The sequence below is a fragment of the Geotrypetes seraphini genome, chromosome 4 (assembly GCF_902459505.1).
Source record: "Geotrypetes seraphini chromosome 4, aGeoSer1.1, whole genome shotgun sequence".
Classification (NCBI taxonomy): domain Eukaryota; kingdom Metazoa; phylum Chordata; class Amphibia; order Gymnophiona; family Dermophiidae; genus Geotrypetes; species Geotrypetes seraphini.
In genome coordinates, this window is record NC_047087.1 from 232,558,194 (window position 1) to 232,846,551 (window position 288,358).

General features: G+C 42.1%; 1 protein-coding gene and 1 long non-coding RNA gene across 2 annotated transcripts; one reads left to right on the plus strand and one right to left on the minus strand.

The window, feature by feature from the left end:
* Positions 1 to 86,885: 86,885 nt before the first annotated feature.
* CALY (calcyon neuron specific vesicular protein) lies at positions 86,886 to 241,055 on the minus strand. Its single transcript, XM_033943470.1, has 5 exons — positions 240,950 to 241,055; positions 145,384 to 145,527; positions 130,097 to 130,216; positions 102,666 to 102,779; positions 86,886 to 88,084 (listed from the first exon to the last, which is right to left on the minus strand). Exons 2-5 carry the CDS (start codon positions 145,510 to 145,512, stop codon positions 87,881 to 87,883), a joined length of 567 nt encoding a protein of 188 aa, XP_033799361.1. The 5' UTR covers positions 145,513 to 145,527; positions 240,950 to 241,055; the 3' UTR covers positions 86,886 to 87,880.
* Positions 123,882 to 138,684, plus strand: LOC117359966. Its single transcript, XR_004539330.1, has 3 exons — positions 123,882 to 124,031; positions 132,404 to 132,843; positions 138,104 to 138,684. It is a non-coding gene; the product is annotated as an uncharacterized LOC117359966 (long non-coding RNA).
* Positions 241,056 to 288,358: the final 47,303 nt, after the last annotated feature.

A 288,358-nucleotide genomic window follows, 5' to 3' on the forward strand; every position in this document is an offset into this window, starting at 1 on the left:
GGCTGGGAGGGTGTAGATGGGCTGGAGTAAGTCTTAGAGATTTCGGCAGTTGGAACCCAAGCACAGTACCGGGTAAATCTTTGGATTCTTGCCCAGAAATAGCTAAGAAGAAGAAAAAAAAAAAATTTAAATTGAATCAGGTTGGGCAGACTGGATGGACCATTCGGGTCTTTATCTGCCGTCATTTACTATGTTACTATGTTACTATGCTTTCCTAATACTGATAAAGAGCTTGTCATTGAGTCCTGTACTGGAATTTCCAGGACTCAGTGAGAGAGGCGAGCCTCCCAGGTTAAAAACCTCCTGTAAAAAAAACCCTTTATGAACTTCAATCCAGATTAGGGCTTTAATTTAAAGCTTTAGCACTGCTGCAGTTGTGATTGTCAATTAGAGAAGGAAAGGCCTGATTCCCTTCCCCACCCCCGGGCAACTGAAACTGCTTTGAGATGTGTCAGCTTTATTCCTCAGTATTTCTCACAGTAAGACAACATTCATACCAACACAGCCATACCTTATGTTTCAGTCCCAGGTTCCCACTGTATTTCCTCATCTTCCAGAAAGCTTATTAAATTACATTCCTCCTCACTCATACACACATCACACTCTGGCTGAATAGTACTTTCCCCAGATAGAGAAACTAGGTCTATAGACTGCCCATCTGCTTTTTGAATTAAGTCCTGATAAGATCTTCCTACAGAGCAGGGTTTGGAAAGTTTCCTTGCCAGAAGCCCTGGGGCAGCTTTAGGTCTCCCAGTAGCTAGACCTCCTGAGGGCAATAGGCTTCTGCCCAGTGGCTTCTGTGCTGTGACAGGAATGAAGCTCTGGTTGGGAATGGAGCCATTCCTCCTTAACTTCAGCTCTCTCATCTGTTTTTTCACACCTGCAGGGATAGCTAGACCTCTCATTAGCTGTTCCTTAACCAGCTTGCCTGCTTTGACTAGAGTTTTCCCCAGTGTGTTCTTAGGTGTAACTGTTTCCACCCCACCCCCTCTCTGGATTTTCCCATTTCAAGGAGAAGTAGGCTTTGGAATTAACTGCTGACTCACAGACTTCTCACCTAAAGGCACATAAGCTTTTGACAGAGGGACATTTCTGACTTTTGAAGCCTCATGCTTAACTTGAGTGGCATTCTTATTGGGCTTCTCTTTAGTGACAGAGTTTAGCTCAGCCTGCACCTTAGGTATTTTGCTGACTGCGTGCTTTTCACTGTCACAGTATGCATTTATGAATGCCCCAAAATATATGCCTAGTGGCAAGAAGTGTACAGTCTGGGCCATATTTTATATATGGCGCCCAAAAAATCAGTGTCAACTAGATTGGTGCTTAGCGGAACTCTATAAAAGATATGCACACTTTACAGAATCGCGCTAAGCGCCAATACTTCACATAACTTTTAGGTGCACCCCTTTAGTCCCGGGAAAATCAGGCCCAAATACCTGCACTAACTTGTGTGGATGTATTCTATAACAGTGTGCAAGAATTTTAGGAATGGCCGTGATCCATCCATGCTTCTCCCCTGGTCATGCCCTTTTTTTAGGTTTACGCACAACACTGGTGAACAGCACTTTATAGAAATTGCTGGCCAAGTTGTATGTGCAACTTTTAATCAGCACAAATTAGTGCCAATTAGGTGTTCATTGCCAATTATCAGCACCAATTAGGCCAATTAATCAATTAGTTGTGTGTGCAAATTGACTGTGTGCACTAATTTGCGTGCACAACTTAAGGCGCCATATACAGAATTTGTGGGTAAGAAGCTAAGAGCGATAATGGAAAATTATTTTGAGTTTGATGGCACTCTTTATAAACAAATAATAATAACTTCTTTTTTTTTTTGTAATTCTTTATTATGGAGACTGCTATGTCCTTTGACATAACTAATTTATATGTAGCAGAATTTGTAAACAGTTTTCTCTAAATGCATCCATTCAAATATCATGCTGTTATTTGGCAATGTTAAATAGACTTTATCACAAACAAAATATTGACCATTGATGCTCCACAGAAATAAAAATCCAACAAGAACAAGCAACACTGTGGAGAGGATGTTGTTCAAGATGCAGGCTTTATTAAAAATATAATCCAATAATCCACATGAATAAACATCTGGTACCCAAAACGTTGGGGGCTTGGACCCAACACGGTCCATGTTTCGACAGAAACTGTCTGCCTCGGAGGTCTATGAATAATGATATGATAAATGGAATGTCTACTAGTGTAATGAAGTGATTAATGTACAATAAATTGTGCAATGAATTATGTGGATATACATTGACTGGTGAGTAGTGAGTGGTGTCAAAAAGGTGTGGTGTAATACAATCTATAATGTGCATGTGACAAAAAATTGTGTGAATGTGTAAAATCAACCAATCAAGTGCCACAATGGAATGGAATGGAAGAAAGGAAGAGAAAGAGATGCCAGGCCCTGGAAAGAAGGAAGACAGAGTAAGGAAGAGAATCAGAAAGACCCCTGGAACAAAGGTGGGAGAAGCCATCTTGAAACAAAGGGGAGGCAGAAGAGTGGGGGGGGGGTAGATGTTGAATTTGGGGGTGTCTAGAGAAGAGAGAGAAAGAGAATGCAGAGAGGTAGAAAGATTCTGGACCAAGAAGGAAAGAAGGAGAGAGAGGCAGAGAAAAACCTGGAAGAAAAAAGAACAAATGCTGGACATAATAGGGGGGAGGTTGGACTATGGGAGGAGCAGGCAGAGGGGGAGAGACCTTGAGGAAGATCCTAACAGAGGAGGGAGGAGACCTGGAGCAAAGTCTGATGGTAGTTACTAGTAGTACCTAGGTACAAAGGGGAAATGACACTGGATCTGGATCTATAAGTTGTAAAGAATGTTGTTTCCTTTGGGGGATGGTGGTCGTGGGGATGGGGCGGTGACGGGGACAAATTTTTTCCTTGTGTCATTCTCTAAACATCATAGCAGCATTGAGGCATTTAGACCCAAATTCTGTAACCAGCGCCTAATGTTAGGCACCTATTTTGGAGGCACCCAACTAGTTAAGTGCCTATCTAAATTTGATAACAAGCTCAATTAAGCTTTTTAATCAGCAATAATTGAGACAGGCGCCTATCAAGAAAGAGCGATTCTGTAACAAGGCGCCTCTAAAAATTTAGGCGGCCTTTAAAAAAATGGGTGCTATGCATGTTAGACATGGGCGTGGCTTCATGTTAGGTGCCTTGTTAAGAATCGCTTCTCTTAGGCTCTCACATGGCCACCTAACTTTTAGTTGTGCCTAGAAGTGGCCTATTTATTGAGCATCTCCAAAATAGGTGCCGCTCAGCGTGATTCAATAAACAGTATCCAATTTTACTTGAATTGCGCTGAACGGTGCCTACTTCGGCGCCTAACTTTTGGGCACTTTTTATAGAATTTTCCCCTTAGTGCTCCGGGTCCCTGAAGAAGACTTTTTGTCGAAACACGGACCGTGTTGGGTCCTGCATCCCTAGCAGACAAGGTCCTTTAAGGTTTTTATATAGATCATTTTACTTTTATGTGGATGATTTTACTTTATGTGGATGATATTAGTGTACCTTTGGAACTTTGACATTTTCAAATATAGTCCATTTAGGAACATCATCATTCCACAGAGTTTCTTTTGGTTTCTTCTGGATTTTCTTCTCTGTGGATATTTTGGGGTCATTTTTTTTGGTTTTTGCCAGTCGGAGGAGTGGCACGATCTTCGGGCACCGACACCTTCTGTGGGTTGATGCTGCGTGCCAGTGAGTGCCACATTGAGGGGTAAGCTTTCAGTTTGGGTGGACAGGGGATGCCAGTTCATGCGGGGCGGGCGTTCGTGAGGGAGGCGATGCTGGTTCGCAGGGGGGGCAGCATTTGCGGATGTGGGGGGCCATGCCGGTTCACGTGGGGGGGAGATGTGGAAGCACACCAGTGGCCTCGGGGGTGGGGGTTTTTTTGGGGGATGGGGTGGAGTGGAGCAGAGCCGGTGGCCGGGGGGGTATGGGAGGTAGAACAAATCAAGCGAGTTTTCCTTACTTTCTATGTGGAAACTCACTTTGATATACGAGTAAATTGGTTTACGAGCATGCTTCTGGAACGAATTATGTTCGTAAACCAAGGTTCCACTGTATTAATATTTTTAGTTTATGGGCCTGTTTTTGCATAGGGATTATCTTTGTTCTGCATATGTGACCAAGGCCAGGAATTCTGGTAGGAATGAATGTTGAGAAGCATACAGTGTGCTTAGTGTAGTTTAATTATGTGGTTAACCACTATGGGCTCCTTAACACGCGGAATAGCGCACGCTAAAATGCCATGCATGCTTACCGCTACTGCCTCCTCTTGAGCAGGCAGTAGTTTTTCGGGTAGTGTGTGCTATAGCGCGCGCTAATCTGGTGCGTTAGCTAAAAACGCCAGCGCACCTTTGTAAAAGGAGCCCTATGTGTTGTTAATAAGATTATATTGTGTGCATATATGAAAAATGAATGGACAAATGGTATTACAATTAATACTATTATGGGGTGTGTTCTGCGGTGGAGCTTAGGCAGGTTCTGAGATAGAGCTTGAGCAGCATCTGGTGGAGCCTTTGGCCCTCCCACCTAAACAAAAAAGTGTTCCGCTGCCTATGGGGTGGCAGATGTATGGAATAGCCTCCTGATAGAGGTGGTGGAGACAAAGACTGCGTCTGAATTTATGAAAATGTGGAACTGAAATGTGGGATATCTTAGGGTGAGAAGATGTTGGATGCTGTGGATAGGCAGATAGGATGGGCCATTTGACATTTATCTGCCATCGTGTTTGTCATCATGTGAATGGGCCATCATGTTTGTGATCATGTTTGTGATCATGTGAATGCCATGTTTGTGATCATGTGAGTGGTCATCTCTTGTCTCACATCTGCCCCCAGGCACCTTTGTTCTTATTCAGCCTCTGCTGGAACAAATACAACACGGTTATTCAAACACACTCTGTTAACACATTACATGTGACCAGGCCTCTCTAGCTTCTATGGGTTCTTTGCCACTTGTCAACCCTGGGGTACCCTCCTAGTCACCCCCAAGATCTACTGGGCAGGCTGGTCTAACAGGCTTACTGAGGGTTAGACCAGCATTCTGACGGTCACCTGGCACCCAAAGGAGCTTCTCATTTTCCCACCTTTCTGCTCTGGACCTGTCCTTTTCAGCACCACTATGCCTCAGGATGAGTGGGCAGCTCCCAGCAGCCTATGCAGGATGTCATACAAATTAGCTCCTTCTTTCTACTGATTAGGTTCCCTCCACTGGTCAGTGACAGAAACCACCCTGTTACAAAGTTTCTGTGTTTATGCATTTTTTGGATGTCTTCCTTTTTTTGAAAGTGAGCACCTTAATCTCCTGCAGTATATTGTATGTGTAACACAATATGAAAGTGCAAAATTTTCAATTATGCCTTTGAAAATTATGTACTACTATTGTATTCTGAAATGAAAAGTTGGGAGCGGGGATTAAGGAAATGGCTCAACTTCCTCGTACTCCCTCCCACATACTGTAAATAGAACACACTGCCAAATAAGAAAGGGAGGGCATCAGGGTGTACTGAGATGAGATAACTCCTTTACTTTTATTCAAGTTTTAAAAACGTTATCAGCAGTCGCATAATGTGCCCACTTCTTGCATTGGCTTTTCTTTATGTTTTGTCTAGAGCTATGAGGATGGGTGAATGTACTTTAACTGCCTGATTTCATTCCTCATTTCTGGTGAAGTCTGCCTATTGTGTGTGAGGACCTGACGGAACTAACAAAAAGAGGTAAGAATTTGCAATGTCTTATAGCGAATGAGTCTTTAAGACAGGTGGCATTAGAAACCAGTTTAATAGAACATTCGATATACTTTAAAACTTTAGAAAGAAGCTTGCATTGGTTAAATATTCCTTAGCCTTATAAAGGCTTAATATATATATGAAAGGTCTATGAGAAAGACTCGTATTTAGGGAGGAATTCATCAAGCAGTGATAGGGTTTGACACACCTTTAATGAGCGTTAAGGAAATTAGCATGCACTAAATTCTAAAGTCCATTTTATATCTATGGGCTTTTAATGTTTAACACAAGCTAATTCTTTTAACGTGTGTTAAGATGTAATAAATCCTAACTCTGCCTGATGAATCCCACCCCCCACCCCCGTCCTGCATAAGTTTCAAATACAGAAAATGTATACAATTTTATGGAATATCTGCCTGATGTATGTCTACCTGATATATGTCTCCTTTTAAAAATGTTCATTTTATTATGTGTGGAAATTTGTGAGCCACCTTGGATAAAGGTGGATTAAAAATGTTTTAAATAAATAAATATATCATTTCTAGTTTCTAGCATCTTGTGTAAATGTCAGACACTGGAACTTTGTCACAGTTAATATCCCAATAGAAAGAACTTTTCCAAAGTTCACTTTTCTTACCTGTATATTTCAATGGAAATAAACTCCAATTGCTGTCACGTTAGGCACTAGAGAATGACACGGTGACAAAATTCATCACCGTTCCCGTCCCCGCAGATAACTGTGGGAAATAATCCCATGTCATTTTTTAGTGTCTATTTCAACCTCAGTCCTTCTACATCAGCATTCTTCAAAGCAAAGCTTGCGGGTCAGTGGCTGTGGCCATTCTTACTCTGTTTCTTCCCTCTCTCCTTAAAGAATGACATGAAGATGGTTTCCCGCAGTTATCCGCGGGGACGGGAACGGTGATGAATTTTGTCACCGTGTCATTCTCTATTAGGCACCTTCTATACTGAAACATTCCAATGCACCACGAGTCATTTTTACAGCAACAGTGCTTTTAATTTGTGTTTTTCTTGCTCTAGTCTAATTCTAAATGCAAAACAGGAACATGATTCATACTTGCATGATACAAGTGAGATCTCTTATGCATCAATATATATTTAAGTGGGATATACATACTTGTTTAATCCATATTCTAGGAAGCTTGTACAAAGAAAGATTGTTCTTCTGTTTCTGACACAGATACTTAGGACTGTGATTAATAAATGGAAGAGTCAGTTCTCCTGATGGATGTTGGGCATTGAAATGACTATTAAGAAGAAGAAAATGTAGTATGGAAATTCAGACACAAAGGAGTCCTTTTACTAAGCCCCATTAAGCTCAACATATGGCTTGCCATGAATTATCTGCTAACACAAAGCAGCATTAAGGGGCTTTGCAGTATTTTTTTCAGTTTACACATGATAAAATCTCGTTAAGTGCTTTACGGCCCTGATTCTATAAATGACACCTCATAGGATTTTCAATCATCCACTAGAATCGCACCTAGTGGCGCCTGTGTTCTTAGGTGCAGGAAGGCATTCAATCCATTTAAGACAGGTAGCCGCCTAAGTCAATCCACACCCAAAACCCATTCCAAACCCACCCTGAATCCGCCCCTAACCATGCCTACTTGTTGGTAAGCGCCTTGGTGTAGATGTCTACTGAGTTAATTGCCTATCAGCTAATTAATTAATTTAATTTTTTAAATTTCAATATTCATATGCCACTTATAACCTAAATGGTTTACATTGAGGACTAATAGGGAAAATGCTTCAAGTACCAGTATGCAAACCACTTTAGGGTTTGCAAGTCCCAATCCCAGTCCCTAATCCCAATATAAGTCCCTAATCATTAATGGTGTGTTAAACCCTATCACTTTGGTTGTAAAACTACAAAAAGGCAGTAATAATAATAATAATAACTTTATTTTTGTATACCGCAATACCACAAACAGTTCAGAGCGGTGTACAATGTAAGAGAGACTGTACATACACAGCGAAGATACAATGCAAGGGAATGTAATATGCAGTTGAGCGCAGTTTACAATGCAGGGGACTGTACATATTCAGCATGGGTGTTTATACAGCGAAGAACAATGCAGATTTACAGTGCAAAAGCCTGTACATTTAACAGCGGAGATATTTATTCAGTGAAAATACAGTGCGAGCGACTTAAGAACAAGATATGATGCAAGAGACTGTATAATGCGGTTGAAGTGGATTACTATGCAAGGAGAGGTCGTAGAGTTTGGTTATTTGGAGGGGAGGGGTTCGAGAAATTTATCAAAGAGGTAAGATTTGAGAGATTTCCTGAAGGAAGAGTACGATGGGGCAGATGAGATGAGGGTGATCAGGCAATCTGTCCATCTGCCAGCTTGGAATGAGAGAGTTCTATTAAGGAATCTTTTGTAGGTGCATCCCTTTGGGGATGGGTAAGTAAACAGATAGGCATTGCGCGTTCGATTGGTGCCTGGGAACGCAAAGTAGTGATACAGATATATCGGGGATGAGCCAGATAAGGTTTTGAAGCAGAGGCAGGCAAATTTGAAGATGACTCTCGCTTCTATTGGCAACCAGTGAAGTTTTCTGTAGTAAGGGCTGATATGGTCTGACTTTTTAAGGCCATAGATTAGTCGGATGGCGGTGTTTTGAATGAGTCTCAGACGTTTGATGGTTTTCTTGTAGGAGCCCAAATATATGATATTACAGTAATCCAGGGTGCTTAGGATTAGGGATTGGATCAGCAGTCTGAAGGAGGGGAAGTCAAAGTAATGTTTGATGGTACGGAGTTTCCAGAGGGTGTAAAAGCATTTTTTGACCTGAGCATTGGTGTGGTCTTCAAAGGTCAGGCAGCGGTCCAGGATGACTCCAAGGATACAAGTACCAATCCCTTCCCCTAATCAGTCTGCACGTGCACTGATTAGCACAGACATGCCCACTCCCAATTCACCAAATATGCCTCCTTGGCCCAAAAAATCAAATTAATTTTTAGTGCAAGGGTAGCATATGTGTATCACGTATAACTTGCAAAAAACCCTTTTAAGCTGCAATAAATACACATTATTGCTTACTACAGTTCGGTAAAAGGACCCCTATATGTCAGTATCTCAACCAAATTAATAGGAAAAATTCAACTCGTACAAAACACTAATAAGCATCTATGGTTCTAGGCCATTTGACAGCGCTACTCCATTTCTGATAACCTACACTGGCTTTCTGTCGGAGTGAGAGTAATGTTTTAAGGTGGCGTGTTTTCTCATATAACAATTTTTCGTCAGGTACCTTTATGTTTAACAGAATTAACTGTATTGCCAGATCCTAGAAAAAGATCTTGAATGATCAATTTTAGGTTTCCCAGGCTTCAAAGGTGTAAGCTTTTAAGAAAGTTTTTGATAGCTCTTGCTTTGAAAGGAAACAAACTTATGTCTGATAAACAGCAACATTCTTATTTTTCTTTTTGTACGTTTCAAAACATAGTTATATCAGAAATGTTATAATTGTAAGTAGAGCTTAATATAGCTTTGGTTAGTTTATAGTGTACTATTCAATACTATGTAAAATCCTCTATAATAAAACCCTTCCCTGCACATGCGCTATTGAAACGGTGTGATCCCTGCCGCCGTGATTTCTGCTTCTGCGCCGAATTCGATTTGAGGCGTATGGGGTGGCTTGCGGCATGTGGGGCAGAAGGAGGCAGAGGCAGGAGAGTGTGACTGTTTCATTCAGCGGTTTCCGCATGCACAGTAGAGCGTGCGGCAGTTTCCCCAATAGTAGGAGCCTGCGGCGGTTTAAACATTGCCTTTCTTCCATGACACTATGACCCTGAAACCACTGCAGACCACCAAGAAAACCGGGTAAAAGGTAAACTGAAGGGAGAAGGGCTACTGCTGGACAGGTGGAGCAGGGAAGAGGTGCTGATGGACAGGGGGAAGGTAAAAGGAAGGGAGAAGGGCTACTGCTGGACAAGGGGAGCAGGGAAGAGGTGCTACTTGGCAGGGAGGAGTTAAAAGGAAGGGAGAAGGGCTGCTGCTGGACAGGGGGAGCAGGGAAGGGGTGCAGCTGGACAGTAGAGAGGTAAAAGGAAGGGAGAAGGGCTGCTGCTGGACAGGGGGAGCAGGGAAGAGGTGCTGCTGGACAGGGGGAGGTAAAAGGAAGGGAGAAGGGCTACTTCTGGACAGGGGGGGGGAGCAGGGAAGGGGTGGTGGTGGACAGCCGAGGAACGAGAGAAACAGAAAGAAAGAAAGACACACACACATCTATTCTAGCACCTGTTAATGTAACAGGCTTAAAGACTAGTCTTTATATAATTTTTCAATAAAGATATGGATTATGACTGTATACTGTTTGTAAGGGGCAGACTGGTATTGATGGGCCTCAGACCGATAAGGGTCATTGACCCCTAACCACCTACCAAAACTGATTAAACTAAATGAAGGCTAAGGGAGAGTGAGCCTCTACTGCTTTTGGCCCCAGGCACTGCCCAATTGTCCCAGTGGTGAGTCCGCCCCTGCCACTTTGAACCTATTGGGATTTAGCAGTTTATAAATCCTAGAGAATAGAATAGAACAAAATAATTGCATACAGCTTCACATCCTTTGATTCAATACCTGACAAAAGTCCCTTTTGCAGCCATGAGTCATTTAGGACAGTGTTTCTCAACTCGGTCCTGGAGTACCCCCTTGCCAGTCAGGTTTTCAGGACATCCACAATGAACAGGCATGGAAGAAATTTGCATATAATGGAGACAATGTATGCAAATCAGGTTTAAGCATATTCATTATGGATATCCTGAAAACCTGACTGGCAAGGGGATACTCCAGCACCGAGTTGAAAAACACTGATTTAGGATATGTGTCCACCATCTTTTTGAAACAGAATAGAACAGCTTTTGCCTATTTTTCCCGGCAGAATAGATCAGGCTATTTCACATCATATGTAGACCTCAAATCTCATACAGTAATCTGTTTAATTTATGGAATGATATTTAAAATGCTATGGGGGTAATTCTGTAAACTGGGGGCACCACTGCCGCAGGCTCCTCCCACCCTTGGCTATGCCACTGGTTTCATGTACACACGTACGTTTACGTGAGTCTATTTCTGTCATGTCAACAGCAGGTGTAAATTCCTAAATGCAGTATTTTAGCTTGTAATTCACAGTATTCTGTGTTATCTGCATAAATATTAGTCCCACCCATGCCTTGCCAATGCTTTATCCTTATGAATGTCCCTTTGCATTTACTGTACACTAAGCAAATAGTGCATGTCATTTTAAGATTGTAATCACATTTTTAACTTTTTTAATGATTTTATGAATGTATTTCGCTGACCAGTTTCTTATGGTATAAACTGCCTAGAAGTTCTGATAATGGCGGTACAAAATAATAGATTTATTATTATTATTTTTAAAATAGCACTGAACACACAAATAACAGTTATGACACTTATTTTCAAAAGAGAAAAACATCTCAAAAGCGACACAAAGTGATGGATATTTTCCCCACCAAAATGTTTAAATCAGGATTTTTGAAAAGGCAGAATTTGTGATGTTTTTCACTGAGTGTGTCCAAATTGCAAAGGGATGTGTTGGAGGTATGTTTTGGGCAGGCTTACAATCTGGACATTTTTCTGCAATAATGGAACAGAAGAAAGGTTCCGGGCAGAAAATAAGGTTTTCTCTGCTCCTGGGAGGCCTCATTGTAAAATATGAAGAGATTTAGATGGGATTCATACCTGGGTTCCTTTATGAAATGTCCACTACATTGATCACTAGACTGCCCCTCTGCACTGCTGGGATGACTGTGTGGCCAGTTTACTAGGAATGCTGCCAGAAAGACATCCCTATGGCTTACATTTTTTTCCCTGGGGCTGTTTTTGATATGTTCAGCTTGAAAATGTCTATCTCAAAGCCATAATCAAACCAGAAATTTAGATTATAGCTGTGAACTAGACTTTTTTTTTAGATGTTTTCGGCAAAACTTCCCAAAGTGGGCTTAGGTATCATATTGAAAATGCCCTTCCAAATGTGTAAGTGTAAACTTGTCCATATAAATACTACCATTCTATAACTGAAATGTACAAATAATCTTAAATTTAAGTGCCAAATTATAGAATGAAGGGGTACATGAATTCAAGAAAGCTTGGGACAGACACGTGGGATCTCTTGGGGAGAGGAAAAGTTAGTGGATGCTGCGGATAGGCAGACTGGATAGGCCATTTGGCCTGTGTCTGCCATTATGTTTCTCTGTTTCTGTGATTATTTTTAGAGTAATATGCTAGAACTAAGATACCACCATAAGGTCTGACGGAGTTTTCTTGCTTGAGCTTTTCTGCACATTTTAATTTCTTTTCTTGTATAAAAGTCCTGCGTATGCTGGTTCCAATCTCAAAATGGCTGCCGGGACCTCCAAAGGCAGTCTCACAAGACCGCCATGGTGAGTTCCAGCAGCCGTTTAATTGAGGAACTGGCAGCTGTGAGAACGACTTGGGATCACTCTTGCCCAGAAAAGGCCACTAGACCACCACAGTATTTAAAAGGAGGCCTAGGGAAGGGCTAGGTGAGGGCTTCTGGCTAGTTGGGTAGCCTGTGAGGAGAGGGGGCAAAGTGTTCATGGCAGTGGGGGAAAGTTTTGGTTTCAACCAAAGATGCACTGACATTTTCGGTTGAAACCTGAACCTGGATTTAAAACCACTTTTGGTGCCAAATTTGAAACCAAAACTGAAATTTGATCAGCCTGTAAAATGTTCACAAGGTACATAGTGGGTATACTTTCAGACACATTTAAGACAAAATGTTCCTTTGGGTATATTTAGGTTAGAGAATGACACGGTGACAAAATTCATCACCGTTCCCGTCCCCGCGGATAACCGCGGGAAACTATCTTCATGTCATTCTTTAAGGAGAGAGGAAAGAATCAGAGTATAATTGGGCACAACCACTGACCCGCAAGCTTTGCTCTGAAGAATGCTGGTGTAGAAGGATTGAAGTTGAGATAGACACTACAGAATGACAGTCTCTGGTATCCAGAGCAGATATTGTGATGTCATAATGCCTCATTCCACCAGTGCCTAAGAGCCAATCACATCAGTGATGTCACAATGGCTTCATTATCCTTGGCTCACATAAGAATCAGAGTATGAATGGCCACAACCACTGACCCGCAAGCTTTGCTTTGAAGAATGCTGGTGTAGAAGGACTGAGGTTGAAATAGACACTAGAAAATGACATGGGATTATTTCCCGCAGTTATCCATGGGGACAGGAACGGTGACGAATTTTGTTACCGTATCTTTCTTTAATTTAGGTCTAACATGTAAACAGAACATGCACTTAGCATTTTCAAACTTGTATACGCTATGAGCGGGTGCTGAAAAATTCCTAAATTCTGAGCATTATTTTGCCATTGATGCTGAATAGTGCGTTATCTTATTCTCTTAAGTGCCAATTTTCAGAAACAAACGTCTATGTTTTGATATTGTTTCAAATCATTGATTGAACCATATCCACATCATTCTCTTCTTGGCTGGGCTGAGAACTTTCCATCACCCTTTTGTATTTTACATCCCTCCCCTTGTGATACCCAAATATCCAATGCAAAGCATGAGGGTGATTCTACATTTTGTACTTTATGCTGCTAAAAAGTGAAAATAAAACTATGTTGAATAGTTTCAAATTACCGTAGCTACAAACCACACATGAGTGAAAGTACCCATGTGCTTTGTCGGTATTCAAAATTGTCCTCTCATTTATCATAAAACTAAGTTAAACTGCCATCTTTATTTTCTTACAGGTTGAAAGATTTATCTTTATAATATTTCACTGAAAAAGTGGTTAGAAAAAATAAGTTTATTGTTTCAGGTTGCAACTCATCAAAATTGAAATAGATATAAATAATTTTAGAAGTTCTGTTCTGAAAGCACAATTTGATGAGTCTAGCATTTCTGTGTACAGAATTTCTCTCCTAAAACCCAATAAGCAAAGATTAGATGCATGTGCTATTGATGTTATGGAAACTGTGCAAGAAAACCCATGTCCCGCATTACCTTCATTGTAAGACAATGAAAAATGCCATGTCTTCATCAGCTACAGTAGTATGGATTCAACCTGGACCCCACTCTGAAGGTCTGCTATCATAAAAGAGACTTAATTCCATGGAAAAATCTTTTTAAAAATATGACCGATGCCATTCAAAGTAATCATAAGATACTATTAGTGCTCAGTCCAGATTTTAAACAAAGTAAATGGTGTCTGCTAGACGCAAATTTGCCTTTCTTTAAAGACTTTATGAAAAGAAAACCAATCATTCCAGTAATGTTGAAACCTTGTCCACTCCCCTTTCATCTCGGTCACATGACATATGTAGAAGCTGATGACTGCCACTTTCTTGAAAAAGTGATTAAGGTGTTATGCACTTGTGATCAGCTGATGAAGAATTCCACCATGACCCCCTGCTAGCTCTCTTCACTAGTGCTGCCCGATTTCCGATTCAAATCGATTCACCAATTCACTTCGGGTGAATTGATTCAAATCAATTTGTTTTTGTTTTTGTTTTTTTGTTTTTTAATCAGCCTAGCTGATTTGGTGACCCAGGGTTTCTCACCGTTCATTGGGGGTATGCAGGCTGACCGCCGCCCACCCCCCACTGCTGCTCATCACCCCCACAGGTGCTGCTCATCGCCTGCTGCCGCTGCTGCTCGCCACCCACCACCGTTGCTGCTGCTCCCTGCCCTTTCACTACCACTGCTCCCCGCCCACTCCCCGCCACTACTGCTGCTCCCCACCCACTTGCCACTGCAACTCCAGGAAGGGAAAGGCCAGTGTGCAGCGATTGCATGCCACCAGCCTACCAGCCCTCCCCCGACGCATTGGCGAGGAGCCTGTGGCTCTGATTGGCCCAGACGCATAAGGACCCCCCATAGGAGGGGCCTTAAACAATGTGAGCCAATCAGATGCACCGGGGAAAGGAAGGCCCGCCACTTTGAAAAGGAGGGCCAGCTAGCTGGAGGGAGTAGGCATCCCTTCGGCCAGCCATCTAAACTGAGGTAAGGGTTTGTCGGAGGAACGAGGGGGGGTGTTACATGGTGGCGGAAAATCATGGGTATCTCTCCCACTGTCGGGGTGGAGGTGTTGGTTGGCGGTGGGAAAGATTGGGCATCTCTCCTGCTGCCGGGGGGAGGGTGTTGTATACAGCGGGAAAGATTGGGCATCTCTCCCACTGCTGGGATGGAGGGGGTGTTGGTTGGTGGCGGGAGAGATTATACATCTCTACCGCTGTTGGGTTTTTGGGGGTTTTTTTACATTTATTCTGTGAATGTACACATCGCTATCATTTTCAAAAAAAGAAAAACATCCCAAAATGACATAAACCTGCACTTTTTCGGAAAGTTTGAATAGAGAAGGAGGGCAAGATCTGCTTTCGAAAATTGTTGAAAACAGTTCAATTAAAAATTGGGACAAGGAAAAAGAAAAATTGTATGATTACTCCAAAGATCCCTGAGGCAGGTTAAGAGCTGAAACATTGACAGTGCTGGGTCTTTTTCATCTGGAATAAAGAAATATATGTTTGTTGTGTACTTAGAATTCCCTTTCTTTGTGTGTCATAAACCAGCACTTGGGCATTTTAATTGTCAAAACATTCAAGTGCCGATTTTCAAAACTGACTTCCTAGATGTCTTGCTAGGCTTTTTGTCTGCAGCTGGTCTAAAGTTCAAGGGAGCATGTTGGAGGCATGCTATGGGTGGGATTTGGGCATACTTAGCGCTTAGATGTCTTGCGGCTAATCAAACATTTCTCATGATGTCCAGGACACCTTATTTGTGCTCCCCCCCCACACACACACACACACACACTGTGTCATCATGTAGGCAATGTTGTTAAGAGTGCATGCTGACCAGTAAAGTGTGCATGCATGTGTGATGATTTGTACAAGCATGCACCACCTGGAAACTGTACGTATTTTCCAGTGAATACAACACACTATTTGTGGAATATGTCATTGATATTTCCTATGCAATTTCAAACAATAGCGCCTCTCTAGTGGCTAGGGCTGTAACTGCTGCTCGGTTAAGGTTGCTCCTTTTCGCCTTATATGGAATTAAAGAAATCATTTAACTTTTATTTTGGATGGAACTGGCTTAGCTAAGGATGATGATGCCCAAATATACATGTATGGATTGATATCCAAAGCAATTTAACAGGCTAGAAATGGCTTCTAGCCAGTTAAATTGCCTGTTTGGAGCCAACCGCTAATTTTCAGCAGCACTTAACTGGTTAGTACCATTGAGAATGACTTGTCGGTGGCAAACTTATAAATGATTATTTTGGGGGTGTTCTGGGAGTGGAGTCAGTACTTGGTCAATTAAGTGCCGATATTCAACACTTACTCCCCTTTAACTAAGCCACGATAGAGGTTTCTACCACGGCCTGGAGCGCTAAATGCTCTAATGCTGCTCTGATGTTTATAGAATTCTTATGAGTGTCGGAGCATTTAGCACCCTGGGCCGAAGTAGAAACTTCTATGCAGCTTGGGAGGGGGGGGGGGTAATTGGCCAGGTTAATCGCATAAATAAGACCACATAAAAGCCAGTCCTATCTGTATGCTGAAACCCATAGCCAATTAAGTGTTGAATATCGGACTTAACTGGCTATGCATTAGCCAGTTCCAGAAACTCTGAAATTCATCTGGTACCCAGCACTGATTTTCTGGATTTGACGCAGTAGTCAGCAAAATACTGATCACTGTTGGCTGACTGTCTGAACGTCCTAATTACAGGCTGAATTGCAATGGTGATGAAGCGGTATTTGTTTTCAAAGCTGTAAAGCAGGGGTGTCAAAGTCCCTCCTCGAGGGCCGCAATCCAGTCGGGTTTTCAGAATTTCCCCAATGAATATGCATGAGATCTATTAGCATACAATGAAAGCAGAGCATTCAAATAGATCTCATGCATATTCATTGAGGAAATCCTGAAAACCCGACTGGATTGCGGCTCTCGAGGAGGGACTTTGACACCCCTGCTGTAAAGCATTGTAAAATAAAGTTGGGTTTGATGTGTGTGTGTGCAGAGAGGTTGAAAAAAATTGAGGGATGTGAATAGAATGTACAGCTGTGGAAAAAGCACTGAGCTCATTTATCATGTTGGTACAGCATGGACCAGTACAATTTCTAATTTTCCCTTTGCTGAGTTGGCTTCAGGATTATACAATAGGATGGATTTGTCATCCGCTATTAAAATAATGAGGCGCGGGGCAATTCTGCTGAAGATGCAGAATCTAAATGGAGGAGTACAGGCTATAAAGCAATAAGAAATGACCTCCACAAACTGACCCTTTGGCTTGGCCCTACATAATGGAACTGTGATTTTCTTTCAAAAGATGTTTCAGGCCAGGGAGAGGAACCAGGAAACAGCTGCTAGGACATATTGTTGGAGCCACTCTGGGGCTGCCCACAAGGCTTGTTTCCCTTTGAAAATTCAGGCTGGTGGGGAATAGCAGCTACTTTTTACCCACATATTTGTATGTGTTGAGCAGTGTATGTTATCCTTGGGGGAATTCTGCCCATAAAATGTAAATTCTGAACAAAAGTGTTGACAATAGCTTTTTCTGCCCCTTGTCTAAGATGGACACATCCTAGATTTCTTTCTTCTTATCTTCACCTCCCAAGCTCTTATTCCTATTCCTCTCTCTGTTCCCCTCCTCTTTCGCTTCTTTTTTTTGCTGTTCTTATCTCCTCACCTCTGAACTTTTTCTCTTTAATTGGGGGAGAATGAGGAAGACAGGGTAAGCAGGGGAGGGATGTAGAGGTGGCATAGCCATGGGTGGACACAGGCCCACACAGTAGTGGCGCATCTCTGGTGTGGCTGGCGGGACTCCGCAAGTTCTGCAAACCGATGATTTCCAACATATCTTCCTCCAGTGTCTCAACTCCCCCTCCCCCGGTACCTTTTAAAAATCTTCATTTCATTTCCAGCAGCAAGCAGCGAGTGATCCCTGTGCTTTTTCCGGGCCACAGCATTCCATCTGATGCAACTTCCTGTTTCTGCATAGGCGGGACCAGATCAGGGGGAAAGCTCAGGGCCAGCGCAAAAGTGGGTATGAGTCATTGCTCACTGCCAACAAAGAAATGAAAGCATTAAAAGGAATAGAAAGGAGGAAGTTGAGAGTCTGAGTTAAGGTTAGAATTACCAGATGTCTGAATTTCTCCAGACATGTCCGGGCATCCAGTCAGCTTTTCAAAACCCACCACATTGTCCAGGTTTTGAAAACTTCCAGCTAGGAGCCTTTAACTGAAATGAGCTAACTAGAGAACCGGTACCACTTAAGTAGAAGCCCTATCTTTGACCAATTTAACTTATCTGGTTAAGGGCTAAATATGGACATTTAATCAGATAAGCACTAACTAGCTGTCCGCACGTACCCAAATATTCAATGCCATGACCCAGCACTGAATGTGCAGGCATATTTCTTCTGGTGGTAATAAAATCACTGACCACCATCCTCTGAATATTGCTCCCCACATATATTTTAGGGGTGTGCATTTATTGTCACATGTTTTGTTTCGTTTGAGCACCTAAACATTGCTTGTTCACTTGCAAATTGTTTGCACACGTGTATTTCTACAGACTGACGCACATAGAAACATGATGGCAGATAAAGGTCAAATGGTCCATGTAGTCTGCCCATCCGCAGTAACCACTATCTCTAATCGATTTACATGCACGCAAAACTTCTAACGGGCAAGCAGTATGCGCATTCAACACAAATGGGTAAAAAAAATACCTATAAAAATCGCAGGCTTCATTATAGGTGAAGGTTTAACTGAACTTTTTTTGGCCGTACACACAGCTAATTTATGTGACCATCTGAGGGAAAAGATGGCTAAAAGTCACTAGAAACACAAAAAAGGAGGTTTTAATGAATTCAGTTAGTGTAAACAATTTGTAATACAACAATCCAAATTCTATTCTTTTAAGTGAAAAAATAAAAAATGTTACAGAAGTTCAAACATAACTTTTTCAGACTGCTTATGGACCTATCACATGAAAAATTGATCAGTCTCAACATTTTGGATCTGCTACCTTTATCACTTTGGGCTAGATTCACTAAACTCTGCAAGTAAAGACCCTTTCCCAACCCTACACCCAGAAACACCTCTACTTAGTCTGGGTAGAAACATGCACTTACAGGTTGTATCCTCCGGATTCTACATATGACACCCAAAGTTACGTGCCTGACTTTGGGCATGATTGCAAGTTACCTGTGTAAGTAAATTAGATATTGATCTCTGAACCATCAATAATTGGTGGCTATTAACTATTTATTGATGATCAATGACACTCATTAAAATTTGCATGCGCATCTGAATGTGTGCTATGCTATAAGGCACAGCATCAAACTCCCATGTGCATACCTCAGAAAGAGAGGGGGGTGTTGGCATAGTCATGAGCATATCAACATACTTATAAATTCAAAAAATGGAGAACACCCCGAAGCAACTATAGTACTCCAACAAACCCTATACAACGGGGAACTATTTGTTCACTTGATTCAAAAGAGGAAAAGACCTCAGAGATCTGCGGGTCCACACTGTGCCTATGAAGAACCCCCTACCATCCATCTTTTGGACCAATGTCAATTATAGGTGAAAAAACCTCCTAAACATACTCTTATTGCATTTACAATTACTATGACCCATAATACAACCCTTTAAATGTCTAATTATTTTAATATCATAATTTTAATTTTCCTAATTATAATTCTGCATTCTTAATAGTAAAATAAGAGTCCCACAATTATCTTAGAGACCCATTTCCACCTGTGGTTTCATATATTACATTGATATCCACAACCTTCTGCTAAATCACTCACATGGCACTATGCCTGATAATAAATACGCTGTACATGATAATGTCAGGGGCATTGCCATGAGCGAGGTATTCCAAAAGGTTGCTTGTGGAATTACAGAATACTGCCTAACCATACCTAAGTTGGGTGCTGGCATTTATATAGTCATAAATCCATTGCCCAGAAGTTAGGTATAGGATCCACACTAAACACGATTCTATATTAGAGGCTGACTGAATTTCATTTTTGGTTTTAGCTATAGTGCTGCAACAGTTCCAAAATCCTTTTCCAGCTCAGTTTTGGTCTCAACCAAAAGGGAAAGTCATTGTTTTGATTTTGGCCAAAACTGTGATGTATGGGGATTTTTTTCAGTAGAAGCCAAATTTTGTCTCCCTCTTTTCCTCCCCCTCTTGGGGCTATCTTACAATCCTAGTGGTCTAGTGGTATATTCAAAGGCAAGAGTGATGCCCAGTCACTCCTGCTCATGCTGGTTCTGCTCTCAAAATGGCTGCCAGGACCTCTAGTAGCAATCTTGCAAGACTGCACAATTAGTTTTGTGTACTATATGAACTCACAGCACACAGTGTAGTAACAATTATATGATAACCTTCTCACATATGCTCAGAAAACATGGAGCTCCTCCAGGGAATTAGCCCTATAGAGGAACACACAGCCCAATCACTGCATATGCATGTGAAAAAATTTTTGTTAATAAACTTAATAGCCGTTGATGTTCTTAACCTTCTTTGTACTTCATACTCATTATCAAAACATTGGTATCTGGAAACTTATCTTGAAAGATTGAAGGATCCCAACATGGACCATGTTTTGCTCTCTTCTTCAGAATCAATTAAATGGATATTAGCACATGAAACAACCTGTCAGTAAGCTGATTTTCAAGAAGCCTTCTGGCAAGACTGCCACAAGAGATCACGAGAGCCATTTTGAGAGTAGAGCCAACATGAGCAAGAGCAACTGAAGGATCACTCCTGCCCCGTTTAAGCATAAATCAGGTGGACAAATTTATAAAAATCCACCTACCTGGGTAAAAGCCATTGTTTTACTTATGGAAAGATTATCCTGCGGCAATTTTCAGTGGCCAGAAAGCCATTTTTAAGGGAAGTGCCTATAGAGTTTCACTCTGAATATCTTGGCCAGTTTTTCCTTTAACCCAAGTACTTTTCAGGTGCATATCATCTGATAAAAATAGTAGAGCAGGATGGGGATTTGAAAATGAAATGTCCCTTCTCAGGCCAGCCTCTTTTCTGTTGATGGCAACTGTTAAAGAGCCTTTTTTCCACTGGTAAGCTCCAGTTAATTCATAAAAATCTCCTTGAAAATTGCTCAATAAATGAACTGTGAAGAAAATGGACTGTATCTGAAAAGCATTCAAATGTGTAATTGCTCATCACTTCTTTTAGCTGCTAGGGATTTTCTTAGAGAAGCCAATTTTCAGAATCCCTACAGAGCTTGCAATCCATGTGTACTTCATCAGGCTTGCAAGCTGATCTTTAAAGGGATGCTCCCTGCAAAGTTTTCCTTTAATAATCACTTCCCTAATGGGGGCAGCAGCTCTGAAAGTACCTGCAGAGTTCACAGGTGTAAAAGGCCTTGCTAGGAAGTATGTGTGAGTAGTTAAAAACAAATTCCCTGCATATATCTTGCATGATCAGCCTTGGCCATACCTTACACTTTTGGTACTGTAACCCCTAAGTGTAGTACCATAAGACTACCACTAATAGTCATTGGTACCATTTTGAAAGACACAACAGCCAGGGCAGGCTGTTGTGGGGATTGCTTCTAGTTCCTATGCCCCTCCCCCCCCAGGGTCCTGGGAGGTCAGATGAAGGAAGGGAATGCATATAGCGACATGCCCTAACTCAACATTTGGAGGGTGAATTATAAGGAAGCACCTACTTTAAGCTTGAAAGTACTGTATATATTCAAATATAAACCTAGATTTTTGGGCAAAACAAAATGACCCAAAAATGGGGGTCTCGGTTTATATTCGTGTCCTCCCCTATCAGACAAATCACTGGTCTCTCCCTAGGCAAGAGCGATCCTCCTAAGTTCCTGTCCCATGCATTCTCGATATTCAAAATAGATGACGCGAGTTCCCACAGTAACCTCACAAGACTGCCATGAGTTTGGTTTATCTTCGAGTCAATTTTTCCCCCCATTTTGGGGGGGAGGAGTTACCTCAGTTTATATTTGGATAGGTTTATATTTGAGTATATACAGTAAGCACCTACTTAGATACTGTAGACACCGGTTTTTCTGCATAAAATACTAGCATATTTAGTATAACCCCCGTCTACATTACTGGTATGGAACTCTGTACATTTTCACTAGCCCTAGAGCTGGTTTAAAACTCCATGCTTGCATTTCCAAAGAATGTACAGTATGTAAATTATACAATTTTGCAATCCATGTTGGTAATTGTGGGCTCTATGCATGCTTTACCTAAACTCTGCTTGCCCTGGGATCGTTAACATGGAATGTTGCTACTATTTGGATTTCTACCAGGTACCTGTGACCTGGATTGGCCACTGTAGAAACAGGATTCTGGTCTATATGGAACCATTAGTCTGACCCATTATGGCTATTCTTATGTTTTTAGGTTCTTAAGGAGGGATTTTGTGACCACTGGGCCACCACTGGAGGTTCAGCTAAGCTTGCGTTGTCCTTTATGTGTTTGTGTACAGTGTTTATCATAGAAACGAAAAGTAGACTTTGGAGCTCAGTGAACGGTACATTAAGATTATGTGCTGATTTTAAAGCATTCAAAAAATCATTAAAGACATGCCTATTTGTGAGAACCTTCTTTACCTGAATTGTTTAAAATGACAGAGTACTCCCATATGTATCACAACCAGGACGAAGGAAGTCATCATGCCGCTGTATCGTGCAATGGTGCGCCCACATCTGGAGTACTGTGTCCAGTACTGGTCGCCGCACCTCAAGAAGGACATGGCAGTACTTGAGGTGGTCCAGAGAAGAGCGACTAAACTGATAAAAGGTATGGAAAATTATTCATACGCTGACAGGTTGAAAATGCTGGGATTGTTCTCCCTGGAAAAGCGGAGACTTAGAGGAGACATGATAGAAATCTTCAAAATCCTAAAGGGCATAGACAGGGATAGATTCTTCAGACTGTGGGGAACCACAAGTACTAGGGGTCACTCGGAGAAATTGAAAGGGGACAGGTTTAGAACAAATGCTAGGAAGTTCTTTTTTACCCAGAGGGTGGTGGACACATGGAACGCGCTTCCGGAAGGTGTGATAGGCCAGAGCACACTACAGGGGTTCAAGGAAGGTTTGGATAGGTTCCTGGAGGATAAGGGGATTAAGGGGTACAGATAGAACTATAGGTAGGTTATAGAAGTGGTCAGAAACCACTTCACAGGTCACAGACCTGATGGGCCGCCGCGGGAGCAGACCGCTGGGCGAGATGGACCTCTGGTCTGACCAAGTGGAGGCAACTTCTTATGTTCTTATGTTCATAGCAGATGATAAATTTTTATGATACGATCTTATTGTTGATGTTTTGATAATTTGTAAAGTTTGTTATTTTTTTATGTATTTATCTTTTGTTACCCGCTTAGGATATAAGCGGGATAGAAATTTTTAAAATAAATACTAATAGTAGATTCCCCTTGGTCAGGGGTGAGAGGAAATTTCCAATTTTGGATGATGGGCCTGTTAATTTTCATCAGTTGCCACAAAAAGAGGCATTATTAGTGGGGGGGTTTCTCGTATGCATTGCCAAAGCCCAGAACGCAGAGTTCCTGGCTATGACAATGTGTGAAACATTTGTTGCATAGACTTTTGCTAAGGATGTATGTTAGAGAGTTGTGCAGGACCGAAATCCCGCCTATCCCCCCAAAATTCCGCCCATCCTCACCTGTCCCTGCCAGAATCTCCTCTGTCCCTTCCCATCCCCTCTAAAAATTAGAGGGGTGCATATAATGCTTTCTTCTTAGACATATATCAAAAGGTTGTTCTTGGAAAGTCTTTTATGATTATAATATGCTTAAAGAAATAGAATTTAAGACTTGAATTTTCTCACTGCTTCAGGGGACAACCTCTGATGCAACTCACTATTATCATCACTACTAGGCCTTCTTTCTTATTTCTGTCCTTTTCTTACCAGTCATTTTTTATTCTCCTGCACCTGGGGATCTGAGGGGGGTTGGGGAGGGTGGGGGGGGGTGGCTGATTGTTGTGTGCATGAGGATGAGGGAGTGAATGTTGGGAAGATGAGTGATTGTGAGTGAATGGTATATTGGACATTTGAGGGTGTATCTAGGGGGTAAAATTAAAAGGTGGAAGCGTGCTAAGGTTTTCAGTATGTTCGTTCTTACTGTTTCTTCGGTTGTTGACTGGACTATGCGTTGTTTATTCTCATTTCTCTCTTGCCTTTGGGAATGGTTCAGTTATATCTGATCTGATATATCTTTGTACACAAATATTTCTGCATTGTCAATGGATTTGAAGTACATTATTAAAAGGAAAAAAAAAGAAAAGAAATAGAATATAAGCGGGAGTTGGGACCCGGCATAGAGGAAGGCCTGAGTGTGACTATGTGAAGTGAACACTGCTGCTGCTGATGCTGGCCATCAAGGAGTTTGTGCCGCGGAGCATGACCGTACCATGCTGACCGCCCCCCACCCTGTTGATAGTACGCCACTGGTACTTCAGTTGTTTTCTTTTAAGTTGGTACCTCCTTCGGAGCATACTGTATGCTGCCCAGATTCTCCTGCGCTCCTCTACTACATAGCTGCAGTGAGTTGTGGCGGGCTGCTTTGAGTCACGATTCTTGAGGGAGATCTCACGCATCGCCAAGGCTCACTACTGGGAGAGCTCTCCATCAATCTGATTACCGTACATCCAACAATCTGAGAGAAAGAGCTGGAGCTTGATGGCCAATTAGGAGCACTTCTCCAAGGAACATTAGGTAGGCCTCGTGGGAACCCTGGACCTGCGTCCATCCCCGTGGGAATCCCATGGACCTGGGGGGATCCCCATGGGAGTCCCATAGACATGGGGGGATCCCCATGGGATCCTGCGGGATCCGCAAGATTCCCACGATACACATTCGTGTTCAGACCTCTAATTTACATTAGACAAGAGATTATTTGTATCTCTTACTTAAATTTGCTGAAATTAGTACAAACCTGTTAAAAGTAATGCAGATCAGTATTTACTCATAGGTAAGTGTAGTGCCCCTTAAAGAATAATGCACACAGTGCCAATTTTTTTCCAGCACCAAGTTGTGAACTCTAATCCCTAAGTGTTTCCACTTTAATGAAGAGCAGGGAACCACACATTAATGTGAATATTAACACATGACCTGCAATGGAAAATTCTAGGAGTACGCCTAAACAGGTACTATGTTAAATTTATAACTACCATGTGGTATAGTCCCGTGTTAAGCCTTAAATGCATTTTTTTTCTGCATAGGAGTAAAAGAGCCTCTCAGTAAAGCTAAGGCTTGTAATCTTGAATAGGATTCTCCTTTTTGCATTATTTGTAGTCACTATAGAGTCCTGTTACTAAGATGTGCTAACTGATTTAGCACGTGCTAAAGATTAGTGTGCACTAAGTCCCCCCGATTCTATAAACTACGTCTAGTTTTAGGCGTGCTTTAGACTCGCGTCTATCTCGTGTCTTAGGTCTGAGAACGCCTAAGTGATGCCTAACTCCGTCTAAGTCCCAATTAACGCTTGTTAAGACCCTTAAATCGCTCATTAACCGCTTAAATGGGACATCTAAAGCACGCCTAAAGTTAGGCACACTTTACAGAATCGGGGCCTAAAAGCTAAGAAGGCCACTTTATACTTATGGGCTTAGCATTTACAGTGCGCTTAGTAAAAGTATCCCTTAGATCAAAATTATTAGACAACATTCTTGAAAATGTTTTTTCATCTATATTTAAAAATCTATGTAATGATTTCTCCAAATGTATTTCTAAAAAAGAATGCATTTAATAAAGTATCCCTTTTCAATTCTGTATTTTTATTACATTTTAAGTACAGCTCAATATGATTGAATTTTTTTTTTTAATCATCAACTGTGTTTACTACCAGCAGCTGAGAATGAAATAAAGGTTTTGCAAGCTGCAGCATTTCTGTAGCTTAAGCTGCACATGGAGAAGCCTTTGTTCTTCAAAGCTCATTGCAAGCCTTGCTGGGGCCTGGTTTGTGGTGGCCAGTTTTAAATTGAAAAGCATGTAGTATCTGGAAGGCATTCAGGACAAGTAGCAGCATTCATATCATACAAAAGTTAGATTACCTGGAGGCAAAGAACCGATACATTTTGTGAGTTGCTCCCTTTCATTTTTGATGAATCTCTGGGAACAGTTAAATGGAGGGCAGAGCTCACAGGTCATTGGCTCCCCTTTCAAAAAAATGTATTGCCGAGAATGGGCAGCAAACAAGAACAGACAGTGAAGGAGTGGCCTGGTGGTGAAGGCCCTCAGGTTGCAGGTTCAAACCCAGCACTGCTCCTTGTGACCCTTGGCAAGTCACTTAACACTTCATTGCCCTAGGTACATTAGTCAGAATGTGAGCCCACAAGGACAGATAGGAAGAAATACTTGAGTATTTCGCTTTCTATCCCATTCTCCCCAAAGAGCTCAGAAGGGGTTAGAGGTTAACATACATACAGTTAACAAGTTACAATTTGCTATAGTAACAATACAATGTAAATATAAAACACTTAGATGTACTATCGAGAACGCCCCTCTAAGTCTGAGGTTAGATGTTTTGGGCAAGACATCAACAAAACCAGAAAAAACCAGAAAAAAAATGTCTATCTTTTATTTTCGAAAATGACCTATGCTTAAGTTTTGGTCCTTAGGACGTCTATCAGTTTTGGCCATTTTCAAAAATAAAAACGTCCACATGAAAAAAAACGCACAAAAGCAAGTTTTGTAGATGTACCCAACTACCTTGTCTGATCGCAGCAGGGAAATTTCCATCAGCTGAGCCAGTTTTGGGGATTCCTGCTGGCTCAGCTGATGGGGATTCCCCCTGCCAGGATCAGCTGAACTAGCAGGGAGATTCCTCTTTCTCTCCCTCACAAGCGCCAATCCCCCAGCCCCCTCCACAGAGAGTCCCCACACTACACCCCAACATCCTCGACACCCCTGACAGCACTGGCAATACCCATACACACACATCACCTGACACTCCCATACCTTATGCTGCAAAATCAGCTGGAGGGAAGCCCACTCCCTCCTGCCTACGGGGCCATGTACTGTGAATGATGGGCCTTCCCCTTCCCAATGCATCTTGGAATGCAGTGGAAGGGACCTAAGGCCCTGATTGGCTCAACATCACAATGTAATCCAAAGTAAACTGCTGTCAAGCACCTCACTAGCTGCCATTTGTTTCACCAAGCTTTTTTCATTCTCCCAGTCATTCGATCGAGTGTCCCCTGAGGAAGGCGTTTAGAGACGCCATAACTTGGATCCTTGTTGGGACTGTGCTTTTAAAGCATAATGGTTTTGCTTGGTTGGAAGGATATCTTCCTTGTCTTTTTCTTCTGTACTGTTGTCCTTCACACAAACAGCAGGTAGGAGTTGCTACTTGCTGCCGGTGAAGATTTGAAAAGGTGCATGGGGGGGGTACAAGAAGTGGAGAAGAGTACAGGATGCATTACTGCCGCTGTTGCTTCCTTCTCTTGCTACGATGCTGTGTGCACTCTTCTCCAATGCATGCACAAAGTTGGGCACAATATACTGGCTCTGAGGGTATGTGTACGAATCTTTAGAATACCAGCACTTATGTGCATTTTTGTGTACACACCCACCCACCCATAAATGTGCTAGCAGGGTTACTAGGCACTATTTTTCAAGGCACTTATCTTACATAGTACATATTTCCAAGGGACAGCACATAAGGGTGGAGTAGGGTTACCAGACATCTGGATTTACCCGGGCATGTCCTCTTTTTCAGAGGTGATCCGTTAAAAGCGTGCGGGACATTGGCACACTGACAATCCCGCCCCAACACTTGCACACAGGACAAATGCGGGCCACCGCTTCTGCCGCTTTCAGGCCTTCCCCTTTGCACTCTGAGGGTGTGGGGGGGGAACCCCCCACTACACTAACAACTCCTCGCACTCCCACTAGGGGGGGACCCTCCCCCCACTACACTGAAAACTCCTGAAGAGCGAAAACGGAAAGAACGGGAGTTTTCAGTGTACTGGGAGGGGTTGCCCTCCAAACCCCCAACAGGAGCACGAGAACTTGTAACTGTAGTGGGGGATCCCCCCCCCCCCCACTCAGAACACAAACGGGAAGGTCTCAAACCGGCAGAAACGGCAGCGCGCATTTGTCCTGCGCGCAAATGTCGGGGCAGGATTTTCAGTGCACCAATGTCCTGCGCGCTTTCGACAGTGTACCTTTTTAGAGCACTGTCCAGGTGTCCAGATGGCTTTTCAAAACCCGGTACATTATCTGGGTTTTGAAAAGCATCGAGATCTGGGCTACGCATGCATGTGACATCACTGAATTGCATGCACAGATGTCCTCCAGACATGGCCCCGAAGAGATGAGATTTGTTTGGGACCGGGGTTGGGGGGATGAATGGGGTGGGCCCGGGAGCAGGGCGGGGGCCACGCGTCCTCTTTTTTCTGGCAAAAATTAGGTAGACAAATCATGGGCTGTATCCGTAGAAGTTTCATCAGCCGTAAGCCCGAGGTCATAATGCCGTTGTACAGATCCATGGTGAGACCCCATCTGGAATACTGTGTACAATTCTGGAGGCCGCGTTATCAAAAAGATGTGCAGAGAGTTGAGTCGGTTCAGCGAATGGCCACCAGGATGGTCTCAGGACTCAAGGATCTCCCATATGAGGAACGGCTGGATAAGTTGCAGCTATACTCACTCGAGGAACGCAGAGAGAGGGGAGACATGATCGAGACGTTCAAATATGTCACCGGCCGTATCGAGGTGGAAGAGGATCTCTTTTTCCTTAAAGGACCCACGGCAACAAGAGGGCATCCATTGAAAATCAGGGGTGGGAAATTTCATGGCGACACCAGAAAATATTTCTTCACTGAAAGGGTGGTTGACTGCTGGAATAATCTTCCACAACAGGTAATTGAGGCCAGCAGCGTGCCAGATTTTAAGAAAAGATGGGATTGGCATGTGGGATCTCTTCATGGAGGTAGTTAGGCGGTGAATGGCCTTGTCCCTGAACTCACGGTGACCTTTTTTTTAGTCACCGTTTTGGCGGGTTACCCGCGGCTAGCCGCGGGTAACAACCACCGTGTCATTCTCTACCAGGCATCTAGTTTCCTTCATAGAATTTATACAATTGAATCCTAAGGGGGTAATCCTAAAAGGAGGGCATGAAGAACACACTGGCATGTATGTATATAAGGGTTCATAAGAGTCAATATTCCGGCAACTGCTGTTCTCTAAAATGGTGCCTATATGCAAAGATATTGTACATACTTTGTAAGCAAATGTACAGATGAATGTGTTCTGGTTGAAGCAGGTGCAGGGCATACTGTTATTTAGGTAAATTATAGAAATCTTTTTTTATGTAGGTATTTATAGTAATCTAGGATGGGCAATTATACCTGATCTATGGATGATGTAAGTGGTCATTCCTAGAATATACATGCTTATTTGCCCTACTGTGCTAGTATTCTAGAAAGTGCCTTTTTGAAGCCTAAAATTAAGCACCCCTTTATGGAATTACCTTCTAAATTAAGGGATAATTTTATAAAATACTCACCAATATCTAGGTGTCCAGGGCCAGAATCTACAGCCATATATGCGTGTATGGGCATAAATGCCAAAATTCTCAGCCATATAACACATTTACATATCATATCACATTGATAAATGCTTCATGAATTATATGGATAAAGTTTTTTGAACACGTTGATAATTACGTCATTACACTGTTTCAGTTTCAGCAGTTAGCCCAGGGACGACGTCTCCAGCATCATGCACCATCTTTCCTGCCCAGGCTTACTGGGTGCAATGCTGAAGGTCCCGATGAAGGAGGAGTTAACTCTGAAACAGAGCTCTGTAGAACTTATCATAGCACGCCTTGGAAAAATTGTAAGATAAGTACAGAGTTTTATGTTTACCTGCCAGTCAAAATAATAGAGACTGAGATTTAGCTTTTTTGGCAAATTTTTGGACACAGGAGGATGGTTTATGAGTGTGAATAATTAAGACTGTAGTTCACATTTGAAATTTGCACAGAAGGAAGAATATTATTTTCATTTAAACACACTATACACGTTGAGAGGTCCTGTGATGCTGGGTTAAATGTGATTCAGCAACTTTGAAGAATGGGATTTTTCTTTCATGAAAGGAGGAAAATTAGGACTATCAATCACTATTATTCATTTCCATTAATTTTTAGGTGAAAAATGAGGTATTGAGATTTTGTTTCCTCACTGTTAAAGTATTAACTGATTGGAAGGAATTTTTTGTATTGTTATATCAAACATCCTTTCTCAAGTGGGTTTATTTTTGTTTAAAATTCCAGCTTAGCACTACTCTGTACAAAGTTCTAGTTTAAAGGTAAGCATACACATGGGAGGAAATTAATTTAATTTCAGTACTTGTGATGGAGGGATAGTTTTAATAGAATGTCCAAAACTGATTTTGACTGTTTTGCAAAAAACGTCCAAATAATATAGATATTTTCAAACAGAATCAAGATTTTATGTATGTAATATGGAAACCGCATAGTTGTATGCGGTATATAAATTTTTTAATAAATAAAAAAATCTTTCTCTGACTGTGAGAGGTTACGGCAGACATTTTGAACATGATCCAGAAGAGGCAGGGGTGAGGGAGTTCTTCTGCTCCCAGTAACACCCATCAGGGAGAAAAGTAGACCATACATTAGGGGTGAACAAATTTAGATAAATTTAAAGGAAACCTTAAATGTTTCCTTTTTAAAGATTCATTTGAATGCTAAATGATCTCTGGGTCTGTTCTAACTGATAACCAAATTGATTCCTTTCATCTTATTAACATGATCTTCTCTACCACCCCTCTGTCTTTACCTTGTTTGTTCTCTTTTAAATTGTATTTCTCTCACTTTCCTCTTGTTTTCACGAATGTCATGTTTTCCAGTCATTAATAAGTATATTAAATGTCCCCCCTTTTTACTGTAAAACGCATAGAATTTATGATTAGCGTTTCATCTGATTTTAATGAACTTGAAACTTAAACTTGGAGGAAGAGGCAGGATGATGTTCGTGGGGGGGGGTCCAAATTTTTAAGCTGTACTAAATTCACCCATTTAGCTTATGTGGACCTTGGCTAAATATCACTGGTACCTGCATAATCCCTAACCCCTTCCCAGCACCAGTCCCCGACACACCTCTAACCGGCCCACTTTTTGGTGGGCCAGTCAGAGATGATATTTATCACCATGGCAATATTTCCTGGATTCTATAAAGGTCAGCCAAATTTGGGGACCTAGCCCAGATCCCCATGCAAATTAATTCATTAAAAAACAGTTAACAATCCATTATTGATGTTAATTAGTACAAATTAGGGTTATTTATTCAATTTTCTATACTGTTCTCCCAGGGGAGCTCAGAATAGTTTACTTGAATTTATTCAGGTGCTCAAGCATTTTTCCTTATCTTTCCTGGTGGGCTCACAATCTATCTAATGTACCTGGGGCAAAGGGTGGATTAAGTTACTTGCCCAAGGTCACAAGGAGCAGCATGGGTTTGAACCCACAACCTCAGGGAGCTGAGGCAGTAGCTTTAACCACTGCACCACTCTAGAAATCAAAATATAGTAAAAGTGAGCCAAGTATAGCACAATCAAGCCATTGTGACATCACTGACAAGGTTGGCTCTTAGGCACTGGTGGAATGAGGCATTGTGATGTCACAATATCAGCTCTGGTTATCAGATGCAGAAACTTTTCATACTATTTATTTATTCATTCATTCAATTTTCTATACTGTTCTCCCAGGGGAGCTCAGAGCACTTTAATAATAATAATAATAACTTTATTCTTCTATACCGCCATAGTCGTGAGACTTCTAGGCGGTTCACACCAAAGAGAGCTGGACAGTCAGCGAGTTACAATATGTAGAAATCCGGGAAACAGTATTTAGAAAACTTACAAAAAAGCACATAGAATCTTACAAGAGGTCCGAGATACAGTATTTAGAATCTTACAAAGAGCATATAGAGTCTTACAGAAAGGTAGAGAGATACATCATATAGAATCTTACAAAATGCAGTGAAATATAGCAAGCAGAATCTTAAACAGAATCTTAAAAAGGCAGCAAAGTTAATGCTGGGCATTTCAGACTTAAAAACTGGAGAGGATATATGTAGTGTTAGGTGTAGCTACTTTATTAGGTGGAGATTTTGTTGAATAAGGCAGTTTTTATGGCTTTTCTAAAGTCTTGCTCCATTTATGTAGCTGTCCAACCAGTGTTGTTGTTTGTTAGCTTGGTTCATAAAGGTTCTATCCAGGAAGGTTTTGTATCTGCAGCCGGTAATGCTTGGGTATGCAAATAGGTTGCTGTTTCTGGTTTGTTTTGTAGGGCTGTATAGAGTGAAGTGAGGTAGCAGGTAGGTAGGAGCTAGTCCCCAAACCAGTTTGAAACATATTCAGGTACTCAAGCATTTTTCTAGTGACGATATCTGTGGATTATTTAAATACCATAGCAATGTGTTTTCTTTCATCTCTCCTAACTGCTGCATTTCCTGGGGATTCTATCAGCTGGTTCAACACAACAGCATAGAAGGGCCATTCTAAGGCTGTCCACTGGTGCCAAGTCACTTGAGAAAAAGCACTCCAGGTTCTGAGGGAACTGTGTTTTCTTTCATCTCTCCTAACTGCTGCTCTTCCTGGGAATTCTATCAGCTGGTTCAACACAGCTTTCCCTTTCCGGGCTCTTGTCCAGCAGCAGAAGGGGGAAGCCATCAGCGCGATGCAGCACGGCCCTGACGTGGTCACCAGCAGTGGATTGACGCCAGCATCGGAGGATCTCCTATGGCCTGACCTCTCTCCCCCTCTCCTCGGTGGGCTTGCACTCCTGCAACTGCGTTGTTGGACACATCGAAGGGAAACTGAACTGAACTTCGGGGGTCTGCTGTCGGCGGCACCTGGCCTTGTTGGTCTGGTGGTCTTCATTGGCGTGGTTCCTGGTCCTGCTTCTTTGGTGGCGGCTGGTTGCCCAGGCTCTGCAGACTGAACTTACTACCAAGCCGCCTCAGAGACTTTTCTATCACTTAAATTTGTTTTATTTTATTTTTAATTTTTTATCTTCTTTCATTCTTTCTATTTTCTTTTTTTTATATAAATTCTTTATTAATTTTTATACTTACTTCAGGTGCATCAAAAAGTTACACCATTTTAACTTAAGTACATCACTTGAAATTCTACATTCTTCATATTAAATAGAATTATCCCTTCCCTCCATCTCTTCAGTATCTCATAATACATATACTATATAATAAATTCCCCCCTTCCCCCACCCCATTCTTTCATTTGTACAAAACAGAGAATTCTTTCTATTTCTTTGATTTTTGATCTTGGAAATGTATTACATATTTTTATTTTAATCAGGTACTTTAGCTAGATTGTGAGCCTTCAGGACAGATAGGGTAGTTTTTCTCAAGTACCTAATTTCATTTTCGTTTAATACATTGCAAACCGCTTATGTCAGTAAAATTCAGGAGCAGTATATACAGTAATTTTAAATAAACATAAACAATGTGGCAACTACATTATTTATGTGTATGTTTATTAAAATTTGATATCCCGTTGAAGCTTACAACAGTTCTCAGTAGCTAACATTTAAATTCATATACATGGAAAAAAAAAAACAACTCCATAAAATACAGGAAAGATCTATTCAATCACACTCAGAAAAAAAGTGCCCCTGTGCCTCTATTTAGACCAGGGCTGCCCAAGTCCGGTCCTCGAGATCTACTGGCAGACCGGGTTTTCAGGATATCCACAATGAATATGCATGAGAGAGATTTGCATACCAAAAAGGCAGTGCAGGCAAATCTTTCTCATACATATTCATTGTGGTTATCCTGAAAACCTGGCCTGCCAGTAGATCTCGAGGACCGGACTTGGGCAGTCCTGATTTAGACCATCATTATACAAAAGAAATATTTTGTTAAAATATATGGTCATTTTGAGGAATGTCAGAACTGAAGGCTCACGTGAACAAGGAATGCTTTCAAAAGGGTCTTAAAAACTTTAAAATTCAATTCAAGGCGTATATAATTTGGAAGTTTATTCCAAAGACTCCTTTTACTAAGCTACATTGCCACTCGCGCTATATGCTAATGCCTCCATAGAGCTGGCATTAGCATGTTCCACCTAGCGTGGAGGTTAGCACACACTAATCTTCAGCGCACGCTAAAAATACTAGTGCATCTTAGTAAAAGGAGCCCTAAGTGGTAGATAAATAAAATTTAAGTACTGAGCTAGCTGTCTTTAGAACATACACAGATTGCGCTATAGACTTCTCCCCAGGCAAGAACAAACTGAGATTTGCCTGGGTCCCCCATAGGCTATACCTTTATCAGTAAATGATCTACTCCAAGCACTGCCCTGCATATTAAAGAGCTCTCATAGAATCTTAAAATGAACTGGCAACATATATCATTTTCCAATATATCTTGCTTACTTCTGACATTCTTGTGTTGAAGTTGTTTACCAAGAAGCAGGCATTTTTCTAATTTAAACTAAATTGTGGGCTTTCTACAGCAATTGACCTGGCGTCCTGGATCATATTTTTTTCAAAACACAGAAGTCAAAGTGCAAAAATTTGTTTTCTTTCTCATGTGGTGGACACCGAGTTTGGTCTGTTATTTTCTCCTTTGCTTGACTTCTGTAGTAAGGCAAGCCAGCGGATAAGAGAGTCACAGCGTCCTATATGTAATTCACTTAACGTTCAGACAATAGAACTCTTACAGTCTGTGCCAGTTTTTTGCGGTTTCTAAATGCCACAATCAATTTTGGACTAAAAAAAAAACAAAACAAACTTTTTTCCCACACACTGCACTTCTTTTATATAGCATTTTCAGTCTGTCCTTTTTACCTTGTCTGGTTATTTTCCTGATTTGTAAACAAACTCTGGGTCTCAAGCTGGTCACTGTTGATTCTCACAATATATGGAAAGAAAATAAATATCAGTTCAGATCATCTGCTGATTTCATTGAAATCTGTTGAAATTTGCATTAACTTTTTAGATTACCTGGTATAGATTAACTTTTCAAGTTTCTAAAATTTGTTATATTGCTCATCAGTAAGCCATCTAGGTGGCTTGAATAATCATAGTTATAGTAGTACTGAAAATAAAAATACTGTAAAAGAGAGAAAAAAACTTGCATAAGCAGAGAGAAGAGAACAATATATTGTATATACATATATACACATACACACACACACATACACACAGACATATATACAGTATCTAGTACAATAAAATCCTTACCCGTGTAGTTGAAATGGCGTGATCCCTGATGCCGTGATTTCTGCTTCCGTGGCCGTGTTCTATGTGCGGCGTGTGCGCAGTGGTGGAGTCTGTGACGGTTTGATTTGCAGCGCGTAAGAAGAGCCTGCAGCGCCGATTTTACCCATTGCTGATGTTGCTTCCTGTCAACGGCTGTGTGAGACCTGGAAGGAGGGGGGATGAGAAATGCTACTGATGGTTGGCCTACTACAGGACAGGGGGAGCAGGGAAGGGATGCTGCTGGATGGGGGAGGTAAAAGGAAGGGAAAAGGACTACTGCAGGACAAGGAGAATGGAATGGGTGCTGCTGGACAGGGGGGAGGTAAAAGAAAGGGAGAGGGCTACTGCAGGACAGGGGGAGCAGGCAAGGGGTGGGTGCACAGGGAAGGGGAGAATGCTGCTACTGCACAGGGAAGGGGGAGGAGGGAGAAGGAAAGGGAGCCAGGGAGCAATCTTGGTTTGCTTTGGGGGGGGGAAGACAGAAGGGGGCCATGGAGAGAGACAGAAAGACAGGCAGGCAGAGCATGAAGAACAAAAGACAGAGACACAGAAAGACAGCAAGCAGGGAGAGAGACAGAAAGAAAGAAAGACAGACAGCGGGAGGGAGAGAGATAGAAAGAAAGATAGACAGCGGGAGGGAGAGAGATAGAAAGAAAGAAAGGAAGAAAGAGACAGGTGCAGGGAGAGACACAGAAAGAAAGACAGACAGACATATATTCTAGCACCCATTAATGTAACGGGCTTAAACACTAGTACATATATATATATACAGTGGTGCCTCACACAACGAACTTAATTGGTTCCAGGAGCAAGTTTGTTATGTGAAACGTTCGTTATGTGAAACGCGTTTTCCCATAGGAATACATGTAAAAAAAAATAATTCGTTCTGCAGCATAAAATATGCTAAGATGACATAAAAAAGATAAATTTTTTGTTATTATTTTTATTTAGATACATCTAAAAACATACATCTCCCTGTCCTTTTACTTCCACTATCTTCCTATCCCATCTCTATTCCCTTTTGTCCCTCTCCCCATGATCAATCATCTCACCACCTCTCTCTACCCTCACCCTCAGGGTTCAAGATTGCTTCCACTCTTTTTCCTGTTGTTCTCTCTGCCTGTCACCCTATGATTTAGCATCCCTTCTGCCCTTGTCCAATATTTCCCCTTCTCTCCCTCCCTCTCATCCCCTGCTCCAACATGTGCTTTCAGGGGCCTTCTCCCCCCTTAAGCGTCTTTTCTTCTCCACTCCACCTTTCCTCCCTCCCTGCCTCCACCTTTGTGGCGCTTTTGCACCCGACCGACAACAGAACAGGCCCGGTCGGACAAATCTCCCTGTCCTGTAGCCGCGAATCTAAATTACCTTCTTACAGCAGCTGGATTATTGAAGCTGCTGTAAGAGGTAATTTAGATTCGCGGCTACAGGGCAGGGAGGTTTGTCGGCCGGGCCTGTTGTCGGTCGATCGGGGGACCTGACCAGCTGTGCACATTCTTCGAGGCGGACCGCCCCCTCCCCCCTCTTTCGTTCGCCATTGCCTTCTTCCTACTCGTAGACACTTCTCAATTCTTATAAAGCAAAAAAGTATTTGGCTATTAGTACTTAGCTTTTATCCGGGGCCCAGGGCAACTGATGACTGTATATGATGATAAATACAATCAACACTCGGCTATGATTAAACGCTCAACGGAGCGTCTCCGTTTCGCTCTAACTGTAGGTTCCTCGAGAGATGAAGTCTTCCTGATGTCAGCGCTGACGTCGGAGGAAGGGAGGGCTTTGCTTAAGCCCTCCCTCCGACGTCAGCGCTGACATCGGGAAGATTTCCGTTCGGCTGTGTGCTGCGACAGGGCAGGTAAGGAGAAGGAACCCCGGAAGGATGCAGCTCGGGCGACTTCGTTGTGTGAAACGAAGTCCGTTGTACGAATCACGACATAAAGTTCGTTGTGCGCAGCGTTCGCTGTGCGAGGCGTCCGTTATGCGAGGCACCACTGTATATATATACACACACACATACACTCACACACACATATATATATAATATACTACCGCTTCCCTCTCCTCACTTGGTCCGGAAGAAAGCTCTTTTCGAGACCACCTTCGAATTCCAGTGCCCCAAAATCTGGAATAGCCTCCCGAGCAACATGCGCCAACTTCCTACTTATTTCCAATTTAGGAAGCTGATGAAAATACAACTATTCTCTTCACTGCACTGACCTATTCTAGTGCAATTATTTGTAAGACATCTACGCCTCTTTATCATTTCTAATATTGTGTAAGCTACAATGATTCCTAGCTGACACTTGTGGGATAAAAGAATCAGTATGTTATGGTATGGTATGGTGTATATATATATATATATATATATATATATACCACTCTCTGGGTGTATGTATATATATATATATATATACACATATATATATATATACACACACATATATATATATATATATATATATATATATATATATATATATATATATATATATATATATATATACAAACTGCCGTCCAACTGTATTCCAGGCTCAGACCAGATCCTGTGCTGCATCTACCAAGAGTTTTTAGAGTCAACAAAATTTCATTTCACAGTGATGGTACTTAACTCTAAAAATAGAACTCCTGATGGTGTCTAATCTATCTAAATGGTGGGGTGATGAGCAAATTAAGATCAAATGAACAGACAGTCCCAGAAGTAGAATACACGATTAACAGATGAGATAGAAAGAGGGAAAGACCCATATAGTATATTATGGTATAGGAGTTATAATTTATTCTTTACAAAAAAACAAGGGGGGAATAACAATTATTGTTAAAAGGCATTGGTTAAGGGGTTGGAGGAGTTGCCGTACAGTGAGAGAATAGAGAAGCTGGGCCTCTTCTCCCTTGAAAAGAGAAGACTGAGAGGAGACATGATCGAAACATTCAAGATAATGAAGGGAATAGACTTAGTAGATAAAGACAAGGTTGTTCACCCTCTCCAAAGTAGAGAGAACGAGAGGGCACTCTCTAAAGTTAAAAGGGGATAGATTCCGTACAAATGTAAGGAAGTTCTTCATCACCCAGAGAGTGGTAGAGAACTGGAATGCTCTTCCAGAATCTGTTATAGGGGAAAACACCCTCCAGGGATTCAAGACAAGGTTGGAAATGTTTCTGCTGAACCGGAACGAACGCCGGTAGGGCTGGTCTCTGTTAGGGCACTGGGGGCTGCCGCGTGATCGGACTGCTGGGCGTGATGGACCACTGGTCTGACCCAGCAGCGGCATTTCTTATGTTCTTATGTTCTTTGAAGAAGTCAATGATAAGTATCAAATGAAAACTTATGGTATCAATCCCCAATTCTTTTTCTAATTGCTTTGGTAGTACAAATAAGCAGGAAAAAACTGCCAAGTCAATAAAAGGCATTTACATATTCTGCATCTGCTATTTACTACCAATTTCAAATTACCCATGAAGCTTGCAGGCCCTTGGATAAATTGTACCTGAAGGTCTATAAACTAAGGGCTCCTTTTACTAAGCTGCGATAGTGGTTTTAGCACGCACAGAATTGCCGCGTGCACTAAACCTGCGCTACGCGGCTAGAACTAATGCCAGCTCAATGCTGGCGTTAGCGTCTGGCGCACACGGTAATTTAGCATGCACTAAAACTGCTATCGCAGCTTATTTGTAAAAGGAGCCCTAATTTTCAAATAAAAATTTCAAAGTAGGGCTGGTTGGGGAAAATGGGAACTTTGTTCTGATGTATGTGCCTCTATGTTAGGTGCCTAAAGTTCAGAAAATGTCCTGAAATTAGATTCCTAAATTGTAGATGGAAAATTAGCGTAATCTAGAAGACTAAAACTGAGGCTATAATTTTAGAACTGATTTGCAGTCTAAAATGTAGATACTTTTCTTAATAAGATGCTCATGGAATTCTTTGAATTTCAGAGCATTTAGCACTCCGGGCCGAAATAAAAACCTCTACTGCGTTTTAGTAAAAAAAAAAAAAAAAAAAAGGGGGGGGGAGGGTTAGTTGCCTAGTATGGATACTTCTGTTGCCATTGCAATTAGGCACTTTCCTCCAGAATGTTTCTTTCTTAACATTGCTACACATTTAAACAGGCAGAGTCTCTGTTCTGGCTCTTCATAATTCAAAACTCAGCTGCTGCATTTTTAACTTGCTCCTTGCCTGCTTTCTAGCAGCTGACTTCCCCAACCAGTCCAGCTCACTCTCTGGCTCTGAGCCTTATCTAGTTTTTGTGAAGGCTTAGATCTCCTTCTCAGTGGCGTACCTAGCATTTGTGACAACCGGGGCCCATCAGTTTTTGACACCACCACCCCCATCTGTACAAAAAACATGATTTTTAGTAACAAGCCACACGTCATACATGAGTACCTAGGAAAAGGCAGCATCTTACATATGCAGTGAGCAGTACAACATCAATACACCCATTGTAAAACTAAACAAGCCAGACTAGTACAGATCAATCCTGCAGTCAAGCCTAACAAAAAAACATGTCTTTCGAACACACAGAACACAGAAAACACCTTCGCCTAGTATGGAATATGTAATCACAAACTAACCCCTCCCTCTTTTACAAAACTGTAGTGTGGATTTTAGCCACAGTGGTAACAGCTCTGACACTCATAGAATTCTGAGCATCAGAGCTGCTACCACCACGGCTGGTGCTAAAAAACGCTCCACGGTTTTGTAAAAGTGGGGATAAAATAGAAATACATAGACAAAGGTTAAATTGAACCAGCAAGAAGCTGGACTCTGCATACAATGCAACACCACAGAAACAGTGACACATGTCTTCTAAAGCAATAAATAAATAGAAAATTTTTTTTCTACCTTTTGTCTTCTGTGGTTTCTGCTTTCCTCATTTTCTTGTAACTCTCTTCCTTCCATCCACTGTTTGCTGTCTCTCTTCCCCTATATAGCATCTTCTCTCCTTCTTTGCCCCTTCCAGAAACTGTATGCCTCCCCCTTCCATCTCTCCTTTCACCCCATTGGTCTGGCATCTCTCTCCTCTCCTTCCTTCTCCCACACCTCTCCTTTGCAATCCCTTTTTTCCCTCATTTTCCTTTTCAATTTATTTTCTGCATCTGTCTAGATTACATTCTTACTACCCTCTCATCAATGTCCTTTTTTACTGTCTACCTAAAGCGTGCCACCTCTTTCCCTTACCCCTCCAGTGTTTCCCTAACTCAATCCTTTTCTCCCCATCATGTGCCCTCCTTTTATTTATCCCCTCCTTCCATCATGCACTTCCATCAAGTGTCTTCTCCCCTCTTTCTCTCCTCCCATTTCCTTCCTGCATTTGCTCCCCTATCTCTCCTATCTGTACTTCCATCCAGCATAGGCTCCCCACCAGTGTTCCCTCTAAGCGGGCGGGTGTTGTGAGCAAACTTTTTTCACCGTGAGCCAAAAATATCGGGCGCCAGCAAGTTATGAGCCAACTCGCCCGATTCTCCTCTCGCCGCCCTGCCATCTGCCGTACGCCTCTTCCGATCGTGCGCTGTGACGAGAAACGTGTGCGCTGCGATGTAATATTTTGTGCGCCAGCGCACGCCAGCGCAGCTTAGCGGGAACACTGGTTCAAATGGTTTTATTTATTTCCCCAAATTTATTTTTGTTATACGCATTGAAAATATTTGATATTGCGTTTAAATCAAAATCTCAATAAACTTGAAACGAGTGCCCGTGAGATTGTGGGAGGGTTAAATACTCAAAACTTAGAAGTTTTTGCTACGCCAGCTTTCTGGTATCTTTACATACAGTGGCGTACCTAGCATATGTAACATCCGGGGCCCATCATTTTTTGGCACCCCCCCCCCCATCTGTAAGAAAAACATGATTTTTAGTAACAAACCACACGTCACACATGAGTACCTAGGAAAAGGCAGCATCTTACATATTGCAGTGAGCAGTACATCAATACACCCATTGTAAAACTAAACAAGCCAGACCAGCACAGATCAATCCTACACCGTCAATCCTAACAGAAAACCATGTCTTTCGAACACACAGAACACAGAAAACACCTTCGCCTAGTAAGGAATATGTAATCACAAACTAACCCCTCCCTCTTTTACAAAACTGTAGTGTGGATTTTAGCTACGGAGGTAACAGCTCTGATGCTCATAAAATTCTGAGCATCAGAGCTGCTACCACCAAGGCTGGTGCTAAAAACGCTTCACAGTTTTGTAAAAGGGGGGATAAAATAAAAATACATAGACAAAGGTTAAATTGAACCAGCAAGAAGCTGGACTCTGCATACAATGCTTCACAGAAACAGTGACACATGTCTCCTAAAGCAATAAATAAATAGAAATTTTTTTTCTACCTTTGTCTTCTGTGGTTTCTCCTTTCCTCATCTTCTTGTAACTCTCTTCCTTCCATCCACTGTCTGCCGTCTCTCTTCCCCTATATGGCATCTTCTCTCCTTCTATGCCCCTTCCAGAAACTGTATGCCTCCCCCTTCCATCTCTCCTTTCACCCCATTGGTCTGGCATCTCTCTCCTCGCCTTCCCTCTCCCACACCTCTCCTCATAGTCTGGTATCTCCCCTTCCCTGATTCTCTGGCATCTCTCTCCTTTCCTTTTCTTCCATCTTTCGCTCCCCCTCCATGCTCTCACATCTCCCCCTTCCTTTTCCCTTAGACTGGCATACCTTCCTCCTACGCTCCAAGCCCTGGCATCTCCTTTAATTCCCTCCCTCATCTTCCTTCTCCCTCCAGCTGGGTACCGCAACACTCTTCCCTGCAGCTCTGCACTTCCCCACAATTGCCATGCTTCGGTTCCTCTTCTTCCTTCCTTCCTCCCCCCCCCCCCCCGCGGGACCCTGCGGCACCATCAACTCTTACTCCCTCTAATGTCGGCCCTGCAGCTCCAGACTTCCTCGCACCTTCTCCCCTCCCCCTTTGGATCGCTATTATTTTAAATGTTATAGCCGCGGAGCTGTATCCATCAGTGGAGATGTCTAACCTCGGCCTGCCCCGGAACTCTTACTGCAACAGTGACTTCCTGTTCCTGCCTAGACGGGCGTCTGCTGCAATAAGAGTTCCGGGGCAGGCCGAGGTTAGACATCTCCACTGATGGATACAGCTCCGCGGCTATAACATTTAAAATAATAGCGATCCAAAGGGGGAGGGGAGAAGGTGCGAGGAAGTCTGGAGCTGCAGGGCCGACATTAGAGGGAGTAAGAGTTGATGGTGCCGCAGGGTCCCGCGGGGGGGGGGGGGAGGAAGGAAGGAAGAAGAGGAACCGAAGCATGGCAATTGTGGGGAAGTGCAATCCCCCCAATGCGTCCCCTTACCTTACCGACGCGTGTGTGCGCTGTGAAGAGAAACTTTGCGCTGCGATGTAATATTTTGTGCGCGAGCGCAGGCCAACGCAGCTTAGCGGGAACACTGGTCCCCACTACAATCCAATGTCTGCCCTTTCTCTCTCCATCCACCCCTCTTCAATTAGCATCTGCCCCCTTTCTTTCCCTCCAATATCCTTCCCCCTTATGTCTCTTCCCTTTCTCTGTACATCAATTCCATCAGCACCACCCATCCATACCACCCTGCCCCCTTTCTTTCCCTCCACCACTCTTCCATTCCAGCAGTCCTGTTCCTTTCTCTCCATTCATGCAGCAAGGTCCCACGATGACTGTAGCTGCCAGCTGCCAGTCCACCTCACTCTGACATACTTGCTCTGGAGCGGACTCAGCAGCCGCATGCTTGAAGGTCCTATGATGACTCGTCTGCTGGCTCTGCTCCGGAAGAAGTAAGTTACGTTGGAGGGGGTGGACCCGGCAGACACAGGGAGTTGTGGCAGAGTCCTGCAATGACTGCATCTGCCGGGTCCACCCCCTCCGACGTAACTTACTTCTTCCAGAGCAAAGCCAGCAGACGAGTCATCACGGGACCTTCCTGCACCTCAGCGCGGCTGCTGACTCTGCTGCAGAGAAAGTAAGTCAGAGGTAATGTGACCATTTATTTTTTTCATCAAAAGGGGACATCTATTAATTGACTGTGTATCCTTTCTTTCATTTCTTTCTTTCTGCACTCAGGCCCAACAATTGTCCCTTTCTATTCCCTCCCTCCTTCCTTCTCGTGTCCTTAGTGCCCCCAGTGCCCCCGTCCTGTGTCCTTAGTGCCTCCAGTGCCTCCTTCTCATGTCCTTAGTGCCCCCAGTGCCTCTGTCCTGTGTCCATGGTGCCCCCCAGTGCCTCCTTCCTGTGTCCATGGTGCCCCCAGTGTCTCCTTCCCGTGTACTTAGTGCCCCCAGTGTCTCCTTCTTATGTCCCCCCACTGCCTTCCAGATTTTGTCCACCCTCATAGCCAGCCTGCCTGCCTGCCTACCTATCTCCCTCCCTCCCTGCCGCGCTATAGCCAGCCAGCTTGCATGCCTATATCCTTCTCTCGCTGCCGCGGAAAAAAAAAAGTGCCTCTCTCCTTCCTTTCCCCCAGTCCGCGCCGCTGCAATCTTACCTCCCCGTTGCTGCTGCTAATCGCCGCCCACAATACGTCTTCTTTCCTACGTTAATTCTGACATCGGAGAGGAGTTTCGGGCCAGCCAATCACTGCCTGGCTGCCATGCTATGTTTTTGTAAAAGGGGGGAGGGGGTTAATGCAGTATATAATTAGCTTTCGAAGGTAACCCCTGCTTCCCTCTTTCTGATCTGAGGAAGAAGGAGTTACCTTCAAAAGTTAATCATAAACTACATTAAGTTAGTCCAACAAAAAAGATATCAGGCTCTTCTCCGGTGCATCTGGGGAGATGCTTAAGGTTCTGATTGAACCAGACGCATAAGGCCCCATCCATAGGAGGGGCCTTAAACAACCTGGGACAATCAGAGCCTCAGGCCCCTTCCCAGTGCATCCCAGGGCAGACCAACTGCAAGACGCTGATCGTTGAAACTATTTGCATAGGGGTTATCTGTGTTCTGCATGTGTGACCAAGGCCAAGTGTTCTGGTAGGAATGCGCTGAGAAACATACAGTGTGCTTTGTGTAGTTTAATTTTGTGGTTAACCACTATGTATTGTTAATAAGATTATATTGTGTGTACCGTATTTCTCCATAAATAGGCCGTGGCCTATATATGGGTTTTGCAAGCCGGCACAATGGGTGCAGCTTGCAAAACTGGGGCGGCCTATTCAATTTTAAAAAATCATCCCCCCTTACCTCCCTCGCTGGACTCACTGCTCCTCAAATTGCGGTGGTGCAGGGCAGGAGAGATCTTTTCGATCTGAACAGGGCCGCCATCAGGGCAGTACTACCAGTCCTGCATTCAGGGGCCCGGAGCTGACAGGGGGCCCGGGCTCCCCCAGGGTCCTAGGCAGTGTTCTAAGGCAGGGGCGCCAGTAGCTCGCCAAGGCAAAGTGAGTCGATTACCCAGGACTCACTTTGTCTTGGCGATCTAATCTATCGGGCCGATCAGTCTTCCTCTCCCCTATGTCAATTCTGCAGTCGGAGAGGAAGTTCGGGCCAGCCAATCGCTGCCTGGCTGGGCGGAACTACCTCTCCGACGGCAGAATTGACGTCGGGGAGAGGAATCTGGTCGGCCCGAAGCATGGAGAGCATGCGTCGGCGTAGGCTTTGGGGCCTGTTATCCTGTTCCCCGATGGCAGCGGCAGTGGCAGTGGCTTGGGAAATGGCAGGGAGACAGAAGGAAAGAAGAGAAACAGAAAAAAAGAAAGGGGGCATGAAGAGAGGAAGAAAAAGTTGGGGGAGGGAATGAGGTGTGGAGGAGAGGAAGCATACAGGCTGAAAGAAGGGAAGAAAGATTGGATGCACAGTCAGAAGAAGAAAGTGCAACCAGAGACTCATGAAATCATAAAAGGTAGGAAAAATGATTTTATTTTAAATTTAGCAAAGTGGAGGCAGTATTACCACAGTTTTCAAAGGAATTTGCCCAAATAACTTAATAGTTAACAGGGTAAATTCCCAGAGATGAAAACTTCCCTTCACTTACTATGCACAGTTCTGAATTTATATCTGCTGTCTATATTTTACAATATGGTCCCCTTTTACTAAACCGCAATAGTGGTTTTTAGCGCAGGGATCCTATGAGCGTCAAGAGCAGCGCTGGGCATTCAGCGCAGCTCCCTGCGCTAAAAACTGCTATTGTGGTTTAATAAAAAGGATGGGGGGTATATTTGTCTATTTTTGTATGGTTGTTACTGAGGTGACAATGCATAGAGTCATCTGCCTTGACCTCTTTGAAAAAAAAAACAGAATAGGAATGATAATTAACATTTTCTCAGCGTATAGTGTGCTTTGTGTTTTTTAATTTTATTGTTGGTAGATCATTTTGACTTGGTCATTTTAAAGTAGCTCACAAGCTCAAAAAGTTTGGGCATCTCTGAGCTAGAGCGTTGAAACTGTGTATTTCTATTTTATCCCCCCTTTTACAAAACTGTGGAGCGTTTTTTAGCACCAGCCGTGGTGGTAGCAGCTCTGATGCTCAGAGTTCTATGAGCGTCAGGGCTGTTACCACTGTGGCTAAAATCCACACTACAGTTTTGTAAAAGAGTGAGGGGTTAGTTTGTGATGACATATTCCATACTAGGCGAAGGTGTTTTCTGTGTTCTGTGTGTTCGAAAGACATGGTTTTCTGTTAGGATTGACGGTGTAGGATTGATCTGTGCTGTTCTGGCTTGTTTAGTTTTACAATGGGTGTAATGATGTACTGCTCACTGCAATATGTAAGATGCTGCCTTTTCCTAGGTACTCATGTGTGACGTGTGGTTTGTTACTAAAAATCATGTTTTTCTTACAGATGGGGGGGGGGCAAAAAATGATGGGCCCCGGGTGTTACATATGCTACGTACGCCACTGTATGTAAAGGTACCAGAAAGCTGGCATAGCAAAAACTTTAAGTAAATTGTTATTCTTCTAAGTTTTGAGTATTTAACCCTCCCACAATCTCACGGGCACTCGTTTCAAGTTTCAAGTTTATTGAGATTTTGATTTAAACGCAATATCAAATATTTTCAATGCTTATAACAAAAATAAATTTGGGGAAATAAATAAAACCATTTGAACAATAAGCATACAAACATATCAATAGATGATTAAAATTACATAAGGAGTACAAGGATAAACTACATTTGTTTAAAAATGCGTTCTCCGCGCCTGCTCATAAATTTGTTGACTGGAAGGATCCAGCAATGTGGCCAGATGCCATTCAGGACAAAGACAGAGAAAGAATTGTGCAATTTGGATTAATGATGGAAGATGATTTAAAGCAAATGGCACAGTCTATGAGTAAAGATCTTGATAGACGTTCTTTTTATGAATATCTCCTCTATGCCAAATCGCCCAATGGACGTGAGAAGATTTTAAGGGACTGGCTTAGGTGGAGCATTAGCAGAAAAGTATGTGTGTATTCGGCCCATGGAAGAAGGGGGGGGGTCAGGGGGAGGGGAAGGGGTACGTGGGGGGCCCAATAGGATTGCTCAGTAAGGGGCCCAGAAATTTCTGATGGCGGCCCTGGATCTGAAGCCGGCCTCGTGCTGCTTCCTGCATGCCTTTGCTGTCAGTCCCGTGAGAACTGACGGCAAAGGCATGCAGGAAGCAGCGCAGGGCCGGGCTTCAGATCAAAAAGACCTCTCCTGCCCTGCACTGCCGCAATTTGAGGAGTAGTGAATCCAGTGAGTGAGGTAAGGGGGGATGATTTTTTAAAATTATATAGACCGCCCTAGTTTTAGGCCGCCCCAGTTACTGGTAGGTAAGCTGCAGCTAATACAATAGGGAGGCTTATCTACCAATTTTAAAACATGTATAGGCATGTTTGCGTCTTATACACTGGGGCTGCCTATATGCGGGGAAATAAGATATATATGAAAAATGAATGGAAAAATGGTATTACAATTAGTACTATTATAGGGGCAGGGTCTGGGGCAAAGATTGGGTGGAGATTGGAGTGCCGCAGGGGTCTGTACTTGGACCGGTGCTTTTTAACTTATTTATAAATGAACTGGAAATTGGAACGACGAGTGAGGTGATTAAATTTGCAGATGACACTAAACTGTTCAAAGTTGTTAAAATGCAAGCGGATTGTGAAACATTGCAGGCGGACCTTAGGAAATTAGAAGACTCGGCGACCAAATGGCAGATGAAATTTAATGTGGACAAATGCAAAGTGATGCACATTGGGAAGAATAACCCAAATCACAGTTACCGGATGCTAGGGCCCACATTGGGGATTAGCGCCCAAGAAAAGAATCTGGGTATCATCGAAGAAAATACAATGAAACCTTCTGTCCAATGTGTGGCAGCAGCCAAAAAACAAACAAACAGGATGCTAGGAATTATAAAAAAAGGGATGATTAACAAGACTAAGAATATTATAATGCCCTTGTATCGCTCCATGGTGCGACCTCATCTGGAGTATTGTGTTCAATTCTGGTCTCCTTATCTCAAGAAAGATATAGTGGTGCTAAAAAAGGTTCAAAGAAGAGCGACCAAGATGGTAAAGGGGATGGAACGCCTCTCGTATGAGGAAAGACTAAAATGGTTAGGGCTCTTCAGCTTGGAAAAGAGACGGCTGAGGGGAGATATGACTGAAGTCTACAAAATCCTGAGTGGAGTAGAATGGGTACTCCGTCAAAAATTACAAAGACTAGCCCCCTCTTATATGAAACTGCACTAGCAATTTCTAGTGCAGAGAGCTGCGCTGAATGGCCCGTGCTGCTCCTGATGCTCATAGAGTTCCTATGAGTGTCAGGAGCAGCACAGGCCATTCAGCGCTGCTCTCTGTGCTAGAAACTGCTAGCGCAGTGTCGTAGAAGAAGGGGTAGGGGACACTCAATGGAGTTACAGGGAAATACTTTTAAAACTAATAGGAGGAAATTTTTTTTCACTCAGAGAATAGCATTGCCAGTGGATGTGGTAAGAGTGGATGGCATAGATGGTTTTAAGAAAAGTTTGGACAAGTTCCTGGAGGAAAAGTCCATAGTCTGTTATTGAGAAAGACATTTATTTATTTATTCAATTTTCTATACTGTTCTCCCAGGGGAGATCAGAACAGTTTACATTAATTTATTCAGATACTCAAGCTTTTTTCCCTGTCTGTCCCAGCGGGCTCACAATCTACCTAATGTACCTGGGGCAATAGGGGGATTAAGTGACTTGCCCAGGGTTACAAGGAGCAGCATGGGCTTGAACCCACAACCCCAGAGTGCTGAGGTTGCAGCTTTAACCACTGCACCACACATTTCCCATAGGGGAAGCCACTGCTTGTCCTGTATTGGTAGCATGGAATATTGCTACTCCATGGGTTTTGGCTGGGTACTAGTGACCTGGATTGGCCACCGTGAGAATGGGCTACTGGGCATGATGGACCATTGGTCTGACCCAGTAAGGCTATTCTTATGTTCTTATGTCTGGGGCAGAACTTACAGAGGCCCCCCAAAAACAAGTGTTCCACTGCCTATGGATGGTTATGCTGGATATTTGCAGTGCATGGAAGTCCATCTCAGAAACCATGGCTATCGAAACAGTAACCGTGCTCATCTGACATCTGCAAAAGCACACCTGGATGATCCCCAAGCCTTGTAGGTAATGTTCTATGGACAAACAAGCCAAAAAGATGAACTTTTTGAACACCACAAGTTCCTTTATGTCTGGTGTAAAGCAAATACAGCATTCCACAGTAAGAATATCATACCAATACTGTGATAGTATTGTGATGCTTTCCTGTCTCAGAGCCTCAAAAACTTGCCATTATTGAAGAAACCATAAATTCTACACTGTTCCAGAAAATTCCCAAGGAGAACGTCCAGTATTCTGTCCATAAGCTGAAGCGTAATTGAATTATGCAGCAAGACAATGACCAAAACCACAAAGGCAAGACTATACTTGAAAGATGGTGGAGAAGCAAAATTAAAGTTTATGACTGGCCTAATCAAAGTCCTGACCCAATAGAGAGCCTGATCGTCCAAGTACCCATAACCAAAGCTGGTTTTAGACGTATCTAAAACCGGCGTAGGCCTTTCCCCTGCCTCTAAACGCATAGAGTGAAAAGAGGCGTTTTTAGAGGAGGGGAAAGGGTGGGAGGTGGGCGAGAGGTGGGCCAACCTAGACATAGGCGTACAGCAGGTATAACCAAAAGTTTAGGCAGGTTGCCTAGTCGGCACTTATACGTTTTGACTTAGACCAAGTCAAAACAGGTATAAGTGCCGAAAAGGGGCCGCTGAGTTGATCTCCCTCCTGCCCCGATCGAGTCAGGGGGGAGGGGGTGATGGATCGCGGCAGGAGAGATTGGCTATCTCTCCTGCCGCGATCGTTGCTGGGGAGGGGGTGGATTCTGTAACTGGTGTTCTTTTTGACAGACACCGGTTACAGAATCCAGCTTTTAGGCAAAGGACTGGCTCCTCCTTCTCCTAAAAGCTCTTGTGTTGGGCGTTCGGGACTTAGGCTTTTTTTTGGTTTATTATATGTCTTAAGTGTAGACGTAGTGGTGGTCTGAACGTTTAAACAGCTGAACGTAGAGGCAGGCCAGTATAAAAAAATACCTCCTTTTGGATGGTTTTTTTTTGAGAATGGACATTTTCCCTGCTTCTACTTTCAAAGTTTAGGGCCTTAGGCCAAAAGGGGACTTAGACTTTTTTTTTTTTATTATGTCCCTCCACTTGATTTATTTTTGAATTCAATCTCTTATCAAATGTTTAGAAGATCTGTGAAGACTTGTTTATATGATAAATTTGTATAACAATAGTTATTTGATGGATATATTTCTGTTTGTATTTCATCTGCATCTGGCAGATCTTCTTGTTGTAAACCGCTTTGAACTCTCAAGGTATAGCGGGTTATAAATAAATTTTATTATACACAACCAGAGAAGGTTGGGAGCGGGGGGGATATTTGTGTCCTAATTTGACCTTAGAGTATTTACACGGGTTGGGTGGGAGGATGGGAGGATATTATTAATTTGATTAGGGCAAGGTTATTGGGAAAATCTATGTATCTGTGTTTTATTGAAAAATCATTGAGTGGGTGGGTGGGAGAAAATGATTGGTTATGTATAATTGTATTATATGTTATATATTCATGTATTGCACTATTGAAGTATGGAAAATCAATAAAGAATTTGTTAAAATAATTAAATAAATACATTTTTGTATTATTATTAAGCCGCAGCAAAATCTGGGCTTGTTGCATGGTAAGTGCAGGACTTTCTAACATGCTAGGCCTTTGCTCTACTCTATTCAAGGCTTCATAAACTACCAATGGAGCCCTGAGTAAACTTTGTGGATGCCCCACCCCACCCCCTCAAGCCCAAAAGTACCTCTCTAGCTCCCCTTCTATCTCCAATGCCAGCAGCATAGCTTGGCCTTGCTGCCCAGGAATATAAAAAAAGCATAAAGGCACAAAGCCACTCTCAGTCCATGACATTGATGCAATATCAGAAAGGGTGGGACCAGAGTGATAACGGATCCATGGTTTTTTGCTGCTTTTTATTCCTGGGAAGCAGCTGTACCAGGGAAAAGAAGGGAGGCAAGTGAATGCTCAGGGCCACCTTTTCAAATGGGCCCCCCTGTTAAGCTGGACCCAGGGCAGCTGGCCCTTTTCCCACTGGCAAAAGTCTATTAGAGACTTGCAGTTCTGAGTTTTACATCCAGAATTAATCAACCTGTTCCTGACAGCCTGCATCCAGTTTATCGGGCAAGTCAAATGGATCCAATAATTCAGATGTACTGTAACTATGCATACAAAAGAATACTCATATGTCCAAAACTATCATAATGTTCAAAACCCCAAAACTCTAAAATAGAATGCTACTACTTAACAAATAATCAACAGGCAACTGAAATTTTGATTCGGAATGATCCTCTGAATTGGAAAAGGAAACTGTTGTACCACAAAAGGAAGACATAGAAGATGCTGTGAACTTGATAAGCCAAAGGTTTTGCTTTTTTTTTTTTTTACATTTCTAGCCCCCTACTTGCCTAACAATCCATATGAATCCTGTCTCTTTAAGAAGAATCTATGCCTAGCTGTATCTTGGCAGGATATAAAAAGCAGTTTCTCAGAGCTGGCGCCAGTGCAGAGAAAGCCCACTGAGCCCGATCCTGGGAGTTTATGTTAGAAGACAGCAGCACGGGTTAAGGTCAGGGACTGCTAACCCTACGTATACATCTGCAATATTCTCTTCTGTTTTGCTGCTTCCAGTCGGCAGACATCCTGTCCCTCGTCTAATGAAGAACAGGTGCTCAGGTACTAGGATCCCAGACATACTGATTCACAATCTCCAGATAAAAGAAGGAATTTCATTTTTGTTTCATTATATGTAATCTTGCAAAGTGTAGGTTTCATCAAGATAAACTTACACCACAAACATTTTGATAAACCCTTGGGTTCTCTTTCCTTATATTAGAACCGACGAAAAGTTTTGAAAACTAGCCTAATAAAAGGAGCATACGCCAAGTATAGCAACCAAAACCATAGATGTGTTTTTCAAATCTCTGCTTATCTTAGTTTTAAGAAATTCTTTACAGTATTCAGCGGTCCTGTGCTTATTGAGCTCAAGTCATCCTAATCTGAGCTGTAGAAAGTTATTTGTCAATTTCAGTGAATAGAAACAAAAACATCCTTTGTTTTAAAATGTGGTCTGAACAATATAGGGCAAACAATCAAGGAAAAAAAACAAAACAGGTAGTGAGGTTTTCGCAGGGTACTGAAATTTGGCCCACCAGACAATTTCCAATTTTCCCTAAAGCTGGCCTACCAGTACAAATGCTACATCATTTGTAGATTCACGCCGCATCATCTGTAGGTTCACACGGCCTGCAGAGGATCACTGGTTGGCAGTAGCGATCCTAGCAGGCTGCTGTAGCCTCAGCTGCACGTTCCCTCTGGCGCGGTCCCGCCCTTCCTCTGATGTATGAGACTGCGCCAGAAGGAACGTGCAGCTGAGGCTATGGTGGCTACTGCCGACCAGCAATCCTCTGCAGGCTGTGTGAACCCACAGATGATGCGGCGTGAACCTGCAGAGTCAGGTCCCAAGCAGACCAGCAGCTGAGGAAAGATATTTGGGGGCTGATTTTCTAAGGAAGTTATAATTTAGTGAGGCAAAACTCAAAATAAAATTAGATATAAATATCCTATATAATAAAACCCTAAGCGCACATGCGCACTTAGGATTTCGTGTTCCCTGCCACTGTGGTGTGTGATCCGTGGCAGCCAACCCAGCGGAAGGGAACATTCTGGCCACTCCCCTCCTCCTGCCCTCACTCACCCTGGAAGCCAGGCAAGCTCTCTCCCTGCCCGCGTCCTCGGCAGGGAACACACCTCGGCCCTCACTCGCCGCCGCCGCCGCTGCTGATCCTCCTGTAAAGAGCAGCCTGCGATGGTGGCCGGCTTTAGCGAACCTCGCAGGCCGCTCTCCAACTCGGTAGCACGTTCCCTCTGACGCGATCCCGTGCGTCAGAGGGAACGTGCTACCGAGGCTGGAGAGCGGCCTGCGAGGTTCGCTAAAGCCGGCCATCGCAGGCTGCTCTTTACAGGAGGATCAGCAGCGTGAGAGGAGCCGCCGCCGGCACTTTAAAAAACTTGAAACAAAAACCTTCGGCTGCAGCAGGCCAGCCCGCGGGAAGGGAAGGGGGAGGGGCCGAACGGAGTAGGCCAGATCGCAGGGAGGGGCCGAATGGAGCAGGACAGCTCAGGTAACAGAAGGGAATTGCTTCACAGGGACCTGGAAGGGAAGGGAAATACCGCTGCTGCTACTGCAAAGGAAAGTGGGGGGGGGGGAGAAGGGAGTGGGGGAGGAAGGAAAATGCTGCTACTACTTCACAGGGACCTGGAGGGGAAGGGAAATACCGCTGCTGCTTCTGCAAAGGAAAGGGGGGGAGGGGGGGAGGAGAGACAGAAAGAAATACAGACAGACAAAGGAGGCCAGGGAGAGAGACAGACAGAAATAAAGACAGACAGGGGACCAGAGAGGCAGACAGACAGACAAAAGGTGCCAGGGAGAGAGAGAAAAAAATAGCAGGAGGGAGAGAGACAGAAAGAAAGAAAGAGACAGGAGCAGGGAGAGAGACATAAATAAATAAAGAAAGACAGACAGGCATATATTCTAGCACCCGTTAATGTAACGGGCTTAAACACTAGTTCAATATAAAAGTGTTAGAGGTAGCATATTAAATAATCTTGACATATTTCATGTGCTCCCACCATTAGTTATATATACAGCAGTCCTTTGTACTGTTATGCTATCACTCGTGTTCTCCACAAACAGTACTTCATAACATATTCATTTATAATTTTTACTTATTCATTGGTCTTCAGAAGTGCCAGAATTAGCCAATTGGTTTGAGTGGCCAAATACTACGTGGCACTAGCCTCCTCATCAGACCGTTATGTTTTATATAAAGTCTGTTTTATATAACGATCTGATGAGGAGGCTAGTGCCACGTAGTATTTGACCACTCCCACCATTAGTTAAGCACAAGTTTTTTCATCATTTACCCCAAAGTAAATGAATAATTATGCAATATTAAATAATGCTCTTATCTGAGCTCAGTTAATAATCCTGATACTGGCGTTTCAGAAACAGCACAAATTTGTCTTTTTTATTTATTTTGTTTGCATCACAGAGCCGGAGTGGGGTTGGAGAGGTTGCAACCCTATACTTCTACTAAGACTAAGGGGTCCTAAATCGGTTAGCACCCCTTAATAAAAGAACCCCTACGTATCTTTAAAAAAAATTGACCCGCGACTTAGCCTTTTTTTTCAGATTTCAGCCCCTTATGTGATTGAGTTTGACACCCCTGACATATAGGGAGTGAGTTTTCTCACAGAACCCAATGAGACCTCTTGTCTGTGTTAAACAGTAGATTCTGGCAGCAAAGGACTATAGGGGTGGAGCTACTGTCCATTGCTCTGAAAATCTGTTGTCCTCGAGGGCCCTATGCAAGCATCCATCTCCCTGCAGTAGCCTTCCCCCCTCCATGATGGACAAAGGTGAGTTCCAACTCAGCCAACACTATTTTGGTTTAAGATGACAACAGAGCTGGAATGACTAGGGATCACACCCACCCTGGAAGACCTTATAGATATAATGGTAGGGACAGAGGGAAAGTCTTGGGTATTAGCAGACGTGGTCATCATGGGAGAGGGACTTGGCACATAGTAAGGGGTAGGGTTACCATATGGCTCCAGAAAAAGGAGGACGGAGTGAGACATCCGGGTTTTACTTCCATTGCTTTCAATAGAAGTAAAGCCCAGATGTCTCTATCTGTCCTCCTTACTTCCATTGTTTTCAGCAGAAGTAAAAGCCGTATGTCTCAATCTGTCCTCCTTTTTCTGGAGCCATATGGTAACCCTAAGGGTAGAGTTTTGAGGCAGGAGCAGATCTCCATTGTGTGGGCAATGTTTATAAGCAGAAAGAGGGGTATTTCTTTTTATAATAGAAATTGAGTCTATTGTTTTGTCAGACTGAAAGTAGAAGAGAAGGCTTGGCAGCTTTGTCCTTAGAGCAGGGGTGGACAACTCCATTCCTCAAGAACCGGAATCCAGTCGGGTTTTCAGGATTTCCCCAATGAATATGCATTGAAAGCAGTGCATGCAAATAGATCTCATGCATATTCATTGAGGAAATCCTGACAACCTGACTGGATTTCAGCCCTCGAGGACCGTAGTTGCCCACCCTTGGCTTAGAGCAATGATTCTGAGGCCAGACTTCTAAAATGTAACACAGTGGTTCTCAAACCTGTCCTGGGGGACCCCCAGCCAGTCAGGTTTTCAAGATATCCCTAATGAATATGCATGAGAGAGATTTGCATACCTGTCACTTCCATTATATGCAAATCTCTCTCATGCAAATTCATTAGGGATATCTTGAAAACCTGACTGGCTGGGGGTCTCCCAGGACAGGTTTGGGAACCACTGATGTAACAGCTTCCCACTACCTATGCTTTCTCTTCCTCTAGGAGTCTAGGTTTACCAGTTAACTTCATTGTTCCAAAATGAGGTGACCCCAGTTCAGATTCTTCTTTTATGTCAGCATGAGAGTACAATGTCAAAAAATGTATTATATGGGGTGAAAATTCACATTAAACAGGAAAAAATGATAATGTGATGCAATATATTAATTGTGATCCTGTAAGCAATACTTACTAATACTACCAGAACTTGTACCCCAAAATGAATGGAGTTCACAAGGGGGCGGGAGACATAGGGGGAGATAAGTGAGGAGAGATACTGAGGGGCTGCAGAGTGAATGCACTTGTAGGTCTGTAAGAGGAATTTGAACCGTATTCGGAAATGGATGGAGAGCCAATGAAGTGACTTGAGGAGAGGGGTAATATGAGTATGGCACCTCTCGCAGAATAAGTTGTGCAGCAGAATTTTGAATGGATTAAAGGGGAGAGAGAAATGGTTGAGCGGAAGACCTGAGAGAAGCAAGTTGCACTAATCTAAGTGAGAGTTGATGATGGTGTGAATAAGATTTTTGGCACTGTGCTCAGATAGAAGAAGTCAGATTTTGGTAATATTATAAAGGAAGAAGCGACAGGTGTTAATGGTTTGTTGGATCTGAGTGGAGAAGGAGCGAGAGGAGTCAAAGATAAGCCGGAGGTTGCAAGCTGCAAAGACAGGGAGGAGGAGAGTGTTGTCCACAGAAATAAAGAATGGGGGGGTGAGGGAAGTTGGAGGTTGGTTTAGGTGCTCTTAGGACTCAGGTCAAACCAAAAAATAATTTGTGCTAACTAGAACTAATTTTAAATGTCACAGCATAACTGGGGTTGCAAGTGGCATGACCACATTATACCCTTTCTGCAAAAACTGCACTGAATACCAGTACCCTACAAGGCCAAATTATTAAAGTTCTATCTATAATTTTCAAGGTCCTTAAATAGAATGGACCAGAATGCCTAATGAATAAGTTGACTCTCTAAACACCATTGATAGCACTAAGGAGTATTACTAACTGATTCCTCAACAAAGAAATCACAAGCCTTTTCAAGATACACACTCCCAGAGAGACTACACCTAAGTCAAGACTTCATCTATTTCAGGAAGCAGATAAAAGCATGGTCTTTCCCCCCAAGCCTTTAGGGGGAAAGTCTATAACAGAGGAACTATACATCTATACTAAGCACTTAAAGGTTTAGGGTTGCAAGAAGGCAACAGGAATAGTCACACTGGTTTGAGCTCCTGAATTTTGGTTCCTATTACTGCTTGCTAGGCATTTGTTTGACTACCTCTCACTATGGTGAAAATGTGAAGAAAGACCAACACTTACCTCTCAGTTGCTGACCAAATCCCAACACTTTGGCAGCCAAAATTGGGGGGATTTGGGGCTCCCTGTGGATCACCCGGAGTCTCTGCTTTGACTTCTGCATGGCTGGAATCACCAGAGTTCAGCATGGATGGAGTTTCTCTGAGCCCCAAACAGAAAGCAGCACCTCTGTGGCCCGGAAGTGACCACATCAGGCAGGAGCATGGCATGACACTTGGGATGGTGATTCTATCTGGTCTCAAGGGGGCTCCAATTGCTATATCTTCCCCAATCCCTGAAAGTGTACAAGGTCCATTGGAATATCTATCTGGGGGGAGCTGAAGGGAGTTTAGTTCCAGTGGCATTAAGAAGGCCTTTAAAACCTTCTGTAGCGACTTTGGACACAATTTGGGAAGCCATTCAGGAGGACAATAATGTCTCTAACAATCGTGGTTAATAAAATTTAAATACGGAACAATCTAATTCCATATGATAACGGAATGGAAACTTCAAGAATAGAAATTAGTTTGCTCCATATGGACTTCCAGAACCCAAATATTAAAGGACAGTGAAATAAAAGATGGTCTAACAATCTGATTTCTAATTGGCAATGCCAACACTTATTTGAACATGTAGAATCTGTTTTTTGTAATCTCATTGGAGTCTAAAATATTCTATACATTAAATAGTATAAAGTCTGTCTCATAGAGGCTGAGGCTGTACATCGCACTCTACGATTCCAAAGTCACCCACAATATTAAGGTAATTGAGATCCAAAATTAGGAGAGAAAAAACTTTATCCCACTAAAGCAATATAAAACTTGTGAAAAAAACACCCCTGAAGCCCTTCTCAAGCCTTTCTAACAGCAAACATATGGGATTACATTATGACATTAATTTCTAACTTACCTTCTCCTTTACAAAGCTGCACTAGCGTTTATAGCGCCATCCATGTGGGTAACAGCTCAGACACTCATAGGAATTCTATGAGCATCGGAGCTGTTACCGTGGTGGACAGCGCTAAAAACGCTAGTGCTGATTTATAAAGGAGGGGTTTAACTCTCAAGAATTCTTCAAACTAATTAGGATCAAAAAATTAAAATTGTTTACCTTCATACATAATAAGAAGGAAATCCTAACACAAAATTAGCAGATAAAACCTGTACTCTAGCCTTCAAAGCCAGAAAGGCTTTCCATTGCAAATCCCTTGGAAATTTTCTAAATAATATTGCGATCTAGTTCAAAAGCACAGGAGAGCAGTAATATAGTTCTAAGTGTAACAATTTCCAAAGAGGACTCCAGAAAAGTAGTTAGGCCCATAGATGGGCATTTTCGATAGGACCTCTAAGTCTGAGATTGGCGATTTTGATACTCTATCACAGGGGCAGGAAATTCCGGTCCTCGAGAGCAGGAGTCAGGACAGGTTTTCAGGATATCCACAATGAATATGTATGAGATGGATTTGCATGCACTGCCTCCTTGAGATGCAAATCTGTCTCATGTATATTTATTGTGGATATCCTGAAAACCTGACCTGGCTCCGGCTCTCGAGGACCGGAATTGCCTACCCCTGCTCTATCATATCATTGCTCTTACTAGTTTTTAATTTAGCTGTCTCGCAGTTTACCTTATTTATTGTATTTTATACTCACATTTGACTACTTTACTACTGTTGAAGTGATAACATAAAGTAAATTCTTTTTTTCAAGCTATACCTATTGTTTACTGCCTTGGGTGAATCTCTTCATAAAAACAGTTAATAAATCCCTATCAATCAATAAATAAATCTAAACAAGCTATAGGATTAAACTCTTAATAAATGAAACAAAGATCAATTTATGCCGCCTATTTCAGAGCCATCTTAGAAAAATAAATCAGCCCACATAAAACCATTCAGAATTTTTAATACTCCATCAGAACATAAAATAAAGGATTTTTTTTTTTACTATTGAAGAAACTATAATAACCTTGATTCTTTAATGTGCTTAAATAAACCCTATTTTAACACTTTAACGATATTGCTTTAGCAATTTCTGACAAAAAGAAATCATAGAAAAAAATGGCATTGATGGCTTTTTTAAATGCATAGAGAAGATACCTCCCCCCCCACACATACACACACACTTTTATGAAGCCATGTTAGGGTTTTTTATCGCTAGCCGAGGTGGTAAATGCTCCAACGCTCATAGAATTCCTAGGAGCATCAGAACCTATACCCCCGCGGCTGGCGATAAAAAGTGCTAACACAGCTTCATAAAAGGTGGGATAGTGTTGAAAGGGATTTAGCTGTATAAATAAGTATTTATTTGGTAGATCCCTCTGTTAAAAATTCACAGCAGTTAACCTTGCATGCCAGTTTTCATAGTGTACATAATTCAGCCAGATGGAAGAGAGGCATTCCCAGAGGTGTGTTTAGTTTGAGGGAGTAAACAGCATGTGTTCATCTGAATTGATTTTTAAATGTACTGTTTTCCTGTCATTGTACTTCCAATCTGTTGCCCGTGTAAATAGAAAACAAAAATGTATGTAGAAATTTTGGAGGTGATTTTAGAACAGGTTGTCTAACCAGATGCAGCCGGTATTATACATTAAAACCCTCCCAGCAATTTTAGAAAAGGAAGGTACATATACCAGTGTCTTGCAAACTTTTTTTAGCCACGGCACACTAAACTAGGGGCCGTGTCTAGAGGGCCTTCGAGCATGCGTGTATGATAACCCATAATGCCACACGCATGGGGCTGGTGGGCAGTGGTAAAAGATGCTGCATATGATCCGAAGGTTGAGAGAGAGAGAAATGTTGGATGTTGCAGTAGAGGGGGGTGGGAGCTAATTCCCCTGGTAGCATAGGATGGTTTCGATCTATTGATCGCTAGGTTACGGGCCCAGCACGCTTCCGCTGCCATCTTAGGCCTTTAAAAAATTGTTGGCCTATGTATATTATTCTGGGGATTTCAGGGGGATCTGTCTTCACCTCTAGTATCATAGAGGGCTTAAATCCTCACCTGTACAGGTCTCTTTTTCTCCTCTTCCTTCCTCAGGAGGGAATGAGAGAAAGACAGATGAACAGTGAGAGATAGAGGAAGACATGTTGCCAATGGGGGTGGAGGAGAGAGGAAGAAAAGTTGAACTCATGGAGGGACAGAGAGAGATGTCTTCGATTCTGACCTCTCATTTTCTATGTATATCCAACAAGCTGCTAAGACCTGTCGCTTCTATCTCTTCAGTATCACCAAAATTTGCCCCTTACTCTCTGAGCACACTACCTGAACCCTTGTCCAAGCTCTCGTAACCTCACGCTTAGATTACTGCATTCTACTCCTAACTGGTATCCCTTAGTGGCGTCTCTCCTCCTTGGAATCTGTGCAAAACTCTGCTGTGCGACTCATCTTCTACCAACCTTGCTCTGGAGTACCGTATTTTCGCGGATATAACGCGCGCGTTATACGCGTTTTTACCTACCGCGCATACCCCCCGCGCGTTATATGCCTGAGCGCGGTATACAAAAGTTTTTAAACATAGTTCCCACCCCGCCCGACGCCCGATTCACCCCCCCAGCAGGACCGCTCGCACCCCCACCCCGAACGACCGCTCGCACACGCTCCCACCCGCACCCGCATCCACGATCGGAGCAAGAGGGAGCCCAAGCCCTCTTGCCCGGCCGACTCCCCGACGTCCGATACATCCCCCCCCGGCAGGACCACTCGCACCCCCACCCCGAAGGACCGCCGACTTCCCGACAATATCGGGCCAGAAGGGAGCCCAAACCCTCCTGGCCACGGCGACCCCCTAACCCCACCCCGCACTACATTACGGGCAGGAGGGATCCCAGGCCCTCCTGCCCTCGACGCAAACCCCCCTCCCCCCCAACGACCGCCCCCCCCAAGAACCTCCGACCGCCCCCCCAGCCGACCCGCAACCCCCCTGGCCGACCCCCACGACCCCCCCACCCCCCTTCCCCGTACCTTTGGTAGTTGGCCGGACAGACGGGAGCCAAACCCGCCTGTCCGGCAGGCAGCCAACGAAGGAATGAGGCCGGATTGGCCCATCCGTCCTAAAGCTCCGCCTACTGGTGGGGCCTAAGGCACGTGGGCCAATCAGAATAGGCCCTGGAGCCTTAGGTCCCACCTGGGGGCGCGGCCTGAGGCACATGGGCCCAACCCGACCATGTGCCTCAGGCCGCGCCCCCAGGTGGGACCTAAGGCTCCAGGGCCTATTCTGATTGGCCCACGCGCCTTAGGCCCCACCAGTAGGCGGAGCTTTAGGACGGATGGGCCAATCCGGCCTCATTCCTTCGTTGGCTGCCTGCCGGACAGGCGGGTTTGGCTCCCGTCTGTCCGGCCAACTACCAAAGGTACGGGGAAGGGGGGTGGGGGGGTCGTGGGGGTCGGCCAGGGGGGTCGCGGGTCGGATGGGGGGGCGGTCGGAGGTTCTTGGGGGGGGCGGTCGTTGGGGGGGGAGGGGGTTTGCGTCGAGGGCAGGAGGGCCTGGGACCCCTCCTGCCCGTAATGTAGTGCGGGGTGGGGTTAGGGGGTCGCCGTGGCCAGGAGGGTTTGGGCTCCCTTCTGGCCCAACTACACAAAGGTACGGGGAAGGCGGGTGGGGGTGTCGTGGGGGTCGGCCAGGGGGGTCGCGGGTCGGCTGGGGGACGGGCGGAGGTTCTTGGGGGGGGCGGTCGTTGGGGGGAGGGGGTTTGCGTCGAGGGCAGGAGGGCCTGGGATCCCTCCTGCCCGTAATGTAGTGCGGGGTGGGGTTAGGGGGTCGCCGTGGCCAGGAGGGTTTGGGCTCCCTCCTGGCCCGATATTGTTGGGGAGTCGGCGGTCCTTCGGGGTGGGGGTGCGAGTGGTCCTGCCGGGGTGGGGGGGGAATGTATCGGACGTCGGGGGGGGCATCAGGCTTTCAGGATGGGGACAGACCTTCAAGGGGGGACAGGACTTCAAGGGGGGACAGTGCACGGAAAATCAGGGGGGTGAACGGAGAGTCGGGACAGCGCACGGAAAGTCAGGGCAGTGCACGGAAGTCAGGGGGGGTGAACGGAGAGTCGGGACAGCGCACGGAAAGTCAGGGCGGGCGAAAGGAGCGTCGGGCATCATGCGCGGTATACCCGTGAGCGCGGTATACAAAAGTTTTTGTACATATCATCGTGATTTCTGCGCGCTATACCCGTGTGCGCGTTTTACACGGGTGCGCGTTATATCCGCGAAAATACGGTAATCTAATGAAATACTTTTTTACAGAAAGGGCGGTAGATGCGTGGAACAGTCTCCCAGAAGAGGTGGTGGAGACAGAGACTGTGTCTGAATTCAAAAGGGCCTGGGATAGGCACGTGGGATCTCTCAGATAGAGAAATAGATAATGGTTACTGCGGATGGGTAGACTAGATGTGACATTTGGCCTATGTCTGCCATAATGTCACCCCTCTCCTTAAGTTACTTCACTGGCTCCCTATCTTTCATTCATTTTTTTTTTTCTATACCATTCTCCCAGGGGCGTTCAGAACAGTTTACATTAATTTATTCAGGTACTCAAGCATTTTTCCCTGTCTGTCCCAGCGGGCTCATAATCTACCTAATGTACCTGGGGCAATGGGGGGATTAAGTGACTTGCCCAGGGTCACAAGGAGCAGCGTGGGTTTGAACCCACAACCCCAGGGTGCTGAGGCTGCAGCTTTAATCACTGTGCCACACACTCCCCTATCGCCTACAGTTCAAGATCCTATTGCTGACCTACAAATGTATTTATTCTGCTGCCCCTCAATATCTCTCCTCGCTTCTCTCGCCTTATATACCTCCTAGAGAACTCCATTCCTCAGATAAATCACTTTTAGCGTTACCCTTCTCCTCCACTGCCAATTCCAAACTTTATTCCTTTCATCTAGCTGCCCTGAGTTTGTCCATCAAGCCCCTTCCCTTGTTTATAAACCATACTGAAAACCCATCTTTTTGATATAGCTTTCAATCCTTAACCCTAAAATCCTAAGGTATAGACTTCCCATACCCCATGCAGGCTTTGTATAGGGAGGACAAGATGAACAGAGCAAGGGAATTTCAAGTCAAGCCTGTGTGCAGTGATAATTTGGAACAGTTAGACTCACTATCACCAGCATTATTAAAAGGCACCAACTAATGTTATAACTTTTGGTGCCTTACCCTAAAATGTGTTTATAATCTAGTACTATGGAAAAAAATTCCCCTGTGGCCTATATTGGAATGGCTTGGCTGCCATTTTATACCAGTGGTAGGTAGCAAAGAATATTCATGATATAGCTAAATATATATGATGAAATAGCTATGCATAATTCTAATATTTTTCTTATCCTGAAAACCAGCCCTGTTTGCAGCTTTGAAGTAGTGGAGTTGGCCACCTTTCTATATAAAGTATAAAAGCAATGGCCATTTGATTAGTTGAATACCCACTGATATTTATAATAAAGTTAATCACAGGTGCTTGTAGATGTCTGCAGGTTTTCCATAGCTTGCCTATGAGAATGAAGCCTCTTTTGTGGCCTGCCCCATAGAGCATAGCTGTATCCTTACTGTTCACAGTAGACAGTACTTAAATCTGTATTCAGTACCTTTAATTACCGTGAAGAGAAAAGCCTCAGGGAAAAAGCAACTTTCGAAAAGCTTAATTACTGGGAAATTCTATAAAGCTTTCAATTATACAATGCCATTTATATAGGTAATTTTATGTGAACAATAGACCATTTTCATGCAATTATATTCAACTAGAATGTTGCCTAAGAAAATCATTGAGCTGTCTTTTGAAGATAAAAATATCTGACACACACTTTTAGGATTAAAAAAAATACAGCCTAAACCTTCCTTAAAGTATCCCTCAGCTGATAAGGTTCTTATTGTGAAAACTAGACCTTTCACACTAAGGATGTGTGCATTCAGTTTATTAGCGCACTTTAAAAATGTAAAAGGCAATTCGATAAAGGGTACCAGGTGCTAGCATGCACTTGTCAGTGCTCTTTAAAGACCTGGCACCCAAGTTTCAGGCACATTTATGCACCAAACAACGAGATGCATGCCGGGATTCATGCTGTGCAATATATGCCACAAAGCATGTGCGAGCATTTATACATTATCTAATATACAGGTCCATTCTCAAAATGGTGGCCGTGATACTCATACCACAGTTTGGCGATGCGATGCAGACACCATCCTGTTGGCCAGGCTGTTGACACAACCTGGACACAGGATGAACTATGCCTGGCAAAGAATGCAGACCTGGCTCAATAAGAGTGCAAAGAGAACGGGGCAACAGAAGAAGGGTCTACTGCAGATCAACAAAAAGAAGTCAAAACAGTGGAGATGATGAAACAATCAAAGCAGTCTATGGCAGGTTTATTTCAAAAGGGAATGGGGACTTGTATACTGCCTTTTTTGTTGGCTGTGGTATTCAAAGTGGCGGGCCTGGAAGATTAAGTAACTTGCCCAGGATCACAAGTAGCTACACTGGGATTTGACCTCACAACTCTGGGGACAGAGTCAGCAGCTCTATCAGTTGAGCTACAGCCCTTCCTCCACAATTTGTGTTTCGGCTGCTAGGCCTGCATCGGGTCAGAATTTTGACATAGTCACTTCAATTAAGATCTTGGGGGGGGGGGGGGGTGACATTAGATCGTTACTTAACTTTAGAAGACCACACTGATATAATGAGAAAAAAAAGTTTCGTGATTCTCTGCAAACTTCGAACCATAAAAAAATATTTGGACTTAGTATCTTTCAGATTAGTAGTTCAGTCTCTAATTCTATCTGCCCTTGACTATTGCAACATCATTTACTTGGCATCTTACAAGAAAATTTTAAACCGTTTTCGAGTGATACAAAATACGGTAGTGCGCTTAATCTTCGGATAAAAAAAATGTGACCATGTGAGTCCTTTCTATCAGTAGCTCCATTGGTTGCCATTTGAAGCGAGAATTTTGTTCAAATTTGGCTGCATCTGTTCTAAAGATCTCTTTGGTCGGGCTCCAGGATACCTATCTTCCCAATTTAAGTTGTATAAGTCAAATAACAATACTCAAAATGACTGTTTGTTCATGCATCCATCTGTAAAAGCTTGTTGTTACAACAGATTTCTAGGTAAGACTTTTGCTTTTCAGTTAGGAAAAATGAATTCCTGGTTAAGCTCTTTGATTCCACAAACTTACTTGTTTGATAAGTTTGTAACATGATTATTCCTCTAACCCTGTTTACATGTATATTTCACTAATTGTACAGTCCTTCTTGATTGTGAACTGCCTGGAACTCATGGTTGGGCAGTATACAAGAATAAAGATTATTATTATGAGTTCATAAAGCAGCCTAGAAAGTACAGAATGTACAGTGCCTCTGTGTGTTTATCTGGGGGAGGGAGAGGAGCTTATGTTTGGGGTCTTTGCTGGTTGGGTAGGGTTGGGGAGATGGGAGGTGGGGATGGCTGCTTTTGTTTTGTTGTAGTGTTGGATGCTGGTTCTTTTGATTCTGTTCTATTCCTTGGTGTCTGTTGTTTGGCATTCACAATGAAAAAGATTTGAACATAAGAACGCCAAGCTGATTATACTAACGTAAAAGCTGGCTGTGAGCAGTATTGTTTTATAAAAAGTGAAAAGAGTGCAGCCATTTCCAGAGATATAAGTGCTATCGTAGGACAAAGCAGGAGAAATGGCTGAGGAAGGGTTGTTGCAAGGAATCGGCGATATCAGCAACATCTCTCCATTCTGGTCTAACAACATAAGAGTTGCCACACTGGGAAAGACAAAAGGTCCATCAAGCCCAGTATCCCGTTTCCAACAGTGGCCAATCCACTGTAGACCTCCTAAGGCTGCAAAATGTTTGGCAGAAAGTGATAGCAGTAACCTAGTGCCAGACCTGTGCCCTTTCAACCAGAGCAAGAGACCTCTACATAAGAAGTCAGTGGTGTATTCATAGCATGGGTGTCGTGATCTGGAATGGCGCATGTTACACTAAACTCTGATGGAATAGCAGAACATAGGTATGCAATGTTCAGGTTTGGCTATAGCTGGATGTCAGGACATTGCTAGGCCCCAACAGGCCCCAAGTGTGCACAGCTACAATTATAGGACAGGCTGCTTCCAGCTATCTGTAGTAATGCACCATAGGGATCGACCTTTTGTGCGTGTGCTATGTATTGAGGGCAAATAAGGCACCTGCAAGAGTGGGAGCTGATGTAAGGGGGACCCAGGGGAAGCTGCTAGAGTGCAGCATTTCACTTGGCCTGATGTATGTAGCCTAGACAGGACATATGCAGCCTTCAAGAGTCCTTTTTAAATTCGCATGCTTCTGCTACAAATCGGTAAATGGTTTTACACCAAGCTACATCAACCCCCACTTTAACCTCTATCACATAAACAAGAAATCCCGTAGAACTCAACTGTTCGCCTTCCCCTCGCTAAAACTCTGTCACTTTAAAAAATTCATAGACAAAACTTTCGCCTACCAAGCAGCCAAGCTCAACCCATGGCTGGCCCAAATGATACTCGAGGCCCCCTCCTACTTCGACTTCAGAAAATCACTCAAAACTTACCTATTCAGCAAACAAGACCCCTAACGGCCCCACCCGTTCACATTATCACCTCGCCCCCCCTTCCTCCCCCCCCTGCTCTCCCCCCCCCTCTTAATAGTTTCTCTCTTCCCTATCTTCAACAAGCTCCCTCCATCCTCAGTCAATTTCGGTTTTTACTTGTTACATAATTGATTGTTTGTAAATCTGCTTGTAAACGTAGATCCTAATCTAATTGATGTAAACCGCCTAGAACTCGCCGGGTATGACGGTATATAAAAAATAAAATTATTATTTTATTATTATTATTATTATTATTATTCCATGTGCTAAATGTGCCAACATATCACTAGTAGACAGCACAGAAAGTTCTGGTGACAGATTTGGTAGGGCGTGAAGTGTATCATATCCAGCCACAGACAACCTAATTATACGGTATCCAAGATGCCCCAGTGGATTATTTGTCACTCCACCTTTTAACCCCCTTCCCCCATGCTTTTTTACAAAGAGAGAAGAGCTCATGAAAAAGGTTACCAGATGCTCGGATTTACCTGGACATTTCTTTTTAGAAGGGATGTCCGGGTGTCAGACGGCTTTTCAAAACCCGACACTTGGTCCAGGTTTTGAAAAGCAGATCACGTCGGGAGGGGCATCCTCGCATGTGCGAATGCCATCCCGACTGATGAGAACAGGCTGAGGGGGGCAGGGCTAGGGGTGAGTCTGGGGCATGGCATGGGCGTAATAGGGAGGGGATGGGTAGAACTGGGCGGGCCTGGGGGGGGCGGGTCTATGAGTCTGAATTTTACATAAGTAAAATCTGGTAACCCTATGAAAAGGCCAGGTACCTGCAGCAGCTCTGGCTGCAATAGCTGCAGAATGTCCACTTTAGAGCCCACCCCTGACCAGAAACCCACCAACATTAAATATAAAACATTTTGGTTTTAATTAAAGCCATGCTGGGCACTACTACAGTGCTCAGGATGGTTTTAATGAAAAAGAAAAAGGTTTATATTTAATGTTGGTGAGTTTCTGGGTGAGGATGAGCTCTAGTGTGCCCAGGATGGTTTTCATTTTTTTTTTTTTTTAATTTTAATATTTTGTTAGGGGGGGACTGATGCTAGAGAGAAGGAGAGGGCATGGCTGGCATTAGACTAGGAGGGGTGAGGAGGGGATAAAGGGTAGGGCTAAGCTGATGCTGTGCTACAGGGCGGGGGAGGGGAGTAAGGGAGGGAAAGGCTGATTCCTGGCTACATGGATGGATGGGGGGGGAGGTAAGGCTGATTCTATGCAGATAGAGGGGTAGCAAGGGAAATACTGGGCTACAGAGTGGTTTGGGGGAGTAGAGAAGGGTACAACTGATTCCAGGCTACAGGACAATTTCTAAGTTTTGGTCCTTTATTCTGTAATTGAGGGTTGATTTGTGTTCTGCTTGTGACTGGCATATAGTTTGTGTGGAGATCTATATGAATCTGAGTTGTCTGGCCTTTTAAGTGGGACATATATTGCTTTTGTGTATATTCACTGCTGCCTTTTTAAAGGTACTGTTATTGGTATTTGTATGTTCAGAATTAGTGTTATGGTTGAAATATACATTGAGAAGCTTCTTTGCAGGTTTTAACTTTATTTCACAAGTATCTGGCAGTGCCCGCCCATATAAGCTCTGGGCCTGTCCAAAATGTCAGGTCACTATCCTCAACATCCAAAATATAAAGACAAAGGATGTAAATTTTCAAAATTGACATATTTCAATCACTAAATTGAAAATGGGAAACATTTTTCCTACCTTTTGTTATCTGGTGACTTTACTTTTCTGATCATCTTGTTTCCTCTATGTTCAACTCTGTTTCCAGGGCTTCCTTATCCATTTGCTGTTTCTTTCCTATCCTTCATGGTTTGCACTACATCTGTCTTTAGCACTGAATTTTGATATTCAGCTTTCTTCCATTTGTCAGCCTCCATCTCAAGTATATCCACCTTTCCATTTCTTCCCCTCTCCTCCATCCATCCAGCATCACTGTTCTTCATTCTTGTCTGTTCCCCATGTCCAATAATGCCTTTCTATGTTCTTGGCGCTATGCTCTTTTCCAATCCATCTCTTTATTGTGTCTCTTTCTATATCCAGGTTCTCCTCCCTTTTTTCTGCTCCCTGTGACCCTGAGCAAGTCACTTAATTCTCCACTGCCCCAGGTACATTAGATAGATTATGAGCCCACCAGGACAGATAGGGAAAATGCTTGAAATACCTGTATGTAAACCGCTTTGAGTATGGTAAAATTACAAAAAAAAAAGGTGGTATAAAAGTCCTTCCTTTTTCACCCACATCCTATAAGAAACATGTCACCTCCCCATGTCCAGGTTCTCTTCTTTCTCTCCTTTTCTCCTGCATTCTGCAGTAAGCAGCCCCCCTGGCTCCCACCTCAGCCTTACATCACTCATTCTGGCTCTCCCTATCCTGTGTCTCCCTGCTCCCCTCCCCCTTCCCCTGACACTTCTGCTCAGTCCATACTGATATTTCTTTTTCTTTCCCCACCCTCCATCCCCTCCCTACTTCATGAGTTCTGCCTGCCTATTTTAATCCCACCCACCTAACGGTCTTAAAAACAATCATCTTCTTCCTGGCAGCAATTTATCCAGGCTCTCTCTGGCCAATCCTGAGTGCCTTTCTTCTGCAGCAATATCCTTTAGTGTTCTTCAATACTAAGTCCATGGCCTATATTCAGCAGCAAATTAAAAAATAATTACGACTGCGCAGGCTGCCTAAAAGGTCCCTGAGGACCATCATAGGCTTGCAAGTCTTGCATTGAAGAACGCTGCACTAGGTGGTCTATTGGAGTTATAGGGGCTGGTGTAATGTTCACAGTGTCACCTTTTTAATGGATAAGTTTGTCCCTCTTTCAGTCCTGGGAATTATTGAGGTTATGATATCAGAGCATGCTTTTGTACAAGTTTGTTCTTGGAGGGGCATAATCAAAAATGTGCCTAAGTCTGAGGTTGGATGTTTTGTGCAAGATGTCCATAAACCCAGCAGGAAAAAATGTCCATTTTCAAAGCTGCCAAACGTCTCTCTTTTATTTTTGAAAATGAGCTAGGTATAAATTTTGATCCTTAGGATGTCTACCTTTTTTTTACCTATTTTCAAAAATAAAAATGTCCATGTGAAAAATATACAAAAGCAAGTTTTATAGATGTACCCACCAACTGCCTTGTCTGATTGTGGCAAAAGGAATCCCCATCAGCTGAGCCACCAGGAATCCCTGAAACTGACTCAGTTGATGGGAATTCCACTGCCGCGATCAGCTGATGGGAAGTCCATGGGATTTTTTTTTTACTCTTTGGGGGAGAAGGGGGGGTGGGTAAAGAGAGGGTCATGATTTAAATCTTCCAGTGGTCTTCTTGTCAGTTTGGGCACTTTTGTGAAACTTAGACGCAACTCAAACAGGCCTAACTGCCGGTGTATGTTCCTTCTAGGAAAGCTTTGATTATGGCTGGGGTATGTCCAGGTTGAAGCACGCCCGATTCCCGCCCAAAGCTCACTTCTCAATACATCCCTTTGCTCTCTCGATGCACAGCAGCTTAGAAGTGCTACTGCATGTCCAGAAAGTTTGTTTTGATTATCGGCACTTGGATATCCCTGCTATTAGAACGTCCAAGTGCCGACTTAGGCTGTTTCTTGGATGTTTTAAAGTTTTGATTATGAGCCCCACAGTGTTTAGCAGTAAAGGGATTATGTGTTGACCTTACCAAGATTAAATCAAAATATTGATATAATTTTAGTTTGTTATAATATCAGACAGGTTTTAGAACATGTTGCAGGATCTGAAGTGTGATGAGGCGGTTGTCTTGTAGCAGACATTTTTTTGTCTGATTAGGTTTAAATTATATGATACTGGATCTTGGGTTTTTAAATACAGTTGAATTGTTTTAGGTGTGTATGTGGTTTAGTGTTCTTTCATTTCAACATCTGGAAGTGGTTATTGCATCCTGCTGCTCTGGTGAATCGCTCTGTGTCCCCTGAAGAAGGAGTCATCCATACGCCGAAACTGGGATCGTTGTTGGAACCATTGTTTGTAATAAAGATTGATCATTGATTGAAAAAAAACATCTCCTTTGCCTTTTCTTTGTTTGACTGTCTGTATACCAAGGCGAGATGTCCTTCTGTTTGCCTGTCTGATATTATTGTTTAAAATATGAAACATACCGTGATACAAAAATCCATTTTTAATTTCATGTGAAGTATTACTTGTCAAAAGTAACCAGCAGCCCTTCACCATTGTACCAGATTTATAACCCAAATGTACCAGGAGGGAAATCTCATTGGCCTTAATTCTCACTCTTTAGGATAGACCATGCTTGGCATCTCTGCAGTCTGGTCCAGCATCTTTCCTTCCCTCCATTCTCTTAGTCCAGCAGTTTCCTCCCCCTTCTCTACTTCAGAAAAAAAAATAAAAAAGCATTATTGATGTGATGCTGCTGTTTAAATTGGCTCTACCAGTTCTGCTTCATCTGATATGAATTTCCTGTTTTTAAGGTGCAGGACCAGCAGAGTCATCATTAGTATGACCTAGAATGGTTATGTGCCTTTATGCTACATTTGTTTCAGCAGAAAACAGCTTGGCTGACAGGGGGCTAAGAAAGAATCACTGAAGGAATTTAGGGGGTAGGGGGGGAGAAGCATCCATAAAAAGTTTGCCCGGGGCTTCAAATGCCTCCTCTCTCCCCAAAAAAATAAAATGGCAGGAGGGATGCCCACTCCCCTCTCCCATCACCACCACCCCTGCCATTGGTTTGGCCAATCAGGGACTTTCTTAGGCTTCTCCCTAAGGAAGTCCCTGATTGGCTCAAATGCCTCAGGCCCCTCCCAAGGAAGGAGCCCGAGGCACCTAAAATCAATTTCTAGACCACATAACCATTAAGTTTTATGCAGTTAACAAAAAATTAAATAATGGACTACAACTGATTATAAGAGAAACCTGTGAATTAGATGTTAATTGCTCAAAAATCTAGAAAACAAGTAAGTTTTTAGTTGTTTCCTAATATTTATATAGGAAGCAGAGGGCAATAACAGTTGTTTGAAGTCCTTATCCCATGTAGCTGCTTGATATGAAAGAATACACTCATGATATTTCTTAAATTTACAGCCCCTAATAAGCAGAAATGTAAAAAGAGCATGAGTTCTATGAGAAAGCCTTTGTGTCGAGATACAGAAGGAATTAGCTAAATAATACGGAACTTGACCTACGGATACTTTTTAATAGAAACAGACCAATTTAAAAAATGATACATGCCTCTATAGGTAATCAGTGCAATTCCCGATAAAAAGGGGTAATGTGGTAAAATTTCCTTAGACCGAATATAAGTCTTACTGCAGCGTTCTGGATGATTCTTAATCTAGAGCAGCGGTCTCAAACTCACGACCCACACAATCTGGGCAACTCGCAATCTGGGCAACTGCAACTGGGCAACCCAATCCCACAATCTGGGCAACTGTCTGCTGCTGTCACATATGCTGGGACTCCTGCCTTCATGTATCTGCTGGATACGCGAAGGCAGGAGTCCCAGCATACACGACGGTAGCAGGCAGTTGCAAGTCAGCTGACGCTGGCGCAATCTCGTACACTGAGCAGGAAGAGAAGCTTCGGCGTTGGCATCAGCTAACTAGCAACTTCCTGCAGCTGCATCATATGCCTGGACTCCTGCCTTCACATATCTGCCGAATACGCGAAGGCAGAAGTCCCAGCATACGATGCGGCTGCAGGAAATTGCTAGTTAGCTGACGCCGACGCTGGAGCTTCTCTTCTTGCCCAGTGTGCACCAATTACTGCTTGACAAGGGGAGTAGGGGAAGAAGGAAGGGAGAAGGGGTACTGCTGGACAATGGGACAATGGACAATGGAAACAGGGAAGGGAGAAGAGGTACTGCTAGACAAGGGGAGGAGAGGAAGAAGGAAGGGAGAAGGGATACTGCTGGACAATGGGAACAGGGGGGAAGGGAGAAGGGTTACTGCTGGATAGGGGAGGAAGGGGTACTGCTGGACAAGGGGGAGGTAAAAGGAAGGGAGAAGAGGTACTGCTGGACGGCAGAAAGAGAGGGAAAGGAAAGGTGCTAAACACTGGAGGAGAGGGTGAGATGGTGCATGGGGAGAGAGCATGTTGGGTAGGGGAGTGTAAAGGAGGGATGCCACTGAGGGAAGAGAGAGAAAGCATGCAGGAGGCAGAAAGTGTTGGACTCATGGAGAGGGCAAGATATATGGGGAGGACAGAAAGGAGGGAAGGAGAAATGTTACACTGTGGAAGGGGGAGGGGGGAAGAGAGTGAAAAGTTGGACTCGTGGAGGGAGAGAAAGCGATGTTTGTTTGAGGGAAGGAGGATCAGAGAAGAAGCATGCAGGAGGAAGAGAGAGAAAAATGTACTGGTGGAAAGGAGGGGGAAATGTTGGACTGGGGGGGGCAGAAAGGAGGAAGGGAAGGAAGATGGACTGCAGGGGGCAGAAAGGAGGAAGGAAAAGAGAAATGTTACATTGGAGGTGAAGGAGTGAAGGAGAGAGATGGGAATGGAAATAGGGAGGGAAGGAGAGAGAGATGGGAAGGGAAGACATGGAAATGTAGATTTTGAGAAGAAAAGGGAAAAATTGAATGTTAAGTTAATGCCAAAGATGGATACAAGGCAGAACGTGAAGATGGGAGAGAAAAACAGTCAAAGGAAAAGAAGGCCCTGGAAACATAGTTAAAAGCACAGAAAAATGAAGTCAGCAGACAACAAAGGTAGGGAAAATATTTTATTTTCAGTTTAGTGATTGAAATGTGTCAGTTCTGAGAAAGGAAAGATGTTAAACTTTAACTGTGAGGGCCGTAGAAAAAAATAGGGTATTTGGAGGTTCCGCAGAAAAAATAGTTAATGTCTTATTAAAGAAATGACAATTTTGCATGAGGTAAAACTCTTTATATTTATAAATCTTTCCTTTAACAGTTAAAGGAAAGATTTATAAACTATAAAGAGTTTTACCTCATGCAAAATTGTCATTTTTTTTTTAATAAGACACATCCACTGACCCTCAACCTTGCATTTAAGAATACTGGTGTAGAAGGACTGAGGTTGAGATAGACACTGAAGAATGACAGTCTCTGGTATCCAGAGCTGAGACTGTGATGTCATAATGCCTCATTCCACCAATGCCTAAGAGCCAACCTCATCAGTGATGTCGCAATGGCTTGACTATCCTATACTTGGCTCACATAAGAATCGGAGTATGCATGGGCACAGCCACTGACCTTTAAGCCTTGCATTGAAGAATGCTGGTGTAGAAGGACTGAGGTTGAGATAGACACAAAAGAATGACACGGGATTGTTATCCGTGAAATGAATTTTGTCACTGTGTCATTCTCTACTTCTCTCTATTAATTAAAATAACAGATATTTGTGTGTAGAACATTTTTACTGGACTATGAATCTGATCCCTTTAGACCTAGAATCAAATTAGTCTACCTCATATCTAAGATGGAATGGGACGATTCATCACAGTCATTTCATTGCAAGACGTTTCATTGCAGTTGCACTAAAATGGCCACGCTGAATCGTCCCATTCCGATCCCGAACCCGGAGATTGCTATTCACATTTTGAAGGTATAAACTTTGTAGTGGTTGCTCAGACCGTTGCTTTTAGTTGACATATAAGGGAAATGTAAAGAAGACCTGTGGTTTTGTGTTCTCTAATTTGTAATTGCTCACTCTGTTCTCTCTCTCTCTCTGTTCCTCGTCCCTCCCCAAACACATTGCTTTTAAGTCCAGGGAGAGGTGCCAGATCATGGAGAGGGGGGAGGGTATAATTCTTTTGGAGGGGAAGCATCGCCCCCCAAATGCCTGTCACCTCCATTATATGCAAATCTCTCTCATGCATATTCATTAGGGTTATCCCAAAAACCTGACTGGCTGGTGGTCCTCCAGGACAGGGTTGGGAATCACTGTTCTAGACCCATCTGATGAACCCTCCAAAGTTCACCAGGTTTGATAGATGTCTGCATTGTCAAAGGGTATGTCCCTTTCAGAGGTTCAACTTTAAGAAGTTAGAAACATATATATGAAAACATCCTTGCAGTTGACATGTAATGCTTATTATACTATAAATACCTCCAACAAAAGAAAAAGAAAGTTGAGGGGACATTTTCAAAAGGATGTCCAGGTCAGTATTTAGAAATATCCAGCTCATAACATCCAAAATGGACATACATCTTACACATAATTTTCAACAGGAAATACCTGAGATGCATGTCCATGTGCTAATGATGTCACGCATGAACAGCCATTTTATAAAATGGAACCTCCAACATATGAACGGCAAAAAAGTATGAACAAGGATGTCTGGCAGCATTCTTAGGTCGAAAGCCACACAGACATCCTTGCAGAGCAGCTTAGTGGTTAGTGCGGTGGACTTTAAACCAAGGGACCCAGTTCAAATCCTACTTTAATTCTTATTTTTAAATGTGAGCCCTCCAGAAAAAATATATACGGTACCTGAATACATACCACTTCAATAGTATTAAGGCTTCCAGATGGCTTAGTTTTAGGGCTCCTTTTACTAAGGTGCGCTAGCATTTTTAGCGCGCACTGCATTGCCGCGCACGCTAACCCCACGCTACGCGCCAAGAACTAACGCCAGCATCTAGCGCCCGCGCTAAAACCACTAGCACATCTTAGTAAAGGGAGCCCTTAGTTACTGAAAGTTATATCAAAAAAGGTGGGTTTTCAGTCTGCTTTTAAACAAGGGAAGGAAAGGAGCATTATCCTTGCACTAACCAGTTAGTGTATGGTAATGTAGATACATTAATTAGTTATTGCAGAAATGCCCACTCTCAGCCCCTGATACAACCCTTCAAAAAAAAAACCAAAAAATTTAGTGTGTGGTAGGCATGTACATATTCAAAAACTTCAAAACATATAGCCTCAATTAGAATTAGTATATATTCTTTTATGACCTCAGCAGTACAAACTGTGAGAAAGTTTTCATTCACAGTATAATTTGCACTAAAGTCTTCATCGGTCAAAATTTTCTATCAAATCTTATTTATTTAATTTATTCATTTTTATTTATTTTTTCAAAATAAGTTAAGAAAAAATACTCATCTCTTTATCAGAGCATAGCAAGGGTTCTTCACCGACATAGGCTATGTTTCGCCACATAAGGCTTTATCAAGGTAATCCCCTTTGTTATGCCGATTCCACATGTACTGCCATCGTTATAGTTTGATTCCCTATGTTTGATAGCCTATGTCGGTGAAGAACCCCTGCTATGCTCTGATAAAGAGATGAGTATTTTTTCTTAACTTATTTTGAAAAAATAAATAAAAATGAATAAATTAAATAAATAAGATTTGATAGAAAATTTTGACCGATGAAGACTTTAGTGCAAATTATACTGTGAATGAAAACTTTCTCACAGTTTGTACTGCTGAGGTCATAAAAGAATATATACTAATTCTAATTGAGGCTATATGTTTTGAAGCTTCTTGGATTTTTGGCCTTATAAAGATATATACTATTGCCTTATATACTTGCATATTCAAAAACTACCATGTGATGCTCTAGCACTTCCCATAGTAGTCCTTTTTCTGATGGATTGTTTTCAAGGTGGATCATTGGGTTTCCCCATTTTTCTTTGTTGTGCAGTTCTTTTTCTGATGCATTAGGTGTGTGTTAGCACTTAATGCAGCTTGGTAAATGAGCTCCAAAGTCTCCTTGTGCAGATTGTGCTAAAGCAGCATGAGTTTAGAGGCAGAATAATAATATCTTAAAGGTAGCCCATGTTGATAACTATGCCCCTTAGGGACTGATGCTAAAGTACATCAGCATAAGGTGGGGGGGGGGAGGGATTGTAACATCCAGGTCAGTATGTTCACAATTCCTCTGGTATTTTACAAAAGGCACATAGAACTTTGATCAAATATGTAAAACAACAGAACATACACGTGTGTTTGCTGCTATATCCAACAGGCACGCACAGTGGCGTAGCAAGGGTGAGAAGCACCCCTCCCCCGCCCTCATCTCCACCCCCGGCTCCTTCTCCGATCCCGCCTGCTTCGCGTGCCCCCTTCTCCGTACTTCTAGTTGTAGTTGCTGCTCACGGCGGTCAACAACGTGCTCCTCGCGACCCCGTCAGCTCTCGCTCTGATGTCACTTCCTATGCACGGAACCCAGACGTGACATCAGCGGGAGAGCCGACAGGGTCGCGAAGAGCATACTGTTGACCGCCGCGAACAACAACTTCAATTAGAGGTATGGGGGAAGGGAAGGGGGGACACGCACGTGAAAGGGAGGAATGGGAAGAGGAGGGGTGGAGAAGAGGATGGGTTGTGGCGCCCCCACCAATATAGTGCCCAGGGCGGACTGTCCTCCCCCTTACTATGCCACTGGGTACACATAGAAAAAAAAAGAGAGGACAGACAACCAAGAGAGGCTGAAGTAAAGAAGAGCCAAGGTGCAGGAAACCATAGAACATCGATACCATAAACCACAAGAACAGAGGAAAATGTTAAAATGCACATTGGCTACCTGTCGAACATAGAATTAGTTATAAAATTCTATTACTTACATTCAAGACACGCCAAAGTAACCAACCTGAATTTATCAATAGCTTGCTAATCCCCTACTGTCCATCTAAATCACTCCCCTCTATGACACAAAACCTTTTTGCTGTCCCATCTCTAATGCATATTAACACGATAAGATCAAATAACTTTGCAGTGACCGCACCATCTCTTTGGAACTCTACTCCCAATTACCTTCGTGAAGAATCACCTTTGCTTCATTTTAAAACAAAGCTGAAAGTATTCTTGTTCCAAGATGCTTTCGAAACCTAATTGCCCTTGTAAGGGCAAAACACTTGCTGACTGCTGTTGGCAACACCCTTCTCTCCCCGTCGTTCATCCCTTATTTGTTTTCCTTCTCAAAATATTGTAGTTCTTCCCCTTCTCCATCTGTTCCCATTTGTCTTAATCTGAGTTTTATCTTGTCCTAAATTCTCATGTTGTTTTTAATTGTCAAGCCATAACTTTGTTTTATCTGTTGAAAGCTATATTTTTATTGTACACCGCTCAGAAGTTTGATTGATTATAAGTGCTTGGTTGATTATCATCATTTGTTTATAAAATGTATTGCACTTTTTGTTGGCATTAAAAACTAAATAAAGTTAATAAATAAATAAATTTTAAATAAACTTGAAACTTGAGGACAAAGGGATTGAGGGGTACAGATAGGAGTAGAGGTAGGTTATAGGGATAGGAGTGAGAGGCAAGTTATAGGAATAGTCAGGGACCACTGATCAGGCAATAGGCCTGATGGGCCACCGCGGGAGCGGACCGCTGGGCGAGATGGACCTCTGGTCTGCCTCAGCGGAGGCAACTTCTTATGTTCTTACCTAACAGGGCTTATATAACTCTGGCACATATCCCCCCTCCCCAAAGTCAGCAAAGATTTGGGGGGCCTCTGTAAAAGCAGCAGGGTATGTCATTGGTTGAGAAAAAGAAAAAAAAATCAATATTGTTAAAAAAAAAACAACAACCCAATACATCCATGTTTTGCCTAGATGCCCATATCAGGAGTAACAAAACAAGCAAGCAAAAACAGTGTTAAGATCAGTTAATAAAATATAACAAACCTACAGAGCAGTATTTGCCCGGAAGCACTTTGCAGTGAACAGAAATCTAGTTTACCAGCAGAAGTCCCGACATGCAAATGTAACTTGCGTAATAAAACTATTTTAAAGCTTTTTCTCTATTCTTGTGACTTGTGCTATCAATTTGTTGTGGTTTCTTGTGGGGGGAAAACAGGGCAACATAATCTAGCAGTTCCCATGTAAAAGTGTAAATGATTATGACAGTAGCAATTTTGCAATTTTCATGTATTTACTCGTATATGTATAATTAGCAAGTGTTGAAAACCATTTTGTAGAACTAGCAGTAATTAACGAGCAAGGTCAACAAAAGTTGTTTTTTTTCCCTAAGAGACAGAAACCTAAAATTGGGGATTAAGGATAGCTAACAATTTTATCAAGGGCTAGAGTAGGATCAGAATCAGTAAAACACAAAATACTCTACTCTCATCCAAAGAGGTCAAAATCACTGCCTGAAAAATCTTTTCAAAAAGTGGAGCAAAAAGATCTCAGTGATCACAGCACTCCGCTCAATTCAAGCTATTGCCAAGTAGTTGAGCGAGTACACACTAATCATCGGTTGAAAAAAAACCTCCACTCATGAATAATACACACAGTGATTTTAACGAACAATGGGAAAACCTTACAATCACTATTTGTATTACCATATTTTCACGCATATAACGCGTGCGTTATACATGATTTTTACAAACCGTGCATAACCTTGCGCGTTATACGCGTGAGCGCGTTAGCCCCTTTTTTTTTACATAGTTCCCCCCCCCCGACGTCCGATTCACCCCGCAGGACCGCTCGCACCCCCACCCCGAAGGACCGCTCGCGCTCGCACATACACCCGCACCCCCACCCCAAAGGACCTCTCGCACCCCCACAGCCTCCCCCCCCATCATGTAGAAGCTGCCTACCGTCATCCTGCTGCTTCCTCTGCCGGCGGTCCTGCACCTTCTCTTAGCCCTGTGTCTACGCTGCTTCCTCTTCCGGCGGTCCCGCCCTTTCTCTGATGTCATTCGGGGTGGGGGTGCGGGTGCGGGTGCGAGCGCGAGCGGTCCTTCAGGGTGGGGGTGCGAGCAGTCCTGCAGGGGGGTGAATTGGACGTCGGGGGGGCATCAGGCTTTCAGGGTGGGGACATGACTTCAAGGGGGGACAGGACTTCAAGGGGGAGAGGAGAGTCGGGGTGGGCGAAAGGAGAGTCAAGGGGCAGCCAGAGGAGAGTCGGGGCGGGCTAAAGGAGAGTCGGGCTGGTCAGAGGAGAGTCGGGGCGGGCGAAAGGAGAGTCGGGCAGCGACTGGAGAGTCGGGGCGGCATGCGTGGTATACGGGTGTGCGCGGTATATAAAAATTTCTTTACATACATTACAGTTTCCCGCGCGCTATACCCGTGTGTGCGTTTTACACGGGTGCACGGTATATGAGTGAAAATACGGTACTTCTAAGTGAAGTTTTATTATGCATGTGTTGGGAGGGAGAAGGCCCATCATTCGCAGAACGCAGCCCTTTAGGCAGGAGGGAGTGGACATCAGAAGGTATGGGGGTGTTGGGTGATGTGTGTGGGGGTACTGCCTGATGTTTGGAGTGTCATGTGTTGGGGGGTCCAGGAATGTTGGGGGGTGTAGGGCTCCAGCTGATCCTAATAGGGGAAATCCCCTTCAGCTGAACAAAACTGGCTCAGCTGATGGGGATTTCTCTAGCAAGATCAAATCAATATGCTATTTTCCCCCCATCTCTGGGTGGTGGGAGGGGCTCATGACTACTGGGGGGGGTTAAAGTGGAGTCATGTTTTAAACCCTCTAGTGGTCATCATGTCAGTTTAGTCACCTTTGGGGCACTTAGACCTGTTTAACTTTGGTCTAAGTCCCGGCGTGTAAGTTCCGCCTAGGATATCCTGGAAAAGCTTTGATTATTGCTTCAGGTCGCCCATAGCACACCTCCCAATATGCCGCTTTGAGCTCTGGACACACAACAGCTTAGAAGTGTTGCTGAATATCCAGAAAGTTTGTTTTGACTATTGGCACTTGCAAGTCCGAGTGCCAACTTAGGCAGGTTTTTGGACGTTTTAAAGTTTTGATTATGCCCCTCCTAGTTTTTACAGAATAATATCAACATTTAGCAAAATTTATATTTCTCTCAGCTATTTTGTTTTCTGTTTTCTGAACACTGAAAACAGAAACTAGAGGGCAGTCTAGTTTAAGTGCATCAAAAAATCCAAGAAATGTACTGTATAAAATAGATTTTTATGTGGACATAGAGAGCAATGGGGTAGCTACAGGGGCAGCCGATGTTCCCTCTAACGTGAGCCTGTGAGTGATCACTCATAGTTTTTGTGAGTATCGCTCACAGATTTCAAACTTTCGCTCATTCGGGGGGCCGTTCTGCTCTGGTGCACTTTCGGCTGTGTCGGTCCTCTGGCCCAGCAGCCTGTTTGGATTCTGCCTTTGAGGCATCTTCTACTGCAAGATCCCCCCCCCCCCACACCAATGTTTTCCAGATAAAATTTTGAGAAATTGCAGAAGAATGTATTCGGTCATTTAATTTTTGTAAATGATGCATATGATCGTGTTCTGTTTTGGGGCTAGATGCACTAAAAATACCGGTTGGATCGCTCTTAGCCAATTCTCTGGTCGATTCTCTAGCAGTGATCGATGCGCTATCAAGTTTGCATACAAATGATTTGCATGGAGGTGCAAATCATTTACATGCAAACATGGCCGATCAATCGCTCAGTAAGCGATTGACACGTGCAAATCCCTAACAGCTGTGAGAGGGGAAGCAACTTCCTGTCACTGTTGTTAGGGCTTCTGTTTTTTTATGGCACAGATATTGTATGTGTATGTTACACGGGCACAATCTATCCTATTAAAAAGAAAAAACAACCCCCCTAGCGCTATGGCCACCCCTGCACCAGACAACCTGAGCCTCCGTTCTGCATGGCTGGAAGAAGTGAGCATTCCTCTTGCCGTTTTGGGGGGATTTGGGGAGGACAGTGGCTCGGGGGGGGTATGGTGCAGGGGGGGGCCAATGCAGCGGGGTGTTCTGTGTGGCAGGAGGGAGTGGGCATCCCTTCTGCCATTTTTGGAAGGTTCGGATTGGGGGTACCTGGCGCGGGGGGGGGGGGTAATTTTCTCTCATGCTGCGTTTGTCAGTGCTCATTTTTTTAATGGGACAGATATTTTGAATGTGTAACATATGCAAAATATCTGTGCCATTGAAGAAAAAAATGAAAAAGAAAAACAGGCAAACCTGTCAGTTTTTCCAATCGCTAAAACACCATTTTATAGGGGGGAATAGCCAAGCGATGTTAGTGCATCAATTGCTTGGCTACTTTGCATGAGGTTTTAGCTAATTTGCATGGCTGGATCGGAAAATGGGTGATCGAGGGGAAAAACACGCGGTGGGCCGTTTTGTACGTCGCGTCGGTAAAAGTGACCGTTGCTAAAGCTGTGAAACCAGGTTTAACGACGATCGCTGACTTTAGTGTATCTAGCACTTTGAGACAAGAAAACTGTTTCTATGCTTACAAATTAGAAATGCAATATCTTAAATGGTACATGTGGTGCTTCTTAAAATGTTAAAGGATGGACTCAGCCTGCATGCAAATCTGTTCATGTCTTAAACTCTTGGCACCTTAAAGGAACGTTAACAAACAGTGGTTGAGTCAAAATGGAATTTGTTTAAGCAGCTGTTCATCTCCTTGAGAAAGGAGTTCAGAACTTGTTCACTGCATTCACTGCTCATTAGCAGAGTGTTTTACATTCCAAGTGTTTTTGCTAATTGTTCTTTCTAAACACCAGTGTGCATATAAGAAACTTGAGAAATCTGAGCGCTCAAACGGAGTAGAATTCTTAAATTATGCTGCTATTGGATTTTATTCTATACAAGTAATTTTAATCAGAGCAAATGCATTCTAGTATGGATTTGTGGAACAGAAAGAATATACTAGCACCAAGAGTGCAACAGATATCTTAAATAATAAAATGATAGCCGCGCATGCGCACTTACCTCGCATGTTCCCTGATCCCTTTTCTGTCGGGATGTGGCAAGACAAGTGCGCATGCGCGCTTATTACGTCACTGACGGAGAGCAGCGAATGCAGGAAGCGGAGTGGCCAGGTAAACAAAAAAAAAACAAAACAACCGAGCGAGCCGGGCCGCTGAGAAAGCGCGGGAGACCTGGCCCGGGCTGCGGACGGGTAAGGAGCTGGGGCAGTGAGCCTTCTCTGCGGCTGAAATGGAGCCTGGCCACCCTCTGCGACAGACCACAGGAGTCCAAGTCCTTTTCCGCTCACCCCCCTTCCCGCGGACCCGACTACCTTGGCGATTCAAGCAGCGTGTGCACCAGTCTTCACACGCTGCTTCGGGCCCTTCTACTTCCCTGATTTGCTCTGTCGCGTCTCTGATGATGTCATCAGGGACGTGCCAGAGTAAATCAGGGCAGTAGAAGGACCCGAAGCAGCGTGTGAAGACTGCTGCACACGCTGCTTGAATCGCCGGGTAGGTAGTCAGGTCCGTGGGAAGGGAAGGGGGGGCGCAAGGACTCTGGGGAGAATGGCAGACACCGGCCCTGTACTAACTCCCGTGGACAGGGGGAGCAGGAAGGGGTACTGATGGACAGGGGGGGGAATGAAGGGAGACCTATTGCTGGACAGAGGGAGCAGGAAGAGGTGATGATGGACAGGGGGGGGAAATGAAGGGAGGCCTACTGCTGGACAGGGGGAGCAGGAAGAGGTGCTGATGGACAGGGGGGAAATGAAGGGAGGCCTACTGCTGGACAGGGGGATCAGGAAGAGGTGCTGATGGACAGTGGGGGGAAATGAAGGGAGGCCTACTGCTGGACAGAGGGAGCAGGAAGAGGTGATGATGGACGGGGGGGAAAGGAATGAAGGCCTATTGTTGGACAGGGGGAGCAGGAAGAGGTGCTGATGGACACGGGGGGGGAATGAAGGGAGGCCTACTGCTGGACATGGGGAGCAGGAAGAGGTGCTGATGGACAGGGGGGGGGAAATGAAGGGAGGCCTACTGCTGGACAGAGGGAGCAGGAAGAGGTGATGATGGACACGGGGGAAAAATGAAGGGAGGCTTACTGCTGGACAGGGGGAGCAGGAAGAGGTGCTGATGGACAGGGGGGAGGTAAAACAAAGGGAGAAGGGCTGCTGCTGGATAAGGGGAGCAGTGAAGGGGTGGTGGTGGACACAGGGGAGGTAAAAATAAAGGAGAATGGACAGGAAAAAGCGGCTAAGGAGACAGAGAGAGAAAGAAATAAAGACAGACACACATATATTCTAGCACCCGTTAATGTAACGGGCTATAAAGCTAGTATCAGATAAAATGCTCTTTATAGTGATCGGTGCTATGGCTCTAATTTTTTTTCTTCAGCAAGGAAGACTGAGTCGAGCATAGAAGTAGATGATGCCGCTGCACATTGCAAACTCACAATTGACAAATCGACGGGAAATGAACTAGTAATTCTAGAATCACATAAGAGCAAATTAACTCAATCACATTAAATTTATATATTGTGAAAGCGTATCCTCAGTGTGTAGTCATAAGCAATGAGAGCACCCACCCTGTGAAGGTAGTGCTCAGTTGCTTTCGTTGCTTAGACTTCCCAAGGGCTTGATAAACCATTTGACACACACCATCATAGGAAATACGTAAACGGCATCCCGATTATAAGCGGGCAGTAGGCTTCCTAACCAGCCAATCGGGAAGCATGTTTTCTAATAAAAACAACTCGAGGCAGGCCGCCAACACTGTAGGCATCTGTCACATGAAGGAGATGCATAGGGATGCTTAAGCTCTCCCAAGGCTGGGTGTGGGCGTGGTTTTGCCTGGAATTTGTTTTAGGCGAGCATAAGCGGCTCTAGGCTGAGATAGGTGCCTGAAATATAGGCCATTGAAATACTGACCTACATTTCAATTAGACGCAGCCACTAAACTGATCACGGCAAAGAAATCTATGGGAGGAGCCTTAGGTGACTGGGCCAATCAGGGCCTTAGGCCCCTCCCCGATGTATCCCAGGATGCACCAGGAAGGGGATGACCCACCATTCTAAAGAGGCAGGCCTGCCAGCTGGAGGGAGTAGGCATCCCTCTGGCCAGCTTTCCTATTAGAATAGCAGTCTGTACCAATTTTTCCCACTGTAAATTTTTTCCCCTATTTATTAAAAGCCCCCTTTGTGTGTAAATGTAGGCATACATAGTGGGTATATGTTTATCTGCTTTTTAAGGAAGTATTCCTAGAGGTTATGGCTGCATTTGTATTTGAAAATTCAATTTTCTACACATAATTTTATCCAAAAAAAAACTCTGTGCCTGAAAAGAGCAGGTCTAAATGCTCTAGCTTTCGCTCTGAAAATCTAGCACAGCTCACACAAAGTGAGTGTGAACTCTTTACTAGTAATCACAGTTTTAAAATCCGCCCTGACTCCCCAACGGATTGGGAGTTATAGAGAAGCTCATATAGGCAACCGATTGTTCTTATTTTAATATAATGATTTTATCATAAGTAGACTACTTTATGCATTAGGTAAGCTATGTCTTCCCTGTATTCTGACTTTCCTTGTTCTAGCAAATCATTTTTCCTACATGGTTGTGCCTGTCTACTTAATGCTAGCTGGATTTAACTGCTGCATTTGTATAAACCTGGCTCCTCTTCAATGCTCTAACCCAGTGTGTGGTGCAGTGGTTAGAGCTACAGCCTTGGCATCCTAAGGTTTTGGGTTCAAATCCCACCTGTCCTTGTGACCCTGGGCAAGTACCTTAATCCCCATTGGCCCAGGTAGATAGAGTGTAAGCCCACTGAGATAGATAGTAAAAAAAAATGCTTGAGTACCTGAATAATTTGTAATCCACATAGAATTGTAGGATATGCAGAATATAAAATAAAATAAAATGTTTAATTCAGGGCCACTTTGGATCCAGTGAGCTAAAGGAAAGCCAACACATATCTTCTCATGTGAGGTCATGAAACTGCTGGCCATGTGTGTCAGTGACATTCACCCCACCAGCTAAACTTCAAACTGTTTATTGGACTTATCCTGAAGACATTTCCAAATGCATTCTCTTCACCAACTGAGAAATGCCATGTCCTTCAAACATGTAGCTCTTCCCCCCATCCATCTCCTCCTTTCTGTCATAACTTGGTTGGAGAGGTAGAAAGTAGCAGAAAGAAAGTCAGAATGATGATGAAGGCCGCCTCAGTAGTCTCCACCGGCTGCCACTGCCCCCCTCCACCCCCCCCCCCACCCCCCACGGGCCTTGCATTGAAGAACACTGCTCTAACCTGTAGCCATCAACTTTTCTTATCCTTGCCTCGAATGTCCTGAGTAGAAGAGGAGGAAATAATATCCCGATGACAAACTAATGAGGGAGGATCATGAAAAGAGGGGTATGTGGTGAGGAGACAGCAGTAGGATCGCAACTAGTCTTTAGAATGCCTGAATATATTAGCCACAGGATGCCATGATTGATCAAACAAAATGAAATTCCATAGCTAATTTGTGTTACAGATTTCAGTGCCCTTTCATCAAGTAAAAAATTACAGCTCCATAAGAGTTGCTTAAGAAAACTCCAACCATCTTTAAAAAATTGAAACCAAATGGTTTCTGGTTATCCAGGCAAGCAAACTGGAAAAAATAGTTCTAGCAATTATGAAGTAATTTAAAGAACATGAATGCTGGTAATAGAAATGCCCCTATCTCCTCCCCTTATTGTAAATATTTCTGCTGTCAGGCCACTGCTAGAAGAAGGTTAGCATACAACTTTAGTCTTAGAATAATGCACCTTGATTGAAAAGTGAGGAAAGAAGCAAAGATTAGGCAGATAGAAAAGGAAAAAATTGCACCGTGGTCTCAATATTTTAAAAATAAAAGTGCAAAGCAGCATAACTGTCTTTAGAGCTCATGAGTGTAGTGTTGTATATGAAGCCCTGGTGAAAGGAATCAGGCAAAACACTATCATTTTAATGATCGTACTAAGAAAACTAAGGAAGATGGGCATATATATTAAAGGGGGGGGGGGGGACGCTCAGCTGGAAACTCATAAGAGGAGAAAGATACTATTGGATAAAACAAATTATTAATATTGCAGATTTTTTTTAATGTAGAGGTGGGCAGCTTCATTTCTTAAGTGTAGAAAACAGAGCAGGCACTGATGTTTCCATAGTGTAATGTGAACATTAGTGGGTTAACAGTCAAAGGATATGTGGAAAATAATTCTATATATTGCTACCTCTGTCTAGGTACCCTAATACTCTGCCTTTAGCACCAATTTTATAATAGCATCTCGGTGCTAAGTTTCCATTATAGTATACTAGTGTAAGATTGGCATTGGACCCTCTTACACCATGTCAATGGCAGGCATCAGTTAGTATGCCAAGTGATTAGCAAAAGTGGCTCTTAAACCTGTCCTGGGGGACCCTGAAGTCAGTTGAGTTTTCAAGATATATATCCCTAATGAATATGCATGAGATGGATTTGCCTGCCTGTCGCCTCTATTATATGCAAATCTGTCTCATGCATATTCATTAGAATATCTTGAAAACCCGACTGGCTGGGGCTCCCCCAGGACAGGTTAAAAACCACTGGTTTATAGCATTCTAGGATTCTAGGAAGCATGCCCATATTCTGCCTACATATATGCCGTTTTACAGTTATGCACTATAGCCCAAGTGTGTGCCCTCTTTCAGTTATGCATTATGTGTATTCTGGTATAGAGAATGACAGGGGGACCAATTTTTACCCATCCCTGCAGGGACTCATTTTCCCGTCCCGTCCCCGCGAGTTCTTTTCCTGTCCCTGCCCCATTTCTGCAAGCTCCATCCTCATCTGCACACACTTAAAACACTTTAAAATAATAAGTGTTCGAGGCTTGTGCAGTTAAGGCAGAGCTTACAGGAATGGGGCAGGGACAGGTTCAGTGACAAAACTCATGGGGACGGGACGGAGAAAAATTGGTCCCCGTGTCATTCTCTAGTACTTGCTAACTGCAGAGATGTATTTAACATTCATACCTTATTCACATATCAAGAGGAACTATCTGTGCTCTCTCTCTCTATAAACATTTGCAAGATTTTTTTTTTTTTTTGTAGCAGTAATTCATGGGGTTCAAGGGATTTAGCCCCTTCAATCTCTTGTACAAAATGGGGGCTTGTGCAGATGAGGACGGAGCTTGCAGGAAGGGGGCAGGGACAGGAAAAGAACTCACGGGGAGGGGAAAATAAGTTCCTGCAGGGACGGGGACAAATTTTGTCCCCATGTCATTCTCTAGCAAGTGCTTCCTCTAAGATATCCCTGGCCATCCATGGAGTAGACTACTTCTTATATTTCTTCGGTTAATTTTTACCTGGGATCTATGAATAGAACAGGAAGAAACAGCAAGGACACCAGAGAGGGAGTACATTTATTTTTACTTACAGAAACGCCAATGATCACCTCTTTCATTTTGGCACTTGAGACACTGAAAGTGCTTTGCTGCACTGTGACAAATCACAATTTCTATAAAAATGTACAAAGTGTTGTAAAATTGCCAATGTATTCCACTGAGAAAAGGCCTAGAAGCAAAAGGAGTACAAACACAAGGTGCGAATATGCATGGCACAAAATGAAGTTACACTTTTGAAAATACATGCCGGAAGAAGTGCTAATGAGAAAGAAACAGTAGCGGAGCACCTGCAGCAGTGTGTAATCAAACGGTGTCAAATTTAACACTGTAATTAGCAACCAAATTTGCAATCAAAATTGAGCAAAAGCACAAATTACATTTGAAAGCTTACTGAAATTAAAGTGCAAGGCATGTTGACATTTTGTCTCCAAACAGCACTGACAGCAATGGCTAAGCGCTTAGCTTTGAAGAGGATCGCTATTTCTCTGGTCAACTCTTGACCATTGCCAGCTCTGCTTCAAGAGATGAGTAACAAGCAACTACTGTGTTAAAAGCAACCATTACCCTAGAAAAGTAATTTCAACATCAGTTTCAAATACATATGTGCAGGAAAAACTCAGACCCTGTATCCTGAAAAAACGTGTTCCCTTTTAGTCCATTTGTATTCATTTAAGGACAATTTGAAAAATGTATCATATTATGTTTTGTTGGTGTGGTATGAAATACTTAATGAAGCTTGCCACTGTCCTCTAGGATATCTTAACTATATATATAGTTCATATATGTACAGTATAATTTATCACATTTTAAATACTCTTTTTCTGAAGAAACCGTAAATTTACTTTTTGCAACAGTTGTAGTAGTATAATTGATGAGGACTATATTGGATAAAGTCCAATTTTTCTTGGTCGGCAAAAACTGAACATTGGCACCCGTTCAAAATTATTTGTTAGAAAATAAAAAAAAAAAGTATATAATGCTTACATATTTTTGTATATTATTTCATTAAATTTACAATCCAGTTGTGTTTGACCATTACATCCGGCCTCTTACTGCTGCGAGCCAACTGATTCTTCTTTTGCCTTTTCTGCCTCCTTCAGGGCATTAATAACTGGTAACCAGGGTGAAGGTAATTCCGGAACAGTCTTCTTAGCCTGATTAAGGTGGTTATTGGCCGTGTAGATGCTTGCTTGAGGTCCTGCTTCTTGCTCTGAGTAATACATCTCCAAAGCAGCAGGGGTGCAGTGCTTATGCTGAAGGAAAGACCAAAGGAATGACAATAATGGTTTACGAGGCTTCTCAATCGTATAGCTTTGGTCAACTTAAACAAAGCAAGAATGACTTCAACAGACGTTTCTGCCCCTACACTAGGAACACACTCTGGAAATACATATGAAGTATTTTAAACATGCAGCCTCATTTTAGGTATAACATAGAAGTTGGAATTAGGGTGTCCAAATGGGGACTGTCGGATTCCAATAGTATTTTAGAAAAGGATCTGTTGACATAAAGGTTTTCCAAAATACATGTAAAAATGCGTGTGTATGCACCAGTTACATGTGGCAGGAGTGTTCATTTTACAACTGTCAACATTTGAAACATCAATGGAGATGATAAGGCAACTTGCACATTACCTGTCCCTTTTTATTTGTTTTTGAATTGTTTTTAAGCCACTTTTTTTTTCTCCTCCCTTTTTCAAATGTATTATTTTATTACAATTAGTACTAATTACCTTGTTTTTTTATTTTTATCTTAAACTTAATTTTTAACCAAATGTAAATCGCATTGGATTTGGATTTTGCGATCAAATCAAACATATTAAATAAACTTGAAACTTGATAAACTTGAAACTTAAGAGTTGGTACTTGTATGCATACATTGATATTTCAGAGCCTAGCAGTTAAGGGCCAACACATAGAAACATGACAGCAGATAAAGGCCAAATGGCCCATCTAATCTGCCCATCCACATTAACCATTATCTCTTTCTCTCTCTGAGAGATCCCACGTGCCTATCCCAGGCCCTCTTGAATTCATACACAGTCTATGTTTCTACCACCTCTTCTAGGAGACTGTTCCACACAGACTAGAGCCCTATACATCTAATTGCTTCCATTTAATAATAAAAGTACAAGAGGGCATTCAGAAAAATTGAAAGGTGACAGATTCAAAACAAATGCTAGGAAGTTCTTCTTTACCCAACGTGTGGTGGACATCTGGAATGCGCTTCCAGAAGATGTAATAGGACAGAGTACGGTACCGGGGTTTAAGAAAGGATTAGACAATTTCCTGCTGAAAAAGGGGATAGAAGGGTATAGATAGAGGATTACTACACAGGTCCTGGACCTGTTGGGCAGCCGCGTGAGCGGGCTGCTGGGCACGATGGACCCCAGGTCTGACCCAGCGGAGGCATTGCTTATGTTCTTATGTTCTTATTTAAATACAGAGCCTACAATCAATTGGCACTATCAGTTTTGTAGTGGGGGGGGGGGATACTAGGGGTTAGGGGGCTGATCTCCCCTAATCCCTCCTGTAAAATGCTACCAAAAATGGAGGAACTATAAATTCCAACATTGACCATGATGATCATAGACATGTATTCTACTTCTGCAATGGAGAATGCATGTACATTTTTTGGTCTCGCCCCATTACACCCAAACTCCACCCCTTGCCATATACACATATTGCAGATTTACATGTACAAATCCTAGCTTTCTAAAATTGGGTTTTCAATGTTTTTTCATATACTTATAACAGGCTAATTTATTCAGATAAATATGAACAGGTCAATGAAGTACATCTAGATTTTCAGAAAACTTTTGAGAAAATTTCTCATGAGAGGCTCCTGAGGAAATTAAAGTCATGGGATAGGAGGCAATGTTCAGTTGTGGATTAAGAATTAGTTAATGGACAGAAAACAAAGGGTAGGCTTAAATGGCCATTTTTCTCAATGGAGGAGGGTAAATAGTGGTGTGTCATAGGGATCTGTCCTGGGACTGGTGCTATTTAATAATAATAATTTATTTCTTATATACCGCCAAAGCCATAATAGTTCTAGGCGGTTTACAATAAAGAAGGGCTGGACAATCAGCGAATAGGTACAATCAGCAAAAGGGTACAATCAACAGATACAGTCAGCGAATGGGTACAATCAGCAGATACAGATACAATTAATATATGTAAGCAAGGAACTAGTACAATAAGGGTCAAAGTAAGGAGATCGGGAAGGAAGGTACGGAGGGAGATCTTGGGGAGCAAGGGTAGGGTAAGGTGTCTTAGGTTACAAATCGGTTAAATAACTTATTTATAAATGATCTGGAAATTGGAAATATGAGTGACATGGTTAAATTTACAGATGACACAAAACTGTTCAAAGTTGTTAAAATGTATGCAGATTGTGAAACATTGCAGGCAGACCTTAGGAAATTGGAAAACTGGGCATCCAAATGGCAAATGAAATCTATTGTGGACCAATGCAAAGTGATGAACATTGGAAAGAATGACCTAAATCATAGTTTCCAGATGCTAGGGTTCACTTTGGGGGTCAGTGCCCAAGAAAAATATCTGGGTGCCATTGTAGACAATATGCTGAAAACTTCCACCCAATGTGTGGCTATGGCCATAAAAGCAAACAAAATGCTAGGAATTATTAGAAAAGCGATGGTAAACAAGACTAAGAATGGAATAATACAATCAGTATCGCTCCAAGTGTGACCTCACCTTGAGTAGTATGTTCATTTTTGATCATCTTATCTCAAAAAAGATATAGCGGAACTAGAAAAGCTTCAAAGAAGAGCGACAAAGATGATAAAAGAGATGGAGCTCCTCTTGTATGAGGAAAGAATAATGAGGTTAGAGCTCTTCAGCTTGGAAAAGAGATGGCTGAGAGGAGATATGATTGAAGTATGCAAAATCCTGAATGGTGTAGAATGGGTAGAAGTGAATTGATTGTTTACTCCATCAAAAATTACAAAGATTAGGGGGACACTCAATGAAGTTTATTGTTTATTGAAAGCTTCCATATCACTGCTAATGACTGAGGGAGTCAATTTAGAGCGGTTTATATGAGCTTTGTAATGGTGTTACAATACATGAGCTTCTGTAAAGGTGTTACAATACAGAGTCAGCATTTTCTGAGTTGGTTCTCAATACAGCCCTCTTAAACCATAATCAAGCCTCTTTCTTATTTCTGCTGATAATATATATAATATAATATATAATCACTCTACCTGCTTATGCATACCTACTTGTACATATCTATATAAAATATATCATACATTTATTCATATTATACCTTCTTATATATTATACCATATTTAGTATCATGTACTATGTTCATACTACTTTTATTTTAATTCGTGCTTAGTGTCTATATCATGATCTATGTTCATCTCAAAGAATAGTTAAGCTTCTGGAATGCATTGACAGAGGATGTGGTAAGAGCGGTTAATGTAGCTGGTTTTAAAAAAGGTTTAGACAAGTTCCTGGTTTGTTTTTTTTGCATACAAGTTAGCAGATATAGTGAGAGTGTTTACATATTTCCAACTGTAGTTTTACATCCAAAACATTGGATTGTAAAATGTAAGTAACTTAACTGTATAATAGTTATGATCGTATAGGAGATGTGTGTAAATTCCCACTCATATCATTTCATTTTTGCAGATTGAACATCATTGAGGTTATGGCTACTTCACGATGGAGCTGTTTGAATCATCCCAACATATTTTGCTATATTTGTGGGGAGTACAAAGCAAATAGGAAACCTAGTTCTAAGTTTGTAAAAAAGAGCGTAGGTAAGTTATTTTGGTGTCAAGCTTGAAGATCAAGATAAGCCATGGGCTCCTCATATTGTATGCAAAATTTGTACAGAGTATTTCTGCCAGTGGACAACTGGAAAGAGAAGCTGTCTGAAATTTGGAGTACCAATGGTACTCCAACTGAAACTGAAAAACCACTTTGATGACTGTTATTTTTGCAATGTTTATGATTTTGTAATGCATTAAACTACTTTTTCCAAAACTGTGCAAAAAGCTTTCTTTAATGCCACTCATATGAGGCACTGCTACATTTAAAAATTGCATAAGTACAGCAAAATGTACTGAAAAGTTATAAACTTATGCCTGTTCCTCGCTTACAATGTCTGTTTTCTTTGCAGTTCTAACATTTCCTAGGGAAATGTAATACGAGCAAAGAGTTGCCCAAAGAGAGAAGAGAGGTAGGAAAAGGATTGCTCATTCAAAATGCATTCTGGAGTGGCTAATGATATTATACATGTTTATTGTTACTAAATGAAATGATTATGGAAAGTATTACAATTTGAGAATTAAAACTAGTCCAATGTATTACTCAACTCATTTTCAATTCTACAGCTCTTTGCAATTTAGATATGCAAGCTTGAAATGTGTCACTGAAAGGCCAGTAACTTGCCAACATGCCAATCTTTAAAATTGTTACATATACAATTAAAATGATGTCACTAGATCTTCAGTAACAGAATTCATTGCTATGTTTAATTTGTGAGAACTGTAACGTCTACAAACACTTAATAAGTGCAAAGTCAGCAGTAAGTGTAAACCTAGAAATAGCAAGCCTTAATACCAGGCTCTAGGCTCACACTATAAACACAGCTCAGACTTAAATATATCTTGCTCATTCAAAACATATGTTCAAATACCCTGTGTGATAATCAAGGTAAGTTTTCAGAGTGAGCTTTTAGAATCAATTTGATTCAGCAAAGCAGCAGAAAGCATGTAAAGAATTCATAACATTCCTTAATGACCAAAGTGCTTCCATAGCTTCTATAAGCTTGTAAAACCGGGGAAGTAAAATTATTATTATAATATGCATTCAGCTTATAGGGATGCGATGACAGCTTTGCATGGTTTTCTTGTGAATGTTTGTTGTCAGATAATACCTTCAAGAAGATGGGTGAACATTGAAAAAGCATTGGAAATGATTATGCCATGATTACTAACTTGACAGTGAAGGCTTGTCTAGATCAAAGTAGAAAGTCTTACAAAAGAAAGAGATCTTAGAAAAAGAAAGGTTGACATTATGGCCCTTCAGGAAATCCATAATCCTGTACTAAATGTATATTAGATGACGATCCTGGGATTTCATGTACAGTACAAGGGGCCGCTGAAAAGTTCTCAGCCCAACCAAGAAGAGAATGAAGTGGAGCCATGACATTGCAAGTTATTCCACACTTTTCTTGACACTTTTTGCTTCATTTCATATCATTGAACCAAAAAAAGTCAAAAAAAGTATGGGATAGTTTAAGTTTCATGGCTCCACCTCATTCACTTCTTGTTTGGGCTGAGAATTTTCCAGTTGCCCCTTGTATTATAACCATCCATTGGTGGAAGCTAAAAAAAAAAAAAATCATATAAGTAGAGAGTTCCCCATTTACTTGGTTTGTGGCTTGCACTGCTGTGAGGGCTTGTAGGCATCAGTTATTCCGAGAGCTATGCCATTGGTAGGCTAGCTACTGGCAGGGTCTTCTAAGGTGAACAGATTTCAGCTGAGATGCCAGACCAAGAAAAACCACCCATCTGAAACAGTGTTGGCAGTGGAGCATCACATTTCTCTGACAACAATACTGACATAACCTGCATAGAAGAAAGGCCTAACAATCTACTTCTGTATCTTGCCATGAAAACTCAGTTGACTGTTACGATGAAGCAAACTGTGATATAGTGCTGGAAGATGAGTGGGTTAAGTTCCGCTGAATTTTTAAAGATCTGAGTGTTTATGCAGGGCACAAGGGATAAGTGAATTTTCAATTTAAAAAAAAATCATGCTAAAAGATGAATGACATGATGTGTATTAGTATTGTAAGTTCTGTGTAAGGAGGTAATATGACTGGAGTACCAAGGATAAACAGGGGATGGGCAGATGATAGTAGAAAGCACCTGGGAAATCAATGACTTTGATTTAGATGACTTGATTTTAAGCTTGTAAGATAGTCAGCAGTATATCAAGATAATGGTTTAATGGCACAAGAAAGAGTGAGTCAGAGGCAGCACAAAAATAAAATAATTTGATATCATCTGCATACATAAAATCAGAAATGCCCTAATAATGGATCTATATAAGAGGGGCTAGAAACAGATTAAATAAACTTAGGGCAAGAATTGAACTCTGTGGTATGCCTGAGGAGAGAGGGTAGCTAGCTGACATGGTATTATACCAGTGAACACAAAAGGTCTGGCTGACTCTTCAAGGGTCATCTTGGAAGGAAACCTGAACCTGATAAATTATAGAGTACTTTATCTGAAGAAAATCCTCCCATGGCTCTGAGTTCTAGATAATTTATGGACCACTTTTGCTAAGCCAAAGTCCAATGCCACTGGACTGGGTGTCTGTTGCAGTGATGCCCTCCCCCAACCATAGAGGCTGGCATCAGTTGTTAGTATCTCCTAGGAGGAGATGCAAAGAAGCATGGCCTTGGAAAGGGCAGGTGACCTCAGCCACCACCACAGGCTGTCTTTGCTGTAGGTAGCCAGGGGAGCAGCTGTTATTATGAATCTGATTGAGGGGACCAGCGAGAGAGGAGAGAGTCTTGGAGAGGCCTTATGTTTGCTCTGGCACATGGAACACCACTATGGTAACTGCCATTGATCCCAACACTTGCAGATAATGCCACGCCGTGGGAGCCAGTCTCTGGAACAGCTCCGAAATCTGCTTCTGGAACTTAAGTCTTTGTGGCTCTGGAAGAAATACATGGCCCAAGGCTGTGTCAAACAAGAGTCATAGGTACTCCAGATGCTGAATGGTTTCCAGCTGACTCTTCTTGAGGTTGACTATCCAGCCCAAGTCCTGGAGGAATTGTACCACTCTTGAAACTGCCAATTCACCTTCCTCCTTGAACAGAGCTCTCATGAGCCAATTATCCAAATATGGGTGTACCTGAATCTCAACTTTGCAGAGTTGTACTGCTACAACTACCATCACCTTGGTAAAGGTGTGAGGTATCGTAGCCAGGCCAAAGGGAAGCGCAGAGAACTGGAAATGCTGCTCCAAGTACCTTCTATGGAACGGAAAAAAGGGAATGTGAAGATAGGCCTCCATCAAATCGAGGGAGCTGAGAAATTCCCCCACGCCAGTACTGCTATGACCAACCAAACAGTGTCCATGCCTTTCTTTGGAACAATGAAGTATCTGCCCGAGCCCAAGTTTGCGTCTGGCACTGGCTCCATGGCCTGAAGGGCCAGAACTCTTTTTACTATAACCCAAACTTTATGGGCTCTCTCTGACCAGCTGGCCAAATTTACAAAGCGGTCTGGCAGGGGGCACAGAACTTGATTTTGTACCCCTCCCTGATTATGTCTAGCACCAAGTGCTCTGTGCCAATCTGAAATCAGACTAACCAAAAGGATGTCAGTCTGCCTCCTATCTGAGGGAGCTCATCCCCTGGCCTGGCGTCATTGTATTTTCCTAGTGGCTGGTGAGGGGCGAAAGCCCAAGGCTTGATGTCTCCTGACCCCATTAAATCTCTGACGTGATCCCTAAAAGGATCTCTGTACCATTTGGCCTCCTGAATACATAAAAAAATCTTCAGGAGCCTCAAAAATTGCCCTGACCCTAACTCTGGGCTGGCCAGAGTCTGCTGTCTGGTAAGGACTTGGGGCAACAGTCTATCACATTGGCCATCAGGTCATCTAGGCCCTTGCCAAAGAGCATCTGCCCCTGAAAGGGAAGTCTGCTTAGCGTACCTTTAGAGGTAGCATATCCTGCCCACTATCTGATCCAGCCGGACTCACTCAGTGCGTCAACTCAGATTTTTTTCATATCAGTTTTGGAAAATTTTAATGACCATATTACTACGTTGTTTTCTGCATCACTCTCTACATGTGATCAGGGCAGGATTAACCAATAGGCCAAGTAGGCACATGCCTAGGGCCCAAAATGGTCAGGGGAGCCCGATGAAGGAGGGCATCAACATTGTTTTACCAAACGGCGATGGGCCCCTCCAGTATCTATCGGCAATGCGGGACCCCCCCCCAATCAGCAATGCGGACCCCACCCCAATCGGCAACGCGGCCCCCCTCATTGACGGAAAGTAAGACAAGCAAGCAACACGGGTAAGAAATGCAACGGGAACTGTAATTGTGCAAACGGTGCTGCTTACCCAAAGCTTCCTTCTGATGCAGCTTCCTGTCTCTGCCTGCGTGCATGGTGGGGTGGGGCAGGGCAGGGGGCCCAGTGTACTTGTGTGCCTAGGGGCCCTCGATAAATTAATCCTGCCCTATATGTGATATATTGGATATCTTGGACCCCTGAGGAAGCAGTTTTTCTCTGAAACACGGACCATGTATATGAGAGCCATTTTTTAAAGGATTACAAATTTATATGGTTTTTTAATAAAGATTCCCGTCCTTGTTCATTTCCATCTGCAGTTTCTTTCTTGTTTTTGGTGTTTGCTTTTTACTGCAGATTCGTTGGATTTTTCTTTGTTTTGCCAGAGCATCCATTGGGCAGAGATAGCATACCTTGCTCATAACTCTGATAAGATCATACAGAGCATCCACAATATAATTCACCCAAATGAGGAACATTTGGGGATCTTCCCCATCTATCGAGTCTAAGGTCCGAGACAGGCGAGTGTGACAAGAATGTGCCACAAAGGAAGATACAATTGCTACCTTAATCCCTAGTGCCAAAGCTTCAAATTGACATTTTTTTGAGGAGCAAGTCCACTTTGCGGTCTTGAGGATCCTTTAACAACACCCCTCGTTTACTAGGCAGGGAGGTTTGTTTAGTGATCTTTGCCAGCAGAATATCTACTTTTGGCTGAACAAACAACTGCTGGAAATCTGGTGCCATTGGATACAGCTGGGTCATAGTTTTAGTCATTCGAAGGGGACCCTCTGGCAACTCCCAGTTGTCGGAGACCAGTTTAGCCTCTTTTTTTTTGGCTCTAGATAGTTCTCTCTCAATCTGATATAGGGATCTTGAATCTTCATGCTCTTCTACTCTCGATTACCTCTAAACCTTTATTCTCAAACCAGTCTGTCTTGTCAGTCCTACAATTTCTTTTGACATTTCAGTCAAGCATTTGGTAAGTGTGTTCTTATTGTATTTATATATAGCTATTTTGATTTTTGTTTGGTCTCATTTCATACCTTAGGACCCTTGAGGAAGGCTTTGTTAGCCGAAACACAGCCCGTATCTGTTAGTTTTTAATACAGTTGATGTGGACATTTTCTTAACATTCGTTGATTGAAGAAATAAAGGAAAGTCAGAACATTGTGGGCTCCTTTTACAAAGGTACGCTAGCGTTTTTAGCTCACGCACCGGATTAGCGCACGCTAGCCGAAAAACTACTGCCTGCTCAAGAGGAGGTGATAGCAGGTAGCAAGCGCTATTCTACGCGTTAAGGCCCTAATGCACCTTTCTGAAAGGAGCCCTGTGTTTTTTCCACAGTTTGTTTTGTTTTTATGATTTCTGGATGCCAGGCACTCAGCCAGCTTTGCTTGTTCCTGTACCTTTTATTGAGTTTGATTCCTAGTAAATCTGAAAGCTGTTGCTTTGTCAACCTAATGAGCTATACCAGGATTACAAGGTACTGACAATTTATATTATTCATTATTCTTTTAATTATTTTTCACAAGCTTTTAGATAGATTACTAGAAATACTCATAAATGGATGAGATTACCAAGAAGGAAAAAAATATATTTCATATTAACAATGTGAACATACTGTTCTGAAATTTCAAAAATTAGCAAATGTGTTTTTGTATATTCAAATGTCTCTAGATCCAAATTTATCTAGCATTTTCTGTTAAAAATGAAATCAGTTTTTATAGTTTGAATTTATAGATGGGAAAAACTAAGTTATACACTACGAAGGTGGTTTCAAAAGTTTGGTAAAAGTGCAAGTTCAAGTTTCTTTATTTTTGATATACCGTTTATTAAACAAGTGCCTAAACGGTTTACAATGAAATGAAATTTTAAAAAAAGAATTAAAATTAAAGATTTAACATAATTGGAGTTAAAACAAACAAAAAAATAAAATAAAAAGGGACCATGAACAGACTGACGTATACGAAACGAGGGAAAGGAAATAAGAGGTAAATTAATAAATACATCGAGATTGAAAATAAAAATAAAAGGGAGGAGAGTGGAAGGAGGAGGGATACATTATGGTTAAACAATGTAGTCTCCATTGAGGCCCATATTCTATAAATGGCACCTTAACTTAGGCACAGGTAGGCGTCCTACCAGTGCCTAAGTTAAGTCCAAAACTGTGTTTAAAACCAGACTTAACAGAAAATTCAAGGTAACTACCGGTGCCTAAAAAAAACTGTCAGAATCATGCCTCCAGAGAAACTTTTTGGTGCCTAATGCCACTGTAGGCATGATTAACACTGGAAGTGGCATTAGGCACCGTAAAACACTTATATAGCACAATTCACGACAAAGGTAGGTGCTGGAAATGTAGGCTTTAAAAACTCTAGCCTTTCCTTCAGGTGTCTACCTACCAAAGGGGGTGAAGAACTTATGTGCATGACAGAAAAGTAGGACTTGGATGTGATTGTATGTGATGATCTTAAGGTGGCCAAACTGGTTTCAAAGCTAGAAGGATGTTAGGGTGCATAAGGAGATGTATGGCCAGTAGGAAAAAGGAGGTATTATTGCCCTTGTATAAGACTCTGGTGAGACCTCATTTAGAATATTAATCTGTTTACCTTTGCTGGAGGTCATGGTTCTCTAAACAGCACTCTCGCTTGACTGGCACGCAATCGGCAACTGTTTTTAAGGCGGCTGCTGACAACGGTGCCCTGTAGAGAATCCAAGCCTTAGTCCATGGAATTATAAGCTTTTTTGTATTGTAGGAAATATAACTTACGAAAAAACTTGTAACTCACTGGACTAAGTGGCCTGGGAGGGGTGTCCTATACAGAGTCAGGCCTAGTCCCACTTAAAATAAACTCGATTCTGTAACTGACGTCCATATTAAAGACACCGGTTACAGAACTGGGTTAGTGTAGACATGGCCGATACACTTATCGCGGCAAGCGATCTCCCTGCCACGATAGGTAAAGTAGCCACCTGTCCCCCCCTCCTAACGATCACTGACAGGAAGGTGCCCAAACCCTCCTGCTGGAAGGCCGCCCACCCCCATGACTGCTGGCAGGAGGGTGCCCAACCCCTCCTGCTGGAGGACTTCCGCCTCCGTACCCCCCCTCTGCTAATACCCTACCTCCAGACCACCCACTAACCTTTCAACGTTGGCCAGCCGGGTCTTCCTACTGTCCAGCCAGCAGGCCTGCCTTAGGCTTATCAAGGATGGGCCGGAAAGGGGCAGGCCCACCACCTTTCAATGAAGTGGGCCTGCTGGCTGGACAGTAGAAAGACCCGGCCAGCCAACATTGAAAGGTTAGTGGGGGAGGGGTTCAGGGGGTGTTATTGGGGGTTCCAGAGGGGGGTGTTAGCAGGGGGTCTGAAGCGGGACATTCTCCGGCAGGAGGATCATGGGGCGGTGGGTGGATCTTCTTTCAGCAGGAGGGGTTGGGCACCCTCCTGCCACCAATCAGGGAGTTAGGTGGACTTCCGGCAGGAGGGGTTGGGCACCCTCTTGCCGGTGATCATCGGGGGGGGAGGGGGGTAACAGGCGGACGCTATAACTATCGCAGCATGGAGATCCTTTGCAATGATAAGTATAGCGGCCATGTCTACTTACAATGTAGGCCAGCATTTTGCTGGCCTACATTGTAAGTGTCTCCCGCTCTACTAGGGAAACGTGTAGGGCTGCCTAGGTTTTCCTAAGGCTACCGCCTAGCCTTAGGCAAGCTTAGGTGGGCTTGGTGGGCTCCCTGAGGCGCATTCAATATAGACGGCCTGCCTGGAGAGCATTTTTTATTTTTTTTTTAAACGTGCATCCCGATTGGCTGATTAGACAACTGTAGGACGCCTAAAGCTGCCTACAATTGGGACACACTTTGCAGAATCCGGGCCAGTGTGTTTAACTTCCTTTTTTGTACCAAACCACCCTCCTACTTATATTCTAAGTGATTTACAATGAATAGTAATCAAGTACTCTTAAGTATTTTCCCTATCTGTCCTGGTGGACTCACAATCTAACTATGGTACCTGGGGCAGTAGAAGGTTAGGTGACTTGCCCAGGGTTAGAAGGAATGGCACTGGGCTTGAACCTGTAACCTCAGGGTATTGAAGCAGCAGCTCAGACTGCTGGGCAACTTCTCTACGCCAGTTATTAATATGATTGTAAAGTACATCTTCTGCTTTACGGTTACAGGTAATATGGAGTCTGATTTAATAAGCTCTTTTTTTATATAGGCACAGAAAAAAAAAACCTTAGAAAATCAGGCCTATATACTGTATGTTTCTGACATCTGTAACACATTTCCCAAACTGGCCATTGAGAAACTTGTCTTCTGGATAGATTTAATATACCTTGAGTATAGCAGAATTAGAAAACATACCTTCGAAGGCCATGGTTGCCCACCTGTGCACTAGTATGTCTTAGCAGATTATTTTTCTATTATATACAGTATACCTTTCTATGAAATGATACATGTTTTACAGAGCTAATATATTTTATTTCAGAAAATCAACTGTCGGTAACCAGAAAAGCATTATTAAATAACCCAGCTATATCTGTTCTGAAGAAGTGGCATTCTTCTACATGCTGAGCATCTGATATACATGGAACTGATTCTTCAGAGAATAGATTAGCAAATTACTCGGATATATATTTTTTTATCTCCTTGATCTGTTTTCCCTTCATGACACCATAGAACAGGGCCTCTAAAACCTGTTCTGGGGAGCTTACAATCAATCAAGTTTTCAGGGTATTCACAAGACATATTTAAGAGATAAATTAGCATATTGGGAAAATTTTATAGCACGGTAAATGCCTTATTTCTTTTATAGAATACTAGTTTAACTGGCTACTCTCATCATGCTTTACATTTAGGTATGAACATTTAATCCAACTAGAGCTAGTTGACATTTTAGTGCCTACATGCAATAGATATGCACATAACTTAGTTTTCTATAACTTACATGTGTAATTTGGGTCCTGCTCATGTTCTGCCCCAACCCTCACCCTTGCAAATATGCACTATTTAAGTTAAACTGTATTTGCAAGGGAAGTGTATATAGCATGTTGGCATATATGTGAATTTGTGTGCACATACACACACATATATGCTAACATTGTAAATATGTATGTGTGTAGCATGCATGTAAAAATTAACATATATTTATATAGAACTGCCCTTGATGGAGGGTAATTCTAAAATTATTTTAGGCATCAAGAATATGCATAAATAACCAGAATACTATATATATGGACATATGTGTACACATATGCACATTAATGTCAATAATCTGGCAATGCACTGTTTTACAAAATGGCACTTAAATACAATGATTTACATATCAAGGAAGCAGTGCATACAAATCTATCTCATGCATATTCATTGTAGATATCTTGAAAATCTGATGGGATTAGGTATGCCTCTAGAACTGGGCTGAGAAGCACTGCACTACTGTGTGGAAAAAAATGAAATTTATTTTTTTTCATAATTTTGTATTTAAATGATATTTCCCCTGTCGATAACAAATGCACATCCTTATCAATAACTCCAATGATTACAGACTAACTAAGCACTGTTAAATGAAATGTCGCAGTCCGGGATATACTCTTTCTGTGGTTAGTCACTGATTCACACTGTATAATCACCAAAGAATTTAAGAACGCCATTCAGTGGTGTAGCAAGGATGGGAGGCACCTGGGGTAGCAGTCCCCCCCACCACCCCTCTTCTCCACCCCTCATTGTATGCGCCACTTCCTTTCCCCCATACCTTTTTAACTTCACCAGCGCAAGCAGCATCTCCAACTAGCTGCCCGTGCTGGCCTTGGCTCTCCCTCTGATGTCACTTCCTGGTCCCATGACCAGGAAGTGACAGAAGGAGAGCCAAGGGCTGGCACAAGCAGCACAGGATAGAGCTGCTGCTTGCGCTGGCAAAGAGCTAGAAGTACGGGGGAAGGGAAAGGATACGTGCGGTGGGGGTGGGTGGGAAGGAGTAGGGGGCAGAGAAGAGACAGCGCTCGGGGTGATCTGCCCCCCACCCCCCTACCCCCATCCCATACTATGTCACTGATGCTATTTTACATAGAATGGCTAGCAGAGTTCTACTGTTAGAGTAGTTGTTCTCAACTCATTTCTCAAGACACATGCAGGCAGTGCCTCCATTGTATGCAAATCTATCTCATGCGTATTAATTGTGGACACCTAAAAATACGACTGGCTTTGTATATCCTGAGGGGTGACCCGTCAAATGCGCGCAGGACATTGGTGCGCCAACAATTCCACCCCGAAATTTGCACATAGGACAAATGCACGCCGCCCTAAAACCTTCATTTTCCACTCTCAGGGGGGGGTTACACTTATTACTTCCGCTATCCTTGCACTGTGACCACTTAGAACTCGCTCTGCTGCCTTTTGCCTTCCCGTTTCTGGTCTGAGGGGGGAGCATGGGGGGGAAACTCCTCCCCCCCCCCCCCCCGACTACACTCACTCTCATCAGGGGGCTCTGAATTTGAACATTGCCGTTAACGCTCCCCCCCACCACTAGACTTATAGACTTACAATTGCACCCCGAAAATCCCGCTCCATGCACGCACTTGTCAGAGTGGATTTGTCGGGGCGCTATTGTCCTGCATGCTACTGACGGTTTACCATCCTGAGGACTAGACTGAGAACCTTATGATGAAGATAAACAAATGCACAGGGAGTACTTTAAACTTCGCAGCTTAATTTACCCATTCAAAATAGTAGGAATACATTAGTTGTTACCTCACCTTAAACACAAAGCCTTCTGGGCAGCTTAACTGGTCATACCAGAGTGCCTTGTACATGACCAACATGAGAAGACAGGCTAGAAATGCCATGGTAATTAGAATGAGGCCAGTCAGCTAAAAGAATGAGAAAGAATAACAATAAAATATTCATGAAGCCTTCTGAATAAAACATAGCACAAGCTTTCATAATCTACAGTCTGTGCATCAAGTATAAAGGGATTTTAAACAAACACTTCAAATACTTCAACATGCTCTTTGGGGCCCTTTTACTAAAGTGCCTTAGACAGAATAGGCAACTACCAACTGCAAGAGCAGCGGGTAGTCAACCAGTAGGCACCCAAGAGATCTGGTAAAACACAGGGTCCAGCACTTCCAATATATTTTCAGTTGCCTGACATGTTATGGCACTCATGTGCCTATATCAGTGGCAGCTGTACACTTCAGGAAATAGATGCTGAAAATTTAAAACATGTATCAGTCAATTTTCAAAGCAATTTAACCGGAGAGGAGAGCCTCCTGCCTGGTTAGTTCACTTGTGCCTGTCTCAACTCCTGGTTGTCTTCGGATGGTCCGAGGGCGAAGAAATCTTAGGCCTATGTTTTCTGCTATTATGAATTCTACAGTCACAGCCAGTCAGGGTTACAGAAAAGGAATATGGGAGAGTGCAGTATTCAGTTTTTCTCACTGAGGGCCTTTGCTGGCATACAGAAAAGGGTTCTGCACAAAAAATGGTCACGTAGAAGTTATTTAAATAACTGGAAGGTGTTCTATGTAAAACACCTGGCACATAGTATGTCCCTATCATTACATTACAGATTTCTATTCCGCCATTACCTTTCGGTTCAAAGCGGATTACAAAAAGAGTTATGAAAGAAAGCTTACAAAGTTGGATCGGAGATCGTTCCAAGGGAGGGGTAAGAAGGATCAGGGGTTGGGGAGGGGATGGTAAGAAGGGATATTCATGGTATTAAGCTTTTTTTAAGGGATTTCTATCATATAGGTACAAATCAGTTTGGGGTAGAATTTGCCTTCCTCAAAAGTATGTGAAGATGTGAGAGGTCAAACAGTGACCTCCTCAAGCTAACCTCTTGACCAACTTTGTTAACTAGGCTTGTCTGATATGTATCATTGTATGTATTCTCTTCCAGAGTAGGTAGTGCCAGAGGGAATCACTCATTAGTAAGGGGCAGTTAACAAGCTTAGCAAGTGCTGTGTTACTAATCAGTATTGGGTGTATGCACTAAATGAGCTCTGTCTGTATTTTCCTTGGTGTCTTATAGAAATCACAGTTTTGTAATACTTTATAAGATACTCTGTGTAGTTCAGAAGAGAGTCTGATTGCTGAATCGCTGTTTCTTATAACGCCAAATACTTCTTGTCATTTCACAGTTAGGAATTTCTCTGTTCTAATCTCAGTGTTGCACGCTCAGGGTTGGTTTTGGGGATACCCTTCTTTCTCCTCGAGCCCCCTCTGTGTGATACCCCTCTTTCCTGGTTGAGGGGCTTCCAAGCCTATTCCATCACTGGCTTGTAGCGATACTCAGACCACTAACCAGTTAAGTCAGCAGCTAAAGTTAGCTTTGTAAAAAGACTGTCTTAACTTTAACTACTGAGCTAACTGGATACCAGTCTGAATATTGCCTGGTGCCCAGTTAACTTCCAAATAGCAGCATCCTCCCTCAGTCTCTTCCCCAATGGCTATGACTGTTACTTTGATAATGTGGGCAGTACATTTTCAAGTGTTGCTCTATTCCAAGTGAAGCAGCATAAAATAACATAACTACTCTTGTATACCCTTACAACCTCGCAGCTCAGTACGGTTTACGAGTAAAAAAGACTGCACATTTGCAGTGATATGACAATGCTATAGTAAAAAGTTTTTGGAAAAGAAAAAAAAGAAGGCATTTTGACAATTAAGTTGCTAAAAGTTCTTCTTAAAAAGATGGGAGGATTGCCTTGTGAGGTGCCATTTCTCTGTACAATGATATAGTCTTTCAAGTAGGAACTTAACCTGTGGTTCCATTCATCCTTAAAGAGCTTTGGGTGGAAGAATTTCTTGTAAGTCGCTGGAAAGACAAAAACGAAGAACCCTTGAAGCAGCTGATGTCATGGGCTGTGGAAGCCAAACTCAAGAACTGCAAGAAAATCATTGAAGGATTTGACAACATGCAGCAGGTTTCCTGAGAATGTTCAAGGGGGAAAATACTGGAAAAGCAATCATAAAAGTATGATTTAACATTTTCAACCAAAGTGTTTCTCCTTGCAATTTCCTCATCTCTGTTTTAAAGAAGACTAAAAAAGCTGCTTTCTCTTCTTTTTAAAATTTATATATTCACATTATTTCCTAAAATCATACAGAATAATTTTGGAAATAACAATAGCAAAAGAACCATCATAATCATATCAAACAAAAGTAACAGAACCTTGGCTATTCTAAATAAGACCCCTCCATTCTATTCTGAAGACAGCAACCCATTTGATGAAACCCTCATCCTTTCTCGCTCCCACAGACCATGTAGTACTATATGATCCCATAATATCACTACACCTACAATTATCTTATACAGGTACAATGGAGTGCTAAAAAGTTCTCAGTCCAACCAAGAAGGGAATGGTGTGGAGCCATGAAACTTACAAGTTATTCCAAATATTCACTCCTAAGTTCAACACACTTGGCACATTGAATCTGAAGGTTCTATAACTTACATGTGTAACTTACATGTGTATCTGAAGTTTCTGTAAGTTACATGTGTAAGATGAACTAAACACTTCCGCAATGATGAAATGCGCTGTAACAGATGGCACTAAAGCACAAGCACAAATACCCTTTTTAAAGGAGGAAAAAGCCTCAGACAGATGTGAGAGACGCGTCCAGTGTCCTAATCAGAGCATGATCGGATACGTTACACCCTGAGGCAGCTAAATTGTGAAACGCTGGCCATCGTCGGTGTGCCGATCCAAGAAAGATAAGATAAGTTGATTTTTCATCTATTTTACAAAACATACATTTAAAAGCAACATTTAATAAAGCACATTGCTTGGATCATTAGAAGGAGGTTTTCAGCCAGTGAAGTGAACGCTCTACCACCGCTATTCCACCATTTGGAGGTGGGGGGCCCCTGTCTGAGGCTTTTTCCTCCTTTAAAAAGGGTCTTTTTGCTTGTGCTTTAGTGCTATTGATCTGTTACAGCACATTTCATCATTGTGGAAGTGTTTTGTTCAACTATTGTGGTTTTCACAATATCTGAGTTTTTTCTACTATAGTTACACGTGTAAGGTCCATGTGTAAGTTACATGTGTATCTGAAGTAACTTACATGTGTATCTGAAGTGTCTATAACATGTGTAAGTTTCTGTAACTTACATGTGTAAGCCATGAAACTTACTAGTTATTCCACATATTCACCCCTAAGTTCAACACACTTGGTACATTGTATCTGAAGTTTCTATAACTTACATGTGTAATTTGGGTCCCGCTCATGCTCTGCCCCTATATATAACCCTCACCCTTGCAAATATGCACTATTTAAGTTAAACAGTATTTGCAAGGGAAGTGTATATAGCATATTGGTATATATGTGTGCACATACACTCACATATGCTAGCATTGTAAACATTTATGTATGTAACATGCATGTAAAAATTAACACCTATTTATATAGAATTGCCCTTGATGGAGGGTAATTCTAAAAGGCTTTTAGGCATTGAGAATATGCATAAATAACCAGAATACTACATATATGGACATATGTGTACACATATGCAATTAATGCCAATATTCTGGCTATGCACTGTTTTACAAAATGGCACTTAAATACAATGATTTATATATCAAGTAAGCAGTGCATACAAATCTATCTCATGCGCATTCATTGTGGATATCTTGAAAATCTGATGGGATTAGGTATTCCTCAAGAACTGGATTGAGAAGCACTGCACTACTGAATAGCTGTGTAGAAAAAAATACTCTGATGTCTGGTCACTGACATACTGTTCCGCTGCTACAATCACCTCCGAATCACTCAAAAACTGTCACCCTTTCAAACTCTTGTTAAGGTCTGGAAACAGAAAATAATCGGATGGAGCAAGATCTGGTGAGTAGAGTGGATGGTCCTTGCAATGAGACCCCAACTGTGTTAAAGCATCCATTGTTTTGCCAGCCTTATGATCAGGTGCATTGTCTTGCAAAAAGAGAACTCCTTTCCGCAGCTTCCCTCTACTTTTGCATTTCATTGTCTCCTTTAATTGGAACAGCAAGTTACAGTGGTATTCTACATTAAGTGTTTGGCCCCTTGGAAGATAGTCAGCCATTAAAACACCTTCCTGATCTCAAAACACTATGGCCATAACCTTTCCTGCTGACTTTTGGGTCTTGAATTTCCTTGGCTTTGGAGAACCTGAGTGTTGCCATTGCATGGACTATTGTTTTGTCTCAGGATCATAGTGGTGTAACCATGTTTCATCAACAATAACTAATCATTCCAAAACATTGGCACCAGCTCGCTGAAAATGCTGCAAAATCAACTTGGAAGTGTCTACTCAATGTCGTTTCTTGTCAGCATTCAAACATTTGGGCATCCACTTGGCTGACAGCTTCAGCATACCCAGCTGCTCGTGGATTATACATCCAACATGATCCCTGGATATCTGTAGAGTCTCAGCAACTGTTTTAGCTGATATATGCCAATCTTCCCAAATCAGGTCATGGACATGGTCAACAATTTCAGGAGTTGGCATGGTCTGAGGCCTCCCAGACCTTACTGCATCTTTGGTCTTGAAATCTCCATGCTGAAAGTTTGCACACCTCTTCTTCACTGTGGAGTATGATGGGCATTTGTCATTTAGGGGCAAATTCTATAAGAAGCGGCCAAAAGTTAGGCGCTGATATAGGCACCGTTCAGTGCGATTCAAGCACAATTAGGTGCTGTTTAGTGAATCACACTGAGCGGCACCTATTTTGGAGGTGTCCATTAAATAGGCCAGCTCTAGGCACAACTAAAAGTTAGGCGCACATGCGAACGTTTAAGAGCAGTGATTCTGTAAGAAGGCGCCTAACACGTAGCCACGCCCACACATAACATGCATAGCGCCTATTTTTTTGAAGGCCTCCTAAATTTTTAGAGGTGCCTTGTTACAGAATCGCGCTTTCTTGATAGGCACCTATGTTTCAATCAGTGCTGATTAAAAAGCTTAATTAAGCTTGTTCTTCAATTTAGATAGGCGCCTATCTAGTTGGGCGCCTCCAAAATAGGTGCCTAACTTTAGGCTGGTTACAGAATTTGGGCCTCAATGTTTGCATTGTACAGTCATGGATTTCCTTTGGAGTTATCCTCTGCAGGAATAGGAACGTCATGATGGCTTGGAGTTCCACACTTGAAAATAACACACTTTTTGTTGACATGGTTCAATCAATAATCTGAAACAATGTCAAAAACATAGTATTATGATTCTGCAAATTGGCACTTTGCAAAATAAAATAACATTCTTTTCAGCTACAGTGGCAAACTAACGCTCAGAATTTAGGAAGTCAGTGGGGCTGAGAACATTTTCGCACTCCCTCGTACGTTCATGACATGGATTAGTGATACCTTGCTTAAACAGATATATTAATGCTTTTTACTTTGTTTTATGTAAGAAGGGTTTTCAGTCTCTGTTTCCCTTGCAGCAGTGAGCTCAAGGAACTCATTTTAGGCAACCATTGACACTTTTGGGTGTATTCTATAAGGTAAAAGATTTTTATTTGAAGTTATCAGAGCACAGGGTGTGAAGTTCCCTTTTTTATTTATTATTGCAAATAAAGATTTTTCCATGCTCATTTAATCACTATTTTTCATTTTATTTTTCTAAGCCATATTGCTTGCTGTATTCCTGTTTGCTTTTTCTAAATGTGTGCGATTTAATTTAATTGGTGATCACATTATATGTATATGTTATGCCTCTTTCTTTTAGGTGGATTTTGGGGTTAACATCCAGAATACTGAATTTGACATTTGACTCTGACTCAGATACAGATATATCGAAACATATTGAGCTACTGAAAATATATTGGAAGTGATTAGACCCCTATATATTCTACCACTAGCTCTATATTTACTCTTGGAGTACATCTTTTTTGAGGACGTTCTAGAAACAACACCTAAATGGAGGCACCGGTAGACACCCTACTGGTGCCTGTTAATCAACAAACGCCGTTTAAAAGGGCAAAAAATGGCACCATTAAAGCGCCTACCGGTGCCTAAATAATACACACTAGAATCATTCCTACATAGGCGCTAAACACCAATATGGGCATGGCTAATGCCAGAAGTGGCATTGGGCAGCCTAATGCGCCTACGTAGGTGTGAGTCACATCAAAGATAGGTGCTAGAAATGTAGGCCCAGAAAACCCTGGTCTTTCGCAGCAGCACAATTCTCTATAGGGTACTGTTGCATGATTGACACGTGACTGGTGGCTGCATTTAGGCAGCCGCCAATATAGGTACCCTATAGAGAATCCACTGTCTACTGGTTGATAATTATCCACTACTTTTGTACTGTTACTAAAGTGCGTTAAGCACTTGACATGTGAATTAGAGGTTACTGTTTAGTGCATGAGCACAGTAAATGTTACAGCACTGGCATGACAGTTAGCATGTGCTGTACATTTTACCTAATAGTGACTGCAAGTAGCACCTTAGGATCTGTGGTTGGCCCTCAGCTGCCACACTGCAGTGAAACAAAATGCAGGATGAAATAAAAAAACATTTTCTGCATCTTGAAAAAGACACCTCTGGTCATGTAGTGAAATTTAATAGGATTAATAGAATTGATATGGAGCACTGCATTAAAAGTTTGACACATTAATCATGTTATTAGCACATTAATTGCCCATCCTTAAAAATAAAGTCCCACTCTAGTGCAAAAGTAGCTAGAAGTATAGATCTAGATTTTATTAGCTCCAAAGGTGTTTCAAGGAAACCTGTTAAATTCAAGAGTTCCCCTTCTTGATGTCAATTCTGCACAGAAAGATCTAGACATCGAATCAACCCGCATGCTAAACACAGCAGAAGCCTTTATTATATTAATCATTGGGAGGAGGGTGGGAGAAAATGATTGTTTTATATATTACTTGTGTAGTTAATAGTGCGTTTTATGCAGTATTTTATGTTCAATTAATTGTATTGCACTGTCAAAGCTGGAAAATCAATAAAGGTTTAGAAAAAAAGAGTTTCCCTTCTTCAAAACTCTTCATACCCGCTGCATAAAAACAGATAAATATACTGATCGCACAACAAGGGGTACATTGTCTTCTGGAGATGAATGCATGGCTGCGTGGATGGTATCGTTGAGAACATTTTGACTTCCTGGCCCATAGGATAATTTTCCAAGGGCTACTGAGCAATGATGGTGTACATCTATCAAAGAAGGAAAGAAGTGTCTTCAGCAACAGACTGGCTATTGAACTAGAATAATTGGGGCAGGGTGATCAAAGCTACCAGGTGAGTATAAGCCATCAGGTAAGTAAATCACTAAATACCTCTAAACAAATAGGAAAAGGGGGCAATGTATGGAAAGCAGTGTATACTAATGCTTGATGTATATAGAGGCTGTGATGGAAGAGGTCAAGTTGGATTTAGTGGCAATTACAGAGATGTGGTTCATGAAGAGCCATGACTGGGATATAGTTATACCAGGCTATAATCTGTTCAGGAAAGATAGGGTAGGAAGAAAAGGAAAGATCATATGTTAAAGATTATATTAAAGCTACACAATTGCAAGATCTACAGGGAAAGGAAGAGACACTGTGGGTCAATCTGGAAATAGGGAATGGAAAATGTATTTACATTGATGTGATATACAGGCCTCCTTTACAGACAGAAGTGGACAGAGATTTAATAGTATACATTCGGAATATAGCTGTAAAAGGGGAAGTATTACTAACATGCCAGATATTGATTGAGATATCCCTATTGCAGGGTCTTCTAGAAGTAGGGAGATCTTGGATTCTCTACAAGGAGAACTGTTCCAGTAGTTGGTAATGGAATCCACACGGGATGGGACCATACTGGTCTTAGTGCTTACAAATGGGGAAAGTGTTTCTGATGTTACAGTGGGTGATCATCTGGCATCCAGTGATCAATACATGGTGTGGTTTAATATTAAGACAAGTGTAGAGAGGGCTTATTCAAAAGTAAAGGTTCTAGACTTAAAAATAAAAAACTTTGTTCAGATGGGGGATTATGTCAAGGAATTGTTCTCTGGATGGGAGCATCGGGGAAAGGTAGGAAAGCAGAGGGCATAATTGAGGATCTTTTATAAGGGCAACAAACCATTTTGTAAGGAAAGTAAGTAAAAGTAAGAGGAAAAGAAGGCCACTTTGGTTCTCAAAAGTAGCTGCTGAGAAGGTAAGGAAAAAGAGGTTAGCTTTCATAAACTACAAAGGATCACAGAAAGAGGAAGACAGGCAAAAATATCTGGATAAATTAAGAGAGGCTAGTTGAGTAGACAGCAAAGCAAAGATGCAAATGGAAGAAAAAATAGCTGACATGATAAAACGGTGGGGGTGGGTGAAACAAGACATTTTTTAGATGTGTTATGATAAGAAGTTTGAAAGTGGCATTGTGAGATGTAAAGGTGAAGGGGAGGAATATATAGAAGCTGATAAAGATAAGATGGAATTGCTTAATAAATATTTCTGTTGTAATGTAATGTAATGTATTTCTTATATACCGCTACATCCGTTAGGTTCTAAGCGGTTTACAGAAAATATACATTAAGATTAGAAATAAGAAAGGTACTTGAAAAATTCCCTTACTGTCCCGAAGGCTCACAATCTAACTAAAGTACCTGGAGGGTAATAGAGAAGTGAAAAGTAGAGTTAGAGGAAAAATAAAAATAAAATAAACATTTTAACAAGACAGCATTGATCTAAATACTTTGGAAGGTAGAAGAGAGGAGAGAAAGGAATAGAAGCAGAAGGGGGAGCCGTTGAACAGTAGAATTCTGGAGAAATTTAAATGATAGAAATAGAACAAAACAAAGACAAAAGGCAAAACAATAGATAAGATTAAAGATAAATCATAAGCTGGAAAGAAAAATAAAATAAAACTTTGTCTTCAATTCACGGTTTCAGCGTCAGTGATGAAGTGGAGCAAGTAAGTTTAGGAGGAGCGATTGACGTTTCCAGAAAGGGCTTCTTCAGGGAAGAGACTTGTTCTGTGTTCACAGCTGAAGCGCCAAGAGCTTGACCATAAAAGACAAATGCAAATAGGGCTGGTGGTATGGTAGACCCTGATCGATTTTCAAATGATTGTGTTCATGAGGAGCTAGCTAAACTAAAAATGGACAAAGCGAAGAGGCAGGACAGTGTACATCTGAGGGTACTGAAGGAACTTAGGGAAATTCTGGTGGCTTCAATGGCTGACATTTCAATGTTTCTTTAGAGTCGGGAGTAGTACCAGAGGACCAGAGAAGGGCGGATATGGTCTCTTTCCACAAAAGTGGAAGTAAGGAAGGAGTAGGAAACTACAAGCTATAAAGAATGACTCCTGTGGTAAGTAAATTAATGGAAATGCTTTTAAAACAGAGAATGGCAATGTTTCTGGAATCCAGTGGTTTCACTAGTGGCAGGTCTTGTCAAACAAATCTGATCAATTTCTTTGATTGGGTGACCAGAGAATTGGATAGAGGGAGTGTGGTGTATTTAGATTTTAGTAAAGCCTTTGGCAGTGTTCTATACAGGCATCTAAAAAAATAAGCTCAGTGCCCTTGGTATGGACCCCAAAGTGATGCCCTGGGTCTGAAACTGGTTGAGTGGAAGGTGACAGAGGGTAGTAGTCAATGAAGATCGCTCTGAGAGGGATGTTACCAGTAGTGTGCCTCAAGGCTTGGTTCTTAGGCCTGTTCTTTTTAACATTTTTATTATTCAGCCTCCTGGATTCTTTCAGTCATGGCCTTAGTCCCAACAACAAATCCAGTTCCCAGCACTGAGGGCATGCACTAAGCAGCCACTTAGATGATCACCAGAACCTGGGTTATAACTGCATGCTGTGTGGGAGAGGACTGGGTGGATTATGGGGCAGAGAATGAGTACGGACCACACATTGCAGTTAGCATATGGAATTTACCTCAGGATGGCTGTCATAGTTAGATCATGAGCCCACCGGGACAGATAGGGAAAAATACCAAGAGTATTAGATTGTGAACCGCTCAGATGGCTGTGCCAGTGGGCAGCATACCAAATCCCAAATAAACTTGGAAATTATACAGTTATCACAGGTGCACTTACTACCTCCTCAAGAGGAGTTAACATTAAGGAGACAATTCTATAAGAAGTCACCTACAGTTAGCCAGCAAATAGTTTCAGGTTTATTTAAGATTTCTTATACTGCCCAATCAGCCTTCTAGGCGGTGTACAATATCATAAAAACATATAATGACTAAGAAAAACACATATTTAAAATGACAAAACATCATTAAAAACAATAATAATTATTGAAAATACTTTAAAAACACAGACAAACAGAAACAAAAGGGGAAAAGGGCAAGAACTACAATAATCAAGTAAAGAGAAAAAAAAAATTTAGGGAAGAAAACAGGAAGGGTGGCTAAAAATGAAATAAACTAAACTAATCTAAACCTTAGGTTTGTATACCGCGCCATCTCCACAAGCTTAGAGCTCGGCACGGTTTACAGGGTTAGGTTGAAAATAAAACTATGTAGCCCTGAAAAGAACATTTAGGTCTCAAATGTGTCAAGAAAAAGAAATGTTTTTAATTTTGTCTTAAAATTATTAAGAATTGATTCTTCCCGTAAATAGGATGGGATATTATTCCAAAGAGATGGAGTGCTAACAGAGAAAATGGTAGACCTCATTGTATTGATATACTTCAGAGACAGAATAGAAAGAAGATTTTTGGCAGACGATAGAACTTCACGGTATTGCAGTATATAAGCTGTTATTATTATTATTATCTTAGGGTCTTAGAAGGACTATAGGGGATAGATAAGAAGATTATTAATGAATTCAGGTTGGTTATTTTGTCTAATTTTAAAAGTTAGTAAAATAATTTTATAATAATAATAATAATAATTTTATTTCTTATATACCGCTATACCCTAAGTTCAAAGCGATTTACAATGAGAGCACTGCTGAGAGAGCAAGCAGTGTTTACAAAAGGAGGCATATGTTTACAATAAGATACATATGTTTGCAGATCGAAGTAGGATATAGGATATAGGATATAGGATGGAGTCAGAAGACTTGGATACATAATCTTTGGAATAAGATATCTCAGATACACAGGCTTGGAACTGTGGACATATGGGTCAAGTTACAGAACGAGGGCATATTCATAAGATACAAGAGATCAGAGCTGTTTACAGGGAGGTATTTACAATGTGAATTAGCTACAGGGTGATACAATGTGAGTAAGATATAGGAAGATTTACAAGAGATTTCTAAAGTGAGTAGGAATTATTAAAAGATGTTTATAATGAGAATATGATACTTACAATGAGAATAAGGTTTATACAGGATCTTTGCAATGACAATAAGATATCGGGCATTCCCAAGTGCAAGATATGGGAAGATTTTACAAGATGCAGGATTACGATTAGAAAGTACAAGAGATCGACACTGATTACAGGGAGTGATTTACCTTGTGAATGGGAAAGGATAGGGGCGTGATACAACAAAGGGGAAGGGCAGGGGTAGCGGAAGGGCTAATGTGGGGAGCAAATGGGAGGAGGGGAAACTTAGGTAGTATTGAAGAGACGTGTCTTCAGGGATTTTCTGAAGTCAGCGTATGAGGTGGCCTCGAGTATAGGTTTTGCTAGCCATGTGTTCAGTCTAACTGCTTGGAATGATAGCATTCTGTCAAAGTACTTCTTGTAGCGGCATGATTTCAGTGGAGGGTAAATGAAGAGATTTGCTCTGCGAGAGGTCTTATTCTGGTAGTTGGTGGGGAGTTGGGAAGCTAGGTACGTTGGTAGCATCCCGAAGATCGCTTTGAAGCTGATGCAGGCAAACTTGAAAAGTATTCTGGATTCTACTGGTAGCCAGTGGAGCATTTGGAGATATGGGGAGATATGTTCCCATTTTTTCAATCCAAAGATGAGTTGAACTGCGGTGTTTTGAATTAATCTTAGCTTGTTGAGTGACTTTTTGTAGGCTCCCAAAAATATGATGTTGCAGTAGTCCAGCGTACTCAAGATGGATGCTTGTACTAGGAGCCGAAAGGATGATTCATCGAAGAATTTTTTGATGGTGCGGAGTTTCCATAGAGTAGAGAAGAATTTTTTGAATATTAGGTCTGTATGTTTTTCTAGTGTAAGGTGTCTGTCAAGGGTAACCCCCTAGTATTTTTATAGATTGGGCAATTTCGTAGTCTCTGCCATTCACGTGAATCTTGTTATTTGTTATCTGCTCATTGGGGGAGGCCAGGAAGAATTTTGTTTTTTCTGTGTTCAGTTTGAGTTTGAAGGACTTCATCCAAAGTTCTATTTGGTTCAGGATATTGGATAGGAACTTAATGAAATTAGGCGACATGTCAGATAGAGGTAGCACGATTGTGATATCATCCGCGTAAATGTGGAAGGTGAGATTTAAGCTCTGTAGTAGGTGTCCCAGTGAGATGAGATAGATGTTGAAAAGGGTCGGTGACAGCGGGGAGCCCTGGGGGAGTCCGCAGTTGTTACTCCAGCTGAAAGAGAGATTGTCTTCTGTGATTCTGTGTTCTACTGGTAACCAATGAGCTTTATGGGGGGGGGGGTGACCTAGTCAAACTTCCTTGCATTAAATATAATCTTTACTGCAGTGTTCTTATTTCTTTCTTTCTTCTTTCTTTCTTAGTTATGCCTTTGTAGAGAGCATTACAATAATCAATGCAGGAAATTATGAGAGAGTGGATCAAAATATTCAGAGAAACGGGCTATAACAATTTAGATATGGACCTACTCATGCGTAGCCAGTAAAAGCAACGCTGAACCACTGTGCTGATATGGAGATGATAATTGAGTTTACTATCAAAAGTGATTCTGAGTAATTTTAAAGAAGGCACAACTTTAAAAGATTGAGTTTTAAATGTAAGAGGATTTTGCAGAGAAAGACCATCCTTGTTGGGAAAGATCATTAATTTGGACTTTTTGATTTTCAAAGCAAGTATATGTGAGTCTAGCCAAAAATTGATTTTCTCCAATTTTTGATTTATGAGATTTAGGATGAACTAATTGCATGTCATCAGCATAAGCGAACATTTTAAAACCAATAGATTGACCTAACATTAGAAGAGGTAGAAGGAAAATATTAAAAAGTAGAGGAGATAAAATTGAACCCTGTGGGATACCATAATCGGTTGTAAAAGGATCTGATGATGTTGTATTAAAAACTACCTTGGAGGACTGATTGGTAAAAAAAGATGAGAACCAATCCAAGACCTGATCTGTGATTCCAATTTCATTCAGACATGCCAGAAGAAGCTTGTGATCAATCGTATCAAATGTAGATGATAGGTCTAAGGAAATAAGCAAAACAGACTGATGGTGATCAAGATGATAAATGCTGGTAGTCTCGTTAGTTACTTGGTATGTGAACACATACATGAGTAAGTACAGTGGCGTAGTAAGCGTAGTAAGGGGGTGTGCGGGGGGGGGGTGCGAGGGGTGCAGTCTGCACCCCTCCTCCTCTCCGCACCTCCTACGTCAGTGGTTCCCAAACCTGTCCTGGAGGACCCCCAGGCCAGTCGGGTTTTCAAGATAGCCCTAATGAATATGCATGGAGCAGATCTGCATTCTTGGCATCTCCATTATATGCAGATTTCTGTCATGCATATTCATTAGGGCTATCTTGAAAACCCGACTGGCCTGCGGGACCTCCAGGACAGGTTTGGGAACCCCTGTCCTACATCTCTCCTTGTCTTCCCCTGTACCTTTTTTGTACTTCCCCCATGCAAGGTTGCTGCCCCCATCAGCATCGGCGCTCTCTCTGACATCACTTATTTTCTAAGTACTTACTTAACTTATTTGGTAAGAAGAGGAAATGTTAAAAATATCTATAGAGAAAATAAGTTAAAGGGGAGTTTTTAAAACAAATAAGGGGGAGGCTTTTCGGACCAATGATGGCGCCAAGTAAGTGATCAGTACATGACAGCCATCTTATCTGGCTTCGTAGTTCTGTTTCACTGCGCTCTTGAAGTCTTTTCCTCTACCCATGATATTTGTTACTTTCCTTTATATTCTATCTTGATTGTGGTATTGGAGCTCACAGTTTTAGTATTATATATATATATAATATATTATATATATATATATATAAAGTATAGAACTTAATAAGTAGAAGATTCCCTTACCATTTTAAATTATTCCAATCAATGGTCTAAAGCAGGGGTGTCAAAGTCCCTCCTCGAGGGCTGCAATCTAGTCGGGTTTTCAGGATTTCAGGTTTCAAGTTTCAAGTCTATTTTTGATTTGATAAATCGCTTATTTAAATTTATTAAGCGAGATACAACTTTAGTAAAAAATATAAACATACAGTTAAACATAATATTTACATATTAAAATAATGGGTTAGACCAACAGATTTACAGACTAATGAATACACAAGATCTTTTTGCATGCAATGCTTTCAATATATATTCATTGGGGAAATCCTGAAAACTCAACTGGATTCCAGCCCTCAAGGACCAACTTTGACACCTGTGGTCTAAAGTTTTAGTGGAATTGACATTCATATTAGAGAATGACACGGTGGCGGTTTACCCGCGGCCACCGCATTTTAGCCGCGGGTCACCCGCCGAAAACGGGGAAGAAAACTAGCAGTCGCTGCGGCGACGGGGACAAGGCCATTCACCGCCCGCGGGGCGGTGAATGGGTCTTGTCCCCGCAGTGAGGCATGAAGGATCGCGCGGTCCCTGCAGCTCACACCCGCCTGCCCTATCGATTCTAGTGTTTAGCCAGCTCTCTCCCTTCTCCTCACCTTAGTTTGTAGATTTTCTTTTTCGGCGACCCGCACGCTATCAGAGAGCCGCGCACTCGATGCTGCTCAGTTTCGATCTTCTGCTCTGACGCAACTGGAAACAGGAAGTTGCAGCAGAGCAGAAGATTAAACACTGAGCAGCCCCGCGTGCGCGGCTCTTTGGGAAAGCGTGCAGGTCGCCGAAAAAGAAAACCTATAAACTAAGGTGAGGAGAAGGGAGAGAGCTGGCTAAACACTAGGATCGATTGGGCAGGCAGGTAGTGGCTGCGGGGACCGTGCGATCGCTAGTGTTCCGGGCTCAAATTGTAAGGAGGGAGTGAAAGGGAAAATGATTCTGGGCCAAGGGGATGAAGTCGGAAAGAAAAACCCACATCAGGAAAGAAAGGGAAGGACTGGCAGGTGAGCCAGATGCTAGAAGCAGGGGGGGGGAAGAAAGAGGGAAAAAAGCTAGATGGGGTTGAAAAGAAGAGACACACTGGTATGGAAGAGGAAGATAGGGGAAATCTGGACACAGGAAGGTAACAGAAAGAGGGGAAATTATGTGCATGGGGCATAGGGACAGAGACATAAAGGGGACATGCCATGGGGATGGTATATGGACACAGGGGGGGGCAATGACAGATACATAGGGGAGATATTAGAAATGGAGAAAATAGGAGCACAGAAGCGAGATGATTTGTGGGGATGGGACAGGGACCGAGCTTGCAGGCTCCAGTGGCTTGCACAAATTACATTGTAACGTGCCATGAAAATAAGAGGAAGGAAGGTAGATAGGCCACGCGAGAGGAGCTGAAGGGTAGTAGAAAGGAACAGATGGTAAAGGAGGGAGGGAAGGGTGGTGGTGGAAAGGAATAGAACAGACATTGAAGGAGGGTGGAGAGGAACAGACCCCCAAGGGAAATGTGGAAGACAGAGTGGGAAGAAGACAGATGCCAGACTATGCGGGAGCGGAGGGAAGAAGATGGGTGCTAGACCAATTGGGGGGGGGGGGTTAAGGGAGAGGCACAGTAACAGCAAATGGAAGACGCAGAGAGAAGACACACAGTGGATGGAAGGAATTCAATGAGAAGATGTGGAAAGCAGAAACCAGACAACAAAGGTAGAAAAAAAAATTATATTTATTTATTTATTTTTTGCTTTAGGATAAAATAGTATATTAGTTGTGTTGATAAAAATTTATAAACAAAGCCCTGCCAGCTGAACATCTCTTTCTCTAGTTCAGCAGCAGGAACTTTGATTTATAAGAAAGGAATAAGCTAAATATTACAGTACTAAGGCTTATATGGATGCAGCGGGGACGGTGACGGGGCGGTGAATGGGATGGCAGTGGCGGTGACGGGGCGGTGAAAGGGATGGCGGTGACGGTGACGGGGCGGTGAAGGGAACGGCGGTGACGGGGCGGTGCAGAGGATGGTGGGCCGGTGACGGGGCGGTGACGGGGACAGATTTTTTCCCCGTGTCATTCTCTAATTCATATCTTTATTACAAGGGGAAAGACACCAAAGGGAAATACAATATACAAAAAATACTATGAAGATAAACAACCAACCTAAAAGGATCTAAAAAAATATTAAAGCTCCTAGAACTTTAAAGCTCCTAGAAAAGTTGACCTTGTTAATCCAATACAAGTAATCATTCCTCTATTTCTATAGCATGTAGTACTCAAAGGGCTGCGCTAGCGGTTTTAGCGCATTCTTAATTCACGCGCCATTGCCGCGTGCACTAGACACTAATGCCACCATTGAGCTACCATTAGTTCTTGGCGCGTAGCGCGGGGTTAGCGTGTGCGGCAATGTAGCGCGTGCTAAAAACACTAGCGCACCTTAGTAAAAGGAGCCCAAAATAAAGCCCCTGTTGTTTTTATTGCTTCTATTCTTATCTGAAGAGCATCTGTGTTTCTGATACCACTCCAGAGTTGCCAGATTTTGTTGTTTATGAAACAGATGTCTATTAATTTTCTGAAAATCAATTATGTTGACATTTTTTTTCCTCGAAAAAGATCATTTCAGTATATTTTAATAAGCAGCTAAGGTGATTCTCCTTCCCAAAAACTTTATTTTGAGGGTTTTTAAATGCTGATATTGACTCCAATATGTATTCTCTCCTTTTTTTTTTTTTTCAAAAATAGATCAATCAGCCTGTGAACTGAATTTTCAATGATTGCATCTAGATGGCCTCGAATTTGGACTTGGAGGATGAGATGTACAGCGTCAGCATCTATGAGACAAACATGTTTTTTTCTGTTACATAGATCTTTTTGGACCCCTGTTAGGTTACACAGGTTAGACAGTTCTAAATCTAATAGATGCTGGCACTGTCATCTAGACATTGGGGCACTGGATCATCTTTTTTTCTATTGTCCTTTGATACTCAACTTTTGGAAGTCAATCTGGGGACAGATTAATCTCATATTGGAATCAACAATTCCATTGACATATGAGGTAGTCATATGTGGAACATTGCTGCATGTTAAGCCCCCTATTGACCGCTATAAATGCAGGCTTTTCCTATTTATGACAGGTATAGCCATGCAAATGGTAACTTGCAATTGGAAAAATTGTGATTGCCTTTATTTTCCTTTTTGGTGGGCGAGTTTATGTTTATGCTACAGATATGAGAAGATGAATGCTGATATGTTGGGGCATAGCAATTTATTCAAACTGGTTTGAGGCCCATTGACATCCTTTGTAACTTCATTATAGGTATCTTTTTATTTTTGTTTATTTCCATACAGGGAGGGGGGATATCGTGTTGGTTTATTCTTTGATTAAATGTATTGGATAGGATGGGAGGGATATTTTTCTTCTGCATTGTTATTGATTGAATATAAGTGCTTGTTTTGATTATTAATGTCTGTATAATTCCTGGCACTTTGTATTAGTTTAGAAAAATTAATAAAGATGTTGTTTTTTTAAAGAATTTTCAGTGATTGTACAATTTTTAATTAAAGTAAATTTTGAATTGCTAGAACAAGGGCCATAATATGTGATTCAAAGGGGATAGATTTAGGACCAGCATCTGAAAATAATGCAGAGTGGCGGGTGCACAGAATGTCTTCTCATGCCAGGCTATAGGAGCTAAGACAGCAATGAATTTCAAAGTACCTGATTACTTATGTCTATTTAATTGTTTTGTAAACAGCTTTGAATCCTTTTGGAGATTTAGTGGTATATAAGACACCACATTAAATCAAATGAAAGTAGACAATTTCAAATGGTAATCGGAGTTCGTTTGTAGCCCAGATAAGCGTTGCAAAAAGCCGCAGCGGGGATGTAATTTGATCCCACGAAACGTAGGCCACTTTGGACTGAGAGTAGCAAGCAACGGTCCTGGTTCTTAAAGAGCATAAGAACAAAGCTAAGTACTTTAAGCTCTATGAGGTTTAAAAGTTTACAGCACATATGCACTTATTGAAATGGCACCTTTAAGCACTAGTACACTTTTGCACTAGTGCACTTTCTGGCGGTCCAGAGTCTCTGAAATGAACTGTGAGGTTTAAATAGTCTGTATTATGAATGAACTACACAGTCCCTTTAGTATCAAACAGTATTAAAAAGTATTAAATAGTAGTTTTAATGAAAATTATTGAAGAAATAAAATTTATACTTAGGGCTCCTTTTACTAAGGTGCGCTAGCGTTTTTAGCGCATGCAGGAAATTACCGCATGCTACACCGCATGCTACGTTTCTAGAACTAACGCCAGCTCAATGCTGGCATTAAGGTCTAGCACGTGTGGCACTGTACCGCGCGCTATTCCGCACGTTAAAGCCCTAACGCAGCATAGTAAAAGGAGCCCTTAATGTTAGAAAAAAAAAAGGTAAGGAGGATGGGTTCAAGCCAGTGATGTGAATGTGAGTAAGAGAAAAGAAATGTCTTTATCTTAGAAAGAACCTTGAAAATCTAATGCTCAATATTCTGAGGCTTGTCCCCGTCTAGAAATAGAGAAAAAAAGAGAAAAGAAATTATATCCAGTGTCATTTTGGTTTATTTTGGTGGTTCTATATATTGCATTTAATTAATAGGAGAGAATAAGTCATTAAGGGGTCCTTTTACTGGGGTTGTGGGTTCAAACCCCGCACTGCTCCTTGTGACCCTGAGCAAGTCACTTAATCCTCCATAGCTCCATAGCATACGTTAGATAGATTGTGAGCCCGCCGGGACAGATAGGGAAAATGCTTGAGTACCTGACTGTAAAACCGCTTAGATAACCTTGATAGGCGGTATATAAAATCCTAATAAACTTGAAACTTGCATGCTAGCTGTTTTAGTGCACACTAAACGCTAACGCATTTTCCCTCTTCTCACCTGCGCTCTCTCTCTCTCTCACTAGAGGCTCTTCTTTCCTTGCCCCTCTGTCCTACCCACTGAACTTCTCCTCCATCTCTGTCTAGAGATGATTCTTTTTCTCTGTTCATTTTTTCCCTTCTTCCCTTTGTCTTGATGCTTACCTTCTTTTTTCTGAAACCATATACTTTATTTCTATATATATTCTTCAAATTTTTTCTGCTGTTCTACTCATTTTTCCTTTAGAAAAAAAAAAAAAATTCTGGTCACCCTGTTTAACTAAAAAGCACATATGCAGTGGTTTATTAAAGAACAACCACATTTGATGCTCAAAGAGGGCCTTTAAAAGTTTTCCCAGGAGCTGATAGAAAGCCTCCTTTGAAGGGTCATTTAAATGAATCAGAATAAGTGTCTGTCATGCTATTGTAAATGCTGTTAAACATTCAAGAATGGATCAAAGCTCTGAATGCATTGAAATATATTGACTCTAGTCGATTGATAAAGGCTATTAAACCAGTAGTTTAATATTCTAGAAGTCTGCCTGTTCAAGATTAAATCCCACACTTTGCTTGTTTATTTTTTAATGGCTATATTCGATGATTTCCTTTTGGTTATTGGGACTGTATAAGCCTCAAAAGTACACATCTTTTTAGTTTGTCTGGTTCTGTCTCTAGGCTACCTTTTAATTCCATAATGCAAATGCACACCCACATGCAGCTGGATAAACAAGGAATGGGTCATCTCCTAGTACAACCCCATTACCAAAAGTACCTATGCATTCCAAGATACCATTAGGCAAATGGGTGATTCACAGCCTTTTGAGAAAAGGGAACATAGTATAAATTTGATATTGCACAGTTTACAGTATATTTCCATTTGCTGTATATTCATGCTTGCATAGAGATAACCTACCCCTCTTAGGATGTAAGCTTTAATGTACAGTATCTGGATGTAGTGATCAACTTCTGCTTACAAACAGATGTATCCTGTATAAGACATGTGCATGGTATCTGTGTATGCTTTTAGCTAAGTGAAGTATGTTTAGGGAATAGAAATTGAATCTGCCTTAACATATAAATGCATACCCCCACTGTGAGGGAAGGGACTATGCCTGAAATTGCTGCTGAAAACTCATTTCTATAACACTGCTAGTTGTATGCAACACTGTACACAGCATATGCAGGTACTTTTATCTGTCCCTAATAGACTTACAATCTAAGGGGGGGGGGGGGGTTTGTATCTAAGGGAATGGACAGTTAAATGATTTGTCCAGGGTTTCCAAGTTGTTGTGGTGCGACTCAAATTCAGTTCTCCAGGATCACAGCTCACTACACTAACCATTAGATCTAAAATTAGCCTGGCTATAAAGGGATTGTGCTTTAGACTGAAGAAGAATTTTTTGACCAGGGAGTTGATCTGATTTTCAAAGGTTAGTTGCGAGTCGAGAGTAATGCCTTATATTTTCAAAGTTTTTTCAATGTTGAGGATTTCACCGGTGGATAGAAGTCTTCTGTTAATTAAGTTTAAGAAAGTTCTTTTGTGTTCAAGTGCTCAGGTCCTCTATGGTCCTCGTTAGGTGTTGTAAGGTGGCCTCAAAAGAGTCTCTGGCTACACAAAGTAGGAAGATATTGTCTGCGTAAGAAAATGTATGGATTTGAGGGGAGGAGAATCTTTTTGGCAGAGCTCTTAAGTAGATGTTGAACAAGGAAGGAGACAGCGGGGATCCTTGTGGAACTCAGCAAAAAAGCAGTCCATTTTTGGGACCTCTTATTTCCCTTTCTTACTTTGCAGGTCCTATTTCCTAAAAATTTTGCAAACCATTTTAGGACTTATACATGCATGCCTAATTCATTCAACTTTAGAAGTAATAGAGAGTGGTCTACCACGACAAATGCAGCAGAAATGTCAAAATGTAGCAACACAGATTGTCTGCTCACCTTTCCTGATAATTCCTAACATTGCATTTGCTTTCTTAGTCGCCGCTACACATTGAGCTGAGGACACAACGTTATCATCAACTAAAAATCTTTTTGAACAAGCGATGATTGGGTGGTGAGGCAGTAGTGTTGCGGTGTTTGCCCATGTTTATTGCCTTCATGTCTCTGAGCATAAGTTCTATCAGCAGTTGATGTAAGTGTGAAACAGCATATTTTGAACTATTTAAGATTGATTATTCTATTGGACTTGATATACTTTCTTTAATCACTCAACTCTTTGACATATTGAATTAATCGTCCCCACTTGTATTTACTTGACTGAGTCTTATAAGAGGTTGACAGAACTTTGGTCTGTTACACTATTGAGGTTGGTAAGATAACTAGTCTTTCCTCCTATGGTCAACAGAAGAAAAACTTTTGAAATAATGTTGAGGAACATGCTTATTTTTATCTTGCTAACACTATTAGATACCCTATTCCCAGTGTACTTATTCAGACCAGTTTGGGAATTTAGGAAGCTCCAGCTGACCGAGATGCTACCACAGAGAGGTGCTTTGCCAGGATTCTACCACACGGTATATCAGAGGTTGCCAAACCTGACCTTGCGGAACCCCCAACCAGTCAGTTTTCAGGATATCCATTATAAATATATATGAGATTAACTCCTTGGTATGCAAATCTATGTATACAAATTGATCTCATGATTATTCATTGTGGATATTCTGAAAATCTGGCTGACTGCACAATGTTTGGGAATCACAGGATATATTTGGGAATCACTACAGTATACTGTATAAAGCACTGTACCTGGTAAGGACAGTATTTTTCAAATGATGATATCTTTTAATGGATCAGGAGAAGAAGTATCAAATGCCAATATAGATTAGCCTCACCTTCTTTAGATATAGCCCTGAAGTATCTTGCATAACAATATCTTTGAATAAGTTGAACATTGTTTCACTATCCCCCTAATGCTATAACCGTGGAGGGGCATAATAAAAAAAAAATGTCTAAGTCCCCTTTTGGCCTACGAAAGTAGAAGCAGGGAAACTGTCCATTCTAAAAAAAACATCCAAAAGGAGGTTTTCTTTTATAATGGCCTGCCTCTACATTCAGCTGTTTAAACGCCCAGACCACCACTACCTCTACACTAACAACATATAATCAACAAAAAACCCTAAGTCCCAAACACCAAACACAAGAGCTTTTAGGTGAAGGAGGGGCCAGTTCTTCACCTAAAAGCTGGATTCTGTGACCGGTGTCTGTCAAAAAGAACACCGGTTACAGAATCCCAACCCTTTCCCAGCAACAATAGTGGTAGCAGAGATAGCCAATCTCCCCTGCCACGATCCCCCCTGATCGGATCGAGCAGGAGGGAGCCCAAGCCCTCCTGCCCCGGCGACCTGCGATACCCCCCTGACACGATTGGTGATTGCCCCTCCTATGGGCAGGGTTTGAGGCACCTGGGCCAATCTGGCCCTAAGGCCTGCCATTCTGAGGATGGCGGGCCTGATAGCTGGACGGGCTTGGGACCTGTCCGTCCGTCCAACTTTTTTAAGGTAAAGGGGGGTCTTGGGGGTGGGGGGTGTCACGGGGTCGGCATGTGGGGGGGTTTCGGGGCCCAATTGTGGTTTGGGGCATTTGTGTGGGGGGTGCATCATGGGCAGGAGGGCCAGGGACCCCTCCTCCCCATATATTAGTGGGAGTGGGGGGTAGGGGGGTCACCTGGGCAAGAGGGGTTGGGCTCCCTCCTGCCCAGATTGGATTGGTGGGTGGGGGTTCCATTGGGTCAGGAGGGGTTGGGCTGCCTCCTGCCCAGATTGGATCAGCGGGGTGGGGTGGTTACCGGGGCAGGAGGGCCTGGGATCCCTCCTGCCCCGATCGTGTCGCATGTGCGGGTGGGGTTTTTGGCGAGGCAGGAGGGGTAAGGCTCCTTCCTGCCCCGATCTTGTCGGGGGGATGGATCATGGCAGGAGAGATACTCATCTCCCCTGCCGCGATGGCGATCGGTCACCCCTCCCCCCCCCCGATCCGCGGCACTTCGGGGTGAGGATCACAGTTGTCATTTCTCCTGCCGCATCCACCCCCCCTCTCCCAACAAGATCACAATCTTCATCCCGAAGTGCCGTGGATCGGGGGGAGGAGTGGCCGATCACCATCACGGCAGGGTAGATGAGCCATCTCTCCTGCCGCGATGGTTGTGGTTTGGGGTGGGCAGGTTACCGGGGCCACAGAGCTGATCACGGCAGCCGTGATCAGCTCAGTGGCCCCTTTTTCGGCACTTATACCAGTTTTGACTTGGTCTAAGTCAAAACGTATAAGTGCCAACTAGGCAACCTGCCTAAACTTTTGGTTATACCTGCTGTAAGCCTATGTATAGGTCGGCCAACCTCTCACCCTTTCCCCTCCTCTAAAAATGCCTCTCTTCACTCTATGCATTTAGAGGCAGGGGAAAGGCCTAAGCTGGTTTTAGATACGTCTAAACCAGCTTTGGTTATGGGTACTTGGACAATCAAGTTTTTTGATCGTCCAAGTACCCATTTAGATCACTTTTTAGACATTTTTTTCTTTGATTATGACCCCTTAGCATCTAAATATAAGTTTCATTTGTGCACAAAGATAGATCATTCCATATCAAGTGGTATACTCGACCTCCTCCAAATTGAACAAAATGTTATGCTGATATTCCCTAGGATTGCAAACAAAACTATGCAAATTTTTTTTTGGCTGGGTCTCTATTGATTCAAAACTTACACAACAAGCTTGCCTGCACTGTAATATGTCACATCTCTAGCTCATTTGCATGTTATACAAATGGGCGCCAAAGATGACACTGTAGAACCTAGTGTATCTGAGCATGCAAATGATGCATGTCTTTGGTACCCTAATTCTGACCTTAGCAAGGCCGGGTCCAAGATGAAACAGGGTGATGTCTTCTGCAAAAAAGATACTCTTTCAAGTGATTTAGAAAAAAAAAACAAACACCTACACAACAGAGATATTTGCACCTAGAAAATGGTGAAAATATGCTTAAAAAGTGATATCATAAAAAGGCAGAGATGAGAAGTGGCCTAGTGGTAGAGCTGCTGCCTCAGCATCTTGAGATTGTGGGATCAAATCCCAGTGCTGCTCCTTGGCAAGTCACTTATCCTCCATTGCCCTGGATACAAAATAAGTACCTGTACATATTAAACCACTTTGAAAATGTAAACACAAAAATGCAGTATACAGGTCTTATTACATTTCCCTTATTTCATTATATCTTTGCTTCCAGTTGACTGCAAAGCCTCGTCGTATGTCATAGGCCATGACTCCTAGTCCAGTTATGGACTGAATCAAAGTGTAGGTCTTGATGCCTTCGGGACCTAACTGTCCTTTTAAGGGCAACTGAATTCAACATTGTTGAGTTCAACATTATTTATAGCAGCCCCTCCTATTGTTTTTTCCTTAATTGTTTTCTTTTACTTTGACTATTGTAGTTCTTGCCTTTTTACCTTTTAAAAGTCTTTGAAAGTTATTGTTACTGTTTGGTGATGTAATGTCAGCTTAAACTTGTATTTTAGCTAAAGAATGTTTTATGTTTTTATGAATTTGTACACCGCCTAGAAGGTTGATTGGGCGGTATAAGAAATTTTAAATAAACTTGAAACTTGAGTCAAAGTAGGCCTTAAATTTCTTATTGTAAAATTTTTTGCAGTTTTCTGGCCCATAAAAAGGAAGGCAAGCTCATGTTAGGTTCCAAACTTTGTACAAGAAAGTATCAGGATTTGTACTAATCCAAAAAAATTTCAGTCCCCTGACAGGTTTTGTTGGGCTTTAGTGCCCAGACAAAGTGGCTGTTTTGTGTTATGTGAAGCGTGACACTCTGAAGGTGACCTCCATTCAGCTGCCTATATGTCTTTAACCAATAGAGATCCAGCTGAAAATATTTTGATTGATTTAGTTTGAGACCCTAGTGCAGGGGTCCCCAAAGTCCCTCCTTGAGGGTCGAATCCAGTCGGGTTTTCAGGATTTCCCCAATGAATATGCATGAGATCTATGTGTATGCACTGCTTTCAGTGCATATTCATTGGGGAAATCCTGAAAACCCGACTGGATTCGGCCCTCAAGGAGGGACTTTGGGGACCCCTGCCCCAGTGAATGTCCACACAAAAATTTATTCAATTTGGAGGAGGTCGAGAGTGGTCCACTTGACATGGAATGATCCAGATTATAGAATATTATGATGGGTATTCAATAATTTATCTACCTCTGTAGGAAAGAAAAGAGTTTTCAAAAAAATGTTGTATTTTTCAATATAGTCCCCTGATAGCTCCATACACTTCATCTACTTTTCCTGCAATAAATTTTACCCCTTTGAAAAGAATTTTTCTTTTTGACCTTCAAACCAGGACATCACAGCTTCCTTGACGTTTTCATCACTTGAAAACCACTGTCCATGGAGAGATTTCTTCAAAACTCAGAACAGGAAATAATCTAAGGTAACAAAGTCAGGAGTGTAGGATGGATAGTTTAGCTACTGAAACTTACATTCTTAGATAGCAGCCTGTGATTGTTGTGACATGTACATTGTTGTAAAGAAGCAGCAAGTCTACTGTGAGTTTTCCTCATATTTTCTCCTTGATTGACTCCCACAGTGATCATCGTGTTGTTGTAACTCTCCCCAGTTATGGTTGTCCTGTGTGGCATGAACTCCAGAAGCAAAAGTTCTTCATCATCCCAGAAGACAGTTGCCATGACTTTGCCTGCAGATTTTTCTGTCTTCAACTTTTTGGGGATGGGGGATGATTTGTGCTTCCACTGACTCCATTATAGACTCAGGATCTCTTTGATAGACCCAAGTCTCATCTCCAGTCATCAAATGATAAAAAAAATTAACTTGGTCTTCAAAGACCATCTCAAAGTTCTCCTGACAGCACTGGAGCCTCGTGGCTTTCTGACATAGTGTCAGTATTCTTGGAACCCATCTTGCACTAATCTTGGACATGCCCAATTTTTCATGAATTATTTTCCAAACCATACCTGAACGTGAACTCGCAGGCCTTGAGCATGCGCAGATGCTCAAAGCCTAGCAGACGAGGAGGCCAATCTTCAGGCACCGGCACCAAGCACAGGACATGCCAGCGCCAGTGCCCAGAAGAGGGTAAGAAGCGGCGGGGGGGGGGGGTACCCAATCACGTGGGGGGGGATGCCGGATCGTGGCGGGGGGGCCCAATCGCAGGGGGGGGGTCTTCGGGAGGACCAATGCCGGTTCTCGTGGGGGGGGGGGAACGCATCAAAGCGAGTTTCCATTATTTCCTATGGGGAAACTCGCTTTGATAAACGAGCATTTTGGATTACGAGCATGCTCCTGGAACGGATTGTGTTCGTAATCCAAGGTACCACTGTATTTAACAAAATCAAATCCTCAACCTTCTTGCACATTTCTGTGGAAGTTGTTTCCATAGGCCGTCCAATGTGAGGGTCATCTTCAATGGACTCTCTACCCCACGAAAACTACGTGCTCCAAAATTTTACTTGGTAGGATGATGGGGCAGGCTCACCATAAACTTCAGTCATGCGTTCTTGGATCTCCTTTGCCTTTTTTCCTTCTTTTGTGAGAAATTTTTATCACTGAATGGTGCTCCAAATCTAGCAGTTTCTTACTTGATTCACATGAAGACTCTCCTTACATCTTGTCTCTTGAAATGTTTGACTTGCACTGAGCTGCAACTGTGCATGAGTACTTGTTTCAACATGCTTGCTACTTTCTTTCATACTCAGGTAGATAAATTATTGAACACCCCTCATAGTACTGAACTTGTATGGATATAATAATTGCATTAAGTGCAAGGTACACACTCTCTGGTATTCTTTAATATCAGCATGCAAGTCGCATGGGAATAAATTCAAGAAAGGTGCCAAATATTTGGGCTTGACATGTCAATTCTATAATGGCAGTTCTGTATTTTATAGACATTATTGAAACTACCTGAAATGTATATTTATTATTTTCTTTCTATAAATGTATAAATAAATGTATATTTATTATTTTCCATCATATATGAATATATGGGAGTCAATATTCATTGGGATGACTCTCATGTAAAGGTATCTTTATCAGTTATCTGGATATCTTCAAGCAGATTTTCAGCCACCCTTAAAGTTGGACTATTGATTATGCTTTCCAAAACATATCCAGATAACTTCTATGTTGTTAATACAAGGCCAAACAAATCATATCAGCTCTGGCTGTTGACAAGAGTAGGTAGAATATACCTTGACTTTCTCTGACATTTCATCATATAGATTTATGTTCAGTTTTTTAATCCCAGGGACATGTAATTTTCTCTTCTTCTTCTGCTGTATCTGATATTCCGTTCTGGTCTTGACAATCACCTATAAAAATGAAATCAACAAGTTCAAGTTCTGTCCTATAAAACAAAGTTGAAGAAAATTGCTGAAGTAATAGGGATGCAAAGATGAATTAAATCTGAGGTCTCCTTTTACAAAGCCAATCAATGCCTATGGGCTTCAGTGCATTTTCTGCAGGAGAATCGCTACCACGGCTTTGTAAAGGGGTCCTAAATGAATAATTTGGGTCTAGTAGATTTTCAACATTCCCCTGTAAACTTGATTTACCTTCAAATCTGTTTGACCTTTGTACAATAAATATTAAGAAAAATCAAGATAGGCAGTTCTCGTAAAAGCTGATACTCAGAGCAGACCGGATCAGCTCAAGGGGCTGTGGCAGGCACCCTGAGCCAACATTTGCTTTTACACACTTTTCTTGGGATCAGTCTTGTGGTATGAACCATGTGGATAGCATTTTATTTCTGTTTTGTCTGATCATTTTATTTTTCTAGTTGGTTTGGGCCTGGTTTCTCTTTCTTTCACTTCTTCTTGCTGGGGTTTTTCCAGTACATCTTAACCATTTTCTGTTTCTTCCTGTTCCATGTGGCTTCCCTGACTCCTCCACTCCACAAGAGACAAGAAAACTCATCCCCACGCAAAGCAGAACAGAACAAAAAACAAGTAGGGAAGGGACTATATACATCAACCTTAAGGGCAATAACAATTTATTAAAAATAATCTTTAAAACATTATATAGAGAGTCCTTTCACTTATATCTTTGGACCCAAAACGGTCCATGTTTCGGCTTCCACTGGAAAGCCTTCCTCAGGGATAGACTTGTAATCTAGTACTGTAGTTGGCGCTGATATAATATATATAAAAGAATGGCTCAGGCTTGTAAAACTACACTAAATGACTCAATCCAAACGCTACATAAGAAGACTGGCAGCATCGTAACTGAAAACCATCTACTTGATCACCCCTGAGGAAGGCTTTCTAGTGGAAACCGAAACACGGATCTCCACACATAAATAGGGATGTTCAGAAATCATTTACACAGGTATGTAACTTACACACATAAATGCCACTATTTCAGCCAGTGCAAGTCTGGCAACCAAAATTAGGCAAGGGAATCATCACTAAATGCTAGTCTATAAAGGGTGAATGCTCTTTACATAAGAACATAAGAGTTGCCATACTGGGACAGACTGAAGGTAAGGTCCCTCAAGCCCAATATCCTGTTTCCAACAGTGGACAATCCATGGTTCAAGTACTTGGCAAGATCCCAGAAAAGTAATAACAAATTTTATCCTGCTTATCCTAGAAATAAGCAATGGATTTTCCCAAGTCTATCGTAATAATGGCTTGTGGACTTTTAGGAAATTATCCAATCCTTTTTTTTTTAGACCCTGCCAAGCTAATTGCTTTCACCACATTCTTCAACAACGAATTCCAGAGTTTAATTACACATTGAGTGAAGAACTATTTTCTCATGTTTTGTTTTAAATCTACTACTTAGTAGTTTCGTTGCATGCCCCCTAATCCTAGTATTTCTGGAAGAATAAACAAGCAATTCACATCTACCCATTCCACTCCACTTTATAGAATAGCAGTTTGTGCTGATTTTTTTGCACCCATATTTAATGCCATTTATAGAATTGCCTCCTATGCAAAACCATTTGGTTTGAATACTGGTTGTATTATATAAGATCAATTAAGTGCATAATTGCCACATATTGTATACACATAAATTACGGAATGCGGAACGCCGCAGGGGTTGGACCAAGGTTTGGATTTTTCTTTGTCTGATTTTACTTTGTATGTTCTGGATTTTAAGAAACCTTCAAACCATGAGTATACTTTATCTGAGATGCCTAATGAATGCAATACTCTTATATTTTATGTTCTGTATTTCTGAAACAAGTGTATCACTTGCGATATATTATAAATCAATAAAAAGATTAATGACAAAAAAAAAAAAATGAATACAATACTGGCATTTGCATGTGCTGTTTGCACCTGAAGTTAGGAGTCACAGCCTTTAAAAAAAAAAAGTTTTGCAAGTTCTCTATTTATCGGCCAGATTGTGAAAAACATTTTAGAAATGTGTACAATATGTTAGAATAAATGTGACCATTCGTACGTTCATGTAGTGATAAAAGCATGTATCGCTTTCTGATTCTTTTTATCAGCTGCACTAACAAAAAGCTTATCATTTATTTTTCATTACAGCTTACAACCACATCAGGATGCAGTAGACGTATTTCACAGATCCCTGTATGACAGCTTGACCTTAAATCTTAGAGAACGTGATAATAAATGAGTAAAAACAGACACTGGATAGATAAAGCATTACCTTTTATCTCTGTGCAATGCCTCTTCTGTCACTTCATTGTCCATACCACTTTATCTCTTCAGCAATGTCCATTTATAAAGAAATCAAGGAATTTTCCACACATAATGATTATTGTAAAGCAGTTTATTTGCCCCAAACTTAAACCTTTTCCAGGTTGTATTTTTTCCAATATTTATACTTTATTTTCTACTGAATTTTGAATCTGTGGTACTAATTATTCTTCAAAACTAGCTACGGTATGATTATTGACGAGCTTGGGCTTTGAACCTCTGGCAAACACTTGTTAACGGAAGCTGGGATTTTTCAATAGCACAAGGTGAGTTACATTTAGGAGCAGTAGGTATTTTTCTATCCCTGGATAGCAGTGGCGTAGTGAGGAAGGTTGACATCTGGGGCGGTGGCACCCAGCATTGCCGTGCCTTGCACCCCCTCCCTCCCCCACTATGGTTCACTGGTAGAGCTGCTGCCTCCGCACCCAAAGGTTGTGAGATCAAATCGCGGTACTGCTCCTTGTGACCCTGGGCAAGTCACTTAATTCCCCAGTGCCCACCGCTTTGAATGTCACCTTTGAAATGCCAAAGAAACAAAAAGGCGGTATACAAGTCCCCATTTCCTCTCTCTTTTCCCTGCCATTTGAGTGCCCCTCCCCCCACTCTTCCCTGCCGCTTGCATGTCCCCTCACCCCAGCGTACCTCATGATATGTTCGCCAGCATTTGCTCCCTTATGATGTCACGTCCTAGTCCTGACCACCATGAAGTGACATCAGAAGGGAGCCGGCATCTGCACAACCAGCAAGTGGAAGATGCTGTTCGTGCCAGTGAACGTTTAAAGAGGAAGAGAGGCCCCAGCGACTCATGTGAAAATGGCATCCGGGGCGATCCGCATCCCCATTCCCCCTTACTGTGCCACTGCTGGAAGGCTTACAATCTAAGGTGTCCTTTTATTAATCTGTGGTAAGCATTAATATGTGCACACCTACCTCAGCTAAAAAAAAAGCCTTACTGTGGAGCGTAATTTTGGACTCAACACATGCTTCCCACACACTACAACATAAAAAATATTTTTTTCAGCCCTGGAGACAAGTCTGGGGACAGAGAGTGGAAGTGTTCTGCGCTAATCGATTAGTGTAGCTAAATTGCCATGTGCTAACCAATTAGTGCATGAGTCCTTAATGCCTACAAAATAGGTGGTGGTAGGGGGCTCACACACTAATGATCACATGCTAATAGGAAAATTAGTGCATGCCCATTAATACAGAAAATACAAAAATGATCCATTTTACCCAAGTGGTAAAAATGGCATTAGCACCTCCATATACTACAGTGGTCTCAAACACAAACCCTTCGCAGGGCCCCATTTTGGATTTGTAGGTACTTGGAGGATTTCAGAAAAAAATAGTTAATGTCTTATTAAAGAAATGACAATTTTGCATGAGGTAAAAACTCTCTATAGTTTATAAATCTTTCCTTTTGGCTAAGTCTTAATAACAATATTATAATTTATAGCTAAAGAGACATATGATCAAGAAACTGTTTTATTTTACTTTTGTAATTATGATAAACATACCGAGGGCCTCAAAATAGTACATTGCGGGCCGCATGTGGCCCCTGGTCCACAAATTTGAGACCACTGATATAGTATATGTAAACTGCTTTGATTGTACCCACAGACAGGCAGTGTATCAAATATGTGACCCTTTGCATGAATGACCTGCTTAAGGAAAAGAACATAAGAATTGCCATACTGGGACAGACCAAAAGTCCATCAAGCCCAGTATCCTGTTTCCAACAGTGGCTAACCCGGGTCACAAGTACCTAGCTAGATCCCAAGTAGTAAAACAGATTTACTACTAGGAATAAGCAGGGGATTTCCTCAAGCCATCTTAATAATGGCTTATGGACTTCTCTTTTAGGAAATTATCCAAGCCTTTTTTAAACCCCGCTAAACTAACTGATTTCACCACATTTTCTGGCAACAAATTCCAGAGTTTAATTACATGTTGTATAAAGAAATATTTTCTCTGGTTTGTTTTAAATCTGCTACATAGTAACTTCATAGCATGCCCCCTAGCCCTAGTATTTTTGGAAAGAGTAAACAAGCAATTCACATCTACCGTTTCCACCCCACTCAGTATTTTATAGACCTCTATCATATCACCCCTGAGCCGTCTTTTCTCCATGTGAAGAGCCCTAGCCGCTTTAGCCTTTCCTCATAGGAAAGTCATCCCATTCCTTTTTATCATTTTTGTCGCCCTTCTCTGTGCCTTTTCTGATTCCGCTATATCTTTTTTGAGATATTCCGACACAGTATTCGAGGTGCGCCCATACCATAGAGTGTTACAAGGGCACTACAACATTTTACTGCACTTTGGTAAAATGGCCCCTAAGTTTGTACCTGAAATAATGGAAAGTTAGGTAAAACTTGCCCAAGATTATAAGGAGCAACAGTGGGATATTATGGATAGTTTCAAGTTTATTTAAAATTTTATACAAACACTTATAAAAAAAATTTCTAAGTGGTGTACATAATCAAATAGGGGGAAACAAGAAAGTTTTAAAATACGAACGAGGACAAACTTGGACAACAGACGAACAGAAACAAGGGGAGAGATGGTAGACTACAATGATTTTAAGAAAAGAAAACAATGAGGTGTAAAATAATAGGTTGGGGAAAGGACAAGTGCAACAAGTCATATGTAAAATAGATAAGACCCGATTAGGCATTCTGATTGGAACTGCCGAGCTTTAAGGTTTTAAGTTTCGAATGCATCCTTGTACAGAAAGATTTTCAAGGAATTCTTGAATCTATCTAATACAGATTCTTCTCTAAGATAAGCAGGGAGCGAGTTCTATAACTGGGGTGCTGTGATCGAAAAGATCTCATTACGTCTGGTGCCTATGATAAGAACATAAGAATAGCCTTAGTAGGTCAGACCAATGGTCCATCAAGCCCAGTAGCCCGTTCTCATGGTGGCCAATCCAGGTCCCTAGTACCTGGCCAAAACCCAAGCAGTAGCAATATTCCATGCTACCGATCCAGGGCAAGCAGTGGCTTCCCCCATGTCTTTCTCAAAAGCAGACTATGGACTTTTCATCCAGGAACTTGTCCAAACCTTTCTTAAAACCAGCTACTCTATCTGCTCTTACCACATGCTCTAGCAACGTGTTCCAGAGCTTAACTCTTCTCGTAGTGAAAAAAGATTGGTTTCAAAAGTGTTTCCCTGTAACTCCATCGAATGTCCCCTAGTCTTTGTAATTTTTGACGGAGTGAAAAATCGATCCGCTTGTGCCCGTTCTAATCCACTCAGGATTTTGTAGACTTCAATCATATCTCCCCTCAGCCGTCTCTTTTCCAAGCTGAAGAGGGTACTGAGAGGAGATTTTGGTCAGTCAAACATAAAGCTCGAAGAGGGGTGTAAGGTGTAACAGCAGGATATGTATTGGCCCGCTCTCCCTCCCCCACCCCACCCTCACATAAACTCCCCTCCAGTAACCAAACCACGCTCGCTTATGGATAAATAGCCACAGCTCTGTTTATTAACAAACAATTAATTTAACACTCACATAACAAAAGTTTCCCGAGCTACACCTTAAACCATTACCAATAATATTTGGCCCCCGACCCTGCCATGCCAGCAAGGGTCTGGAGGGTGGCATGTCCCAACATGCCCCTTTAACCAGAGGCACCAGAACACGGGCACGGCTCCCTGCCGTCCCCCCGCTCATCACCTGATGAGCTCCACCATACCATAGCTCGGGATAACCGCCAACCCAAACTCGGCAACCTACTGAACCAGACAAAAAAGGGGGTGGGAGGGTGGGCAGGAAAAAGCCACCTCGGACGACCCAGGAAGACGCCGAGTCCTCCGAGGTCCCGGCTTTATAAGCTCCGCCCGGACGTTAGCCCCACGCCTCGCCTATCAGGAGGCTGCCCCATGGCGGGAAAAACTCGCCTACCGCTAAGCTGCCTCCTGCCCTCCTAAACCCGCCCACTCGTGCGGTGCGCTAGTCTCCATGGGAGGCAACGCGGGCCCCCCTCCATCCCCGCGTTACAGCCGCCCATCGATATTTCAAAAGCTTTAAATAAACTATTTACCTGGGTTCATAGTCTAAAGCGCGCGAGGACAAAGGCACGACGACAACCGAGCGCAGACAACTGAGCATAGGACTTAATCGCGCCGAAGAAAAAATGTATTTTAAAGGGCTCCAAGGGGGGTGTTGGTGGGGAAACCCCCCCCCCCCACTTTACTTAATAGAGATCACGCTGGCATTGCGGGGGGTTTGGGGGGTTGTAACCCCCCTCATTATACTGGAAACTTAACTTTTTCCCTGTTTGTTAGGGAAAAAGTTAAGTTTTCAGTATAATGTGGGGGTTACACCCCTCACACCCCCCCCCAACATGGCAGCGTGAGGCAGCGCAATCCCTATTAAGTAGAGTGGGGGGGTTCCCACACACACACACACACACCCCATCATAGCCCTTTAAAATACGGGTTTTCTTCGGCGTGATCAAGCCCTATGTTCAGTTGTCTGCGTTCGGTTGTCGGCGCGCCTTTGTCCTCGCGCGCTTTTGACCCGTCACCATTTACCTGGGGTGACAGGGAATATTTGTCCCAAGGAAAACAGTTATACCATCTACTGTATTTGAAGTTTTCATTTTCTTTTTTGGAGACACAGTTTTGATCTTGCAGTACCACTAGCTATAATTGGGTGTTTCAATAATACTATTTGTAAGAGTTAGCAAAGAATCAAGACATTGTAATGTAATGTAATTTATTTCTTGTATACCGCTACATCCGTTAGGTTCTAAGCGGTTTTAAGAAAATATACATTTAAATTGAAAGTAAGAAGTAAGAAAGGTGCTTAATAAAATTCCCTTACTGTCCCGAAGGCTCACAATCTAACTAAAGCACCTGAAAGTTGATAAAGAAGTGAAAAAATAAAGAAGAAGATTAATGTTAAACATTTTAACTAGATAGCATATATCTGATTAGTACTTTGGTAGTGGAAGAGAGGAGAAAAAAGGAATAGATATAAAAGGGAGAACCGTTGGAAAATAGAACCTTGAAGAGAATTTAAATGAGGAGATATAACATAATAAAGGCAGAATTAAAAACAATAGATAATGTTAAAGAAATTCATAATATTACAAGGAAAATAAAGTAAAAATGAAAAATAGTGTCTTTAAACAAGATTGGAACATGCTCTGCATAAACCTTGAGATTTTACAATAGTTGAGACCTTCATAAAGTGTCAGCATAAGACACTTTATTATACTTTCATATAACAAAGCAGCAATTCATTACCAATTAACTGTTAGTCATACAATTACTTTGCAACATATTGTCAGACATACAATTACTACGCAATGCATTTTCAGCTGATAACTTCTACAAACATACTACTATCAATTCAAATAAACATAACAGAAAAGGACTGGAAATTTGTGATCTGTGATTAGTCATACAATCCGCCATAATCCAGGAGATAATATCCAGACAGGGTTTACATTGATTTTTCAACACTGATATAACTCCCTAGTTTTTTACTAGTACTATAATTTATTATTTCTATAGTGCTACCAGACGCCTACAGCAAGATGCTCAGTGTTAGTTGGCAGCATTCGTATCATACAAGATATGACACTCCTTCTGGTTTGCAAATCTATTTGAATGCAAGCATAAATCGAAACTGCACATCCAGACTAAGAAGAACCCAGATCCCATTTTCCTACCCACCACTCAAAGGAACTCAGCGCAAGAAGATGTACGACAGCCTCCTAGCGACGCAGGCAGCGAAGCTGGACTCCTCCATCTCCAACCTGTTGACAACTATAAGTGACTAAATCATTTCGAAAAGAAATCAAAACTCTGCTATTCAAAAAATCTTTCCAGTCTTCTTATCCCCCCCCCCCCGCCATATCCTCCCCCCTCCATACAAATTTCCAGCTGACCTCCTACCCCTCTTCTATTATTTCCTCAATGACTCTATCATGTAACCAGCCACTAAACTGCAACTTCCCTACATATAATCCTCAAATCTCCACCCTTCCTTCAACTTCTCCTCAAAGCCTCTACTATGCATCCAACCCCAAATTGTAACTTCCTGGAAATGTTCAGCTATCTTCTAATGTAATCCGCTTAGAACTGCAAGGTACAGGCGGAATAGAAATCAGTAATGTAATGTAATATTTCGAATATCATCATTCGTGATTTTTAAGACTCCTGAGGCAGGCCAGTTGGCCGAAACATGTACATGTTGAGTCATTGAGTCGTTGAATGTATCATTGTGATATTGGAGGAATAAAGATCTTCATATTACCAGATGAACTGGAGGACACTTTTTTAGTGCACATCATTCTGATCTGGACAATTCCATTCTGGTTTCTACAATCTAATTATGACAGACATGCAAGACAAAAAGGGTGAATCTAAATACTCTGCTCAGGTAGGGAATTACTTATTGAGGTATACAGTGATTTAGCTTATACTTTCAGATTATAGAGACGTATTTTGTGTATCTGATGTGTAGAGTAGTGTTGGCATAGTAGTTTTAATTGAAGCGATTTAGACCTGTAAGATCCAGTCCAAAAACAAAACCAGCAGACCAGCATAGAAATATATAAATAAATTGTTTTATTACAAAAAACACTGACAATTCTCAATTGCCTGACGTGGCCATTTTTCGCCGCCTCAAGGGTTGCGTCAGGAGCCGAAACAAAAACAGGTCAGTCGCAGTCTAATTGTAAGAACAGTGTATATAAACCCTGTGTATAAATCAAAAGGCCACCTGACAACAAAGGTCTGAATCTAGTAATCTCAATCTGTAATGATAGTCTTTCATTAGAATTAATTGAAGGAGAATTGTAGAGGTTTAAGTAGAATATATAGGTAGTATAAGCCTAAGGATGGGTGGAATGAGGGGCAGGATGGGAGGACCTAAATAATCAAAGATCTGCAGACTGTATTAGCTGTGAAACCAAACTCTAAAGTTATTATGTATCAAAACACCTTACTATACTTCTGAGTGCAACAGAGCCTGCCTACCAGCCCAGGTAACTGCTTTAGCTTTGGGAAGAGAAAAGGTGGGGGAGGGAGCAGGCAGGGCCGGATTAATGAATAGGCCCAGTAGGCACGTGCCTAGGGCCCAAAACTGTGAAGGGGGCCTGATGAAAGAGGAAGACTCACCTTGCCATTTTTTTTTAAACAGCAACGGCCCCCTCATGGCATCAATGGTAATGGGCCCCCCCCCTTCGATGGCAATGCAGCCAGCTCTGTTACAGGAAGGTCTCGCGATGACTGCGTCTGCCGGTTCATCCCCCTCCAACATCACTTACTTGCTCCGAAAGAAGTGACGTCGGAGGGGGATGGATCAGCAGATGCAGTCATCGCGGGACCTTCCTGTAACAGATCCAGCCATGTTGCCGTTGATGTGGGGGGAGGGGGGCCCATTGATGCAGGGGGACCCATTGCTGTTGATGCGGGGGGGGGGGCGTTGCCATTGATGCGAGGGGGGGCCATTGCCGTCAGCTGTTCTGTCTGCTTTCGGGCTGCCTTTTGCAAAGTTGCTCAGAGGGCAGAGCAGGCAGCTGCAATGTTTGGAAAGGGAGAGAGAAAGGAGCATGGAAGGGTGGTGGAAGGAGAGAAAGGGGGCATGGTGGTATGGAAGGGTTGTAAGAAGGATGGTATTGAAGGGTGGTGGAGGGAGAGAAAGGGGGCAAGGTGGTATGGAACGGTTGTGAGAAGGATGATATGAAAGGGTGGTAGAGGGAGAGAAAGAGGGCAGGGTGGTATGGAAGGATTGTAAGAAGGATGGTATGGAAGGGTGGTGGAAGAAGAGAAAGGGGGCATGGTGGTATGGAAGGATGGTGGGAAGGATGGAATGGAAGGGTAGTGGGGCAGTGTGGTATGAAAGGGTGGTGGAGGGAGAGAAAGGGGGCAGATGCTGATGGAAGTGGGGGGAAGGGAGAGGAAAGAGTAAAATGCCAGACCATGGGAGTGTGGGAGAGGGAAGGGAAGGAGAGGAGAGAGATGTCAAACCATTGCAGGAGGGAAGGGAAGAAGATGGATGCCACGCCAATGGGGGGGAGGGAGAGAGAGATTGAAGGGAGAGGCAGACAATTTCTGGAAGAGGCATAGAAAGAGAGCAGATGCCATATAGAAGAGGCAGGGGAGAGGGCAGACAGTGGATGGAAGGAAGAGAATGAGGAAAAGATGAGGAAAGCAGAACCCAGATAACAAAGGTAGAAAAAAAATTTATATTTGTTTTATTTATTTATTTTTGCTTTAGGATAAGGTATTATTGTAGCTGTATTGATAATCATTTATTAATAGAAAATGGAAATAAGATGATAGGTAGGGCCAGTAAGAAAAAAAGAAAAGGAGGTATTAATGCTCCTGTATAAGACTCTGATGAGACCTTATTTAAAATGTTGTGTGCAGTTCTAGAGACTATACCATCAAAAAGATATAAGCAGAATGGAGTTGGTCCAGGGGAAGGCTACTAAAATGTTTGGTGATCTACGTCATAAAGTATACGGGTTCAGACTTTGGAGGAAAGGCGGGAGAGGGGAGATGTGATAGAGTTGTTTAAATATCTACGTGGAGTAAATATGCATAAGTCGAGTTGCTTCATTTGAAAGGAAGCTCTGGAATGAGAGGGCATAGGATGAAGTTATGAGGTGATTGGTTCAGGAGTAATCTAAGGAAGTACTTTTTTACAGAAAGGGTGGCAGATGTGTGGAACAGTCTCCCGGAAGAGGTGGTGGAGACAGAGACTGTGTCTGAATTCAAGAAAGCCTGGGATAGGCTTGTGGGATCTCTTAGAGAGAGGAAGAGATAATGGTTACTGAGGATTGGCATACTGGATGGCCCATTTGGCCTTTATCTGCCATCATGTTTCTATCACTTCTACTGGGAGATTATTCTATGCATCTACCACCCTTTCTCTAAAAAAGTATTTCTTTAGATTACTCCTGAGCCTATCATCTCTTAACTTCATCCTATGACCTCTCAGTCTGGAGCTTCCTTTCCAATGAAATGACCACACTTCATGCATATTTATACCATGTAGATACTTTTTAAACATCTCTATCATATGTCCTCTCTCCTGCCTTTCCTCCAAAGTATACATATTATGATCTTTAAGTTTGAACCCATATACTTTATGACGTAGACCACCAAACATTTTAGTAGCCTTCCTCTGGACTAACTCCATTCTGCTTATATCTTTTTGATGGTATAGTCTCCAGAATTGCACACAACATTTTAAATGAGGCCTCATCAGAGTCTTATACAGGAGCATCAACATCTCCTTTTTTTTTTCTTACTGGCCCTACCTATCCCTATGCACCCCAGCATCCTTCTTTCGCCGTTGACTTTTCAACCTGTTTGGCCACATAATAAGATACCAAAGTCCCACTTGTCTTTCAGGCACAAAAATTCTGCACCCCCTAAACTTAAGTTTTTTTGCAGCCCAAATGCATGACTTTGCTTTTTTTTTTTTTTTTTTATAATTCTTTATTCAATTTTTAAACTACAGAAGTGCACAATAATTAATACACTTACATAGCATTAAATCTTAGCTGTTAAATTTCAGACCATTCTTCAAGCTTCGCTAAGTCCTTCCTCATGTTATTCACAGCATCAGAGGTGTCTACTCTATTGCAGATTTTGGTATCATCTGTAAATCTTACCTGACAGCCCTTCAGCATGATCACTTACAAAAATGTTAAAATGAACAGGCCCAAGAACCGAACCTTGAGTTGAGGCACACCAATCAACATCTGGCATGTTAACATCACCTATTAGCAATACGTCCCCTTTTACAGCTATATTTTGAATGTCTACTATTAAATCTCTGTCCACCCCTGCCTGTGAAGGAGGTCTGTATATCACAGCAATGTAAATACATTTTCCATTTCTTCTTTCCAGTTTGACCCACAGTGCCTCTTCCTTACCCTGCAGATCCTGCAATCGTGTGACTTTAATATGATCTTTAACATATAACACCAGTCCCGTCCCCCCTCCTTTTCTTCCTACCCTGTCTTTCCTGAACAGATTATACCCCAGTATAGTTATATCCCAGTCATGATTCTCCATGAACCATGTCTCTGTGATCACCATTAAATCCAATATAGCCTCTTCCATCACAGCCTCTAAATCCATGCTAACTGGTGTGCCATAAATGAAAAGAGCACTGGTGACAGACAGTCAATGATGTTGGGAGAAAAGAGTGGCTTCTGATTTTGTTGGGGGTGAGCTTAAACATATGGTCAAAATGTCAGCTGGCCACTGCATCCATTTATTTAGGTCTATGAGCCATAGAAGCTGGATATCAATCTACATAGATGAAAGCAGTGATACTAAAGGATTGGATCACGGTAGCAAGTGTTGCCAGAAATAGGTTAAAAAAGGGTTATGTTAAAAACTAGAGAGCGGCACAGAAACTCCAATTTTAGCAATTGTAAACCATCCAGATATCTGTTTGATGGGCTGTATATCAAACTGTAAATAAACTTGGAAACTACTGCACTAATTATTGCAGTAATGGGAACAACCTCCAAAACACGCAGGAATGCCACAGGAATTGTGGACCATTCTGTGGTATTCTCGCAGCATTCCCGCGGTCTAGTCTCAATCTCCTCCTTCCCCCACCCAACAGTCCAAGCTTTCTCTCCTTATCCTTCCTTCCCTCCTACCTTCCATAGCCCGCCAGCAGTGTTTAGTCTTGCATGCTAGCACTGACAACTGGCTGGCCAGCTCTGGAGTATCTCTATATATGGCAGAGTTGTGCTAAACCCAGTTCCTCCCCTCTTTTACTGTGCTACTCAGCACAAATAGCATGCATAGAGGATTTGCATGCTATGTGTGCTGATCATGACCTGCTAAAGAAAAATTGCTCTCAAAAGGGTTCTCAGGGACTTTTAACAATCACGGTAGCAGCCACCAAGAACCGTATGCAAATGCATTACAAGGAGTTCAGTAGTATTTAAATGAGCACTCCTTGTAATGCTCAAAAGGGAACACCCACCTCTTACTGAGATTAATTTATTGGCAGGTCTAGAGCTGTAGATAGCTCTTTGTGTGTGTGTTGTATGAGTGTATATCCCATGCACACAACACACACACAACAGCTGCACCCATATCTAGCTTTAAATTTAAAAAAACCAAACAACAGAGCTGCGATCAGCTGAGTCATACTGCCTGCAGGAGCCATGATCAGCTGAGTCAGCAGGAGCTGTGATCAACTGATTGCGGCTCTGGTGAGTCCTGTTGGCAGAAGGAAGGAATGGTGACAGCCCAGTGATGAGAACCTCTAGGCCTGCTCAGAAGAGCAGTGTCTACCGCTTAGCTCTTCTGAGCAGGTGCAAGGCAGAGATCCTCCGCTCTTTTATGGGGCTACTCAGCACAAATAGTGTGCATATGATTTGCATGCTATTTGTGCTGTGCATGACATGCTAAATAAAAATCGCTCCCAACCCTGTATTTTTTTTACCGGGTTGTTGATGCTTTGAGCATCAGGGCCTAAGAGACGCTTTTATTAAGTATTGCTAAAAAATGGTCTGCACTATCTTCAGCACAGGTCATTCCCATGTGCTTAGGCCACTTTTAGCACTGCCAGTAAATGGATGATTTTGTATTTCTGTGTTTTCCCATTTATTGAAAACAAAAACAAAAACTGTGGATACAGATGTCATGGAGATAATTTATTAAACACTGACATATAAAATCATGAAAATTCAATTTAAAAAGTACAATGATAAAAAATACTGTGATAAAAATCCAACCGGACCCTACACGGTCCGTGTTTCGGCGAACACGCCTTCCTCAGGGGTCCAATGGTTTGCAACCTCACATGAGCATTTACTGACACCTATTTCCTAGGGGCTCACGCGCTAATCAGGTGCAGGCAATACCTATGCCCTAACCAATTAGCATATCCATACCTAATCTCTGCCTCTCACCCACCAACCCCCACCAGTACACCCCCAGCGCAAAAACACAAAGGTTTTGTTTTGCAAATGGATAGCACGTACACAAGCGAAAACTACCACGGGACACCTGAGCATGTCCGTGATAGTGCATGTCAGTGCTTACTGCAGTTTATTAACAGGCCCCTGAGAATCTAATGTTCTAAGCTGTAAGCTGTTTTGTAGCAGAGGTGTTCAAGTGAAAAAGCTGCAAATTGCCTAGAAACACACAAGCCACGATGTTGGTATTATGCATTTCTTGGCTTCTTCCTCAGATAGTGAATCAATTTAGGGATTTGCAGTAAAATTTGTATTGATTTGATTTGATTTATTGGCTTTATATATCACTGAGTACAAAAAAAAAAAAGAAAACCAAAGTATAATAAAATGCAAATCTCAATACAAGTCATATAACATAAGTCATAAAAATCCTCAATTCACAATCAAACATCAAAGGAAAAAGGGACCAACCGAGGCTATTATCTGTGAAAATGTATGCAAATTCATAATAGTGGTGGTGCAAAAACATGCAAGTTAAAAAAAGCTGCCACATGCCACCTTTTTCATCTAAAACAAAAAAGAATTACATGTCAAGTGGTATAATTACTGTCTTTTCAGTCTCTTTCTTGCAAGCATTTGCTGTGGAGCAAATGTTCAGAAAAATATACTGCTATCCCGTCAAACATTCCTCGAGGTGGCACATTAACCTCCTAGTCTGGAAAAATACATTTAAAGCAGAAAGACGCAAGCAATTTAGGTGCTTGTTTATAATTACTTCCCATTTCAGAGGTTTTTGTATCACCAGAGCACCACTCTTAGGTATTTTATGAGGAATTTTAACAATTGCTCATGCTACTAGTGCTATGAAGCATTTATTAAAGTTACCTTGTCAGGGAAAGGCTGCTGTAGCTGGTTCACATCCAGTGGTGTCATCAAAGGGATGTTATCGAAATCATCTTCAACTCCATGGTCCTTCTCCGACTTCTCCGCCAGATTACTCCCCAGTTTTACCATAGTTGATGGCGACTGCTAGAAGATAGGCATTACAAATATCAGTCATTACCTTGGGTAATGCCTTGTATTCTTTTCATTAATTGCACAACGGCCAGGAGATAAAAAAAAAAATAAAAGGACCACCCTAGCAAACACGAAGGGGGAAATTCTGTAAATGGTGTCTAAAAAAATAGGCACCTTTAATATAGGTGCCTATCTCTTGTCCATCATACTGGCGCCTATTACAGAATTGCCCCTAACTTAAAATTTAGGCACCTGTAAAGTAGGCCAGGGTTTTAAAGGCATTTGTTATAGGTGCCTAAGTCCTTCTCCACCCCTAAACATGGGGCTTGGTGAATGCAGAAACTTTATCATTAACCTCCGAATTTCTGTATATGGTGTCTAAGACTGTGCCAAACAAACAAAAGTCAAGGGAGGCGTCTTTCCAACCAATAATCAAGTCTTTATTTAAATCAATGGTCTCAACCAGGATCCCAGTTTCGGTGTATAGGAAACGCCTTCCTCAGAAGAATTTATTAAAATTATATGAGCACTTAAAGGAAACTGTTTAAATCATGCAACAAAATATCATAGCATATGTACATAAAACACATAAGCATAGTATTAAAAACATAAATCGAATTAACAAAACATAATAAGGCTCTACAATAGCGAGATCCCAATATGATTTCAATGCTTTTATTTATTTATTTTGTTTTCTATCCTGTTTTCCCTGTTTTATGGGTTACATAAAATATAGGGCTCCTTTTACGAAGGTGCGCTAAGCGTTTTAACGCATGCACTGGATTAGCACGTGCTAGCCAAAAATCTACCGCCTGCTCGAAAGGAGGCGGTAGCGGCTAGCACGCGTGGCAATTTAGCGCACGCTATTCTGCGCGTTAAAGCCCTAGCGCACCTTCGTAAAAGGAGTCCATAGTTAACATGTTACTATTTGCCATTATTATAGTACAAGTTTATGATTCAAGTTATTATCCTAACTCGATACATACTGGGGGTTCTAATACCAATATACATAATATAAAGTTTATAGGTTACAATTTGCTTTGGTTATCCTTAAAGTGCAAGTTTTTTCAGTACAAGTTATCACTCTAATTTGACACACACTAGGGATCTAATAGCAATATGTGTGAATGTACGAATTACAGGTTAAATTTTCCATAGTTAACCATGAAATAATTTTCAAATCAAGTTTTTATCCTAATGTGAGACATACCGGAATCTAGTACCGATATACATTTCTTGGTAATCCATATTCATCCATATGAATGTTCCAAATAGTCAGCTGGCTCATGACTTTCTCCATTTAAAAAAAAACAAACAATCATACAATAATACACTGGGAAAACGGTTTGAGTGGAAAAGTGGTTTACATTGGATATGAATTGATATCAACCCAATGGATGTGCTCATCTGAAAACATATACTGTAATTGTTTTAAGATACTGCAGGAATGTGGCACAGCATGCTGCGGCCTTATCCCCTCATTTACTGTAGTTGGTTCTGTTTATTTTGTGCTCTTTAATTTTAAATTACATTTAAACATTGAAAGGGAATATCCATTTCACTGTTTTTCAGAGTTTCCCCATTACAGTAGGAGACCTCACAAAGCTAAATACCTTAGATTTCACCATAACCTCAGAGTGATTTTTCCTTCTCAAAATACATTTCTAAATTCGGGAGAAAACAAGGCAGATGTTTTCATTGGTTCCAGCAGCCGTAATCAAATTTCACTGTCTTTGGACTAATTATAAGAAATAGGAAGCAGTCTTCAGAAAACAAGCAGGGGACACGGAAGAAAATATAAGGATGTCCTTTTTTATGGAAATGTAAATAGTGAAGGCCAAGTCACATAAGAAAATTCAGAGGATTATGTATTTCTTCCATGGATCTATTTTCCAGAGAATGACATGAATATGGCTCAATCAGCGATTTGAAACAATGTCAAAAACAGAGAATTTTGGTTCTGCAAATAGGCACTGAATGAAATAAGGTAAACACTCTTTTCATCTACAGTGGCAAAATAGCCCTCAGAATTTAGGAAGTTGGTTGGTTGGGCTGGGAACATTTCAGCCAGTGGTGTAGTAAGGGGTGGGGGAGGCAGTCTGCCATGGGTGCTGTCTTGGTGGGGGTGCCATCTTGGTGGGGGTGCCAGCACCCATCTTCTCTGCCTCCGATTCTTCCCCCCTCCCCACTACTGCAAGCACAATCTCCTTCTCATCCCACGTTCCTCTTTAACATTCCCAAAGCAAGAAACAACTCCAAACTGCTGCTCGTACCAGTGTCGGCTCTTCCTCTGACATCACTTCCTGGACCCGTGCCTAGGAAGTGACATCAGAGGAAGAGCCAACACTGGCACAAGTAGCAGCTTGGAGTTGCTGCTCATGCCAGGAATGTTAAAGAGATACGGGGAAGGGAAGAGGTGCGCACACATGCAGCAGAAGGGGTGGGGAAGGATCAGATCGGGGTGAGGGGGGTGCAGGAAAGAGAGCAAACAGTGTAATGTGGTACAAAGTCTAACTTCTATCTAGTGTATGAGATATCTTTCAACCCTGTGGGACTTTAAAAATTTGAACTTGATAGACCTGGATATGAAGTTGAAAATCAGAGAGGTGAACTCTGCCTAGAATTAAAATATCATCTGTGGATACTTTGGGGTTCTTTTACCAAGGTGCATTAACAGATTTAGTGCACACTAATGAAATAGTATCCATTAAGTACCATTCAACCCATAGATATACAATGGGCTTTGTGGCAATTAACATGTGCTAAATCCATTAACGCACCATAGTACAAGGACCTCTTTGCTCTTTAAATTCATGTTGGCTCAGATATGCCACCAAAGGAACATGCTTAAGGGATATGTTTAGTCCCTTCGTATGACCCCTTCTGCTCAACTTTGTTCACCTCATGCACTGATAGCTTTCAATCAGATAATCTTTGTCTTGGCTTGATTATTTGTCTATTACAATGTGCTAGGCTACTTTTGAGAGAACTCGGTTTGTATGGCAATGGGTGAGGTAAGTACATAGGCCAATATAATAAAAATAAGTGGTATAGCATTCCATTTCTATTAAAATGGGAATATTTCACTTCACAGTTGTTCAGTGAGTCTTTTTAATGTTCATTCATTGTGGGAAGGGAATGCTTTTGGTAAAGGATTTCGTTTTAGATTATTCCCTAGATATTATCATGTATTCCTTGGCTGGGGAAGGAGATTTTATACCTGTGATTGAATCTTGTCCAGCTAATTATATGTGTCATCAAGTGAATTGTTGGGGGAAAAGAAGAGTTGATGTCAATGTTCCCTCTAAGCCAGGGATCTAAAAGTCCCTCTTTGAGGGCCGCAATCCAGTCGGTTTTCAGGATTTCCCTAATGAATATGCATTGAAAGCAGTACATGCATATAGATCTCATGCATATTCATTGGGGAAATCCTGAAAACCCGACTGGATTGCAACCCTCAAGGAGGAACTTTGAAACCCCTGTTCTAAGCTGTGTGGTAGAGAATGACACGGGGGAAAAAATTTATCACCATTCCCACCCCGTCCCTGTGAGCTCATCCCCATCCCTACCCCGTCCCCACGAGCTCAGTCCCCGTTTCTGCCCCATCCCCTTAAGCTCATTCCCCGTCCCTACCCCGCAAGCTTGGTCCCCACCCTGCAAACTGTCAGATCCCATCTGCACAAGCCTCGAATAGTTATGATTTTATACTGAACTTATTTTATTAAAGTATTAAAAGAGACAATATCCTGTAAAATTGTCATTTTATAAATACAAATAATACAGAGCAAAGATCAACAAAATCCCTGTCTCCCCTCCCTTTCACAAATATCTCCTCCACTATTGTGAAAACTGCACAAACCAAACTACTACAGAATGCTACATAGAAAAATCAAGCTAACAGAATATTTCAGTCACACATGGCATGAATAGTGTTAGGAGAGGGCAACTGCCCTCTGGTCAGAGAGAGAGCCCTAAGCCAGCTGGAAGCTAAAGAAGCACAGCCTGGGCTTTGCGGTCCCCAGTTATGTCTAATACCAGCTCTAGCAGGATGCATATTTCAAATCTGAAATATTCTAATCACAAAATATAAAATAATTTTTTTTTTTTCTAACTTTTGTTGTCTGGTAATTTTATTCTTAAAATCACATTGGTCTCAGGCTTTGGTTTTGGGTTCCTTCTGTCTTCATCATGGCATGGCTGGCTCCTGAAGACAAAATAGGTGCAAGAGGAGCTGGGGAGGAGATGCCGAGTCTGACATGAGGGCAATTTTTTTACCACAGGAGCAAGACTTTTCACCACTCCCGCGTGGCGGTGAAGTCTTATCCCCATTCCCGCAGGGCAGTGAAAAGTCTTGTTCCCATTCCTGCAGTAAACCAGTTGCAAATGTCTCCATTCCTGCGGATTTACTATGGTGACTATGGTTTACTGTGGTAAACAGTCCCCGTATCATTCTTTACTGCACGGCCACGCACCTGTTTTGAAGACTCCACACTGCAATTTAGGATTGCCGCGCAGCAGGAGCAGCACTTCCCCACCTCCCTCCCACAACCATCCTGGCCATTTCTGTTGCTTTTCCAAATGAGCAGCAGCAGCAGCAGCAGCAAATATGGATACTTCACTCTTTCACCGGCCACACTTGAGGAACCGGAAGAGGATGTTGGAGGGGCATGGCCGGCAGATATGCAGACTGAGGCTGCGATTGTGACCCTGCAGGAGAGTGAGGTAAGCTGTTTTGCTAATGCCTGCTGCATATTTAGAGAACTATCAGCAGTGGCTGGGGTGCCCTTGGGAGGTAGGAGGGGAAGTGCTGCTGTTGGTACATGGCACAAAAAGCAGCCACAACAGCTGGGTGTCAGGTGGGGAAGAGACAGGAGGGAGATCAGATGAAAGAGGGAGGAGGTGAGAGAGAAAGGAAGACACTGGACAGAAAGAGAGAGGGGGCTGATGCTGTATGGAAGGGGATGGGGAGACAGAGGGCAGATCCTGGATGGAAGAGGGGAGAGAAAGAGAGCAGATGGTGTGTAGAAGAGACAAAGATGGAAGATGATGGAAGGGAAAGGGAAGACACCTGATGGAAGTGGGAGGGGGAAGAGACAAGAGAGGTTACTGACACTGGATGGAAGCAGAAAAAGACAGTAGGAAGATTTGGCTGGAAGGGGAGAGAGAGAGGAAGAAGCTGTATAGATGGATGGATGGAAGACGGGCGAGACAGGAGGGAGATGTGATGAAAGTTGAGAGAAGGTGAGAGAGAGGAAGACACTGGATGAAAAGAGAGAGGAGACTGCATTATATACATCAGGTGATTAGCTCTTTTCTTAACTAAATACTTGATAATCTCACTTTAAATTTTCACAAGAACCCTCAAATTACTGGATGTGACCTGATATTTGTTTCTGCCTTTGTTGTGAATCCCATGTATTTCATTAAATAATATTTCATGTGTAGTGTTCCTACACAGTATAATATCCTAGAATTAGGCAACCTGTTCCATACAGATGCCAAGCTACTTCTGAAAAGTTTGCACTTCATTCTCCAAGCACACTTCTCTGTTTACACTCTTTATTCCCTCATTTTGAAGCAAGAATGCTCTATGAGCTTTTGATACCTTTGGGTGTTCTTCAGTTAACTGTACAATAAGCACTTCATTAGTTGCAGGGTGACTTAAGACATTCTCCTCATTGTATTGTCTAGACAAATACTTAGTTTTCTGCCTTTGTGTAAAACAGAGGTCTGTGCAGTGTCATACTTAACCCTCACTAGATGTAACTTAATTGTTCCACATCAGATTCCTAAATTGTGAAATTCTGATTCATGGACAGGAGACAGTTTGTTTTCATATTAACTAGTAATATAAGGGAGATTTTTGTTAGCTGTCACCATGTTAGGTGTCTGGGAAAGCTGAACTTAAACAGTTTTTTGAGAGTCAAAATATTTTTATTTGAATTTGAGCATCTATTTTAGTTTAAATTTGAATATCATGCGTTTGTCAAGAGTCAAAGAATGATTATTGCCTTGAAGCAAAAGCTTTGATCATTATTCCATTCATAGATACACATAATGAGCCTGGTTCTATAAACAGCGCCTAGGTTAGACGCTGCTGGGCACCTTAATCATGGACACCTACCTAAAATTCTTGCATAATTTTTTTAATTAGCTTCGTTGGCTTTCCGCTTAGACATCTGTCCAGAATTCAGCTGCATCACTCATTGTCCATGATAGCCACCATACTCACATTACCTGTCTCCTAAAGTCACATCATCAGCTTCCCATCTGTTTCCAAATACAATTCAGACTCTTCTTACTGTCCTACAAATGCACTCACTTGGCTGTCCCTCACTATCTCTCTTCACTTAGCTCCCTCTGTTCTCCCCCCCCCCCCCTCCACACACACACACACAAGTTCTGCTCAGCTAATAAGCTCCTCATGTATGTGCCCTTCTCTTCCTCCGCCAGCATCAGACTCCGTGCCTTCTACCCTGCTGTACCATATGCTTGGAACAAGCTGCCCACCCTGTTCTGCAGACATACAGGATAAAAAGGGTGAATCTATACACGTTGCTCAGGTAGGGACTAATTGAAAACATATTTTTTCAAAAGGCTTTTGGTATTGACTCTTTTCCAAATGAACATATTCATTAATTCGAGAGATTCACAGGCATTTTCATTTTTTGGGTGGGGGTGGGGGAGGGGAACTGGATTGATTTTAAATGTATCTTAGATATGAATAATGAGACTAGATCTTTTCTTTATATTATGGAGCTCTTCCCAGTCTTTAACTTTGTATTTTGTATGAAATCCGCTTAGAACTTTTGTAAGATTTGGCGGAATATCAAATTTTAATAGCCATAAACATAGGGTAGGGGGACTATAGAGGGAATGATAAACAAATATGGGTGCTTTACAAGTTGGTTGGGTTAGGATTTAAATGCAGCTTCATAAAAAGTGGGCCTTTAACCTGGATTTGAATACTGCCAGGGAAGGAGCCTGACTCATTGAGTCAAGCAGGTTGTTCCAGGCATACTGCATAGTAAGGTAGAAGGGACAGAGTCTGTTTGAGAGAAGGGTACCAACAAGAGAGACCTACCCAATGAACGGAGTTCCCAGGGTGGAGCATAGGGAGAAATACGAGAGGAGAAATATTGAGGAGCTGCAGAGTGAATACACTTGCAGGTCAATAAGAGAAGTTTGAACTGTATGAGGAAAGAGGGAGCCAGTGAAGTGACTTGAGAAGAAGGGTAACATGAGCATAATGACACTGGTATGATATGAGGCATGCAGCAGAATTATGAACAGATTGAAGGAGAGAGAGAAAGCTTAGCAGCACATCTGTGAGAAGCAAGTTATAGTAGTCCAGGCAAGAGGTGATGAGAGCGAGCATGTTGTAAAGAAAGAAACCACAGGTTTTGGCAATCTGTTGGATATGTGAAGAGAAGGAAAGATGAGTCAAAGATGGCCCTGAGGTTGAAAGCCAATGAGACAAGGAGGATGAGAGTGTTATCTACTGAAAGAGAGAACAGAGGAAGGGGAGAGGTGTGTTTAGGAGAAAATATAAGGTGTTCAGTCCTAGAAATATGATGGCAGATAAAGGCCAAATGGCCCATCCAGTCTGCCCATCCACAGCATCCACTATCTCCTCCTCTTCCTAAGAGATCCTACATGCCTATACCACGCTTTCTTGAATTTATACATAGTCTTTGCCTCCACTCCTCTACTGGGAGCCTATTCCTTAGCTATGTTTAATTTTAGATGGCAGCGAGACATCCAAGTAGCAATGTCAGACAAGCTGAGGCTTGGGCCTGGATTCCTGTAGAAATATCAGGTGTAGAGAGGTAGATTTGTGAGTCATCAGCATAGAGATGACATTGGAAACCATAGGAGGAGATTAGAGCAGCAAGGGAAGAAGTGTAGATGGAGAAAAGGAGTGGTCCCAGGATAGAACCCTGAGGAACACTGACCAAAGCAGAATGACAGCAGAAGATGATCCTCCAGAGCTTCCGCTAAAAGTACAATAGGAGCTCTCAGGATCCAAGATGGCCGAATACTAGTAGGTCTGAGCACACTCTCCCCAAGCTCGGCTTACTTATCTTACTTTTTTTTTGGTAAAATCCTACCTGTTTAGCTATGCCGAAGAGGAGAGGAAGGAGCGCTGGTGGAGCCTAACAGCGCTCTCGAACGGCTGTCTTCGGCAACATTGAAGAGCTTGTCCGGAGAATGCAGCAAACGCCAACAACATCGTCGGGGAGTTCCCTGCAGGAGGCGCGCAGTGGCGGCGAGTCTGTGTCGTTCTCCATGGGGCCAGAAAAATCTCTAAGCCCCGACGTGAGAGCACCTCCCCACGCCCTCAGTCCACCAGTTCGCTGCGAGCGGAGGCACTCCCGGAAGCTGGAGTTTACCTCCTCCCGGAGGCTCAGGAGATCAAAGGGGGAACTGTGTTGCCGGGGCCCTTGCTGCTGCAGGGAAGCCCGAATGCGGAGACTGAGGAGGAAGCGGAGGGGGAAGCAGGAACCGAACAGGACATTGGAAGAGACAGTTTGCCAGTGGGTGAGCTAAATCAACCTAAGTTACACTATCTTCAAATAGAGAAGCCCCAGGAGGTAACATTAGACTCTTTGTGGGATTTAGTGGCTAACTTGGCAAAGTCTATAAGTCCACAGTTACAACAATTTGAAAATAAATTTAACAAACATGAGACTGAAATTAAAGATTTGAAAAGAGAAATTGAGGACTCTAAGACCTCAATATAGAATATATTTCAAGATATAAAGGTTTCTAAACAAACTATTGAGACACTAATTAAAGATAATACTGATTTAAGAAGGAAAATGGAGGTAATGGAAAATTTTTCCCGGAATAACAATCTTAGGCTGATTAATTTTCCTAAGGTGCCTATGATAGCCCCTAGAGAAATGCTTAAGCGTTATATGATTGAAATATTGGAGCTTTCTGAAGAAACATTACCACCATTTACACCATTTACCACCATTTACAAAAGTTTATTACCTTCCAAATAAGAAATTGCAACAGCAACAACAACAACAGAATACGGGACAGGACTCTATGAATTTATCTAATATTCTGGAAACATCGGATAAAGAATTGGCAGAACCAGCAACTTTACTCATAACAGTAGCGCTCGCGCCAGATAAAAACAGGTTGCTGAGACTTTTCTTTAAGAATAAACAAAAAGAATTTCTAGGTTGTAAAATACAGATGTTCCCAGATTTGGCCAAGGAGACCCAGCGGAGGAGACGTGAATTTTTGCTAAGGAAACCTGGTGTTATGGCTCTAGGTCTACTTTTTACTTGCGACATCCATGTAAATGTGTAATTAATTATCGTTCACATAAATTTGTCTTCTTTGAGCCATCTCAACTGACAACCTTTCTATCAACTTCAAGTTTGGAGAAAGGTGGAACATGAGTGCTTAGATTAAGGAAAGGTGTATTTTCAGTCTACTAGTAATAATTTATTTAATTTAATTTATCTCAATATTACTTGCCCACCATCCACCTTGGATCCTATTTGTGGACTTGAGTAGAGATTTAGCTTATATTTGATTTTGATTGAAGTATTATGTTTAATTATTAATTCTTTTGCTGAATTTCCTTTCTGTACAAGTTATGCTTGATTATATTGAAAAAATTCAATAAATATATATAAATATAAAATAAAAATAAAAAAAAGTACAATAGGAAAGATGGGAAGAAAACCATGAGATAACAATGCCTTAAAGCCCAAGCAAAGACAACATATTGATGAGTAGATGGTGATCTACAGTGTCAAACACCACAGATAGATCAAGGAATATGAAGACGGAGTAGAGGACTTTGGATTTGGTCAGGAGCAGATCATTGGCGACTCTAGTAAGGACTATTTCCATAGAACGAAGAGGGTGAAAGCCCAATTGAAGTGGATCTAGGATAGCTCAAGAAGAAAGAAAGTCAAGACAATGACAGTGAACAAGATATTTAAGTAGTTTGGATATGAAGGGGAGGAGAGAGATGGGGCAATAATTGAAGGGGCAGGTAGGGTCCAGCGAGGGTTTTTTGAGGAGTGGTGTAACTACATCATGTTTGAAGGCATTGGACACAATGATATAGCAAATAGAGGGGATGACAGTAGAAGAGATGGTGATCAGTAGACAGGTGATGATGGGATCACAGGAGTTTGGAGGAGGAAAGAAAAGGTGCAGTTTCCTCCAGTGATTTCAGAGAAGGAAGAAAAGGCAGCAGGAGCGATGGAGTGTTGGCAGATCATACCAGAGGAGGGAGAGGTGAAGGCGATTCGGTTGAGAACTCAAGGTTAATGATGTGAACCTTGTCATGGAAGCACTTAGCCATAATCTGAGGAGAAGGTGAAGGAGGAATGAAGATACTTTGAGTAGAGAGTTAATCATGGCAAAGAGATGGCAAGGCATTGGATCCAAGAGAATCAGTCAGCAAGAATTTGAAGTGCATAAAGTCAGCATGGGTGCAGGTTTTCAGCCATTGATGTTCCGCATATCGGGCACAGGAATGTAAGTAGTAGATCTTAGAGGTCTGTCAGGACTGGGGTTTGGCACCTTACAGAACATGACATGAGAGGAGCGAGGGCATCAAGAGCAGAGGAGAGAATAGTATTATAGGAAGAAACTGCCTCATTGACAGACTTACATAGCGTAGTGTTTGAGAGGAGGGGGACAGTGGTGGAGAGAGTGCACAGGTCAATAGTCTGAAGATTCCTGACACTATTGGTGAAGATCAATGAGTTAGGTAGGTTATGAGATGATGGTTAGAGAGGGGAAGAATTGAGGTGGAGAAGTTAGCAATTGAACAGTTAGAGAAGAGGACAAGATCAAGGCAGTGGCCATTCTGAAGCATGGGGGTAGTGGAGCACAGCTAAAGATTGAATGAAGATATTAGAGAAAGAAACTTTGAGGTGGAATGCGCTTCCAGGAGAGGTGATAGGACAAAGTACAATAATGGGTTTCAAAAAGGGCTTGGATGACTTCTTGAAGGAGAAAGGGATTACAGGGAGTACAGATAGAGGGGTACTATAAAAGGTACTTCAGGATTAGGGCATAAACAATTCAGGTGGAGGGAACTTACAGGTCAAGGACCTGGAGGGCCGCCATGGGAGCAGACTGCTGGGCACGATGGACCCAGCAAAGGCAATACTTATGTTCTTATGTGTAGGAGTCAGAGATGTCATTAACATGAATGTTAACATCACCAAGGATGAGGGAGGAGACAAAGGTTTGAGAAAGACAGTGAGCCAGGAGGCGAGGTCAGTGAGAAAGGGATTATATGGAGAGGTAGGGGAGCAGATACCATATATACTTGAATATAAACTGAAATTTTGGGCCCAAAAAATTGGCCCAAAAATGGGGGGTCTTGGTTTATATTTGAGCCACCACCCAACTGATGGCGCAATTGTGCTCCATTCAACTCCTGATGAACACCAGGGCTGTAATCTTCAGTAGAATGATCCCTCCCCCACTCTCCCCACTGAATACATCCCCCCCCATGATGAATCTTGAAGCCGCTATCCTCCGTGCACACAAACCCCCACCATCCTCCTCCATGCATGCCCCACTCCGCGACATCATGCTTACCATTAGCACTGGAAACCTGCTGTCGCCATCAATGCTATATTCTGGTCTGGTGTGGAGCTTTGAGCATCTGTGCATGCTCAAAGCTTGCCAACTCCCGCCCCCTCCATGATTCTCAGAGAAGCAGGATGCTCAAGGTCCCGCACTGGATCAGAAATACAACATTGACGTCAGCAGCAGGTTTCCAGTGCTAATGGTAAGTGTGATGTAGGGGAGTGGGGCATGCATGGAGGAGGACGGCGGTGGCAGCAGGAGGATAGTGGCTTTGAGGTTCATCACAGGGGACATCACTTCAAAGGAGAAGCATCGGGGCAGCTGCATCAGGGGTTCTCTGAGAACGAAAACTTTGATTTTGAAAAGCGCCACAGACGAGATGTGGTCAGACAGGGTGGGGAGGGTTGAATGAGGTGGAGAAACTGTTGAAGCCTTAGAGCTGTGAAGAAGATGAGTGATAGAAGGGATGATAAGGTGGTGAATTCAAAAAGTGGACAATTTGATCTTGAGGAATGCTGTGGTTTGAGGTGGAGGGGGATATTGGGTAAGATCAGTATCAAGAGAAGAAGGTGTAATGGAGCAATAGACTAGAAGAGGGAACCCACTCTCATCCTGGTAGGGTAAATAATCACTCCATCTTTGAGTCTAAGGTAAGTATTTGCGTCAAAATGATGAGGGGAACAAACTAACTTGTATCAAAAGGAAAATCTCCATGCAGACCGGACAAATATAGAGCATGGAAGGCTAGGTATGTTAATACACGTAGTTTGGGTAATACTGAGGGGGACAAACTAACTCAAACGGGAAAATCTCCATGCAGACCGGACAAATATAGAGAATGGACAGCTAGGTATGTTAATACACGTAGTTTGGACAATACTGAAGGGGACAAGCTAACTCAAACGGGAAAATCTCCATACAGACCAGACAAACATAGTAAATGGACGGCTATGTACGCTAGCGCACGTAGTTTGGGCAATAAAATTCTGGAATTGGAAACAGAAATGAGAAATGCTGATCTAGATGTAGTGGCAATAACAGAAACCTGGTTCTCGGAGTCCCATGGATGGGATATGGCTATACCAGGATATAATTTGCTCCACCGAGACAGAGAAGGCAAAACCGGAGAAGGGGTAGCACTATACATCAGAGAAGATATCAAAGTTACCAGGATACTAGACGTCAAGTATATGGGGGAATCCCTCTGGGTGAACCTTGCCAGGGGCAATGACAAATGCCTGTATCTTGGTGTTGTGTACAGACCTCCAAAACAACAAGACAACATAGACAAAGAATTAATCGAAGACATCGAGACCATCACTCTGCATGGAGACACTGTGCTGTTGGGGGACTTCAACATGCCTGATGTAGTCTGGAACAAACTTACCGCTACGACCAGCGGCAGCAGAAGGTTACTAGCCTCCATACAGGGAGCATGCCTCAAACAGATGGTATTGGAGCCCACCAGGGATCAGGCGATTCTTGTCCTGTTACTCACCAATGGAGACAGTGTCACAGAGGTTTCGGTAGGAGATGCTTTGGCCTCCAGTGACCACAACATGGTGTGGTTTCACCTCAGGAAGGGAGTCACTAGGTCAAATACATCGACAAAGGTCCTTAACTTTAAGGGAACTAACTTCCAGAGCATGGGAGATTTTGTCTATGAGTTGCTGCAAAACCAGGACACGACAGACAATGTGGAGGTACTGTGGTCGGCTCTGAAATCTACCCTGCAGGAAGCAACCAAACTCTATATACAAACCATGAGTAAAAGACGGAGAAATAATAGACCCCAGTGGTTCTCCGCAGAGATCTTGGAACTAGTACAGCAGAAGAAAAGAGCATTTATATCCTACAAACAATCATAACAACCGGAAACTAAAGAAGCCTATTTGGTGAAATCTAGAACGGTTAAAACAGTAGTCTGGGATGCCAAACTCAGGATGGAAGAAAAAATAGCTAGGCATGTTAAAAAAGGGGATAAATAATTTTTTTAGGTATGTTAGTGACTGTAAAAAGAACACAGACGGGATTGTGCGCCTCAAGAAACCTGACAGTAACTATGTAGACTCAGACTCAGATAAAGCCAAACTACTCAATGGCTACTTCTGCTCGGTCTTTACCTGTGAGGCGCCGGGATCCGGACCACACCTGCAGACAAGGGAGTGCTCGGAGGACCCATTCTGGAATATTAAATTTACCGCGAGCAGCATCTACCAGGAGCTATCGAGGCTAAAGTAAACAAAGTCCCTTTGGACAGGAAAACTGCTAACGTCATTCCGCTCCACAAACAGGGATGCAGGTCAGAAGCTGAAAATTACAGACCTGTGAGTCTCACATCAATAGTGTGTAAACTTATGGAGACGTTGATTAAAAACAGATTGGATAGAATTCTGGATGACGAGAGGCTGAGGGATCCCCACCAGCATGGATTTACGAAGGGAAGGTCTTGTCAATCCAATCTGATAAGCTTCTTTGACTGGGTAACGAAACAACTAGATAGGGGAGAGTCCCTGGATATAGTGTATTTGGACTTCAGTAAGGCCTTTGATAGTGTCCCACACCATAGGTTATTGAACAAAATGAATACAATGGGACTAGGAGAAACATTATCTGCATGGGTTAAAGATTGGCTCAGTGGTAAACTTCAGAGGGTGGTGGTAAATGGTACTCCCTCAGAAACGTCAGTAGTGACCAGTGGAGTGCCACAGGGCTCGGTCTTGGATCCAATGCTATTTAATATCTTTGTACAAGACCTGCCCCAAGGACTTTGAGGTAAAATTGCTTTATTTGCCGATGACACGAAGCTATGCAATGTAGTGGACAGCACAACCATGCCCGACACTATGAGGCAGGACCTACTTTTACTGGAAAAATGGTCAAATACTTGGCAACTGAGCTTTAATGCCAAAAAGTGTAAGGTTATGCACCTTGGTAGCGGTAATCCCTGCAGAACATACACCCTGAATGGTGAAACCTTAACAAGAACTGTTGCAGAAAGGGACCTGGGTGTAATCATTAGTGATGATATGAAGACTACCAATCAAGTGGAGAAAGCTTCAACCAAGGCTAGACAAATGCTGGGTTGCATCTGAAGAAGTTTTGTCAGTCAAAAGCCTGAAGTTATAATGCTGTTGTACAGGTCCATGGTGAGACCTCATCTGGAGTACTGTGTTAAGTTTTAGAGGTCACATTATCGAAAGGATGTGAAGAGAATGGAATCGGTTCAGCAAATGGCCACTAAGATGGTCTCAGGACTCAAGGATCTCCCATATGAAGAACATCTAAACAGGCTGCAATTATATTCTCTCGAGGAACACAGAGAGAGGGGAGTCATGATAGAGACGTTCAAATATCTTACAGGCCGTGCTGAGGTGGAAGAAGATATCTTTTTTCCTTACAGGTCCCAGGGCAACAAGAGGGCATCCACTCAAACTCAAGGGTGGGAGACTTCATGGCAACATCAGGAAGTACTTCTTCACTGAAAGGGTGGTTGATCGTTGGAATGGTCTTCCACATCAGGTAGTCGAAGCCAGTAACGTGCTCGACTTCAAGAGACGATGAGATAAACATGTGGGTTCACTCTGGGGAAATGTTTAGGGGGAGAGTTCTTTTAAGGGGAGGGTTCTTTGAGTGGGCAGACTTGTTGGTCCGTCGGCCCTTTTCTGCCGTCATGCTTTATGTAATCTATGTAAATTACACCTATTTTGGTGTTTTGTTTTGAAACATGAAATCTTTGCAAATATTGAATATACTTATTTTAAAAAATGTTGCAGTTAAATTATGTTTTGAGTCTGGTTCCTGACAGAATTTTGGAAGTTGTCCCCGAAGTAAGGCTATCCTGAGCAACATTCCCCTCTTGAGGAAACTGTGTGAAACTCGAGTTGAGGGGATATTTGGAAGGAATGTATGGTTGGGAGATTAAGTTGGAATAGCGAAGAATGTCCATTACAAGCTTAGCTGCCATCATATCAAGATAAGTGAATTTGTATATGGTGATTTTTAAGGGGCAGCTTGGGACCGTGAGGGTGCTATGTTGGTCCCGTGGACAGCCTTTGCTTAATTTATTTTAATGCACTATGGTTGTGAGTCTGAGCACATCACATTTACATATACTGTATTATATTTTTATTTTGTTAAATTGGAGAATCTTGTGTTTAAGAGAGTTGGACATGAGTTAAATTATGTGGCATGGAAAATAATGATCCCTGACCAACCATGTATACTGGACCATCAAGGTGTTAAATGTAACACATATCTGATATCCAGAGAAATCTTCTTCACACAACAGTGGCACAACTAGGACATTTTTCTCTAGAACTCACAATATGAAAATAAATATCTGATTTTGGTGTCATCTCAATAACAGCAATATAAACCCTCCAGAACTAAGCATCTTTTGAAGTAATACAAAATCCTACAATGGTTACTCCGGTCCTATAAAATGAATCTACCACTCTATAACTCACCAGCTTCCAAAAACTCATACAAAGACCCACCTAGAAAACAGCTGTACCATAAATATTGCAATGAACCTTATAACATGAATTCCTCTTTTGTAAAAAAAAAAAAAAAAAAAAAGAATCAGTCAGATAAACACAGATCTCCACTCAACACTTGGCCTTTGTCACACATGCAAAGCACAGACAGACCCACCTCAATCACAGGGATAACCAACCACAAATTAAAAATAGTAAAGTATACAAAATTTAAATTAGAGAATGGAAGCTGAAGATGCAGACACTTTGGTAGTCAGTTAAAGTCCTTTATTGCATAAATTAGTCATAATACTGTACATCATAAACTATTTTTTAAAAAATTAATTTGTATTAGTATGTTCATACTAATGTAGGCTTTTATGTGCTGTTAGTACTTATGCCGCCCCTAAAGCAGCCCTGTTGGCCAAAACACGGCCGTGTCGAACATCTTTTATGTGATCTTTTGCAATAAAAAGTTTTACCTAACTAGAAACATGTCTGCTTCTTCATCTTCCATTCGTCTGGGACTAGCAGACCACTTGCCCATCTGTTTTCTATAAAAATTAACCTGAAACCCCAAGAAACGAGACTCGGCATGCAGTGCAACACCAGAGAAATAGAAAGAGATTCATATCCTCCTGTACTGTGTAAAATATAAAGATAGCAGATGCAAATTCTCAAAACTGCCATATTTCAATCAGTAAGCTGAAGAAGCAATGAAATGGGGCACCTCGTTGAGCCCAAGTCCTAGCAGTGACTGAGAGTTCTCCAGTAGAGATTTTACGGCAGCATCAGCAGTTTGATAAAAGAAGTGTTCCTTGTTATATTATGTCTCCAGAGACAGATAAGTGACTTTCATTGAGCATTTTCATATATGACTACAAGTTTTGTATTTATTGCATTTTTCACTTTCATGTTTGCTGCTGCTGGGCTGGGCGTTTCTCGCACTTTTCAGCTTTCCTTTTCCTGCTATTGTAAAAACCACACTAGGATAAGTCCAGCTTCCACCAACAACATTTTGCCGTCCTTGTACAATCTATCATCCTCTCCATACTAGACTACTGTAACTTCATCTATTTAGGTCTAACCAGAAAAAGTCTTCAAAGACTTCAGCGGAGTCAGAACACTGTGGCCAGGCTGATCTTCGCAAAAAGCAAATACGATCATGTTTCCCCACTCCTGTCCAAACTTCACTGGCTCCCAGTAATTTCCAGGGTTCACTTTAAATGCACCTGCCTAGCTTTTAAGATCTTACATGGCATCCTCCCTCCCCTATTCGCAAAATTCATTGACTAAAACAGTCCCCCCCCCCCACTAGGACTCCCCTCCCCAACAAACGCCTTTCTCTCTCTCAAGAAGCCCCTCTTTTTCAGATCTCCCCTACCCTTAGAACTCCAACTTATGGATGTCCTAAATCTCTCAGATACTCTTTGCCCATAGATCTCCAATTTAACACGCAAGTTTCCCATTTAGACTATCGTACTGCATTAAGACTCCTTGTACGGTATTATATTTAGACTTATTATATGTTACTGTATTTAGACTCACTGTATTATATACTATTGTATTTAGACTGTATTATATGTTATTGTATTTAGACTCACTGTATTGTATTGTAAGTGGATCTATGATATCGTATTGTATTAAGATTTTTGCTATTCGCTGAATGTCCAGCCTTCTTATAATGTAAACCGCCTAGAAGTCGCCTGACTATGGCGGTATAGAAAAATAAAGTTATTATTATTATTATTATTATAATTCCACTATCTTGGAATTCCTTGAGCCCCGATTCCACCAGATCCACCCAAAAATTTAAACTATCCTTCCCTATGCTAAAAGATATCCACTATTCGGGAAAATTAGGGAAATCTCTCTTCTTCAGAATCACCGAGCTCTGGAATAACCTTATTGCCCCACTACGGAATCTAGGCTCCTTCCAACTACTCCGAAAGCACCTGAAAACTATGCTATTCACAAAAATGTAATGCTCTCTTTCCCCCTATACTCAACCTCCAACCCCATTATGCCGTTCCTTCCTTACATTAAGCTCTTGCAAACCGTGCCGAGCTCCATAATTATGGAGAGGATGCGGTATATAAACTTAAGGTTTAGTTTAGTTTAGTTTTTCAAAATTATTATCTTTGGTCAGGACTGCGCAGCCTGGTGTTTTTCAAATTGTGTTGCGCATCACTCTTGCATTATTATTTACATTTTTCACTATATATGAAGTGTGTTTGCACCAATCACGTTAAATGCACACTAAGAAGGCTCGATGATGGTGTGGTGTACTGAGCTGGGTCTCGTACACGGGTTGAAGTATTAAACGTCTTGTACGTTTGCCTGACTAATCAATCCACACTGAGGTCTTCTTACTAAAATTATAAATATATATTACTTCTACTAGTATATGTGCTACACAGTTTGTTAAGCTGCCATACTTTAGAACTAATTGCCTGCTGGTTTTACAAAGAGGCACTTTTCACATGGATTTAAAATAAGGAAAAGCCAGGGATCTTATTAGGCAAAGATCCTCAAGCTCTGAATACAAATTGGGCAAGATTTTGAGTGTATCACTGACTAAAACTATACAACCAAAGAGTGGTTATTAATCCAAGTTTCCAAGTTTATTCAAATCTTACTATCCCGCATCTAGGGCGAACCTTCTAGGTGGCTTACAATTTAAAATCTAATTGTAAAGCAGGGAAAATTAGTGACATAAAATATTATATACAACATGAATGTGAGGATAGACGGGAGAACTACAATTTGAAAGGATAGAAGGGAAGGTAAACACATTAAACATTGTATTAAGCATGGCTCCTTCAGTGTAGTCAACTAACATCAAGTTTAATATGCATCTGAAAAAAAGAAATGTTTTTCAATCGGCTTTAAATTTATCAATAGAAGTCACTAACCGAAGAGATAAAGGTAAGGAATTCCAAGGCTGTGGGTCATTTACTGAAAAAGTAGCAGCTCTAATACGTTTGTGAACAATATCTCGTTCCGTTGGAATTGTAAGACAATTTTGATTTGACGATCTAAGAGCTCTCAAAGATGTATCTGGACTGGCTTTCCTGTATTCAATATTTTAAAAATCAATAAAAGTATTTTATATGTAATACAATGATTGATAGGTGGCCAGTGTGCTGCTTTCAGAAGTGGGGTAACGGTCAAATTCACAAATATTGGGATCCTTTTACTAAGATGCGCTAGCCGTTTTAGCGCACGCTAAATGTTAACGCATTCATTATAGTCTAATATTTAGCGCACGCTAAAACAGCTAGCACACCTTCGTAAAAGGACCCCATTATGAATTAGTCAAATAGCAGAATTTTGTATAAACTGAAGTCTGCAAATATCCTTTTGATGTAAACCAGCATAAAGAGAATTACAATAATCATATTGTTGAATCACTAATGAATGTACTAAAATATTAATGCTAATAAATGAGGGTTTCCTTACACAAATGTATGCTATATATTTGATTTTTTTTGGTCTCTCTTAACTATGGGATCCTTTTATCAAGCTGTGGTAGGGGTTTAACGCGCGTAATACTGCACGTTAAACCACCTGCCGCGCTAACCGCTAACGCCTGCATTGAGCAGGCATTAGTTTTTTAGGCGGTTGCGGGGGTTAGCGCATGATGAAATGTCCGACGCGCTAACCCCGCTAGCGCGGCTTGATAAAAGGACCCCTATATTATAGAAACCAGTGACAGACTGCTGGGATTCTCTAAACAGCACCATTTTCAGTGGCTACCTTAAAAGCAGCCACCGATCGCATGTCAATCACGTCATGGCGCTGTTTAGAGAATCGCACTTCCGGCAAAGATACGCACTGGAAATGTAGGCCAGAATTTTCAAAGCCTACATTTCCGACACCTACCTTTGACATGAATTATGCCTCTCGAGGCGCCTACCAGCGCCTTACGCCACTTCTGGCGTTAGCCACATTTACAATGCAGTAGGTGCCCCCGGAGGCTTGATTCCAGCACCATTTAAGAGCCAGTAGGTGCTTTGAATTTTTATTTAAATGCCATTTAGAATGGCATTTCCCTATTAACTTAGACACCAGTAGGGCACTTACCAGCACCTAAGTTAAGGCGTTATTTATAGAATTTCCCTCAGAGTGCCTTAATAATATTTATTGTTATCCTAGGTCAAACAGGCAGCATATTCTCACATGTGGGGTGACATTATCCACAGAGCTCGGTACGGACAGTGTTAAAGTGTACCGTCACTTTAAGCTTTGAGACTGCTTGCGTCATACACACCTGAGTGCCTTTCCGATCGACATTGGCTCACAGTTCCTCAGTTCTTCGTTTTCCGTAGAGCGAAGAAGTTGAGTTTGGACTCTGTCCATACGAGTTGCCTTCCTGTCAACTATATTTTTTAACTTTTTGGCTCGTTTTCTTTTATTATTGCTTCTGTTTTTTCATCAAATTTTCAACATTCAGTCTTCCCTCAGTTGGGCCTTCAGTCCGTTTAGCCTTCAGTTTTTCAACTTGTTATTTTTGGCCTTGGTTTTGCAACCACTAAGATTTTTCCTCTCATGTTGAGGCCTTCTAGCTTTCTATGCCAACAGCCCATATCGCTCATTGATCCACACAACTGATGCATTCAGGGGCAAATTCTGTAAATGTAAATGTGGATGTTCAGCAACTTAGGCATCCAAATAAATTGGATAATGAATCCAATTAATGACTTTAACAAGCAATAATTGAAAGTTAGATGTCCAAAGGCAGTACGCGATTCAGAAAATAAGTGCCCACAATTTCATAGACACCCATTGGAAAATGTTGTGCCTAATGGAATAGGTGTGGGCGTGGCTTTCATATGGATACCCATTTACAGAATTGCATGCTGCTCAGTGTCCTAACACATCTACAGTCTTACCTAAAATATAGGTGTTGCAAAACCAGGTCTACTTTTGGGCGTTTGTTGGGTGCGAATTAGGTGGACACAACTTAGGCATCACTTAGGTGTGCCAAAGGCATGCACATATAGGTGAATAGGGCTTCTATTTTGAGGGTATAGAGGGCTCCTCTTTGATAATAATGGAAAATGAAGTTTAATAATGCATTACTCGAGCAAAGCACATTATAAAATGTACTAAACCTCACTCCCAAATATACTAAACCTCACTCCCAAAATTTAAGAAAATAAGAAGAGAAGCCCTACTCACAATGACTGTGGCTCAGAGCAAGTAGACATGTCTGATGCATAATCTTGACATCTTTGTGCCATCATCAATATACACCTACATGTGAGAATATCTGCCTGCTGTCCCTGGATAACACATGTTACAGTAATTAACTGTGCTTTATAGAGTTTTTGTCTGTTAGTGTTTCTTCATTCTCTTTTCAGAGTAGGCAATTTTTATGGTTCTCCATTCATGTACACCATTTACCCTTATTTATTTAAACAATTTATAATCCGCTTACATCCTAAGCTGCTAACAAGTAAACATGCACATTTATAATCAAAAATATGCAGTACACTTTGCATTACATTACTAGACCAACAAATAGTAAACACAGGAGAAAAAACATTCTTCAAACCTTATTTTCCTTTCTTCGTCTAGGACATATTATACCATCCCATGTTCATATACATTGTTTAAATCAATTAAAGACCAAGACAAAAGGTAGATTCTACAAGGGGAGGAGATCCAAGATGGCGTCATGTGGAGAAGCTTGTGAAGTCAGTTTCAATGAAGTTCTATGGAGTTGAGTGCACCTGTTCTCTTGCTGGAAACATAGGCAAGAGAAAGAGGATGGCGAAAGTCCAAGTCCCGGCAGTTAGCCAAGTACTGCCAATGAAGTAAACTACCATGGAAGATTATAGAACGTCGGTTATCTCCTCTGCTCAAGTGCAGCACGCACAATGTGTGCAAGTTAGCGGCACTAGCGGTAACGGGATCTCATTGAATACCCAGAATAGAATGGCACCCCGCAGCCTGGAAGGAGAACAGCAGCATAGAAGCTAGGAGAACTCAGACTTCTTTATTGCTGTCTGGGAATCTCCTCAATAAAATTTTCTCTCCCACAGCAAGGTTTGGCGGTGAGTGTGTCCACTCCATAGACTTTTATTTCTATGCATCTTGGATCTTATTTCCAGTATATTGTGGACTGTCTTAAGATGTTGTTTTCCTGATTTTTAAAAAATTTATTTTCATAAAACTACTGAAATTTAATTATAATGGATGTATTGAAGCGATTGTAAATTTGAAATATTAGAGAGAAAAAAAAGGCCACGACAAAAAAGTATGTCTTGAGTAACTTCCTACATAGTGGTATGTTTTTACATAATTATATCACTCCAGACATCCCTTCCTCTTTCCTCCCCTCCATTCATGTGCATTTCCCCTCTCTGTTTCCTTTCTCTCACTTCCGTTCATATGTAGGATTTCCCTCTTTTTCTCAGCCTTTTCCCTCTCTCTCCTTTTACATCCATTTCCCATCTTTTGTTCCACTTCATATCTACAATAATTTTACCTGTTCCCTTCCCTGTTGTGTATTATTCCCTCTCCTCTCTGTCAAGCATTTCCTCCCACTCCCTCCACCCCGCCCATCTATCACCGTCCCCCTCAATCCATTTCCCTTTTTCTCAAGACTGGTCTCCACCACTGCAGAAGTAAAAAATAAAATGTAGCATTATATTTGTGCTCAGTATTTTCAGGTTCTTCCTCCAATGTATATTTCCTGTGTCAAAGGGGACATGATCCACTGAAGCTAAGCAAGAGTCCCACACTGCCTTTTATTTTCACTTCTGTGGCAGTAATGGCTGGTGGGGGGGGGGGAAAGGGAAGAGGTAGGGAACAAATGTCCTGCACAGTCTTTTACTTTGCCCTCTACCATTAAGTGAAGTGGCCAAAACTTCAGCTGAGAAAAAGGTGCTAGTACTGTGTTCCAGGGTGAATACTCAGAAAAAAAATGGCCTGCCTCTCATTCCCACCTTTGTAATATCTTTGATTAGATTTCTATCCAGTTTAAAATCCTAGTTACAAACTAGCTGTAGTTTTCCTCTAAAGGGTTTCTTTCAACCATTTCAGTTACCTTTACTCCAGAATCTATGGTGGTAGTTATAAATCAAAGCCCGGTGGCTTAGAAGAGTGTCTGGAGGTCTCTGCAGTCCTTAAGGGAGTAAAACCCTAAGGGTCTGTATGCTAATAGTGTAATAATATAACTCAAGGTTATTTTTTTCTCATTGCACAGCATAAACCATGATTAATGAAGTGGGGAAAAAAGATGAGCAAAGAATCTGATAGTTGGTCTCCACTAATTCATCAGCTGTGGCTAAAACTACTGTGTTCCAAAAACCTCTTCATCTTGCTGAATCAGTCACATGTCCAGTCTTTAAGGATAAAGCCCTTATATAGCAGTATTTTTATTAATATGTACTATATTGTACAGTACCATCTACAATGCTAGCAAACACCTACCTTGGCAGGGGGGTGGGGGGTGTCCTGCTGGCGATGCTTTCTGGAGGGGGGGTCTGGGGGAGTGACTGGGCATCCCTCCTGCCGGCAAAGGTTTCGGGAGGTTGCAGCGGGTTCGGGCAGAAGGAATTAGGCATTCCTCCTGCCAGCGAAGGATGTGGGAGGTCATGGCGGGTTCAGGCAGGAGTGATTGGGCATCCCTCCTGCCACAGTTATTGCAGGGCGAGGGGATGGTTCCACGATTTCCTAATCGGCGCTTATGACACACGCCAGTTAGAGACTCATGGTTTTAGGCATAGGACTGGTCCCTCCCACACCTATAAGGTCTTGTTTTGGGTGTTTGGGACTTAGGCAAATCTTTGGTCGGGAATAGGGCTTGAAGATAGATGTAGTGGTGGTCTGGGCGATTAAACGCCTGAACGTACAGGTAGGCCATTCTCAAAAAAAAAAAAAAAAAATTTTTTTGATTTTTTTTTCGACAATGGACATTTCCCTGCTGCCTACTTTGGGTGCCTAGCACCTTAGACCAAAAAGGGATATAGTCTTTTTTTAAATTATGCCCCTCCACGAATATAGAAGATAATTTTATAAAAGGCATGAAAAATTAACTGCTAAAATCTGTGCAATAAGATAGTATACTCTAATGGCATCTGTTATAGTATAGAGCCTAAGTTGGCATTGGACACAAGCACTTACACTATGTAAAACACATGTGTAAATGTTACTGCCTAAATGTTGGCACCTAGATGCATAGAGGAGCATTTTTAATAGGACATCTAAGGCCCTTTTTTACAAAGGCACGCCACACGTTTTAGCATGGATTTAGCACGCGCTAAATCAACGCATGCGCTAATTGCTAACGCGTCCATTGGATAACATGCACATCTTAGCGTTTAGCGCATGTTAATATTTAGCATGTACTAAAAAGCTTAGCGCACCTTTGTAAAAGAGGGGGTAAGTCTGAGTTTGGATGTTTTGGAAAAAAAAGTCCAGAATCTAGTATAGAAAATGTCCATTTTCAAAACCACAAGACGTCTTTTTTTTTAAGTGACATAGATATTTTGGCCCTTAGTGTGTCTATCTTTTTTGAACATTTTTTAATACAAAAATTTCCAAACGAAACCCCCCCAAGGAACTACAAGCTCCCCAAAACAAGCCATTGAGACGTACAACTAGCCAGCATTCTTAGCAAACTGGCTATAGATATCTGATCCAAGCAGAGCAGAGCAGATGGACAATCTAGGAGGTACCGTAGTAAACATCACATTAAAATGTCCCAATTATGCATATCACCATAACCTGCTGATATTATATGGTGAGCCCTCTAAAACCTACCCAAAACTTACTGTACCCACCTGTACACCAAAAGAATAGCCCTTATGTCTGCAGGTGTCATCTTTAGGTACGAGAGACTTTCAATAATTTCTCTATCTCAGAAGGAAAGAAAATTTGTTTTATTTTTCAACATAGTCCCCTGATAGTTCCATAAACTTCAGCCACTATTCCTGCAATGACTTTAATCCCTTTGAAAAGAAGAATTCTGTTTGACGTTCAAACCAGGACCTCACAGCTTCCTTGATGTCTTCGTCACTTGAAAATCGCTGTCCACAGAGAGAGTTCTTCAAAACTCAGAACAGGAAATAATCCATGGGACCAGGTCAGGACTGTAGGGTGGATGGTTCAACAGCTGAAACCCACATTCTTGGATGGCAGCCTGTAAATGTTGAGATAAGTGCACCGGAGCAATGTTGTGAAGAAGCAGAATGCCTGATGTGAGCTTTCCTTGTCTTTTTTCCTTGATTGGCTCCCACAAAATGATCATTGTATTGGTGTAACTTTCCCCAGTTGTCTTGTATGGCATGAACTCCAGAAACAAAAGTCCTTCAACATCCCAGAAGACAGTTACAATGACTTTGCCTGCAGATTTTTCTGTCTTTAACTTTCTTAGAGTGGGGAATGATTAGTGTTTCCGCTGCATTGACTCCATTTTGGACTCAGGATCTCTGTGATAGACCCAAGTCTCATCTCCAGTCACCAAATGTTAAAAAAAATGTGCTTGGTCTTCACAGAGCATCTCCAAGTTCTCTTGACAGCACTGGAGTCTTGTGGCTTTCTGACATGGCATCAACATTCTTGGAACCCATCTTGCACTAACCATGGACATGCCCAACTTTTCATGAATTATTTTCCAAACCGTACCTGCTGAGATGCCCTTTTCTTCATCTATTCAGGAAATGTTAATTCATCTATCTGACAAAATCAAATCCTTGACTTTCTTGCACATTTCTGAGGAAGTTACTTCCACAGGCTATCCAGTGTGAAGGTCATCTTTAATGGACTCTCTACCCCACATAAACTGCTTGCTCCAAAATTTTACTTTGCAGGATGATGGGGCAGACTCACCATAAACTAGTCATGCATTCATGGATCTCCTTGGGCATTTTCTCTTCTTTTGTGAGAAATTTTATCATTGAATGGTGCTCCAAATCTAGCAGTTTCTTGCTTGATTCGCACGAAGACTCTCCTGACATCCCATCTCTTGGAATATTAGATTCGCACTGAGCCACAACTGTGCATGAGTAACCTTGAGACATGTCACAACATGCACAGACATGTTCCAACATGCTTGCTACGTTCATTCATACTCAGGTAAATTATTGAACGCCCCTCATAGGTACACTATGGTTTATTAATTTATATTTCACCTTTATCCAAGGCGGATAACAAAGTAATATGCATAATTCAAAAAACAGGCAAAAACTAACACATAGACCATCAAAATAAAGAGTCCAAATGCTGAAACTTCAGTAGGTTTGAGGTGAGTTTTAGAGGGCACAGCATACAAAATATAAGCAGGTTATGGTGATATGTTTACCTGGGACTTTTTAGTGTGACGTTCACTGAAATATCCCTAGAGTGCCCCTTTGGTGAACTGTGTCTGTGACAATCTGAAGCTGGAATATAGGCTGGAATGTACTGTTTCTCTCTTATCTTTGGATGGTGGGAGGCGGTGGGTATAGGGTTACCAGAAGTCCAGATTGACCTGGACCTGGACCTGGGCATCTGGATATCTTTTCAAAACAGCACTTTGTCCAGGTTTTGAAAAGCTTCCCGCTCAGGACCACATCGGGTGGGCATCTGCACATACGTGGATGCAACACGATGATATCACGTGCGTGCTCGTATGCATGTGATGTCATTGCGTCACACCTGAGCATGTGCAGATGCTCTCCCGACTTGGCTCCAAGCACAAAAATAGGTTGCGGGGGCAGGGCTGGGGGCACGAGGCTGGGGTGGGTGACTTGGGCGGAACGAACAGGGCAGGCTGGATGGAACTGGGCAGGCCTGGGGGGGGGGGGCCATGGGTCCAGATTTTACAATAGTAAAATCTGGTAACCCTAGGTTTGGTGAGCACTGGGGGAGTATGGAGGGTTATGCCTTAATCCCTCCAATGGTCATCTAGTCAGTTTGGGCACTTTTATGGCCCTAAATCATTTTTAAAACAGGTCTAGCACCAAACATCCAAATTGTGCCCTGGACATTTTGTAAAAACATCGATTATCACTGCAAAACATCCAAATGCTAAACCTGCCTAAATTCCATTCATAACACGCTTCCAACACACACCCTTGAGATTTAAACGCACTGCAGACAAAAAGCCTAGAAAGTCTAGAAAGTATTTTGAAAATGATGACTTGGATGTTTTGGTGATAAAAACATCCAAGTGCCACTTTGTGTCATTTTTTGGATGCTTTTTTTGAAAATGAGCCCCATAGCATCCAGTATTCTAAATGTTTGGTGTCTAAGTGTGTGACCTGCCCATTTTCCAACAGTTAAGCGCTAAAGCACTTAGGCACCTAACTGATGTTTACCCCTCACCCCCAATTTATGCTCATAACTCAGATGATCACTTAACTTGTAGCGCACTGCATAGAATTAGGGGTATTGGGCTGGGTGCCCAAAAATTAGTAATGAGCGCTATTCTAAAAACAGCACTTTCAGTTGGGTGTCGTTTATAGAATAGTGCTTAGCACTGGGATGCATGCACAGTTTTGAGTGTGAGGGTTTATACCAACTGAAACGATGTAAATTCTCACACCTATCTAAATATATCTAAACAACCGCCTAAACAACCGCCTAAACTGGAACAATACAACTAGGCAAAGGAGAACTCAGTCCCCATTTACCTACCCCCCCCCATTCAAAGGTGCACAGCGCAAGAAGATGTATGACAACCTAATAGCAACGCAAGCAGCGAAACTCAACCACCCCATATCCAACATGCTGACAATGACCGACTTCAAATCATTTCGAAAAGAAATCAAAACCCTGCTATTCAAAAAATTTATCTAGATATCAAAACTCATCGCCATGTCTATCCCCTCTCTTGTAAACTTCCCTTCAAAGTCTCAATCATGTAAACAGCACCCTAAATTGTAATTTTCCTGGAAATTCCAGCTATCTTCGTTTGTAATCCACCTAGAACTGCAAGGTACGGGCGGAATAGAAGTCACTAATGTAATGTAATGTAAATTAGGAATAGATCTCCTGTAGTCTATAATACTTTGTGCATCTTAAGTGAACGTCCCTGATCCACCCATACTCCTTCCATGGCCTTCCCTCCTTTTCAGTTGTGCACTAAAACATTTACCATTTTTATAGCAAGATGCATCCATAAATTTAAATTATTGCCAAAGTGCTCGATTATTGACGCTACTTGGCTTGTTTTTCAAATTTCACATGCAAATTGGGTGTGCATCCAAATTTGAGCGCCATTTATAGAATTTGTAGGTTAATGTATTCATATAATCAAATTCCTCTGGACAAGAAACTGCTTATATTAAGGGAAGTTTTTTGGGTTTTTTTAAAAACACATTATACTGTACCTCAAAAGATTCTGGCTGAGTTCTTACTCGATTAAGCTAGAGTTTGTATTAAAACAACTCCCCAACAGAGGTTTCTACCATGGCCTGGAGTTCTAAATGCTCCAATGCTGCTACAATGCTTCAAAGCATCAAAGCATTTAGTGCTCCAGGCCGTGGTAGAAAACTCTACTGTGGCTTAGTAAAAGAGGGCCAAAATGATTTCTTGTTTAATATTTTTATGGTCAACATAATGAATTAACTATGGGTGTGACTATAGCTCCCTCTGTTGTTATTATAAAATATGCATTCATAATAAACCTCCAGAATTATATGTACAATTGAAAATATATTTAGATAAGGCTAAAACACACCCCTATTTTGTCTTAGGCCCTCTTTTACTAAGGTGCACTAACCGAGTAGCGGGCGCTAATCGATTTAGCGCATGCTAAACGCTAATGCGTGCATGTTAATCTATGGGGGTTAGGTCCAATTTTTAAAAATAATTTTATCATCAGACTATTCAAAAATTCAAACAAAAAAAATCTTAAAATCACATACACTTATTTTTCATATATTTTTCACAACACCTAGGAGACAGCCAACACGATCATGTTATTAGAACAAGGGTAGGCAATTCCGGTCCTCAAGAGCCGGAGCCAGGTCAGGTTTTCAGGATATCCACAATGAATATGCCTGAGATGGATTTGCATGCACTGCCTCCTTGAGATGCAAATCTATCTCATGCATAGTTATTGTGGCTATCCTGAAAACCTGACCTGGCTCTGGCTCTCGAGGACTCCATCTACTGGATTTTCATCTACGCCCTGAGGCAGGCTTCATTTCCAAAGCCGAAACAAGGACCATGTCGGGTCTGGAAGGATATTAAGGAAAGACTTATTATCATATATATCAATTTACAAAACCTAGAGGGAGTTCAAATCACATTCACAAGGGCTCCTATTACAAAGGTGCATTAGGGCCTTAACGCGCGGAATAGCGCACGCTAAATTGCCACGCGCGCTAGCTGCTACCACCTCCACTTGAGCAGGCAGTAGTTTTTTGGGTAGCTCACACTATAGCACGTGCTAATCCGGTACGTGCGCTAAAAACGCTACTGCACCTTTGTAAAAGGAGCCCCAAATCTTCAGAATAATATACAGTATATAATCAAAAATGTAGTTTTTTTAGAGGACTGTCATAGGGTGTAGCCACTACTGAATATGTTTGGGTAAGGCTAAAAGACCAACCTATTTTTAATTTTACCAATAGATGATCGTATTCAATAAACTCACTTTTATCTCAGGTTGATGCGTACAGTCCTTTCACTTTTTTCTTTGCTATATTTATCGTGGGGTATTTGCCTTGTTTTGTGGAGTGCACCAAAAAGAATACACACACTTTTATATGGGCTCCATGTAGGCATTCCTGGGAGTGTAACCTTGATTAGAACTAGGACAGAGTTGAGATGTACACACAGAAACCATTGTCAGTAACTGCCTTAAAAGCGGCCACCAATGGCACCATTTAGAGAATCACGCCTCCAGCAATGGTAGGCACCGGAAACGTAGGCCAGGATTTTCCAGGCCTACATTTCCGGCACCTACCTTTGACGAGAATCACGTCTCCATAGGCGCTTTAATGGCACCTAACACCATTTCCAGCATTAGGCATGCCTATAGTTGCATTAGGCACTGTAAAGTGCCTATGGAGATGCAATTCTGGCACCGTTATTTTGGCACCTTGAAAATCAGTTTAAAATGTCATTTAAACAGCATTTTTCACTGAGCTTGGGTGTCTACCAGTACCTAAAAATCTGGTGCTGTTTAGAGAATTCGGGCCACATTTAATAAAGTACACAAATACCTGTACACATTAACATTCCTGCATTAGTTGCTGAAGTCTACAGGTTGACAGCGTTATGATCATTTATGTTGTGAATAGACTGTTTGGAGGGAGTGAATGAAGTTTGTTAGTTTTCTCTTGGGAATGAGTGGAAGTCTGTTAGTTCTAAGTTATTACACAACTGGTTATGAACATCTCACCCCAGAAAGGATACGAAAAATATCACAAGTAGTGTCTTGGGTGTTTGAGGTCTTGAGCATAACTACAACTCAGTCAAGTTTGTTCATAGCCAGTTGTGAACTAATCAATTGAACAAACGGTGTCTCCATAGTCAGTGTAGAGTTCTAAGTTATTGAAATGTAATTATGAAAGTTCAGTTTTATGAAAACCGCTTTGAGTATAGTCAGTATATAAATTTTTAAATAAATAACATCTGTCTCATACAGCTGTAGGTATAACTTTGAGAGAGGACTTCTATGTAACTGGGGCTAGTTCTAAGGTGAGTTCTAAGGGGCCACCTAGTGGTAGGAGACAGAAAGGCATGCAACTGGTGGTATTCTAGTCATTTACAAGTACAAGTGGTCATTTATATGGCCTCTTCTAAAATACCGGCCAGTGTAAAAAGTATGCATGCTGTTAACATGGGGTGGACCTTCACTGCGGGCATGCACATGGGTGGAGTTTTGGTGGCACATGGGCAATGTGAATTAGTACATAAATAGGAGGAATTTGTTTTTCACTCAGAGAATAGTTAAGCTCCAGAACGCTTTGCCAGAGGATGTGATAAGAGTGGATAGCGTAGCTGGTTTTAAGAAAGGTTTGGAAAAGTTCCTGGAGGAAAACTCCATAGTCTGTTATTGAGAAAGGCTTGCCCTGTAACGATAGCATGGAATGTTGTTACTCCTTGGGTTTTGGCCAGGTACTAGTGGCCTGGATTGGGATTGATGGACCATTGGTCTGACCCAGTAAGGCTATTCTTATGCTCTTATAATTTACACATTTTGGGCCCTGTTCTGTATATGCCACCTAAAGAATTGTCACCAACTAGTGCGGCATTAAGCACTGCTATGCATCTTTTAGGTGTACCAATTTATGCCAGGTTTTTCTTGGCCTAAATGCTTGCCTCTGAGTTGTATGCACAACAGTGCATAAGTCAAAAATTTGCACATAACTCAAAAAAATGCCCACGATCTGTTCCTAACTATGCCCACTTTAGATACATATAAATGTGTCTGTATTGAAAATCATCTCATGCCATAGGCATGCATATCTATGAATGTGTTTACCTAAGGGCAGAGTTAAAACTTGTGTGTGTGTTATACACGTGTGTCAAGTAAACTAACACTCGATACCATATACAGTCCAATCACACAGAGGAACGTTTACAGTGCCAATGGGGTATCAGATTACCCTCCAAGCAACATTGCTTTAAGGGGTTAATTCCTCATATTTTCCCGGAGGCACATTTCTTACTATTTTTATTGTGTTTCTTTTCTTCACTTTTTTATTTTTTATCTTTTAGTCTTACTTTTTAACTTTCATTCTTATATGGTATCGAGTGTTGGAAGAATAAGAGATAACAGAGACAGTATAAAGGATGGCTCAAGTAAACTAAGACATTTGTGCAAGCCCAAGAGCAGCATTTTGTGCGTGTGCCTTATTGGAGCACAATATATGCTATGTCATTGTGTCAATCACAAGCATGCAAGAGCTATTGGATGAAGGGGAAGGGAAGGAAGGGGAGGTACAAATGTCAGCTTTCAACAAGCAAGCATAAGACACATCTTTAATACACATGTTCGAAAAGTGTGCTTTTCAGATCTTTTTTTCCCAAACATTATAATTTATGTGTATGGTGTATTTTTTCTTTAAATTTTATGATGAGCCACAGCCAGAAACATATGCCTGAGATGCACTTTGCACAGTACAGTCACCTTCAGATCAGCCGGAAATTTTTAGTCATCAAAAGCCAACACCATGCTTGGGGAATCACCCAGCAATGATAGAGAATCACTCGGAGTGCTCCGTTAAATATTGACGAGCCCATTTCACTACAGCTTTAATATTTATGACCTCGTTGTAATACATTTGCATGACAGAGTTGGAGTCTGCCAGGAAGCTGGGAAAAGACCACAGTGAGCCGGTTTAGCGACCATCGTTAATGACACGGTAAATTTTCAGAATCCTCCCCTCAGTTGTAAAATGACCTTCTAACTCCCAGGTTCTAAATAAGGTCTGTACAAAGTTGGTTCCATCTACAAAGATGTAGTGAGATCCAGAAAACTGCAACAAGCACCCTACTAATAAGGCTCCTTTTATCAAGCAGCGGTAGAGCATTTTACCACGGGCTGACGAGATAAATGCTCTGATGCTCATAGGAATTGAATGAGTGTCGGAGCATTTGCCTCACCAGCCTGCAGTAAAATGCTCTACCGCTGCTTCATAAAAGGAGCTCATAGTTTGCCAAAAAAAAAAAAACTGTCACACAAATGGCAGCTTTCAAACATTGCTCGAGATATGGTACTTTTGTACAAGGGTCCATCTTTCCTTTCTTACAGTTATAAAATCAAGCCCTTCAAGTTTAAATGATTTTATAACAAGCCTTTTCCACAAATATATCACTGTCTTATGTTTATAAATAGCTTTAAAAATTATCCCCCAAATAATGATCACCGAATGAACACTAGTTCTGCTACAAGACACCAAATAAACTGATGGCTAAGCCCCCCTCCCCCCTTTTATCAAGCTGCACTAGAGGTTTTAAGCGTGGGCCGGCGAGGTAAGTGCTCCAATGCTGATAGGAATTCTATGAGCATTTACCGCGCTGGATCATACTAAAAACCTCTGGCACAGCTGAATAAAAGGAGCCCTAAATAAATGTGGGGAAAGCATGTGAAAGATGACTCATGTAATTCTTTCCAACTCACTAGCCCCCGGATTGTATAAAAGTCACCCAAATGTACATGTCAAAATTTGGGCCTGTCCTGAGATGCGCATGGAACTTAATTGGTTAATGAGCCAATTAACAGAAATAATTGGGCACTTACAATCAATTAGCACCGATTAGGATGTGTGCGTGAAATGGCTCTATGCAATTTTATAAAGCATTGTGCATAAATTATCTCAAACACCACCCAAAAGGAAACATAGCCATGGGAAGGGGCGGATAATGGGCATCCCCAAAAGTTACATGCGGTGTTACAGAATTGGGGGGGGGGGGGCGGGGATTCGTGCCCAACTTGCACACCACAATTTACAACTAATTTCAGCAGGCATAAGACCCGAGGCCTTATTTTAGTCATGGGGATTGGCATTAGACATTATTCAATTTCATATACAATATAAGATTTTGAAATTGGTTCATCAAGGGATATAGGACAAATTGCCTAGATATTTCAATGATATTTTGAATATATATAACCCGGGACGAACATTGACATTTCAGAATCACATATTGTTAGATGTGGGAAGAAGAGGAAAGATACATTATGTTGATACAGCAAAATCTTCTTTTTCAGTGGCCAGACCAGTTTTGTGGAACGGTTTGCCCGTGGCATTGTTTTTTTGAGAATGTGTTGGGGTTTAATAAGTTGTTACCACCCCCTCCCCCTTTTTTTGTCCAGTCTTTTAACTGTAACAAAGATTTTCTGTATTCAGGAAGATTTCAGTATTATGATTGACTCATGGGTATTGTGTTTATTTTATTGATGTAAATGGTTTGCTCTGCATGTCTGTTTGTTTAATTGACTGTGAATGTGTTCTTGTAAGCTGCCTAGGTTATAGGTGGATAATAAATATTTTAAACATTCTATAAAGGGTGCTCATTCCTATATGAGTCTGTGTTGCTTGTGGATTGTTGGGTGTGGGGGCATATATGTGAATGTATGCATGTTTCTGTTAGTGCTGCTCTTTGTGTGGGAGTTAGGGCATATACTTTATAATAATTGGTTGGTTTGTGTGATGGTGGGGTATTGCAGGGGCTTTATTTTAGGGCTAGGCAGTTTGTGGGATGGTGAGGCAGTTGTGGGTGCAATTTATTTTTGGGGGGGCTTGCAGGGGCTTTATTTTAGGTCTAGGCAGTTTGTGGGATGGTGAAGCAGTTGTGGGTGCAATTTTTTTGGGGGGGCTTTTAGGTTTTAGGGTAAAGATAATCTGCAGGGTGATGGGGCAGTTACAAGGGGTATTTTGGGGACAGAGACAGTTTGCGAGTAGTGGGGCAGTTGTGTGGGTAGTTTTTAGGGGTGGGGTAGTTTTAGGGGTGTAATATTTGGGGATGGGGCAGTTTATAGGTGGTGGGCAGTTGAAGGGGCAGTTTTTGGAGGTAGGACAGTTTGCAGGGTGGGGGCAGTTGCAGGAACAGTTTCAGGGAGTAGCTTGGTTGGAGACTGTTTGCAGGAATAAGTGGGACAATTGTAGGGGGTAGTTTTCATGTTTGTGGAGCTGTTATTGGAGTAACATTTGAGGGCCTGGGTAATTGCAGTGGGTAGTTTTTGTAGTTAAGTGCATTTTTTGAGGTAGGGGTAGTTGTACTTCTAGATCAGCACAATTAGCAGGGGGAGATAGTAGAGATAAAGGACAGGCAATTTGAAAGGCTCTACATATATAACTGACCTTTTCTCTTTCTCAACCAACAGACATAAGAGAAGCTCACACTTGAATTTTGTTTCCCCACCGGGGACATCATCAACATCTTTTCTGACATCAGGCAGCATTATGGGGTAAAGATCTGGAACAATTGCTTATGCCTACTACTTATGCGGAATTTAGGAAACGCCTAAAAACTTATCTGTTCCTGAAGTATTTAGGCAACTGACCTATACAATCTTATTCCACAATAACTGATCTCTAGAGTTGTTAATCACTAGCTTCTAACTTTGTTAACTCTACTTAATTTGTAGCATCTTTTAATCATTTTAAACCGCATAGAACTTCACGGTCCTGAGGTATATAAACTGTTAGTATTATTATTATTATTATTATATGGCTAAGCTTCACTGTATGTAAGTTTGTATACTCCCATAAAAATGACCTTGGATATTTTTATTATTTTTTTTAGGGGGGGGAGCTGGTCTAATTGGATCCATTTTGTAACATGATATATTTTGTTACTGATTTTATCCACATGACAAGTTCCATCCTATTCTGTTGAATTTTTAGAGTGTTATGTTGCCACCAAACAGATAGACAAAGAGACACGTTGACCCCTTTCCCACTCCCATTTACAGATGAGACCGTTTAAACCTAAATATATGAGTTTCCTTAAAACAAAAATGTTGATTTCTGCTAGGGCAAATGATTTTTATAAATAATTTTCCTAAATATTTAATCCCCCCTCCCCCACAAGTGCTATGTTTTCATTAAAAATAAAAATTAAAAAATCAATATATAACAGTCGCTCACAAATCTTCTAGTTAATCCCCTTTCTGCTCAAGCAGCTGCTTGGCCACCCATACGTATTTTACATAAGGGTAGAAAAATCAGCAGTGAAGCATCATTCAAAACTCACTTTTTCAAATATCAGAAATTCAGCACTCCATCCTATGCCAAGAAACATTGTGTCCCAGTTATTCACAATTGCACATCAAATTTTCTGCTGGATTTTGTTTTTTTGGGCATTTCAGTGATATGCTGGTGCCTTATTGACTCTTGAAAAGTGTAGACATAAATTTTCAGTATTCATCTGAGGTCTGTGTTTAATTATAGGGTGGTGCAAAGGTGTAAACTTCAGGGAAAAAGGTAGAAGTACTGAAAAATAATTCTATATTGATATTTGAACTCTAACGCCCTATGCAGTTTCTACTCAGAGTTTGCCATATTTGTAGAGTCTGGATCTAATTTATATACAATATCTCCCTAAAGTTAGTGCCCCCATGTTTAGACCCTGATATGAAATAAAAAATAAAAAATGTACTGGTATTTCTTTTGCCATCCAGCAATAGAATCTGTAGATGGTTTTATACTTTAAAATATCTTCCTTTCATACCTATAATCCTTAAAGGCTGGGCTGTAGGATTTTTTTCTGAACTCAAGGATTTTAAAGATTAAAGGTAGTATTTGCTACTGATAAAAGGATTCTATAAAAGCCACAGTGTGCATATGCAGTGTGTTTTTTTTAAACATGTGTTTTTCTACATTCAGTTCCAGAGTTCCCATGACAAATCCCAGCACTCCAGGATTCATCCAGTTCCATTAATTCTAATTAGTAAGCCTTTTCATCTCTATCATGGCAGTTCATTGACCCAAGGGTTTGATAGTGATTATATAATCCTCCAGCTAAACAAAGGGTTAATATTATCATCTGTTTCCAACAGTTCCCCATGGTATCATTGGACTGGATTCAATTTCTCGTGCTTTTCTTTTTTCTCCTGGCTCAGGCCAAATAATGTTCATGATCTGCAAACTATACATTATACTGTATATGAACTAAAACCCTACCACCAAGGGACTGAATTCACCCATTTGTGTTTGGCCAGACACACGGCAATCTTGAGTGCTTATGCTAATGATTTTGATTCTATTTATGATAATGATTTTGATTCTTAAAAAAATTAAAAAAAAGCTCTTTTTTTTACAATTGTAGAAAATAGGAAATCTAGTTTCTCTGAACAATATTCTGTTTTGTTTTGTTTTAAATTAAATCAACATCTATAGAAAGACTTACCCACCCAACCCCAGCCCCACCTTTAGAAAGCTGCATTAGGGTTGTTGTTTTTTAATTGCTGAATAATAATAATAATAATAACTTTATTCTTTTATACCGCCATAACCAAAAGTTCTAGGCGGTTTACACTAAACAAAGCTGGACAATCCGTCAGAGAGGCTAAACTCCGGATGGAAGAAAACATAGCTAGGCAGGTTAAGAATGGGGAGAAAGCCGTTTTTAAATACGTTAGCGGCAGGAAGAAGAACACAAGTTGTATTGGGCGTCTAAAGAAACCTGACGGTAACTTTACAGACTCGGACGCAGACAAAGCAGAACTATTCAATAACTACTTCTGCTCAGTCTTCACCTGCGAAGTGCCAGGATCCGGACCTCAGCTACAGACAAAGGGGAGCTCGGAGGACCCATTCCGGGATATGGAATTTACCGCGAACAACGTCTACCACGAGCTATCAAAACTAAAAGTAAACAAAGCTATGAGCCCGGATAATCTACACCAGGGGTGTCAAAGTCCCTCCTCGAGGGCCGCAATCCAGTCGGGTTTTTAGGATTTCCCCAATGAATATGCATGAGATCTATTAGCATACAATGAAAGCAGTGCATGCAAATAGATCTCCTGCATATTCATTGGGGAAATCCTGAAAACCTGACTGGATTGCGGCCCTCGAGGAGGGTCTTTGACACCTGTGATCTACACCCTAGAGTACTTCGAGAATTGAGAGATGTCCTGTCAGAACCGTTAGTCGAACTCTTCAATCTTTCCCTAAACAAGGGAAAAGTTTCCTTGGACTGAAAAACTGCCAACGTTATCCCGCTCCACAAAAAGGGATGCAGGTCAGAGGCTGAAAATTATAGACCGGTGAGTCTCACATCAATAGTGAGTAAACTCATGGAAACATTGATTAAAAACAGATTGGACACGATTCTGGATGACAAAAGATTAAGGGATCCCCACCAGCATGGCTTTACGAAGGGAACGTCTTGTCAATCCAATCTGATATGCTTCTTTGACTGGGTAACAAAAAAACTGGATGGGGAGAGTCCCTGGACATCGTGTATTTGGACTTCAGTAAGGCTTTTGATAGTGTCCCACACCGTAGGTTGTTGAACAAGATGAACACGTTAGGATTAGGAGAAACACTGACAGCATGGGTAGAAGACTGGCTTAGCGGCAGACTTCAAAGGGTGATGGTAAATGGTATTCCCTCAAAAACGTCAAAAGTGACCAGTGGAGTGCCACAGGGCTCGGTCTTGGGCCCGATGCTAATTAACATCTTTGTAAGGGATCTGACTCAGAGACTTCGAGGCAAAATTACATTATTTGTCGATGACCCTAAACTATGCAACGTTGTGGGCAGGGCAACAGAACCTGACAGCGCAACCAGGCCCAACACTATGGAACAGGACCTACCTTTACTGGAACAATGGTCCAGTACTTGGCAACTAAATTTTAATGCCAAAAATGTAAGGTAATGCATCTTGGAAGCGGAAATCCATGCAGAACATACACCTTGAATGGTGAAAACTTAACAAGAACTGTTGCAGAAAGGGACTTGGGAGTAATCATCCGGGAAGATATGAAAGCTGCCAATCAGATGGAGAAAGCTTCAGCAAAGGCTAGACAAATGCTGGGTTGCATCAGAAGGAGCTTTATCAGCCGAAAGCCTGAAGTCATACTGCCATTATACAAATCCATGGTGAGACCTCACCTGGAGTACTGTCCAGTTCTGGAGGCCATATTATCAAAAGGATGTGAAGAGAATGGAGTCGATCCAGAGAATGGCAACTAGGATGGTCTCAGGACTTAAAGATCTCCCATATGAAGAACGTCTGAGCAGACTGCACTTATATTCTCTCGAAGAGCGCAGAGATAGGGAGGACATGATATAAACATTTAAATACATCACAGGCCGCATTGAAGTGGAGGAAGAAATCTTTTTTCTTAAGGGTTCCACGGCGACAAGAAGGCATCCACTAAAACTTAAGGGGGGAAGATTTCATGGTGACACCAGGAAATACTTCTTCACTGAAAGAGTGATTGATCGATGGAATGGTCTTCCATGCCAGGTGGTCGAGGCCAGTAGCGTGCTCGACTTCAAGAGACAATGGGACAAACATATGGGGTTGCTACAGAGTTATACTTAAAAGATGGAGTCTCAAGGGAGGGAGGGTTATTGAGTGGGCAGACTTGGGCTGACAGCCCTTTTCTGCCGTCATACTCTATGTTTCTATGTTTCTATGACAATCAGCGAAATATAATAATACAGTAAAAAATACAAATATTTGTAAAATAGAATTTCAATAATAAAACTTACTAAGTAATAAACTTATCAAACAAAGTGGCCTTAATTAATTTCCGAAAACTGCAATAGGATAACATAGCTTGCTGAATACATTTACCTAACCAAGATTATTGCCTACCAGCTTGAAATACTAGGGTCCTATCTAAGAAGGTCTTATATCTACACCCATTAATATTTGGATAAGCAAATAAGTAGAAGTTTCTAGTTTCTCTTGATGGTCTATGCATCACAAAATGAGGAAAAAGGTATGCTGGAAACAACCCCGATATCAGCTTAAAGCAGATACAGGAAAATTTGAATAATACTCTTGTCTCCAAAGGCAGCCAATGAAAGGTGCTGTAAAAGCTCCGATGCTGGTAGGAATTCTATGAGCATCGGAATTTTTACTGCCGCGGCCGGTGATTTAAAAAAAACCTGACGCAGCTTCATATAAAGGGTTTAAGGATCTTCCCCTATTTTAAAATATCAGCAAATGCAGCAATTGTAGTAACTTCCTTCATTGTGAAAAGCACTGTGCTCCTTGTGAAAACTTGGTGAGACTAGTTTACTCATTTGGACCCTGTCACAATCCGTCCCCTGTGGCTCCGCTCATCCCAGAGCTGCCGGTGACTAAACCCTATCCAGTCATACAGCGAGCTAACCACGGGGATAGGATTGTGACTAGTCCCAGGGGAAAATGTGGATTTCCCTTTAACTTAAAGCAGGCTGAACTGCAGGGAGTAGAGGAAGGGGAGCAGAACAGCTCAGAAGAGCTTCAGAGGAACCTCCCTCCTCCTGTTCACTCTCAGCTGAGACCCATAATGAAAAACCCAAGACAAACTAAGCAAACAGTGCAGGTAACTCCTCCCCCTCAGAGAGCAGGGTGTGTTCGGTTGAACAATATAGAGGCTGCTCTGAGGAGAGGAAAGTTAGTTGGCCCTGAGCCAGCTCAGGGAAGGGTCTCTCCTGATTATGTTCCTGACTGTGAGGATGTGATAATGCAGGAAGCTGACACTGACCCTATTGCCAACCAGCCAGCTCTGCCTGAACCCATGGATTGGGGAGAAAACCTTGGACTGCCTGAAGACATGCTCCTGGAGTGAGGATAAGTGGCAGGTCTGGAGGTTTGTGCAGGCAGGAGCTTTCTCTGTTTAATAGAGTATTGTTGTGCAGTAGTGCTGTGTGTGGGAAACTGCATAGACTTGTGCTAAGGAAAAAAAAAACGTTTTTTTTTTGTTAATTCAATTGGCCTGAATTGGGGACTCATGTATGTGAATGTGAGGGCATTGAATAGACCAGCGAAGGCCCCGTTAATACCTATACCCAGAGTAGGAGAACCTTGGGCCCGGGTGGCTATGGATATTGTGGGTCCATTAGAGAAGACTCCAAGGGGATATAGCTACATTTTGGTGGTGATGGACGTGGCCACTCGTTATCCCTGGGCCTTCCCGTTACGGAAAACAACGTCCTCGATACTTATGAGGGAATTAATGAACCTTTTTTGTACGATGGGGTTCCCTCGGGAGGTCTTAACCGACCAAGGAAGTAATTTCCTGTCAAAAGAAATGGAGAAGTTTTGGCAAGGGTTCGGGATCCGCCACCTTAGAACGGCTGCTTATCGTCCCCAGGCTAACGGGATGGTGGAAAGGTTCAATCAAACATTAAAGCAAATGATTAAAAAAGTGGCGGGCTCCAAAAAGCGAGATTGGGATCTTTTTCTGCCATTGGTGTTGTTTGCAGCGCGTGAGAGAGTGCAGGATTCCTTGGGGGTAAGCCCTTTTGAGATGATGTTTGGGAGAGTCCCAAGGGGAATACTGGATGTGGTTAAGGACCAGTGGGGCTCACAGGAAAGCGAGGATATGAATGTAGTGTCCTACTTAGCCCAACTAAGGAAAAGATTAGAGCAGGTGGCCCAGGTGGGCAAACAGAATTTGGAGTGGTGTCAAGAAAAACAAAAAAGGTATTATGATAGGGGGACTCGGGTTCGCCACTTGGAAATAGGAGATAAGGTCCTGGTTCTGATACCCACAGACCCTCATAAATTCCTAGCAGAGTGGAAGGGGCCCTCCACGGTGATAGAGAGAGTGAATGAGGTGGACTATAAAGTCAGGGATGAGGCAAACCGCGTTCAGACTTTCCACATAAATCTCTTGAAGCCCTGGAGGGATCGGGAAACGTTAACTATGATGGCAGAGCAGAAATCCGATGACGACCTGGGTCCACAAATAGCGGACATGGCCCAAGCTGAAGGGGTCAATATTGGGACTGAATTGTCCACCAGTCAAGCCAGACAGCTGGAGACTTTGGTACAGGCTTTTGGGGATGTATTCTCACCAATCCCGGGGCGGACCGAAGTAGTCACCCATGAGATAGTCACTACTCCAGGGAAGATAATCCGGGTGAAGCCTTATAGACTCACAGAGGGAAAGAAAGAACTGGTTCACAAGCTGGTGGAGGAGATGCTAACACTGGGGGTGATCGAACCATCTCAAAGTCCTTGGAGCAGCCCGATTGTTATTGTTCCCAAGGCTGATGGCACACCCAGATTTTGCATCGACTTCCGTCAGTTAAACGAGGTCTCGCAATTTGATGCCTTCCCCATGCCCCGGGTGGATGACCTTTTGGACCGATTGGGTCAGGCCCAATTTCTCTCCACATTAGACCTAACGAAAGGGTATTGGCAAATCCCGCTATCCCCATCGGCCAGACCAAAGACTGCCTTTAGCACACCCCACGGGCTGTACCAATTCAGGCGCATGCCCTTCGGCCTTCATGGGGCAGCTGCGACATGCCAAAGAGGAATCACGGAGGTCCTAAGGGGGCATCATAGTTACGCAGAGGCGTACCTTGACGACATCGTGATTTTCTCTAAGGATTGGGCCCAACATCTGGTGCATGTGCAAGCGATACTGGAGTCCCTAAGAAAGGCAGGATTTACAATCAATCCAAAAAAATGCTATCTAGGGCAAAAGGAGGTGAAATACCTAGGGTATGTAGTAGGCAGAGGGCAAATTAGGCCTTTAGTGGACAAGGTACACTGTATAAAGGAATACCCCATCCCTAACTCCAAAAAACAGTTGAGGGGGTTTTTGGGACTCCTAGGGTACTACCGCAGGTTTATTCCAGCATTCTCGACCAAGGCCGCAGTCCTCACGGACATGCTAAAAAAAAATAGTCCGGACACCTTGCGTTGGAAGGATGAGGGAAGGCAGGCCTTAACAGAATTAAAGGAAGCTTTGCGCACTAACCCGGTGCTCATAGCAATCGACTTTAAGAAACCATTAATTTTACAAACTGATGCGTCTGGAACGGGGCTGGGGGCGATATTAAGCCAAGAGGTTCAAGGGGTAGAACATCCAGTCCTCTTCCTCAGCCGCAAGTTACATCCTAATGAGAGGAGTTATGCGACGGTGGAGTTGGAATGTCTGGCAGCCAAATGGGCTATGCAAACCCTTGAACACTACTTGCAGGAAAGAGAATTTACCTTAGTTACCGACCATGCAGCCCTGAAGTGGCTGAACACTATGCGAAATAACAACGCAAGGCTGACACGGTGGTACTTGGCTCTGCAAACGTTTAGGTTCAAGGTTTTGCATCGCCCTGGCAAGTTAAGTGTGAATGTTGACACTCTGTCTCGAATGCAAGAGGATAGTGAGTTGCCCCTGGAAAATAGGGACAATCAATCCTTAAGGGTGAGGGTATGTCACAATCCGTCCCCTGTGGCTCCGCTCATCCCAGAGCTGCCGGTGACTAAACCCTATCCAGTCATACAGCGAGCTAACCACGGGGATAGGATTGTGACTAGTCCCAGGGGAAAATGTGGATTTCCCTTTAACTTAAAGCAGGCTGAACTGCAGGGAGTAGAGGAAGGGGAGCAGAACAGCTCAGAAGAGCTTCAGAGGAACCTCCCTCCTCCTGTTCACTCTCAGCTGAGACCCATAATGAAAAACCCAAGACAAACTAAGCAAACAGTGCAGGTAACTCCTCCCCCTCAGAGAGCAGGGTGTGTTCGGTTGAACAATATAGAGGCTGCTCTGAGGAGAGGAAAGTTAGTTGGCCCTGAGCCAGCTCAGGGAAGGGTCTCTCCTGATTATGTTCCTGACTGTGAGGATGTGATAATGCAGGAAGCTGACACTGACCCTATTGCCAACCAGCCAGCTCTGCCTGAACCCATGGATTGGGGAGAAAACCTTGGACTGCCTGAAGACATGCTCCTGGAGTGAGGATAAGTGGCAGGTCTGGAGGTTTGTGCAGGCAGGAGCTTTCTCTGTTTAATAGAGTATTGTTGTGCAGTAGTGCTGTGTGTGGGAAACTGCATAGACTTGTGCTAAGGAAAAAAAAAACGTTTTTTTTTTGTTAATTCAATTGGCCTGAATTGGGGACTCATGTATGTGAATGTGAGGGAAGTAAATGTTGTGATTTTAGGGGAGAATTCACTTAAGATCCAGGTTGGGATAGTGGGGCCATTATTGGCATTCTGAAATATCAGAAAAGTGATAAGTGAATTCCTTTACTCCCCTCCCCCACCAACAGCTTCTCTGTTGGTTACAGCCAAGCTTTAAGACTTGCTGAGCTTGGAGGCCCGGAACTTGTGTGAGGGAAAAAAGGTTCCTTTGCCTTCTTAAAGATAAAGACAGCCCCTCTAAAGTTCTGTTAATGATTGCAATACTGAACTGTTACTTACCTGAATTGCCTGATTGAAGGTAGCAGTGGTAAACCCATTCCGGTGGATCCACTCCATACTTTATTTTTGATATTTGGATAAAGCATTCTACTTGGACTTTGATTTTTCTTTGAATGCTTAAGGGAGACGTTGCTCCCATCATCGTTGCACTGAATAAAGTGACTGTGAGCAAGTAAAGCTGATTTGTTTTATTTTTATATTTGATTTCTGACAAGTAAAGATATACCAGCAGGACTTCCTTCCTTCATCGGAAGCACGCCGGAGTTGCACTCGGGTGAGCAGAGACCGGGTTCCGGAAAATACAGGTACCGGCTCTGTCACAACCCCCACTTTTGTGTGCTCTTTGTGATATACATGGGTTCCGTACATTGATAGGTGGAATACAAATTATTAAACTATTCAAATATCCAAGGGAAATAGAAAATCAGTGGGCAAAGCTGAAAGGAGATATTTTAAGGGAAATTAACTTTTTTGTTAGGAAAGTAAATAAAAGTAAGAGAAGAAAGAGAGCACTATGGTTTTCGAAAAATAAGGAGAAAGTGATTAGAGTCCATATGCTACATGAGATCACAGAAAAAGGAAACAAGCAAAAAATATCTAGAGAAGCCAAGGGAAGCTGGTAGAGTATTCAGGAAAGCAAAGATGAAAATGAAAGGAAAATTGGTAAATATAGTAAAAATAAGGGACAAGACTCTTTAGTGATAGAAAGAATTATAAAAGTAGCTTTGGTAATTGGTTCAGGAGGTAACAGTTACCCAGCTAGCTAATTGCAATTTGGCTTCATTGGAGTTAACAAAAAAAAAAGTTCTCTGGGCTGCAAGTAATGAAGTATGCTTGATAACTGGGAGGGACCAGTGGGAAAGGGCCATGAACATAAGACTAGCCTTACTGGGTCAGATCAATGGTCCATCAAGCCCAGTAGCCCATTCTCACGGTGGCCAATCCAGGTCACTAGTACCTGGCCAAAACCCAAGGAGTAGCAATATTCCATGCTACCAATCCAAGGCAAGCAGCAGCTTCCTCCTTGTCTCTCAATAACAGACTATGGACTTTTCCTCCAGGAACTTGTCCAAACCTTTCTTAAAACCAGCTACGTTAGCTGCTCTTACCACAACCATTGGCAACCTCTGGCCATATCTACATCAGATGTTTTTAGAGTTTGTAGGGACCTTAGTATGTTTGGTTCGTTCCTTTTTAAATATGGTGTTCTTTTCCTTATTTTTATATTTTTATTGACTGTTGTGTAAGCTGCTGTGACCTTTTATATTCAGCGGGGTATCAAGTTTATAATAAACATAAACATCTCCAATTTAAGGAATAAGGGGGGAATTCTGGAAGGGCTGCTAACTGATTTTGTACACGCTAATAATTAGAGTGCACTAAATGCTATGATGCTCATAGGAATATAAATTAGTTAGCGCCCTTCAATGAGTTCCCATCTTAATGGTGACAAATAAGTTCTTCTATGGTTTGGCACCAGCTTAAGTGTGCGATTGGCTCCAAGTTTATTTTCCAAATTGAAGCTTATGTTTCCATGTTGCATGTAAGTTAGTTGCATGGTCTTCTAAAACTTTTGGGGCTCCTTTTATCAAGCAGCGGTAGAGTGTTTTACCGCAGGTCAGCAAGGTAAATGCTCCAACACTCATAGGAATTGAATGAATGTCGGAGCATTTACCTCGCCGGCCCATGGTAAAACGCTCTACCGTTGCTTGATAAAAGGAGCCCTTGATGTTTTTTCTAAGTCAACATTCATTTCAATTTTAAATTCAAATATACAATGCAAAACAAGTTGGAACAAGAATAAAAGCAACAGTTCCAGAAAATTACAAATAAATTAATAAATGTATGTAAGGCAGTATGGCAACAACAGGTAACAAGTAACAACCATCTCCAGAAAAAAAAGGAAATATTACAGAGAAAGATGCATTGCTATAGGGTGCCATTTAAGCAAACATGAAAGGGATAGTTAGGGGTATGACATCTTAGCATGGTATTAACTTAGAGGGAAATTCTACAAACAGCACCTAAACAGTGAAAAACATTAAAATTAAAGCACCTATTGGTGCCTAAAAATATCTGTGCTGGAATTGTGCCTCCATAAGCACTTTAGGCTGCCTAACGCCACTGTGGGCAAAGCTAATGCTACTAAGTCTATTCCCTTCACTATCTTAAATGTTCTAAACATTCAAGATAATGAAGGAAATAGACTTAGTAGATAAAGACAGGTTGTTCACCCTCTCCAAGGTAGAGAGAACAAGAGGGCACTCTCTAAAGTTAAAAGGGGATAGATTCCTTACAAACATAAGGAAGTTCTTCTTCACCCAGAGAGTGATAGAAAATTGGAACACTCTTCCGGAGGCTGTTATAGGGGAAAACACCCTCCAGGGATTCAAGACAAAGTTAGACAAGTTCCTGCTGAACCAGAACGTATGCAGGTAAGGCTAGTCTCAGTTAGGGCACTGGTCTTTGACCTAAGGGCCGCCGCGTGAGTGGACTGCTAGGCATGATGGACCACTGGTCTGACACAGCAGCGGCAATTCTTATGTTCTTAGGCAGCCTAAAGCACCTATGTAGGCGTGATTCATCACAAAGATAGGTGCTGAAAATGTAGGCCTGGAAAACCCTGGCCAACATTTCTGGTGCCTATCTTTCCCAGAGGCACGATTCTGTATATGGCGCCGTTGCAGGACTGACACAAAATCGGCGGCCAAGTTTTAGATAACTGCCGATAGTGTTGTACAGAGAATCCGAGTTTTAATTACAGAATGCAATAGGAATGGTTTGGGTTATGTTAGCATCTAAGGATTGCAACTGCAATTTTAGATTACTGATTGTTTTCTATTACTTTTGATTTTATTGTTTCTCATATACTGTCTAAAAGACTGAAAGCTATCAAAACAGTGTACATTCATGTAAGTGGGTATTTTTCTGTCCATGGAGGGCTCACAGTTTGAGTGTGCATCTGAAACAACATAGAGATATGTGACACTCAAGATCACAAGGAGCTGCAATGGGATGTAAAACAGTCTGCTGCTCTGACCATTAGGCTACTCCTCTTCTATGATAATATGATTTTTATATGACATTTGTGATCTACCTTGAACTTCTTATTAGAGGTTAAGTGGAATAGAAATGCCAGAATTAAATTAGCTCTAATTTGTCGGTGTTGATGCTCATTCTTATTTCCTCATTTATGTCTGCATTCTACATTTTGAAAGATGCCCTGATGACTTTTAACAGCCTCTTGTACTTTATCCATTAAACTGTACTATAATGTGGTTACTCTTCCTTCAACCTTTGCATATGCATGGATTATATTTGATCTGGGCTTCCAAATGGTATTTTTAATTAACATCTATGCAAATTTATTTTGAAATGCAAATAAATGAATAAATAAATAAAAACACATCTATGCCTCATACAAACTTTTGACCCTGCAATGACTCATTTTAGTTTTCATCTAATTCTTCATTTTATAATTAAATGTATACTGGTATATATGTTAGCATGTACATATAATTTTACAATTATATATAATATATAATTGTAAAATTAGCAGTAGTTTTCTTTAGTGTCCTCCATCCAATGAGTTTGATAAATTTGATTATGTTACAATCGTTATTGACAAACTGCACACCTGCTTTCCAGCAAGAACTAGATGTAAATTTGTTCCACTTGTCATTAATTCTAGGACCAGCTGCTTCATTAGGTGATAATTTATGGCATCTAGAATCTTTATTTCTCTTGCACATCTCCATGGGACATTTACCCAATCAATATTGAGGTAACTTAAATCTTTCATTATCATTGTGTTCACCAAACTTGCTAGTCTTCCTAATTTCTATTAGCATTCACTGTCCAGATAATAATATAACTTTGCTACACATTCTCTATTGCAGGGGTGTCCAATGTCGGTCCTCGAGGGCCGCAATCCAGTCGGGTTTTCAGGATTTCCCCAATGAATATGCATGAGATCTATTTGCATGCACTGCTTTCAATGCATATTCATTGGGGAAATCCTGAAAACCCGACTGGATTGCGGCCCTCGAGGACCGACATTGGACACCCCTGCTCTATTGGGATAGTCTAACACAGTGTTTTTCAACCTTTTTACACCTATGGACTGGCAGAAATAAAAAAATTATTCTGTGGACCGGCATCGGTCCATGGACTGGCGGTTGAAGAACACTGGGCTAAGTCATGGGCCTGACCCCGCCCATCTTTATCCAATGTCCACCCCAGCCCCTGCCCCCATAATAATACTAATTGTACCTTGCACGTCCCTTGCCTCATCTGGAAGCCTTCCCTCTGATGTTGCAACATCAAAGAGAAGGCTTCCGGTTCAGGCACAGGATGCCCGTAGGAGCCACTGCCTGTGGCTTTGTGCACTGAATCAGTTAGGAAGAGGGAGCTGGCTCAAAGATAATGCTGCATCGATTGCACCGTGGACCGGCGGTTAAAGAACACTGTTTTGGGCCTGATGCACATGTTGGCCCTGTGGACCGGCAGGAAATTTCTCTGGTCCGGCACTGGTCCATGGACTGGTGGTTGAAGAACACTGGTCTAACATCAGTGCTTTACCACTCCTTCAAATTACTGATTGATTTATTTCAGAAATGTAACTGCTTTACTGAAATGACTAGAGAAAAGTACAGTTCAGAGAGCAGGGTTCTAAAAAAGTGTTTTTTCTGACTTAGGAAGGAGAGTACAGAGTTTATTTTCTCTTTTCTTAGTATGTAGGAAAGACCCATTTAAGGGTGTGCTAGGCCTCATTTAGCCATAGCATTGTAAAAAGGTTCCCTAAATGCTCCCACATTAACTGTGCATTGATCAGGTAGTGCACAATACTGCTCCAAATATGACAAAGGAAGCCAGAAGTGAACTTGGAATAACTAAATTAGTTTATTATAAGAATTGATTCAGTAAATTACAAAGGAAAAGAACTTAGTACAGTTGGTTAATAAATAACTGGAGGCACATGCGATTTGTGAAGGCTGATCACATTTCAAAACCTTTTCTGAACCTACTAGCTCTTCCATCTTATTATGCTATGTTCGCCTAACTTAAAACACTATAAATTAAGTCAAAGAAAATATATTACCCAAGTATCTTTCTCTATAATGTACAGCAACACGCTCCCAGAGGAAGGGGGCCCCAAAACCGAGCCCCCATAATCACTTCTAAATAGTCTTTTATCCAAAAAGTTTATACCATGTGACCACATGGAAAGTCCCAATGTTTCATTCATACATGTTCTAGGGCACAAGTCATCATTGCATAGTCCTTTGAGGAGGGAGACAGAATACACGATAACAGCCATTCTTCATTGGCTGTCCTGTGCTTTGCCTCCCTTCTTCTAATTAACTTCATTCAACATGGCTACAATATTTACAGGGGATCTGACCTGCTTCAAATGTAGTTTATATACGATCTACCCTTGTATCATACATCCATTATTTTTGTTTTTGGATCCTCAGACCTCCCTTCTTCAGCATCGGATAGGTTGTTACATGTACATGCCACGCTCTCCTTTGCCAGAATCTCTTTCAGACCTGGGGCACCATGCACCTCACATCTAGGCATGCCATGTCATTCAAATAATCCTATCTTCAGCCCCAGTTCTTCACACGTGAATCAGCTACATTGGGTCCAGTTTAAACAAGTGGTCATGCCAATTATCAGATAGCAGGCCAAAGAGCATCTGCTAGTCTGAAAAAAACAGCTGAATTATGCCAAGCAAAAGCCTGTCAGCCATCTTAGAGAGAGACCACTTCCCTTGTCATCCATTTTAAAGTTAACATCTGTCTCACTAATCCTGTTATCCCCAATTCATAATGATAAAATAATATAATTTTAAAACATGTTCCTAACACTCCCTCTCTAAATACATTTGTGCTGAAGTAGCACAGCTACTGAGGAACTAATGTACTGTATCTCCTAAATAAATATATGTAATACTGCATGAATATAACTATATATAACCCAATCCCTACCCCTGCCCCCAATCACCTCCTCTCCCCCCCACCCCCCGCTGGTTGGAGTTCCCAAAACAGTCAGTAACAAAATGTTTTTTGGGACACTGCTTCCATGGCTGAGTCTTGGTATTTGTTTTCTTGTATTGGATCATTGCACTATATCCAGCAAAACATAGTGACAACAAAGAACAATGCATACTTTGTTATAATATGTGAATATATATATATGCATAAGTATAACTGTTTCATTACCATTCCTAAATATTCTAATAGGTAGCATAAGAAAATAACAAACCATTCAGATATAAATTTTATTCATCTTGTATCCTCTCTTATCATTATCCTAAACAAACTACTTGTTCTAATAACTATACACGTCTCCCTCATTATTCGCGGGGGATAGGGGCAGAGCCGGACCGCGAATGGCGATAAACCGCGAATATCCAGCTCTGACCCACCCCCGCCTCCCTTCCGCCTTCCCCTGGCATCCCGGCCTTACCTGGTGGTCTAGCTAGTTTTTGGGGCAGGAGCGATCTTCCTACGCTCCTGCCCCGTGCAGATAGCCATTAAGAAATGGCTGTGAGGAGTTCCCATAGTCTCTCGAGAGACTACAGGAACTCCCCACAGCCATTCCTAATGGCTATCTACACGGGGCAGGAGTGTAGGAAGATTGCTCCTGCCCCGAAAACCAGCTAGACCACCAGGTAAGGCCACTTCCCAGTTACTCCTACCTTTCTTTGACCCTTCCCTCAAAATGACCCTTTGAACGAAATTCTCAGGATAATACAAACAGAGTTTACAGCAGCTATTCTCTTAGAAGAACTGCAAGGGGCTGGAACAAGTGAGGCTTGCTCCTGCTCCATGGACCATTTGACCATCATGGGTGGTAGGTAGATCCAGAAGGGATCTGCTAAGGCTTGAGGCAGGGTGGGAGGGGTGCTTATGCTGATCATGGGCAGGAGAAAGTGATGCTTATCGGGGGGCAGAAGAGGGTACTGGTGCTAACTGGAGTTGCAGGAAGAAAAGGCGATGAGCTTCAGGCCACTACTGAAAGCTGATGTCCAGTGCTGACACCCGAATGCTATGCAGCCAAAGTTAGTGCTGCTATTTATGGTCACTTAGCTATGTGGGCACTAGCACGGAATATTCCCGGCACCCACCTAGCTCCTGGATCCTCCCCCAACTCTACCTCCAGAAAACGTTTCTCCTGCTCACTTTTAAACTACCTGTTATTGCCAAAATTCAACAGCATTGCCCAATTAAGTACCATTGTATATCTGCAGCTGGCCCACTAAGCCTCTCCTGCCCACTTAAATCACTTAAATATTGACCAGATTGTTCCCAGTGCTAACTTAAACCTGAATTATTTCTTAGTTGGCCTGTATTGTACAAAAATTGTTATTGTGAATGTTATTACTTAAGAAGGCATAGGCCAGGTAATAGTGACCTGGATTGGCCACTGTGAGCATAACATAACATAGTGCTTATTAACCGCGTAACCAGAAGTTCAATGCGGTTTACAAAAAGTTATAAAAATAAACATGTTAAGGGCTACGGGGCTTGATGCACCATCGATCTGACCCAGTAAGGCTATTCTTATGTTCTTATGTGAGCCAAGTATAGGACAATCAAGCCATTGTAACATCACTGATGAGGATAGCTCTGAGGCACTATGACATTACAATCTCTACTCTGGAATGTTGCTCTCATTGGGGCTCCGGAATCGTGCTAGTCTTTGAGATGCTGGAATGTTGCTAATCCTTCAGTTTTCGCCAGGTACTAGTGACCTGAATTGGCCATCGTGAGAACGGGCTACTGGGCTTGATGTACCATTGGTCTGACCCAATAAGGCTATTCTTATGTTCTTATGTCAGAAAACCAGTAAAGGCTTTCCTCGGAGGGCTCAATCAGTCTAAACTTGAAGTACTCCTTATTTTCCATTTCTGAACTCCTTACAGCTGTTCCTCCATCCCAGCATCCAACACCTGTACCAGAAACATTTTGATTTCATAAGCCTATTTAAGGTGTGCAACTTATGTGACCATGATTCATGATGTGCCAACATTGGGTGGCATAGGTGCACAATTAGGTCCTGCTGCAGAATAAGAGAAATACATGATGCATGGAGTTCTGCCTGTACCCAGTAGCTGAAGCTGTGGTCTAAAAAAAGAAGGAAATGTACTGCGCATGAGCCAGCATCAGAGGAGAAAGACAAGAACGGCAACTGGGGAAAGGAGAGAGGCTGTTGCCCGCTGGAAGGAAAGCAAGGTGAGGGAGAAAGTCTGAGAAAGAGATACTGTTGGGCATCAGCAAATAGAGAAAGGAGGACACTGGGTAGCAGTAGGGTTACCAGAAGTCTGGATTTCCCATGTCCTTTTTTTCGAGGACATGTAGGGGGGGGGGGTCCGGATGGCTTTTCAAATCCTAGCACTTTGTCAGGGTTTTGAAAAGCTTCCTCAAAATCAGATCAGGCAGGAGGGCATCCGCGCATGTGCGGATGCCACGTGATGACATCATGCTCACATGTGCATGACATCATCACATCGCATTCCCCTCCTGCACAATGAGAGCAGGCAGTGGGGGCAGGGCTAGGTTGGGACTGGGGTGTAATAGGGTGTGGATGGGTAGAACTGGGTGGGCCTGGAGGCAAGTCTAAGGTTTCGGATTTTACTAAAGTAAAATCTGGTAACCCTAGGTAGCAGTAATGAGTGGAAAATAGGGAGTCAAGGAGATTAGAGTGCTGAGGGTACAGCAAGAAGAAGTGACACAAGCTGATGGACACAAGGAAGTGACACAAGGAGTCTGATGGAATGTTCTTCCAGAACCACCAGCACCACCAAAGGAGGAAGCACTGATGTGGAAAGGGCACCAATTTAATTGTTTTGCACAGGATGCTGGCTTGCCTAGAATTCTTCTCCGCCTCCCATCATTTTTCCCCAATACAAAAAAAAAAATAGAACTGAATTATTTTGGTGTTGCCACCTGGGACTGAAAAGAATTTGCAGAGTTATATGGAACTCCAATCCTAAATGAAAGGGCTGTTGCTTGATGGGACTGAGGAACAGTGGTGTGGACTTCAGTAACGGAATATAGGAAGTGATCCAAGCCTAGAGTGACTTAAGTGAGCCCCGTGAAGAAAGCCATTAGGTGCTGTTTGACGGTTGAGGCTCTTGCCTTCCTAAGTAATAAAATTTGCAAAAACAAACGAATAAAATTATTATGACGCATAGGGCAATTAACTGTAATTCAGCTTTAAGGTAGCACTGGGAACAATGGAAACAGAATGTTAGCAGAGTAGCACATTTATCAAACAGTTGTAATTACTCACTACAGTAGAAGACAGGAAAATATCCATTGACTGAATTACTCAGATCTTTCAGCTCATTTTGATCTGCTCACAGCTGACTAACGTTCACAAAAGTAACTATTTGATGTAAGAATGGAAGCCAAACCAACTGCATTAACTTCCAGTTGGTGTCTCCAGACCATACACAGAACAGAAACTAGTCTCTTTTTTTAATTGAAATTTTATTGAAATTTTACAAATACAAAACTACAAGAATAAAATAAAACAATAAGCTGCAGATACCAAAATATACATAATATGCAAAATATAGTATAGTTAATATACAAAGTAAAGTTAATTAGGATTTACATGAGTCCTTACATATTCATCAAGAGGGGTCCAAATTTTTGTGAATCTGGCTATGTTATTTTGTTTGAATGTCATTATTTCCTCTTACTTTCTGATGACACAAGGGGCTCCTTTTACGAAGCCGCATTAGTGGTTTAATATGTGTAATAGCGCGCGCTAAATTGCCAGCCGTGCTAGACGCTAACGCCAGCATTGAGCTGGCATTAGTTCTAGCCGCGTAGCGCGGGTTTAGTGCGCCCTAAAAAGCTGCGTGCGCTAAAACCGCTAACGCGGCTTCGTAAAAGGAGCCCATAGGTGATTCCACCATTCGTAAAAATGAAGCCTAGAATTGTCTTTCCAATTGAAAACAATATGGTGGATAGCTAAGGCAATCATGAAATCAAATATTTTTCCATTCTGGTTCCCTGTCAGTAAGAAAGAGTTTCGGGTCCTAGAGAGGGTACTGTGCTGGAGGTTTGTCATTTTCTTAACACATTCTGAAATTCAAAAGAAAACACAGAGATGCACTCCAGTATTTCTTTTGTCCTGCAGCGATACTTCTAAGCTGCAACAGTAATACTGCATTCGTCCTAGGTTATAATTTTCTGCAAAAAAAGGTGTGTGTGTGGGGGGAGGAATCAAAAATCAGCAAGGGAGCTCAGGCATTCTCTTTCTTCCCCTAATATCCAGCCTACACTAACACCCCACGCCACCTACTCTCAGATGTATACATAATCTAACAGATCACTGCACAGAAATTTTTGCTGCAGCAGAAGCTGGAGGAACCATTCTTGTTAGCAGAAGCCAAAAAAAATCCCAATGCACAAGTTTTGCTGTAAAAGAATTTAGTCTATTTGCATTGTTTATTTAGACTGAATAAAATCTTTTGGCCCTCGGAACTATCTGTCTTCGGAATGTCACATGTACTTATTTCACTCCCTATACCGAACCTGATGATTTTTAAATAACCAAGACTGTGGGTCTGATTCATCAAGGCATTTTTTTTTTCTGTTTTGCATAGATTGATGAAAACCCTTAGAAAATCAGACCCATTTATGCCTAGTTTATATTTAGAAATTCTATGGAAGATGCCTCAATTAGATATGAAAATAAACTATTTTATTGTAATGAGTCACATATTTATCATATTTACTTTTGTGCTTTCTTGCTTTTAGAAAACCAATTTTTAGCATGCTAGGCTCTGCTTTTCTAAGAAATCTCTGCCTAATTAGTTGTATCACTTGCTTTTCTGAACATAATTGGATGATATCCTGTTCTTTCCATATCAAACTGATCAAACTAAGGGGGAGAATTCAGCAAAGGTACTACCGCATTAGCATGTGTTAACAGTTCACATGCACTGAACACTAAAGAAGCCCTTAGGAATATAATGAGCATTTTTAGCGTTTACAATGTGCTAACGCAATTAGGGCCAGATTCTGTATAGGACATCCACGCTTTTGAGAATTGCACACGGGTGTTCTCTATAGAATCACAACAGATGCCTAACCCCGCATAGCCATCCAGATTCTCTAGCCAGTCCTTATCACAGGCGCCAGTTAGAGATTCTCATTGCTGCTGAGCTGATTGCAAGTTTTCAGGGGGGTTCTGGCAGGAAGGAGTGGGCTTCCTTCCTGTCGGTGATCTTCAGGGGAGCGAGTTCCGGCAGGAGGGAGTGGGCATCCCTCCTGCAGTTGATCTTCGGGGGGGGGGGGGGGGGCTATTCCGGCAGGAAGTATTTGGCATCCCTCCTACCATTGAACTTTGGGGAGGTGGGCAGGTTTCCAGTAGTAGGGACTGGCATCCCTCCTGCCGGTGATCTTCAGAAGATGGCAGCAGAAGGAACTGGGCACTCTTTCTGCCATGGACATTCAGAGGGTGGGGCTTCTGGCAGGAGAGACTGGGCATCCATCTTGCCGGCTGACTTCATAGGGGACGGGTTCCCTGCTATGGCTGCTAAATTGATCACAGCAGGGAGATTCCTTTACCGCAATCTGTTCAGCAGCCATGTCTACATTTTAGGTGCCTTTCGCAGCCCTAGGGAGACACCTAGGGTCACCTAAGCTCGCCTAAGGCCACTTCCGGGCGAAAGCACATCCCAATCAACCAATGGCTGAGAATGCTGTCCGGTGGTGTCACGAAGGGGGCAAGATAGAGCCAGATCGGGAGGGTGTTCCTTAAAGGTCGCTTTTGCTGCTCCTGCCGGCTTCTTAGCCTTTTTCTTGGCCGCAGGGATGGACCGGCAGCTGCACTGAAGTGCAGGTCCCAGGAGGTTCCGGACATGGTCAGCTGTGCAGCCCCCTAGGGCGTGCACCCGGGGCAGCCTGCCCCCCCTGCCCCGCCCTTGGTATGTCACTGCATATAGGCCTGGATTCTAAAAGCGGCGCCATAATCAGCAGGTGCCTGAAAAAACAACACTGGTTGCATGTCACTCCATTTACAGTGCCGTTCTCAGAATCACAACCTGCATTGAAGGTAGGCACCAGAAATGTAGGCCGGGGTTTTGCAGGCCTAAATTTCTGGCACCTACCTTCAATGTACAATCATGCTTAGCTGCGCCAAACATCAACCCTATCCCTAATCATGCCTCTCTTGACATTTGGCACCGCTAAGCATCTGCGTAGATACAATTCTGGTGCTGGGTTTTTAGGTGCCTCATGGTGCCTACTTTTTTTGGGGGGGGGGGTTTAAACGGCGCAGTCAATTACCATGATGTTAATAGCCAATTAAAACAATTAACTTAGGCATTGATAGAGCGCCTATCGGTACTTTCCTAATGGCACCAGTTTTAGAATCCAGGCCATACTGTTTAACCTGAAGAAATAGCTTTTATAATTGCTTTCATAGTGACCAAGTTAATAAAGCCTGCTAATATTTAATATGTACACTAATAGGAAGAAATTCTCCAACAGCGTGCCGACATTTAGGTGCCATATTTATAGGAGTAGTGATTCTATTCTATAAGAACACTTAAGGGGGAAATTACCAATGTGGGCTACTGTTAAGTTGGGTTATTTTACCACAAGTTGTGTTATTTTAGTACAGGGTTGAATAAAATAGGACTAGTGCTAGACCAGGGATCTCAAAGTCCCTCTTTGAGGGCCGCAATCCAGTCAGGTTATCAGGATTTCCCCAATGAATATGCATTGGGCTATTTTAATACATCAGTTATATGCACACTTATGCATGTAAGTGCTACTATCACACCTAAGTGCCACTCTGCAACTACCTGCTTAATCTACATAGTACATTTTTGCAAAGGGGTTGAACATGGGCAGTGGCCTACCTAGGGTATGTGGCACCCGGGGCCCATCATTTTTTGACACCCCCCCCCCCTATGTAAAAAAATATTTTTTGTAATGACCATGAAACAGAATAAATGGTCAGAATAGAAACAGGCAGTGAAAATTTTCTTATATTCCAAACATAACATAACATAAATTATGTCTGAATTGTCATGACATCAGAAGTACATATGGAGTAGTTGCAGGTGATGCTTGGGACAGTTCTGATTGTGTTAGTTCGGTTTTATGTGTTTTTTGAATAGAAGGGTTTTTATTTCTTTTTGAAGGTTTTGCAGTCTGTGGTCGATGTTAATTGGTTGTAGAGTTGGGGGTCGAGTGTTGCAGCTTGAATGGCTAGGAGGTTGTCGAACAGTTTTTTTCTTTTGACGTTTTTGGTTGGAGGGTGTGTGAATGGTGCGTGAGTTCTCCTATGTCTGTTTGAAGTGGAATGAATTATTTAGCTGAAGAAATTAGTTACCCCCTCATCCCACACACATTAATTCTCTTCCATTTTTGTTCCCATTATAAAAAACACTGATAAGTTCCCAGAAAAAAAATACATTTAAATAAGAAGTGAAAACAAAGACCCCTACAGATGAGAACATAACATAAGAATAGCCTAACTGGGTCAGACCAATGGTCCATCATGCCCAGTAGCCCATTCTCATGGTAACCAATCCAGGACACTAATACCTGGTTAAAACCCAAAGAGTAGCAACATTCCATGCTACCGATCCAGGGCAAGCAGACACTTTCCCCATGTCTTAATAACAGATTATGGACTTTTCCTCCAGGAATTTGTCCAAATCTTTCTTAAAACCAGCTACACTATCTGCTTTTACCATAACTTCTGGCCACTTCATTTTTAAGTTTAGATCTTTCCATTCAAACAGAGACCTTGCTAGATGTCAAATACAGCACAAGGTAACTTCACATGGACTTAGCTGTGCAGGAAATGTGAATCTCCTCATACACCCACCATATAGTGCAAAAATGTGCAAAGGTCTGTTTTTTTCTTTCGATCACTACATAGCCTAATGCCACACAAGCAGCGCTGTTACAAACATATTCTGTAGGTCAATGCTAAGGATAACAAAGTTTCCTTCCTTGGACCAGAAGGAGATAAACCACTGGAAGAGATCCCAAAACAACACCCAAAGACCCACTCAGTGTGTGAACCAGTTGAGTGGAGTGGACTAACTGGGGGGTGGAAATGGGCCCGGAGTTTGCTCAGCAGAATTTCCCAGACCACCTCTTCCTCTCAACACATTGACACGCTGCCACCACCACCACTAGGAACACCTCACTGGGTATGCCAGCTATGCTATAAACTTTATAAAACACATTATTATATTTTCTTATAAAGCACATATTTTAACTGAACTCTCTGACATCCTCAGCCTTTCCATTCACAAAAATAGAAGGAAGAAAAGTTCCCATTTCCTGCTGTCTCATGTCCCCGGCCTATACAATATTTTTTTTCTGCAGACCCTTCAAAAGTCTGACCAAATCCTCGTTTCACTTGCATTATAAAGTACTGAGGATGCCATCTCTCCCCAATCCCAGGTCCTAAAGTCTAAGATAGTAGCGCAAACTAATGCTGCCAGATACAGGAAAAAAAATTTTGATTCGATTCAGCCCTATTGAATTGGTTTTTCAATTCGATTTTCCTGCCCAGTTGGGTGATTTTTTTCAAAACTCCTGGTGGGTTTTATAGCTTTTTCACCCCCTTTGGCTTCTCCTAGCCACACTGGCGCTGTGGTGTAAATAAAATAAAGAAACAAAAAGGACTTTTCCTCTCTCTGTTAAATCCTAGCTCACGTTTGCAGTCCAACACCAGCTCTGGCAGGATACACATTTCAAATCTGACATATTATAATCACAAAACAGAAAATAAAATTAATTTTTCTATCTTTTGTTGTCTGGTTATATTTCAAATCTTGTTGGTCCAAGGCTCTGGTTTTCTTCTGATAACTTGCTTGCCAGGGTCTCCTTCTTTCTGCATGCTAACCATCCATCTGCCAACTCTGTCCTCCCTTTCCATTTCCCTTCCCTTCCCAGGAAGTCTGGTATCTTTCCTTTTTTTCATCTCCCTCCACAGATCCACCTTTTCTTAAATACCCTTTCATCCGGCATCTCTCCCTCCTTCCCCACCATCCCAGAGTCCACCATCTCTCCCTTTCTTTTCCTAATTACCCTCCTATCCAGTATCTCTATCCCTCCTCCACACCATCCCTTGTGTCCAATTTCTCTCCCTTTCTGTTCCTTCCCTCCCTAAATCCCATGGTCCATCATCTCTCTCCCTCTCCTCTATTTTCAGACCCATTATTTCTTCCCCCCCCCCAAAGTTTGGCATATGCACGTCTCTTTGAACACCCCCTTCCCTCCGTGTACTTCTAAATCATGGTCCCCCCCAAAGGCCTGTCCCCCCTTGAAGGCCTGCACCCCCCTTGAAGGCCTGTCCCATCCCCTTGTAGGCCTGTCCCCCCCTTGAAGGCCTGCCTGCCTGTCCCCCCCTTGAAGGTCTGCACCCCCCGAAGGCCTGCACCCCCCCGAAGGCCTGTTCCCCACTTGAAGGCCTGTCCCACCCCCTTGTAGCTTCTCCCCCCCCCCTTGAAGGCCTGCCTGCCTGCCTTTCCCCCCCTTGAAGGCCTGTCCCCCCTTGAAGGCCTGCACCCCCTTGAAGGCCTGCACCCCCCCTCGAAGGCCTGCACTCCCTTGAAGGTCTGCACCCCCCCCGAAGGCCTGTCCCCCCCTTGAAGGCCTGTCCCACCCCCTTGTAGCTTCTCCCCCCCCCCTTGTAGGCCTGTCCCCCCCTTGAAGGCCTGCCTGCCTGCCTGCCTTTCCCCCCCTTGAAGGCCTGCACCCCCTTGAAGGCCTGCACCCCCCCCCGAAGGCCTGCACTCCCTTGAAGGTCTGCACCCCCCCCCGAAGGCCTGTCCCCCCCCTTGAAGGCCTGTCCCACCCCCTTGTAGGCCTGTCCCCCCTTGTAGGCCTGTCCCCCCCTTTAAGGCCTGCCTGCCTGCCTTTCCCCCCCTTGAAGGCCTGTCTCCCCCTTGAAGGCCTGCACCCCCCCTTGAAGGCCTGCACCCCCCCCCTTGAAGGCCTGTCCCACCCCCTTGTAGGCCTGTCCCCCCCTTGTAGGCCTGTCCCCCCCTTGAAGGCCTGCCTGCCTTTCCCCCCTTGAAGGCCTGTTCCCCCCCTTGAAGGCCTGCACCCCCCCAAAGGCCTACACCCCCCCCGAAGGCCTGCACCCCCCCTGAAGGCCTGCCTGCCCCCCTTGAAGGCCTGCACCCCTTGAAGGACTGCACCCCCCCCGAAGGCCTGTCCCCCCCTTGAAGGCCTGCCTGCCTGCCTGTCACCCCCTCCCCCTTGAAAGCCTGCTTGCCTGCCCGCCCGCCCCACCCTGAAGGCCTGATGCCCCGACCCACCCCGAAGGACCGCTCGCCCCCCTGGCCTCCCCGCACCACCTATGAAGCAGCCGCAGCAGGATCGCGAAGTCAGCGTCAGCGATCCCTGCGCTGCTTTCTGCGCCACGGTCCCGCCCCTCCTCTGACGTCAGAGGAGGGGCGGGATCGCGGCGCAGGAAGCAGCGCAGGGATCGCTGACGCTGACTTCGCGATCCTGCTGCGGGCTGCTTCACAGGTGGTGCAGGAAGGTCAGTGGGGCGAGCGGTCCTTCGGGGGTGGCGGGGGACTGAACGGCAAGGCCTGGAACACCCCCTTAGGGCTGGCACCCGGGGCGCACCGCCCCCCCCCCCCCGCCCCCCCCTTAGTACGCCACTGAACATGGGTGGGACTCCCATTTAGGCACATATCTTATAGAGTATTGTAAGTTATATGTATTAAGCTGTGGCCCAAAGCGCCCAGGTTCTTCTTAAAGGGGCTGGTGCTCGCAATCGAGCTGGCTCCTCCCCTTCCCCCTGCAATAACATCCCCCCTGCTTGTAAACACCCCTCCCACAAATGACATCCCCTAACGACATCCTACTGCTTTTAGGCTCAACCAAGTTTACCTTTCTTAATCTCTGGTGGGAGAGAGCAGTTCAAATTGTTGGTCCAGGCTTTGATTGCAAGTCAACTGAACTACTGTAATTATGTATGTATTTTTTGTAAGCCGCCTAGGCTTTAGGCAGATAATAATTATTTTAAATAAATAAATATATGCAGGGTGTTCACGGACTAGAGGACATGGACTGAAGCTAAGGGGGGGACAAGTCCAGGATAAATATCAGGAAGTTCTGCTTCACGCAACGAGTGGTGGACACCTAGAATGCTATCCCAGAGAAGGTTATTGCGGAATCCACCGTTCTAGGATTTAAAAGCAAACTAGATGCACATCTCCTTACGAGAGGCAAAGAGGGATATGGGTGACTAAAATTACGCCAGGTGTACACCTGGCTGGGCCTCCGCGTGTGCAGATCGCCGGACTTGATGGACCGAAGGTCTGACACAGAGATGGCAGTTCTTATGTTCTTAGTTCTGATAAAACCCTATAGAACACGACCATTAGGTTAATTTATTCAACTGGTAGTTTGACAGGGCAACATCATTATTGGTCACAGTACATTGGTTACTTATACAAGCACAAATAATTTTTGAAGTCTGTATAATGGTATTTAAATTTTTATATGATAATGCTCCACAGCACATAATTCCATTTGTATCCTTTCCATCTCTTAGTATTACATTACGATTAAGAAATTTTATGTTTTTGCATTTTCCAACAGTTAAAAGCGTTAAATACGAATTTCAAGTCATCTTTTCCTTATATTGCAACTAAGGGCTCTTTTTATAAAGGCGCACTAGAGCCGTTAACGCGCAGAATAGTGCACCCTAAATTGCCATGTGCACTAGATGCTACCGCCTCCTTTTGAGCAGGCGGTAGATTTTTGGCTTGTGCACGCTATAGCACGCGCTAATCCAGCGCGTGAGTTAAAAACGCTAGCACACCTTTGTAGAAGGAGCCCTAAATTTTGGAAGGATCTTCCTAGGGATCTTAGATATGTTTTTAGTTATCTACAGTTTCAGAAATGCCTTAGAACTTGGCTGTTTCAGAAATAATTATCATGATATAAGAAAAATGTATTATGGTGTAAGACTAAGCATTTTTAAGTGGTTCTCTTTTGTATAATTCTCTGGGTATTCCTGAACTATTTTGTTAACTGCATTGAACTTGTCAAGGTACATGTGATATTAGTATTAATATTAGTGGGGTCAGGACAGGAGAAATTCCCACTGAGTCTTGCTGCTTCTAGCACCAGGTTCAAAGTGGCACCAGCAAATCTCTAGCAATAGTCTTGTGGTACTATACTACCTCTAGGGTTCAAGCTGCCATATAAGGGCAGGCATCAGTAGCATTTGCACTGTAATCAAGACTTGTGTTTGAAAGAACGTTCAGGTGCTTTACTAACTCTCAGATGCCTGCTCGGGTGAATCATGAAAGATTTCTATCACGATAAGCAGGAGAAGGTATCATTCATCGAGTACAGTATAAGCAAAGGTCTAAACAAACTAAATTCAGTGCTCAAAGAAACTCAATAATCAAATAATAATCAAATACAAATTCTCAATTTGCGGGAGCCTGTCAAGAAGACGCTGAGCGCCAAGCAGGAGCCAGCACTAAAAAAGCTAGCGCAGTTTTGTAAAAGGGGGGAATAGTAAAAAGGCCCTCAAACTTTATATAGCCTCCTTTTTACAAAAACACAGAAGTGGTTTTTAGTGTAGGCCAACACACTGAATGGGTGTCAGGTCAAAAGCGCGCCGGGACAAAGGCGCGCCCAGACAATAGACATCGCGTCGCGTTGTGGGGGGCGTGGGGGGTTGTAACCCCCCACATTTTACTGAAAACTTAACTTTTTCCCTGTTTTTAGGGAAAAAGTTCAGTTTACAGTAAAATGTGGAGGGTTACAACCCCCAAACCCCCCATAACGCCGCCGCCATGTCTATTAAGTAAACTAGGGGGGTTCCACAACAAAAACCCCCGTCGGAGCCCCTAAAAACTGTAATTTTGTGCAGCGCGCACCTCCGCGCTGCGCTCAATTGTCTATGAACCCACTGAATGCTCTGTGCTGCTCCCGACACTCAGAGTTCCTATGAGCGTCAGGAGTAGCGCAGAGCATTCAGCGCACCAGCCTGTGCTAAAAACCGCTTCCATGGTTTTGTAAAAGGTGGGGATAGTTAGCTATTTAGTTAGTGCTCTGGATATCACCACTAACTGGGTAGCACCAACGGTGCTGAATTCCTGATTCCTGAATATTCACCCCGGCCAGAATCCAGATAACAGCACTGAATATCTAGTAATTTTTTTTTTTTTAACCTATTGTGGCTTATATTTTTTAAAAAAACAACAACAACATCATTGAACACCATGAATTTAATATCACCCCAATTTTCTGCTGTTTGTGAGCCCTACTGGATACAGACTATGGCATTGCAGCAAAGATACCATCTCTCCATCTGATTCAAGCCTGTATCATGGCTGTAGCTAGCCAGCTCCTGAGCCAAAATTTTCTATTCTCTCAGTCATTTCCTGAATCTAACTACAAATCTTTTCTTTCTCAATTAATTAAGGAGCTTCAGAAATCTCTGCCTTCTCTCTCTGAGATCCAGCTGAGAAATGACTGAACAAAATGGTTGCTGCTCAAAGTGTTCTTTGTTTCTTTGTCAGCTAAAAATAAAATTGATGACTTCATGACAGCTGCCGGAATAGCTGGTCAAAATGTGCTGCAACACGATTGATCCTGCTCCTCCCTTGTCCGACCCCCAAACGGCTCTGCCCAGTCTTGGTCTAAAGTACACAAAATGCATTTGCTTTCCTTCCCCTAAAGACTTTATTTGAGCCAAATCAAACGAGCCAAAGAGGATTTAGATTTTCCAGAGCAACATGTTCATTTAATGCGCAATTGCTGAAAATGAAACAAACAGAATTAAACACACACCTCTTTCAGATCAAATTCCCTTTTGGTTCAAGTTCAACTTTATTTGATATACTGCCTATAAATAATATCTAAGAGGCTTTCAGTACACAGAACTGAAGGGGTGAAAAAAAAAAACATGGAACAAAAGACAAGACAGCCAAATCTGATTCAAAAAGAAATAAGAATATACAGTGCTAAAGAAAAATATTCAAGGTTCCGTTTTATTTGACATATGACCTATATCAAAAGTAGAGTCTGAACACATCATTTAAAAAGAATGGGGAGGGGGAACAAGGGCAAAGCACTAGAACTAGAGCAGGGGTAGGGAACTCCGGTTCTCGAGAGCCATATTCCAGTCGGGTTTTCAGGATTTCCCCAATGAATATGCATTGAAAGCAGTGCATGCAAATAGATCCTGGGGAAATCCTGAAAACCCGACTGGAATACGGCTCTCGAGGACCGGAGTTCCCTACCCCTGGTTTAGTTCCTTTTTATATGCTCATCTTTCATTTTCCTTACCAAAATGATCTTTGTGAAATATTACTTATTTCACTTTTCTGTAAGTAAAGGAATGCAAGTATAAAATATATGTAACTAATCTACTTTCCTACGAAGTGAACATAAAAATAGACTTATTGGATCAGACCAATGGTCCATCTATTCTAGTCCAGTATCCTGTCTTCTCAGAGACCAATCTAGGTCACAAGTACCTGGCAAAAACCCAAATAGTAGCAGCAGTCCATGCCACTGATCTAGGGCAAGCAGTGGCTCCTCCCATGTCTGTCTCAACAGCAGTTTATGGACTTTTCCTCCAGGAACCTGTCCAAACCGTTTTTGAAACCAGCTACATTAACCCCTCTTACCACACCCTCTGGCAATGCATTCCAGAGCTTTAACTATTCTCTGTGTGAAAAAATGTTTCCTCCTAGTGTCCCCTAGTCTTTGTAAATCTTGATGCAGTATAAATAGTGGCCAAATAATCTGACCGTTAATTTCACTATCATTCTCTTACATGTATTTTAGAAGAGTAATGAAAACTTTAGTAAATTTAGAAAATGATTATTGTATGGTGTTAATTGTAATGTTTTTAAGGTTTTCATTGTAAATTCAACAGTTACAGCTAGGCCCCCTTTTTTACAAAGCCGCACAGCTGAGTGCCATGCGTCAAATGCTCCAACACCCATTGAATTCCTATGGACTTCGGAGCATTTACCACACCAGCCTATGCTGCCGGCTTTTGTTAAAGAGGGGGGTTAATGTGCTGGTTTTATCTTTTGTAAATCGCATAGGACCATGAGGTATCTGTGATTTATAAATAAAGTTTTATGTTATGTTTAAGGATACAATAATTACACAGGAAAAAACTAGGAAAGGGAAAGACACTGAAGCAAGGAAAATGCCTAATCACTATTCCCACAGATCCTGATAAGAGTGAGCTGTGTTAGTAACCTGGAACATAGAGCAAGGCAGCTGTAAAGAATAAAGCCTTAAGAAGAGGATTGAAGTTAGAAAAGGAGGATTCCAATCTGCCGTAAAGCAGGAGACTGTTCCATAGAAGCCAAGACACTAAGGGCTCCTTTTACGAAGGTGCGTTAGCGTTTTTAGAGCATGCACCGGATTAGCACCTGCTATATAGCATGCGCTAGCTGAAAAACTACCGCCTGCTCAAGAGGAGGCAGTAGCAGCTAGCGCGCGTGGCATTCTAGCGCGTTCTATTCCGCGCGTTAAGGCCCTAACGCACCTTCGTAAAAGGAGTCCTAAAGCGGGACAAGCAAATGGTCTCCCGATGAACCTGACATAGGAAGAAATGACCAATAAATGTTGGTTGCAGGACTTAAGTGTTCTTAGGGAATTGTAAGGGATTGGGCAGGCTGGCTAAAAAAGAGCAGGAGCTCTGAGGATTGAATCTGGCGGGTCAGCATTAGAACCTTATAGGGAATTCTATAGGATATGTAGAACCAATGATCAAACTGAAAGAAAAGGGCAATGTAACATAATAACATAGTAGATGACGGCAGATAAAGACCCGAATGGTCCATCCAGTCTGCCCAACCTGTTTCAATTTAAATTTTTTTAATTTTTTCTTCTTAGCTATTTCTGAGCAAGAATCCAAAGTTCTACCCGGTACTGTGCTTGGGTTCCTACTGCTGAAATCTCCGTTAAAACCTACTCCAGCCCATCCACACCCTCTCAGCCATTGAAGCCCTCTCCAGCCCATCCGCCACCAAATGGCCATATACAGACACAGACCGTGCAAGTCTGCCCAGTACTGGCCTTAGTTCAACCACAGAGCAACTTGATTATGGAATCTGTGTTGAGGGCCAATTGAAGTCTGTGGATTTGGAAGTTAGGAAAACCAAGAAGGAAAACATAATGGGAGAGCATAAAAATTTAGGTTCAGTACTCCTGGTCTCCAAACTGCAAGAACATATGTGAGGGAAGAAGCAATTAGAAATTATGAAGGTTCTTGAGAAAGTTGATGAAAAATAAAATGCTTTGATTGAAGATCTAAATTTGAATAAAGAGGGTTCTAACCTTAGATATATTAGCAGACTATTCCAAAGAGTTGATGCTGACACACAGAAGGAAAATTATTTTGCAGTGTCTAGGTAATCTGATGAAAAGTTAGTATGACCAACAGCTATTGCTGTGAGGAATAATGCAGTTTTGGAGAGTGGGAAGGGAGGTGGGTATAAGGAATTAGAAAGCAAAATATGAAGTTTGACTCTGGTGAATTAAAACCAACACCTTGGGAATGTTATAGGCAACACAGAGCCAATGTTCAAAAAGAGAAAAAGGAAACTTAATAGCTGTACTGAGTATGAGCTGCAGTCTGCAGAACTGAGTAGATGGAAGACCTACATAAAGAGAGTTGCAATAGTCTAATTTTTAAGTCACAAGGGCAAGAATGAGCATTCAAATAGATGAGGGCTCAAGCAAAGAGCAAATTGAATGAATCTGTCCTAATGTTAAGCAACTAGGGGCCGATAGTACATCACAATATTCAGGGAGGCAATACAAATAACATAGCGTAGACAGGACCGAGAGGGAAGTGGGGGTAGAAATATAATTTATGAAAGTAAATGAGACGAATAAGGAAAATAACAAAAGGGAGGGTTTTAAAAAAAAAAAAAAGATCAGAAGTTGGAATTAAAAAGTATGTCCTAACTATATAGAACTAGCAGTCAAAAGCATCTTTAAAAAGAAAGCATTTTAACTTGCTTTTAAATTTGTCAATAAGACGTTCTTCCCTTATGTGTATTGGGAGGGAGTTCCACAATTGCAGAGCCACAAATGAAAAAAATGTACTTTAAAATAACTTTGGGCATAACTGGCACATTTTAACTGGAAATTTTATTTTCCTATTCAGGCGGTGCAAGAGTTTTTTCTCCACTTTCATTATGTTGATTTATTTATTTTATTTAGGGCTCCTTTTACGAAGATTCGTTAGGTCCTTAACACGCAGAATAGCGCGTGCTAAATTGCCATGTGCACTAGCCACTACCGCCTCCTTTTAATCTTCTGCATGCGCTAAAACCGGTAGCGCACCTTCGTAAAAGGAGTCCTTAATATATTTATTTCTCACGTATCTTCTCCTACATTTTTTCTCAGGGTGTCCTTTTCCTTTCTTTACTCTCTGTTCCTCTCTTCTTTTTTCAGCACTCATAATCTGATTTTAAAACTCATTCTCCCTTTCTCTCACTGTCCAGTCCCAGTTGCCCTCTTATCACCTCTTACTTACCTATCTGCTTTATATTATCCCACTCTCACTCACCCTTTTCAGGATTTCCATTGCCAGCTCTGTTTCTTTTCCAAGCCTCCTATTATCCATCTGTATTTCGCTTATCATCTTCTGTACTCTCACCTTCCAAGCCCTCATCTATCTTCCTCTGACTCTCATTCCATCAGCCTCAGTTCCTTCTCTGTCATTCAAACTCTATGACATCCAGTCACTTTTTTCTTACTCAGTTTTTCATTCTCTCTCAACTCTTTCCCAGTCACATTGCCACATTCTTTCACCCTTTTGCTAGTCCTCTTTTTCTCTACACTGCTTCTCAGCTCCTTCCTAGCCCCTTCTGTTCCTTCACATTATCCCTCCATTCCTCCCTTCAGACATGCCATCCTTTGCATCTTCTCCCTCCATCAATGTAGGCTTTTACCCTTTGAACATGCTCTTTCCAGACACTATTTTCCACTTCACATTTGCTCCTTCCCCTTTTTTACACCTATTTCCTTCCTCCATCCAGACACTCTTGTCCCCCTTTGCATTCATTTTCTTCCTCCATCCATTCTTCTACCTTTTCACAACTGCTCCCTTCCTTCCTCCAGATAGTTTTCCCTTTTAAATCATCAGTTCTCCCTTTTTCGTCCCTCTTCTTGTCTCCTGCCTCATTCACTCTTCCCCCTTCCCCCTTCTCACCTTCTTCCTCCCTCATTACTTCCCTTTTTTTCACCCTTTCCTCAATATCCTGTAACCCCTCTCCTGAGACCAATTCCTTCTTGTCACCGGGAATGATTACAGCCCTTGATTGCCCACCCTCTCACATTTCCTCAACATGTCACCTAAGCTGGCAGCAGAAACATTTAATCAGCCATCATCTCTGTTGCCAATGAGCCAGTCTCACAATAAACTGACTTTCCATGACCACATTAGTAATATTGTTAAAACAACCTTTTACAGGCTGCGCCAAATTCGCTCACTTTCACAATTTTTATGTTCAAAATCTCTTAATATTCTCATTCATTCTCTGGTGATCTCTAAAATTGATTATTGTAATGCCCTTTTTAAGGGCATTTCTCAGAATGAAATAAAACGCTTACAAATTATTCAAAATGCTTCCATTAAACTTATAACTAAAACTAGGAAATTTGATCATGTAACACCTCTTCTTAGGAAAGCGCATTGGCTTCCTAAATCTCACCGGATAACATATAAATTATGCATACTTACTTTTAAATCCCTGTTTTATAAAACTCCAGCATTCATCTATAAATTATTAATCCCTTATACTCCAAATAGAATACTGAGATCCAATGAACAAAATCTATTGACGATCCCTTCTCTTAGGATTATTAATACACAACGGCAATTTATTTTTTCTGTTACTGCACCTCAAATTTGGAATTCTCTCCCTATTTATTTAAGGGAAGAATGCAATCTGGAGAAATTTAAGAGTAATTTAAAAATGTTTCTTTTTAAAGATGCTTTTGATAATTAGTTAGCTGGTCAAATTTTTATTTCCATTGTTTAATTTTATGACTATTGTTTTCCCTACCTTTTGTTTTACTCCCTGATTGTCTTACTTTTCTTTAATGATTTTGTATTTCATTCTCCTTTTCCCACATGTCCATGGTTTGTAATGTCTGTCTTTTAGTCCGCTCAGATGTAAAATATTGTAAAGTGTTGTATTGTCCCCCACATACTGTAATTTTAAAAATGTTCATCGCTTAGAAATATGATTAAGCGATTAATCAAAAATTTTATTAAACTTGAAACTTGAAACAAACTCTTGCTAAGCATGAAACTGGCTCTATAGGAACAGGAAACGACATTCTATTAAAAGGCCCTCCAGCTAGCCTGTTCCCTGTAACTTCTTCAGGTATAGGTTCAGATGAGCCCTTCTGTTACATACATGACTTATGCAAGTAAGCAGTAACAGCAGGGATAGAGAGACGCTCTTTTCTCCTTTTCTCTCTCAGTCTCTCTTCTTGAACTCCTCACAAATTATATAAACACTTTCTAGAGAGTGCGTCTTTAATAACGTGTGCGATGAATCTGCTGACATTGGTGAATGCCAGCTGAATTGTGAATGTGGCTGAATCAGAACGCCCTCGTATTTTTAGATCAGTTTTAATCTGACAGATATTTTTCAGAGCTTTTATTTAAAAAAAAAAAAAAACACGACAGAATTCTACAAAACCGATCTGAGATTCCCAATCTTTTCAATCTGAGGATATATCACTTTTCAGCATGAGACTCTTCAAAATAGTGATAAAAATAGACAGAAAATCATTGAAAGCATCCAACAGACATTTTCTTTTCTTTTTTTTTCGCTGCCTCTACAGCAGATGGCTCAGTCATTGGGCCATCAGAGACTTAGGCCCAAATTCTGTAACCAGCGCCTAATGTTAGGCACCTATTTCGAAGGCGCCCAACTAGATAGGTACCTATCTAAATTGAATAACAAGCTCAACTGAGCTTTTTAATCAGCACTGATTGAAACATAGGCGCCTATCAAGAAAGCACAATTCTGTAACAAGGCGCCTCTAAAAATTTAGGCGGCCTTCAAAAATTAGGCACTATGCATGTTAGGCGTGGGCGTGGCTACATGTTAGGCGCCTTGTTGCAGAATCGCTGCTCTTAAGCGTGCTTAAGCGCTCAGTTAGGCGCCTAACTTTTAGTTGTGCCTAGAGCTGGCCTAGTTCTTGGGCGCCTCCAAAATAGGTTTTGCTCGGCGTGATTCATTAAACAGAACCCAATTTTACTTGAATCGCGCTGAACAGTGCCTAATTAGGCACCTAACTTTTGGGCGCTCCTTATAGAATTTGCCCTTTAACCATCAGCAGTCAGAAGTAACTCCATTGCCTGAGCTCTTTGTATCTTTTGGTAAGGCTACACAGTGTATAAAATGACCTTAATATTAATTTTGCAAATTGAGGGATTATTAATTCACTTGCTGATTTCTGAATTAATGGGTTCCCAGTTACAAATGGCAAGCACTATCTATTTTTTTTTTTTTTTTGTAGCAAAATCCAATTTGGTTCATTATTGTTCATTATGTTTATTTTGATTTATCGGATTATTGTCTATTGAATCCATTGTACTCTCAACAACAACAACAAAAATATTGGCTTCTCTAAGTGCCATGTAATTGAAACTTGTAGGCAGATTGAAGAAAAGCTAGAAGGTGTCATCTCTATCCATGCTACCTTCCACAAACACTTCTTCCTGGATTCATTCTTTCTGAAATCATAGCATTTACAAAGGGAAAGGAATGCCATCACTGTTCACTCTTAATTTTCTGTCCATCTTCCTTCTTCTGCCTTACTGAAAATAGGGCATTCTCAGTGATCAGAAATCCTGATGGATGACTTGATGTTTTAGGGCTCCTTTTACGATGCCGCGTTAGCGGCTTCAGCGCACGCACATTTTTAGCGTGCGCTAACCCCTGTGCTAGCCGAAAAACTACCACCTGCTCAAGAGGAGGCGGTAGCGACTAGTGCGGCCGGCAAATTGGCGCACGCTATTACGCGCGTTAAACCACTAACGCGGCTTCGTAAAAGGAGCCCTTAATTTCTTCCCATTTATTTATTTATTTAAAACATTTATTATCCACCTAAAAACTAGTCGGCTTTCAATAATAAACATCTACAATCAACAACAGATTGAATGTACATATATAAAATTCAAAAACCATTCTACTACACTTTTAATTTATTATCTTGCTCTCACTCATAGAGGACGGAATGTAATCAAATGCAAGAGAAAGTCCATTGTGTATCTTAATAATAACCCTATACTACCCATTGTGGTTAGATGTCTTATCATGTAGAGTAGTCAGCAAGGACAGTGGCATAGTGAGAGTGAGAGGCAGCCGGGGCGGTGGTGCCCCTCCCCCACCCTCTTCTCCGCACCACTTCCCTTCCCTTGTACCTCTGTAACATTCCTGGCACGAGCAGCAACCCCCAATCTGCTGTTTCACCAGTGTGGCTCTTCCTCTGATGTCACTTCCTAGGTGCGATAGCAGCTTGGGAGTTGCTGTTTGTGCCAGGAACGTTACAGAAGTATGGGAAAGGGAAGCGATGCGCAGGTGCGGCAGTGGGAGGTGCAGGGAAGGAACAAGGGGCAGAGAAGTGGACGGGTTCCTGCACCTTCACCAAGACAGCGCTCAGGAAGGACTGCCCCCCCCCCCCATTACTGAGTAAGGGGTATACTTGTTACTTTTGTATGCAGCCAAAACACCAGGGTAAGAGACCATCTGTCTTTACCACAATGTGAGATGAGAATCTGTCAAGTCCAAATGAAAGGAGGTCTGTTAGTGTAAGCTGTACCCTGAGATTGAAAAATGGATCAACATCAGGTAGATCAGGGGTGGGCAACTCCAGTCCTCGAGGACCGGTATCCAGTCGGGTTTTCAGAATTTCCCTAATGAATATGCATTGAAAGCAGTGCATGCAAATAGATCTCATTCATTGGGGAAATCCTTCATTGGGGAAATCCTTAAAAACCGACTGGATTCCGGCCCTCGAGGACTGGAGTTGCCCACCCCTGAGGTAGAGGCAAGGGAAGTTAAAGCTCAATATAGTGAGATGAGAAATTCAAGGTAATCTATGGGAAAAGTTCTTGCTGGATCAGGCTTATATATGAAAACTTCTGTGCAGTAGCTAAAGCTAAAGGATATTCAAGATGAAGAGCATTTACAGAAATAGAAGACTATGATTAGCAGATGGAACATTTTAAGCTTCTGACAGACATTACATCACTGTACCTGGAAAGCATTGAAATCATGGTCCTAAGAGAGTTATGGAAATTGAACAGGTTATGGTCACCAGTGCATTCCAATTCCAGCCAAAAAAGTGCTGGAATAACACCAGAATGACATTTATTATAAATATGTCAGTTCCAAGTGATTATGCTGTGAATTGGGTGGATAGGGAGAAGATCCTTAAATACCAGGAAATGGAGTCAGAGACCAAGAAAATGTTGCAGAAAGATACAGAAATATTTCCTACTGTACTGGAAGCCACACACTTGATTTAAAAGAATTTTCAAGCACACATGGATAAGTTGCCTATTCAGGTTACAACTTAAGGACTCCAGAAGGAAGTTGTCTTCGGTACAATGCCAGTACTATGGTGAGCATTAGCAGTAACCTTGAAAGTCTGAACTGAAAGGGACCATAGCTGAACTGCTTCAACTAATAGCCAATCTGTCGATCAAAACAGGAAAGATTCCGGAGGACTGGAAGGTGGCGAATGTTACGCCAGTTTTCAAAAAAGGTTCGAGGGGAGACCCGGGAAACTATAGACCGGTGAGTCTGACCTCGGTACCAGGAAAGATGGTAGAGGCACTGATAAAGGACCTCATCATTGATCACCTTGACAGACACGGTCTGATGAGGACCAGCCAGCACGGTTTCAGCAAAGGCAGATCTTGTTTGACAAACTTGCTGCACCTTCGAAGGAGTAAACAGGCAGATAGAAAAGGGCTATCCGGTCGACATTGTATATCTGGATTTTCAGAAGGCATTCAACAAGGTTCCACATGAACGACTACTTCGGAAAATTGTGAGCCATGGAATCGAGGGTGAAATACTCACATGGATTAAAAACTGGCTGGAGCATAGGAAACAGAGAGTGGGGGTAAATGGACAATATTCGGACTAGAAGAGCTTCACTAGTGTGGTGCCGCAGGGCTCGGTGCTTGGACCCGTGCTCTTCAACATCTTTATAAACGATCTGGACACAGGTATGATGAGTGAGGTGATTAAATTTGTGGACGATACAAAGCTACTCAGAATAGTGAAGACGCAGGGGGATTGCGAAGATCTGCAATGTGACATAATCAGGCTCGAGGAATGGGCATTGACATGGCAGATGAGGTTCAACCTGGATAAATGTAAAGTGATGCATATCGGTAACAAAAATCTCATGCATGAATACAGGATGTCCGGGGCGGTACTTGGAGAGACATCCCAGGAAAGGGACTTGGGAGTTCTGATCGACAAGTCGATGAAGCCGTACACACAATGTGTAGCGGCGGCGAAAAAGGCAACAGAATGCTAGGAATGATAAAGAAGGGGATCACGAACAGATTGGAGAAGGTTATCATGCCGCTGTACTGGGCCATGGTGTGCCCTCACCTGGAGTACTGCGTACAGCACTGGGCGCCATACATGAAGAAGGACACGGTACTACTCGAAAGGGTTCAGAGAGGAGCGACTAAGATGGTTAAGGGGTTGGAGGAGATGCCATACAGCGAAAGATTAGAGAAACTGGGCCTCTTCTCCCTCGAACAGAGGAGATTGAGAGGGGACATAATCAAAACATTCAAGGTACTGAAGGGGATAGACTTAGTAGATAAGGACAGGTTGTTCACCCTCTCCAAGGTAGGGAGAACGAGAAGGCACTCTCTAAGTTGAAAGGGGATAGATTCTGTACGAACGTAAGGAAGTTCTTCTTCACCCAGAGAGTGGTAGAAAACTGGAATGTGCTTCCGGAGTCTGTCATAAGGGAAAACACCCTCCAGGGATTCAAGACAAAGTTAGACAAGTTCCTGGTGAACAAGAGCACATGCAGGTAGGGCTAGTCTCAGTTAGGGCGCTGGTCTTTGACCAGAGGACCGCCGCGTGAGCGGACTGCTGAGCAGGATGGACCACTGGTGTGACCTAGCAGCGGCAATTCTTATGTTCTTATGTGTAAAACTAAACCATTGGGAGACATTGCTTCCTCCACAGGATTAAATTTTAGTCAAGTAATAAAGAACCTATGTCCTGAAAATCTGTGTTTGAACGACGCACAATTGGTGTTACAAATGTACAGCACCTCCAAGATCCTATTAAAGAGTGTGACCTTTTGTATGGTTATCCTATGCTGTGTAGGATAGAGCAGTGTTTTTCAACCTTTTTTGGGCAAAGGCACACTTGTTTCATGAAAAAAATCACGAGGCACACCACCATTAGAAAATGTTAAAAAATTTAACTCTGTGCCTATATTGACTATATATAAAGTAATTCTCTTGAATAGGAATCAAATAAACACAAAGAAAGTATTTTATAATGCTGCCACCGCCACTGGGGAATAGGCTGCCACTGCCGCCATCGGGAACAGGCCGGCACCGAGTTCTCCCTGCTTCTCTTCCCTGCGGGACCGACCAACTCTCGCCACCCATCGTCAATTCTAACGTCGGAGAGGACGTTCTAGGCCAGCCAGGCAGCGATTGGCTGGCCCAGAACGTCCTCTCCGACGTCAGAATTGACGCGAGTGGCGAGAGTTGGCCGGCCCCACAGGGAAAAGCAGGGAGAACTTGGCGCCGGCCTGTTCCCGATGGCGGCGGTGGCACTCAAGTGGCTAAAGAGCTGCAGTTTGCCGGCCTAGGGACAACACTGGAGGGTGGCCAGCTGTGCACCCCCTTGGGACGTAAACCCGGGGTGGGGCAGACCGCCCCCTCCCCACCCTGGTATGCCACTATCTGTACCTCACTCCCTCCCTATGACCAAAAATTCTCCTTTCTTCTATTCCCCGTGTACACAACCATCTCTTTCCCTCCCTTCCTCTCTCCAAAGTCCATGCCTTCTGTGTCCAAACACTCATTCCCTCCCCCACCTCAGCATCTCTTTCCCTCCCTTCCTCTCTCCCAAGTTCATGCCTTCTGTGTCCAAAAACCCATTCCCTCCCCCACCTCAGCATCCCTTTCCCTCCCTTCCTCTCTCCCAAGTTCATGCCTTGTGTCCAAAACGCACTCCCTCCCCCCTTTTGTGTTCCGTGTTTGCCTCCCAGCCCATCTTTGCAACTTTCTCAGCAAAACGAAGCTCAAGCCGCGAGGCTTGTCTTCTGCTTCCTGCCTGCCCTGCCGCACACAAATAGCCGAACGGAAGTATTCTCCGACGTCAGCGCTGACGTCGGAGGGCAGGCTTTGCTTAAGCCCTCCCTCCGACGTCAGCGCTGACATCGGGGAACGCTTGCGATCGGCTATATGTTAGCTGCAGGGCAGGCAGGAACAGGAGACGAGCCTCGCGGCTCGAGATGTATTGAACTCCGCGGGTCCCCCGTCCAGCTCTCTCCTGTCCACGTGGGGCGGATCGCCCCTCTCCCTAGACTGGTGGTACTGCCCTGATGGCGGCCCTGACCGTACGGCACACCAGGCAACATCTCGCGGCACACTAGTGTGCCGCGGAACAGCGGTTGAAAAACACTGGGATAGAGAACGTAGAGAATGACACGATGATAGAATTCATCACCATTCCTGACCCCGCATATAACGGCGGGAAACCATCCCCATGTCATTCTTTTAGGAGACAGGGAAGAATCAGAGTATGAATGGGCACAGCCACTGACCCTTAAGCCTTGCATTGAAGAATGCAGGTGTAGAAGGACTGAGGTTGAGATAGACACTAAAGAATGACACGGGATGGTTTCCCGCGGTTATCTGCGGGGATAGAAACGGTGATGAATTCTGTCACCATGTCATTCTTTAGCTGTAGCACTGTTGTGAGATACTGCAGTACTGGTTTATTCCTGCTTTCATATTAGTGAGAGACTCCCAATGAGTTTCAACTGAGTAAGAGGTACTTTAGAAGGGTTATGTAACACACTTGTAAATGGGCATAGTTTTTTCAATACAAAATCTGCAATTTGCACATACAGATTTCAAAGGGATGTAGAATGGGCAGACTTTTAAAATAGACATGTACATAACAATGTCTCCGTCGGCATCTACACTTCCTTCAAATCATACATAAGTGTGAACTAACTGCTGGTATGAACCTGTGGTTCTGAGCAGTGAGTGAGGGCACAATTGTGCTTATCACTATGGCCTTAAAAACCACATAAAAAGCCAAAAATCTTAAATATGGAACTTGTCTCTTTAATGCTGTTCACAAAAGTGTAAGTTTTTTGTCAAACCATACCTGCTCTACACCACCTTGGATAAATCTCTTCATAAATGCTATTAATAAATCCCAGTAATAGATAAACAATCAAACATGTGTTTTTCTGACATACGTATGTTGCAAAATCTGTGCCAGCAAATATACATGTAACACCCCAAGTGAAGACAAAACCCCTACAAAACAAAACACATAGGGCTCCTTTTACAAAGCTGCGCTAGCGTTTTTAGCGCACATGGCATTTTAGCACGCGCTATTCTATGCGTTAAGGCCCTAAAGCACCTTTGTAAAAGGAGCCCATAGCTAAAAGGAAAGTAGAGTAGGACCAATACAGTTCCAATTCAAGGTGAAAAGGCAGTTTTATTAGGCAGACTCAATTTAGATCTGTGTTTTGGTGTGGAGGCACCTGCTTCAGGATTCAAAACATCAGATCAGATGGATATGGATACCAGTGTACAGAATCTCATAAATAATTTCTAAGATGTCAATCTCCTTTGTGATGCAAATACCAACTGAGTATAATAATGTGTGCTGCAACTGAACTGCAGGTTTCAAAAAGCATAGCCATTGGAACAGCAATGTTGGCCTGGTCTGATGTGTTGACTCCTGAGGCAACTGCCTCCATGCCTGAATGCAGATCTGCAACAAGGCTGACTAATTAAACTGGAACTCAAGTGAAGCCATTTTTTTGCATGTGCTTTTGTAAAACAGATGGAAATAAATATATATTTCTGTATGAGCCAGGAAATAAATGTATATTTCTGCACGTCCTTATATGTATTTTACAAAAGGCTCTAAATTCAGTGAGCCTTTTGTAATATACCTGAGAAAATCTTACTGGCCCAACTTGGATGTCCCTTTTTTACCTAGACATACTGTGCAAAATGGATCTTTACCTTCAGTTCTTTTCGATTTACTGTACATTAGGTAGGCTCCAATCCTAGGTGAAGATTTTGGTTTAGTGTGAGAAACTATTACCTCACACCCTCTGTCTATGAATCAATTCTCTTTGATAGTGTTTCTGTTTAGAAGAATATTTTACCCACCCTTTCAATCACACTTGTGTCTCTCAGAAGCCCCTGAGAAGTTCAGTTGGAGAAGGAGCAGATACTCAGTCAATGCTGTATTGGGAGGAGAACAAAAGGAGAAGTAAGCCACCAAGCTGATGCTTGCTCAATAGAATCCGCTAAGAAGGTGTCTGCAATGAGGGAGGGAAAAAAAGAAGCGCAAAATGAAGATCAAGCAGTAGATCTTGAGTACCAAGGAGAATTCCTATTGATACGAAAGAATCTACTCATGCTACCTAATGAAAGCCTACAATGTGCATGATAAAAACAAGAAGGACCCTAAGAGAAAGAGCGAGAAACACACCAATTCGCTAAGTTGAGTTAGCATTATAAATCCTACAAAAGAAAGTTATGTGAAGTGTCATATGATGTGTGGCATTTTACTACAGTTTGTATTAGAACACTATACTGGAGTTCAGAGTTTTATTTAGCATATCCAATAGAGAAAGTCATCTATATTCCTCGGATCCTGGAGACCTCTTACACTGGGGCTTTGGATAAGTCAGACAAAGCCTCAATCTCTGTACTATCTCTTAAGACATGCCCAGGCATGGCAGCCTATGTATAAATACCTGCTGTATGTGTATAGTTGTGCCATTTTCTTTTCTTTCTTTTTTTTAGAATCAAGATAGCATTCATGGATGAAAAAGCAAGATAGTATTCTGATGTGTTCCGTCTAACATAAGCAAAGTAGGAAAGATTCTTAATCCTTAGGTCGGATATTTTAGAAAGGGGAAACTTAATTTTGTTTGACATACCTATGCAGATCTCTCATTTACATGGCATGAAGTAATCAAGGTATTAAATTTAGCGCCGCCATATTTACTGGAAGGAGCCACATTAATGGTATTCATCACGTCAATGGCACTGAGCAGAAAGAACTAAGGTCTAGATTCACTAAACCCGTCTTTCCGATCCGATCCATGGACGATCCGTGGCCAAGTTTTGCCGGGCGACCAATTCACTAAACAGTCCTCAAGCAAATTATTTGATCGGAGGCACGCCCCACACTGACCACACAGATCGCTTCAGAACTATCCAGACGCATGCGCAGACCAAGCCCTCTGCCTAGAGATGTGAGCCACGCATGCGCTTGAGATCAAAACAAAAGGCTGCACTCGCTGGCCCTATGAGAATCATTTCAAGGGAACAGAACACGCTTTGCGGCCAGACTGGAACAACTAAGCAGAACACACTGTAGTGCAGCCCTGCTTTAAACCCACGGGTTAAAATCGCGGGTTAAAAACATGGGTTTGCAGAGAGGAAGGGCGGTAGAGAGCAGAAAGCAGGATGTTTCTTGCACAAAGGGAGATGTTTTATATTTTGTTGATTTCAGGGCTGCAGGGCTGGGATTTCAGAGCAGCAGAGAGTAGGACAGCAGTAATGTTGGCGGCTGGTCCTCAGCAGTCACTTCTTTTTGGATCGGCAAGCCCAGTCGGTGTTCCTTCTTCTGTTTAGTGAATCGCTGCCTTCCTACTTCTGCATGCATTTCCCCTCATTTGCACGTGCGGATTGGACTGGGGGCGTATAGGATCGGGCAGAAGGTTAGTGAATCGGGTCGGGGTCGGAAAAGACTTGCAAACTGGTCGGAACACGATCGGTGAGCTTAGTGAATCTAGCCCTAACTCTAATAGGAATGCTATGGAGAGCATGTACACTGGCCTCAGGACTGCAAAGGAGAGAGCAGTGATAAAATCTATTTTTTTCTCATCAGTTTCTAAAAACGCTGCTTTAAAAACCTACTATCTCAACTGAACAATTTTGTAGGGCAAATCTCAAAGTTACAGAAAAAAAAGCATCTTTATTGAAAATAGAGGAAGTGTTTTAGATCTTTGTTAGCCAATTTATGGAGGCACCGTATTTCTTCTAATGATATTTTAGTTGCTTTTAAATGACATGATCAATTATCATCTCAATTAAAGGCAATTAAACCAATTAAAAACAGCACTGTTAGGGCACCTAACTAGCAGTGACGTTTATAGAATTTGGGCCTTAGTGTTAACAAGTACGGTATAAGAAAAATATCTTAAAGTGTAGGCATCATATATTGAAGGTAAATTGAAATTACGAGAGCCTTAAAGCAGGGGCTCAAAAACTTTGACAAATGTGACACATGGTATAAACTTATGTCTTTAAAATACATTTCATTTGCATTTACAACACAACCACAGTTTTGAATATGCCCGGAATTTTAAAAAAAATCATTGTACTAATCACCTTCAATCGGGTCCACTATACAAAAATTGCTTGAACCAATCTGTACACATTCTATACACTGAGAAGGGGCCAAACTTTCAATAAGTGCTTTTAAGAAAAGAATGTGGTAAAATATTATCTACTAGTCTTATAGCCCATTACATTAATGGGTGCTAGAATATGTGTGTGAGTGTGTGTGATTTTATTTCTTTTTCTCTCTCCTTAGCCGCTTTCTGTATTTCTGTCTTTATTTATTTTTTCCTTGGCTGTCCAACACCACCCTTTCTCTCTTCCTTTTTCCTCCCCTGTGTCCTCCACCACCCCATCACTGCTCACCTTATCCAGCAGCAGCCCTTTAATTGATCTTTTTATTTTTTTATTTCATTCTTATTTCTGTTTCCGGGTTCAACTCTTAGTTTCCATTCTTTCTTCTCCAACCACGCTTTCTGCGATTACATTCTTTTCTCCTTCTAAAAATGCATTTCCTGTTGCCTGTCTCCATTCTTTTAATATTCACACCAGACCGTCTTCCTTCCACTATCCTATTCAATTTTTCCCCCTCCTTCTAGTTTTTCCATTGCTGTCTCCTAGTTCCATTTCTGCCTTTTCCTTCGGCCTCACCATCTAATTTCTCATCCCTTCCTCATTTCTCCTTATCTGACCCTTTATCCTGGTCTTTCCTTTCCCCCACTTCATTGCTTTTTCCTTTTTCTCCATCTTATTTCTCTCCCCCTTTCCTTACCTCATCATCATTATTACCCCCAAGCCAATTCTCTTCCTCCCTTCCCAGATCGGATCCCCAATGAAGCGTAAGAGTGCTTCGTTACATGTCTGCCTTTTACAGCTGCCCAGGCCACAATTTCACTTTAACCCTAACCCTAACCCTTCTCAAGGGGGCGGGACAGGCTGGTGAGGAGCTTCGGGGGCTGCTACTATTAGACCCGGCAGAGACGGAGCGGCCAAGCTGAGCTAGCGGCAGAGCCCTCGTGTGTGTCCCCCCCCCCTCCCTCCTCGGTGCCAGCGCCGCTCTCCCTCTCAGCGGGCGGGCCAGACCGCGGCTTCTTTGCTCCAGAGTTTGGCAGTGGGGCGGAGAGCGGGTGCAAGGGGATCGGGGTCATGCTGCCAGCGGGACAGCCCCAGCCCTCTGCCTCCTCCCCTCGCGGGCTTGTGGAGGCAATCGGCGGCTGTGGAGCTGCTGCAGGCCGGAGGTTTGTGTTGCGGTGGGAGGGTGGGCAGCACGGATCGGACGCGCACGGGGCTCTCCTTGACCCGGGGCTTCGGCGCCATCGACGGAGGGAAAGAGGCGATCGGCGGCTGCCTGCGGTCCCGGCTTGTGGAGTCGATCATGGCGACCGAGCCCTTTGAAAGCAGCGCTAGGTGGAGAGCAGGGAGGCTGTTGTGAGGTAATAAGCACGCATGCGCACTCGTGCGGCCACATCCTGACAGAAAAGGGATCAGGGAACACGCGTCGCAAGTGCGCATGCGCGGGCTAGAATTTTATTATTTAGGATTAAGTTTTATGATTACTGAATTTATATTTGACTCTTGCCTTTCACCCTTAATTCAAGATCTTCAGTTTTGGGGGGAAGGAAAGTAGTTAAATGGCATTAATGCACATTAACCTCTTGTGTTAGTACTGAGAACATGCTGTCTACACCCTAAAACTGGCAGTTCACCCTAAAACAACCAAGCAACAAGGCACCTTTGCAGAAACACTGTGTCTTATCATATGTAATAATATACAGTAGTTCGTCCTTTAAGACAGCAGGTCCATACATATACAACAGGTATTTTACTAATAATAATAATAATCAGTTAATATACCACAAGGCCATAAAGTTCTATGTGGTTTACAATAGTTAAAAAAACAAACAATAAAAGAAGTTGAATAGAACTAAAAAAGTTAAGAGACACTAAAATGATCAAAATAGTGCATAATAAATTTTTTACAAATTAGCTGCCTAAATACTTCGAAAACAGATATGGTTTTAAATGTCTCCTAAATTCCCCATAAGTGTCAGTAAGCAAAAGCAATTGTTCTAAATCCTTACCCCATAACGCTGCTTAATATGAGAAAAGATTTTGATGATGTTTTTTAAGTTTATATCCTCTAACAGGCGGAAAAACAAAATTCAGATGTGAGTTTCTCTTATGTCTGTTGGTTGCAAAAGAGAAAAGCTCAATTATATATTTGGGAGCTAAGCCAAACAAAGCCTTAAAACTGAAGCAACCAAACTTAAACTTCACCCCCGCCACCAGTGGCAGCCAATACAGTACTCGATAGGAGGGTGCTACGTGATCATATTTCTTCAACCTATAAATCAGCCTGACCGCCGCATTTTGTACTATTCACAATCGTTGCATATTCTTCTGGGAAATTGCCAAATAGGCAATATTGCAGTAATCAAGCTGGCTTAATATAAGAGACTGTATCAAAACTCTAAATGATGAAACATCAAAATACGCCCTAACGGACCGAAGCTTCCAAAGAGTCAAGAAACCCTTTCTGACCAAAGAGTCCACCTGGTTCTTCATAGTCAAGCCCTGGTCCAGTATTATTCCCAAAACCTTAATGGTGGATTGAATAGGCTTCACCTGGCCTCCTCTTCCATGACCATCCTTTCCAAGGGACTTCTCTTCCTGTGTAAAGCAAGCCCTACCCAACTATTATATACCCCCTTTTTTTTTATTTTTTTTTTTTACAAAACTGCTTTTATAGTTTTGTTAAAGGGGAGTATTTATTTATTTATTTGGTTTTATATCCCATCCTCCCAAGGGAACTCAAAACACATTACAAGTTTACATACATATTAATACGTTTTTAGACAGGGTGTTGGCAAACATGGTAGGGCAGGACATTGACAGAGATGGCAAAACAGTTAACAAAGCATGGCAAAACACAACATAGCATGGTATGGTAAGACATAGCACGATGAGCATTGTGTGACAAGCGTGGTTAACATAGCATGGGAGATATAGTATACATGTGTAGCTAACCTAGTATGACATGATAGTATGGTATGTTACAAAGCAGAATGCGGTAGAAATGGGATGGCAAACATCATAGCATGAGAATATAGCACCGTATGACAAAATGTGGCATAGCATTGTGTGGTCGGACATAGTATATAGTAGATAGAACAGTGGGATCTTGCACAGTGGAGGCAAGCCCTACTCGACTATACCTTTTTCTACTACTCCCACTATAGAAATATATCATCTAACAGCCTTCTGGCTATAGTGCCTTCAGTTCCTCTCTCCCTTCCTTTTCTATTTTATTGCAGTGACCTCTGCTTTCATAGCAAATCAATAGCATCATACACTTAGGGCTCCTTTTACTAAGGTGCGCTAGCGGTTTTAAGAACGTGCTACAATGCCGCACCTGCTAGACGTGCTAGAGCTGGCGTTAGTATTTTCCATGTAGCGCGGAGTTAGCGCGTGCGGCATTCTAGCGCACGCTAAAAACTCTAGCGCACCTTCGTAAAAGGAGCCCTTAGTCTGCTCCTGTAGGCAAAGATTTAACTCTGTCACAGACTGCTACTCTCAAGAGTCTTAGGAAAGGCAAATCTCAAATACGCACATAAAAGCAAACGCACTGTCCTTTCACATGTTTTAATTTGAACCCACACACGTTACTTCATTAATTCACATTAGTGAATAAGGTCTTTATTATTTTGTGCCAAAAGATTTCCTGCAGAGGCAGCAGGTAATATTCTCTATGGGTAATCTTTCATTCGGCAATAATTGAAAGCAGAATTGTTCATGTCCTTTTGAGTTAATTGTGGTGCACACGCCTCAGGTAGGCAGTTTTAATTAATGCTCCCACAATATTAATTTATATTGTGGGTGATATTCACCCAACAGTGGCAAGTGGTTTTAAAGCCGCTGACTGCCGCAGGCTGGGTTAGACCCGGATATTCATTGCTGGGCCATGTCCAGGCACTGACAATTGCATATCTGGTTCTTTGTCAGACGCAGATGTTATACATATGCCAGATGACTTTCGGCGCCAATACCCGCCTACCTTACTGGGCAAAGATAGGACTGTATTTTATTCATCCTATATTGCTGGAACCCGTGTAAGCTCCAGATCCATCCCGACTCCACCCCAGATTTCCCCAGCACTAAGTGGAGAGTGCCATGGCAATCAAGGGTTTAATGCCCCTGAATGTTGCTGGCTGTCCCACTCAGCATGATCTTAGAAGGCAGTAACCTCTCCTACTTGCTTAAACCCTGCTGAATATTGACCCCACTGATTATAATCTACCCTCTCTCTATCCTTAAGCTGCATCAAGTGTGCAGATTTATTTATTTATTTTAGTATTTATGTACCACTTATAGACTAAGTGGTTTTACATTCAGGCAGGCACTGATTAGTAGCCCCCGAGAACTAGGTTTGCCACACCTGCTGTAAAGAAGTATTCCCTTAGATTGTGATCCAGCAAATTAAAGACTGATAAGCCTGATATTGGAGAGGCAAAATGGTAGAGACTATTATAAATAACATGATTACAGAGCATATACATAAGCATGGATTAATGAGATAAAGCCAACATGGATTTAGTCAGGGAAATCTTGCATCACCAATCTACTACATTTCTTTGAAGGGGTGAATAAACATATGGATAAAGGTGAGTCAGTTGATATTATGTATCTGGATTTTCAAAAGGTATCTAACAAAGTACCTCATGCATGACTCGAGGAAATTAGAACGTCCTATTGTGGATTAAGAGTTGGGTTAAAGATAGAAAATTGAGAGTAGGGTTAAATGGTCAGTATTCTGAAGGGTAAACAGTAGTTACCCAGGGGTCTGTGCTAGAACCGCTGCTTTTTAACATATTTATAAATCATCTAGAGATGAGAATAACTAGTGAGATAATTAAATTTGCTGATGACACAAAGTTGTTAAGTCACAAGAGGATTGTGAAAAATTGCAAGAGGACTTTGTGAGACTGGAAGACTGGGCGTCAAAATGGCAGATGATGTTTAATGTGAGCAAATGCAAACTGAGGCATGTAGAAAAAAGGAATCTGAACTATAACTATGTGATGCAAAGTTCCACCTCCCCAGTAAAGGATCTAGGTGTCATTGTTGATACGTTGAAACCCTCTGCTCACTGTGTAGAAGCGGCTAAGAAAGCGAATAGAACATTAGGAATTGTCAGGAAAGGAATGGAAAACAAAAATAAAGCTTCTGTATTGCTCCATGGTGCGACCGCATCTTGAATACAGTGAGCAATTAGATAAAGGGGATAGGACGACTTCCCTATGAGGAAAGGCTATTGCAGCTAGGGCTCTTCTGCATGGCAAGAGATAGCTCAGGGGAGATATGAGTTCTATAAAACACTGAGAGGAGTATAATGGGTAGACTTAAATCACTTGTTTACTCTTTCCAAAAATACTAGGATTAAGGGCATAAGCAAGCTCCCATTTACACACCTAACTTACAGAAGACTGTAAATTACATACATCCCTGCTGTATTTAGGAGCCTCACTTATACCAGCTCTAAGCCTGGTCTACCTGTGGCCATCAATGCACTGATACTGGGTTATACTAGTATTGTATAACTAAATCTAGGTCTATATTCTGTTACAGAATAGGCACCTATTTCACAGCCTTGGAGCACCTAAATGGAGCTGCCCAATTACAAAATTGCTAACATAGTGACTGCATATGACTTCTATACAGATAATTCATGATTCCTGCTATTGTTCTGCCCTAACTCTGTTTAGAGGGGAGAAGGAGGGAGGGAGGCACATAGGACAAAGCACAAATTTTCAGCTACCATCAAAAACATGGTCAGTTTTGGCCAAATTCAAACCCAAAACCAAAATCGTAGCCTTTTGGTAGAAAACCGGGCAGAAAAAGGATTGTGGGCCAGTTTCTGCACTGTAACCGAAACCAAAATTCTGTTGGCCTCTACTTTCAGCCTTGTCCCCTATCACTGACCTCCTATGTCTGTCCCAAGCATTTTTAAATTCCAATAAAGTGCGGTCTCCGTTATCTCTACTCGTAATCCATTTCATTTCTTTTCATTCCATTCCATTTACCATTCACCCCCCTCCAACCTCTTCCCTCGCACTCGCTCTCTCTCTCTAACTATTTTCATAATCCTATTTCAAATCTATTTCTTCTGAAATAGATTTAAGGTGATATAAAGGAAATCTGATAAATTATTCTGCAATATTCATGTTAAAAAAGGAAAAAAAAAATTGTGAATATCATTCCCCCCCTTTGCAGTTTTGAAACAATGTATCTTCTGCGCATGGCTTTAACCCCCTCCCCCTTTACAAAGCCACGCAGGAGGTTTTCACCGCCAGCTAGCACACTGAATGCTCTGCACTATTCCTGTACTCATAGGAACTCTATGACTGTTGGAGCAGTGCACCTGGCGCTAAAAACCTCTTGCATGGTTTTGTAAAAGGGGGTAAATTTCCTGCAACTTCTGGATAGGAAACATTTCCTCAAAAAATTATATAAGAAATGACTTTTGCAGAGAACCACTTTGCACAATCTGTAAATTTAGCCTAGAATAATTAGAAAATTTAGCCTAGAATAATTAGAAAACTTGTCAGCAAAAAGAATGAGTTACAAGCATCTCCAGATCAGCATTTAATAGTGTAAATAGGCTACACAAATAGTACATCTCAATTTCAGAAAGTTACAATTAGAGATGGTTCAGATGCAGAGAATCAAGGGTAATGTGGGTAGGCCAAAAAATGAATAGATTAATTTCCCATGGGAAATAATACAAACATAGAAAAGCATAGAAAAATGGAGGCAGACAAAGACCATATGGCCTATCTAGTCTGCCTATCCATGCCATCTACTATCTCTTCCTCTCTCTTAGAAATCCCAAGCTTTCTTGAATTCAAATACCTTTTTCATCTCTACTGGGAGGCCATTCCATGCATTCACTACCCTTTCTGTGAAAAAGTATTTTCTGATGTCAGGTGGTGTTGAGGGGTGTCGGGGGATGGGAAGGATGTCAGGGGGCTATTGAAGGAGGGATGGAGGATAGCGGCTCTCTGTGGGGGGGAGGCTAGGGGAAATCAGTGAGTGGGAGGGAGAGAAGGAGGGAGGGAGAGAGGAATCGTGGTTTTCCCTGCTAGTTCATCTGATCCTGGTAGGGGAATCCCCATTCAGCTGAGGCGGCAGGACTCTATGAAACCATCTCAGCTGATTGGGATTCTCCCTTTGTGATCAGCTGGTGGAAAGCCATTCAGACAGAATGGACTACTGTTTTTTTAAATTAAGATCTTTAGGTGGTGGGAGGGATTTGGTGACCACTGGGGAGTAAGGGGGAATCATGCCTTAATCCCTCCAGTGGTCATCTTGTCAGTTTAGACACCTTTTTGACCCTTATGCATATCTGAAAGAGGTCTAGCTCCATACGTCTAACACTGTTTCCTTAAAGGTTTGATTATCCTGTCTGAATGTCCAAGTGCTAATCCCATCCTAATCCTACCCAAAACATGCCTCTAACACACCCCCTTAAGATTTAGACGCACTGGAGACAAAACAACCAGAAAGTCAGTGTTGAAATGCCCACTTGGATGTTTTGTCTATTAAGACGTACAAGTGCCAGTTTATGCTGTCTATCATTTTTGAAAATTAGCCTGATAGTGTGTGATATTATGTCACCAACAAACAAAGCAAACTTCAATGCTCCACCAATGAGGGTAAAGGGCTACACAACCAAAAACAAGAGGTGGTGGACTGGAGTGGCAAAGTTTATTCAGTCAAATGGGCTAAAACCAAACCAATAGCCAACAAATTATACTATTAAAGTTTGTGGTCATAAAAATGAACAGTCCAATTAGAAGAATTTTCAACAAAGGTGTATGTCAATACATTGGACAGAAGCGATTGTTGGTAGGAGACCCACAATGCAGCTGAAACATAAGGCCGCATAAGTCAGTGTTGAAGTTATGGATTATGACAGTATGCAGGGAGTGAGGACCCGACACTGTCCATGTTTTAGCCAATTAGAGGCCTTCATCGGAGGTCCTATCAAAATATGAATAGGAATGAGTGAGAACATCTTAGAAAAAGAGGTGTGATCATGATGGACTGGTGATAAAGTCATGCATGGGCCAAGGTGGACCAAAATGATGGATGAAGTGAGATAATAGAAATAAATCTAAATTCAAGTGTCTATGACTGTGAATACATTTGATTATGGTTCTAATAAAGTAAGAAAATGAGAAGTGACATTGAAAGTGTATCTGTGTTATGGAATGAAAAACTTGTAGAGAGAGATGTGATCGTGATGTGATATAACATACTGTATATATAATTGATCTTGTCTTGCCATTTTCAAGGCTCAAACTGTAGAAATTTGCCCAATTACTGTAGAAAGGCATTTCAGGTATCCACTACTCTCTCATTAAAAAAGTTCTTTCTAATGTTACTTTTAAATTGACGCCCTGCAACCTCAATTCATGTCCTAGCTCTACTGCTATTCCCATCACTGGAGAAGATATATATATATATATATATATATATACATATATATATATATATATATATATATATTCTATCCTGAGAAGCTAAAACACAGTAACTGCGAAGAATATAAATATGAAAAAAGTCCAAAAAACTGATTTCTTTGAATAAATCCCCATGAAGTAATTCTAGACCAGTACTGTGTTCTGACTTAATATATCTCCAAATTATTAAGAGATACCGAGTTTTGACTTTTGCTACAGGCTTGAAAATTCATCCAATTATTAAATGGCTTCCGTGTTAAGAAATACGCAGTAACTACAGAACATCTGGTGAGTTAGCTTAGTTTTGATATAAATATGAGTTACTGTGTCCTGACTTTTCCGGGTAGTATCAGCCTGCGTCTGTCTACATATTTTACAAAAATATCCCACATTCATCAGAGCTTATGTAAAATACTGGATAATCTGTGACTGTCCCAATCTGGATGTTCCAATTCCTTCTTTGATAACCTATATAAAATGCCCTTTAAGTGTGTTCGATTCATATTAAAAAATGAACCCAGTTCCTTATTTTTCACCCTAGAAACAGAACTCTTTTTTTTCTAAAGCAAACTGATGATTGGTTAGAATCCACATGATTAATGCAACACTGACTATTACAGCTATGAACTGTTTTGATTTTCATTTGATAATGCCATACTAAAAGAAAAAGTCAAATATGACTTAAACAATAGCACCTACAGCTGCAAGGCCTGAATTCTATAAGTGGCACTATCGTCTGCAGCTGCCTAATAAATGGCCACTTATCGAGTGTCAATCATAGCTTTGTGCAAAGTAGGCATCAGAAATGTAAGCCAGGGTTTTCAAAGCCTACATTTCAGGCGCCTACCTTTCACTTGAATTGCTGCTACAGAGGCGCTTTACGATGCCTAGCACCACTTCCATCATTAGCCACGTCTACAGTGACAATGGGCATCAAAGTACCTCCATAGCTGCAATGTAGGCATTTTTTAAAATACTATTATTTGTTTTTAAATGGAATTTTCCACTTGTTAGATACCCGTAGGGTGCCTACCGGCGCCTAACTTACCCTCCCCCCCTTTTAATAAAGCTATGCTAGTGGCTGCCAAGCAGCAAAAACCCTGAACCCTTTTAAATCTCTATGAGCTTTGGGGCAGTTACCGTAGTGACAGCCGCTAGCATGGCTTTGTAAAGGGGAGGGGGGGTTTAAGGCGCCATTTATAGAATATGGGTCTTACTGCCTTAAGTTTGAACTTAAATTTGTCTCAGCTGCAGTCGTAAATTCTGAGGATAATTTTCAAAGTCATTTCTGCCTACCACATATGCAGATACATGAAGATCAATGCATCCTGTGTGTGCACATTTTTACCTGAAAAAAAGCAGTGGTATTTCTGATATTGGATTAGGGCAGGATTTTCACATACATATATGCACTTTTTTGTAGTAGTATTGTAAATTGCATAATACTCACACACTAGTAGTATATTAAATGTAATAATTTAATTTAATTTAATTTAATTCTTATATACCACTAATAACCGTGAGGTTTCTAAGCAGTTTACAAAAATGATGCATTAAAAGATACAATAAATAAAAATAAATCCAATTCAATCCAATATATTAATGTAATCTAATCTAAGATTTCTGAATCGTTCTAATACCATTTAGTTCAAGGTGAAATATGTCAAAAGGAAGCCATAATAATTCTATGGGAAAATACAATCCCTTGGATAAAAATGTGCTCCCTAAAATTCAATGTAAAAATAAGTGGATCATTTCTCTGGAATGATTTTACTATTTAACAAAATGCTTGTTGCAAGTTTCCAGGTTTCTGTGTCCAGAAACCTGCAACAAGCACAATGCCAGCTGCAGAAACCCTGAGAGAATATGTAACAAAATGTTTGGATTTTTTTTGTTCCAGTTCTTTCTTAATTGCCTATGCCACAAAAGTATAGAAAATGGCTATCATTCCCCTCAAACTTTGCTTTAGTGATCAGGGCATTGATATTTTCACATTTACCTTTTTTGCAGAACATTCCAGATTGATTCCAAACTGAAGGGTCCTTTTACCAAGGCGCACTAGCTGTTTTAACGCATGCTAAATGCTAACGTGTGCTAATGCGTCCATTATATCCTATGGACGCGTTAGCGCGTGCTAAATCAGCTACCACACCTTAGTAAAAGGACTACCGAGTAAACTTAGGGCTCCTTTTACAAAGCCACGCTAGGGCCTTAATTCGCACGCTAGCCACTACCGCCTCCTTTTGAGCAGGCGGTAGATTTTTGGCTAGCACGCTCTATAGCAAGTGCTAATCCGGTGCGTGTGCTAAAATCGCTAGCGCGGCTTTGTAAAAGGTGCCCTTAGTGGCCCTTTTACTAAGGTGCGGTAGGTTATTGTGGATGGTGGAATTTTCTGCTATAAATTTTCTTAGAATATTAAGTTTTTAAAAATGTTTAAATTTAAAATTTTTCAATGTTATTTGAAAATATATTTAAATATGTTGCGAGAATCTCATATACATTTGTCATAGGTGAAATAAATGTATTGTTTTCATTACCACAATTTCATTTCGTTCATCCATGATACAGAGGAGATAAGAGAGCCATGAAGTTTGCTATCTCAAGAATGTAATGGGAACCCACTGATCAAGCATGCAAATGCAATCACATATCCAAATATTCCTTCATCCATCACCCCTGTGCCACATTGCCCTGAGCTTCCCATATCCACTCTTCCAAAAAGAGAGCAACTGTTTTCAGAAGAGAACAGCAAGTCAGAAAGTGAGATGTTGTAGATCCAGTTTATAATATCAGTGGTGCAGCTGATGAGAAATACCCATACTATCCAAATCAAAAAGACCTCAATAATTTGATCAAAGATCTTGGTCGCACCAAATCCAATGCCGAGCTTTTGACATCTAGGTTGCGTATGTCTAGTAACACTACAGAAATGATAAGTAGTAGGCAGTGGTGTACCAAGGGGGATGCAGGGGGGGGGGAAAGTCCGCCCCAGGTGCAAGCCCTAAGGGAGTGCACAAAGCTGACCCACCAGGTCCGGAACCACCCTCCCTATTCTGCCACTTTCCTTAACCAGCAGCAATAAACTTTAAATCAGGGGTGTCCAACCCATGGCCCAGTTTGTGCTCCCTCTCGAGTCCCAACATGACCTTCTCCCTTCCTTCCTTCTGTGCCTCCCTCCGGCAGGTGTTTAGCTTCTGGCTGGCTCCCTTGCTGCAGTCATTTTTCTGCCCGTGGCTTTGAATGGAAAAATGACTGCAACAAGGGAGTCAGCCAGAAACTAAACACTCGCCGGAGGGAGGCACAGAAGAGAGAGAGAGACCTACAACTCACTGATCTTGCTTGCTTTCTTCAGGCCGTCCTCCACGGACACAGAAAGTAGATGGGACCTGGCAGTGAGGAAAACCCAAAGCAAGCAAGAGCAGCAAGTTGTGAATGCTGTGCTGCCAACGTGTGTGTTAGACAGGGAAGGGGGAAAAGAAATGCTGCTTTTGCACAGGGAAAGGGGGAGGGAAGGGGAAGAAAAATGCTGCTGCTGCTGCACCCAATTGGGGATAGAGAGGGAAGGAGGGAGAAGGAAAACAAGGAAGAGGAGAGGAATGAGAGATGCCAAGTCCATGGGAGGGAGGTAAAGGAAAGAAGGAAAGGAGATACCAGGCCATGGAGGGGGAGAGATAGATGCAATGGTATGGGGGAAGGGAAGAAGATAGATGCCAGACCAGGGGAAAGGAAGGAAGGAGGGATGGAGAGAAAGGAAGGAAGGAGAGGAGATGCCAGATAATGGAGGAGGAAGGGGAGTTAGAAGGAGAGGAGAGAGATGTCAGGGCATGGGGGGAGGGAAGGGACACTAAGGAGACAAATGCCAGAAAGGAGGGAGAGGAGGTACCAAAGCATAGAGGGAAAGATATGCCAGGGCATGGGGGAAGGGAAGGAGATAGAGATGCTAGACCATGGGTTGGGGGTGTAGACAGAAAAATGGAGAGAGGGGTGAAGCTGCAATGAATACAAAGGAGAGAAGGGGCATAGGCTATACAGTTTATTGAAGGGAAGATGCCTTACGGAAGAGAAAGAGGGTGGACAGTGGATGGAAAGGGCAAAGAGGGTGGACAGTAGATGGAAGGGGCAGAGAGTGTGGGCAGTGGGTGGAAGGGGCAAAGAGAGGGCAGATGTTGCATGGAAAGGAGAGAGGACAAACACTGTATAGAAAGAAGAGAGCAAAGAGAAGATGATTAAAGCAGAAACAACAAAAGGTAGAAAGATTTTTTGTTGTTGTTGCTTTACTTAGAATCAAGTGGTATTGTAACTGTATTGATCAAAGTTTATAAATAGGAAATGGAAATAAGGCAATCTTTTTTTGGACTAAACCCCTTTCCTCAGGTCAGGACAGGATACCATAACAGCAGTACTGTTCTGAAGAAAGATTTGGCATTTGAAAGCTAATTGCAAAATGGATTAGTCCAATAAAATTGTATTTTCTTATTTCTCATTACAGTATTTGTTTTATTTCTATTTGTTAATTTGTAAAGTGGTGATTGTTATGTATCAGTTTTTTCAAATTTACATCTACTGTCTTTATATTTTGCACAGTATTAGAGGACATGTGTTACTGTTTCTGTGGTGGTATGGTGTTGCATTGTATGCAGAGTCTGGTTTCTTGGCAGTTCAGTTTAACTTTTGTCTACATATTTCAATTTTTAGTTTGTGATTATTCTATATTGGGCGAGGGTGTATCTCTGTTCTGTGTGTATGAAAAGGACATGGTTTTCTGTTGGCATTGACTGTACAGTTTCAATTGACTGTGCAGGATCTGGCTTGTTTAATTTTACAATGTGCTTACTGGTGTTCTAGTGCTCACTGCAGTTTCTAAGCTGCTGCTTTTTCCTAAGTACACTCTTGTTGTGCGATATGTGGATTGTTACTAAAAATCATGTTTTTCATATAGATGATGGGCCCCAGGTGTCACATATGCTGGGTACGTCACTGGTAGTAGTAAGTAGTAAGCTCAAACTGTGGAACTTGTTAGATGAAAGTGTGCAAGTCACAGATCAGAGGAAGCATCACCAAGCTTTTTCTACCTTCATCACCCATCAAGATAGGCTCTGCTTCTGCCACAGTGAGACCAGTCTGTTTGAGGTAATTGGAATCGCCTGAAAACCTGAAAGAGTGGCATCTCTTCATTAACAGTTCATCCAGGAGCATCAAAGCCACGCTGTTCCATTACGGGAGCAAGTACTCATCTCTTCCACTGGCTCACTCAGTGCACCCCCAAAGAGGATTACAACAGCATCAAGACTTTACTAGGCTCCTTGAAGTATGATGAATATAGCTGGAGGTCATCAGAGACTTCAAGAAAATATAGGCATAGCTTTTACCTCTGTGCACTGCTATAGACTTGCCCCCTTATGGTTGGACTCAGTATGGTATTTAATAATCACATTCTGCCAGAGTTTCTAAATTCGTTTTAGGAAGTGTTTTATGTGAACTGCACCAAGCCTTAAGAAAAATGTGGCTTTACATATCTCTGAGCAATTTTCCTTCAGAACATCACACATAGGAGAGAGCCCATTTTCACCACTGCATTCATCTGGGATTCTAGTCCAGCGCACCTAATCAAACAACCAGGGATTCATCCCTTTAGATACAGCATAATTCACCTGTTAAATATTGCCAGACGCGTGCATTTTTTTCTTTTTCTTTAATCACCTATTTTATTTATTTATTTAAAAAAATTTCTAACCCGCCTAGACCTAAGTGGTTTTGTCTTAGCTAAAAGCCACCCTCATTCATCTAGTATATTATTTTGGCTATGATGAGTTAAAAACACAGTGATAGAATCAATTTTGGCTGGTAAGAAAGTTACATAGATTGAATATGTCTATGGGAGAGACAGCTGAGCAAAAGTCAGTAGCAAACAACTATGGAGATACCCATCACGTAAATACAATTTTCATCCACTCCATTTTCTTTTTAAAATAGTTGCCTACCTCTCTCCCTCATTTAAGAGACAATTACCGACCGTCATTAGTAAGTCACCTAGCTTTGTCACTTAGAGAAAAGAAAAACCTACCACTTTCATTACAGGACAATCATTGCCATAGATTTCTATCAGCAAACAGAAAGGAAATAATTTTTTTTTTTAACCTGCAAAATGATTTCCATTTCCATTTCTCAATTCTTCTCCCAGCACTCCCTGTCTCCCATTCACAGCAACAGACTTACTGGGGGAGGGGGAGGTTTGTGTGAATTTAAGAAGGACAGTGTAGGAAATAATATTCATATACTGCAGTACAGCAGTCTACAAGCTATACCACATCTGTGAACCTGTGCATCTTTTAAGCCCAAGCTGTTAAATAACATTCATCTAATTTGTTTGTGCAAGCATATGCAATAGAAAGATATTGCTAGTTACAACTGGTATGTATCCATTTTAGTTTAAAAATATACAGATGAAGAAAACATTTTTTCAACTTCTATTTGCAATGCAAGGAACCAAAACCATTAAAAGGCTCATGAGCTTTAAGCAAAACATGGGGGAAGGGTGGACAGGAGGAAATGATCATGTCAAATTTCATGAACCAAATCCAGTGCTGTCGAAAAACCTTAACGTTTGTCCCTCCTGAAAATTGTAAATTGTCTGCATGTAATATAACTAATTATGTGGAGAAAGTAGCAAGATCCATTTTCCACTGTCCTCATCCCTAGCTCTTTGTCTGGCTGAGATCTGCATGGGCGGAGGCTAAAAGCACGGAACACATGCATCTCCAAGTTTGATTAATACATTTTTTTGAATGAGGGTTTATACAAAACCATAGCATTTATGAAATGAAGAAGAGCAAACAAATTCAATAACCGCCTTAGTCATAGTTAACAATAAAATTAACCTTACATATCACATAAAAGCCTCTTCTAATAAAATATTCATTCCAACTGCTCTTTTTCTGTAACTTTGTGTTGCTTTTTGTTTCCTATGAGCAAAATACTAAATTACACTGTCATGTAGTCATAATTATGCAGTTTATGCAAACTTCCCCCTTAGCAAACAGATTTGGTGCATGGCTTCATATTTCTACCTCACACACTATACGTGTAAACTGAGCTCTGTTTCTCTTAACCTGGTTGCTGCCTACCAAAATCCAGATACAAAGTCAAAAAATACCTCAAAGCAACCGCAGCTTTCTTATCAATTCTAAATCTGACCTCACATGTTCAATGCTAATAGGGGTGATGGTAAAAACAAAAAAAAACACTCCAGCCTGAGGAAGAACGCAGAGGCTTTACACAAAGCCCAGAAACCAGATTTCAGAATTTGCTCTCTCTCTCTTCATTTTATTAACGACCACACAGCAGATTTCTCATGCTGTTGTATTTTACATGTTTTCTCAAAGACCAACCTCACACACACACAAGCGAAAATGTGAAATAACTTACTGTCTTTAAGAAATAATATCCTGGTTTCCTGCCTTCAGGGATGCTCACTTGGGATGAGGTGGCTCTGCAAAGAGGAGCAGGCTGGCTGAGACTGGTTACCTAGGCAATAATGTATTTCTGTGCTGTGAGAAGAATCAGAAAGCTTGGAGTCAGAGAGAGTCTATCTCTTTCAATGAGAGCCACTGGCACGGCTCACAGCGGATTCACCACCCAAAGCAAGAGAAATTAAACAGCCACCCTTATTTTCTAGTTATAAAATTATAATCATCAATATGTTAATAATTACAAGGATAAATTCATAAACCAGTACTGAAGCTTCAGTTCTTTTCCTAGTGCATGCATATTTTTTTTTCAGTTTGTCATATGGTTGTTAGAGGTGTAAATCACGCGTTGGGTTATAAAGTTTTGGCTATTTGAGAGGTTTTAATAGGTTAACTCCACACGATACAAAAAACCTCACTTGTCAGGATTGAAGATCCAAATAAATAGCAATCAATGAATCCTTAAGAACAAAGAGGACGAACAAACTTATGGGCATATAAGCATTGGGGCAAGAATACTACAATAAAGGAAAAGTAAAGAATGACATAAGTTTGTTCGTCATCTTTGTTCTTAAGGATTCATTGATTGCTATTTATTTGGATCTTCAATCCTGACAAGTGAGATTTATTGTATCGTGTGGAGTTTTCCAATACACCTCACTTCCTATCTTCAACTTTTTGTCTTAGGTTTTAATAGGTTCCTTATCCAAACAGTTACTGCTTGCCCTGGATCGGTAGCATGGAATGTTGCTACTATTTGGGTTTTGGCCAGGTACTAGTGACCTGGATTGGCCACCGTGAGAAAGAGCTACTGGGTTTGATGGACCGTTGGTCTGACCCAGTAAGGCTATTCTTATATTCTGATACGCAGTACTTGTACCTTCTTTAAGAATATAAGAAAAGTCATGCTGGGTCAGACCTGGGTGTGCTGAGCTCAGCATCGTGTTTCTGACAGTGCCAGTCTGCATCACAACTACTTAGAAAATAGATCAGTTTCCAGACTTTATTTCCAGGATGATCAATGCCTCTCCCAGGTCTACCTGTTTCATTTTTTATGGAGTTTTCTTGCAGGAACTTACCCTCTGAATCTCGCTGTATTGGTTGTCTACACCACATCTTCTGACAACAGATTTTACACTTAATTATTTGCTACATTTAAATGAAACCCTTCCTACAATTTGGTTATAGTCTTCTGGTCATTAATTTCAGGGTTTTCTGATGTTTGACAAGGTAAACCATTGTTTTCTATTTAACAATTCTGCCTCACTCATGATTTTTTGCCAAGCTGCTAAGTTGTTTAGCCTCTGTTTATAAGAGAGGTGGTGTGTCCCGTTTACATTTTTATGCTCTTCTATTAATCTTTTCTAGTCCCACAATTTCTTTTTTTAGATGGAATAACTGTGACTGCACACAATGCTCAAGGTGTGATTGCATCAGGATCTTATGTTGTTGTTTTTGTTAGATGCCATTGACTCGAGCTCGAGTCCTAGTGACTTGATAAATTGCAGATCTAAAAAGAAATTGGTTTTGTGCTAGTCCGGAAAGGTCCTCCAGCATCATCCCCATGGTTGTTTTCAACATATCCAGCCATCTGATTGCAGGTCACCTCCTCACCTGGTTCCTACGATCTTCCCAAACATGATGTCCTTCTCCAGTGATCTTTCTCTTCTGATGGTGTGACCAAAATAAAACAATCATAACTTCATCATTTGAGCTTCGAATGACATAGCCGGTTTGATCTCTTCCAGAATTGATTTGTTTGTTGTTCTGGGACTTATTCAGAGATATAAAAGATCTTCTCAGTTTTGTTCTTTGTCTCTTTACAAATAATCCCTAATATTCTATTAACTTTATTTAACTTCTATGGCACAAATGACAGTATATGATCTACAATGACTTCTTGGCCTTTTTTCTTGGATGGTGATTTTTAACTCAGAACCTTTGCACCTAGATTTGAGATTTTTTTTTTCTATGTATATCACTTTGCATTTATCCGCATTAAATTTTTGTCTACTAATCTCACAAGATTTTTCTGAAATTCTCTTCCAGTGTTCCTACAAAAAAACATGGAGGCATAAACTTTCCCAATCTTTATAATTATCATTGGGCCTATATTTTAAGACAGGTTATGTACTGGTTAGTGGATAACATCTTCGATGATATCCTTTCTTGGGAGATTATCCCTGTTACTGCAAGTGCTCAACAAAGCATGGTTGTGTTGAGATGGAGGGTATATGGTAGAGTGTATAGGAAGTAGAGAATGACATGGTGACAAAATTCATCACCGTTCCCGTCCCTGCGGATAACCGCGGGAAATAATCCCATGTCATTTTCTAGTGTCTATTTCAACCTCAGTCCTTCTACACCAGCATTCTTCAAAGTAAAGCTTGTGGGTCAGTGGTTGTGGCCATTCATACTCTGATTCTTCCCTCTCTCCTTAAAGAATGACATGAAGATGGTTTCCCGCGGTTATCCGCAGGTACGGGAACGGTGATAAATTTTGTCACCGTGTCATTCTCTAATAGGAAGTTTCCAGTTCCTTAAAAAGCCAGGCCCTGCAGCCAAGAAGGCCCAGGGAAGAAAGAAGGCCGCCTAAGGAAGAAAGAAGAAGCCCTATAGCATATGCCTCAACTACATGTGAGGAGGGGATTCCTGTGGTCACTGAATCTTTCAAAGTGCAGAGAGGAGGTGGATTCCTATGTTCACTAAATCTTTCATATTGCAGGAATTCAGCAAACAGGCCTCTGATGTCATAGCAACAGGGAAACTGTCTGAACATTATATAGACTCTTCCTCTGCCCAGAGTGGAGAGCTACTATTGGCTGTTTTGAAAGATTCCAAAATTTTTTTCAGCCTGAGAACAGTGTAGAGAGAGACAGAACTACAGCTGGAGTAAGAAGAAGAAAGGAGCAGCTCAGAGCAAGGAGAAGCAGTTTGTCTCTCTCTGGTTAATAGTTCTGTGGGAGCTGGCAGAAAATTTTTCTAAGCAGCTGATTACCTCTATACTAGTGTGTTGCAAACTTTTTAAGCTGCGGCACACTAATCTTGGGGCCATGGCTGGAGGGCACCTGGAAATGCATGGATGTTGACATTATGATGTCACGCGCATGTGTGATGTTATCACATCGATGTCTGCGCACGTGCAGATGTCTTCCAAACGCAGCCCTGAGCTTCCTATTACCACAGGTGGGGGAGTGCTGCAGAGGGCGAAGTGAGGAGAAAAAGTAGAGGAGCTGGCGGGGAGGAGAGGCACAGGTGCAGGCTGACTGACTACAGGACATTCCTCTCGCTGTGAGAAGCACGTACTGTATGCAGTAACAGGCACCGGCACCGACACCTCTCCTCCTAACTGGCATTTCGCAGCACACATTTTGCGATATACTTCTCTGTACAAATAGCTCTGGGGATAAGAGTCCCAGAACCCTGAATATACTGGTAAAGGAGAAATTTCTATTTGTCCTATTTACCCTCTTTATACCTGATAATTACATTACATTGTTATATTTATTCCGCCAATATCTTGTGGTTCTAGGCGGATTACAATAAGAGGAGATTCTGTTCATATCCAGAAAATTACAAGATAGCTATTTAGTTGGAACGGTTGGGCTCTGGAGCCATAGGGTACCATAGGAGGCCAGGGGTAATATACATTTGTGTAAGCTACCAGAAACCAGGATAAGATTAGCAAAGCTTTATCTTGGAAAGGATTTCTTTAACACTGGAGCTAGGATGTGCACACTGTGGGTTTCAACATGAGGCTCTACCGCAAATCTACTGCTCCAAAAACACCTCAGCACGCTCTAAGCACTGAGCATGCAAATTACTGTCGTGTACACAGTCAGAAAAAGACCAACTTTACAGCTGTACTAGAAATGGGCATAGTACATGGGAAAGCCCCACATTAGGATGTACTAAACCCATTTACTAGCACAGCTTAGTAAAAGGTCGCTTTATGCAATAGCCAGTTAGCAGAGTGAAAATCACTGCTAACCAGTTAAGTTTCCACTCCACAGTAGCTCCACCCCAGACCACCCACAAACTAGCTGGTTTTGGCATATTTAGTGTTACTGAATATCCCCTCTATCTGGTTAAATGTCGCTGGATAGCCATGCAGAAGCAAGGGTCCTGGCCATTTCATTTGAATATCATCCCCCTAGCTTCTATATGCTGAAAAAGAAAAAAAAAAAATCTATGTAAAATAAAAAAAATAAATGCAAATTTATCAGTCAACACCATATGGTTTTCCTTTTTAAAGTGCTCCCATCACATATCATGATAAAATGCATATTTTAATTACCCACTACCTCCTACTATTATTATTGTTTCTTTTTAACAAACCTTGCCTGCCACAGCATGATCATTTCAGTTCATAGTAACTTTCTGGACTGGGCTGTTCCGTGTTTCCTTCTGGGAAGATGTTCTAGAATTATTGTAAGAACATTTCCTCAGGGGCAGAGTATACTGGAGAAGTCGAGCTACAAAAGATATTTGCTGACTAAAAATTCTGTTCAAACTAGCAACTTGAGGGCGAACAGAGAAATTTAAGAGCACAGCTAATCTGTTCCAATCCTGCACATACTATTTGATCATGAGTCTTACCCTTGCTTTACCACATGCAGGCATTATGGACTAAATTCTATATATGGCATCTAAAAAAAATGCTTGGTGCTATTCTATAAATAGTGCTTAAAGTTAGGCGCAGTTTAGAGGCTAGAGCTAACACCTGGGACCCGCACCTAACTTTAGAAGTGGCCATTTGCACCAAATGAAATGTGGCACAAATCCTCATGCCTAAATTAGGGACCCCATTTACAAAGCCACAGTAGCAATGCTACCACGGTAAATATACCAAAGCCCATTCAAAATATGGTGCATTTACCGCGGCGTTACTACTGTGGCTATGTATAAGGGGCCCTAGATGCAGATCCCCCTTATTCTATAACTATGCACATAAATGCAAAGAATGTCCCTGATCCAGTCATCACTCTTTCATTTTCACAGGGCAGGATTAACCAATAGGCCAAGTAGGCACGTGCCTAGGGCCCGAAATGGTCAGGGGGCCCGATGAAGGAGGGCATCAACATTGTTTTTTCCAAATGGCGATGGGCCCCTCCAGCATCGATCAGCAAGGCGGGCCCCCCCGATTGTCTACGCAGGCCCCACTCCGATCGGCAACGCGGCCCCCCCACCCATTAACAAAAAGTAAGACAAGCAAGCCAAGTGGGTAAGAAAGGCAACGGAAACTGTAATTGTGCAAGCGGTGCTGCTTGCCCAAAGCTTCCCTCTGATGCAGCTTCCTGTTTCCGCCTGGGTGCATAGTTGGGGGGGGGGTAGGGGGCCCAGTGTACTTGTGTGCCTAGGGGCCCTCGACGAAGTAATCCTGCCCTGCATTTTCATACTCCCTTTTTCAACTCGTGCCTAAATTTATATGAGTAAATTTTAATTAAAACCATTGCTCATTAATATCCTAATTATTGGTGAAAATTGGCTCATTCGTCAATTAAATTGTGTGTACAAATTGGGCAACTGCCTAAATTTGTGCATGCAATTTTTAGCATTTTTTATAGAATTCAATGGTTATGAGGATAATTCTATAAAGTAGACATTAATGTTTATACACCGATAACACAGCACACATGCTGATATGCGGGCAAATACAGTATACGTACATAAATGTCAAAATTCCGCCCATGCACTATTCTCTAAATCAGGGGTGTCCAACCTGTGGCCCGAGGAAAGCATGCAGCCCAGTGAAGTATTTTGTGTGGCCCCGGTCGAGGGCAATGAAGTGTTTTCCTCTGCTGCCCCCAGGTGTTTACCGTCTTGCCGGCTCCCTCCTCTGTCTTGCTGCAGCGTTTGCATCTTTGTGCGGCCCCAGAAACATTTTTATTGGCCAATGCGGCCCAGGGAAGCCAAAAGGTTGGACACTCCTGCTCTAAATACTGTATGTGCATATGTTACATAGTGTGTATTTGACAGATGGGTATACAGTATACATAGGCAAGTATCTAGGTGGAGCCTGGGCATGGCACATTTATACATGTAACTGTTGTGAGAAGTCCCAGCAGCCATCTTGTAATTGGAACCGGCCCTTACTGGTCCCACAAGGCTGCTGCAGGAAATTTTGGCAGCCATTCTGATAGAGCAGGGGCATAGGGCAAGAATAAGTAGGGTTCATTTTTGGCCCCAAAGAGGCCATTGGACCAAAAGGGATTTCTAAGGAAGGCCCAGGGAAATCCTATCAGTGGTCAGACAACATGGGGGGTAGCAGAAAGTGAGGGGGCCACCACTAGGGGAGATTTTTTGGTCAGGTATGAGAGTGGGGCAGCATTTTGGTTTCTGCTGAAACCAAGCAGCCAATTTCTGTAACAGATCTGGTTTCAGCAGAAACCTAAGATCCTGGGTTCAGTCAGGCTCTTTATAAGTTACCTACATACCTGGCATTTAGATATAATGACTTACACTTCTACTTGGGCAGGCAAGCAGGAGGCAGAAAAGGAGAAGTAGAGAAAAGCAGAGATGAGGACAGGAGAGGGGAAGAAGGAGCAAGAGAAGGCAGGAGAGAGCAAGGGGCATCGTTGGGAGGTAGCACCACCCACCCCCCGGCATCATCCACTGGAGCTCCTCTTAAAAGGGGAGGGGCCAACGGCACTCAGCCATTCGGCGCGCATCAAAGGCGAGCGTTAAAGGAAGGACACTACACAGGAAGGACACCTACACAGGCAAGTACCACAAGGACAACAGGACAGACAAGCAGTAGATAAACAAGCACAGTAGTAGCAGAGGGCAAACACATCAGACACAGAGGACACACACAAGCAACAGGAATAGCAGGTTTAAATCAAGAAAAGGACTTCACAGAAACACTGAGGACGCTACACAGATTCTTACACAAGGAGAAGCCACTTCAGATGACAGACCAGCAAGTGGACAGCAATGGATACAGCAGACAGAAGCAAGCTGTTGAGTTACCCAGTTTTCTGCACCGTTTACTATATGTATGACTACCTCCCCTCTGGAAGGCGGTCATATGTATACACTCGATGCGAGGAACTGGAGTGCCTGAAGAAGCAAGTCAGACTCCTGGAGGGCAGAATACTGGAACTAGAAGCACTTCGAGCAGTGGAAGATGAGGACAGAGAGGCAGAAAACTTTATGACAGAGGAAACCATTGAGGAAGAAGTCAGGGAGTTAGAGAAGTTCATCGAACAGGCATACAGGGAAGCTGTGGAAAATCACCAACAACAGTGGAGCTGCCAAGATACACCTACAGTGAGCTAGGACCACCTGGAGGACAACCACATGGAAGGCGAGTCCAATGCAAGCCAACACCAGGATGAGGGAAGATGGAAGTGCATAGAGGACATGGACCTAAAGCTGGAGAGATGGTCATTTATCAGGGACACGGACCTGCAGCTGGAGAGACAAGAGAAAACAGAGAGGACAGTGATCATCGTGGAGGACTCCAACATCAGACAAGTCAACAGCCACATACCGGGAGGAAGACAGGATCAGCTGGAGACCTGCCTACCGGGAGCCAAGGTAGTGAGCTGCATCGACAGGATCATTGACAGCGTGGAAGAGGAAGATACGGTGGTGGTGATCCACGTGGGGACAAACAACGTGAGCAACAGGAATTACAGCAGGGAAGGACTGAAGGACCATTTCCAGATGCTAGGAGGGAAGCTGAAGACCAGAACTCTGAGGGTAGCATTCTCAGAGATCCTGCCAGTACCCATGGCTGACAAGAAGAGGCAGATGGAGCTGCAAGTGGTCAACGCATGGATGAGGTGCTGCTGTGAGGAAGAAAGATTACACTTCATGCGCAACTGGACGACGTTCTGGGGGAAGAGCAAGCTATTCAGGAAGCATGGACTCCACCTCAGCGGAGATGGAATGAGGCTACTTGCAAGCAACATCAAGAGAGAAATTGATAAGTTTTTAAACTAGGAAGAAGGGAAAAGCCGACAGTCGATGGTTCGGGAACCGGTATACCCAGAGGATACCGTGCAGGAAGATATCGGGCAAGACTCACCAGATCATAGGCATGACAGAAATCCTGACGGATTGAAATGGACACAAGAGGAAAGGAAATGCAAGAAAGTAACAGGCTGCAAACTCAAGTGTATGTGCACGAACGCAAGGAGCCTAAGGAATAACATGGAATTGGAAGCTATGGCACAAAAAGATAACCTTGACATCATCGGCTTCACGGAAACATGGTGGAATGAGGAAATGGTCTGGGACATTGTGCTCCCGGGATACAAGCTATACCACAGAGACAGAGTAGGTCAAAAAGGTGAGGGTATTGACCTATATGTCAAAGAGGAAATTGAGTCTACTGGAGAGAACACGTCGGAAACGAAAAATAAGGTAGAGTGTCTATTGGACAAAATTCCAGGAACAAATGGAATGGAAACGAAGATTGGCATCTACTACCGACCCCCAGGGCAGTCCAAAGAAATTGATAGTGAAATGACAGATGAGATTAAACGCAACTGCAAGGGAGGCAATGCAGTTATCATGGGTGACTTCAATTATCCAGGGCCAGACTGGAACCTAGGCACCTCCGGCTGCAGTAGAGAGACCAAGTTCCTGGATGCTGTAGGCAATTGCTTCCTGGAACAACTTGTCAAGTAAAATACGAGAGGAAATTAAATTCTGGACTTAATTCTAAATGGACTACGAGGACCGGCGCAAGGTGTAGAAGTAGAAGGGATGCTGGGAAGCAGTGATCACAATATGATCCACTTCAGCCTGGATATAGGGGCAAAACATCGATCCAGAACGACGGCCACGGCACTGAACTTCCGAAAAGGGAATTATGAAGGGATAAGACTCGTGGTGGGGGAAGAAGATTAAGAAGAGGATAAGCACTGTAAAAACGCTAGAGCAAGCATGGTCCCTTTTTAAGGACACAGTCACCGAGGTGCAAAATCTATATATACCACGTATCAACAAGGGATCCAAGAGGAAAAAGAACAAGGAACCAGAGTGGCTCACTGTAGCGGTGAAGGAAGCGATCAGAGACAAGAAGACTTTGTTTAAGGAATGGAAAAGGTCAAAAACAGACGAAAACTGGATAAAGTACAAACAACATTAAAGCAGGTGCCATAAGGCAGTAAGAGGGGCCAAAAGAGACTACGAGGAAAAAATAGACAAGGCGGCAAAAAACTTCAAGCCGGTCTTTCGATATATTAAGGGGAAATGACCCACGACGGAAGCGGTGGGGCCGTTGAATGACCATGGAATAAAGGGAGGGCTTTTTGCATCTGTATTTACCGAAGAGGATATACACAGCATACCGGAAGCTGACAGGCTATACGCAGGAAGCAAAGACGGGAAACTGACAGGGTTGACGGTCAGTCTAGAAGAGGTATGCAGGCAGATTGATAGGCTTAAAAACAATACATTCCCGGGACCGGATGGCATCCATCCGAGGGTCATCAAGGAACTGAAAGGGACTATAGCTGAACTGCATCAAATAACATCCAATCTGTCAATCAAATCGGGAAGGATTCCGGAATACTGGAAAGTGGCAAATGTTATGCCGATCTTCAAGAAAGGTTCGAGGGGAGATCTGGGAAACTGCAGACCGGTGAGTCTGACCTTGGTACCGGGAAAAATGGTAGAGGTGTTGATAAAGGACTGCATCATTGATCATCTTGACGGACACAATCTGATGAGGACCAGCCAGCACAGCTTCAGCAAAGGAAGATCTTGCTTGACAAACTTGCTGCACTTCTTCGAAGGAGTAAACAGGCAGATAGACAAGGGTGACCCGGTCGACATTGTATGTCTGGATTTTCAGAAGGCGTTCGACAAAGTTCCACATGAACGACTATTTCAAAAAATTGCGAGCCATGGAATCAAGGGTGAAATACTCACTTGGATTAAAAACTGGCTGGCGGATAGGAAACAGAGAGTGGGGTAAATGGACAATACTCGGACTGGAAAAGCATCAAGAGAGGAGTGCCGCAGGGTTCGGTGCTTGGACCCGTGCTCTTCAACATATTTATAAACAACCTGGAAATTGGTAAGACGAGTGAGGTGATTAAATTTGCAGACGATACAAAGTTATTTAGAGTAGTGAAGATGCAGGAGGATTGCGAAGACCTGCAATGTGACATAAACACGCTTGAGAAATGGGCCGCAATATGGCAAATGAGGTTTAACATGCGTGGATAAGTGTAAGGTGATGCATGTCGGTAACAAAAATCTTATACACGAATACAGGATGTCCGGTGCAGTACTTGGAGAGACCCCTCAGGAAAGAGACTTGGGAATACTGGTCGACAAGTCAATGAAGCCGTCCGCACAATGCACTGCAGCTGTGAAAAGGGCAAACAGAATGCTAGGAATGATTAAGAAGGGGATCACGAACAGATTGGAGAAGGTTATCATGCCACTGAACCGGGCCATGGTATATTGGAATATTGTGTCCAGCACTGGTCGCCGTACATGAAGAAGGACACAGTACTACTCGAAAGGGTCCAGAGAAGAGCAACTAAAATAGATAAGGAGCTGGAGGAGTTGCTGTACAGCAGGGGTGCCCAACGCGTCGATCGCGATCGACCAGTAGCTCAGGAAGGCAACGCGAGTCGATCGCGGAGCCTATCCCGGGCTCTGTGATAGACTCGTGTTGCCGTCCTGATCTACGGGCCGATCAGCCTTCCTCTCCAGTTTTCTTTCTCCCTAGGGCCTTTTAGCTGGGCGATCCGCCCAGCTGTCATCTGCCGCTGCTGAACAAAAAACCGGGTCCTGCCTTCGCGGAAACAGAAAGTAGGCAGGACCCGGCAGGAAGAAGAACAAATGCTTGTCTCCCGCATTAGCCCGTAGCGAACGCTTGCTTCAGGGCTCTCAACATGTGCGTGCCGGCTTCTCTTCTCTTCCCTCCGAAACCGGAAGTTATGTCCGGGGGGGGGGGAGGGGAGAAGGGAAGCCGGCGCGCACATGTTGAGAGCCCTGAAGCAAGCGTTCGCTATGGGCTAATGCGGAAGACAAGCATTTGTTCTTCTTCCTGCCGGGTCCTGCCTACTTTCTGTTTCCGCGAAGGCAGGACCCGGCAGCATTTCCCCTAATAGGTCGATCGCGATCTTGGGCTGATCAGCCTTCCTCTTCCCGATGGCAGAATTGACGTCAGGGAGAGGAATGCTGGTTGGCCGAAGCAGGGAGAGCTTGGGGCCTGTTATTGGTGGCGTTTGGGTCCTGGTCCCCGATGGCAATGGCAGTGGCAGTGGCTTGGGGGAGGGCAGGGAGAAAGAAAGAAAAAGGCAGGCAGGGAGACAGAAGGAAAGAAGAGAAACAGAAAAAAATGAAAGGGAGGCAGAGAGAAAGAAAGGGCAGGGAAGAGGAAGGAAAAGTTGGGGGAAGAAATGAGGTCTGGAGGAGAAGAAGCATACAGGCTAAAAGAAGGGAAGAAAGATTGTATGCACAGTCAGAAGAAGAAAGTGCAACCAGAGACTCATGAAATCACCAGACAAGGTAGGGAAAATGATTTTATTTTAAATTTTGTGATCAAAATGTGTCTGAATTTATATCTGCTGTCTATATTTTACACTAAGGTCCCCTTTTACTAAACCGCAATAGAGGTTTTTAGCGCAGGGAGCCTAGGAGTGTCGAGAGCAGCGCTGGGCATTCAGCGCAGCTCCCTGCACTAAAAACTGCTAACGTGGTTTAGTAAAAAGTATATTTGTCTATTTTTGTATGGTTGTTACTGAAGTGATAGTGCATAGAGTCATCTGCTTTGACCTCTTTGAAAACCCTGGAATAGGAATGATGATTAACATTTTCTATGCGTACAGTGTGCGTTGTGTTTTTTTAAAATTTTATTGTTGGTAGATCATTGTGACTTGGTCATTTAAAAAGTAGCTCGCAAGCCCAAAAAGTGTGGGCACCCCTGCTGTACAGTAACAGATTAGAGAACCTGGGCCTCTTCTCCCTTGAAAAGAGGAGACTGAGAGAGGACATGATCGAAACATTCAAGATAATGAAAGGAATAGGCTTAGTAGATAAAGACAGGTTGTTCACCCTCTCCAAGGTAGAGAGAACGAGATGGCACTCTCTAAAGTTAAAAGAGGATAGATTACGTACAAACATAAGGAAGCTCTTCTTCAACCAGAGAATGGTAGAAAACTGGAACGCTCTTCCAGAGGCTGTTATAGGGGAAAACACCCTCCAGGGATTCAAGACAAAGTTAGACAAGTTCCTGCTGAACTGGAACGTACGCAGGTAGGGCTGCTCTCAGTTAGGGCACTGGTCTTTGACCTAAGGGCCACCGCGTTAGTGGACTGCTGTGCACGAAGGACCACTGGTCTGACCCAGCAGCGGCAATTTTTATGTTCTTATTAATACTACTCATCATTTCTATAATGCTACTAGACGTTTGCAAAAATGTATACAAAATATGTAAGAGAGTCCCTACTCAGCAGAGCTTACAATCTACTCAACAAACAAGACAAATAAAAGAGTAGGAAGCTATTTATTCTGAGAATGATTCAAACAAACATGGGTATTCAACAAGTAAATAGAGGGTTAAGAATTAAAAGTAGCCTCAAAATTGTGGGCTTTTCAGCATACTTACACCAACTGACATTAAGTACTCACACATATATACATATTTATATTAGTATTCCATAATGGAAAGTGGGTGGCTGCTCTATAGTATAGATGCCACATAGGTGTCTTCTTAGTTTCTAAGAAATACCCCCTATATGTCCTTTCTGATTTAAGAATCTTGATACATTTTTTTCTAGTATAGCTCAAAGTGAGTTACATTCAGATCCCCAGCAAGCTTACAATCTAGGTTTGTATCTGAGGCAATGGAGGGTTTGGGATTTATCCAATGCATTCCTCAACTTTGGTACTGTTTGTGCATCTGTCCACCTTCATTTGGAGGCTCTTTGAACAATCCACCACCTTAAGTTATGTCTCACTCTACATTATTGCACATTCATGCCATGAATTCTCACAGTAGAGCTTCCAACAAAATCTCTCTGAAATGACCTTATTCTAAAATGTAAGGCCCCCTTTTATCAAACGTGGTAAAATGATTTAGCACTGGCCAGCAAGGTAAATACTCTGAAGCTCATAGGAATCGAATGAGTGTTAAACTAAACTAAACTAAACTAAACCTTAAGTCATCTCCACAGGAGTGGAGCTCGACACGGTTTACAGGAATTAAAAACAAAGAAAGGAACTCCAATGGAAGGAAGGAGGGCTTGGTAAACAGGAAGGAGAGGAGGGGAGGGAGGGGGAAGTTACATTTTGGAGAAGAGCCAGGTTTTCAGATGTTTTCTGAAGTGTTGGAGGGAGGTCGAACTCCGAAGGTGGGCAGTAAAGCTGTTCCACAGCTCGGTGATCCTGAAGAGGAGGGTGTTGGAGGGTGTTAGAGCATTTATCTTGCTGCCAGCGCTAAAACGCTTTACTTTGGCTTGATAATAGGGGGCCTAAATGTCTTACATCTTTAGGAAATATGGAAGATGGTTGCCACCTCAGTTCTTTGCATGAATGAGATAGCACTATCATAGATACTTTTTGCAGAAGTTTGTTGTATTTCTTGCACTATGGGGTCCTTTTATCAAGACGCGGTAGGGGTTTAACGCGCAAAATACTGCACATTAAACCGCCTGCCGTGCTAGCCGCTAACGCCTCCATTGACGAGGTATTAGTATTTTGGCTTGCCGCGGGGGTTAGCGCATGATGAAATGTCTGAAGCGCTAACCCCCGTAGCGCACCTTGATAAAAGGAGCCCTATATGAAATTCAATAAGAGGTAGAATTTCTATTGCCTGGAAAAAATACAGTAGAAAACGCTATTCTCTTTCACAAAGCACTAAATAACAATCTGACGTAATAAAATTTGCTTCCAAATTATCTTGTAAAATCAACTAGATTAGACAGGTCAACGGCTCAAAGATAGAGCAGTGGGTGCTGAGAATTCACTTATTTAAGGTACATTTTTTCACTCCCACAATGCACTAGCTTTTGTCACGCTGCCTGAAACTAGAAAAGGTTAAAATAAATTAATGCATCAGATAGAACTGGTTTCATTTCCCTAATCGTATAAAGTTCAATGAAATCTTTTATGGTTTTATTACCTGTCAAAGGGAATGAGGTTGGGCAGTTTTCCCGCTTCCTGTGCTTTGACCCTACAGCAAAACTGGAGCAAGCAGGCCATTTTTAGCAGTATGGTTGTGTGTAGAACAATGTGCTCTGCATTTTAATGTAATTAATTCCTGTCATCAAGACTGGTTTTTCTTTCAGCCAGCCAGATGCCACATTTGTATACATCAAACAGCATAAATATTTAAAAATAAACATCCAGTTGTTACATTTATGCCTTCGAACTAAAGAGGCAATCTTTAAAATAGCAAAATTTCAGAGTTTAAGCTACAATAACTTTCATTTGGAAAGCTATTTTCTGAAAAATGCTATGGAAATCTAAAACACCAAATAGAATAAGATGAAACTGAATTCCAAAACTCATGATCTTTTCACTATAACCTCTGTCATTGCTAGAGTACAGCTTTCCAAAATCATCAAATGATACCATTCTAGCAGTCACAGAGATGTGTGTGCAGTGATAAGCAAAGTAAAAAAAGAATTGATAATATTAGATAGTGGTAGGAAGAAAGGGCATGATCTGATCATGATACCAACAGGATGAAGAGGAGGGAGGGAAGGGATGATGGTGATGCCAAGGGGTTGAGGGAACAAAGGCAAGGAAAGGTGATGATGCCAAGGTTGTAGAGAGGAAGGATGGAAAACATAGTGCTGCTGTTTATTGTTTATTGATTTACTGCTAAATCCAACACGTGGGCCAAAGCAAAGAATCAACGAGTGGGTACAAAACAAAGAATCAACGAGTAAGGAAAGGAACCCAAATGTGGATAGGAAAGAAACATTCATATATTACAAAGAGAAATAAGAACAAGTAATATTCAGTTAAGATATGAACATCCTGCTCATCCCAGGTCTAAGACCAGGCACAGAAAAGAAGAGTATTAACATAATGTTATTGGGCATTAAGGTTGAAGACCCTTTCAAAAAGAAATGTCTCCAACAGAGATTTGAACTTTAGGAAGCTGGGATCGAGATGGATAAATGGAAGAAGGTCATTCCATGATTTTGGTGTAAAGAAAAATAAGGCATATTTTCTAGTGGACTCATGGGGGGCCTGGTGGGGCCCTGGAAGAACCAGTTAGCATTGATGGATCATAGATGGCGTGAGGGAGTATAGGGATTAACTAGTCTGGAAAAATAGTGAGGTTGCCCAGTGTGTAATGCTTTTGGTATTAAGCAGATCTTGAAAAGAGGACAGAATTGGAGAGGCAGCCAATGCAAATGTATGAATAGAAGGGTTAATTTGTCAAAGCGATGTGCACAACAAAGAAAACTGGCTGAATTCTGAAGAGTCTGTAGGCATTTCAATTGAATAGTGAATAAGCCCACCTAGATAGAATTACAGTAGTCTAATTTTGAAATAATAAAAGCATGTATTAGCATGTGCAGTGACTTCACATCGAGAAAGGAGCATAGTGAATGTAATTGACATATGGCTTAGAAGCCAGAGCGAATAGTGGATGAAATATGTTCTTGAAAGGATAGTTGTAAATCTAGAATGATCCCCAGATAACAGAAGGAATAGTATTATTTAGTTGATCAAATAGTATTGGAACTATAATAGTTAGGTTTGGATAGAAAACCAGAGATCCAGCAAGCTATTTTTTCTGAGTTAAGGCTAAGTCGTTTGGACAGAGGGCAAGACAGAAAGGAAGATGATGATGCTAAGTGATTCAAAAGAGGTTTATGGTATTTCTAAATGAACCCAGTGCTCAGCATGCTGCAACAATGTCATAACCCCTGGATTTAAAACTTTTATTCCATTCAAAAATGCCTTCTTCCTGAAATGCTCAGCATTGGGTTCATATGAAAATTCCCTTTTGGATCACTCAGATAAGGACCAGCATAGTCCACCCAGTCTGCCCAGTAAGGTGGTGAGAGCCACACCTGCCACTAAGTGCAGTTTGCACTTCTTCATTACTCAACATTGGCATCATAATCAGAGCTTATAACATGGAGGGGCATTTTCGATAAGGCCTCTAAATCCGACTTTGAACATTTCCCGCAAGATGTACAAAGTTGGGGATAAACAAATGTCCATTTTTGAAACCGGTGAGACTACTGGAAATCATTGGCATATCAGAAACCTGGTGGAATGACGAAAACAAATGGGATACAGTACTTCAGGGATACAAACTGTACAGAAGAGATAGAGTGGGGCAGAAAGGTGGAGGTGTTGCACTATATGTTCGTGAAGAAATAGAATCTGTGAGAGAGACTATGACAGAAGAGAAAGAGAAGCTGGAATCCCTCTGGATAAAGATTCCCAGACACAATGGAGCTGACACAGATTGGCCTTTACTATCGACCGCCAGGACAAATGGAAGAAACAGACGTGGAAATGATAGAGGAAATTAAACACAAATGTAAGACAGGTAATGTCATAATCTTGGGGGATTTCAATTTTCCTGGAATAGACTGGAACCTGGGAATTTCAAATTGTGGCAAGGAAGCAATGTTCCTGGAAGTGCTAGGGGACTGCTTTCTGGAACAATTGGTGGGAGAGCCGACAAGAGGAAACGTCACCTTGGACTTGGTCCTAAACGGCATTACGGGGCCAGCAAAGGAAGTAGAAGTCACGGTCCCGCTGGGGACGAGCGATCACAACATGATCAACTTCAGACTCGATGTCGGGAAGGGGAAAAGTACCAAAACCTCAACCACAACTTTAAACTTCAAAAGGGGAACATATGATACATGAAAGGGAGAAAACCCGCAAATGAGGCGGTGGGACCGCTGGACGACCAGGGAAGGAAAGGGTACATCAAGGAAGACAAACAAATCGCAGACAGACTAAATTCATTCTTTGCGTCTGTCTTTACAAAGGAAGACACTGCAACAATTCCAGAAGCAGTGAAAGTGTTCAAAGGAGTAACAGAGGACAGCCTTACCACAGTAGACGTGGACTTGGACCAGATATACCGCCAGATCGACAAACTCAAAAGCGACAAATCCCCTGGACCGGATGGAATTCATCCGAGAGTCTTGAAAGAGCTAAAAGTGGAAATCGGAGAACTATTCCAAAAACTTGCCAATCTGTCAATCAAAACAGGGCAGATACCAGATGACTGGAAGATAGCGAACGTCACGCCGATATTCAAAAAAGGATCAAGAGGAGTACCGGGCAACTATAGACCTGTGAGTCTCACGTCGGTCCCTGGGAAGATGGTTGAGGTGCTGATCAAGGATAGCATAACCCGGCACCTAGACACACACGACCTGATGAAAGCCAGCCAACATGGATTCAGGAAAGGGAAGTCATGCTTGACGAACCTACTTCAATTTTTTGAGACAGTGAACAGACAAATTGATAATGGAGAACCGGTGAATATTATATACTTGGATTTTCAGAAAGCGTTCGACAAAGTTCCACATGTAAGACTCCTCAGGAAACTGCAGGGCCATGGAATAGAAGGAGATATACTAAGATGGATAGGCAAATGGCTGGAGAACAGAAGGCAGAGAGTGGGCATAAATGGGAAGTTCTCGGACTGGGAAAATGTGACTAGCAGTGTGCCCCAGGGCTCGGTACTTGGGCCCATCTTATTTAATATCTTCATAAATGACCTAGAGGATGGAACATCCAGTGAGATCATCAAGTTTGCAGATGACACAAAGCTATGCCGGGCCATCAAATCGCAGAAGGACAGTGAAGAACTCCAGAGTGACTTGAGCCAATTGGAGAATTGGGCAGATAAATGGCAGATGAAGTTTAATGTGGAAAAATGCAAAGTGATGCACTTAGGCAGAAAAAATAAGGAACACAAGTATAGTATGTCAGGTGCAACTCTGGGAAAATCTGAACAGGAAAAGGACCTGGGAGTATTAATCGATAGGACATTGAAGCCGTCGGTGCAATGTGCGGCGGCAGCGAAGAACGCGAATAGAATGCTAGGCATGATAAAGAAGGGAATCACGAGTAGATCGGAGAAAGTCATAATGCCGCTTTATAGAGCGATGGTCAGACCACACTTGGAATACTGCGTCCAGCATTGGTCTCCATACTTAAAGAAGGATATCATACTGCTAGAGAGGGTGCAGAGATGAGCAACAAAGCTGGTGAAAGGTATGAAGAACCTGGATTACGAGGAAAGACTTAAGAGACTGGGGTTGTTCTCCCTTGAGAAAAGGAGACTACAAGGGGATATGATCGAGACATTCAAAATACTGAAAGGAATCGACAAAATAGAGCAGGAAAAAACGTTATTTACAATGTCCAATGTAGCACGGACAAGAGGACATGGGCTGAAGCTAAGGGGGGACAAGTTCAAGACAAATATCAGGAAGTTCTGCTTCACGCAGCGAGTGGTGGACGCCTGGAATGCTCTCCCAGAAGAGGTAATTGCGGAATCCACCATTCTAGGATTTAAGGGTAAGTTAGATGTACATCTCCTTATGAGTGGCATGAAGTGACATGGGTAGGGGTAGGCTAGATGCACTTCTCTTTACGAGAAGCTTGGAGTGATATGGGGACCAAAACTATGCCAGGGTACACCTGGTGGGGCCTCCGTGTGTGCGGATCGCCGGACTTGATGGACCTAGGGTCTGTTCCGGAGATGGCGCTTCTTATGTTCTTATGTTCTTATCCCAAAATTGTTTTTCAAAAATCATTTACTTAGATGTCTTGTCCAACAGGACATCCAACCTTAGGACCACCTAAGCATACAATGCTGGACGCTCCCACATCCAAATGGTTCAAATCTAGACCATTTGGACATGGGAGGGGCCAGCATTGTAATGGACTGCCCAATAGGGCACCTTAGAGAGCACTGCTGTGAACTTCACATAAAGGGTGCCAAGTGTACATCTCACCAGAACCCCCTTATAATGTATGGTGAGACCTCCAAAACTCACCCAAACCTACTATACCCACCTGTCTACCACCTCAATAGCCCTTATGGCTGCAGGTGGCACCTATATGATAGTTTAGTAGGATTTCGGTGGCTTTACACTTTCCATCATAAATGTAGTGGTTAGAGTGGCTTAGGTGCCTGGGTCCACCTCCCTATGGCTCAGTAGCCTACTCACCAGGCTACTTAAGACACCTGTGTGCTGCTCTATTATGCTTTCCCATACCAGGTGCTGCTGTTCTAGAGACAATTTATTTATTTATTCAATTTTCTATACCGTTCTCCCTAGGAAGCTCAGAACGGTGTACCTAAATTTATTCAGGTACTTCAAGCATTTTCCCTGTCTGTCCTGGTGGACTCACAATCGATCTAATGTACCTGGGGCAATGGAGGGATAAAGTGACTTGCCCAGGGTCACAAGGAGCAGCAATGGGTTTGAACCCACAACCACAGGCTGCTGAGACTGTAGCTTTTAACCACTGCACTTAGATAAGAGCCGAGTCAGGTCTCACAGATGAGGATAGCAATATAAATAGAGGAATCGTGAGACAAAAGATGTCTTGTATTCAGTGATGGGTAATCCAAGATATTCTTTATTAATAGATAACACAGTGTGGACTGATGGAATCGACACTAGCAGAGTTTTATGAACATAAGAAGTTGCCTCCAATGGGTTAGACCAGAGGTCCATCGCGCCTAGCGGTCCGCTCCCACGGCGGCCCATCAGGCCTATGACCTGTGAAGTGGTCCCTGACTATTCCTATAACCTACCTCTACTTCTATCTGTACCCCTCAATCCCCTTTTCCTTTAGGAACATATCTAAACCTTCCTTGAACCCCTGTACCATGCTCTGGCCTATCACAACCTCCGGAAGCGCGTTCCATGTGTCTACCACCCTCTGGGTAAAAAAGAACTTCCTTTGTTAAAAGAACTTCCTTTGTTAAAAGTCTCTATCAGATGTGTCATATAACACTTTTTACCCAGAGGGGTATTTTGTTGAAGATTAACACTGTAGAAATTCCCTTGTGGCTATGGAGATCCTCCAAATCACTGCGCCATACTCTCCCCAAGTATGTACTGTTTTGGAGGGGATGGGAAGGGGGTCAGTGACTACTGAAGGAGTGTTGGGTCATTACTTAATCCATCCAGGGCTCATTTGGTCACTTTAGGTTCCTTTTTGGCACTTGCATGCTTTGAAAACAGATCTAGCCTGGGATGTCGATTATCATCACAAGACAACCAAGTCTAAGCCCACCCACAGCCCTCCCAGAACATGCCTCCAACACACACCCTTTAGTCGTGGATGTACATCGGGTAGAACACCTCACAAGATGTCCAGAAAGATGGTTTCAAAAATTGGCCCAAGGGCTCAGAGGAAAAATATCATTGTTCGCCGATGACGCCAAACTGTGCAACATAGTAGGTAAAAGCACTATGCCTGACAGTATGACGCAGGACCTACTACTATTAGAACAATGGTCATCGACTTGGCAGCTCAACTTCAATGCTAAAAAATGCAAAGTGATGCACCTGGGTAAAAGAAATCTGTGCAGGACTTACACGTTAAATGGTGAGACCTTAGTTAGGACCACGGAAGAACGGGATTTAGGAGTAATCATTAGTGATGACATGAAAACTGCCAATCAAGTGGAAAAGGCTTCCTCCAAGGCAAGGCAAATGATGGGTTGTATCCGTAGAGGTTTTATCAGCAGGATGCCAGAGGTCATAATGCCACTGTACAGGTCCATGGTGAGACCTCATTTGGAATATTGTGTTCAATTCTGGAGACCACATTACCAGAAAGATGTGCTGAGAGTTGAGTCAGTTCAGCGGATGGCCACCAGGATGGTCTCGGGGCTCAAGGATCTTCCGTATGAAGTAAGGCTGAATAAATTGCAGCTGTACTCACTTGAAGAACGAAGAGAGAGAGGAGACATGATTGAGACATTTAAATATATCACGGGTCGTATCGAGGTGGAAGAGGATATCTTTCGTCTTATGGGACCTTCGTCCACCAGAGGGCATCCGCTGAAAATCAGGGGAGGGAAATTTCATGGGGACTCCAGAAAGTATTTCTTCACTGAGAGGGTGGTCGATCATTGGAATGAACTCCCACAGCAGGTGATTGAGGCCAACAGCGTGGCAGATTTCAAAAATAAATGGGATATTCATGTGGGATCTTTGATGAGGTAAGGGCAGGAGGTTGGGGGAAGGGTCACTGGAGTGGGCAGACTTGATGGGCTTTGGCCCTTTTCTGCCGTCATTTTTCTATGTTTCTATGTTTCTATGTTTCTACTGCCGATTAGGAAGCCCAAGTGATGATTATGACATGTTTTTAAAGTCTTAGTTTTTTGAAAATGCCCCTAATAGACAGTTATATGTGATACCAAATTATCACAGCACTACGCCAATAGTCTTTTAAAGTGGTTTTACCCATTAAGGTACTTGAATACCTCTATTATACAGCTTTGGCATTTCTTTTACAATTTCATTCTTTAGAGAAGAAATGTAATAAGTATGCACAAAACTGAAAACTAATTTTAGCTTGCCAGAGCCTGCAAAATATAGAAGGTCTACCTGTAATGTGCTATGAAAGGTGAATAATGATGCAGGGCAAAGTCTGATTTATGCTATATGTTCTCTGAGCTTTAACCTTGTTTTACAACTTTGAATACTATAAAAATCAGAAGATAACAAGCGTTGACACCCCCGTGCCAACACAACATCGAGTGCTCTTTGAAAGGAAGAACCCAAGCTCTAAAATGAAGAGGTAAATATTTTTTCCATGTACGAATACATTTGTGTATTTAAAATACCAGATTCCAAAGTAAATCTGCCTGATGAGTCTTGTTCTCACTTTTTGTTGATAGTAGAATTCTTTTGAAAATGATCAAATATTTCTGTTTCTCTTACAATGCATGCTGCAGTAACCTAATACATTTTATGCTGCACTACAGCCATTTCGAAGGGCTTGAAACCTTAAAATTACTCTCCTAAAGAAAAAATCATTTTTGAGCCTACAAAAATGAAACTCATATTCTTCATCCCTGAAATACCAGATTGGGGTAGTTTCGGAAAAATACACTGTTAGTGTTATCACTGTTTATAGAATATCAGGGAGTTCTGAAATCAAGTACAATAAATACATATATCAATTAAACTTTCAAATACACTTGGCATCTTATAATTAAACCTTATAAAATACAATAATATTCCCCTCTTTTATATAATCATAAAAAATATATATATATTTTAATTAATCCACCCCTCACCCCCCTTACTGTCTTAAACTTTTTAATTAAGGGAAGAATAATTTTAATCTTTACAAAAATCCATCAATGGCCTCCACACATCTTTAAATTTGTTATAATTCCCTTTTTGGACCACTAACGCCCTTTCCATATATATATATGACAAACAGAATTCCACCAGAAACAATAATTAAAACCATTCAAATTTTCCAATTGTAAGTGATCTGTTGAATGGCAATCCCAGTTAAAATTAACAATAATTTGTTATTATTAGATGATATTTGTTTCTTTGCTCTCATTTCTATACCAAATAAAACTGTGTCATAAGATAATGCCACTTGATTTCAGATATGAAATGAATAAAGTTTTTTATAAAAAAAAAAAAAAGAATATCAAGGAGTTCTATTTTTAGGATTTTGAGGGGAGTTTCCCTCGGCCACTGATTGATTTTGTGTGTCTGAGACTTACCCCCTCTTTTACTAAGGCGCGCTAGCCATTTTCGCGCGCGTTAAATGCTAAGGCGTCCATAGAATATAATGGATGCGTTAACATTTAGCATGTACTAATATTTAGCATGCACTAAAACAGCTAGCACGTCATAGTAAAAAGTGGTCAATAGTTCCTATTTTATCAATTTAGGTAACTGTTTCTATACCATATATTTATATTGGGCAGACTGCTTCATTTCCTGTAGCTTATACCAGTGTTTTTCAACCTTTTTACACCTGTGGACCGGTAGAAATAAAAGAATTATTTTGTGGACCGGCAAACTACTAGGACTAAAATTTAAAAACCACGTTTCCGCCCCATCTCCGCGAGCTCGGTCACCTCAGTAACTATAGAAAAATAGACAAATATAGTGCAAAATATAGACAGCAGATATAAATTCTCAAAACTGACACGTTTTGATCACTAAATTGAAAATAAAATCATTTTTCCTACCTTTGCTGTCTGGTGATTTCATGAGTCTCTGATTGCGTTTCCTTCTGTCTGTGTATACTTTCTTTCATTTCTTTCTTTTTTCACTCAGGCCCAACAATTGTCACTTTCTATTTCCTCCCTCTTTCATTCCTATGTCCTTAGTGCCTCCGGTGCCTCCTTCCCATGTCCTTAGTGCCCCCAGTGCCTCCTTCCCATGTCTTTAGTGCCCTCAGTGCCTCCTTCCCATGTCTTTAGTGCCCCCCGTGCCTCCTTCCTATCTCTTTAGTGCACCCAGTGCCTCCTTCCTATGTCCCTCTCACTGCCTTCAAAACTTTGTCCCACCCCCACCCCCGAAGCCAGCCTGCCTGCCTGCCTGTCTACCTCTCTCCCTCCCTCCCTGGCCAAAGCCAGCCTGCTTGCCTGCCTACCTCCTTCCCTCCCTGTCGCACAAAAAAAAAGCCTCCCTCCTTCCTTTCCCCTGTTCTTACCGCCCTGCTGCTGCTGCTAAAGCCGACAGGAAGTCTTCTTTCCGACGTCAATTCTGACATCGGATAGAACGATTGGCTGGCCCAGAACGTCTTCTCCGACGTCAGAGCTGACATTGGAAAGAAGACTTCCTGTCGGCTTTAGCAGCAGCAGCAGGGTGGTAAGAGCAGGGGACCGGAGGAAAGAAAGGAGGTAGGCTTTTTTTTTTTTTTTTTTGTGCGACAGGTAGGGACAGGAAATGATCGCCTGTCCCGTTGTCCCTGAGCACAGCTTCGGGACGCTGTCCCGAAGCTGTGTGTGGGGACAACGGGACAGGAGGTCTGAAAACGGGACCTTAATCTTGCCGGCCCTGCACGGAGCATCAGAAATTTCCTGCGGACCATTACCGGTCCGCGGACCGGCGATTGAAGAACAGTGGCTTATACAATGTCTGTGAAATTCTTGTGTTCCTGAGGGTTTAATCTAGGTAACAGATATACTCAATGTGGCAATGATGTGAGTAAAGGGGAGGGGGGCTGGGGATTTTGGTATGTATGTAACCTGTGTTGTTCCTTATGACCCTGGGCAAGTCCTCTATTGCCCCAAGTACAATAGATAGACTGCAAAATTGCTGGGACAGATAGGGAAAATGCTTGAGTACCTGATTTATAACCCGTTCTCAGCTCCTTTGGGAGGAAAGACTAAATAAATTAAAATTGTTATGCACTGGAAAAAAAAACCCAAAAGATTTGTCCTGGTAGATACACTAGACTGGATAGTGTCTATGTACTTTTGGAGTACATGTCGTTAACAATTTGCCATTAACATTGTGTTTATCATTTTGATGCTTTAAGTCTTGCCAATAATTAAAAATGAAAAAGAGAATAATTTTTTTTTTTTTTTAATTCTTTATTCATTTTTAAAATTACATTAAGTGTAAAATATATTCATTCACAATAACAATAAATATATCACTTATAAACAATCATTGGTACATTATATAAATTTTATCCTTTCCCCTTTCCCATCCCTCCCATCCAAGTATCCTGAGGCCAAGCCCAGGTCTCAAGTACCTAGCTAGATCCCAAGTAGTAAAACAGATTTTATGCTGTCTATCCTAGGAATAAGCAGTGGATTTCCCCAAGCCACCTCAATAATGGCCTATGGACTTCTCTTATAGGAAATTATCCAAACCTTTTTTAAACCCTGCTAAGTTAACTGATTTCACCATATTCTCTGACAACAAATTCCAGAGTTTAATTACACGTTGTATGAAGAAATATTTTCTCGGTTTGTTTTAGTAGCTTCATCACATGCCCCCTTTTGGAAAGAGTAAATAAGTGATTCACATCTACTCTTTCTACTCCACTCAGTATTTTATAGAGCTCTATCCTATCACCCCTGAGCCGTCTCTTCTCCAAGCTGAAGAGCCCTAGCCACTTGAGCATTTCCTCATAAGGAAGTTGTCCCATCCCTTTTATCATTTTTTTTTTTTTTTTGCCATTCTCTGTACCTTCTCTAATTCCTCTACATCTATTTTGAGATATGGCAACCAGAAGGGCACACAGTATTTGATGTGCGGCCATACCATAGAGCAATACAAGGACATTATAACATTTTCATCTTTGTTTTCCATTCCTTTCCTGATAATTTCTATCATTCCATTGCTTTCTTAGCCGCCACCGCACATTGTTTCATTGTTTCATTTGATAAAACACTAATCATAAAATTCTAAGTGTTGTACAATAAAATAAAACATAAAATGGGGGCAATGAACATCCAGTAACAAAAAGACAAACTATAAACATAACATACTAGTCTAGGGCAGGGGTAGGCAATTCTGGTCCTCGAGAGCCAGAGCCAGGTAAGGTTTTCAGGATATCAACAATGAATATGTATGAGATGGATTTACATGCACTGCCTCCTTGAGATCCAAATCTCATGCATATTTATTACTAGCTGATGACCCGGCGTTGCACGGGTATTTAATTATAGCAATAACACAGTAAATGGATTGAAATAAAGATACTTTATAGTGGTGAATGAAATTATTTTTTTTACAGCTTTATAAAAAGTACAATAATCAAATTATAATGTGAAATATTTGACAAAATGAATACAATACAACTAACACAAAACTTGATTATAAACAACAATTTTAGTTTCACCTCCAGGAGCAAGAACATATAAATTCTTGGGTGAACCCACCCTTGATCAAGCAACATAGAGTTGTCCATGGGAAAAACAGGGGGATCTTAAATCCACTCCACAGTATGTAATAGTCTGTCCCTGTGATTTGTTGATTGTGATAGAGAATGCAAGTCTCACTGGAATTTGCAATCTCTTAAACTGAAAAGGAAGATCTGTTGGAATAAGTGGCATCCAAAAGTTTCAGTATTGATCTAAACAACTCAATATGTGGAAACTCAGGTTGAAAAGAAACTCCATGTAGTTTGTTCCCGGTTCAGAATGGAACCTGTGTTCCTAGTTCAGGATATGTGAGTACTCATGTAATGTAATAACATTATGAACTGGGGTGCATGAAGGAAACAGTTACAAACACAGTTAGAACATACAAACTCTATATGTATGGTGTCCGTGGTAGAATAGAAACGATGTCCCTAGTGGTTATAGTGTCATAGAAAGTGTTTTATAGTTGGAATTACAGTGAGAATGGCAGCTTTTTACATTTTTTCCATTGACATGAATGGGTGAAATCTGTTTTTCTGCTTGTAGCTCCGCCCATGTGTGCAGGTGGGCAGCGAGACCCCCAGAACATATCACCCCAGGTAGTGAGGGATCTGCATACCAAGTTTTGTTCAAATCGGGCAAGTCGTTTTTGAATTACTGTGAGAATGGCAGCTTTTTACATTTTTTCCATTGACATGAATGGGTGAAATCTGATATAATGTTTGTAGCTCCGCCCATGTGTGCAGGTGGGCCGCGAGACCCCCAGAACATATCACCCCAGGTAGTGAGGGATCTGCATACCAAGTTTCGTTCAAATCGGTCAAGCCGTTTTTGAATTACTGTGAGAATGGCAGCTTTTTACATTTTTTCCATTGACATGAATGGGTGAAATCTGATTTTCTGTTTGTAGCTCCGCCCACGTGTGCAGGTGGGCCGCGAGACCCCCAGAACATATCATCCCAGGTAGTGAGGGATCAGCATACCAAGTTTCGTTCAAATCGGTCAAGCCGTTTTTGTGTGATCGCGGCACATACACACATACATACACACATACATACCTCCGATTTTATATATATAGAAGATGGCTATCCTGAAAACCTGACTTGGCTCTGGCTCTCGAGGAATGGAATTGCCTACCCCTGGTCTAGGTTACATATTTTGAAACATTAGTTAACGAAGGAGAACTACAATGATGAGAAAGAAAAGAGAACAATGATGGAAAAACCAAGGAGGGAGGGAAAACACAAAGGTGAGTAGAAAGATGTCATAGTAACAAATTGAATAGGTCACTTGTAAGCGTCTTTAATGAGGAAGCATTTTAAGCTTCCCTTGAATTTGTCTATCTTTTGTTCTATTCTTAAATGAATTGGAAGGGAGTTCCAGGTCATAGGTGCTGTGACTGAGAAGATGGAAGCTTGATGGGTACTTATTGTTTTTAAGGAGGTAACATGGAGAGTGTGTTGAGAGGCAGATCTAAGAGTTCTTGGAGGATCATAAGGGATGACACCCAGATTCTTTTCCTGCGCAGTGACTCCTAACGTGGAATTCTGCATCACGTAGCTATAGTTCAGGTTCCTCTTTCTCACATGCATCATTTTGCACTTGTTCACATTAAATGTTATCTGCCATTTTGAAGCCCAGTCTTCCAATGTCCTCTTGCAATTTTTCACAACTTTGAACAACTTTGTGCCATCAGCAAAATTTAGGCCCTCTTTTACTAAGCTGCGGTCGAGGTTTCTACTGCAGCCAGGGGTGCTCTGACACTCATAGGAATTAATTCGTTTTTTCATTTTAATTTTAAGTATTTATATACTGCTTTTAGCCTAAGCAGTTTACATTTAGGTACGCAAGTATTTCTCCCTCTGGGCCAAGGTATAAACCTTGATCGCAGCTTAGTAAAAGGGGGGGTTAATTATCTCACTAGTTATTCCCATCTCTAGATCATTGATAAATATGTTAAAAAGCAGCAGTCCCAGAACATACCCCTGAGAAATCCTCATTATTTAGCCTTCTCCATTGATAATATTGACCATTTAAACCTACTGTCTGTTTTCTATCTTTCAATCAGTTCTTACTCCAAAATAGGATATTACCTCCTATCCCATGACTTTCTAATTTCCTCAGGAGTCTTTCATGAAGTACTTTGTCAAATGCATTTAAAAATCCAAATACATGATATCAACCAGTTCACCTTTTTCCACATGTTCATTCACCCTTTCAAAGAAATGCAGTAGATTGGTAAGGCAAGACTTTCCTTGACTAAATCCATGTTGGCTTTCTCTCATTAATCTATGCTTATGTAAATGTTCTGTCATTTTGTACTTTATAATAGTCTCTACCATTTTGCCTGGCAAAGACATCAGACTCACTGGTCTATAATTTCTAGTACATTAGAAAATACTATGCACACACTGCATTTCCAAATATATTAGTGCACGCCTTCTCAGTCAAATTTAGCACACATGAAAAAGCAGATGTCCATGGGCCACTTATACTCCCAAGGCACTATCAAAAGAGGAAGCCCACATGTACTTTCCATTTGAAAGTCATACAAGGTCAAGAGTGAAAAGTTCCTACAGACTTTGTGCAGGACTGTTCTGACAACTGACCTCTCAATTTTCATTCCAAGAATTTCCAATGAAAAAAAAAAAAAATCACACTGCAGAAAAACATCGTTCCCAGTGGCAGCAACTTCCAATGTGCAGAAAAGCAAAATAGGGATGCTGTGATTTATACAGTAGTACCACTGCAGTGTGTCCAGTGTCAGTTTCAGTAACTGAATTCCAAATTCCTTGAGGATAAATATCTATTTCTGCCAGATGTGAAGAGCAGATGTTGTGAGATTTCTATTATGCCTCAAAGATACTATAGAAGCTTCTGTCTGTCCATGCATTCAATGAAATATCACCTTTGTTTACATTCACCTTACTTTGTATTGACAGTTGTCTTTTAGAATCTTCTTTCAAACCACAGGAAACAGCAGGTTTTAAATTTAAAAGGTTTATTAATTCTGCTAACTTCTTGATTTCAGGCTTCAGTAATAGGAATAATGATGATGCAGTATTTACATTTATTTATTTGGATTTAGCTCATATCTTTCCATATTTAAACCATTGAATCTTCTAGCATGCCAATGCCTACCACATAAAATTTGTGCTAAAATAGTTTGAGGGTCCCAATCAGAAAAAAAAAAATCTGTATACACTTTAAAGCTGAAATTAACATGATAGGTAATAAATTTTACAGAGAGCATACTAAATTTTCCCTCAGTAGATATCTTTTGCAAGTAATGCAATGTTAAACAAGCGTAGCAGTCCTCAGAGTAGTCAGGTGCATGATAAATTTGTAAGATCTCTAGCCAAATATATTCTCCTTATTTTTAAATCTGGATACATGGAGGGGTATTTTCAAGAGTGCATCTAAGTCCGACTTTGGACATTTCCTGCAAGACATCCAAAACTCAGGGCGGGGAAACATCTTTGGCTTATCATAAAGGGTTTTTAATTTTTTTTTTTATTATCATAAAGGGTTTTTTTTTTATTTATTTTTATTTTTATTATCATAAAGGGTGCCAGATGTACATCTCACCATAACCCCCTTAAAAATATGGCGAGCCCTTTAAAATTTCCCCAAAACCTACTTTACCCACCTGTCTACCACTTATGGATGCAGGTGGCACCTATATAGCAGTATTATTTATTTTTATTTATTTATTCAATTTTCTATACTGTTCTCCCAGGGGAGCTCAGAATAGTTTACATGAATTTATTCAGGTACTCAAGCATTTTTCCCTTTCTGTCCCAGTGGGCTCACAATCTATCTAATGCACCTAGGGCAGGGGTAGGCAATTCCGGTCCTCGAGAGCCGGAGCCAGGTCTGGTTTTCAGGATATCCACAATGAATATGTATGAGATGGATTTGCATGCACTGCCTCCTTGAGATGCAAATCTATCTCATGCAAATTTATTGTGGATATCCTGAAAACATGACCTGGCTCCAGCTCTCGAGAACCGGAATTGCCTACCCCTGACCTAGAACAATGGAGGGATTAAGACCCAAATTCTATAACCGGCGCCTAAAGTTAGGCTCCTATTTCGGAGGCGCCCATCTAGATAGGCGCCTATCTAAATCGATTAACAAGCCCAATTAAGCTTTTTTTAATCAGCAATAATTGAAACGTAGGTACCTATCAAGGAAGAGCGATTCTGCGACGAGGCGCCTCTAAAAATTTAGGCGGCTTTCAAAAAATTAGGCGCTATGCATGTTAGGAGTGGGCGTGGCTACATGCTAGGCGCCTTGTTGCAGAATCGCTGCTCTTAAGCGTGCTTAAGCTCTCAGCTAGGCACCAAACTTTTAGTTGTGTCTAGAGTTGGGCGCCTCTAAAATAGGTTCTGCTCAGCGTGATTAATTAAACAGCACCCAATTTTACTTGAATCGTGCTGAACAGTGCCTAAGTAGGCGCCTAACTTTTGGGCGCTTCTTATAGAATTTGACCTTAAGTGACTTGCTCAGGGTCACAAAGAGCAGCATGGGTTTGAAACCAAACCTGGTGGGTTTTGGTGGCCTCACACGTGATTAGAGTACCTTATGGGCCTGGGTCCTCTTCTGTGTGGTTCACTAGCCCACCCACCAGGCTGCTTAAGACACCTGTGTGCTGTTCTACTAGCCTTTCCCATACCAGGTGCTGCAGTTCTATAGACAGATATGTATTATTTCTTTCAGATCTTTCTGGGGTGGGAGGGAGGTCAGTGACTACTGGGTGAATATGGCGGTCTTTACTTAATCCCTCCAGTGGTCATCTGGTCAGTTTGGGTTTCTTTTTGGCACGTAGATGTTTTTAAAACAGGTCTAGCTCTAGACATCTAAGTTCCATCCTGGACATCTTGGAAAATGTTCAGTTTATCACCACAAGACAGCTAACTGCTAAGCATACCCAAAGCTCTTCCATAACATGCCTCCAACATGCCCTCTTGATTTTTGGACAGAACTCTTTCATTTCAAGTAGGCAAAATGAACGCTTGGCTAAGTGAAACTATGTTGCATGCTTTGTCCTATTTTTCTTCTAGAAAATTGGTGAAGACCTATCTTTTTGATAAATTTGTCACTTGATTCTTGACAGTTTTTTTATCCATTGTTGGTATTTCCCTAGTGCCTGTATTTTCACTGGTTGTACAGTTCTCTTTTCCGTGAAACGCCTAGAACTGCGACGGTGTGGCGGTATACAAGAATAAAGTTGTTATTTTTATTATTACGTCTAGCAAGATGTCCAGAAAGTCAGCTTTGAAAATTGGCATTTGGATGTTTTGGCAAGAAAAACATCCAAGTGCTGATTTATGCGTGTGGGGTTTTTTTTTTTACATCTTGCTGTTTTGAAAATGCCCCTAATAGACGGCAAAGTGTTCCCTGTAAGTTATTGAGCTTACTATGATCACAGCATAGAGTTATAGAAAATTTCACAGCAAAAACAGTTTTTTTTTGGGGGGGGGGTCAAAATGGCTTTATGATTTTAAAAAAATCCCTTTAATTAGTACTCAACTATTTAACAAGTATATACAAAATGAAAGAAATAAAAAGTAAAATGCAAGTTGTCCACAGTATTAGGGCAAATTGATGACATCTTTCATAATGTTTCATTCAAGAATCATTAGAAATTCTCCTGAAGGGACTTCACACATTTCTGGCGTTAGCATCTTTCATACATGTAGTAGTTAATATAACTCTTTGTCTATAGTATTAACAATTAAAGTCTTTCCTACCTTTGCTGTATTCTTGCTCTTTTCAGCTTGGATGTTAATAGTAATGGAATTGGACTAGGCACCTGCTTTATATAAAATCTTGCATTACGAGTCGTGACTCCAATTAATGCCAGTGATGAGGTGTTGATTGTCAATTATTGGCTTCCTTAAGCCTATTAATTAAGTTAGGTGCTAACATTAGCTAGATGTGCCAATGTATGCACCTAACTTTAGGTAGACTTTATAGAATTTGGGAGTATAAGCATAAGTCAAACATTAGTTCCTAAAGCTAGGCACCAACACTTAGGCCTAGGGTTACCAGACATCAGAGAAAACCCAGACATATCCTCTTTTTAGAGTGTTAAATATATATATATAGGTGTCTTAAGTCTTTTTAGAGGACTGTCCAGGCTCCTGGATGGATTTTCCAAAACCCGGCATTTGTCTAAGTTTTGGACAGCCCCACCAAGCTCTGGCCGCATCTGGAGGGTTTCTGAGCATGTGCGGATGATGTCACATACATCTGTGTATGTTCCAGGCCTTCCAGATGCAACCAGAGCTCATTAGAATGCACCGGAAAGGGGAAGGTCCACCATTTGGCAGTGGTGGACCTGCATGCAGGAGAGAGTGGGCAAACCTCTTGCCGGCCATCAGATTAAGGTATGGGGCATTTGGGCAGGTTCAGAATGGCAGGGGGATCATGGGGTATCAAGGAGCCTTTGGGGAATGTCATAGGGATCTTGGGGTATCAGGGGTGGAGTCGGGGAGTATGTGGTGGAGTTGGGAGTGTTTGGGGGACCAGGGGATGATGGGGCCAGAAGCAGGAGAGAGTTGGCAGGAAGTTTCAGCAGTCATTCTGAAGAGACATGGTCTCTGAGCAGAGCAGCAACTGCAGGCAGGAAAGGGTCGGGTTCTTTCCTGTCCCTGAAGAGGCCACTAGACCTTCAGGGCTGTTAAGGCTCGGATTGGGAAAGCATGTCTAGCCTACTGATATCAATCCCCATTCCCATGGCACTACTGCAGAATGGACTGACATTACCACAATATTTCCAGGTAATTTTTTTAAAATTTTCTCATTGCCATGGTATTTAGTAAATTTACTATGCTAACAGTTACTGTGTCATTCTCTAGTGCACACAAATTATTAGCGTGCACTAGATCTGCTAGCACACCTTAGTAAAAGGATCCCTAAATGTGTTTGTGCCTCTGAGCTAATGCAAAACCCAGTGATGAAATTTGTTTGACTGTGCATGTATTCCCTTGTAAGATGAAGGATACATGCACACATTGTCAGCAAACCCATACTACACCCACACTATGCCCCCCTGAATTCAATGCGTCCTTAGGATCTACACATGGAAACAGCAACTTTCTGACATCCTCATTTACACATATATGTGATCCACATATGTATGTAAATGCTGTGATGTCCATATGTACGACTTCTAAAATAACCTCCTATCTGTAATACACTGAAGGTCTACATATTTAGGAAACTGTTAGTATGAAAACCTTCAAATTTCAGTTAAAACACAATATTAAGATCAAAAGAAACATTTTTTAATGACTCTGTGAAAAAATGTCTATTTGTACACAGTCCCTCTAGCGGCTACACATTTAAGAGAATCTAATATGAGCTAAGTAGTTATTGCACTTACGGTACTTAAAAAGAAAAAAAGATTAGCTATTAAAGTTATTGAAGAAAAGTTATTAAATAAAATGGATAAGTTTCAATAAAAATTGGACTGATGGAGACCTGAGTAACCTGGAATATAAATTTCTGGGTTACATTCTGTAGGTCCATACAAAAATTCTCTCATATGTGTAGCCACTAAATGGATAGTGGTATACATTGAGCTTTATTAGGTGAGAAGATTTCAGCATAGTGCATTAGTACTATTGTATATGTGGACATTGGTTAGAGTACTAATATTTGGCATATATTCTTGAGCTGCTGCATATTTGTACACTGTGTCATCTCTAAGAAGAGATAATCTCCGTTATCTGGAAACTGAAGTATTTGAAGCTGCAAATTTTAACAATGTCAGAACTACTGTTTAAAGGGAAGTGCATTTCAAATATATACAAAAGCATAATGCAAAAATATAAAAACAACCCTCTTGACACGGTGGCATTGAATTGGCAAAATGATTTCTGAATGTAAAATATAGCAGATAAGCTTAGACATAGCCTTCGGCAAGCATGCAAGTTAATAGAGAATACCTCAAGATAAACATTTCCAATTTACTTTCTTACATAGATTATTAGTTCAACTGAAATGGGTTTGGGAGGCAGGACTTGTTTCTTTTTTATTATTTATTTATCATTTTAAACATACATTAACAAGATTCACTCTTGAAACACGGATGAAAATAAAATCAAGGAAATTTTCCATCAATGAATATAAGAAATAAAATATCTAATCTTCCTTAGACCACAAATTTAAGGTGGGGGGACATATAATAATAATAATTTATTTTCTTATATACCACCAAAGCCATGGTAGTTCAAGGCGGTTTACAACAAGAGGAGCTGGACAGTCAGCGATAAGTTACAATATAGAGTCGATGAATAAAAGTACACTGAAAGCAAGTACAGATAAGAAGAGCTGGACAGTTAGCGACATAGCTATGAATTGGATACAGAATACGAGAGATAATGAACAACAAATTCTTAGGTGACAAATCGGTTGAACAGTTTCATTTTTACTAATTTTCTGAAGCCTTGATAGGAAGAGGAGAGCATGATAATGTTACCCAGCCAATCGTTCAGTTTATCTGCCTGGAAGGCTAGAGTTCTGTCCAGGAATCTTTTGTAATGGCAGGCCTTTATGTTTAAAGGAAAAGTCAATGAATGAAAACTGTTGAGCAATTATTACATCATACTTTAGCTGACTCTACCCCCTTGTGATCTTTTTCATAACTATGAAGGCCTTCAAATGTTGAGATTCAAAAAATACATATTTTAGCCCAAGATATTTCACCACGCATTTGCAAGGATACACCAAAAGAAATGAGGCCCCCAAGGATCTAACCTCCTCCCGCATAGCTAGAAACAGTTTTCCTTTATCCTGAGTTGTCTTTGTAACATCTGGATATATCCAGAACTTTTGTCCAAAAAATAATGACTGTGATTTTCAGAAAAAATGCTTCATAACCAAATTTAAGTCATTTTCAAAAACAAATGATACTAAAAGTGTAGATCTCTCTGTGATCTCCGTCAATGAATCTTCAAGTATAGCTGACATATCCTGAATTAAGTCTCGATTTCCTTTAATCTGGATATGATTCTCCATTTTGTGAGAGGAAGGAACCGGTGTCTCTTTTTGAGGAATAAGGTAGATAGTAAACCTTATTTAAAGAAGGTATATTCATAGAAGAAAAATCCAAAATTTCTACTGAATATTTTTAAAGTAAATCTACCGGTGTCATCTCAGTCGTTCTAGGAAAATTAAGGATTCTTAGATTTAGCCTTCGATTACAGTTTTCAATTCTGTCAATTCTTTGATGTATGAATTATCTTTCATTATGGCTGAGGTTGAATCCTTCAAGCCTCCATCTACTTGAACAAAATGACTCAAAGTTTCTTGTTTATTAGATTCCAAAGATTTAGATAAATTATCCACCTTACTCACGAGCAGTGTTGTCTCTTAGGTCGATTTAGAAACCAAGTCCATTAAGTTTTGAATTGCCTTCCAGACAATGTCGAGGGTTATCACAGTGATTCCCACAGTCGGTTGATCAATAGAGCCTTGCAATGATCATTCGGCTCTGCGGGTGAGACTCCATCTTCGAGGCTCTCAAGCTCAGCATCTTTGGCTAGGCTTGGGAGAGTCATCTCTTCTCGCTTCTCAGATGGGCATCGTGGAGGAAGATTTTGCCAGTGGGGACAGCGATGCGTCAAATCCCAATGCAGTGAGGCTCCCTCCTACAAACTGCCATTAGGAACGCCAACCGATGTTTGGCTCAACAGTTTGACTGTGTATCAATCGAGGACTGCTGAATTTGGGATGATGTCTGTGAAGGCAAATTCGCCTTCACAGACTGCTGAATTGGGGATGATGTCTGTTAAAGGCAAATTCGCCTTCACAATCCCTTTACGCTTCTTATGAGGCATAGAGATAATCACTGAAGAATGGCAGGACTTGTTTCTTCAGAATTTGTATTACATGTGGCAGGACAAATGGATTATACATTTTAGGGAAAATTCAGTATAGGATGCTGGTTTCTGCAGCCACCTAAGAAGCAGCTGAGAATTGCACACCGGCATCCTATACAGAATTGCATCTGCCCTATGGGACAGAGGCCTAACCACCCCGATTCTCTAACTGGCGCCCAAGTCACAGGCGCTGGTTAGAGAATCGTGTTGCTGCTGAGCTGATTATGAGCAGCTTAGAGGCTGCAGTAGCACCCCCTCCCCCCCTTAACACTATCCACGGCAGGAGGGATGCCCAATTCTTCTGGCCGCCACCCACAAACCCCCGCTCAACGCTGTCCACTGCAGGAGGAATGCCCAATTCCTCCTGCCACTACCCCCAAACCCCCTGATACTGTCTGCTGCAGGAGGGATGCCCTCCAAAACCTACTCAAAACTTACTGTACCCACCTGTACACTACAACAATAGCACTTATGCCTGCAGCTGTCATCTTTATGTAGGTACAGTAGGTTTTGGAGAACTCACCATACAATATAAGCAAGTTAAGTGATATCTGACTTGGGACTTTAAATGTGACATTTACTGCAGTAACCCTTAGAGTGCCCTTCTGCTCTGCTGTGGAGATATATATGAGCTATGTGAATCTGTAAGACAGGCTGGAAAGTACTGGGGGGGGGGTTCACACATTTGGGTGGTGGGAAGGGTCGGTGAGCACTGGGGGAGTAAGGAGGTATATCATGCCTTAAATCCTCCAGTGGTCAACTTGTCAGTTTGGCCACTTTTTAGATCCTCATTCATTTTTAAAACAGGTCTAGTCCCAAACGTCTAAATGCTGCCCTGGAAGTTTTGTTAAAATTTTGATTATCCTTGCAGAAAAGCCCATCCAAAACACACCTCTAATACCCCCCCCTTATGATTTAGACGTATTGGAGAGAAAGTGACCAGAAAGTTGTCTAGAAAATCTGTTTTGAGAATGCCCACTTGGACGTTTTGACTAGTAAGACGTCCGAGCGCTGGTTTATGTTGTCTTTTGGATGTCTATCTTTTTTGAAAATGAGCCCTATTGTTTATTCCTAATGCAAAGGTTTCTCAGAAAAAAGGTTTTTATAACATATGGGCATCTTTTGTCATGGTTTTGAATATAAGACAGAGAAGCTCACTTTTGGGTTCCTTAGAAATTTGATGACAAGATGTATTGTTATTCTTCTTATCTGAAATGAATAGGTTACATATGTTATAGAGAAAGCCAGTGAAAGGGAAGATTGAAAAATGAAAAAAAAAAAGAATGTGTGTGTGTACTCTATTTTTATTTAGGGCTCCTTTTACAAAGCTGCGCTAGGGCCTTAACGCACGGAATAGTGCGCGCAAACTTCTGCACGCACTAGCTGCTACTGCCTCCTTTTGAGCAGGCGGTAGATTTTATCACACGTGCTAATCTGGTGCATGCGATAAAACCGCTAGCGCAGATTTGTAAAAGGAGCCCTTAATTTCTTATATTTTAATTTTAATTTAATTCTTATATACTGCTAATAACCGTGAGGTATCTAAGCAGTTTACAAAAATTATGCAATAAAGGTAATATGTAGAAATAAAACAAAAACATAAATGAAAAAAAATAATACCTTTTTTATTGGACTAACTTAATGTAGTTTATTACTGGCTTTTGAAGGAAATCCCTTCTTCCTCAAATCAGAAATAAGCAAATGTTGGCAAAATAAGTATATATAAGGGAAATATGAAAGCATTTCAGTGGTAGCTGGAGACAAAGAGGTGACAGAGCAGTTTGAATTTGTTTGTACTAGGAAAGAAAGCCAAAGGGCTAGATTCACTAAGCAAACCGATCGGTTTGCGACCCCTTTGCGACCCAATTTCCCTTCAACCCGATTCACTAACCTGTGTCCCGATCTTCCTCCGATCCGCGCATGCAAATGAGGGGGGAACAGCATTCAAATGATTGCAGGCAGTGATTCACTAACAAAAAACCTTCATATGGCCATCCAAAAAAACTCCCAGTTAGAAATATTTTTCAAACTGCTCTTTCTTTTAAGGTCTCCAAAGCTACTACTCCTTAGCGCTAAAATTTAGACTTAACTTCCTTAAACCAAGCATCAAAAAAATGAAACCAAACACTTAGCTTACTTTTGAATCTGGTCTGTCCATCAGTACTTTCCCACAGGCTGTAACTTTGGCAGCGTTTCCAACTGCAAATGCTCTGTTAGTCCAAGCAATCAGCAGAGATCCAACAGGATCATCCCCGTTTCGCCCACCTGCTTCTTCAGAAACCTCCAGTCTTATTCCACGCAGATATTAGACAGCACTGTGCTAAAACAAAAGCAAAATACCAAAAAACAAAAAAATCAACAGCAAACGTGGCTTCAGAGCGACCCATTATCCATCCTCTATTTGTGTTTGTGGAAGTCAGTATGCCCCAACTGGATGATAAGACCAGAAACAAAAAAGTACTGTGGATTCAATGTTCTCAATGTCAAAGTTTATTAAAAGCAAATAAAAAAGCAAATCCAGTAGTTGACGTGAGTAGCAATAAAAATTGTAAGCAGACAAAATGTGATGCGGATCCAACATGGTCGGTGTTTCAGCAAAGAGCGTCTTCCTCGGGGGTCCTATATAAAGTATGAATGTACTTAAAATGTTAAATTTAAATATGTACATAAATGCTAGTGAAGCTTAACTGTGGAAATATAATTATGAAAAGCTTATATGAATGAAGACAGAATGTGAATGTGAATGTGAAGGGTATGTGATAATAGTACACGGAGAATAACAAATACGAAATTGTAAGGTATCTAGGCAGTAAGTGCAAAGAGGGGATATATGTGGCATCCATGGATGCATACTAAAAGAGAAAGAATGTGGACCAGCAAATGTGAAAATAAGAAGCCAATAAACATAATGGTGAGTTGAAGGCACCATGTATTTGGTAATACCATGAAATGAACACGTCACAACCATAGTTTTGTGTGTATACAAATATATAAAATCTAAAACAAATAATATAATAATAAATATGCACATGGAAAAACTCAGAGTTAACAGTTGAAAATAAAAAGCAGCAAAAGGGAGGTCCATAAAAGACAGAGTGCCCTCAATTCAGTATATACTAAGCCATTATGTTTCTTTGCTTCTAATTTTTACATTTGCTGGTCTACATTCTTTCTGGCTGGTCAAAGAATTCAATAAAATTTGTTTGGCATGATTTACCTTTAGTAAAGCCATGTTGCCTTGGATCATGTAACCCACTGGATTCTAGGAAGTTCAATATCCTTTCCTTCAACACTTCCATTATTTTTCCAAAAACCAAAGTGAGGCTTACCGACCTATAGTTTCACATTTCATCTCTGTGACCACTTTTGTGAAAAGGGACCACACCCACTCTTCTACAATCCCATGGAACCTCTCCTGTCTCCAAAAAGTTATTGAACAAATCTTTAAGAGGACCCACCAGAACCTCTCTGAACTCTCTCTGTATCCTGGGATGGAATCCCATCCTGTCCCACGGCTTTATCTACCTTCCGTTTTTCAAGTTGTACATAAACACTTTCGTCTGTGAATGATGAGTATCCACTCAGTTCTCATGTGTAACTTTGCCAGCCAATCGCAGTCCTTCTCCAGATTTTCTTCTGTAAACACAAAGCAGAAGTATTTGTTTAGCAAGTTTGCTTTTCCTCATCACTCTCCACATAGCAGTTTGTAGCTTCTTTTAGTCTCACAATTCTGTTTTTGGCCTTTCTCCTTTCACTAATATACCTGAAAAAAATTTTGTCACCCTTTTTTATTTTTCTAGCAATTTGCTCTTCCACTTGCACTTTTACCAGATGTATCACTCTCTTGATTTCTTGCAATTTCATCCGATATTCCTTTTTGTGCTCCTCTTGTTGAGGTTTTTTTGTATTTTACAAATGCCAACTCTATTGCCTTTATTTTTTCCATATCAGTTTCCCTTTTCTCTTGCTTTTATCTTTTTTTCCACACATAAAGGTCAGTAGCCATTTTTATTGCTCCTTTCAGTTTGGACCACTGTTTTTCAGCATCCAGAAGTTTTGCCCCCCTCCCCACCCACACACACATTTTGCCCCCATAATTCCCATCCCCACACATTTCGCTCCTGGATGTTTCACCCCCCCATCCCCCCAACATTCACTGCTGTACTAAATTGCAATTTCATAGTCATTACTGACCCAGCATTGACCTCTCATTATGCGAATGTTTGTTCATCTGAACATGCCATTGTAATCTTTGTTCACTTAACCCAGAATTTTTGACCCATTCATAATAAGGCCACAATGAAATTTTATTTTTCAAATCTTGGGGGGGGGGTGGGGGGGTGGGCATTTCCTCAATACAAATTAAATCCCACTGAGGGGTATTCAAAAATGATCATGAAATAAATTGGTCTCAGTCACCCACTTGGATAGGGATAATACAATCCCAGGATATAATCAATCCAAAGCCAAGTTAAACGGGTTTAAAGATTACCATCACCGACCAAATTACCTCCACCACCTTTTTTGTGTAACCAATTTCTACTGTATCAACAATTAATTTTACTTGCAATTGACGGCTGCTTTTTAGACGGCCGTCTAAAATATTGGTACCCTAAAGAGAATCCAGGCCTTATTGTACAAAAATATTTCATCATAAAACTATATAAACAATTGGGATCACATGGATAGGTAACCAGAAAGTGACAATGCTCGTTATATCCTGTCTGGTGCGTGTCAAAATATTTAATCATTCTAACTTCAAAGATTTTAAGTTCCTGGATTGTTTTAAAGTTTCCTTTAGGTATTCTGACCATAAGGTTATGTATGTTGATGCAGTAAACACATGGACTCCTACATAGGACTCGGACTATATTATGGATACATAGGGGTCCTTTTATCAAGCCACGCTAGCGGGGTTAGCGCGTCGGACATTTCAACATGCGCTAACCCCCGCGGCCGGCTAAAAAACTAACGCCTGCTCAATGCAGGCGTTAGCGGCTAGCGCGACAGGCGGTTTAATGTTAAACTCCTACCACAGCTTGATAAAAGGACCCCATAGTCTGATTGCCCCATATATTGTATGACAGGCTATTATGTCCTTCTACCTGAGCAATTACATTAAGGAATTGGATCCGAAATGGAACTAGTAATACAATATATAACATCATATCCATGCCAGCTCAGTTGCACTATTTCTGCTACCTTGCAAAATATCATATTAAATATCAAGCACATCATTAGATTATATACAAGCATATTAAAGTTATTAATATGAAGATTAAATAGTTATTACAAGAGAATGAACATAATTTTGCATAGGAAATATGCCTGTGTTTCTCTGTAATACAAGCAAAGCTTTTAGAGGATAGCTATCAGCTTTTCATTACTGTGATACAAAAGCCAGTTCAGCTGCTCTTTCAGCTGTAGAAAATATGCCTTCCAATATTGACCGAATTCATTTCACCTAAGCTCGTGATAAACAGAGCATTATACCATGCAACAGATCCTCTATACCAGAAAAATTATACAGGCTGCTTCCCTGTTCCCAAGGTTATGCCATTTTTCCACCATGGGTGAAAACTTAATAACAATAATTTAGTTTCTGTAGTACCTTGCTTTTCTAAAAGAATCAGGACAGATTTTGCAATTAAAGTACTTCTATAAGCACCTGGGGTAGTGGATTTTCTTAGCAATATCTGTGCTAGCACGACATGAAATAAATAAATAAATAGTATCAGTTAAAAAGCCACAAAAAGGGGCATATGTATCAAAGATTCTCCTCTTGTACGATAATTGCTGCATATTTATCAATGAAAATATTCCAGTATTTTCCACTATATGAGAGAGAGAGTGAGGTAGAAAAAAAAAAAGATTGGGGGGAGCACAGAAAGAAAAAAGCAAGAGACTAAGGAGACATTTTTGAAAAAAACTTCTAAGTTAAAAATGGGGTCTTTTTACTAAAGGCGCGCTAAGGGCTCATTTTATGAAGGTGCGTTAGCGGATTAACATGCGTAATAGCGGGCGCTAAACCACCGGCCGTGCTAGCTGCTACCGCCTCCTCTTGAGCAGGTGGTAGTTTTTCAGCTAGCACGTGATTGAAAGTCACGCGCGCTATAGCCACTAATGCGGCTCTGTAAAATGAGCCCTAAATGCTAAGGTGCCCATAGAATATAATAGGCGCCTTAGCATTTAGCTATGCTAATCTTTAGCGTGCACTAAATCGGTTAGCATGCCTTAGTAAAAGGACCCCTATGTTTTAAAAAATGGCCATCATAGAGCCATTTTTGAACAGGAAAAATATCTGGGTTTCCCTTTCAAAAATGGTTCTAAAATGGATATATTTGCACAGGAGATGTCTAACAAGAAGAGAATTTATTCAAAGTGATTTGTCCAACTTATAAATGCCAAAAAACAGGCACTAGAATGTCTGTTTGGCATCATTTTGAGAGAAATGACCACACAGACGTTCCTGCAGACAGGGCAGGATTAATTCGTCGAGGGCCCCTAGGCACACAAGTACACTGGGCCCCCTGCCTCGCCCCACCATGCCCAAAGCTTTCCTCTGACGCGCCCAGGCGGAAACAGGAAGCTGTGTCAGAGGGAAGCTTTGGGCAAGCAGCACCGCTTGAAAAATTACAGTTCCCATTGCCTTTCTTACCCGCGTTGCTTGCTTGTCTTACTTCCCATTGATAGGGGGGGCCGCGTTGCCGATCGGGGTGCCCACGTTGCTGATCGGGGGGCCCACGTTGCCAATCGATGCTGGAGGGGCCCATCGCTGTTTGGAAAAACAATGTTGATGCCCTCCTTCATCGGGCCTCCCTGACCATTTCAGGCCTATTGGTTAATCCTGCCCTGCCTGCAGATCAGAGGGGCAGCCTAGCAGTTAGTGCAGTGGACTTTAAACAATGGCACCCAGGTGCAATTCCCACCATAATTCCTTTATTTTATAGTCTGAGCCCTCCAGGAACAAGAAAAGAAAAACCACACCTACAATTGCCTTCCACCATACAAGTGTCTCCTAATTTTAGGTACATTAGGTAATTTGGAAGGACTCACAGTTCTAACCACAATCCTCCACTGACCACTAGGCACATCCTGGGAGCTGTTTGCTGCTATGTTGGGTATGCCTAGGGTTACCAAATTTTCCGTTTGGAAAATCTGGACCCCCCTAGACCTGCCCCCAGGCCCGCCCAGTTCCACCCATCCCTGACCCATCATGCCCCATTCCAGCCCCCAATCTCTTCCTAGCCCAGCCCCCCAACTTACTCATGTCGGGCAGGAGGGTTTTGAAAAGCCGTCCAGACCCCCGGACATGTCCTCAAAAGGAGGACATACCTGGGGAAATCCAGACGTCTGATAACCCTAGGTGTGCCCATAATCCACAATGCTATCTTATGGTTTGATATTCCCTTTCAGTTTCAGTTTTTATAGGGGTAGGAGAGGGAGAGCATTCACTGGAGGAGTAAGGAGGGGGGTTCAAGCCTTAATCCATCTAGTGGCCAGTTGGACAAGATTGAAACAGGTCTAGATAAAAAAAATGTGAATAATATTCAGGCCAGTTCTGTCCCTAATAGAGGTCTGCACGGGAACGGGGATCGCGGGAATCTCGCGGGTCCTGCGGGGTTCCCACGGGAATCCCCCCTAACCCACGGGACTCCCATGGGGACCCCCCTCTGGCCCACGGGACTCCCACGGGGACCCCCCTCTAGCCAACTGGACTCCCACGGGAATGGAAGGCTTTGGAAGCAGGGTTCGTCCATATAATATAATGGACACGTCATCCTTAGTAAAAGAGGGGGTTTATAAGTTAATTACCAGAACAGAAAACAAAAATAGGGTTCCACCAAAGAGATTCCACAAGGAAAACAGCAGCGCAAACACAAAAAAAACTGTGGAATTGATGATCCTGTGAGAAGTAATTGCTGCTTTTTATGGGGACAGGCGGGGATGGAGGTAATTCCTTGCGGGGATGGGTGGGGACGGAGAGTATCCTGACGGGGACGGGTGGGGACGGAGAGGATTCTTACGGGGACGGGTGGGGACGGAGAGGATCCTGGCGGGGACGGGCGGGGATGGGTGGGATTTCTGTCCCCGTGCAACTCTCTAGTCCCTAACCCCCAGTTCCCCCCAGCTAGTTTAAGGCCTGTAAGCCTTATCTGGTGGTCTAGCAGGTTTTCGGGCAAGAGAGATCTGCCCACGCTCCTGCTCTGTGCAGATCGCTCACAGGAAATGGCTGCCTTGAGCTCTCTGATTCTTTTCAACATTTTTTAGTTCCTCTCCTCACTTTAGTACAATCTATCAGATTCAGAGTTTTTGCGTGCGCTGACAACATCCAACTACTATACCCTTTAGATACATAAAATCCTTATGATTTCCTGAAGATTAAAAAGAATTTGGAACAGATCTGCTCATGGTTATACACTAATAAACTCTCTTTAAATACCAAAAAATCTAAAGCTCTCCTCTTTGGTTATAATGAAAATGAAGAATTAACAGCACCAATACACCTCAGAGGTAATTCTGTTCCGTTGGTTGATACCATTAAAATATTAGGAGTTATCCTAGATTCCAAACATTCCATCAACAAATAACTTCCATTGTGAAAAAATGTTTTCACAAATTGATTAGATCAATTGTTTTCACAATTGATTAGATCAATATCACAATTATTGGAAACCTCATCTCTAAACATCCTGATCCACTCACTTATTACCTCCTACTTAGACTACTGTAATGCCCTATTCCCCCCCCCCTCCTTTTACAAAACCACGAAAGCGGATTTTAGTTCAGGCCAGCGCACTGAAAGCTCTGCACTGCTCCCAGCGCTCATAGGAACTCTGTGCATGTGTCAGTCACTCACCGAGCGACTGATCGGTTGCATTTGCATTCAGACTTGATAGCGCATCGATCGCTGATGAAGAATCGGCCAGAGAATTGACTAACAGCGATCGAGTCAGTATCTTTAGTGCATCTAACCCAAGGTCATTTTGTTCAAGTCAACAAAACTTACTAACTATTCCGTCTTCACGACATATAACTTATGACATCACACGTAATCCATTTTCCCCATTACCGCTCCCACTCTTTGCAATGCTCTTCCATCTTACCTCCGTCATGAATCCTCCTTAATTAAATTTAAGTCTAACCTTAAAACTTTTTTATTCAATAATGCCTATGAATTGATACATTAAGAAATCCAATAATAAATTACTTAACAACAGCATCAATATGGATCTATGCCTAAAATTAATTCAAAGATTTATTCATAAATTTCCTCTACCCTCTTTCCTCCTGTAATTTTCCCTCACTTTTTTTCCTATCAAGATATTGTAGTTCCTCCCCTTCTCCTCTACCTTTTTTCCCTATTGTGTTGTATATGCTATGATTGTTGTTAGTATGTCAACCATTAATTTTATGTAACTCCTATTCCTTTTTTTTAAATTGTAAACTGCTCAGGTATGAGTGGTATATCAACACCTAAATTAACTTGAAACTTGATAAAAACATTGTTATTCTTTCACAACGTGTTCTATGTATTACGAATTCTACTAACAAAGGCAAAATTCATCCTCAGGACAAAACTGAACCCTCCAGTTCTCAGATGAAGCTCATGCATTTTAGTCCTTTTTGTTTTCATATGAGAAAAGTCTGTCACAGAGATTCTGGAAAACTTTAATCTTTTAATCACTAAGCCAGCAGGATTTAAGCATAGGTTTTGTTATGTTTAGTTTTTAAGCACGGGATGAACTTTGTGCCTTAGAGCTGATGCAAAAGCCTACAAGGAAAATTATTTTGATATATGTATATTTCTATTGTTAAATGAGAAATACATGTACTATATAAACATCTATATTTGTAAAAAATTATCTCTACATATATAAAGGATGGTACCTGGGCATCAAGCAGTATGGTTGACAGCCAGCCCAGGATACTCAAGCAGAAGTAGAAATGACTCTGGGAAAACCTGTGCCAGGTACCCCTCCCCGCAGTGAAACAAAAAAATGGCACAGAGGAAACTGAGTAATGAAGCTGGCAGGGTCCTGAGGCCCTGATGGTCAAGGAAAGGTGATGCTCAGGACATCCTAATTTATACCTGTGTCCAACCTATATTTGTAAATGCAGCTATTTACACATCTAAAATGATCTCCATAGTTTTTAATTTGAAGAGTTTAGTTTATCTCTAAAGTATCAAAAACCGTCCAGCTTGTTCAATGATATAATACTGAATTAAAAGAAAGGAAAATGAATCACTTATGGTGAGGCATATTTGTGTTACCTGGGAAAACTTGACCTTTTTCTTTTATCGATATTTTCAGGATAACTATTTTAATAAGCCTGTGTCTTCTCCATCAAGTTGCAACAGTCATGACAGCAGTATTGCAGGTATGTGCATGTACAAAAATTCCTATTGCCGTGATAGACTCTCAGTAAACAGGCACCCATGGGGATTGATAGATGCCAAATAAATGTAGTTTCTGGTTGCTTGAGAGTTACTATTAAAAATAGGCCTAACTAATACTATACCCCTTACTATGCCATACTATAACCATTCCAGACAAACTACCCGGCATGTGGCAGGCAAAGTATGGGCATACTCAAGTGTGGCATGCCAAGTTTACACTTAAATTTCTACCAGAAATTGATTTTATTTTAATTTTTATTTAAAGTATTACAGTATTTCTTTGATTTTTTTTGCTGGTTGCTTGAGAGTTCTGGTTAACAGAGAGTCTACTCTATTTTCCAATCATGCCAGTGATAACTCATAACCTGTGACAAGCTGTGATAACAGGAGTCCTTTGTTAAATTATTTTATGTGCACAAAGGGTCTGATTTTATATATGACACTTAGGGCTAGATTCACAAAGCAAACCAATCATGTACCGATCAGTTTGCGAGCCCTTTGTGGCCCGATTTCCCTCTGACCCGATTCACTAACCTGTGTAGCGATCCCATCCCGATCCATGCATGCAAATAAGGGGAATCAGCATGCAAAGCAGGAAGGAAGCGATTTACTAAAATTTTAAAAAAAGCAACACTGACTGGGCTGGCCGATCCAAAGTAAGCGACTGCTGAGGACAAGTTGCTGAGGTCCTTTCTGACTGCCCTGCCTTCTGCCGCCCTGCTTCTCTGCCCCGATCTGCTCTCTAACCCGGCTCAGCCCTGATCTCCTGCTCTTCCCCGCACTTCGAGCCTGGACTTGCTGGGCTGCTTAAAAGTAAAAGTTTTTTTTAAAAAAAAAAGTTGCGGCTCTCAGACGCATGCGCAGACCATCTACAGATGGTCTGCACATGTGTCGGCATCGCTCTCTAGCGATTTGTGTGGTGGATGGGGGCCATATCAACGATCCCATTCGCATGCAGGCCTTTTGTGAATTCTTCAGCCTGCATGCAATTGGGCATGGATCGGACACAGAATAGGGGGTTAGTGAATTTAGCCCTTAAAACTTCAGCACTGACTAGTATGGCATTATGTGTGATTTTGTAAAAGTTACATGTACCTTACAGAATCACACTTAGTGCCAGTGCATATCATATCTGTTAGGCACACCCAATTACGCTAGCTAAAACCAGGCCTAAATGCCTGCCTATAAGTTATGCACTGACCCATTGATTGGGCATAACTTTTAGGCATGCCCATGATCCACATCTGGCCATGTCCCCTTTCAGATTTGTGC

What these genes read in the sequence shown, in the direction of transcription:
- CALY (XM_033943470.1), bottom strand. Translation starts at nt 145,512, where the DNA reads ATGGTAAAACTGGGGAGTAATCTGGCGGAGAAGTCGGAGAAGGACCAT. An exon ending in AGCAGCCTTTCCCTGACAAG is followed by an intron (nt 130,217 to 145,383) that starts GTAACTTTAATA and finishes TCATTTTTATAG; the next exon opens with GTGATTGTCAAGACCAGAAC. An exon ending in AAATGTCAGAGAAAGTCAAG is followed by an intron (nt 102,780 to 130,096) that starts GTATATTCTACC and finishes TCATTCTTTTAG; the next exon opens with CTGACTGGCCTCATTCTAAT.